Source organism: Rhinatrema bivittatum, chromosome 12, assembly GCF_901001135.1.
Source record: "Rhinatrema bivittatum chromosome 12, aRhiBiv1.1, whole genome shotgun sequence".
In the NCBI taxonomy this organism is placed as follows: Eukaryota; Metazoa; Chordata; class Amphibia; order Gymnophiona; family Rhinatrematidae; genus Rhinatrema; species Rhinatrema bivittatum.
In genome coordinates this window covers 60,631,488-60,919,845 of record NC_042626.1, presented here as the reverse complement: position 1 = coordinate 60,919,845, position 288,358 = coordinate 60,631,488, and the positions used below count along the sequence as shown (strand labels likewise).

The 288,358-nt window shown below is 43.3% G+C and overlaps 1 protein-coding gene across 10 annotated transcripts; it reads right to left on the bottom strand.

Moving 5' to 3' along the window:
• Positions 1 to 53,093: 53,093 nt before the first annotated feature.
• Positions 53,094 to 243,977, bottom strand: SPOP (speckle type BTB/POZ protein). Of its 10 annotated transcripts, XM_029573353.1 has the most exons (14): positions 243,772 to 243,968; positions 243,420 to 243,457; positions 240,755 to 240,844; positions 211,814 to 211,971; positions 192,193 to 192,290; positions 168,356 to 168,495; positions 148,517 to 148,638; positions 125,273 to 125,424; positions 87,811 to 87,938; positions 56,783 to 56,960; positions 56,346 to 56,401; positions 55,556 to 55,678; positions 54,902 to 55,044; positions 53,094 to 54,244 (listed from the first exon to the last, which is right to left on the bottom strand). In XM_029573353.1, exons 6-14 carry the CDS (start codon positions 168,431 to 168,433, stop codon positions 54,100 to 54,102), a joined length of 1,125 nt encoding a protein of 374 aa, XP_029429213.1. In that variant the 5' UTR covers positions 168,434 to 168,495; positions 192,193 to 192,290; positions 211,814 to 211,971; positions 240,755 to 240,844; positions 243,420 to 243,457; positions 243,772 to 243,968; the 3' UTR covers positions 53,094 to 54,099. The 10 variants fall into 10 exon arrangements, with proteins under 10 accessions (XP_029429213.1, XP_029429211.1, XP_029429209.1 ...); XM_029573351.1 differs by lacking the exon at positions 211,814 to 211,971 and having other exon boundaries at positions 243,904 to 243,977; XM_029573349.1 differs by lacking the exon at positions 211,814 to 211,971.
• Between the last annotated feature and the right edge of the window lie 44,381 nt (positions 243,978 to 288,358).

The window sequence follows — 288,358 nt, the reverse complement described above, 5'->3', positions numbered from 1 at the left end:
TAGAGGGGGCCTTTGAGGAGGGAGTACTGTTACGTCGGCTGGCCGCTGGACTCACGACCAGCCTCTATTACCTCCCGCTCTTCCCCACTGGGGATGCTGCTCGGCTCTGGGGCAGGGCAAGGGGAGTGCTCCTGATGCTGTCCTCTCCCCTCTGGCCCTGCCTGTCTTCAGGAGGCCTCTCCTCACGGCAGAGATGCCGACTCCCTGCTATCGAGCCTCCAAGCATGCGCGTCCCTCTACTTTTCTTAAAGGGCCTGCGGCACGCCAGGGCTGCCAATCCTTCCTCATGACGTCATCCCCTAGGGACTATATTAGGCGAGTCCTGACTGTCAGGACTCACCTTAGAAACTTCTCCTCTCTCTTTGTGGGTTAGTTGCTTTTCCGCTTCTCTTCTCTCTGCTTCCTGCCTGGACTATTGCTATGCCTAACTACATCTCAACCTTCTCCCACCACCAACCATTGCTACACCTGACCATGCCATGATTGCCTCCTGCCTTCGACCACTGCTATGCCTGACCACGTCTCGACCATCTCCTACCTCCGACCATTGCTACGCCTGACTACGCCACGATTGCCTCCTGCCTTTGACCACTGCTATGCCTGACCACTCTACAACTCATTTCGGACTTCGACCATTGCCACACCTGACCTCGCCTCTATCAACCAGGTCCGCCTTCCAACGGTGGGGCCCTGCGGGGCTAAACCCCTCAAGTAGCCTCCACTCCACTTCGGCCCACAAATCCCGCGGACCATAACAGACATTTTCTATTATACACAAAACAGATATGTTATAGGATGCTATAACTATCTTTCAGCAAAATGTCCAGAAGCAAGTTATTTAATTGCAGAATGTCTTTCAGATGAGCTTATGTTTGACGAAAAAAACAAAAAAGTGGAAAAATTCATGAAAGCATGCAGAGAAAAACTGTCAATTCCCAAGATGAAAAAGTCCAACAGTAGCTATTGGTGAAACACCTGCTTCAAGGACCAAAAAAAAAAAATCAGAACTGCTACTTATATCTTCAGCAATCATAAACTTCATTGTATTAGGAAACTCTTGTGGGTGGTACTTCCGATCACTACACATTTATTGCAGTGTTCAAAATGGGGTCAAGACACCATCTGCCGAATTTAAATAGCTTGCAATAGATGACATCACTTCCACAGTCCCAGGCAACCCTCCATTTATTGTAAATAAGCACCCTCTCCAAAAAATGAACTATCATCATCAATAAGATATTTTCTGCTGCATTTAAAACACCTATCTGTATTTTTATAGATAAAAAAATAACACAAAAACTGAGTGATATCTTTATGGATATCTTCTTTGTTTAATGTACTTTTTTTTTAAACTGGATGTTCACAAACATGAAAAATGGTGCCTCTACTTTAAACCTAAAGAAAGGAATAAGGGGGATGCCAGAAGAGTTTCTAAATGCACAAGAACTGTCATTGCATTTTCCCTGATTTTGAACTGTTTTCAGAAAACATATCTAATCTTTGGAATACCATACCTCGTGTCAAGTGTCTCACCATTTAAACAGTAACACTTTGCTTTTTTGGATAATCCATGCCAAATTTGCAGGTCTATGTTGGAACTGAGCCTTGGTGTTGAGTGTGCCTACCAGCTAACTGTTGCCCTGGATAGAGGGCTACATACTTAAGTACATGAGCATACTGATAGCTTTCACTGCCACTTTTGTAGTTTGACTAGCAACCTTTAGATCAGCAGAGATGATTACATCTAGATGCTCATAGTATAGGCAATAAAATTCCAGATCTGCAAGCCCTAATGATAGCAGACTTGGATACTGTTGCTCTCATGAAGATGTGGTTCAATGGGTCCAGTTAATGGTATACAGCCATTCTGGACTATAATCTGTTTAAGGAAAGATCAGAATGGAAGAAAAGGGGGAGGATTAGCCTTTTATGCAAAAAATATAAAAGCAACTAAAATACAGGAAGTGTGGGGAAAGAAAGATGCACTGAGGGCCATCTTGGAAAGGTGAGAAGGGAAATCCATCTACACTACCAATCTTTGACTCAGAGGAACTAGACAGAGATCTGACTGAAGACATCCAAAACGTAGATGATGCTGATGGGAGATTTAAGGGAAGTATCTAGAATCCAGCAGGTTGCAGGATCCCTGGTTTTACTAGAGGGAGCTCATGTCAAGAGTGACCTCTTAAATTAGTTACTAGAGAATCCAATTAAAACCATGGACTGGATGTGGTTTACTTGGATTTCAGTCAGGCTTTTCATATAGCCCTGCATAAAAGGTTCATTAATAAACTGAGCAGTCTTGGGGTGGATACCCAGGTGATGGATTAAATTAGAACTTGGTCAAGTGATAGACAGCAGAGGGCAGTGGTAAAAAAAAAAATAAAAAGAAGGTGATAAATAAAGTGCCTCAGAGTCCTCTTCTGTTCAATATCTCTGTGAGCAATATTATGGAGGGGTTAGAAGGAAAAGCTGCCTTTTTACAGATGACACAAAGATCTGCAATGGAGTAGATACCCCTGAGGGAGCAGTCAGAATGGGACGTGATCTAAGAAAACTCAAGGATTGGATGCTTGTCAGTTAAAATTCAATGGAAAAGTTCAGAGTCGTGCACTTGGAGTACAGAGCACTGAGGGAGCAGGACATAGTGATGTTGCCCCAGTGCTGAATGAAGAACTTGTCTGAACCTGCCTTTCAGTGCCTAGTCTTGGATGAAGAGCTTTTCTGAACCAGGTTTTTCCTAGAGCATTATAAAACAAAACTTAGTGCATTAGAGGAGAAAAAGATGTGTGAAAAGTAGCGAATGTGAGATCCATTTTTGCCGTGGCATAGTTGATGCAACCTCGAAGGTGAACATACGAGGTCTACACCAGCAGCTGGAAAATGCACCCAGTAGCATGACAGTCTGGAGCTTCACCTATACCAGCAGTGGCTATCCCCCATTGATTAATAGCAGTTTATGGACTTCTCTTCCAGGAACTTATCCAAACTTTTTAAAAACCCAACCACACCCTCTGGCAATGAATTCCAGAGCTTAATAGTGTGCTGAATGAAAAAGAATTTTCTCTGATTTATTGAAAATATGCTACTTTCTAATTAGGGATCACCCTTGCCATATTTTGACTTTGGAGACCTTATGGATGGGGGTAAGAGGCATCAAGAAGGAGGTGGAGGGCATAGAGGAAGGCCCAAAGGGAAGAGAGGGGTTTCAGTTTTTAAATGGCAGCTGCTTGTGTTTTTTCATATTTCCAAAACAAAAAAATGTTTTTTAAAAAAAGACATTTCATTGGCTTTTTTTGTTTTGTTTTCTAACAAAATAAAACAAAACAAGAAGGCAAATATTCAAAGGCATTTAGCGGGATAACTCACAAGTTATCCAATTAAATATCAAGTTTTCAATATCCCCTGTACATCTCTGGCTAACTTTTAGCCAGAAATCAGTCTGTATGTAAGTTATGACATCTTAAAACTAATTGCATATCTGAAAAAGGTGTGGCAAACACTCAAGGAGATATTTTCACAGATGTCTATGGTTTCCACATCTATAATTTTCCAAAAATTGTTAAGCACAAAGCTAACAGAAGGGGAAAATCTGATTACAGATGTGTTAGGGTTCATATCAATGCAAAAAACTAATTATGTCAATCAAATCAAAAGGAAAATATCAGTAATGATGATAACAGACAAATGTTTGTTGAAGAAAGCAAACAACCCAAATGAAGAAAGCAAGCACAGATGCTAGCTGGATTTTGGTGCCTCATATCAATATGTGTGCAATGAAAGTGCATTCATTTATTTAAACAAAAGGTACAATGCAGAGATTTGCCTAGCAGATGGCAGGTCTATTGAAGCAAAGGGAAAAGGAAAAATCCAGATACGTTGCTTGATTGATGAAGGAGAAGTTAGAACTGTTAAGTTTATAGATGCTTATTGGACTTCTGTACTGGATGGGAATTATCTAAGTCTTTGTTATATGATGCACAATGAATAGTGACGAGAGATGGTGAGATTTTGCTAACAGCAATGAAAACAAATGCAAACTGTTGCAGCCTGCACATAGCTACAATGCAATTAAGGCTGCAAAAGATTGATCAATTTGTGGCACAGACACTGTGGACATGTTAATTATAAATACCTAAACATCATCAGGGCAGAGGAACTTGCAGATGGGCTTGATCTTTGCAACTGCAAAGATAAGCACATACTTGGGAATGTTGTGTAAGAACAAAAGCAAAATGAAACTCATTTCCTGTACTGCAAATAAAATATAGCAAACAAACATTGGATCTGATTTGTGCGGATGTTTGTGGCCTCCTAGCAGTAAAAACAAAGGGTGGCAAGAGCTATTTTATTATGTTTGTGGACTGTTATTCAAAGTACACTAACATCTCTGTTTTCAAATAGAAGTGAAGTTTTAAGAAGTTCAAAAATTATTATGCCTTAATTTCAGAGAGAAATTAAGAGATTTAGAACTGACATTGGAGTGGAATTCTTCACCAAAGAAATGGAGGAATTTCTAAGAGAAAAAGGCAGCAGAAAAGAACCGGAAAGCTTATTTGCATACCTTATCCAGAAGTCCCTGGAGAGGACTCCAGAGGTCACTGTGAGCTATCTAATCTCCACAGCCCCAGCTTCCAGTGGCCCCGCACCCCTTGCAGCAGAAGAGGATCAGAAGGCCTATTTGTATACCTTAATCAGCAGCCTCAGGAGAGGACTCCAGAAGTCACCATGAGATATCCAGGCTTTAGTCTCCAGAGGCCCTGGACCTTTTGCAGCAGAAGAGGAATGGAATGCAGGTTTGTTACTGTAGGAATTTAATTCAAAACAAGAGTCAATAAGGTGGTTAACTAGGTCATTATAAGTAGATTGAGTGTTTTGAGAATCACTGACAGATGTCTATAAAATAAATCCTCCTCTTGATGTTTCTTGGTTCTTTCCAGGATTTGGATTAAAAGTGTGTGAATATTCAGGAATTGCTTGCTGACAGAATCTTGAATTATTGAGCAGTGACTGAAAAAAAAATGAGAGTGGATTCTATAAATCACAAGGAATGGGGTGTTTTTAGTTGGAGAATGTGTTGTGTAATTGTATGGAAATTCTGCTATTGGTAATAGTGTGACCCAATTATCTTGATGGAAATTACAGAAACAGCATAAATGTTTCTCAAAGATTTGATTCACTCTCTCCATTTGGCCATTTGATTGGAGGTGATGTGATATGAACAAGTGTAGCTGTAGTCACAAAAGACTCAATACTTTCTATCAAAACTTTGATGTAAATTGGGATCCTTCATCTAAGATAACCTCTTCCAGCAGCGCATGTGTTCTGATTATCCCTGCCAAAAAGAGATGTACTGCTGCCCTTGATGAGGGAAGTCCCATGTTGAAATAAACTGTGCCATTTTGTTCACTAGGTCCACAACCACTGGTATAGTGAAATTCCCATCTGACAATGAAAGCCATCACAACCCACTCTCAAGAGTCTTGATGGCATTGGTAGTGGCACTAGTAGTGTTTTGCTGATGACACCTTAGGTTGGGCACAGATTTAACAGTAGAGCATATGATTCTCAGCATTCTTGTTGAGTCCTTGCCACTAAAATCTATAATATATCAAGCCAATTGTCTTCTGAATTCCAAAAGTAGTCTGCCAGCAGGGAGTTAGGCTAGAGATGAAAGTCTAGTTTTGGATGTCCTTTTGGTTTTTCAGGTAAAGACAGTTTCCTTGCCATGATAAATCCCTGTTCCCTTCCAGGTTAGTTATTTGTTATGCATTTGTCTGAGAAAGGGATCCATCCCTGAGCGGGAGTTGTCCAATGTCAGGAAGTATTTCTTCATGGAGAGGGTGGTGGATGCCTGGAATGCCCTTCCGAAGGAAGTGGTGAAGACCAGAACTGTGAAGGACTTCAAAGGGGCGTGGGATAAACACTGTGGATCCATAAAATCAAGAGGCCGTCAATAAAGAGTGGGTGGCTCGCCAGAATGACGGCTACTGCCTGGAGATAATACCCTTATTCAATAAACATACACATGGTTACTGTGACTCCAACATCACTCTAAGCTACAACAGCAAGAGGAAATGTGGAAAAAAGGATTCGCACTCACAAAGTGGGGAGTAGCTGGCTTGTTACGGCGGTTACTACCCCAAACCAAATAAGCCTGATACTTCACTTTCAATACATATCCAGCATAGCTCTCTGCTTCAACGGCAGGGGAGAAGAAAAACTGATACTTCACGCATAGCTCTCTGCTTCAACGGCAGGGGAGAAGAAAAACTGATACTTCACGCATATCCAGCATAGCTCTCTGCTTCAACGGCAGGGGAGAAGAAAAAAGGATTCGCACTCACAAAGCGGGGGAGTAGCTGGCTTGTTACGGCGGTTACTACCCCAAACCAATAAGCCTGATACTTCACTTTCAATGCATATCCTGCTTCAACCGCAGGGGAGAAGAAAAACTAATACTTCACGCATATCCAGCATAGCTCTATACTTCAACGGCAGGGGAGAAGAAAAACTGATACTACACGCATATCCAGCATAGCTCCCTGCTTCAATGGCAGGGGAGAAGAAAAACAACCAATAAGGGCTGAATAACACAGTCTGGGTAAAACAAATAAACATGGGTGTAGCTTGCTTATTGCGGCGGTTACTACCCCTACTACCCCTAACTAATCAAGCTTGATATTTCACTTGGTTGCAGCTCCATCACTGCTCTCTACATTAATGGTGGGGGTGGAAGGGAAATAGAACCAAAGAGCTAAGAGAAACAGATAAGTATGAGAAAAAAATGTGAAGCTTGCTGGGCAGACTGGATGGGCCGTTTGGTCTTCTTCTGCCGTCATTTCTATGTTTCTATGTTTCTATGATGTCTTAATTAAATCATTTATAATCAGGAAAATTATGTTTATCTTGAAATTTTCAGGTCTAAGGTACTTTTACTCACAAGAGAGGGAAGGCAGTTTCCAGTGCCTGATTGTATCCAGATAACTGCTCGATTACCCCAGGCAAAACCTTTTGAAAATTGCCCTCCCCAGGGTTTTGCATCTTCTAGGGTTGTAATGGTTTCATTAAGAACTTCAGCTGACAGGAACTTCCTTTTCTGAAACTATGTTGTCCGGGGTCCTTGTAATCTGCTTTTTTCAAAGGTCTGTACTGTTCGTTTCTTTAGTAAATGTTTCTTCTCCAGTCCCCCAGAACCGTCCCTATTTTCAATGACAAGTTGAAGAGAGCTGTGAGGGGTGCGGTCAGCAGGTCCTTGAGCCCCTTTCATTATCCTGGAGTATACTCCATCATGTCCGATGGCTTTATCTATGTGACGGGGAGTCCAAGCCAGCACTGATATTTCCCTTGTAATTTGGATATTTAGTGGGGATAGGAGGGATTTTGTATTTTTGATTTCTCCCTATGGGACAACCCCACCTTTCCGGGGGTATGACCGTTGGGGTATATATTGCCCAGGATCATGCTCAGGAATTCAGAGGGAAGGAGGCAGCCAGAGATTCCTTCAGGGTCTCCAGCAGTGGGAAGTAGACGTGGAGCGTGGAATGGAGAGCTGGTGATCTATTCAGGATCTCAACTATTTTGGAGAATTTTGGATCCCTTCAGGATATATAAAGAGGCATGAGGGGGTCAGGGACTTTCTACAGGGTCTCAAAGGAAAGTAGTTAAGCACTTTCTGGATGGGCCTTTGTTCATCATGTTTGCATTTGAACATTGAAAGATTGTGGATTAAAGGATTTTTGACTTGACCAGTTTGAAGGGAAGAGCAGACCCCAGAGGATTGGGATAAGAGTCTGATTGCCTGAGTGACCTGAAGAAGCTTGAGTAAGAAGACTTTGAAACTTTTTGATACAAAGACTCAAAAGGCTACACTTCATTGAGATAGTGATGCGGTTTTTCCAGTTTAAAGAAAAGTTAAAACTTGGACCAATTGCAGTTGGATGTTTTTGTATGTGGGAACAGTTGTCCTGCAGTTTTTGTGCTTGGGGATTTTCTTCTATTTGCTGACTTCATGCTGGTCCCACCTTGCAAGGGGAGCGGTTTTCCTCCATGGATAATGGTGCAAGAGAAGAGAGAAGGGAGGTAACACCCAAGATGGACAAATTAACAATCGTCTTCATTGCTATTATATTTTTGATGCTGTTCTTTATTTTTGGCATTGTGGCTTGGATTATTTTATTTAAGTTTCAGTAAAGACTACTTTATTTGAGCACCATTCTTGGATTCCTGAGAGTGTTATTCCTGATTCTCCTACCCTTGTTGTGGTTATCGCTTTCATTGCGCCTTCTCTGAACTGTTTGGCACCTGTTGGAGGTCCTCTACCTTCAGCGTGAGCATTGAGAGTAAAGAGTGGAGAGACACGCCAGAGAGCCCCGGAAGATTACTCTTCCTCCCCATACAAACTGAACCTGGACCCGTACGACTCCAAAGTGAGGGATAAAGCACCCAACTTTGGGGGCCGATTACATGTGTAAGTAGTTGTAGACTTTCCCCCTCAGTGACTGGGTCTGTGATCATTGCACAAGCATTCATGTTCCCGCATTCTGCCTTTGGCATGTCTCCTTCTTCTTTTATAAACACGGAGCAAAAGAACCTGATTAGGATTTCTGCCTTCTGCCGGTCTCCCTCCTTACTAGCACCAAATCCTCCTTGTATCTTTATTATTAGGGTCTTTTTTTTCTTTCCCTTCTTTTGATTGAACGATCTTCTTTGTTTGGAGCTTTGCCTGTTTAACTGCTTTTTTGTTTTCCCTGCTACTTCCGCCTGTCTTGTGCCTTCATTTTTTAAAACAGTTTCTGAATGCTGGTCTGCTTGTTCTTACTGTTTCTGCTGCTTCCTTAAAGAACTGTATTGATTTCTTTATTACCTTCCCTTTGCTAACATCTTTTATACAGAGAATTCTTGTCTTCTCCACGCTTTCCTCTTATTGCCGCCCACAGTTCCTCTGTACCCTTCAGATCTTTGGTTCCCAATAGGGTTTCTTCAACTTAATCGCTTGCCTTGTAGTCAGCTTTCTTGACTTCTGCAATGAAACAGCTAAGGCTTTATACTCTGAGGATAAACACCTAGCGACATAATAGGAACGCAGTACCAGTGAATTCATCAGCTAAAAGGGGAGAGATACCACCTGCACAGATTTTACATTATACGCGCTTTACTTCAGTAAAAGAATTATTTTCTTCTGGGCATTTTATTTCAAAAGTTAATTTGTTTTCTAACCTGGGGTTCAGCACGGTCACATCTATCTTGGCTTCTCTCTGCGAGTGCCAGGACAGATCCCAAGATGCACCTCTCTCAGTGACATCAGAGCACCGTTTCCTGCTCATCAGAAAATATGGCTTAGGATCATTTTCAGAGGCCATTTACTCAGGTAAATTGGCTGTCTGACAAGGGCCCAGTCTTTACTCGCCTCAAAATATTCATGGGATCAGCCATGCGTGTATTTGTAGGCGGGTATAAGAAAATAACACGCATAGTGATTGAAAATCTCTGCGGGTACTTTTTTTCAATGACAGTTTTCAAAGGGAACATAGGCTTGCACTTTTCTTTTGAAAACTGGTACAAAGCCTATGGGTAAAAGTAGCTGCAGACTTTGTAATTAGGCAGATTTTGAAATTGTAAGTGCTAGCAACTACCTCCAACCACCATTCTTCTGGCAGCTTGGCCCCCTTCCCCATCTCCAGCCACCACATCTATAACTCTTTTTCCCGACTCTTTTGCCTCTATTCCTCCACCCACCGCTCTTCTACAAGTCTCTCCCGTATCTTCAGCCACCATATCTACAACCCTTCCCCCACAATTCTGCTCCTACACCTCCAGCCAAATGCTTGCAAACCTGTCCCCATATCTTTGTCCTCTTCACCTACACCCATTGTACTTCTCCTGCTCTCCACTCTCCTCCCATCCCTCCACTGTACATTTATCCTCCTAACTCCTCACAGCCACCCAGCACTCCCTGAAATTATACCCAAGACCTCGTCACCCTGCACACAATCCCATCCAGCACTCTCTGTGACCTTCCGATCCCATACAGTACCATTCAGGGCTCCCTGTGATCCACCCTAAGACCCCTTCCAAACACTGCCGCCTATCACCCATTGTGACTTACTCAGACAGTCAGACCTCCCCTGTTCTAACCCATACAGTAATGCTTTTCAGTTGGTCCTTAGTGAGGTATTTATTCTCTTTTGATCCTCTTCTCATTTTTTCAATGTGATTCTTGTCTAATATTATTTTTGTGTGACTGTTTGCATGCATTTTTCTTTTTATATATTTATTAGGGGGCCAGTATTCAGCTGCGGAGCGGCTAGTTAAGTTAGCCAGATATAGCTATCCAGTAAACTTAATGGAGATATTTAACGACATGGCCGCTGAATATCCTGGCCAGTTAGATCTAAACAGCTAACTTTAGCACAGCCATATGGGCCAGCCAAAGTTAGACTCATAAGTTATGCAGCAAATTCTGGTATTCGCTGTTAGCTGGCCTGCTCTGAAACGCCTCCCTCCCACCCTCGGACTGCCCCCAAATTAGGCGCCTAAACACGGCAATGAATATTGCCAGTTTGCCTTTTAGACAGATAACCTTTCTGAACATTTGATATCCTGCCTTTTCCCAGAGTTGATCTCAAGGCAGTTTACAATAAATTTAAATGAAAAGAGGCACTAGAACAGTTTAAAATCAAATCAAAATGTGCAATTAATGTAGCATTGGGATCCAGCACAGGAAAACCCATTTGTGAATAGTTTCAAGACCCAGTTCTGTCCCTTTTGTTTCCAACACAGTCTCTCGCCTGGAGATCATGGAGTTGGATCGAAGATGTGGGTCTTGGGGGCAGGCCTGGCTGAAAAGCCGCGCCTTAGGTTTTTTTCCTGAACTTAATGCAGCATGGGCTCCAGGCGCGGGGTTAATGGGACTCTGTTCAAAATGTTTGGTAGGTAACAGCTGAAAGCACAGTTAGTGGAAGAGAAGAAAGAAGAGCCATTTCAGCAGACCAGAGGTGCCATGATGGGGGGGGAGAGATATTCAGGGCCATGGGCCATTCAAGCACTTGAAGGCAAAGCCGGAGAGTTTTAAATTTGGTCCTGCTTTCTACTGGGAGCCAGTGACATTGATGTGGAATAGGCTTGATATGATCAGTTGCTTTTGCGCTTACCAAAATTCTCCCGGCAGTACTTTGTAGGAGTTGGAGGTGTTTCAGATTGTATTGTGAGATGACATTGTTGTAGCTGTGTGTAATGTTTACATCTGTTTCCATATGTGAATGTGAATGCATGGTGGCACACAGGTCTTTGCACATGTCTCTCCTGTTGCCTCTCTCTCTCTAGAGATCAGGAGAGAGACATTTTGCTATTTCACTTTTGATCTCCCAGATTGTGGAAACTGTTTCACCAGCCCAGAGCTCCATGGTAGCTTACAGTGGCGAGTTTAGCACCAGCTGCCATTTAATAAACAAAAGCTATTTCCCAGGTTTCCTCTTTAACAATCTCTGGAACCAGCTGACAGATTGTTTTCTGTCCAATTAATATCTGACTGCAGTGTTCACAGAGACACAGACTGTAATGTTTGCAGCATGAAAACAAATCAACCCCCACTCCTCCACACACAAACACACCTCCTCTTCCACCCCAAACACACAGAAACATGCACCCTTTCCTCTCCGTCCCACATCCACCACAGTTAAGCCCATTCTGTATTCTGATATAGAGACACATGCATCCCTTCTTCTCCCCCATCTCCAACACACATATGTAGCCCTATAAGCACATGCACCCCTTCCTCTCCCTCACCGCCATGCATCACTACTCTACACTCTGAAACACACTCATGTTCCTTATCCTCTTCCCACATCTGCCCCTCCCATACATATACATATATGCAGGCTCACTCTTTGCTCTGACACCCCCCCCCCCCCCCCCACACTCTAAATACAAACCACACAGCCTCTGGCTCCAGTAACACAGACACAAACCTCTGCTTCTCCATCTCTGCAAGCCAGACACACAGATATCCCCTGCAGAATGTAAGTGTACAACATGAAACACACATCTGTCCCTTTCCTCAGGACCTGTAGTAATCCAGTAATCCTACAAACCGGTGCAGAACATCTGATAGCAAATAATACAAAGTCTGATCGTTTGCTGCATAAACCATTTCCTTCAAATCTAAATGCACATATCCTTAATGTTTCATCGTATAGCCACTGATCTCAAATACCGTGTCACAGAATTCTATGCATAGTCCCAAATATTATCGAACATTCTATACATGCTGAATCTTCTCTTATCTACTGTCAACATCCTCCATCTCACTAGACCCTCTGGATGTGATCTTTCGCCATCCCTCTCTCCTCCCCTCCCCATCAGGATAATTGATGCTTTTCTTTGATCTCTCACAGTATTATCCATTATACACACATACATATGCATCTCCTTTTCCCAGCACAGATGCTGTTGTGCACCAACCAGGAAAGATGATCTCAAGGTATCAAAACAATATGATAAGGCCAGAGCTAGAGAAATACTGGGGTGCATAGGGAGAAGCATAATCTATAGGAAAAAGGAGGTGATAATGCCTTTGTACTGGTCATCGGTGAGGCCTCACCTACAGTACTGTGTTCAGTTCTGGAGGTCGTATCTCTGCAAGCATAGAGATGGGCTAGAAGGAGGTCCAGAGAATGGCAACAGAAATGGTGTGGAATCTGTACCAAAAGCTGTATGAGATGAGACTGAAGGATCTAAATATGTATATCGTAAAAGAGAGGAGAGATGCAGGATATGATAGAGACATTTACATACCCAAAAGGTAGACATAATGCACAAAAAGCAAACCTTTTTCAGTGGAAAGGAAGTTATAAAACTAGGAGTCATGATTTGAACCTCTCTGAGGGTAAACACAAGAACAATGCCAGGAAATATTTTTTTTATGGAAGGAGTGGCGGATGTCTATAATGGCCTTCCAGAGGAGGTAATGGAGACAAAAGCTGTAAAGGAATGTTTTTAGAAGTCGGATAAACACAGAGGATCTCCGGAGACAAGAGGCTGGTAATAAAACCTGGGGTATCCTGTGTGGAGCGAGGGTTCAGCCCATAACAGCAGTGGTATGACTGTGCTTCTAAGAAGGCTCTGAGGTAACCTGCATCAGACTTCCAAGAAGGCTGGAGGGACCTGCATGGAGGGACCATTGTTATAACACAAACCTCTATGAGCACTGGGAGGCCAGAACGTATTTACTACAGCATCACTAATCTCGGTGGCTATGGGAATTATTTCAAAACTTGATAATAAGATATACAAGAGGACCTGGATGTTGACTTAAGTAGTGGCCTGTAAGAAGCAACGATGAAGATGGCAAAACCTGAAATGGCTTACTAGTAGAGGTGGTGGAGGCCATCAAAGTGTTAGATTTTGGGCATGCTTGGGTCAGATGTGGAGGTTAGTGGTAGGAAAAGGATTGAGAGGACAAATAAAAGACATGGAGGAGTCAGTGTTGGGTTGCATAGGAGATTTTAAATGTGCATCTACCCAAACTAGATGAATCTCAACAGGACAGACCATTTTGTTTTTTATCTGTCATCATTTACTATGTTACCCTCTGACACACAACACACGCTTTCTCAAACAGAACCAGAAAATGCATAACGTTTCATATACACCTCATAAACACAGACATTTGTGGTGCACTATCACTAAACATTTCTCTTGTTACAGCTGTTTTGTGAATTTGTTTTGCATATTTGAATACTCCCCTATCTTTTGGCCATTCCCCTTTTGGAATTATTCTTGCCCTTTATATACTGGGTGAGCATGCTTAAATCTAGCTCTTGAAGGCAGGCTTTGAGAAGAAGCTCTCTATTAGAGACCATTTTGACTGAGGTTTGGAGTTGTGGTGGAGTTCTGGTAGGCCTCATGGCTCACCAAGCAAATCTGAGGTTTGGAGAAGTTGAGATTTTTGTAGGTTTTGACCAGTTTCCTAGCAGTAAGGAAGAGCTAGATTTTCCAGTTGCCTACCCTGCACTCAATTAGTAGTGGGGACAGAGCTCATTGGGTTTTGGAAGAAGTTTTGGTATCCAGTTTGAAGCCAAAGAGGATGGGGTTTTTTTGCCTCCTACTTATGATTATGAGAGAGGAGAAATTTCCCACCCTTCTAGGAGAGGGCATATTGGACATTGATTCAGATCAGAGAAGAGTTAAGAGGAGGCACTCTATAGACAAAGAAACTGCAGCCCTAGGAAGAGTTGTTATTCTTTTTATGTTAATGAGGTTTTCCATTTTGGCCTGGATTCTGTTGTTTAAGTTAAAGTAAACTTATTTTAGTTGAACACCATCATCGGACTGCTGGCTGTACTTTCCTGGCAACCTCAACTCAGTAAGATCCTTCCTTCTATGAGTACCTGTTGAATTGAGATTTGAAGGGTAATAGAGTGTCTGATAGTATTCTGGATTCCCATCACCGCACCTATACCCCCTCCTCCCTGGTGGAACTCCGATATCACAGTAGCTACTGTTGTTTTGAAAAAGCAGAAAGAGTTAGAGGTCCAGAACTTTGAAGAGTTAGCCCTGGGAACTGTGTGAACACTACATTTGGTCCTTAAATAAAGAGGGGGTTAAACATATCATCTTCCTCTTCCCAATAAAGCACTCAATCTCATGCCCTCTGTCCTCCATACTTACTACCCCAAACATAAACATATTTTTACTATTGTGTGGATGGGTCAGTGATAGGGTTGCCAACCGTCTCCAGATTTTCAGGACAGGTTGATCCAGTCCTGATTTTACCCCATCACATGCTGGGACTTATTCTGATTTACCTATTGCATTCCCTAAGAAAAGCAAGACTCTTAAGTATCTGCATGCAGGGGAGTAAAACCAGGACTGGATCAACCTGTCCTGAAAATCTGGAGCCGGTTTGCAATCCTGATCAGTGAAGCTATGAGTTTGTGAGCTAATAATCAGAATTGGGCAGTTATGTGTCCTGGGAGCCAGAAGCATGATAGAGTTTTGCATTTAGAGTAAGTGTGTTGGTTATTGTACTGTATTTTATGACTGTGTCATGAGGTATTGTATTTTATGGGGGTGGATGGAGGCTGACTCTAGTTTTGTAAACCACTTTAATGTATTAGGAGAGAATACACATAAGAATATAAGAAATTGCCATGCTGGGTCAGACCAAGGGTCCATCAAGTCCAGCATCCTGTTTCCAACAGAGGCCAAACCAGGCCACAAGAACCTGGCAATTACCCAAACACTAAGAAGATCCCATGCTACTGATGCAATTAATAGCAGTGGCTACTCCCTAAGTAAACTTGATTAATAGCAGGTAATTGACTTCTCCTCCAAGAACTTATCCAAACCTTTTTTAAACACAGCTACACTAACCACATCCTCTGGCAACAAATTCCAGAGCTTTATTGTGCGTTGAGTGAAAAATAATTTTCTCCGATTAGTCTTAAATGTGCTACTTGCTAACTTCATGGAATGCCCCCTAGTCCTTCTATTATTCGAAAGTGTAAATAACCGATTCACATCTACTTGTTCGGGGCATTGGCATCATTGACACTGTTGATGCATGGTGAATAGGCACCATCAAAGCAAAAACCCCCAGTGCCGTTGGTGTAAAAATCCCTGATGCATCGAGCCCGGGAGCATGAAATGCATCGGCCCTCAATGTCTTTGCCATCAAGGCAGGTTATTCCAATTTTGATGCATCATGCTGCTGTGTTTCCAATGTAGCTGTACACTAGCCTGCACAGAATTTTGTCAGGGGCAGAGGGGCTATGATACCCCGACCCTCACCAATAACAGAGACCTTACACCAACAAAATGAATAAAACAAGGGAGACATCAGATCCCATTTGCGCTCTGGTATATTTCACATCTAATTGGCCTCCAATTCAAATTTTGCAGAGCCCAGATGTACAGAAATTCATTCTGGTATCAGAATACAAAGGGCATGTCAACCCCTCGATCAGATAGCAGAGTTGATAAAGGATTTCTTTAACTCAGTGGTGGTTGAAGATAAGGAGGGTACCTTCCAACTCTTTTCCAGGATATCAGATTTACTCCCATCTCAGTATCCCCGATTTGGGTGGATACTCCACCAGAACCCTCAAGAGGTGACTCTATTCCATGGCATTACGTTTACAGTGAAGTCCAGCCAGTCACAGGATGTCCTCTAGGAGTATGCCCCTTTGAGGTGACCAAGAACCTCTCGTACATCACCTTCTTCATCACTGATGTCATGAATCAGTGTTCACAAATCTCTAGGCTCTGAGATACCTCAGAGACTTAAACTTAACACAGGACAATGGTAGAATCTGATAATCCTTAGCAAAGGAAATCCAAGTTAACTGCAGAACCCACCAACCTACCTTCATTTCCCAGTTGCTGTTCCAGGAAAGAAATCTGCTGCAGAAACAGTGCGATTACTACAGTCAGTGCAACTGCTGTAAAAGACACTAACCATCTTTTTATTCTCTCCATATACAGAGAATGGGGAAAGAATTGCTTATCCTTTTATTTTTCCCTTTAGCTAGAAAATACAGTACCAACAAGTCTTCAAGACCACATTGAGTTAACCACTGTTTTTAAGTACATCTTCGGAAGATTGACGTGCTGCCTGATTTACAATAATGCAAGAGAACAAACAAAGTAGCCAAAAAGGCTTCCCCTACCGGGCAAGTGAAGAGGGAGATACAAACAGCTTAATAGCATTCAGTGTAGCCCTTTTCAGACACAGCCCTAAGGATAAGGGAAAATGTTGAGCTTAAAACAGGCGTGTCACAAAGGTGGGCCTATCTTTGGGTCAATGAGCCTCCAGCTGGGATGAACTCAGCCCAAAATTCTTAGGAACCATCAGCAGTTCTGCTTCCCCCACTTTCCACCACCCACATGCTTCACACCCAGGAGGGCTTCAGCTGGCTGCTCCACTCCTCACAATATGCCCTAAACTTCTGCTTCCTGGAGCAGAGGTCCTAGAGCCGATGAAAGGGGCAGGCGGTTACTGTGCTGGGGCTGCTTAAGCAATAGTGATCAGAATATAACCAGACTTGACATTAAGTAAACTACTGCAACAGTATATGTCTTTAAAAAAGGAGGCTATAACAGAACGAGGAAATTGTTTAGAAAAAAAAATTAAAAGGAGTGGTTGCAAAGGTTAAAATGTTTGCATGATGTATGGGCACTGCTTAAAAATGTCATCTCAGAAGCCATGATAAAATGACGTTCTCTAACCCCACTTGCCAATGGTGCATTTAAGAACTTTGAAGTAAAATTCAAGGCCTGTGCGAGTGTGCACATGTGCTCATGTTTGCCTTCACACGCACATGAACGCGCCAGTTTTATAACATAGGTGCATATGTACGCATATATGTGCATGTGTTATAAAATCAGCTATCCGCACGTACATGCGCGCACGAATTTATATTGACCCATGCACATGCGTGCGAATGCCGTCTTGAGCGCATAAGTGGGGGGAATTTTAGTAGGTACGTGCGGCGATGCATTAGGTCTTTTCCCAGTTCGCTCCAATAAAGGAGAGGACTTCCTAATCCCCCTAGCTAACTTGCCCCCCTTTTACCCTATTAGCCCTGAGCCTTAAAACCCCGCTGACTAGCCTCGTATTTTTTTGTACAAGACTTATACGCCGTACATAGCAGAAGTAAAGTTCATGGTGCAGTCCCGGCCCGCCCCTTTTTCGGAAAACTTTTTTTTTACGTGTGCATAGAGATATGTGCATACCCATGTGGTTTTTAAAATCCGCGCGGCGCTCGCCAGGCCACGTCACGCGCGCATCTCCTGGCTTCGGCACACGTAGGTCTTTGAAAATCGACTAGCTTGGTTGTCATTTGGAAAGCAGTTACGTGCATAAATGTAACGTACTATCGTAGCAATTTTCAAAAGTCCACTTACTCGAGTAAAATCAGGCCCAGTGTGAGCAGCGGGAACGCAGGAACCTTGGGAGGAGGGGAAGCACTTCTAAGCTTCTCCTGCTCCGGCAGCTCCAAAGCCGCCGCGGTGGGCACGGAGAGTAGTATGTAAAATCACGAGTGGGAGAATGGGCAAACAAAGGACAGATATTTACTCTTTCAAAGATGAAACCAAGGGAATGCTCTATGAAACTAACAACTAGCAGATCTAAAGCAAATCATAGACAGCCTTTTTATTTTTTTACTTAACGTGCAAGCAAGCTGTGAAATCTGTTGTCAGCGGATGTGATCAAGGTGACTAGCACAGTGGGGTTTGAAAAAGCTCCTGGAGGGAAAGTCCAATAAAAAACCCATTATTAGCCAGGAAGACTGGAGAAAGCCATTGCTATTCCTGACGGGAATAAGAAACATATTTACTTTCTGGAATCTGCTGGGTACTTGTGACCTGGACTGGTCACTCGGGGGAGATAAGATGCTGGGCTTGATGGACCTTGGTTTCACCCAGGATCTCATTTCTTATGTTGTAAGAGATAGAGAGAGGGTTAAGGCAAACAGTAAGACGGCATCAAAACCCAAAGGCCTAGAATGATGGGCAAGACAGTGAGCCCAGTGGCATTAAAACCCCAAGATATAAAGCGAAGAGTATGGCCAACAGCATATAGTGTTATAGAACCCCCAGGTAAGGCAGGGAGCATAGTGACATCAAAACCTCAAGACATGGACAGGGTGATTTTCAAAAGAATTTACACACATAAAACTGGCATTTACATGTGTAAATGCAATTTTCGGGCGTAAGTAGGCTTTTGAAAATTGCCTCGATAGATGTTGCATTTACGCACGTAACTCTTTTGAAAATTACTTCCAAAAGTGAGGGTATAGCAAACAGCACCCGAGAGAGCAGTAACCTGATACGGACAGGAGGGAGCGAGCAGCCACCTCAGATCTCAGCAGTAGTCCTTTTAAGAAACAGAAGCATATGCAGTGTCTGTTTTTGTCTTGCACAGATCCTGGCTCTTCCCTGCCTGCATACAATAATGCTTCCTGACTTAGGGCTGGGAGATGAACCCTCCCCAGAGCAACAGATGGGGAGCACATTGCCAGGCGCTCCCCTGAGAGCAGCGCACGAGGCCGCTCTGTGCTCTGCACCTGCCCACGATTAAAACAGAGTGTTAACAATTCATGAACTGCTTTGCCCTTGAACTGCTGAATCTTCCAGCCTACCAGAGTGTTTGGATAGGGCTGGGGAACTTTGGCAGGCGATGGTAATTACTTCTGATCTATTCACAGTGGCGCAAACATCATAACCAGCCCAGGAGGAGAGCCAAAAGCTGATCAAAGAAGGGCTACATTCGTCTTTTGGCTGTGCTTTGGGAGGGAAGCAGGGAGAGGAAGGGAAAGGGAGAGACAAAGATAAGGAGAGAGAGAGTCAGAGAGGGAACATATAGGGGTAGATTTTAAAAAGCATTTACTGGAGCAAAACTGGTTTTTGCTCGAGTAAATACACTTTACTCAAGTAAGTGGGCTTTTCAAAATTGCTACAATATATGCCATTGAATTGTCCATAGGATTTACTCAAGTAAGTGCACTTTACTCGAGTAAATAGCTTTTGAAAATTGCTACGATAGTATGTCACATTTACATGCGTAACTCCTTTGAAAATGACCCCCATAGTGTATGAGAGAGAAGAAGTCTGAAGGGAGAAAGCAAAGAAAGAGAAGGAAGAAGGGTAAGACCAGCAGAGAAGGACCACTAAAGAAATCTTTTTGAAAAATGATGTATTTATCATTTCAATTAACAATCGAGCAAAATCTTGAACAAAAATTAAGCAAAGATTAAGGAAAATTATAACCTCAAAATATAACATATCCTGAAATCACAAAAAATTAAACATTAACTTTGCTAAACAAGTCTACTAAGACGAGAGGGTTACACGTGCTGGCCTCAACTACTGGTGGCCGGTCCCCCTCACCTCTGTTTCCTGAGGTAGCGTCGGGGCCTGCGTGGCAGCAGGGAGACGCTCTCTTCACAGGCGACCTGCCTCCTCCTTGCTCACGGCTCCTACTGCCAGATCTGCGCCGCGCTCTGTGGCCGTGGGGAAGACTTTCGATTCCCCCATTGCAGCGGACAGCGGCCCAACGCCATCAGCAACCTGCTTCCGCCAGAGGCCTCCTTAGGCACTTGGCCCCGCCTCCTGCCGTTCTTAAAGGACCAGCAGCAGGAACTTCTGGGACCTCTCCCTGATGACATCATCAACCCAGGCCTATTTAGGCCCGCCTCTCAGACCCTTCCATGACTTGACAACAAGTTTTCTTCACCTTGGTGAGGTCTTTCGTGCTTCCTTGGTTCTGTGCTACTGTTCCTGCCCTCCGAGTCCTGTTCCCGATCCAGTTCCTTTGGCCGGATCTTCTGGCTTCTGACCTCGGACTGGCTTTGATGACCCTTCTGGCTTCTGACTGGCTTGTGGCGACTCTCTGGCTCTTGACTCCAGACTGGCTATCGGTGACTCTCTGGCATCCGACCTTGGATTGACCATCATCACTTCCTCCAACTGCTATTCCACTGCCTTCACAGGGGACCACCTAAGACCAGCTGGCCCCACGCACCCAAGGGCTCAACCCGCGGGGAACAGGGTTGGTATTGGCAAAGCTCCAGCCGGCCCCTGCATCAGTTCAGCCTCGCCTCCTGACGGAAGGGACCTGTGGGGGTTTTCCCCCACAGATAGCGCCAACTCCTCCTCGGGCAAAGGGTCCACATTCTCCTCCGTAATCATAACAGAGAGAATCCAAACCAACAGACCGATGCAATACTGTGCGCTCACGCTAGTACACAGGTTAACCCGTGGTTGGATGCGCGTCCATAACCCCTGACGCAATAAGGAGATCAGTGCATCCAAACCAGGGTGTAGCTAATAGCACTCATCACATATAAATGCCATGTTGTTGAGGCTATTAGGTATTACCCCCCAATGTAAAAAATAACCGTGTGCCTGACACTCACATCTTAACCCTCAAAAATTAATGCCAGCCCCGGAACTGACGTTAAGTTTTAAGGAGCCCTAAAAGTTGAACTAAAAGGCAGAAAATGCTTTTCTGTGGTTCCTCTGATTTTATATTATGGCACTATTAAGTCGGAGGAACCACATAAAGCAGCAAGGTGAAAAACAAAATTAAGTAAAAACAAAAGTCTTGCTGGTGGTCGTAAAACTGAGCATCCGATTTCCTAACCCGTGCACAGCCACTTCTCCTGGGCACCCAATGCTGCGGAGGTGCTAGAGACACGATTTCCCCTAGCGCCTCCTTTTTAACACAGCGGCTCATTTGCCTACTGCATCGCGTGCCTGGGAGAGGTGGATGGGCGCACGTTAGGAAAGCGAGTGCTCGATCACGAGCGCCCATTTTTCCCACGCAGACATTGCATCGGTCTGCTGATTATCAAAAGGAAATTAAGACAACAGTAAAAATAAAGAAGGATGATAGCTCACATTCAAGGCATTTCTTCTTTTTGGCAGGATCTGTCTCTACTGTCCCAATGACAGAAGATTCAGCCAGAGGAGATCTTTAGCAGTCAAGAAAGCCATCAGCTGAGATGGTTCAGAGAAAATATACCTAACAGATTGGTATTTAATTATACATTTATAGGGAAACTTGAAAAAGAAAAATCCCAATCCTCAGCACAGCAGGGCTCATCAACAAAAATTGCTTTTTTGATAATATAATTATTCCAGTCCTACTGTATAGCTATGAAGGCTAGGATCCCAGATAAATGTTTACATGCATGCAGTACATACACAGAAGCAGTGATATAAGCAGTTACTCCTGTCCCAGCAAAAGCTGCAGAGCAGAGGCAGATTGCAATAATTCACTGCTTTTCCTTCCACAACCAGAAAAATGTGAGGTCAATATTCAAAAGCCATTTGGACGGACAACTGAAAAGTTATCCATCTAAATGTCTTACCTGGCTATATTCAGCCTTCGCCTGGCTAAGTTCTAGCTGGCTAATAAGTTAGGTGGCTTAGAATTTAGCTGGATAAGTTGGGGGCATTCCAGGGGTGTAACTGGGAGAAGTTGAGTTAGGCAGCTACGTTAACCGACCAATTCCGATATTCAGAGTAGGTTGGTTAACTTAGCCTGCTAAATATGGTCGGGTCAAAGAGCTGTTCCTAAACTTAGCTGGCTAAAGTTATCCGGTAAACTAGTTAAGATAGCCGGCTATATTCAATTGAGCGGCTGCACTACTGAATATGCCTCCAAAGTTAGCTGGATAAGTTTATCCGGCTAACTCTGCTATCCGGACTGTGTCTGAATATAAACCTCCAAGATCCTTGTGGCATCTCACCGAGGGACCAATGTATTAAAGTGCTCCAAATTTTGCAAAGTCCATATCAAGCATAAAAACAGCAACTTGTGCATGTAAGTTGAGCTTAGGCGCAAACAATTCCCTTTTTACATGTGAAGCAGACTTTGCTAAATTTTTTAGACTTCGCACGTAATGAACTTTTGCACAAGTTTACTTTTGTAAAAATTTTATGCAAAATCAAACGCAAATCCATGCAAAGAAACTTATTAACTATGGGGGTCATTTGCTAAGCATTTTACCTTCAGTAAATAGGCCCTGTGTTTGCAGTGCTAAAATATGGGCATGTGGTCATTGTTTTTGTGATATTGGCTATAGGAAACTTCTGTGTATTTCTATTGGGCTTATCTATATATGAGTCTCAACAGAAAACTTAACAGGTAAAACTGCAACCTCTGCGCAAAATTTGCTACACTTTAATATATCAGAGCCTGATGTGAGACACATTCTCTACCAACAGCATTAAAGAAAGAGTAGCACAACATCACTGAAGACATAGTCACAGAAACAAAGTTCTTTTCCCATAGTTATATTACCTGAGGAAACACTAATCCTGCTAGAGACACACTACACATCAGTGTAACAATGTCCTACCATGGTAACATTATGTGACCTAGCACAAATCTTGCTAAAAATCATTCATGCAAGATTCAGGAATATATGTTGGAAATCATTTTGCACATGATGCAAAGTGAGCAGTGCCAGATGTTTAGGATGGGTGCAGGCCACAAGCTGGTGTAGACTGGTAGCCTAGGCAAGAAAATGGGCAATGAATTGTAGCAAAACAATGCAACCTGACACGGAGACCCATTGTGGGTTAGGCAGCAAGGGAATGAAAAATAGTTGGATTGTGAATGACTATGCAATGTTCAACCCCCAGCTTTTGCTCCATAGGCTGCTGCATGAAAAGCAAAGATGCTGACCTGTAACAGGTTTACTTTGAAGATAGTTCACCATTCCTATTCATGGGGGATGTCATCCCAATAGTATTGACAATACAACATCATTTATAGATATATCTATGGGGCTTTTTCCTGCTTATTTATATTTGTATTGCATATTGGATGGCAATTGAATTGTATTTACTGTTCACTTTGAGTGGTAGTTTATACTAAAAAGGCAGAATATAAATTGAAATGGTATTTTATTTCTAGGAAATTCCTAAATCTTTACTGAGCATGTACAGCAGTTTCCATGCACTGGTACTCACGTAATATGCCCCATTAAGCTAGTCAGCTCAATTCCAAATGGGGAGGAGGGAAGGATTCTGGGATTCCCTAAAAGAACAAAAAAAGGGAAACACTAACAAAAATGTGCCAATAAGATGGATCAAATATTTGCTTTTGGTGGGTTTGAAATTCCTTTTTTTTTTTTTTACATAACAGGAAGATAACCGAAACTCATAAAAAGGGGCACTAACCCTTGAAAAGACCCTGAAGAATGGACTGCCCAAATCTGCTGCCATGTCAGGATTCATTGTGTAAGCAGTAATGGGATGAAAATATGTGGCGTGAACTCTTATGTCAGAGTTCACAAATTTCTTCAGTAGAGGTTGACCTACCGACGCAGGCATAGCTCTAACATTATCAGCCTTTACCTACATTCCAGGGACAAACATGCTTGGATGTAAGCAAATATGCAGTCTTCCCCAGTGTTTCCCAACCCTCTCCTGGAGACACACTTAGCCAATCAAGTTTTCAGGACTTTCACAACGAATAGTATGAGATAGATTTGCATAAACTCAGCATGCAGATCTATCTCATGCATATTCATTACAGATATCCTGAAAACCTGATTGGTTAGGTGTGCCTCCAGGAGAGGGTTGGGAAACATTGATCTATCCAATTAGATGGTATTGTCTTTGACTCAGTAATCCCAGGCTTCTTTGGCAAACAGAAATAAACAATTGGATTGACTTTCTAACTGGCCGATACAGTACAGTGCGCTCCGACGGGCGGATTTTACTGAATCGGCCCGTACGTTCTTTCACCCACCCCAGATAGGAGACATCTCTCTTGCAATCCAAAGTGTGTGAAGGGCTCCTTACAAACGGGCCGATACAGTATAGTGCGCTCCAACTGTTAACCCGCCATTGGACGCACGTTTTCCCTTACCCCTTAAGGGGCCAAAAACGCACGTCCAACTCGCTGAACCTAATAGCGCCCTCAACATGCAAATGCATGTTGAGGGCGCTATTAGGTATTCCCGGGCGATTCAGAAAACAAAATGTGCAGCCAAGCCGCACATTTTGCTTTCAGAAATTAGCGCCTACCCAAAGGTAGGTGCTAATTTCTTCGTGCACCCTCCCACTTAATATCATGGCGATATTAAGTCGGAGGTCCCAAAGAGTAAAAAAAGTAAAAAAGAAAAAAAAATTGAAGTCAGCCCACGGCTGTCGGGTCAAAAACCGGACGCTCAGTTTTGCCGGCATCTGCTTTCCGAGTCCGTGGCTGTCAGCAGGCTCGAGAACCAACGCCGGCAAAATTGAGCGTCGGCTGTCAAACCCGCTGACAGCCGCTGCTCCGGGCCAAAAGGACGCGCTAGTAATATTTCAAAGCGATAGTAACTCAATAATATACCTGGACTTGACCAACATTACTCAAATAATGATTTTATTTATGAAATTGTAACCGAACTTTATTGGCACCTGTTAGAATGTAAGATATCCTACATTTACTTACCTTAGTCTATGTGCCTATTTGTAAACCGTTGCGATGGTATATAACTTAGCGACAGTATAGAAAAGTTTTTAAATAAATAAAATAAATAAATAGTGTCCCTAGCACATCCTTTTGCCTGTTTCTACCGCCGGGCCTCATTTAAATACTGAATCGCGCGCACAGGCGAGTGGCCTGTTCGCCCGCTCTCCCGCAGACTTTACTGAATCGGCCCGAAAGAAAGAAAAATGATTCACAAATCTCAAAAGAATACTCATTAGCGTTTGTGAATGATTTCACCACCAATGAGCACCTCAGAACATTTTGTTATTATGATTATTGGAAGATATTTGAATAGTCCTAAAGAGATATAGAGTAGTACCTTGCATAGGTGATGTGCAAAATGTAGTCTTTCCCTGGCACTAGTATCCTTTATCCTCCCCTTGAGCAGCACAAGAAGCATCATACATAGTCTCTATGGGATTCATTTTCAAGTCAGCATATAACTCAATGCCCTCCATGACCTTGCCCCCACCTGCCTCACTTCTGCAGTAAAAAGATATCATCCAACGTGCTCTTTCACTCATCCTCTAAACATCTTCTAGGAGTGCCATCACTTAAACAGGTCCATTTTGTTGAGTCTAGAGAGAGCATATTTAATATAGCTGGCCCTGTCCTACGAAACAAACTGCTAGAGACCATCAGTGCTGGAGCTGATCTACTGCCAAACACTCATTCGTTCTCGCTTGCTTTCCCTGCTTGATGCTGCACACAGTGTTTTTGTAACTACATGTGCTTAGCTAGCAGCTTGATGTTGTTTTGATTTTTCTTGTTGTTTGCTTACCATGTGCCTCCTGCTGTTTTATTATGTTGTTTTTGTTGACGATGTAATAAGTTGTGTATGTATCGTCGTAATCCGCTGGGAACTGTAGATAAGCAGAATATAAATATTTTAAATAAATTACATGTGTAAGTAGTGTGTACATGTATATACGCTATTTTGGAAACATCAGGAGTATGCACATTCTTACAATGTCGTGCATAAACGTTAGGGGAAAAAAGGAGATGGTTCACAAGCATTCTGGGATGGGATTTATAAATACACACACGTTGCTATTTTCTAAACTGTGTATACGCATATGGTACGAAACTTAGTGGTTAGAGCAGCGGGCTACAACCCAGGGAACCAGGGTTCAAATCCCGCTGTCACTCTTTGTGACCTCGGCAAGTCACTTTATCCTCCATTGCCTCAGGTACAAGACCCTTGGGGATAGGGAAATACCTACAGTACCTGAATGTAATCTGCTTTGATATGCCGAAAAGCAGAATATAAAAATATAAATAAACTTATCCACTTGCTAATGAAATTGTATTTGTCTTTTTTGGGTGGGAGGTCTAGGTTAAGTGGAGAAGAGTCAGGGTGAAGTTCTGGAGGGTCTAGGTGAATGCCTCAGCAAACTTGTGATCGCAAGTATGTGCACAAGTATTTTCAGAAGGAACTTCATGCATTCTAAATACATAAAATACCTGCCTCCATGCATAACTCAGGTTTATGTTGTAATTATGTAAAATTTATGGACTGAATTTTTCAAATTGGGTAGAGAAACTTTGCGTTTTCCTGCATTATAAACATACACGTATACTTTTGGGGCAGAAATACAAAGTATTTTATAAACTGTGCAACCCCTGCCACACAGTTTATAAAATGCTAACATATATCTCTGCATATATATATATATATATATATATATATCTATGCATACATTTGGTGACTTATGCAGATACATTAAAATTTGGGCTCCCTAAGTTGAAGACTATCTTCAGAGAACCACATCTTCCAAGAAGCAAGTCAAGTACTGTAGAACATGACAAATCTAGAAGAATGAACCTAAAAAAATAAATCCTGTTATGCTCAGCAATGTAATTGTCTAATCTGGCATAAGATTAGAGAACAGTTTGGCAAGCAGAAGACCCCAAATAGGAGCAATGCTTGGCAGATTCATCCATTTTGTGGACACTGCTTGAGACTGTAGTTCTAGGAACGTTTGGCATCTATCAACTCTGTCCTGAGAAGAACCAGGGAAAATTCAGAACATTAAGCACAGAAAGAAGTGGTGCCCCATAGTTTCCAACCTTCATATCAAAATCAGCTGGTATTATTTATTTGAATGAATTCTGATAACTTCATAAATCATTACCAAGGTTCTACTTAAATTGTGATTTCAAATAAATTGCAGATCCCACAACATTAGCTCTCTACTGCAATACTAAATCTCTGATTTTATTTAGAAAGATTTAAGGAAGTCCAGGACTTCAGTGGCCATATTGGCAGTAGGCAAGGAATATGGGGACTGAGTCAATGGGTGCTCTCCAGGCTTCCATGAGGGAGGCTGAGCTTGTGAGCATGCACTGATTTAGTCCCTGCGCTTGCTGCTGACACCGGACACTAGGAGAGCCAAGCAATGTGAAGATAAAGGGAAGGGATCAGAACTATGAAAATAGAAGGAAGGAAACAGATCCATGGAGTGGTCCATGGGGGGACTAAAATCCTGTGAAGAAAACAAGTGCCCATAACTTGCCATGCCGTATCTGTTAGGCTTGTCCCTAGCTGCTGAAGAAATGCTGGAGAAATGTTGATTATGCTATCTTGCAGCTGGAAAGGTGCAAGACAGCATAATCAGATTGTGATAAATTGTGATAAATTGCAGGAAGACCTTGTGAGACTGGAAAATTGGGCATCAAAATGGCAGATGAAATTTAATGTGGATAAGTGCAAGGTGGTGCATATAGGGAAAAATAACCCATGCTATAATTACACAATGTAAGGTTCCATATTAGGTGCTACAACCCAAGAAAGTGATCTAGGCGTCATAGTGAATAACACATTGAAATCATTGGTTCAGTGTGCTGCGGCAGTCAAGAAAGCAAACAGAATGTTGGGAATTATTAGAAAAGGAATGGTGAATAAAACAGAAAATGTCATAATGCATCTGTATCGCTCCATGGTGAGACCGCACCTTGAATACCGTGCACAATTCTGGTCGCCGCATCTCAAAAAAGATATAATTGCGATGGAGAAGGTACAGAGAAGGGCTACCAAAATGATAAGGGGAATGGAACAGCTCCCCTATGAGGAAAGACTAAAGAGGTTAGGACTTTTCAGCTTGGAGAAGAGACGGCTGAGGGGGGATATGATAGAGGTGTTTAAAATCATGAGAGGTCTAGAACGGGTAGATGTGAATCGGTTATTTACTCTTTCGAATAATAGAAAGACTAGGGGGCACTCCAGGAAGTTAGCTTATGGCACATTTAAAACTAATCAGAGAAAGTTCTTTTTTACTCACAATTAAACTCTGGAATTTGTTGCCAGAGGATGTGGTTAGTGCAGTTAGTATAGCTGTGTTTAAAAAAAGGATTGGATAAGTTTTTGGAGGAGAAGTCCATTACCTGCTATTAATTAAGTTGACTTAGAAAACAGCCACTGCTATTACTAGCAACGGTAACATGGAATGGACTTAGTTTTTGGGTACTTGCCAGGTTCTTATGGCCTGGATTGGCCACTGTTGGAAACAGGATGCTGGGCTTGATGGACCCTTGGTCTGACCCAGTATGGCATGTTCTTATGTAATTATGGCATTAGCACAGCTCATTTGGAGGACAGTAGAAGAGGACAGGAAGGCTCATCTGCATACTGCTCCCAGCATCCCCCAGAAGAGGTCTCCAGAGGTCACAGCAAGCTAGCCAGGTTTCGAACTCCACAGCCCCAGTTTCCAGAGGTCTCACACCCTTTGCAGTAGAAGAGGACTGGAAGGCTCATTTGCATACTGCTCCCAGCATCCCCTGGGAGAACACTCCAGAGGTCACAGCAAGCAATCCAGGTTTTGAACTCCACAGCCCCAGTTTCCAGAGGCCCTGCTCCATTTGCAGTACAAGAGGACCAGAAGTGCGCAGAGATTGCTGTGATGGACAAAATCACTTATGCATGTTGGGATAAGTCTGCTGTTTATGACGACATTTGGCGGTCGTATTGGAACTGGAAGAGATATACCTGATAAGAGAATTACTTATCTTATGTGAAAGTCAGTGCTATAATATTTGTATGGTTTAGTAGTATTCACATAGCTGTACCTTTTCTGGGGCTTAAATTAGAGCTTGCGTTATCGCACTTTTTCTCAAGTTTTGATAATGACCCTATTCTGTATTGACACTTTGAGATTTGCTATAATCGGCACATTGTACCTGTATTGGGATTCAGAAATCTGTTTCTTGAAATAAAAAGTTATATTAAAAAAAGGTCTTTGGCTGCATCTGCAGCATCCAAGCCTTCATGCCTGGCTGCATCTGTAGTGCTCAAGACTTTCATTCTTGCTGATTCTGCAGCATCCAACTCAGCCCCATACAGGGTCCACAACCCCGTCAAAACTTTGGCCTCAGTGATAACAGCTGAGATCCTGGCTGCATCCATAGCACCCATGCCCTCTTTCCAGGCTGCTTCTGCAGCACTTCCAAAGTCTGTTTCAGGCTGCAACATTAGGAGTTTTGAACATTCGGCCCCAGGCTACAACCACAGGGGTAGATTTTCAAACCGCGCGAATTGGCGTACTTTTGCTGGCGCATCAGGCGCAAGCAAAAGTACGTGGGATTTTAGTAGATACGCGCGTAGCCGCGCGTATCCGCTAAAATCCTGGATCGGCGCGCGCAAGGCTATCGATTCTGTATAGCCGGCGCGCGCCGAGCCGCGCAGCCTACCCCCGTTCCCTCCGAGGCCGCTCCGAAATCGGAGCGGCCTCGGAGGGAACTTTCTTTTGCCCTCCCCTCACCTTCCCCTCCCTTCCCCTACCTAACCCACCCACCCGGCCCTGTCTAAACCCCCCCATTACCTTTGTCGGGGGATTTACGCCTCCCGGAGGGAGACGTAAATCCCCGCGCACCAGCGGGCCGCTAGCGCGCCGGGACGCGACCTGGGGGCGGGTACGGAGGGCGCGGCCACGCCCCCGGACCGCCCCGGGCCGTAACCATGCCCCCGGGCCCGCCCCCAAAACGCTGCCGACACGCCCCCAAAACGCCGCGCCGACCGGGCCCGCCCCCCTCACCAAACCCCGGGACTTACGCGAGTCCCGGGGTCTGCGCGTGCCGGTAGGCCTATTGAACATAGGCGCACTGGCGCGCAGGGCCCTGCTCGCCTAAATCCACCCGGATTTAGGCGAGCAGGGCTCTGAAAATCCGTCCCTCAGTGTTTCCTAAAATGCAGCAATGCCAGAAATTCTACTCCACTGCATCTCCAGCACCATTAAAGGCTTGGCTTAAGGCTGTGGAAGCAGCAGTGATAGCAGCTGAGATCCTGGTTGCATCCACAGTGTCCAAGCCCTCATTCCAGGGTGTCTCTATAGCAATGCCCAGGAATTCACCCCAGGCTGTGCTCACAGCACATCCAGAGACCCTTTGCCAGGATGGGTGCTGGGGCCTGTCTCAGCACCGAGACCCCAGCACCCACAGCAGAATCAAGACTCTAACCCAGGCTGTGCTCACAGCAGATTCAAAGACTGTACCCCAGGCTTCTTCTCCCACAGCAGCACCAAGAACCATTTTCCAGGCTGCTTCTCCCACAGAGGACAGTTTGCTTTCTCTGTGTAAGACAATGTACAAATGACACTGTACAAATGCTTCTGCGTGTGACTCCTGCGCCCCCTTCTTAGAATACATAATCAGCAAATATGACTTGTGGGTTTCATACCACTGTGCTTGCCACACCCCTACTTCGTGCTTCAGGGTCTTCATGCCATTATGTCAACACGGATTTACCCAAGGGAAGTCTTGCCTAACAAATCTGCTTCATTTTTTTGAAAGGATTAATAAACATGTGGATAAAGGTGAACCGGTAGATGTAGTGTATATGGATTTTCAGAAGGCGTTTGACAAAGTCCCTCATGAGAGGCTTCTAAGAAAACTAAAAAGTCATGGGATAGGAGGCAGTGTGCTTTCGTGGATTACAAATTGGTTAAAAGACAGGAAACAGAAAGTAGGATTAAATAGTCAATTTTCTCAGTGGAAAAGGGTAAACAGCGGAGTGCCTCAGGGATCTGTACTTGGACCGGTGCTTTTCAATATATATATATATATATATATATATATATATATATATATATATATATATATATATATATATATATAAATGATCTGGAAAGGAATACGACGCGTGAGGTTATCAAATTTGCGGATGATACAAAATTATTCAGAGTAGTTAAATCACAAGCGGATTGTGATACATTACAGGAGGACCTTGCAAGACTAGAAGATTGGGCATCCAAACAGCAGATGAAATTTAATGTGGACAAGTGCAAGGTGTTGCATATAGGGAAAAATAACCCTTGCTGTAGTTACACGATGTTAGGTTCCATATTAGGAGCTACTACCCAAGAAAGAGATCTAGGCGTCATAGTGGATAACACATTGAAATAGTCGGCTTAGTGTGCTGCGGCAGTCAAAAAAGCAAACAGAATGTTGGGAATTATTAGAAAGGGAATGGTGAATAAAACGGAAAATGTCATAATGCCTCTGTATCGCTCCATGGTGAGACCGCACCTTGAATACCGTGTACAATTCTGGTTGCCGCATCTAAAAAAAGATATAGTTGCGATAGAGAAGGTACAGAGAAGGGCGACCAAAATGATAAAGGGGATGGAACAGCTCCCCTATGAGGAAAGGCTGAAGAGGTTAGGACTGTTCAGCTTGGAGAAGAGATGGCTGAGGGGGGATATGATAGAGGTCTTTAAGATCAAGAGAGGTCTTGAATGAGTAGATGTGAATCTGTTATTTAACTTTCGAATAATAGAAGGACTAGGGGGCATTCCATGAAGTTAGCAAGTAGCACATTTAAGACTAATCGGAGAAAATTCTTTTTCACTCAACGCACAATTAACCTCTGGAATGTGTTGCCAGAGGATGTGGTTAGTGTAGTTAGTGTAGCTGGGTTCAATAAAGGTTTGGATAAGTTCTTGGAGAAGTCCATTAACTGCTATTAATCAAGTTTACTTAGGGAATAACCACTGCTATTAATTGCATCAGTAGCATGGGATCTTCTTAATAAGAACATAAGAATATAAGAAAATGCCATACTAGGTCAGACCAAGGTTCCATCAAGCCCAGCATCCTGTTTCCAACAGTGGCCAATCCAGGCCATAAGAACCTGCCAAGTACCCAAAAACTAAGTCTATTCCATGTTACCATTGCTAATGGCAGTGGCTATTCTCTAAGTGAACTTAATAGCAGATAATGGACTTCTCCTCCAAGAATTTATCCAATCCTTTTTGGGTAATGTTTGGGTAATTGCCAGGTTCTTGTGGCCTGGTTTGGCCTCTGTTGGAAACAGGATGCTGGGCTTGAAAACCCTTGGTCTGACCCAGCATGGCAATTTCTTATGTTTCCTGCCCTGCCCCTTACTCTATGCCTTGGGTACACGCGCACTTGTTTTAAAATTGACCTCTGCATTTTTACTTCACTACAGGGACCTAGAGGCAGCCTCCTGTTTTTCTCTGTGCAAAAGAGTCTCACTGTGGTAGTGTTGTGATTCTTATGTATGAGACTCTTGCACCAAGTTTGACCCATTTTCTTAGTGTTCATGGTACCTCCACAAGCATCATCATGTCACTCACTGTGCTGTTTGTGACAGAACTGACAGGTCTGGTGTCTGTGTACATTTGCACTAGGGTGTGTAAACATTCTAACACTAAAAGCGTCTACGCATGAATCCACGCTCTCACTCCCCCACAAACATGCACACATGCTCTCTCACTCCCCCACATATATTCACACATGCTCTTTCTCACGTCCTCCTTTGAGCAGGAGGCAGCAGCAGTCTCCTTCTTCAGACCCTGCAGCAAAGGAAATGACTTCCGGCCATGGGGCCGAGCCAGCTCTAACATTGGACTCCCTCTGGCAGGGAAGGCTGTGTTTCTCTTTCTCCAGAGCAGCCTTACTAAAATGAATGGCATGGTAAGTGGGGCCTTAGGAAGTAGAAAAGCAGTGCAACCCGCCAGAATCAGCAGTGTGGCTAGCAGGGCCACGCTATCACGTCAATTTCAACGGGGCCGTCCTGCTTTTTCTCATGCTGAGGACTGCCAACCACATTGCTATGGCACCTTTTGGTAGCAGCACCTATGGCTGTGGCCATATTGAACATGGGCATGGTTCAGTTCTGGGAGGCTTTTCCTCCAAAGAGACCTGAGGCCAGCACTAGTAGCAGTAGTGATGGTAGGAGGCACAGGATGATGACCAGAAGCCTTTCTACCAACCTCAGAAGGGATTTTTTAAGAAGAAAAACTAGAGGAGGACTTCTTGGCTGGAAACGCTCTCTAAGGAGAGGGAGGCATAAGGGACCGAATCGCTGCTCTTTTTGCCATCTTAGAACTTACCATCAGGAACGGACTTAAGCCACGCCCCGGAAGTGACGTCATCATCCGGGCTGAAGGCCGGAATAAATTCAACTCAGGAGCGGCCTGAATTGGAAGACTTCTTGGCTGGAAACGCTCTCGAAGGACAGGGAGGCATAAGGGACCGAATCGCTGCTCTTTTTGCCATCTTAGAGCTTACCATCAGGAACGGACTTAAGCCACGCCCCCGGAAGTGACATCATCCGGGCTGAACGCCAGAATAAATTCAACTCAGGAGTGGCGCGCAGCCGAAGCCGCGCACCAAAGGGGCGTGCCCCTTGGTAAAAAAAATTTTCTTAGTACCATTTTGAAGTTGTATGGGTAGAAAAAGAAAAACGAAAGTTTTGACATCTTCTCCAGCAGGTCAGCAGGCTCCAATGGACTTTCACTTGATAAGACGGGTAAGTCAGTCTGCCCGCAACTCAATACCAGATATTTCTTTCTCATCTGGAGCATCGGTAAGTCCCAGCCAGCAGCTTGGATCTCAACCAATAGTAGAAACTTTGACTCCACCTCAGCCAATTGCTAAACAAGCAGATGTGGTGTCAATCAATAACAGTGACTCCCATTCTATAGGAGGAGCTGGGGAAAATGAATTGGGGGCTATAGGGGGTTCTGAGCTACAGAAGATAGTATCGGATCCTATTGACCCCCAAAACATAACCCTGGTTGATGTGTGGAGAGCTTTAAATGAAATGCAGAAAGTTATGATGGGTTTTATGGCTCAGAGTAATAATTCATCTATTGAAATTAAAAATGTTTTAGATTTATATGACAACAGGCTGAAACAAGTAGAGGAAGCAAGTAAAACGGCTACTCTACAGATAACACTACAGTCAGCCAATAATGCTTTTATTAAAGATAGAATAAGTATTCATCGGCAGATTGAAAGTCTCGAGAATGAGAACAGAGTGAGGAACATTAGGTTTTTGAATTTTTCAATGACCAGACTTCTATCTCCTAGTAAATTACTAAAGAAATATTTGGTGGAAAATTTAGCGATTACATCGATAGATGATAAATGCATTTCAAAAATTTATTATGTGACTAATACTAAACTTAGAAAACAGGAGGGAGAGGAAGAGATGGACATTGTCCAACAGCAGTCTCCTAACTTGACTGCCTTTTTGGAATCTTCATTGGATGATATACCTGTAAGATCAACATTGATTGTCACTTTCACTAGAGAAAGTGACAAGATATTAATTATGCAGAAATATTTTAAGAACAAGGAGTTTCTGTTCTGTGGACAAAAAGTCCAACTCTTCCCAGACGTATCCCGCATTACACAGACAAGGAGGAAGTAATTCCTAAATTTAAAATCCATAGTTTTGGCTCTAGGAGCAACATATTTCCTAAATTTCCTTGCAAGTGTATTGTGGTGTATCAGAGGAATAAATTTGTTTTTCAAGATCCCTCCCACTTAGAAACAATCCTCTTGGATAAGGAAAGTGGTTCAGACGATATAGCTGCAAAAATGGGTAATCTCCAGAGATGTAAAATTTAAATTTACATTTTTCCTTAGTTAATTATATAGATTTATCCTCCCTTAATGTGGACTAGAAAATTTTGGTCTGGATTATTATTTCTTAAAATTATTGTATGTATTAATTTTTTGGCAACAAAAATTTGTTCTTTGATTTGTTACATTGTAATAATGTTTAAAAATCTTAATAAACTATCAATTAAAAAAAAAGAAGAAAAACCAGTTACAGAGGCAGGGCTAGCTAAGAAGGTAGAACAGCAGCTGGCTACGCCCATCTCTATGTTTGCAGGGGCAGAAAGCAGAGTTGCTTACCTGTAACATGTGATCTCACAGGACAGCAGGATGTTAGACCTCACATATGGGTGACATTCATCAGGATGGAGCCCAATCACGGAATACTTTTGTCAAAGTTTCTAGAACTTTGACTGGTACCTACTGGGCATGACCAGCATGGCACTAACCCTGCATCCAGCAGGGGTCTCCCTTCAGTCTGAAGTGTAGTAAAATAGAGCGTGCGAAAAATAAAATAAGAACATAAGAAATTGCCATGCTGGGTCAGACCAAGGGTCCATCAAGCCCAGCATCCTGTTTCCAACAGATGCTTGTGGCCAGATTCTTGTGGCCAAACCAGGCCACAAGAATCTGGCAATTATCCAAACACTAAGAAGATCCCATGCTACTGATGCAATTAATAGCAGTGGCTTTCCCTAAGTAAACTTGATTAATACCCATTAATGGACTTCTCCTCCAAGAACTTATCCAAACCTTTTTTGAACCCAGCTACACTAACTGCACTAACCACATCCTCTGGCAACAAATTCCAGAGTTTTATTGTGCATTGAGTGAAAAAGAATTTTCTCTACTTAGTCTTAAATGTGCTACTTGCTAACTTCATGGAATGCCCTCTAGTCTTTCTATTATCCGAAAGAGTAAATAACAGATACACATTTACTCGTTCAAGACCTCTCATGATCTTAAACACCTCTATCATATCCCCCTCAGCCGTCTCTTCTCCAAGCTGAACATCCCTAACCTCTTCAGCTTTTCCTCATAGGGGAGCTGTTCCATCCCCTTTATCATTTTGGTTGCCCTTCTCTGTACCTTCTCCATCGCAACTATATAGGGAGACCCCTAGGGGGTATAAACATTTGCAAGTTTTGAAGTAAATTTCCTGAGGAGAAGATTCCAGTCAGGAACTGTGAAGAGCTCCAAATATCCACGTGGCTACAGCTGTGCGGAAAAAAAGAGACTGAAGGGAGACCCCTGCTGGAGGCAGGGTTAGTGCCATACTGGGCATGCCCAGTAGGTACCAAAGCTCTAGAAACTTTGCAAAAGTATTTCGTGATTGGGCTCCATCCTGATGATGTCACCCATATGTGAGGTCTACCATCCTGCTTGTCCTGCGAGAAAAAAGAAAATTCAGTGGAGGGTTGTAGCAGCAGTGAGGTTGTATTAGGAATAGGAGTGCATCAGTCAAAACTTGCACATTGCACTTTGTTCCATTCTGACTAGTGTCTACAGCAGATCTTTGCAGAACCTACTGATCCAGATGAATCAGGCAAGTGGATCAAAGAATTAGAGGGAGGGTTTAGAGAACCTAGTTCCAAGAATGATATCTAGTGAGTAATCACAAGCAGTAAGCAATCCTGCTAAAGTCAAGTTTACCCCAGGCAGTTGAAAGCATGAGATGCCCTTAGTCTTTTACCTTCTGGTCCGCCGTCAAACCCCAGCCTCAGTAGCAGCATCCAAGGACCTAGAGAGGGGATGTTGCAAGAGAGGTATGGAGATATGGAAGATTAGCATTTTGCAGAAGGCACAGAAGGCATTCACTGTCAAAAGGTCATCAGTAGAGGTAAGGTTCATCTTTCAAACACTGGGATTCTCCATCATTTACAAAAACTCCACCTATTAGTATTGATTTCAGAGAAGGCCGTCATTAATCTGAGGGACCCTATCCTCCATTCAAAGCAGCAAGAGCAGAAAAAACACAGTAGAGAGAAATCCACCTCCCAGGTTGACTCTTTCCCCCAGTGAGGTGAGCCCCCATTTCCATATCAGTGGCATGCTACCATGGAGCACACGTTATGCTGTTCCACATCACTATCCTAGGGAAGAAGTGGCAGGCAGCAAAGGTTTTGAGATGGACCATTGAGGAAATGATTGCCCTGTATGGCCAGCCCATGCAGGTGGATGAACACATAGGAATTAAGCAGCTGTTCCTTGTATAAGCCACAAACTACAAAAGTTCCATCCAGGACAACATTTAGTAGGTAGGTATCTGTATCCTGTACACTCAGTGCCATACACAGACGCAGGCACAATTGCTCAAGGTAGAGAAGGGTAGCAAAAGCCATTTCACTAGTGACATCTGGACCTGCCAGAATGCAATGCACACCTACTTCTCCTTGACTACACACTAGTGGTAGCTGGATGAGGCCATGTCAGGCAGCGGCTCTAGTGGGGGCACACCAGCAGGATCAAAGTGGGCTGTGCTGAAAACCCAGGTGATAGACCTTTGGTTCCTGCCACTATTGGTGCTGCTCTGCACCTCTTTTGGTGCCTTGGGGTGTTCATGCTACTGTTGGAGCTGTTTTGCCGTCATCTGGAACCTTGGACTATTCATGCCACTGTTGCTGTGCCTTTTGCCCATCTCATGATGCCTGGGGTCTTGGTCTTCATGCCATGGTTGTTGGTGCTTTGGTTTGTTCTTGCCACTGTTAGTTCTACTTTTCCCCTCTCACAGTAACTTAGGTTGTTCATGCCACTCTTAGGGATAGATTTTAAGATCTGCTCACGGGTGTACATGTGCGCACACTACCCGGCACGTGCTCATGTACGCCCGATTTTATAACATGCGCAAGCATGTAATCAAATCGGAGGTCGGCGCGCACAAGGGGTGCACAATTTTGCACCTTGTGTGTGCCGAGCCGCCTTCCTTCCCCGTTCCCTCCCAGGCCATTCCGAAATCAGAGCGGCCTCGGAGGGAACTTCCCTCCCCCACCCCACCTTCCCTCCCCTGTCCTTTCCCCCCCTACCTTTTTCTTATTTTTTCTTCTGTTTCAAAACCTACTTCAGCAAATGGCCGCTGTGCCGGAAGCCTCTGCCCCCTCCCCACCTCTTTTTGCAAGCCCCAGGGCTTTATGCGCGTTGCCGGGCCTTTTGAACAAAGTAGCTCTTCTTGCGGTACCCAATTTCACCCCTCTCCTGATTTCTGCAGGCTGGATGGAGCAGAAAGCAGAGGGCTGTTCATTGTAGGGCACTGGCCAATAGAGTTGGAGTCCCAGATCTTTATTTTCTGCCACGTACAATACACAGAAACATGACAGCAGAAAAAAAAGCACACGACTTATTTAGTCTGCCCATCCACATAACTACCGTACTCAGGTTCCTGTGGTTGAGGGAACCTCCAGCACTGACAAATATTTTGGTGCCAATAGAACTTCTGCACTGAAGGCATTCATTGTGCTGGATTGTAATATGGCAGCTGTTGTGGTGATAGTAATGGTACCGATGTGCCAGTGATACTCTACACCAAAAATCCCTGCACTGAAGCTTGTGGCATTTTAAGATCCAATTTCCTTTTTTTCAAGAAAAGATCATCATGGGATGAACTTCTGCATTGTACACTCTGCCCCTGGAATATTATGTCCCTCACCAGATGGTCATTCATGGCAATTTGCTCACCCTGCTTTGTCATCTTTTGGACCTTTTGAGCTAAGGCCTTAACCTCAGACCCTATTTCTTTCTTCTTCTTTAAGGAGTATGTCAGAGTATCCGATGACGAGGACAAGAACACCTTCACTTTGTAGCTCCTCATGCGGCTAGCCTGCAGGGATGTCTTCAAGCAACAGACATAATTCAGGATATTTCCTGCTTCTAGACAACAGCAGCATGTTGTGTGGGTATTTGTTATGGTCATTTTCCATCTGCAGAAACATCTTTTAAAGCGGCATGAGGAAGACTTGAGTTGTCAAAACAAAAACATTTTTTTGAAGGGAAAGGAAACCAAGGAGATGCAAGACTTGGGGAGGGGGGGGGGGGGAGGAGAACGGATGGACTGAAAAATAGATCCTTTCAACATGAGAAAAAGAAATCATACCCAATTGCAAGTACAGACATAAAATGACTGAGGAAACTTGCCCAGTAGTGTCTGAGAGAACAAAGTCCATGTCACTTGTATGGCTAATTGATCCTGTTTGTTAACAAACAAATATAGCTGCACCCAATTTATCGACATAGAAGTGACCAGAATTTATCATACACTAAGGAGAAGTATGTATTGGGATTAATCATTCAAACACCGCATAAGCAGCCAGTAAGTAGAGAAGTAAGTATCAGAGGAGAATAAATTATCCATTACAACATGATCTGAATACTAATTAAGGATGTTATTCAGTTTAATTTAGATAGTAACCCTTTGGTTCTATTATTATTGGCTCTGGTGGAAAGGATGCTAAAGCACCTAGAATACTTGATATTACAAATAGTACGAGAAGCGCATTGCGAAATAGCTGCCTATTGGAAAATGAAGAATCCACCCAGCAAGTTTTCAGTTTATAAATGTCTTTTTGCATATTTGTTAGATGGAGAAATTGACAACATTAAACACAACTTTAATGGAAAATTTGAAAAAATGTGCAATGCTTTTCAAGTTTGGGACAAAGACAAAAGTATATCCTTCTTAGAATTTTGAGTGGGAGGGGAATGGGGCTAGGGCTAGTGGAGGGGAGTTGTTCTACCATTGTACAATGTTAAATATTAATTTGTGTTTGAGATAAAAATAAAAACTTCTTTCAATAAAATGTAAATTAAAAAAATATATATCCATTAAAGCAGTAAGAACTAGGAAGGTTAAAACATCCAGTAAGGCAGGTTGAGTTCCTTGGTGGCCTAAACCCTCACTAAGTTCATATAATCACTTAATACTGAGGATAAAGTAGCTGAAAAATATGCTCCTCCACTATGGAAAGCATCAGAGGCTGGGACTGCAAACCTAGAAATATGATGGCAGAAAAAGCCCATATGGCCTATCTAATCTGCCCCTCCACTCCATCTATTCAGCTTTACCATTCTTTATTGCATTTATTTAATATCATTTGTTTATTGCTTTCCTGATTAAAATCGCCCAAAATGATGTACAGAGATTCTCTGTATTTATCAAATGCATTCTTGAATTCAGATACTGTCTTGGTCTCCAATACCTCCATGGGGTTCCATGCATCCATTACCCTCTCTATAAAGAAATATTTCCTTAGGTTACGCTAGAGACTACCCCCTTTCACACTCATCCTATGACCCCCTCGTTCTAGAGCCTCCTTTCCTTCGAAAGAGGTCCACCTCCTATGTATGGAAACCTTGGAAGTATTTAAATCTGTCCATCATATCTCCACTTATCTCACCTTTCCTCTAGGGTATACATATTTAGATCTGTAAGTCTGTCCCCATTTATTTTAAGAACATAAGAACATAAGAAAATGCCATACTGGGTCAGACCAAGGGTCCATCAAGCCCAGCATCCTGTTTCCAACAGTAGCCAATCCAGGCCATAAGAACCTGGCAAGTACCCAAAACCTAAGTCTATTCCATGTAACCATTGCTAATGGCAGTGGCTATGAACTTAATAGCAGGTAATGGACTTCTCCTCCAAGAACTTATCCAATCCTTTTTTGAACCCAGCTATACTAACTGCACGAACCACATTCTCTGGCAACAAATTCCAGAGTTTAATTGTGCGTTGAGTAAAAAAGAACTTTCTCCGATTAGTTTTAAATGTGCCCCATTCTAACTTCATGGAGTGCCCCCTAGTCTTTCTACTATCCGAAAGAGTAAATAACCGATTCACATCTACCCGTTCTAGATCTCTCATGATTTTAAACACCTCTATCATATCCCCCCCTCAGTCGTCTCTTCTCCAAGCTGAAAAGTCCTAACCTCTTTAGTCTTTCCTCATAGGGGAGTTGTTCCATTCCCCTTATCATTTTGGTAGCCCTTCTCTGTACCTTCTCCATCGCAATTATATCTTTTTGAGATGCGGCGACCAGAATTGTACACAGTATTCAAGGTGTGGTCTCACCATGGAGCGATACAGAGGCATTATGACATTTTCCGTTTTATTCATCATTCCTTTTCTAATAATTCCCAACATTCTGTTTGCTTTTTTGACTGCCGCAGCACACTGCACCGACGATTTCAATGTGTTATCCACTATGACACCTAGATCTCTTTCTTGGGTTGTAGCACCTAATATGGAACCCAACATTGTGTAATTATAGCATGGGTTATTTTTCCCTATATGCATCACCTTGCACTTATCCACATTAAATTTCATCTGCCATTTGGATGCCCAATTTTCCAGTCTCACAAGGTCTTCCTGCAATTTATCACAATCTGCTTGTGATTTAACTACTCTGAACAATTTTGTGTCATCTGCAAATTTGATTATCTCACTCGTCGTATTTCTTTCCAGATCATTTTTAAATATATTGAACAGTAAGGGTCCCAATACAGATCCCTGAGGCACTCCACTGTCCACTCCCTTCCACTGAGAAAATTGCCCATTTAATCCTACTCTCTGTTTCCTGTCTTTTAGCCAGTTTGCAATCCACGAAAGGACATCGCCACCTATCCCATGACTTTTTACTTTTCCTAGAAGCCTCTCATGAGGAACTTTGTCAAACGCCTTCTGAAAATCCAAGTATACTATATCTACCGGTTCACCTTTATCCACATCTTTATTAACTCCTTCAAAAAAGTGAAGCAGATTTGTGAGGCAAGACTTGCCCTGGGTAAAGCCATGCTGACTTTGTTCCATTAAACCATGTCTTTCTATATGTTCTGTGATTTTGATGTTTAGAACACTTTCCACTATTTTTCCTGGCACTGAAGTCAGGCTAACCGGTCTGTAGTTTCCCGGATAGCCCCTGGAGCCCTTTTTAAATATTGGGGTTACATTTGCTATCCTCCAGTCTTCAGGTACAATGGATGACTTTAATGATAAGTTACAAATTTTTACTAATAGGTCTGAAATTTCATTTTTTAGTTCCTTCAGAACTCTGGGGTGTATACCATCTGGTCCAGGTGATTTACTACTCTTCAGTTTGTCAATCAGGCCTACCACATCTTCTAGGTTCACCGTGATTTGATTCAGTCCATCTGAATCATTACCCATGAAAACCTTCTCCATTACGTGTACCTCCCCAACATCCTCTTCAGTAAACACCGAAGCAAAGAAATCATTTAATCTTTCCACGATGGCCTTATCTTCTCTAAGTGCCCCTTTAACTCCTCGATCATCTAACGGTCCAACTGACTCCCTCACAGGCTTTCTGCTTCGGATATATTTTAAAAAGTTTTTACTGTGAGTTTTTGCCTCTACAGCCAACTTCTTTTCAAATTCTCTCTTAGCCTGTCTTATCAATGTCTTACATTTAACTTGCCAATGTTTATGCTTTATCCTATTTTCTTCTGTTGGATCCTTCTTCCAATTTTTGAATGAAGATCTTTTGACTAAAATAGCTTCTTTCACCTCCCCTTTTAACCATGCCGGTAATCGTTTTGCCTTCTTTCCACCTTTCTTAATGTGTGGAATACATCTGGACTGTGCTTCTAGAATGGTATTTTTTAACAATGACCACGCCTCTTGGACATTTTTTTACTTTTGTAGCTGCTCCTTTCAGTTTTTTTCTAACAATTTTTCTCATTTTATCAAAGTTTCCCTTTTGAAAGTTTAGCACGAGAGCCTTGGATTTGCACACTGTTCCTTTTCCAGTCATTAAATCAAATTTGATCATATTATGATCACTATTGCCAAGCGGCCCCACCACCGTTACCTCTCTCACCAAGTCCTGTGCTCCACTGAGAATTAGATCTAAAATTGCTCCCTCTCTCGTCGGTTCCTGAACCAATTGCTCCATAAAGCTATCATTTATTCCATCAGGAACGTTATCTCTCTAGTGTGACCCGATGATACATTTACCCAGTCTATATTGGGGTAATTGAAGTCTACCAAGCAAAGACATGAAGCAGAATGCCTTGCACATCAATAAATATCCACAAACCAAGCGTGCAAGGAATAGGTGACAAAATCCACCGTAGAGATTATAATGATTTTTTATTCAACTAAATTTCTTCAACATTATAAATGGCAACTCCATACATCTTCAAAAACAATAGTTAAAGTCCCCCGACACGGTCCGTGTTTCGCGGTGGCTGCATCGGGAGGGACCCACAATCAGTATCATCTATAACATAAAGAACAATAAAATTGATGGACCTTATGGATATGGCTATATAACTTTAAACAGGTTTCACACAATCAAACATACCTTATGTGTACATCATGGAGCGCATCGGCTCACACAACTAGTGAACTATTTGAAGAAGAGGTTTTGGCGCCAAAGACAGCAGCTATCGCGATGGGTTCTCAGTCAAGCCCCGCCCCCACTGTAACCGGTTCAGCCAAACAAGATGTATGGAGTTGCCATTTATAATGTTGAAGAAATTTAGTTGAATAAAAAATCATTATAATCTCTACGGTGGATTTTGTCACCTATTCCTTGCACGCTTGGTTTGTGGGTAATTGAAGTCTCCCATTATTACTGCACTACCAATTTGGTTAACTTCCCTAATTTCTCTTAGCATTTCACTGTCCATCTCACCATCTTGACCAGGTGGATGGTAGTATACCCCTATCACTGTAGTCTTCCCTTTAGAATGAAGGCCACTGATCATTTTAATAGGCATCCTCTGGTCTGACTCCAACCAGATGCATTCTCCAGAACTGTACACAATATTCCAAATGAAGTCTCAAAGACTTACATAGGGGCAATGTCACCTCCTTTTTTCTGCTGACCATTCCTCTTCTCTATGCAGCCAGGCATTTTTCAGGCTTTTGCCATCATCTTATTCACCTGTTTAGCCACTTTAATATCATCAGATACAATCACTCCCAGCTCATACTCTTTCATGCATAGAAGAATTTCACTCGCTCTACTGTAACTCTCCCTTGGGTTTTTGCATCCTAAATGCATAGTTCTACATTTTTTAGCATTAAATCTTATATACCAGACCCTAAACCATTACTTAAGCTTTGCTAGATCCCTCCATGTTTTCCACATCTTGGCTATCTATTCTGTTACAGATTTTGATATCATACACTAAAAGACTAACATTCCCAATAATCCTTCTACAATGTCGCTCACAAAAATGTTGGAAAGAACCTCTCCAAGAACTCATCCCTATGGCACACTACTAGTAACACCCCTTTCCTCAAACATTTAAGACTACCCTTTGCCGCCTCCCACTAAACCAGTTTCCAATCCAGTCAGTCAATTTAAGGCCCATACCAAGGGTGCTCAATTTATTTATACGTCATCTATGTGGAGCCATGTCAAAGGCCTTACTGACATCCAAGTAAACTTTACATCTTAGCACTCTCCCTTGATGTAACTCTCTCATCAAAGATTTAGATCCGATGCATCTGCCAGGTTCTACCTCTGGTAAAACCATGCTGCCCTGGATTCCAGAAACTGCACTGTCCTCTGTTTTAGCAGCAAAACCATTAATTTGATCACCACAGAGGTCAGACTTACCGGCCTCTAATTCCCAACTTCCTCCTCATTTCCATTTTTGCGAATAGAAACAACAGCCACCTGACTCCAGTCCTCCTGATTCCAAAAGAATCATTGAAAAGCTGCCTGAACTTTAAGTTTCCTTAATACCCTCAGATGTATCCAGTCTGGCCCCATCAGTTTAACTACTTCAAGTTTAGTTAGTGCCTCATGAACACACTTTACTGAAAATTGATTCAGGCTTACCTCACCTTCAATTCTATTTATGTTTGTTTTATATGGGCCTGCTCCTGACCCTTTCACAGTGAACAGAAACATTTATTAAGCAATTTTGCTTCAGCTTCTACATATTCCTCTCCTTTACCTCGGAGTCTCACTATGCCACTTTTGCACTTCCTCCTATCATTAACATATCTTAAAAAAAATAAAAGCTGTCTCTTCAGTTTACTGTATTGCTGAGGTTTTTTTTCCATTTACATTCTTTTTATTCCTGACTACTTTCACAGATTTTCTCAGCATTTCCAGATAGTGTTGCCTGTCGATCTTTCTATAATCTCTTGTAGTCTATGAATGCTATTTTTTCTTATTAACTTTTTTAGTTACGTCTTTAGAAAACCACAGGGGCCTCTTTTCCTCTTTCCTAGCAAAAGATTAGTTGCTCTTATATCATCTTCTTTTAGTTCTGCCCACTACTCTTCTACTTTCCTTAGATTTTCCCATCCAGCTAATGACTCCTGACAGTGCAGTAAATGGTTGACATTTACTCCGAAGCATCAACCTTGTATTCTGAGAAATTCTTGTAAGTGGAGATGGAAGCTGGGCTTGATGTTTCAGTGGCTCAACATGGTGATTACCAGAACCCCAAGCACGCTGGCAAATATGGCTCATGTATACATAAATGAATCAGCCAAGGACAACAATAAAACAGAATGCTGCAAACTGCAAAATTCATTGCATCCAAGACTGAGGAAGGGGGAATGTGTCAGCGAAAGGCATGTGCTAGTAAAACTAAAATGAAATATGCTTCGTGAACAAAAAACCCATCAGAGCTGTACATTATTATAACAGAAAGACAGTGCAAAGTGTAGGAAGTACTCACTAACTTAGCATCCACATCAAATGGCATCCTAGAATCCTCTTCCATAAAAATACTATAACTACAAATTCCTGGAAGTACAGCTACACATCTCTGTAATATGTGCTAAAAATAGGGACTCTGCTTGGTGTGGCATTCCACTTTCAAGCAGCAATTCTGGCCAAAAAATGTATATTATTTTTAGTTCATTATCAGGCAGTTAAGATCATTTTGTGTTCTAATTTGTGCTTCATTCCTAAAGAGATTGAGAAATTGCTACTTACCTGATAATTTCCTTTTCTTTAAGATAGACAGATGAATCCAGAACCAGTGGGATATGCATTTCTACCAGCAGATGGAGACAGAGCAAAGCTGACATCAGTGTATATATACACACCCCTGCAGTGACATCAGCCTGCCAGTATTCTCTACAAAAGCCAGCTGCAGACAGCCTAACAAAAACTTGATTAGTAACAGACAGCCATTCTAATAGTCAACAGGAAACACTGAGCTCAGACAAAGAATATATTAACACTAGTCTAGAGACTAGATTAACACTTACCAGTAACCCCTGGAACACTCAGCCACACAGAAGGACCATAGCACAATCATTCAGCAGCAGTCAAGGGTGGGAAGCTGGATTCATCTGTCTATACTAAAGAAAAGGAAATTATCAGGTAAGTAGAAATTTCTCATTTCTTAGTGTCTAGACAGATAAATCCAGAACGAGTGGGATGTACCCAAGCTACTCCCGAATAGAGCGGGAGGCTGCCTGCGGTCCAGTCAAAACTGTATGTGCAAAGGCTGTGTCCTCCCAGGCATACACATTCAGACAATACCTGGAAAAGGTGTGTAAAGAAGTCCACGTCACAGCTTGGCAAATGTTGATGGGAGACAACAATCTAACCTCTGCCCATGACACTGCTTGAGCCCTAGTAGAATGAGCCCTGACTAGGCAATGGCTGTTCATCATCCACCTACGTGATCGTGACTACCTCCTTAATCCAGCGACCTAACATAGAGCGAGCCAGCTTTGCGGGCTATTTACTACCATCGTGGAGGGCAAGCAGGCGATCCGTCTTCCTGAGAGGTCTAGAAACCTCCAGGTACCTCATGATATGTCTCTTAACATCCAAGGACCTCAACAGGCGATACTCCTACACATCTCTGTCCCTATCCAGAGAAGGCAGGTAAATGGACCGATTCAAATGAAATTCTGAGACCACTTTTGGCAAAAAGGAAGTAACAGTATACAGCTGAATCACCCCTGGAGTCACTCGGAGTAATGGCTCCTGGCAAGACAAGGCCTGCAGCTCGGATATTCTTCAAGCCGAACAAATCGTCATTAGAAAAACCATTTTCAAGGTCAGTAACCCCAAGGAGAGGTTACGTATCGGATGAAACAGTGCCCACTAAGAAATCCAAAACCAGATTAAGACTCTACAAGGGCACCGGTACCCAGAAGGGGGGACAAAGATGTTTCACTCCTTTCAAAAAGTGGGCCACATCTAGATGAGCCAACAAGGGTCCACCATTCACCTGACCCCCTGAAATAGGCAAGAGCCGCTACCTGCACCTTTAAGGAATTAAGGGCCAACCCTTTATTCAACCCATCCTGCAAAAATTCCAAAATGAGCAGTATCTTAACCAAATGAGGAAGAACCACTCAATCTTCACACCAAGCCTCAAACACTCGCCAAACCTGCACATAGGCTAAGAAAGTGGAGAACTTTCTTGCTTGTAGTAAGGTGGCAATTACTGCAGTAGAATATCCATGCTTCAGAAAGCGAGCACTCTCAAACAAAATCGAGTCGGATCTTCAGGAAGAATAGGCTCCTGCCACAACAGATCCCTGTGCACCGGAAACTGGAGGGGGAAGTCTACTAGAAGCCTTTGCAAATTTACATACCATGGTCTTTTGGGCCAATCTGGTGCCACCAGAAGCACCATCCCTCTGTGACTCTCGACCCTCTGAACCATTCTGCCCAACATGGGCCACAGGGGACAGGCATACAGCACCTTATCCTCTGGCCATTCCTGCATGAGAGCATCGATGCCCCATCACTTCAGATCTTTCTTATGAATGAAGAATCGAGGGACCTTCACATTGCAAGAAGTCACCAGCAGGTCCAGAAATGGAAGGCCCCAGTGAACCACTACAAGCTGAAATGCCTTGTCTGACAATACCCATTCTCCTGGTTCCAGACTTTGCCGGCTGAGAAAGTCTGCTTTTTCATGGTCTTTTCATGCAATGTGTGAGGCTGAGATCTCTTGAAGATGCACTTCCACCCATTCCCATAAGTTGTTTTATTTCCTGAGACTCTTGCTGGTTCTTAATTCCTCCCTGCCGATTGCTGTAAGCCACTGTTGTTGCACTGTCTGACATTATCTGGACTGCTCAACCTTGTAACCCTGTTGCTGAACTGTAAGCATGCCAACCAGACCACCTGGGCTTCCAGCTGATTGATGTTCCAGAGAGACTATTCTGCACTCCAGCACCCTCGCACTGTCAGTTCCTGACAGTGAGCACCCCAACCCTGGAGGCTTGCATCTTTCGTGAGTACTAGCCAGTCCAGTGATTTTAGGGAGATTCCCTTTCTTAGATGATCCGCTTGTAACCACCACTGTAGTTGAGAGCAGACCTCCATCGGTAGATGGAGCCGAATCGAACAGTCCTGAAACTGTGGGCTCCAACAAGAGAGTAGGGGGCGCTGAAGAGGACACATTTCCGCCCTTGCCCATGGCACCACTTCCAGAGTCGCCACCATTAAACCAAGCACCTGTAGATAGGACCACGCTGTCAGGCGGATTGTGTTCAATAGACGCACCTACACAAACAACTTCTGAGTATGACCCTCCGGCAGGAAATCCCTGCTCTGTTTCATGTCAAACTGAATACCAAGATACTCTAGCAACTGAGATGGCTGAAAACTGCTCTTGGACAGGTTCAACACCCAACTGAGCTCCTGCAACAAAGAGATCATCTTGCATGTCACCAGGATGGTCTCTTCCAGAGACCTGGCCCGAATTAGCCAGTCATCCAAGTATGGGTATACCAGGATCCCATCCTCTCTCAAATCTGCTGCCACCACCACCATAACCTTGGAAAAAGTTCTGGGAGCAGTGGCCAGACCAAAAGGCAGTGCTCGAAATGGACATCATCCCAAAACCGCAAAAAACACTGGTGCTCTAATAGGATGGGAATATGCACGTGCACCTCACATAGATCCAAGGAGGTCAGAAATTCCCGATTGCACAGCCATTATCATTGAGCGCAATGTTTCCGTGTGAAAATGTCACCTGCAAATGACAGTTGACCCTCTTTGAGGTCCAGGATGGGACGAAAGGAGCCCTCCTTCTTGGGCACAATGAAATAAATGTAATATTGACCTGTATGTTCTTGAATGTAGGCACTGAAACCACAGCCCTCAGATTGAGGATCCTTGACAATGTACCTACCACTGCCTGCCTCTTCTTCAGGAAATGTCAGGGAGACACCATGAGCACATCTCAAGGAACACTGTGAAACTCCAGTGCATATTCTATATCACATCACCTCCAGGTCCCACTGGTCTGATGTGATTTCGACCCACCTATGATAAAAGAGAGACAGGTGAACCCCCTTATTTGCTGTTCCCAGGGGTGAGTCGGCAAACCTTCATTGGGAAGCTCTGAAGGTTCCGCTACCCGAGCCTGCACCCCGTCTGGGCTGTCTGGGACGAAAGGACTGAGCCCTATCGAAGGGTCAAGACTTCTGAAGGGTCAAAAACACTTGGATCCCCTAGCACAGAGCTTCCAAACCTGTCCTGGGGACCCCACAGCCAGTCGGTTTTTTTAGGATATCCACAATGAATATGCATGCGTTGAATTTGCATAAATAGTCTTCATGATATGCAAATTTATCTCATGCATATTCATTGTGGATATCCTGAAAACCCGACTGACTCTGGAGTCCCCAGGAGACAGGTTTGGGAGGTCCTGCCCTAGCATGACCTCTCATGCCAAAGCAGCATGGCATTTGCTTCTTATCTTCCGACAACCGAGGAACTGGGGACTCGCCCCACTTATGGTCAGATTCTCCAACTCTCTCCCAAACAAGAGTGAGCCTTTAAAGGGCAATTTCGTAAGGGTAGCCTCTAAGGTTACATTGGCCGACCAATTTCTCAGCCATAACTGACACCTGGCCGCTATTGCTGAAGCCACCCCTCTGGCTGAGGTGTGGACCAAATTGCAGCCCACATCTGCCAAAAAGGCGGCAGCTGGTTTCATAACTGCCCTGGAATTCACTCCAGATTCATCAACCTCCTGATAGAGAAGTAAACAGGAGCGAGCCACTAGGGAACAAGTAGAAGCTATCTGCAAGGTCACTGCCACTGCTTCAAACGCTTGCTTAAGGATGGCCTCACTCTTTCTGTTGTGCACATCCTTCAGGGCCACTCTTTCCTCCAAAAGAATAGTTGTCCACTTGGAAACTGCATACACAAGCGCATCCACGTTCGGAAAACGCAACCACTCTTTCGCCTCTGGATTCGGGGGTATAGGCCTTCCAAGACTCGACCCCCTTTGAATTAACCTCCGGGGCGCCCCACTCAAGATCAATCAATTCTTGAATGGCTTCCATAACAGGGAAAAAACAAGAGGCTTTACGTAATGAAACCAAATGGGATTTTTTCTTTGGCTCAGTATTGGAATCTGCCCCAGGTACTCACAGCACCTTTAAGGTCTGGGAAATCAGAGCTAGTAACTCATCATTATGAAAGAACCACAATATAGTCCTCTAAGGTTCCAGTCTCAGAGAAATTTCTCCATCCTCCAGAGAGCCAGGATCGACCTCATCATCCGTGCCATCCGGATCTCTATCGGGAAGACCTGCTTCCAATCTAGGTGTACTTCTGTGCTTAACAGCGGTACCAGGTGAGTGAGAGGTAACTTTGACTTGGCAAGATTAGTCGGGGCTGAGGACTGTCCCTGAAGAAAGGCTTGCAATCCTTAATAAAATTTCTACCCAAGGCAGAAGGATCCATGCCAAAACCAGAAGGCACCTGTGCTGTGCCCACTGAGCTACCTTCCCCCGCTGACAAACCAGTTAAGGGAGTTCCAAGGTCAGGCACCCTTCCTGACATGTCTTTACCCAGGCCCTCTACAGGCTGGGAAGAACTGGGCTTAATAAAATCAGATGAAAGTAATTCTCTCCCTGAGCCTCTAAGCAGTGCTGGCACAAGTTAGATTGAATACCATACTGAAATGCCTGAATATGACAGCCAGCACAGAGGGAGAGGCACTTAGTTTTCTTAGCTATGGGAGCCATCATTCTATCAGTATGCTTAACAGGTGACCGAAAAGTGTGTCCCCAGCTGAATTTGCGCTGTAAAATATATGCGTCCAAAATTTAGGGGCACAAAACTTAGGCGTCCCAAGACTAAGCATCTTAAAACTAGGCGCACTTCCACTGTTCCGAACTTAAGCGCACAACCAATGTGGCCCAGATTGTGCAGAGGCAGTGTACCCCAAAACGAATTGGGCGCACAACTTGGATGCACAGCCAAACGCACCTGCATGCACCAATGGTCCTGAAGAGGGCAGCCTAACATGCAGAAAAAAGCACACAAACACGCCGTTGTGGCCTACCTGGCGGCGCAGAAAAAAAATCCTAATAGCGGGGAGTAGCCCACCCAGGCTGCTCAAGTCCCTTAACCTCCCTTGGAAGCGGGAACAAGCACAGAGATCAGAGGAAGGGGAAAGCCTTACAAATAACCCTTCCTATTCTGTCTCTGACTTTCTCCTTTTTTTTTTAAACCTTACCTGAGCTCAGCCTTTCCAGACTGAGTACAGAGACGGTCTCCGGCTGCAGAGGGAGAGGGCATTAACCATCACTGCTGTGTTCGGCTTCCTGCACCTGCTGCCTTTCAGCTGTTTTAAACAGTTAAGTTCACGCCTGCTGAGAAAACCAGCTACTAGACCAAGGCACTTATCTGAGGGACCACGGAAATCACCTCAGGAATTCTAAACTGGGGGAGGGACCATTTGGTATTAGTGCAGGAAAGAGGGGCATTAAATCTTTTATTTCTTCTAAAATTTGAAGCAATCCCCAATGGGGAGATGACAGCCACCATCTGCTAGAGATAGAGAATACTGGCAGGCTGATTTCACTGCAGGAGTATATATACTGTGATGTCAGCTTTGCTCCATCTCCATCTGCTGGTAGAGGTGCATAACCCACTGATTCTGGATTCATCTCTCTAGATGCTAAGAAAACTAGTGTTTCATGTTCCCACGATTATGCACCTGATTAAAATCAGGTTCATCCTTTGCTTGAAATCATAAAATTCCCATGGAGTCAGTAAACAGAAACAAGTGAAGAAGAGATAAAGCTGAAATGACTTAGGGTTGTACCCCGGGAAGGACAGCTCTAAAAACAAAGGGTTCATGGCTGTAATAAGAGGTGTACACTGTTCATTCCAAAAATATAAAACCACAAGGAAAAAAATTAGGTCAGAGAAAGGGACCAAGAAAGTAAAAAGGCAAGGAAAAATTGTTGCTATTTTGCTGATTTCACTGGCACCACTGCTTTAAATAGTGGATGTACCTGGTAAAGGTATTCTGAATAACTGACAAGATAACAATAGAGACCAATTATTAGGAAATGCTGCTGACAATTTCATTTCATCATACCATGGAAGTCTAATCTTGTCTTTTCAAATGCATGTCCCAGTGCAGCAATCCTGTTGCTGCTTGTTCTGCAGAGTGCACTGTTATAAGAATTAGAAAAACAGGAGTAAATCAAAATTCCATGACTGAACTAGGCTGGCAACACCATGAGTTCAAGAAACATGGATAAATACTATTAAACTGTGAATTATGGCTTCTGAGTCTGACATTTCTTGTTTGCTAGTGACCAGCTGGATTAATGGACCACAGAGAATTCAAGATATTCAGCCAGCAACAATGGACAGAAAATGTCCTCCACACTAGCCAGCACACTGCAGAAAATATGTCATTCTGACAGAAATACACTTGCTCTGAGCCTTTCAGGCCATAGTCACAATACTTGCCAAACTGTTTCTATAGAGTTATCTGTAGCAAAAGAAAATCTGCCCTCTTCCCTCAAAAATTACAAAAAACTTGCTTTCTGTTGTATAACGATGGTATGCGAGGACATAGCTTTTTTTTTTTCCAATGCAAAGTTATCTCGGCAGTATCAGAATGGCAACAGCAAATTGTGCCTAGTGGGTAGAGGAAAAATGAAACTCCTGGAGAGAACAGTTTTATTCACCTCCATCTCCTCAAGTGATTTTAAGTGTGCTTGAGACAGATGCAAAAGGGACCTTAAAAGCATGCCACAAGGTGAGGGAGGGAGGGAGAGGACAAAAGAATGAGTAGGGTCTATGGCTGCATAATTGGCAGACCGCGTAGATAGACCAAGAGGTCTTTAATCAACAGGCACATGACTCGACTATTACTGATGTTTCATAGAAACAAAAGGTGTCTGCTCCTGAATATTCCAACAGGATTGATCTTTCATGTACTATAGACTCGATAGCTTGGCAGCAGCTAAAGGCACACAAAATCCAAGCAAGAAAGATGAAGGCATACCACACAATACAAAATAGGAATTATTTATATTTTCCAAAACAAATTTTACCAAGCTCTCTTTTTTCCCCATTTCATCCCTGTAACAGCAGCGAATAATATACAGACAGGGAAGGGTGTCCGACACAGCCAGCGCACACCAGGTGCAAACAGTCTGTACAAATCATGTAGCAATGCACAACGGTGGCCACAGATATAGCATTAGTGAATGATAAAATTCCTCATGGTTTAAAAAAAAAAAAAAAAGAAAAACCCAAAAAGAAGAAAGGGAGGGGGAAATAAAAGGGAAAAATGTTTTCCAAATTGCTCTAAAAACAGGATAGACAAGGGTGGATCTTTGATAGCATGCTATGTATCAAGGACTCTTCAGTCTCTCAAGCTGGAATGGGTTTGCCCAGGCCAGGCTGTCAGTTTCTCTACAGCTCCCACCCTGACGAAGCCCTTTGTGCTCCCCGCCGGTTGCGGTACAGAGCAGCTAGTCTTGGGTTAGTTTTGTGCTACTGACAGGCACTTCTCTCTCTCCTGTGGAGGCATGCAGCAAGGTCTTTGCACAGTGAGTGGCGAGGAAACAATGCCTTTTCTATGAAACACAGAATCCACCCTGGTTCTTCCTTCATATTAAAAAAAGTCTTTGCTTGTTTTTCTCCTCTTTGCTGCATGTTTAATTCTGTGCTGTCAGGGGCAGCGATGCTTCCCACCCCCAGCAACTCACATCAGAGGGGTTTATTCTCTAAGGTCAGGCACAGAAGGCAAATTCTGGGCCCGAGTGGAAGGGAACACACTGACGATGCAGCGATAGGGTTCGACAAATTGTACACTCCCTAGCCCCAGGTCTACCCTCCCCTTCCCCCTAAGTCACATGGTGCTGGTTATAAAATCTAGGTGTCACAGAAGCAGTCTCTCGTCCCTGACACTGTAGAGCAAAGCTGCCCAGCTTGCATGGTGGGACTGGTGATGAAGTTGGGAGCAGCCGGTGCTACTCCAGGGAAAGCATTAGACCCTGGACTGGGGATGCCTTAGGACTGCTTCAGTCGCTTGCGTGGTGGTCCCAGGAAGGGGCACTGTGCGGATGCCAGAGAACGGTATGCTTCAGCCACCAAGTGAGGGTGGGATACCACCATGGATTTCCAGCCTGAAGTCTCCATAACATCCGACGCATGACTAGGAAGGAAGAGAACAAAATATACAAAATCAAATCTTTGCTTGTTTTTCTCCTCTTTGCTGCATGTTTAATTCTGTGCTGTCAGTCCATTAATGGCTATTAATCAAGTTTACTTAGGGAATAGCCACTGCTATTAATTGCATCAGTAGCATGGGATCTTCTTAGTGTTGGGTAATTGCCAGGTTCTTGTGGCCTGGTTTGACCTCTGTTGGAAACAGGATGCTGGGCTTGATGGACCCTTGGTCTGACCCAGCATGGCAATTTCTTATGTTCTTAAATACTGGCAAGTTACTCCTAAGGGGACAAATGTGGATGCTAAAAAAGTCAGAACCAATCAAAGATATACTATAATATTTAGAGAAGCATTCCCACACAGCATATAATAAGGTGGTAAGATAAATCTATCGAGGGATCTAATTCCAATAACTTCAATAGAGATTGGTTGGATTAACCAATCTCTATTGAAGTTACTGGAATTAGATAAAAGGACAGAGGGATTAACAAGAGATGCTTAGGACTGTACATGATTTCTTTTAGTTTGATAACTATCATGTAAACAAGAAAGCAAGCAAGATTACATACAAGAATCCATGATTACACCATTTTCTGCTATCATTGCCTCCTCCTCCCTGCCCTTCCTCCCACAGATGACTCACTAGTTAATGAAGTCCACAGCCTGGGTTTTCAGCTGGTCTGCACTGTGAAGATCAGCAAGGATGAGTATCTCGGCAGCATTTTCCACAGACAGGTTACTACAAAGTGCATCCTCACACATCACCTTCAACCGCTCCAGTGCGTACTAAAGAGAGATTCCAAACATGCAATCAGAGCTTCACTACCAGGCAGTGCCAATTTCATTTACTCTGCCATCCCATATAACCACCTCATATTGTAGGCCTTCACTCACCCTGCCATCCCATTTCACCTGCAGCAGTATTCATTTTTATTTGATTTATATTCCACCTTTCAGCCACTTCAAAGCAGATTACATTCAGATACTGAAGGTATTTCCCTGTCCTCAGAGGGCTCACAATCTAAGTTTATACCTGAGGCAATGGAGGTTGATATGACCTGCCCAAGATCACAAGAAGTGGCAGCAGGATTTGAATTCTGGCTTGTAGTCCACTGCTCTAACCACTATATGATTGGAATATGCCAAGACTCCCTCCTCCTGCCACCTCACCTCAGCCCACCTGCAATAGTAAGATTCCTTCACCCTGTTGTACTATTTCACCATTTTCCATTCCTGTGTCTCCATACACCACCTGTGACTAGGAAGGAGGTGGCATTGCGCTTCACCTCCAACTCACCTTGTCAGCTGCTGCTAACAGATCATCTGCCATCTTATCAAGGTTGGGTGCTTTCCCCGTATATATAAAACACATCATCTCTTTGAAAACTTCTGGCTCCACATCATTGATTTCCACTCGATTCTACATCAGGAAAAGAACATACAATTAGAGACTGAAGCATGCTAAAGGCATGCAGCCATTTATCTCAAGAGCACAGTCTAGTAAATACTACCTTTCTCCAAAACCATATTTTGGTTTGCACTCATGATTCTTCCTTCAACCACCTAACAGAACCCACATTCCTCAGGAAATGGATCAGAAGACAAAGCTGGACATGATCTAAAAATTGCCATCCTCCTCCACAATCATCCTTAAGAGAATGTGTCACATCTCACCCCTTCCCCACCTGATCCTAATCCTTCCATTCTGTGCCTGAACAGACCTCAATAATCCTTGCTTCCACTACCAAACTCTGTACTAATCATACAGCCCTGGATCCTTCCTCTTCCCTACCTACCCTCTCGTTCCCCACCCCATTCCATCTACCCACTCCCCATCCCCCACCAATGTTCCCTGTAAGCTATGCACGTGCACATAAGTCATGAAAAAAAGCACAGACAGGAAAACATAGCATGCACAAGAAAAAGAAAATAGAATGGTGCTTCAAATAACACTGGGCACAAATTTATACACTCTGTTGCACGCGAGAACATTTCTGCGTGCCCAGCCCATAAAAAAATTAGAGGAAACATTGCCCCCCACCCATCAGATGTTAATGACCCTTCCCCTACCAAGTCCTAGCTCTCACCTTCTTACTCTCTTCCATCTCATGTTCAAACATAGCGCTGAAAACTGGGGAGCGAGCTGGAACCCATGAACAGACAAGATTAAAATTTTTTAAAGCCACAACCAATTACACATGAGACATGGTCACACCATAAGCATCATCAACCCCTGCCCAGCCTGTCCCTAACCCAGTCACTTCCAAACTCCACCAAGACTGTCCTCATCTGATACCCCAACCCCCACTCACTGTGAATACCCAGACACTCCCAACCTCCATGTAGACCATAATCAAGACCAACCTATGGACTTGTAAAGACAGAAAATGAACTCTTAGACCCAAATATCATCCTCACTCTTTTTGTTCTGAACCTATTTCCCTTTTTTCTCCTCTTCCTATCACTATTTCTTTTTCTTTCCCCCAATGGTTGGTATTTCATGCACATCTAGGTAAACACTCACCTGCAAGAATTGCTTTGTGTGCCTTGAACTCTTGCCCTGCCACACACAAACAGCAATCTGTGAAGCGTGAATTTTCCCACAATCCTCCAAGTTCATCTGCCAAGCGACACTCAGGGACCTTAACCATATTCATGGTGTTCTGGCCAGAGATGTTTACCGAGTCCTGAACTACACTCACCTAAAAAGGAAACCCAGAATGGAAACCAGTAGTCAGTGCAAAGGTGGAAGGAGTGTACTGGCAGGAGATGGAAAGGGCCCTTGAAAGGATGGGTTTATGTATTTATTTTATCCTTTCTTCATAACCCGCATTTCCTAATGGTCACAAAGCAAGTTACAATAAGATCTACACAGAATAAATACAAATCAGTACACAAAAACCCAATAATACACAAACACTCAAGACATCAAGTACCAAGAACACACATCAAAACATTGACTCCACCTCGTTACCTACAACACTTCCCTATCAATGGTTCTTTCCAGGACACTAACTGTCCTGTCATGATAGAAATATTAATTGCTGTTCTTTGTTTCACTATTTACATGCTGTCTTTGTTTGTGGTTTATGCTGCCACCTGCCGAGAATATCTGCATCCACATTTAACTTTGATTTTCCCTAAGACAGAACTGTGTAGCCTGTGGGGATTGGCCAAGCTACCAGGTGTGCTAGGATAATTTCTCCTGTGGGAGAAGAATCTTCATTCTGTGCAAGCAACCTTCAGAAGGCATTCCTTTTTACCCACTAATTCAACATATGTATTCTAAGGAGGATTCGTAAAAAAAATGTACCAGCTCATGTTATTCTCAGTTCCAACATCATTCAGTATGTTCAATGTTTTCCTGCTTCCTGTTAATAAATGTTTAAGTTAAGAAACAAGCTGTCTTTGTGTACCAAGCCAAATTAGGGTTTAGCTCTCTGTATAGCTGCACACATGCAGTGAGGACAGAATACTAACCCAACAAGCTGGTATCAGGCAAATCAACCTGCTAATAATTGGCATACATTTTGGTGTCTTGGTTCAAAAATTAAAAGAAGAAAAAAAATGAAGGTTATCATCAGTACTTATCTACTCAAGCCTGAAAGAATCCAATTCTGGCACATTACCCAAATGCCTGTTCATTTAGCCAGAGTCTGATTTTATTGTAAAACATTAAACAACTCATTTCTATCTGCCCCTCTAATTGCACACTGTTCCACAATACAGAAGCAAAATAGCTAAAGGCCAACTGTCTCCCCAAAACTCTTACTGTCTCAGATTTTTAATGGGAAAGTAATATACACAAGTAACTCAAGTATATCAAGTTCAGCACCTGAAAATAATTGAAAGGACTTTTACTCCAAATTCATCTGGGAGCCATAGCAGTGCCTTCAAAATAGGTGTTGTATGGTCATTGCTTTTGTCTCTTGTCAGCAACCTTGCAACTCGCTGTATTTTGAAGACACTGCAGTCACTCGGTACTAGACTAGATGAGGCCCTGAAACAGGGAAATCACAGTAGTCAAAATGCGGCTGGTGACTGAGGCCAGGTCCTTCCTGTTCAGGTATGGATGGAGTTGGTAAATGTGTCTCACACATATAAATGTAAGCACAACTGCTGACACCTATTACTCCTGGGGAATTCTGCGCAAAAAATGTTAAAATTCTGCACAAAAAAACTGAAAATTCTGCAAAATTCTGCAAACTTTATATTGGTCAAAATAACACAATTTACATGACAGTCTAAGTAATTACATTTTAAATTATTATAGAAAAAAGTTATTAAAGTTGCAGAATTTTAAATATTTTGTGCAGAATTTCCCTAGAAATTCACTGTAAGAGTGTCCTTTCCACATACACACACTCTCATACAGGCTCCCTCACAAGCTCCCTTTCTCTTTCACACATACATCCTCACACAGGCTACGTCTCTCTCTCACGCAGCCCTTCACACAGGCTCTGTTTCACACATACACAATCCCTTCACACAGGCTAGCACCCTCATATACACACAATCCCTTTTTCATATACACGAGCTCCCAATCTCTCACACACATACACACTCCTTCACAATCTCCTCATATAGGCTCCCTCTCTCTGAAACCCACACTCAAGCATCCCCCCAGCCCCCTCTCTTACCTCCCATGCTCTCTCTCACACCCTCCTGCTCTCTGTCACCCTCCCCTCATATAGGCTCCCTCTCTGAAACCCACACTCAAGCAACCCCCCCTCCCACCCTCTCTTACCTCCCATGCTCTCTCTCACCTTCTCCCCACCCCCCTCTTACCAACAATGCTGTCACCCTCCCCTCTCTCACACACACATTCTCTCTCACCGGCATCCCCCCCCCCCCAAGCTCTCTCTCACATCCTCCTGCTCTCTCTCACACCCCCCCTCCCTGACATACATTCTCTCTCACCGGCATGCCACAGGAAGCTCTCCGTTTGTGGCGAAGATGAAGGCCCGGCGCACCGTTCGCAGTGAAAAAGGAAGGCCCCCGTGTGCCGCGGCACACGGGGGCCTTCCCTTTTCGCCACGAACGGCGCACTTGGCCTTCATCTTAGCCACGAATGGAGCGTGTGCCGCGGGACGCGCTCCGTTCGTGGCATGCCGGGGTCTCCTCTATTTTCTGTGCAGAATTTGGCAATTCTGCATTCCGCAGTAACGCAGAATTCCCCCAGGAGTACACCTATTTACCCATGTCAGTTGGGAGTCCAAGAAAATTCAAGGCTCTTAACTATCCCTTTAGATGGAATAGTAACACCTGCTTTAGATGGAAGTATAGCTAAGGATCTCGTTTCATCAGGTTCATCCTAGGTTTATGATCAACTAGCCAATTAGCAAAAGCTTACCAGTTGAATGCTATCAGCAAAAATGTAAGTCTACTCCAAACCCTTGAAACAGGGCAACTCGGAGGGAAAGATAAATGTTAAAAATTGGAGTCAACACTAATCCCTGTGGGACCTCACAATCAAGCAGTTTGGTAGTTCATTGGCCAATTCCCCATTTAACCCACAGCATATGATTTATTTATTTAACATTTTTCTATACCGAACTTCATGACAAGCTTCATATCAGGCCGGTTTACATCAAACTTAGGGGTTAACTTAACAAAAACCATATAACAAGAAGGCCAAAGCGCAGATACAAATAACAGGGAGAATGAACTTGGAGGCTAGAGTAGCCAGGAAATAAAGGACAGAAAAAACTGGAGAATGAACATGGATGAATATGCAGTTACTGGTTTGTACATTTAGTCTATTGAGCTAAATGAAAGCACTGTTGCGATGTTAAGCTTAAGGGAAGGCTTGGACAAAAAGCCAAGTCTTGAGTTTTTTCCGGAAGGTAGTCAGGCAGGGTTCCAGTCTTAGATCAGTCGGCAGGTTGTTCCAGATGATGGGGCCAGCTGTGGAAAGTGCCTGTTCTTTTGTGGACGTTAGTCGAGTGGATTTAGTTGGGGGAACTTGAAGGGTTCCTTTGTGTGCCGCTCTGATGGGTCTTGCAGATGTGTATAGTTTGAGTGGTAACTGAAGGTCTAAAGGAAGTTGGTTGTGTATGGATTTGTGGATAATGGTGAGTGCTTTGTGCAAAATTCTGTATTTAATAGGTAACCAGTGTAGGTTTCTAAGTATCGGGGTGATGTGAGTTCGCCGGTTAGTGTTGGTTAATATCCTGGCTGCTGAGTTCTGGAGCATCTGTAGTGGTCTAGTGGCAGAGATCGGGAGTCCTAAAAGGAGAGTATTGCAGTAGTCGGTTTTGGAGAATATTGTTGACTGAATCCATGAGGAATGAAGTGAACTTCATCCGGCATCCATTATCCCTGTCAAATGCTTCTCGCCCCACATGTACTCCCCACAACGCCTAAACCACCCTTTTTAAAACCCGCTATCTAAACTTACGTTACATAATATGTATTAGTACCAGTCACAGTTATTGTTAAACGATTTATGTTAAATGACCTTTGTTTATGTTTCTCAATCTCAGTTAATGTTAAAATGTAAAATAGTATGACCCTTGTCATACTGTTCCAGTTGTTGTAATGTGAACCGATGTGATGTACTCCAATGAATGTCGGTATATAAAAGCAAATAAATAAATAAAATAAATAAACTATACTCAGCTCTAACAGTTGTTCAAGTAGTAGCTTCAGCTTAATGGTATCCAATGCAGCAGATACGTCAAATAGTAGCAGGAGTGCATAATTTTCTCTATTTGCCCTACATCCAAACCATTTACAAATGCCGGTAGTGCTGTTTCTGTTACAAGCCCCTCACAGAATCCTAAGAACATGCCATACTGGGTCAGACCAAGGGTCCATCAAGCCCAGCACCCTGTTTCCATCAGAGGCCAAACCAGGCCATAAGAACCTGGCAAGTACCCAAAAACTAAGTCTATTCCATGTTACTATTGCTAGTAATAGCAGTGCCTATTTTCTAAGTCAACTTAATTAATAGCAACTAATGGACTTCTCCTCCAAGAACTTAACCAATCCTTTTTTAAACCTAACTGCACTAACCACATCCCCTGGCAACAAATTCCACAGTTTAATTGTGCGTTGAGTGAAAAAGAACTTTCTCCGATTAGTTTTAAATGTGCCACATGCTAACTTCATGGAGTTCCCCCTAGTCTTTCTATTATCCGAAAGAGTAAATAATCGATACACATTTACTCGTTCAAGACCTCTCATGATCTTAAAGACCTCTATCATATCCCCCCTCAGCTGTCTCTTCTCCAAGCTGAACAGTCCTAACCCTCTTTAGTCTTTTCTCATAGGGGAGCTGTTCCATCCCCTTTATCAATTTGGTTGCCCTTCTCTGTACCTTCTCCATTGCAACTATATCTTTTTTGAGATGCGGCGACCAGAATTGTACACAGTATTGAAGGTGCGATACAGAGGCATTATGACATTTTCCGTTTTATTCACCATTCCCTTTCTAATAATTCCCAACATTCTGTTTGCTTTTTTGACTGCGCAGCACACTGAACCGACGATTTCAATGTGTTATCCACTATGACATGGGTAGAAACCTTTATTCTCAGTCAGAAAGTTAAGTAACTATTGGTACACAGTATTCTAATTACCTAGTGGAGGAAGGGTAGATGCGAGATTGGATGGTAGTGCTCAACCAGGTTTGGATCCAATCCTGGTTTCTTCAATATTGGAAAAAACATTCCTTCCTGTCAAGGTTAATGGTTAGAGCCTTGCTCTAAGGCTGGTGTTAACAATATGAGTCAAATAGGAGAGAAGCCATACCATGGGAATTTTTACATATCTTGTAGTGATAGGGTCAAGACTACATATCATAGCCTTAGGGGTAGATTTTAAAAGGGTTACGTGCATAAGTTATGCGCGTAACCCTTTCAAACCCCCCCTGCGCGCGCCGAGCCTATTTTGCATAGGCTCGGTGGCGCGCACAATCCCCCAGACGCACGTAAGTCCTGGGGCTTTCCGGGGGGGGGGGGGGGGGGGGGGGGCGTGTCCCAGCGGCGCGTCATCCGGGGCATTCCGGGGGCGTGACAGAGGCCTCCAAAATCTCTCCCAGGCCGGGGTATCATGTGGCGGAGGCCGGCCAGCGTGCGCGAATTACGCCCGCCTGGGGCAGGCGTAACTTTCGCGATAAAGGTGGGGGGAGGCCGAAGGAAAGTTCCCTCCGAGGCTGCTCTGAATTTGGAGGGCCTCGGAGGGAACGGGCAACGCGTGCAAGGTGCACAAATGTGCACCCCCCGTTGCGCGCACAGACCCCGGATTTTATAAGATCCGGCGTACTTTTGTTTGCGCCTGGTACGTGAACAAAAGTACGCGCGGGCGTAGTTTTATAAAATCTACCCCTTAGTGTTATTAATTTCGCCACTTCTAGCAAACTAACTCCTTCGAAGTCCTGAAAATCTATCACAAGCCTTAAGGAATCTACAGCAATGGATGAATTTTCCTCACCCACTGCAACACTAACCACAAGTACAGATCTAGTTATTCCAGATACTACTGTAGCAGCTAGAACAAATGTAGCCTAAATGTCAAGAACTTTTTTCCTGAAATGAGTATCCAAGTCCTTACTTAAAAGCCAGACCATAGCAGCCTCCGTACCTGATGCAGAGTTGTCTAGGTCTTTAATTAACAGGGAAAATTTCCTAAATTTATGGCTTGCAAGTGACTTGAAGAAACAATAATGTTTCTTACCCATAACAGGTGTTCTCCACACAGTAAGGCAAAATCAGCCACACAAGTGTGATGCCATCTAACAGTGCTAAGAAAAGCTCTCTCAAAGCTCAGAAAAACTGAGAAGGCTTGTTCTAAGCATATTTAGGCCTTCTTGTGCAGTGACAGTTACCAGTGCGCATTTGTTTCATTTTGTGATTTTTAAAAAATTCTCTTTTCTTTTTTTTTTTTCAAAGCAGCACTATTTTATAAAAAACAAAACAAAAAACTGCTCACAGGACCTCAACCCTTCCCCTTTATTAAAATATTCACCCTGACCAGATGGCCTACCCTCTCTCAAGCACCCCAGGACTCACCAAAACATCCCTGGTGGTGCTCCATGGTGCAGCCATTATTCAAAATGGTTCGATCCGCCCTTAGTCCTATCATGTGATATGGGCTACTGATGCCATTGGGTAGCTCCTGTCACATGATAAGGGCAAAGTGTGGGCAGACGCCATGAAAAGGTGCTGTAGGATTAGGTGTCACAATATGAAGATACAAGTGGGTATACTAAGGAACAACATCAGGAAATACTGTTTTCACAGAAAAGTGGTGGGTACCTGGAGTTCCTCCCAGAAGAGAAGTTGAAGATATGAATGGTAATGGAATTCAAAAGGGCATTGGATAAATAGAGCATTTCTAGTGACTAGAGTTAAAAATGAAGAATCAAAGGTAAATGTGATAACACTGGTGTAACATTTCTGCATGGGGGTAAACCTGCATGACACAGCAGTTACAATCCAGGGATGGTAACTTTCAAATGGGCGCGTGGGTGCACATGTGCATGTGTCTGCATGCGCCCACATACATGGCAATTTTATAACATGTGCAACATACACACGCATGCTAATAAATAGCCCAAGTGTGCTTACATGTGGGCCTCATTTTAAGCTTGTGCGTTCCCAGCAGTGTAAGTTGGCTTTTGGATGCACAAGTGAGAGTATTTTATAACAGATGCGTGTCCAGCTGATGACCAGTTTCACCAGTTCGTCTAGGTCCTCCAACGATGCCTGAATCTTTAGCCTGCACTCCCCCAGTTACCCCAGACCCCTCAAACACTTTACAAATGCATGTACATTTTATTTTCAGACTTACATATCATCCATAGCAGAAGTAAATAACGTGGCACTGGACATGAACACGCATACAGGCTTGTAAGTACTTGGGCGTACATCTCTTAGCCACATCCCGAAATGATCATTCCCCACCCCCTTTTTGTCCAATGGGAGATATCTGTCCATCAGCACTTGTACATGCATCTGGACAACTTATAAAATTGGGTGGACATGTGCAAGTGCTAGAATCGCACATCCAGGTGGAAAATTCATCTTTAAATACCTTGCTGGGCAGACTACATGACCTATTTTATTCTTTATCTGCCATCATTTACTATGTTATCAAAGACCATAGTGTGTTGAAGTGCTGAAGCTATCCTCCCCCTCACTGGAAGGCTGTTTAAATCTAACATGGAAGTTTTTTGGATGCTGTAGTCCAAAGCTAGGATTAGATTCAGTTTGTGTTTGTTGCAGAGCTTTGGGTTGTGCTGCTGTTGCTGGCAAGGCCACTGAAAAGAAAAGGTTTATTTATCTGTGAACTTGATAAACAGCCCATATCTAATATTTCACTAAGTGGTTTAAAACAGATTAAAAGCCAATCCACTCAACCTAACCTTCTTCTTGAATAATAGTACTGTCTCCTGTAGTGTCGAGGCTAACTTTTCCTATGGGTAGATGGCTGCTCAGTTGTAGCTGTTGCCAGGGTAAGGAGAGCAAAGCAGTGATATTTACTAAGATCCACTGTTTTTGATGTAGATCTTCATGAAGACTTGAAGCCAAAAGTCCTGTTAGCCTTCTGGCTCTAACAGCTACTGCAAATGTGCTGGAAGAATATCACAAGCTGATTACTTTGAGGGTGCCTATGAATCAAGCAATCCACAAAGTCTAAAGAAGGTATTCTGACATTTCTTACAGCTTCTATGAAGAGTTCTGTATATACATTTGTGTGTAAAAATGTAGGCACCCCTTCTCAATTGTAAGTTTCAATGAATTTCTAAGTGAACAGAAGCTAACTGCTAGATTATACAAAGTTATGTACCACACATTAGCACCACTCACACTTATTCCAGAAATGAAAAGGACTATCGTATAACTTTATCATTCTATAGAGCTGAGAAAAAGTCTGTGACCCCCTAAGATGGTCTGTATTTTAACAAAATTTATATTCAAATCTAAACACTAAAAGGTGAATTTTCAATGAGTTATGCATGTAAAAATCAGCACATATGCATGTAAACAGCATATATTCGCGTATATGCTATTTTATAAACTTCACAATACATGTGTAAGTAAGAGTATACAAGTAAATTTGCACATGTAAAAGGGTCAGGCCAGGGCCAATATTTATGTAAGCTGCTATTTTATAAGCAATTGCCACATGTAAATTTGGCAGCTTACTTGCATATATTTACACCTGCTCTAGACCTGGTGTGTGATGGTAAATGTCTTACAAATGAAATACTGACTGGGTAGAGGGGTCTTGATGAAATGGGGGGAAGAGTTCAGGTTGAAGAGCCAGGAAGGTCTCTATAACCTGCAGATAGTCTGGGCGAACTGGCAGACTAACTGGTAAATTCATTGCCCCATGCATGTTAGAAAATATCCTGACTTACACATGTAAAAGTTGACTACAGGAGGTAAATACATGTAAATTATGCAGGTAAAATCTCCGCGTCTATAGTTTTAAAATTAGATATAAAAATACGTGAATATAGCAGTTATTCACTACTTATCAGGATAAGAACATAAGAAATTGCCGGGCTGGGTCAGACCAAGGGTCCATCAAACCCAGCATCCTTTTTTCCAACAGAGGCCAAACCAGGCCACAAGAACCTGGCAATTACCCAAACACTAAGAAGATCCCATGCTACTGATGCAATTAATAGCAGTGGCTATTCCCTAAGTAAACTTGATTAATAGCCGTTAATGGACTTCTCCTCCAAGAACTTATCCAAACCTTTTTTGAACCCAGCTACACTAACAGCACTAACCACATCCTCTGGCAACAAATTCCAGAGCTTTATTGTGCGTTGAGTGAAAAAGAATTTTCTCCGATTAGTCAAATTTATCTGGCTAAATCTTGAAAGCGGCACCTATCCAGACAAGTTCCAACTTGTTTGACTAAGTAGCAGCAAGTTTTTAATGCAAAATTACTATTTGCTGGCTTTAACAAATTGAAGATAAAAAGAGAGTGAATATGGCTTGTGCAAACTTTTGGACAGCGATTCAGTCAGTACTTTGTAACAACTACTTTGGCAGCCATTACAGCTGCCAAACATTTCCTGAAGCCAGGAAAGAGCCTTCCCACTCTTCCTTAAAGAACTCTTTTTAGCTCAGAAATACTCTTAGGTTTCCTTGCATGCGCTCCATGTTTGGGATTGCCCAACAAGCTTTCTATATTCAAGTCTGGGAACTGTGAATTCCATGCCAAATCATCCATCTTTCTTTCCTGTAAGTATTTCAGATCACGGTCTTTTTAAAGTATCCATTTTCTTCATTGACTGTGGGAACAGTAACTTTTAAGACTATGTTAAAGCCATTCTTCTTATATATTTCCAGTACCATAGTCTACCACACAACCCAAAGCATAATAGATCCAGCCCCGTGCTTAAAGGTTTGCAAAGGTGTTCTCTTCAGATGCTTCACCCTCTCTCTAAATGTTCTTTTCTTCAGATGTTTCACCCTCTATCTAAATGTATCTTGTGTGGTTGTGGCCAAACAGTTCAAGTTTAGTTTCATCAGTCCTAAACACTTTGTTCCAAAACATTTCAGACCTATCAAGTTTTTGTTTTGCATACATTAGACAATTTTTGTGGTAAGGCCGTAGAAAGAAGGTTTCCTTCAGACAACTCTTCCATGCAGATCATTGCTATGTAAGCACCACTGTATTGTAAACAACTACTGCAGTAGCAACTAAACTTTTCAGCAGGTCAATTGCAGGGAACCGTAGTCTCTGTTATTCAGATCTAACCTGTTTTTGTGCAGAGCAGCGGGTAGGCACTAGGATGGAGTCTGAGGCAGAAGCCAGGAAAGCAGCTCTGCCCCCAGTCTCTGACAGGTTCATTCTGATAGCCAGAAGCAAACAGCAGCAAAAGGTGGGAAGCACTTTTTTTTTTCTCTCCCACATGGATCAGGGTAAAGGAGAAAAAAAGAGAAGAACAGAAAATGTGTTTATGTTGGGAGGCAGTGAGAGGAAAGAGCAGTGAAGGGAAAGAGCAGTGAAGAGAAAGAGCAAGATTTTGTATAAGTGTGAGAGCGTAAGAGGCATGAGTGGAGAGACCAAGAATGCAGGGGCTGCCAGAGAAGAGAGTAAGGGGATAGGAAGAGGGGGAGTGAGAGAGGACAGCCAGAGGAAAGAGCAAGAGCTGGGAGAGAAAGCAAAAGGTAAGAACAAGAGTGGGTGTGGAATGGGGGACAGCAAGAGGGAAGAGCAAGGGAAATGCAAAAATGGTAAGAGAGAGGGTTGAGGAAGATTTAAATTAGGAGAAGATGAGAGCAAAGGGGAAGGGAGGGAAGGTGGGGGTGAGTGAGGACCAGGGATGGCAGAAGATGGAGAAGGAGACCATGGGTTGGGGGGAGGAATCTAGGGTGTTAATGTAGAAAGAAGAGAATGAGGAAGAGAGGAGAGAGTGCAGGAAAAACAGGAGGAAGAACGGTGATCACAGAGCAGGTATGATAAACAGGAAGAGGAAAAGAAAAAGAAAGCAAGAGAGAAAGAAAAGGGAAAAGAAAGTAAAACATCCATTGCTGGAGGAAAGAAATGAAGGAAAACACAGAACTGAAACAGAAAAGAAAAATAAAGGACAACACTGGAAAAGGAGAGAAAACAAAGAAAGGAAAAGAAATATGGACCAAGAATGAGAAAAAAAGAGCCAGAAAATCAAACCAGAGACACCAAAGGTTGGAAACCATTTTACCATCTAAAGAGAATATTAATTAATAAGAAAGTAGTTCCCAAGTACAAGCATAAGCCACTGTGATACCACGGGGAAAACATGAGGGGATTTATGCAATGTGTTTTCAACAGGACAACCAAGTCAACAGCAGCCCTTAAGATACTGATTCCAGGTGAAAGCTAACTGTTCCATCAACCTCTGGGATACAGGCATCAATGGTTTTTACTGACCTTTCTACTGTATCCTCACATCAAGCTGCTAGAACACACACACTTACTTTAGTTGTTTGTCGAGAGGTAGCACCTAATTTTAGCACAAACGTTACCAGAAAATGTCCTAAGCAGAATTCAGCTTCAAACAAGAGTGTATGAGTATATCTGAATCAATCAGAAACTTTTCTGAGGTGAAAAACCAGTCTATCGAATGACCCCTCACTAGGTGCTGATGTAAGCATAAGCTGGGACAAACCCAGACGCTCCATAAAATCGGTGTAGATACTGAAGTCACCAATCAGCACAATTTAGAACCCCTAATAGTTAATTTTTTTTATTTTTTTTTTTATTTAAGTTTTTCTATACCGGCATTCGCGATAAAAATCGCATCATGTCGGTTTACAATTAACAAGTAGATAGGGAACAAGAGGCAATAAATAACATTGATCTAAGTAATAATAATAATAAAATAATAGTAATAGTAGTAAAAAACGTTAAACAAGAGAAGGCTAAGGAATGCAGTTACAATAAAACAAGGGAGTAATATAACTTGGATCAGAGAAAAGAAGCAGGGGTTTAAATATATATAACATATATGTCAGTCAATGTGCTTATAGCGTTGAAGAATTGCCCTTATGAGGTAGGGATATTAATTATTATGATTAAGGCAAAGTCTGAGCGAATAGGTAATAATGGAATAGGTTTAGTTTAGTTCCGGAAAGGCTTTCGTGAATAGCCACGTTTTAAGTCTTTTCCTAAATGTAGGAAGGCAGGGTTCCTGTCGCAAATCTGGTGGGATGGAGTTCCACAATGTTGGTCCTGCAGTGGAGAAAGCCCTGTCTCTGGCGGTTATGTGCCTCATAGATTTGGAGGGTGGTACTTGTAGGGTTTCTCTATAGGATTCTCTGATTGGTCTTTTGGACGTGAATTTTTTGAGAGGAATTTGAAGGGTGAGCTGAGAGTGTAGATGTATAGCTTTGTAAATAATGGTTATGGACTTATATATGATTCTGTAATGAATTGGCAGCCAGTGCAGATCTTTGAGGATTGGTGATATGTGGTCTCTTCTCCGTGTGTTAGTTAATATTCTAGCAGCCGTGTTTTGGACCATCTGAAGGGGTTTGGTGTGAGATGATGGAAGACCTAATAGCAAAGAGTTGCAGTAATCTAGTTTCGAAAAAATTATTGATTGTAGAATAGTTCTGTAGTCATGAAAATGGAAGAGTGGTCTTATTCTTTTTAAGACTTGTGAAATCAGTCCCATTGTGAAATCAGTCCCATTGTGAAATCAGTCCCATTGTGAAATCAGTCCCAATTGTGAAATCAGTCCCAATTGTGAAATCAGTCCCATTACCTTTTCCATTATAAATTTGTCCAAAGATGGCAGCTGATAAATGAGTACAAATATTACCACTGATTGACCCAAAAGATTCAAAATCAGTCTGAGATGCCCAACTGCCTTTCTTCCTCAAGTTTGACCTGTAGTGACTGTGACATACAATTGCCATCCCTCTTCCTTGTCTACAAGTCTGGCACTTAAAGGAAAAACACCTCACTGAGCATAGTTGCGATAGACTGATAGTTTCTTCCTCATCCACCCATGTATCAGTGATACACAGAATATGAAGGTCATATTTAATGATCAGGTCATGGATAAGAGACAATCTTGACTGATCTCACAACGATCAGTTTCTCCTGAAGATCAAATCTGGAGTTAGACAGGTGCAGAGAAGAAAATGTTATCCTCTGCTCTGGGGAGGGACTCAGAAATCTCAGACGATACCTGGAGTGTGCAAAATTCCACCTACTTCCATAGCAAGGGGAGGAAGGAGATGCTGGGCTTGATGGACCCTTGGTCTGACCCAGCATGGCAAATTATTTCCGTTCTTATGTTCTGCTTGTGCTGAGAGACCAAGATTGCCTGCAGCTACTTCTGGCTGAGGCTTTTTCACTGCCTTGCTGGTCCCAACCCCTCCCTACTGTCATCACCTGGGGGAGCCTTTTAGGTCACCCCTGTAGTATGGACGGCTCATCTCTGAAGGAGTGAACCTAAAGGAGTTGCCCTTTTGGGCATTCTTTCAAGAGCATCTGGGGGATTGGACTTGCTGGTAGTTGTTAGAGAATGGGGGATTAATGAATTTTAGTGTATTTACTGTGATGCTAATTATGTATATTAAATATTAAGCTTTATATATTACTTATATTTATTGCAATGAAATTGGGAGTAGTTTATAATAGTACAATGCGCTCCACCGTTTTTTTTAATAGGGTGAGGAATAGGTAGGCTGCATTTAGGATTATTTTATATGTATTATACTATACTGCATTGATACAGTCCCTTTGAGGTTGAATAAGAATAGAACAGACAACCTGAATGGGCTGGGATACCCAAATAAAGCACGTTATCAGCTATCAAATGATATCCCCTTACAGAGTCCCATATAAGATAAACTCTGTCAAACTACATTCTCTGTGGCCATAGAATAGCCAGAAAAGCAGGCTGAAAGCCTGAAAGGCTTAGGGAAAAACAATCCACAAAACAAAATACCCTATATAATAAAATCCATCAACAGTATGTAGAAATCACAAGGAAAGGAATCTAGGTAGGTAACAAAGTTACCCTTGAAGTTATGCACAAAGGGGTGAGTCCCATCTCTGGAGTGGCCCTTTTAATAGCCGCAACAGCTGCTTTCAATAACATTACAGCTAAGGGGCATGGCCTCCCACTTTGGGGCACAATATGCCTCACCTAAAGTGCTGTGCGCGCAGATAGAAAGCCCCCCCCCCCCCCCGTTCACAGGCTTCTCTGACTCTCCTTTGCTGGCTCCTCTTACCAGCAGCAGTTGCTCCTCAGATGAGAGAAGAGGATGCAGTGCTAGCTAAAAAAAAGCAGGAAAGTGCTATCAAAAAGAAAATCAAAGTTTTGGTGGACATGTAAAGCCATCACAGTAAGAACTGGTTGTTTCTTCCTATACAGGACAATAAAGAAGGAGGAAATAAACAGCTCTTGCAGTAAGCCTTTTTTTTTCTAACCAGAACACATTTTCCTGACTGTTACAGAGTAAAAGATGTACACGCACTGGGCTCAGGCCCAAATCCAACACAAGCACGGAGGTGTAAGAGGAACAGATGGTACACCTGTATATTAATGAGCAGAAGCTCTGGCATCAGCAAAGGAGACAACATGAAGACAGCACGCCAAAGGCAGAGATGAATGAATGCAACAAAGAGAAGGTGAAAGAGCGGAGGAGGCGGTGATGCGAGAAAAAAGGATAATAGGAAAGGGAGAAGAGGAAAGAGGTTAAGACAACAAGAGAAACGGGAAAAGTTGAAGAGAGCAAAAGCCAGCTGGAACTGACAAATAAGGAAGCTATCTTGTCACTGATATTTATTTGACCTGGCAGATTCTTCCAACTCAGCTGGAACCAAAGCTAAGATCTTGTACCATTAGCCTTCATTTGCAACCAATTAAGATAGGTGATTTTCCTTTATCTTAAATTCCCCCCTACCCCCAACATATCTAATCCAGTGATTTAAGTGATGGTCCTGGGTCCTTCCAGTACCCTGCAATCATGGGCCCCAAAATCTGGCCAGGAGGTGTCAACTTTAAGAAATGACCATGACTCCCTCCACCAGGGAAGCTGTGATTGTTGGCTTCACAGCATCTCCAACTCCAACCGACCCAGGGAGTGGAAGACCAAACACCCTATGTGCTGATCCCCAAACACCCTATGTGCTGATCCCCAAACACCCTATGTGCTGATCCCCAAACACCCTATGTGCTGGTCTATCTTGCCTCTGTAAATGGAACTCACAGTTTCTCGCACCTGTAGTACAAGGTACAGTTCTGATCTTAATACACAAGGAAAGATTTAAAGGAACAAAGGTGAAGAGAAAGCAAACAACATTAATTAAGCAGAGCACTGTACCATTGATGATTCAGATTTCACTCTCTTATCTGTTGGGAAATTAGGTGGAATAGATGAACCTTATGGTCCTTATCTTCCATTCTATGTTGAGACCAGCACTCAGGCAAAGAGAGAGAGAGGGAAGATGGCTACCACCCTGGCCAATAAGCATCCGCAAGAGTGTATCTGAAACCAGCTTGGGCTCATTGAGCCACTTGGGCATACAGTATGGAAAAATGAGAGGGAATGGAAATGGGGAAGGACAAAAATAAATACATCATTTACCTTCAGAGCAACTAAAAGAACAGGGAGGGTAAGGCATGAAGAGACAGGCCCAATCCTCTGTGAATAAAGAGGCTTTATCATCTCCAGATTACACAGAGTGGTAATGCTGTGCAATGTGCTTTTAGGGGAAGAACTGATACCTACAATTATAGATAGATTTGAAAAGGATGGCAGAGACCATAGAGAGCAGAAAAATGAGCATGTGAAGATCTTTTCAGATTTTAGATGCCAATACAAAGAAATGCCACATGTGACGATTACTGAGGCAAGTCTCCCATGGGCTGTGGCAGGGTCTCTTTCTGCCTTCCAGTGAATCCTCTCGAGGGAACTGACAGATGATCTGCTGAAGAAGGCTAAACATAGTGGACTCTCTGGTCTTCCTTTAACTATTGTAGAAGAGAATAGAGAAAAAGAGAAGGTAGCAACAGATAGTCACAAATATTTTTTGTATTGCATAACTATGCAACAGAGAAAAGATAACATAAAAATTTGGAAACCAGAAGATAAAGGGACTCTGATCAAAAATTGGAAAAAACCTTGGAAATCTGGTCCTACATAAGAACCAATATACCATGAATCAGTCCTAGAGGGTGACTGACGCATTTTCTTTTACAATGTGCTAAATATATTAACAAGAGACAAAAACAGATATTACTGCCAGCTGATGTGCATCTCTCATCATCCAGTATAAGATAATCCACATCTTTTATCCAAGATAGTAAGGAGACTCTCTTTTACCCCTAAGATAATGAGGCCAACACAATAAGGTGCGCACAGTTTAACCCTCAGTTGTCCATACTTTACTGCTGACGCAGCAAGGAGTTTTGCACACAACAATGTGGGTTTAAGTTAGCACCCTCCCATGGAAATTCCATGCCAATGCAGCGATGAGCGCTGATTAACTCCTACAAGTGGAGTAAAGTTTCCAGGACTAACATTAGCTTACGAATGGAAGCTGAAGTTCCACTACCAGGACCTGTAGTCTATTTTATGGGCTGAAAACATGCTTTGTTGCTGCCTGGTGTGAAGTGGCAGCCCACTGGAAGAAAGTGATGGAGCCATCCCAAAGGACACTTATAAAGGGTGTGGTCATCATATTATATGAGTTATTTCACAGTGATTCATCGACACAGGGTGTCTTTCCACGTAATAGTTTGGGAACCTTTCCTGTGTTTGTATAAATAGCAAAGCTAAGGCTCATTATTAAGTTACTGCTACCTGCGCTGTATTATTTTGGAATGTTACTGAGTAAGGGGATGGGGGGAATAAAATGGAAAATATCCATGGAAGTATGTTTATATGATTCGTTGGTTACAACAAGTATTTTATATTGCAATCTGTGGTTTAATAAAATTTATAAATAAAAAAAGAAGACATTTTTGTGCACAAAGTTTTCCATGCAGAAAATACATTTGTGCTCATAAGTTTACATACCCCTGGCAGAATTTGTAAGATGTGAAGCATTTTAAGAAAACATATGTGATCACGCAAAACATCTGTTATTTTTAATATGTTTCTGATTAAACTGCTTTATGCATCACAGAATATCACAATCAATAAACAAATCATAGCAATAAAGGAAACAATAAAACAATCCTGTTCAAAAGTTTAGATTCCCTTGAATGTTTTGGGCTGATAATATACACTCAAGTTGACACATACAAGTTGAGATGGCAATGAAGAGTAGTTATCCACATCTGTGCCTTGTTTGATTATAATTAGTGTTTGCATATAAAAAGTCAATGAATTTCTTAGCTGGAGAAACCCTTATATATTTCATCCAGGACTGCACTGACTTTGGCGATTACTGAAGCATGGGGAAAACAAAAGAACTAATTCTTTAGCTTATACTTCAAGAAGCCAACTCAAGGGGAACTGGATGAATTCCAAGAGGATTGACATCCTGCTGACCTCAAAGAACATCTGTTACAGGTAAGCAACTCTGCTTTCTTTGACGTCAAGAAGGATGGCAGTCTTCAACTGGGGTATGCCTAGCTACAGATTGCCCTGAATGAAAAGGAAGAAACCAAAACAATGGCAATGGGCAACAAATGATTTTGGTGCCTACAAGCGTTTTTTCTATACATTTGTTTTTTACAGGGGCAGCCTTCAACAAAAACAGACTCTAGGGCCTAGGAGTTGGGTTCTTCACTTCCAAGAGATCTGCCAGGACAGACTGGCCAAACTTACTGTCACTTTGGGAATCTCTGTCCAAACAATAATATGATGTCAGTGTATGGAGGGGATTCCAGATCACAGCCTGAGGCCTGGACCCCAAGAAACTCCTTGCTTCAGGGAAGTATCCTCCTTTTGATGGGCTCGAGATGACTATCGGTGCAGCAGACAATGATATGGAATCTCCTCCGGAAACAGCTATTGGGGAACTGTTAAGCTTCCAAGCACCAGCTGGACATTGGTATAAATAGATACCGATGCTAGAGTATCAATGCTCTGTACTGACTTATCCAAGACTTGCTTGATCTTTCTGTCCAGCTCCTCCTCAAACACTGCAGATACCAAGACAGACTGAAAGGCAGGAGGAGTAGCCACACCTTCCTGAGAAACCTGAGGTGTATCAACAGCAGACACCTGGACCCCTGGAGACTGTGGCGATTCCTGGGAATGCATAGAGGATGAGCGTTTTGGGGGATTCACAGCCAACCCAGAATCTTTGTTCATGCATCGCACATTAACGGAGACCAGTTCCGATGCTTCTTGGTTTTTGTCAGTTCTTTCAGTTTCCATTCTTTTCCGGTATCCATTCAGTGCACTGGTTTTTTATCCAGTTCTTCCTATGAAGAAGACTGGCTGTGTAATAGGATTATGTCTGCATGAACTCCCATGATGAATATTCCTGTTACTGGGGGCTAGTCATGACATCTGGGGATGTCGCATTTGCATGATAATGATCCTAGAATGTGTAGGTCCTGGCTTGTCCTTATGAAAAAGCACTTTGGGTACCCTAAGTTTGGCCCTTCAGAATCGGTATCTGTAGGCATCGACATCAATGGATCTAGGAATTGCATTGAATGATGGTGGTGCTATCGGTATTGAGAGAGCATTGAAGCCCCTCATCATCAGGCACCAGAGAGACAAACCATCATTTGTCCCCTCCCATTCGAAGAAGGTGAAGGGGTAAGCCTCTTTGTTCCATTCTTGATGATGGAACAAAGAGGCTTACCCCTTCACCTTCTTCGAATGGGAGGGGACAAATGATGGTTTGTCTCTCTGGTGCCTGATGATGAGGGGCTTCAATGCTCTCTCAATACCGATAGCACCACCATCATTCAATGCAATTCCTAGATCCATTGATGTCGATGCCTACAGATACCGATTCTGAAGGGCCAAACTTAGGGTACCCAAAGTGCTTTTTCATAAGGACAAGCCAGGACCTACACATTCTAGGATCATTATCATGCAAATGCGACATCCCCAGATGTCATGACTAGCCCCCAGTAACAGGAATATTCATCATGGGAGTTCATGCAGACATAATCCTATTACACAGCCAGTCTTCTTCATAGGAAGAACTGGATAAAAAACCAGTGCACTGAATGGATACCGGAAAAGAATGGAAACTGAAAGAACTGACAAAAACCTACCTAAGGATGCCCAGAGAGAACAGGATAGCAAAGATCTGTGACCAGTGGGCTCCATTGAAAAAATGAGACTGAAAGGGCCTTCATATGGACATGTTGCAATATGGCATGCTGCTCTTGCGAAACATATCATTTTCTACAAAGGACCACCTGAATAGCTTACTCTGGTCCAGACAGGCTCATAAAAAGAACCAACATGAAACTCCTAGCCTGCCCTCGTCCAAACCCTCCCGCAACCCGTCCTTAAAATTCTAAAAACTTTGAGATAAAAGTTCCATGTGGGCTCTGATAAACCAACCACTTCTGAGGACACCTAACCGTGAATCTGAGATACTTCCTGTGGCTGGCATGTACTTATATTAGTGTACACATCCTTGGGATTCGGAGGGCATATGTAGTCTCCATTGTATGCCTGGGAAAAAATGGAGCCCAGGGAAATTTTAAGCTTTTCTTTGAAGAGAAATTCGTTCAAGGCCCTTAGGTATAGGATGGTACAAAATCCTTTAGTATTTTGGGGCATCAAGAACACTTACCTCTAAGCTACATTCGTGCACGACTGCACACAACTTTTTTCACGGCCATGCACAGCTTTTACCCCTCCCCCCCGGTATAGGAAAACTAGTGGGGCCATGGTGAAGCCCATCCAACCACAGCCCAAAATGAGGGGATGACCAGTGGAGCCCATCCCACCACAGCTCGAAGAAAAGAAGGTAGCCCCAAAACTATGGGTACTCCTCCTCCTTCCTGCCCATGAGGCCCTGGAAGAAAAAAAGTTGCCAGAGCTGCATGGGCAGGAAGAAGGAGGCATATTAGCCTCCCCCCACCCTTCCCCAGCACCCTGCTGCCTCTCCCCTACCCCTCCCCTCTCTTCCTACAAACAGCCTTTCCTTGAAAGAGCCATTGCCTTAACGTTCTCCTATACCCCTACCCCCTCCTCTCCTTTCCCCTCCTCGCTCCCCCTCTCCCCTTCTCCCTGCCCCTGCATTTAATATTAATATTGTAAATAAGTTCATATGTTAAGTTCTTAAGTGTACATGCATCCTTAACATCCTGATGCATACCTATTCCTAACATGGATAATCTTCATCCAGTTCGTTTTACAAAGTTGTATCCCTGCTCGTTGACGCTCTCTATCCTTGTTCCTAGTTCATTGTAATATCGTTGACTCTCTCTATCCTCGTTCATTGTAATTTCCTCTCTCAGTTAATTGTGAACCGACATGATGTGTCCTACGAATGCCGGTATATAAAAATTGTTAAATAAATAAATAAATAAGTGCAGGAAAGGAGCAATGCTTGTAGTAGGGCCACAGCAATCCCATCTCATGGCAGCCCAAGAAGAGGTGGCCCAGAGGGGGGAAGAGAGACGCAGAGGCCCTGTAGTGTGAGAGAGAGACAGAGTGTATGTGAGTGTAAGAATGAGAGTGAACCAGTATGTATGTATAAGAGAGAGACAGCATGTAAAAGTAAGAACATGTAAAAGTGAGAGACGGCATGTGATTGGGAGCCTATGTGTGTGTATGTGTGAAAAACTGTGTAAGAGAGCAAGCATGTAAGAGCCTGTGGTGTGTGAGAAAGAGACTATGTGTGAAACAGCATATGAGAGTGGGAGCCTGGATGTGAGAGAGCATATGAGAGTGAAAACGTGTGTGTGTGTGTGTGTGAGAGAGTGAGAGAGAGACAACGTGTGAGAATTAGAGCTTGAGTGTGTGTTTGAGGGAGCAAGGGAAGAAGACAGGTGTAGAGAGATGAAACAGTAAAAAAAAAAAAAAAAAAAAAAAAAGATTTTTAGTGATTGGTGTATGTTATCTTTGGGAATGTGCATTACATAATTATTTGTTCTTTCTTCAGTATTCTATTGTTCAGAGTCTGGTTTTCAGGATATTTTAATTTTGTCTCCATGTTTCTGTTTCTAATTTGTAATCCCTTATTCTGTATTAGGTAAGAGTCTGTCTGTTCTGTATATATATCTGAGATGTAGCATTTCTGCTGGCATGTAGTTTTTTACCCAAGTAGGTGGTATATTCGTGTTCTAGGGCATGGTATAATATTTGCATTGTTGCCATGTCATAGGTAAGGCCACTGCTGTCCTGAAATAGTGCTGATATGGTATGGCAAGGTTCTAGGTGTCATTTTTTTGGTAGGAGTTTGTGTTACTTCTCAAAGTATTTGGCAGTGAAGAGTTTGCAGATACTGTGATGAGTGTATGTGAGGAAGAGGAGAACTGAGAGTGTGCATGTGTGTGAGAATATGGGGAATGAATGAAAGGAATGAGAGAGTATGTGAGTGTGTGAGAATGAACATGTATATGTGAGAAAGAGTATGAAAGTAAATGTGTGTGTGTTTGTGTTCTTACCAATGCTCTCTCTAAGGACTGCGTTGCAGTGAGCATAAAATTGATGGACGTTTTGCATCAAACCAAGTAGTGCTCACAGGATAATAAAACAAAAAATTGTTGCTCATGAGCTAAATGTTTTTTTTACACAGCAACCCAATCCTTAGGGGGAACACTTATAATACTTGCAGTAAAGCTAAGTTACTTTCCTGTAATATGTTTTCTCCATAGACAGCAGGGCAAAACAGCCACACAAGTGGGTGAGGTCACCAAAGCTCAGAAAGACTGATGCCACAACACCTGTTACAGGTAAGCAGATTTGCTTTCTCCATAGACAAGCAGGCAAACAAAGCCACACAAATGGAGATTCTCAAGCTGAGGGAAGCACAAAAAAGATTATCATATGCCATGAGGATATGCAATCTGATTAACTGTGTAAAGCAGGAGATGAAGTTATTAGTTGAATACATTTTTCAATATGTCTGATCAAAAACAGTCTATATGGGATTGCTCTTCTAAATAGTAATGTTTGGCGAATGTATAAAGTAAAGATCCTGTGTCTGTTTTACAAATGTCTTGTACGAGAATGACTGGAGAAAGGCTACTCAAGTTTACACTGCACAAACTTGATAAGCTTTTATTTTATTTGACAGATTAATGCTTGCATCTCCTGCAGTCCATGGTATGGAAGGTTTGTTCAGTTTTACTGGCATTACATCATGAAAAAAAAATAGGAAGACCTATTGATTGATTTAAATGGAATTGGGAAAGCACTTTTGACAGAAACTTTGAATGAATTTTCAATACTACTCTATTTTTAAAATTTTGAGTAAATGGAGGATCTACTATTAGAACCTAGTGTTCGCTTAGTCTGCGAGCTGAAGTGACTGCTGTTAGAACTAAGATTTTCTAGGCTAGAAATGTGGCGTTGTTAGTTGCCAAAAGTTCAAAGGAATGATACATCAATTTTGACGGTACTAAGTTTAAGTCCATTTCAGCAGGAGGACTTAGATGAAAAAGACCTTTAACAAATCTTGCTACTAATGGAAGGCGGGACACTGGCAAACCTTCTGAAGGGTAGTGATTTGCAGCAATAGCACTAAGGTGTGACTGCAACCTTACTAGAGTATCTCCTTCACCTTTCTATGCTCTCCTTCACATACACATATGTTCCCACTCCCACACACATATATATAGGCTCGCACTCTTACCTGCTCTCTTTCACACAGGCTCCCACTCCCACATACTCTCTCTCCATGCAGGCTCCTGCTCCCACTTCCATATATACGTACACACACAGACTTTCACTCTCACATACAGGCTCCCACTCCCACATACACAAGTTCTCACTCCCACATGCACTCTCTTTCATGTCCCTCCCAAGTAAGCTCTCATTCACATCCCCCCAATTTGCACACACATACCCAGGCAGGCGCCCATTCACACCCACCAGCCCAGCTCCCAATGCCCCAGGCAGGTTCCCATTCACACACACCCACCCACATCTACACCCAGGCAGGCTACCATTCACATTCACACACACTCCCCTAGGCAGGCTCCCATTCACACTGCCCCACTCCCAGGGAGGCTCCCATTTACATGCACGCATACACACACACAGGCAGGCAGGCTCCCCATCGGTAGCAAAAGGGGGAGCCTGTTCTGCTGCTGCTCCTCATGTACTTGCCCGCAGAATTCAAAACTCGCGCGACTAGCACTCCTTTATGCTGATCTTGTGATGCACGAGGTCAGCATAGAGCACTTACTGGCCGCATATGTTTTGAATGCTGCAGGGCCGGCACATGTGGAGAAGGTGAGGTTTTTTTTCCTTTGATCGCCGGCCTCACTGTGCTACACCTCTTCTCAGCAGCGTTGTGGACCACCTCCCTCTTCTCCGCCACCAGTGGGATGGGATCCACTGGCAACTTTGCAGGCTTCTTCCTCTTCTCAGCCACGATGGGATGGGGTCCACCTGTGGCCTCACGGGTCTCTTCCTCCTCTTGCCCGGCTTGTCTGCTGCAATCCTTGAAATGGTTTCTTCTCGGGCTGCCGGGCAGCACTCATTGGGTGGGCCACGGCCTACCCAGGCCCACCCCTGGCTATGCCACTGGTTCTTCCTCATGCATGCAGCAATACCTGCAAGGCATTTGGTAAACACTCTTGGGGAAGTTGCCAAACCAAAGAGCAGAAAACAGTAATGGTAATGTTTTTCTATTTTGAATCGCAGATATTTTCTGTGATCCTTGTGAAGAGAGATCTATAGTAGTTAGCCAGTCATTGATATGTGGGAGAATGGTGCCTATTCAGTTAATTCTGAATTTTTTCTCTTTTCACGTGTTTGTTTAGACTTCAGAGGTCTAGAATAGAGCACAGACCTCCTGTCTTTCTGTGAATAAGAACATATCTGGAGTGGAATTCCTTTTTCTTTTCCATGTTTGATACTACAGGTACCACTTTGGCTATTAGGAAACTTAAGAGCTCTCACTGGAGAATCTGCAGCTGCTTCAGAGGACTATTTTGGGGTAGGAGGGGGGCCAGGGGTGTATGAGGCGACAATTTGAAAACTGAGATAGTAGCCTGTACAGATAATTTTGAATAACCAATTGTCTATCATACAGGTCTATCCAGTAAAGTGCGGCCGCGTTTACCCCGCTCCTAACCCGCGTTCTGCTCACTTTCCGGCCGCGTTAGCCCTTCCTGCGATCCACAACTCCCTTTAACCTACCCTTACCGCGTCCTAAAATCCCCGGGCAACCCCTTCCGCACGCGGCATGTATATTGCATGTAAACGAGCGAATTAGCTATTCCCTAGCATCCAGTAACCCGCGCCCCGACTATCGCTATTTTACCCTGCCGTTTTGCCGCGCGTTTAACCTGCTAACTTACCGCCTACCCTTACCCCTGCGTTAGAGGCAGGGGTAAGGGTAGGCGTCAAGCTTTCCCCCAGCCCCTGCTCACCTGCCCTGGCCGCGTCCATGAATGCTGGTCTCCGGGGCAGCCCCAGTCCTCTCCCCTCCTCCCGAAGCAAAAAAAAAGGGGAAAAAAAAGTTGCAAGAGAGAGAGGGGAGAGGACGGGCAATCCTACGCTTGGCGACTTACTTTTGCAGCCCCCCTCCGGACATCGTGGCTTCCCCCGTGCCAGTCCCCTCTCCCCTCCTCCCGAAGCGAAAAGCAGCTTTGCTCCAGGAGGAGGGAAGAAGGGACTGGCAGTGTAAAGCAGCGAAGCGACTTACTTTGCAGCCCCCTCCGGACATCGGACGACCTCTCCTGCCTCCAGCTGCTCGCGAAGATGGACGCCTGCACGGCCGCTGAAGACGTGACATCACATGCAGTGACACCAAACGTCGTGACGTCACGTCTTCAGCGGCCGTGCAGGCGTCCATCTTCGCGAGCAGCTGGAGGCAGGAGAGGTCGTCCGATGTCCGGAGGGGGGTGCAAAAAGTAAGTCGCTTCGCCGCTTTACACTGATAGTCCCTTCTTCCCTCCTCCCGGAGCAAGGCTGCTTTTCGCGCCCTGCTTCGGGAGGAGGGAAGAAGGGACTGGCAGTGTAAAGCGACCTCTCCTGCCTCCAGCTGCTCGCGAAGATGGACGCCTGCACGGCCGCTGAAGATGTGACATCACATGCCGTGACGCCAAACGCCGTGACGTCACGTCTTCAGCGGCCGTGCAGGCGTCCATCTTCGCGAGCAGCTGGAGGCAGGAGAGGTCGTCCGATGTCCGGAGGGAGCTGCAAAAAGTAAGTCGCTTCGCTGCTTCGTACTACCAGTCCCTTCTTCCCTCCTCCCGGAGCAAGGCTGCTTTTCGCGCCCTGCTTCGGGAGGAGGGGAGAGGGGACTGGCAATCCCGACTTCCTGGTATACAGTAAAATGGGTTGCGCGCGCCTAACGCTTCACGGACGCTTCTTAGACGCAGCTTGCATTTGCAAGCTATTTACATACAGGATCGAGCGGTAGGTGAGCTGCACTGTGCGTGCGGCAACCGCGGGTGCGCCAGGCACTAACGCAGCTCTTCCTACCGCTCGTTACTGGATAGACCTGATAATTAGTGACCTTGAGAACTGAAATCTTCCCCCGCCCCCTGCGCTCCCTAATTAGAAGATCTTCCAGTTGGGCAGGAGTGAAGCAATGTGCTTGGTAGTCAAGACTCTGCAAATTAAAGAATGTGTCCCACCACTAAACAGGCTTACAAATTACAACATTTTACTACATGCATGTCTACTTTTGTCATTTATGTAATTAAATGCCCATGGGAGAAAATCTAAGAGGGAAAAACAAAAAGATCATTACGTTTGCGATTGAGTGAACATAAGAGTTGTTTACGCAATGTTAGAGAAAAGATTCCTATCATTCAACATTGTATAATGAAACATAAGATTGAGGATTTGAGATGGTTCACTTTAGATCAATTTTTAAGGAATGCAAGAGGGGGCGATAGGGAGTGAGCATTATGTTATAGAGAACAGAAATGGATATGCAAACTAAAGGCTGAAGAACCACAAGGATTAAATAGCAAGGCAGAGTGGAACACATTAATTTGATATGAATTAAGTTCTGACACAAGTGGGATTTGAATAACTAACAAGGGAGACCTCCATAATTTAATAAGAAAAGAAGTGGCAAGAATTTGATTGGAATGTTAACATTAAATGAAGAAGTTGGGATAACATTGTTGGATATGTATAAGTTGCTGATAAAGTCGTTAATCAGAACTAATTGATAATGTATGATTGGCGTTTGTACGCTAAAGATATTATGATACATTGACGTCAAATGCCATTACATAGAATTATGGGATGTCATTGGCTATTTTAGAATTACTTGGGAGTGTTTAAAAGAAAGGTTGCGTCTATGTTTAATTGTGCCTAGCTGAATTGAGCATACAAGAACGAACTACGGACCGAATGAAAGAGTGAGTTTTTAAAAATAATATCAAGCGGCAAGAAGTGTTTAATATTTAGATAATAATTTGAAATGTTGTTTTAAATAGATTCTTGTGAATGCCTTGATGCAGTGATATCTGCGAAACGTTGGCCATGACGGAAATTTTCAGGCAAATTCCAGCGACACATAGAGCCCATTTAATTAAACATCGGGACGTTTAAGATAAGTGAATGCTGAACAATAGAGCTTTGAGAAAAATTATTCCCATTGGGCATGCTTATGCTTTATGAAAACTAATTACTAGTTGAAGTTTAAATAAATTTCATTTAACTCTTTTCTATACCGACATTCATGAACAAATCATATCATATCATATTGACTTTTTACACTTAGAAAAATTCATTAAATAAAGAGGATTTTTTTAGACCAATGATTGCATCAACTGGTTTTGGATTTAATGTTATATGTTTCCAACCAGTACTGAGGTCTTTTCCTCTCTCAAAAAATATCTTTGAGACATTATAAATCCTTTTTATACAGTAGAAGTTATAAAAATATATATATCAGTGAGGTTTTCCTTTGTATTCATTGTGATTTGATACCTGTGTTTCCCTAAGCATTTGTAGTTAATATTACTAAGCTTAACATAAGGCTTGGGGGTGACCAGCATGGAGCGACAGTTATTTGCATAAGAAACTTGGTGGGCAGATTGGATGGACTATTTGGTTTTTTTCTGCCGTCAATACTATATTATCATGTAAAGCGAAGTTGCTTACCTGTAACAGGTGTTCTCCTAGGACAGCAGGATGTTAGTTCTCATTTATGGGCAACATTATCAGATCTAGAAACTTTGACTGGCATACTGAGTATGCCCAGCATGCCACTATCCACACGGGTCTCTCTTCAGTCTCGTAAGTAGATTACAAAAAAATAAAAACAAACTAGGAGAACCCAACTCCCCAGGGTGGTGGGTGGGTGTCCCAAGAACTAAAATCCTGCTGTCCTAGGAGAACACCTGTTCTCTGCACGCCAACATGACTGTTACCAAGAATATGACCTTCAAGGTCAAATACTTGAGAGTAGAGGAGAGCAGGAGCTCAAATAAGTGGTTTTATCATTCAAGCCAATACCACGTTAAGGTCCCAGGACAGCACTGGGGCCTGTATGGGAGGCCGCAGCTGAAGCAACCCACGTATGACCCGCCCTACTATCGGCTGCACCGAGATGGGTGAACCATCCATCCCATGGTGTTAAGCACCTATGGTGCTCAGATGCATTCAAACTGAGTTGGTCATAAGGCCAGCCTCCGAGAGCTGCAGCAGATAAGTCAGGTGGTCTCGGATCGGGCAGGAGAAGGGGATAGAGGCCCTTCTGTTCACACCAGACAGTAAACCTCCTCCATTTCAATGCATAAGACTTCCTCATGGAAGGCTTTCTGGAAGCCATTAGGACCCGAGATTCCTCCTCTGGGAGGTCCAGAGGCTGCAAGTTCAATCTTTCAACATCCAGGCTGTGAGGGACAGGGCCTGGAGGTTGGGGTGGTGCAGCCTGCCCTAATCCTGTGTAAGGAGGTCTGGGGGGGGGGGGGGGGGAAGAGAGAGAGAGAGATCGATCAGAGACTGTAGGGTGAGGAGAAATCCTAGCCCTGTGAATGTTGAAATTCCTGCAATATTTTACCTGCTTCAGAGAAGTTTCTACAACGGAGGTTTCTGCCTTGCTTCCTGCTCAGTCACGCCGTGACATCATCAAGGGGAGGGACCGGTAGGGCTAAAACGGCCCCCCCCCCCCCCCCCCGCGGCGCATAGACTGGGAGAGAGAGAGGACAGAGACTGTACGGTGAGGATCTGAAGCAGCATAAGCAGTCAGCATGCAAATCTAGGCTTGATCTGGAACGTATTTCAAACATTTTTTGAACGGTTACTTGCCCAACATGGTAAAAAGAAATTGGAAGACTATTTCTAATGAGAGACATTTTTATAAAGACTCAGAAGGCAAAAAAAAAGTGAAATAAACTGAGGAAATTAGAAGAAAAACAAGGAAATATATGATCTGTAAAAAGATAAACAGCTCCATGTTGAAAGAGAGCAAAAGTATCCTTTCACTTGTGAGATAGCAACTTCTAAGAACACCCGTGTATGCTCAGAAAGACTTCTAGGTCTGACTGAACTCTCAGCATAATCTGCAATAGCACTGGATTATGTCACTCACTTGTGTGGCTGATATATCTTATCCCTATCATTCTCAAATGAACTCAAGAGACCAAAATGTACCCAGAGGCCTGCTACTCCCCCCTTCAGCTAAAAGCTGTACATACTTTCCCTTTGAAAACTGCCTATGGGTTCAACTGGCCTGACTTTGGACCTTCTTTTTGTGCGGGCTAAATCTGGCTGGGAAATAACTAACTGTTGTACAAATGTATGCATGTTATTTCTAATCCTATCCAAAACCTTGAGAATGCTTCCCATAACCCAACTAAAAAATGCATGCTATGGACCCTCTTGTTCATTTTTAGCTATATTAAATATGAGCAGTTTTCAAGACAGTTCTATTACTCTGTTTTCTGCTTAGCTGCCCTGGTCTACACAGACTGAGGGCCTTCCCACCCAGCCCTCCACTCACCCTCCCCAGTTCCTGCATTTGTTTATAGACTGTGGGTGATGGCCTCATTTTCTTTCAATTTTACCAAATTAAATTAAATAGTCCCTATCCTCAAGTGACAGAAAGAAATAAGACATGGCAACCTTTCTATCAATTCCAACCCTATGCTGCCCATCACCCTTTGTGATATAGAACAGGGGTCCCCAACCATCGGTCCGCGCACCAGGACCGGGCCGTTGGGGTTTTTTTGCTGGTCCGCGGCGCTGCCGCAGACCAGCACCAGGGCCAGTGGAAGCACAGGGCGCTGAGTATTAAGGGGTGCTGCGAGCAGTGGTATCCAGAGGGAAGCCAATGCCCCCGGGCGCAGGGAGGCTCATGCGGCCGCCAGTGGACCTCATCCCGCTGACGGCTGAGCAGCGACACGCATATAGCAGGCAGATCGGCAGGGCCGTGGTGGAGCTCACGTCACCATGGCCCGAAGAAAAAGATTGCGCTTAAATGCGCTGATGCTCCTCCTCCTTTCTGCCTGTGTGGCCCCGGAAGTAAACGTTGCTGGAGCCGCGAGGGCAGGAAGGAGGAGCATCAGGGCGTGCAGAAGAGGAGCAGTGCTTACGGGCCGCCGCGAATCCCAAGTCGCAGCGGCCCGAGACGAGGAAGAGGCCCGGTAGCAGGGCCACTGCGGCCCGAGATCAGGGCCGCTGCAGAGCCCATCCTGCTGCGACCCGCGAAGAGGAGGCCCAGCGGTGAGAGAGAGGCTGAGGGTCTGTAGAGTATGTGTATGTGTGCGGGTATGAGAAGAGTTGAGAGACTGTGTGTGGGAGTGAGGACCTGAATGTTTGCAGAGACAGCATGTGAGAGCCTCTGTGTGTGTGAGACAACATGTGACAGTGAGCCTGTGCTTGAGCAAGACAGCATGTGGGAGTGAGAGAGAGCCTGTGTGTGTGAGATTCAGACAGCATGTGCCAGTGGGAGACTGTGTGTATGAATGATTGTATGAGAGAGAGCATGTGCCAGTGAAAGCCTGTGTGTGTTTGAGAGAGAGAAAGCATGTGAAAATGAGAACCTGACTGTGTTTGAGGGAAGAAGATGGAGAGAAAAGAAATAGAAAAAAAGACAATATAAAAGGAATTGGCAAAAAAATAAGAAAGGGAAGGTGGGAAAAAAAAGCCTGTGACCAACCAATTAGAAAACTAAGATGAGACAGCAAAGGTAAAAAAAAAAAAAAAATTACTTTGTAGTGATTGGCACATGTAATCTTTGGGAATGTGCAAGAATAGCACTTTCTCTATGTGGATCTCACAATGAACGAGATCAGTATGGAGAAAGTGGAAGCCCACGGGGCCTGCACAGAGGAGGCAGCAGAATGGGCTTCAGTGCCAGTAGCAGCAATCGGCGCCTCCCCAATAACCATGTGGCAGCAGTGACAGTGGCAGCAGAGGAATGAGAGAGGCTCTGAGGTTGCTGGCAAAAGAAAGAGAGGGGGTCTCTGCCTTTAGTGTGTGCATGTGTATGAATGGGAGTCTGCCTGGGGGTGTATGTGTGTGAATGCATGGGTGCCTAACTGAGGGTGTGTCTGTGTATGAGAATGAATGAGTGTCTTCCTGGGGTTTGCATGTTTGAGAATAGGTGCCTGCCTGTGTGTGTGTGTGTGAGAATAAATTGGTGCCTGCCTGGGGGGTCTGTGTGTGTGTGTGAGAATGAATGTGTGCATGCCTGGGGGATGGGGAGGGAGTGGTGTGAAAATGAATGGGAGCCTGCCTGGGGGTCAGTGTGAGAATGACTGGGAGCTTGGTTTGGTGTTCACAGCCAGGGAAGGTGTCAGGTGGAGGAGAGAGGTGTGAAGTTTGGAAAACAAGGGAAACAAGCCCAGTGCTCCCACTCATTCTGAACCTATGGTGAGTTGAGTCACATTCACATTATAAATGTCATAATTAAATGATAAGTGTGCACTAAAATCCACCCCCTCTATAACCCCGCCCCATATGACCAAAGCCCCGCCCCACCCCGTCATGGAAAAATGTTCTTGCTTGAAGCCGGTCCCTGGTGCAAAAAAGGTTGGGGACCACTGGTATAGAAGAACCTCACCTCACAGAAGAGAGTCAACTTGTCATCAGGAAGGAGCCCATTGGCTTCATCTAATAAGAAATCTCTTCGGATGAACTTCTTAAATCCCCAGTCCTTGCCCTGAACAAAACGATATGCACGCTGACTTTCTGCAACATATAAGAAAGGCAAATACTTGTTAAAAAGCAGACGATATCTCCGCCATCACCACAGGCACATATGCATACTAAAACAAGCTCTACAGAATCCACTCAAACATGGCATCAGAGCACAGATCTTTCCCACCTTCCCCAGTAGCCACCCATAGCAATGCCACCCAGTCTGAAAGATGGTGAAGACTACTACTGCTATAGTAATGGTGCTTTAAAAAACCTGCATATACAACTACAGCAAAAACCTCCTCACATAACAGCTGCAGGAGGTAAATATTTATAAGTATCTTCTCTTTTTTCTCTTATTTTCTTTTATCTTTATAGTACATGGCAGTAGAAATTGCTCTCATGTGCTAATATTGTATCCATCCACCATCTCTCGCCACGCAATGGGCCCCAAGCGGGATCAGTAGAAAGCACTTAAATCTCATTTATTCATCGATTAAACCCTAATGTGCATGCTATTCTCAATGTAAATTGTTTAATCTTTAAAAATATTTTACTTTGACAAAATATTAGAAATCCCATTTATCTTTTGTCCAACAAGCTGACACAGAGAACCTCCCAATATGGGAGATCAAGAGGGGGAAGCTTCCTGCCTGACCATCTTGTGCCGGATAACAGATGCCTCACTCCTCAGTGAGGAGCAGTTCCTGCCTTCCTCCTGGCCTCCACCTTCCAGACGTAGTACTACTGCATCCCAGGGGACATCTGACCACATCTATAGCAATTGGAGGAGTTGTGGTCTGGGCCCAAGCAGCAACAACAAAAGGAGCGGGTATCTGTGATGGACATCTGGCACCCACAGATGCATGACTTAAACCTACTTACCACAGACTTCTTTGGTCTTGGGCTTCTCCATGTTCCTGGACAGCTTTTTATTTTATTTATTTTTTTTTTTTTTACAGAGCTGAGGTAGCAGCAGAAAAATTCTTTAAGGCAATAAGTCAGATAAGGGCATTAGGTCACAAAAAATAGAAAAAAATTGAGCAACTGGGACATCCGTGTAGTAGCTCGGATGAAAAAAGACTGAGGGGCTCATGAGGAAGCATGTGTACATGGTAACTCGCGTGCATGCTCAATAAAGCAAGTTTGCTTATCTATAAACAGGGCTCTCAGTAGACAGCAGGATGAATTAGTCATTCCACATTGATTAAACCTTTTCATGGGAATTTCTTTTAATTTAGCCAATATTATAGGATTGGGAGATTTCAATCTCCACATCAACCAAAGACCTCTGCCAATTGCATATGAAGAATTCCTCATTGCCATGGCAGCCCTTGGGTGGGATCAAATCATCCTTGAGCCAACAGATGAATTTATGTGCATTTGGTCTCGGAAAGTAGGTAGGATACACAACAGACTGGTTAATGTGAAAAGCTGATAACACATTTAGAAAAAAAATTTAGGAGTGGTACCCAGGACCACCCTGTTGTAGAAAAACTAATGGTATGGTGAACAGGTCACCAGTGCTTGTAACTCACAGACTCTTCCAGCAGAAGTGACAGCTATGAGGAACACAACCTTCCAATTTAGAAACTTCAAACTTGACTCCAGACTTACAAAGAGAAGCTTAATGTAATACTAGCTTAACTCATGAAGGTCCTAAGGCCCTGGAGGTTTACTAATTGGAGGCTTAAAGCTATTTTATAAACTTGGAGACCAAAGGGTGGATAGAGATTTAGGCTCCTTCCACCTGTTGGCAATATGCTACAATAGCACTGAGGTGAACTTTCACTGATAAGACTTGAAGATGAAAGGAAGAATAAATATTAGAACAGATTAGGAAAAAGGGTCCAGACTGTTGGACTGACACTAGGCCAATAACCTCTTCCACCTGAAGATGTATGTTCTTCTGGTTGAAGGTTTCCTGGCCAAAATCAGAACTTCTTCCACTCCCTTTGGGAGAAGTAACAAAGAGACAACTAAGAATTTAACATCCATGCTGTAAAAGCAGGTAATAGAGATTTGGATGGCAGAGCATGCTGCTCTCCTTTATGATAAGGAAGAGCTGAGATGGTAAGGACAGGAGTTGAATTGCAAAGTGCGGGAAGTTTTCTGTAAATACTAGACAGCTTCTTTTTGAAGACAGTTTGATTAATCTGCAGGATAATTGCTTGTAGTAGATATTTTGTTTTAAACTTTTTATTGCATTTAATTTAATATACAAATATACACTTGCCAAGAAATACAGGACAGAGAAAAATTAAAAAGGAAACATTAAAGAGAGACATGGCAAATTGCCCAAAACCAAAACAAAAATATAAGCTAAAGGAGAGGGACCCAGGAAACAAAGGAGTGCATAAAAAAAAATATTAAAAGGAAATTTCTCTCTGAAGGGCAACAAAACCTTCATGAATTAAGCAGAGTACTTTCATTTACCATCCCACCCAGGCATTTTAAGAGATAGCAGAATGAGATTTGCCTGTAGTGGAAGCTCTGGCATCAATGAAAAACGTAATTGCAACGGTTAAAAGAATACAAATTTTTCAGAAAGGAAGTTAAACATTTACAAGGAAATCTTAGCAAAAAGCAGGCACTGATAGTCAAAATCTCACTACGAAGAGACAAAAATTTCCTCTCTTTCTTGGGTAGCCTTACAAAAATCAGGAAAAACCCTGACTTTGAACCCTATAAACAAAATCTGGGCACAACGAAAAAACAGACGAAGAACAAATCACAGTCTTGTAACACATTAGATTCCAACATTGCAGTTAAATTAAAATTCCAAATTTTCCTGATTTACAGCTGTGGGAGCTATTTTTAAACAAGTTGCTTGTGGGAACTGTGTTAAGTTTGAAAGGTAATGCTGATTGTTAATGGAAGCTGACTGAACTTTTTCCTCCTTTGTGCTTCAACTCCCACCCACCCCAGGCTCAAATCTTAATACAGATCACTGCGTTAGGGGACTGGAAAATTTTCAGACTGGCAGCGAATTAGTGGCCTTTAACAAGTGCATAACTTGAGTGATCTGACCAAAGTATCAATGAAACAGTTGGTCCATTATGGGTGAATGGCAGAGCAGTCAAATTAAATTTAATCAATTTAAAAAACCTAACTTAAATAGTAGATCAAAAGCTAATGTATGCAGTCAGCAGTCCAGAAGCAAGATAGGGGCTATTCAGGCTTTTGCATCGAATGCCACATGTATAATTATCTACCTGTTGGTGCGAGGTTCTGTGTGTGTACCTGGTGCAAATAGCTCCTGGCTCTCAGAGACCAAGTCTGCTTTCTGGAGGCTAGGGTGGCAGACCTGGAGGAGCTGAGGCATACAAACAGATTTATAGATGAAAGGGACATAGCAGTAAAGTCCCAACTCTAGACTGGCAGGACCTGTGCGGCCTTGGAGGGGAAGGTCACCTGGTAAGACAGATTTACTTTAGTGTAGTAGGAAATGATCCTGTAGCTAGGATGCAGTATCCTCTCGTACCCAGAATGGGTCTCCAAGGTCTTGTGCCTACATACTCGTTTTATTAGATCTCACGTCAGCATTTGACACAGTCAACCATGAAATCTTGCTAACATTTCTTTCAGAGGCTGAAATAGGGGCCACAGTCCACAACTGGTTTTCCTCCTATCAAACAGGACACAACAAGTAAGAATCATTTATTCAGTATCCAACTAATTTCCATTATCCACTGGAGCACCATGAAGATCATCCTGGTATTCATCGTTATTTAATACCTACCTGACATCACGCTGTCATTTGCTCTTTCAACTTCAGACTCCCTTACAAGTTACATGCAGATATACATATTTTCTTTCCTTTAAAATTCACATGGTCTGACACATACAATGTTCTCGCGCTCTGCCTCGCCAGCATCAAGGTCTGGCTGGTCCACAACAGACTAGCACTTAATCTAAAGAAAATGGAAGCCATGATATTAGGGTGCACTGTAAAATATGCTATACCCAATATGTTCAAGTTTGACAATCAAATAATACATATATCAAGAGAAGTTCAAAATTTAGGAGTAACATTCGATCCCTTACTCTCAATGTAACCACATATTTCCTCCATAACACAAATATCTTTCACAAAACAAACTACTGTGTCAACTGAAGCCACTATTAAACCCAACAGATTTCAGAATACTCCAATTCTTCATATTTTCATCACTTAATTACTGTAATTCTCTTTTTATGGGACTTCCACAGAATACACTCAGTACTACAAATCAATCAGAATTCAGCAGCATGTATAATAACTGGCACCAAATTCCATGACCATATTACTCCAGTCCTTCATACATTATATTATATATACTAGCGGTACCCGGCCACGCGTTGCAGTGGCAGAGTCAGGTTCTTTTCCCTCCCTCCCCCTTCCCCTTGCTCATTTACCTCAGTCACTCATCCTCCTCCCCCTTGGTCACTCACCCCCCCTTCCCTCCCCTGTTCCCACTCCAACTCTCTCCCCTCACACTCACCTCCCCCCTCATTCTCCCTCCCCTCACTGTCACCTCCCCCCGCCTACTGCCTACCCTTCAGATCAGAAAACCTTTGTCTTTCTATTTCTGTGGGAACCCCCACCCCCCCCCCAAAAAAAACCCCAAACCCATCCCAACCCTTTAAATCAAATAACCCCCACCCTCCTGCCCCCTCCCAAGACCTGGGAAATTAAAATTGTTGGTGCTACATGTGGTCTGTCCCTGGGCGTCTGTGCGTGTTATGTAGCCAAATAGGGGAGTGCCTAACCAAATTTGCACTTCCAAATTTGTTTTGTGGTCTGAGGAGGGCTATTTTGGTGCGTTCCAGAGATCGTGCAAGTTTAGTGTATGTATTTGTGTGTGAACCTCCCCCTTCCCCCAAAAAACAACCCTATGAGAAAAGTTCTCTTAAACTAACCACCCCACACTCTCCTGCCCCCCCTCCCCCAGCCCTGCGAAAAACAGTAGCCCCCCCCTGCGTTGCTGAATGAATGAAACCTGTCCCCCCCCCCTCGTAACCCCTCCCCAAGATGTTCGCAATAAATTCATTACCACCCCCCACCCTCCAGACCCCCCCGAGACCTGATAAAAATGTCAGTCGGTGGAGCGGGCATTCAGGAGCGGTCCGGGAGCGATGTATTGGCGTTGGTCCGTCGGCTGCGAGCACTGAAACGGGTTCCGACGGCCCTTTGCCCTTACTATGTCAGTGGGGTGGAGCAATGGCAGCGGTAGGTCCTCTGATATAGTAAGGACAAAGGTCCGCCGGCTGCCAGTCCTGAAAATGGCGCCGAGGGGCCCTTGCCCTTACTATGTCACATGGGCTACTGCCGCCATTGGTGTCCCCAAATGGCATATAAGGGAAAGGGCTGTTGGTGCCATGTTGATTGCTGGCAGCCGATGGCCGTAGTGCAGGAGATGTGTCCCGGACCAGTCCTGGCCCCCCGCTGGAGCCTCCCGGACTTCTGTCAGGTTTTGTGTGTGTTGTGAGGACCTGGGAAGTAAATAAATTTGGCATGTGTGTTGGGGGGTGTGAGGAGGGTAGTTTTGTGTGTGTTGGGAGGCTGTAGGAAGTAAATCAATTTGGCATGTGTGTGGGGGGTGTGAGGAGGGTGGTGGGTGTATTTTATCTGTAAAGGAAATAGTTATCTTCCGGGGAAAAAAGTGCGCGAATGTGTTAAAATGGAAGTGAAACGTGGACCTGGACTGGCGAAATGATTAGTGTAGCGTGTGTTAGTGTAAGGTGTAAAAGATGGCGCTTACGTCCAGATGTCGCTGTTTTCTCAAAAAAATCTTTAAACCTATTTTACCTGTCACAGGTGTGACATATCTGTAATGTAAGTACAGAAGAACCTTCCTGTATGCGAAATGAAGGTTGTGTCCAAATTTGAAAGCAATCGGTTCAGTGGTTTCTGAGATTAGCGATTTTGTCCAAACTATTTAACATTTTTATTTATATAGATTATTGGTGACACAGTATAAGCTTGCTTCCATAATCCACAACCTGTTACATAATGTTACATCACCATGGATAAATTCAACACCCCTCCATTGCACACTACTGGTCAAAGCCTCCTAGATATACCTGTTCCATGCCATACTTGCCTTGATTCAACAAGGGAAAGGGCCTTTTCAATTGCAGGCCCCACATTGTGGAACTCACTACTTCTACAATTCTGCAGCATGAATGCCCTAAAGACATTCTTATTCTTAAAAGCCTTCAAAGACTTCCAAGATCAATAGCAAACTGAACAAGAACCGCATGCTTTATGTGAACCTGTGGAAGTGGTTTGATATCATATAGATGAATCTGAATGGACCAACTGGTCTTGTAAATTGGTCCCGCAGGTGTATGTAAACCTAGGAATATCATGAAATTCTTGATGCAAATGTAGAATATGCCAGTTATTACAGATGATGTTTTTCGTTTTCTGACTCATTGAAGAAAAAGGTAATACGCAAGTGATAATGTCGTTAGTGTCAACTGAACATGGTAAGAATAACCAATCTCTGTGAGAGAATTTAGCTCTGGTATAAGCGTGCTTGATGCAACGTTGTGGATAGCCTCACGCTTGAAATCAAGAGTTTTGCTTGTTTTTGATAGTCTATCAGGGTCATGCACAAGCGTCTTATTCTGAAAAATTGACTAACAGGAAGATTCTCTTTTAAAGAACTCGGATGAGCACTGTAAAAATGAAGAAAGGTGTTGCTGGACACCGGTTTGCGATACAGAGTCGTGATAAACCTTTCTGGTGGCTTGATTATCGTAATGTCCAGTATTCTTTAAAAGCATGCATTCTTGAACAACTTCATCCGTTCTGGCGAGGAGGCGATTTCAATACTGCATTGTTGCAGGCAGAACAACGCTGGATTCACCAATTAGATACAGTATATCCGTCTGGGTTGAATATAGCTTTAGATTTGCATGTTTTTCTATAAAACTTTGAATGAAATAACATTGTTGTCTGGACGTCATGACAGCTGCACGCCATGACATCATTCTGTAGTTTGGACGTAGGCTATTTAACTCTGATAACTGGTCTGATGCGGTCTCTGTCCCGCTCTTCAAGATTTGATTTGAGACTTGGCGTCCGAATAGAGAAGGTTGTCTCTCCATCAACATGAAGCTAAGTTACAATATATATTCTCAATATTCACACATCTGACAGATGTTTCTCATTGAATTTCTTCTTACAGTAAGAACAGGTTGTCAGGCTTGCTGATGCGGCATTCTCTAATTTTCAAATTTACACACAGTTGCTATGGAAAAACAAAGTAACCCTTTGTTTTGATGGCAGAGAGGTGTTTGAAGTTGTCAGACTGTTTCCTTTTCTTTCATATTTAGCAATCTAATATTAAGTACATTAATAACTAGGATGTGGAGCTCATTGATTTTATGGGACAGAAGAATGGCCTTTGAGGTCAGGTACCTGAGCTCACAAAAGGCTGAATGGCTCCAAAAAAAAAAAAAAAGTTGCCATTAACTGAATAACACTGGGGCAGATTTTCAAAGGGGTATGAGCATAAGATACGCGCGTACCCTCCGAAAACCTGCCCCAAGTTCCCCCTGCACGTGCTGAGCCTATGTTGAATAGGCTCAGTGGCGCGCGCAAGCCCCGGGGCTTTCCTGGGGGGGGGGGGGGGGGGGGCGTGTCGCAGCGGCGAGTCATCCATGGGCGTGGTTACGGCCCGGGGCATTTTGGGGGCGTGACCAGGCCTCCAAAACTGCTCCCAGGCCGGGGAATCGTGCGGCCGGGCCAGGGGAAACTTTTCAAACAAAGGGAGGGGAAGGGAGGGGAAGGTGCGGGGGGCGTGGAAGGAAAGTTCCCTCTGAGGCCGCTCCGATTTCGGAGCGGCCTCGGAGGGAACGGAGGCAGGCTGCGCGGCTCGGTGCGCGAAGACTGCCGATTTTGCACAACCTTGCGCGCACCAACCCCGGATTTTAAAGGATACGCGTGGCTACGCGCGTTTCTATTAAAATCCGGCGTACTCGTTTGCGTCTGGTGCGCGAACAAAAGTACGCACAGACGTACTTTTTTAAAATCTACCCCACTGTGTTGATGTGCCATGACCCAACAGGAGAGCTTGTAATTTTAACCTGTTAATGAGTTAATTTAATACATTACTTATATTTCAAAGAAATAAATACAAGGACAGGATATAAAAGGGGCAAAAAGCCCACCCATCCATAACTGGAGATTTCAGGTACTTCCTGGGATCTCATACATTTGAGCTCTGAAAGCTAGACAGAAATTTTCCGATCCAAGGGTTCATGAGGATAGGTGGCTTATGATGGAACTTGATTTTATGTCAAAAATACAGAATGAATTCCAAAAGATTGTGTAGGACAACATATAATTTAGGCATGTTTTCTCATAACAAATGGAGAATCTTTTCCCTTTTCCCATGCCTTAATTATGTTATTGTTCTACCAATTCAACCTTGTTGTAATGTAACTTTATGATCTCTTTGCACTTGTTAATGTTCCGTTTTTTGTTTCACACCCCCCTGTTATCTGTAAACCAGCATGATGTGATTTTTAATCACGAATGCCGGTATAGAAAAACTCTAAATAAATAAAATAAATAAATAAATTCAATGTAAATCTTGAACGTTGTTATTATACCTGTTCCATGTAAACCGATGTGATGTGCAAACGAATGTCGGTATAAAAAAACTTTAAATAAATAAATAAAGAATGAACTCTTGGCAGCCTCTTTGCAAGCAGACAGGAAAAAGAGACATCTCTGACATCCCAAATCAGTCCATGTCTATCAAGAGAGATAGAGGTATACCAAAACAAAAATTTTGGCTGATTATCATATTCAGCTTTATTCACAAATAGATGCAAGGTATACCAAGCAAAAAATGTTAAAGAAATCACCAAAGTCTGTTCACTTTATACTAAAAGCAAAACAAAATTAAACCTATTAATTCAAAAAACTTAAATGTGACCACTATGAATATGTAATCTTTCTAGACTGTAAGCTCCATTTATGAATATTTGATATTCTGCCTTTTCCTAAGTTAGTCACAAGGCAGATTACATTAAAAGATAAATCATTCAGCATGTGGTAATGCATATGTACAGATAAAACAGTGAGTTTGCTTACTATGAATAGGGTTCTCTGTGGACAACAGGATGAATTACTCATGACACATGAATGTTGTCATTCAATGGCACCAATCTCTCTAGCTCAGTAATACAGAGCTTGTGCAGAAGTTCTCTCACATGCGCTGCCTCATGAACCCCTTAGTCCACTGTAGAGCTTATCTTTAGCAAGATAGTTGACCCTCCAGGGAGGCGGGCAAGCATTAAGAATGGTTAAATCATTCTGTCTATAGAGAACCCCATTTACAGTAAGCAAACTCGCTTTCTCCGTTGACAAGCAGGGCTGAAACAGCCATGTATGACAGTTACTAGGTGTTTGCTTAAGTCCTTGCGCAAAAAGAAAGGTAAAGGATTACAGTTTCCTGGTTCAGAGTCCCTTTAATTTGGAAAAGGGTGAGATTAAGCTAAAACAGCTGCTCCTAAGCCTCCATTTCCCAGAAGCCTCCACAAAGTTTCTGGAAGAATCGGAAGAGAGTAACTCAGGCAGGGTGAAGTCAGCTATCAGGGAGAACCTGGCTGCCAGGTGAGATAAATAAATCAGCTTTAGCAAGAGAGGAACACACAGAGGAGTGGCAGAAACAAGGCAACTAACCACCATCCCAATGTTTCCTACTATGGAAGTAGATGCAGAGTCTGAGGAACTTCCTAATCCCATGCTAAGCTAACTTTATACGTCTAGCTACTGTAAAGAAAGCAGAGTTGCTTACCTGTAACAGGTGTTCTCCTAGGACAGCAGGATGCTAGTCCTCACAGATGGGTGACATCATCAATTGAAGCCCGGCATAGAAAACTTTGACTGGTACACTGAGCATGCCCAGCATGCCACTATCCACGTGGCCACGCGGGATCCCTCTTCAGTCTTGTATCTTAGCAAAAAAATAAAATAAACTGACGGAGAACCCAACTCCGCGGGGTGGCGGGTGGGTTTCCTGCTGTCCTAGGAGAACACCTGTTACAGGTAAGCAACTCTGCTTTCTCCCATCTGTGAGGACTACCTCCAGGATGGTAGTCCTCACAGATGGGTGAATACCAAGCTATAGGCTGCCCTCAGCAATAACAGAAACCACAGCACTTAACCACATGCCCAACAACAGAAGTGCTGAGGGTGAGATCGGGAGGCAGCATGAACCAGACACTGGGCCCTAGGTAGGGAGAGTTGGGTACTTATGCTTGGAACAGATTACGAAGGACAGACTGGCCAAAGATACTGTCATGTTGACCATTCTTGTCTAAACAGTAATGGGTGGCGAATGTGTGCAAGGAGCTCCATGTCGCAGCCTTTCTTGGCAAAGGAGATAAGAGCCCGTGCCTCCTTGTTTGTTCAGGTACCACATGGCAACTGTGTTGTCTGTATGTATTAGAACAGTCTTGTGTGAAAGGCAGTCCTTGAATGCATAAAGAGCATAACGTATAGCTCGAAGCTCCAGGAAGTTGATTTGAAATGTTGCTTTGAGCTGTGTCCAAGTACCTTGAGTCTGAAGATTGTCCACATGAGCTCCCCAACCTAAAGTGGATGCATCTGTGGTTAAGGTTACTTGCGGAACTGGTTGCTGGAAGGGTAGGCCTGTTAGCAAGTTGTTTGTGTTCGTTCACCAGAGAAGAGATAAATGTAACTGGTGGGTTATTTGAATTGGAGATGACAGTGGTTGAATGGCTTGGAGCCACTGTGATCCATTGTGTTATTCTCATGGCTAATCTGGCCATGGGAATGACGTGGACCATGGAAGCCATGTGGCCCAGCAGTATAAGGAATTGATGGGCTGAAGCTGTTTTCTTTGCGCGCAGAGATGCAACTAGCCTGGAGAGTGTGTCTGCGCAGTCAGGCAGGAAGGCCTTTGCTACGGTGATATCCAACTCTGCCCCGATGAACTGTAGGAGGCGAGATGGAGTCAGGTGAGAATTTTGTAGTTGATGAGAAATCCAAACGAGTGAAGCAGATTGATAGTGAGATTGAGAGCACTGAGAGCTCCTTGCTTGGATTGGCTCTTGATGAGCCAGTCGTCCAGGTAAGGAAAGACGTGTATGCTTTTCTTGCGTAGATGGACCGCAGCTACTGCTAGGCACTTTGTAAAGACACGGGGTGCCAAGGCAAGTCCGAAAGGCAGGACCCGGTATTGAAAATGTTGATTTCTCACTAGGAAGCGCAGGTACTTGCAGTGAGGTGGGAATATTGGAATGTGAGCGTAAGCGTCTTGAAGATCCAGATAACAGAGCCAATCTCTTGTTTGTAAAAGGGGAAGCATGGTGCCCAAAGGACACCATTCTGAATTTTTCTTTCCGTAGAAATTTGTTGAGATTGCAGAGGTCTAAGTTAGGGCGGAGGCCTCCTATTTCCTTTGGAATGAGAAAAGTGGGAGTAGAATCCTCTGCCCTGCTGAGGTCGGGGAACAGGTTCCATGGCCCTGGCTCTCAGGAGGGTGGATAATTATGACTACAAGAGTTGTGTGATCTTTGTGTACCCACAGTAAGTTGGGTGGGGAATCTCTGGGTACTGTGAGAAAGTTTAGACGGTAACCTTGTGATATAATAGAAAGTACCCATTGATCTGTGGTGATGCTTATCCAATTGGGTAGAAAATGATGAACCCGGCCTCCTACTGGTAAATTTTGATTTGGATTTCTGGAGAGGCTGCTGTTCTCTGGGAGTTCTTCAAAATCCAGATGCTTGGTCTGAGGTCTGGATGTTTTTGGTTGCCTAGGATGTCCTCTTTGAGGTGGCCTAGTTGTTCTTCCACGAGGAGCAGGTGGGTAATACCTGCGTGGTCGGTAGAATGGCTTTTTAGTGTCTTTTCTAGATGAGCGTCTGGCAGAAGAAGGGGCTTCTGTAGTAATTATGGACAGTTCACGCAGCGTTTCATTGTGATCTTGTTGCGCAACTGCATCTTGCACTTTATCTCCAAATAAGTTTTCGCCAGTGCAAGGTAAGTCAGCCAGTCTATCTTGGTCCTCAGGCCTGAGGTCTGATGCTTTCAACCATGCCCATTTCCTGGCACTGAAGCCCGTTGCTGACATTCTGGAGGCTGTTTCAAACGAATCGCAGGCCGCACATACCTCATGCTTCCCAGCCTCAAGACCCTGATGTTCTTGATGTTGTTGTGGAAGAGTTTCTGCTACTTCCTGAACCTGTTTCCACAGGTTCCTTTGGTATTGCGTCATGTACAGCTGATACGAGGCAGTCCTTGACATTTTGCCTCCTAAATTGTCCATAAACTTTTACGCTTTGCCAGGAGGTGTTGACGAATACGGACAAAGCCTCCTTGATTTCTTTTGTGCTGACTCTACTACAAAAGACTGATGTGGGAGTTGAGGTTTTTGGAAACCGGGTATATGCTGTACCAAATAAGTAGCATCTGTTCTTCTGTTCACTGGAGGAACAGTGAAGGGATGTTCCCAAAGTCGATGCTGCAGGTCTACCAGTACTTCGTGTACTGGGATAGCTACTATTTCTTTTGAAGCATCAATGAATTGGAGTACCTCCAATGTCCTATGCCTTGTATCTTCCTCTGTTACTAATTGAAAAGGGATTGTTTCTGACATTTTCCTTATGAAGTTTGAAAAGGAGAGGTCTTCAGGTGGTGACTTTCTCCTTTCCTCTGGTGGAGAGAGTTCTGACAAAATATCTTCGGTAGAAGAATCAGTATCTACATCTTCTCAGGTACCTGAAAAGGTGTGTGGTTGAGGACTTGAATGAGGAATTAAGAATGGCGTTGAAGGATGTAAAGTCATCGATGGATCCTTCGATGGTAATGGTTGTGGCACTGAGGAAAACCGCGGACGTCTCGGTCCTGAGAGTCCTGATGGTCCCGGCATCGGGGATTGTGGATCAGAGTCAGTGCATTTTCCATCCAACGACCTGGAAATAGGTATCGGGTCTTTCGGAGGCTGTGTCTTTTCCTTCAGTATCGGTGGCCCAGGTTGTGTCGGTAGGGCACTGATCAATGTATCGAGTTTGGTAAGTATTGGTGCGAACATCGATGGCTCCGGCATCGGTGCTGGTATGGGGGCTGGCACCAGTGGATGTAGTTCCCAGAGGGTATCGATGACTGCCTGGCAGATAAATCCATCCAGTTCATCCCATAAAGCTGAGGAGGACAGAGCAGCTATAGGGGGTGGCAGACTCGGCGGAACAGGCTCTTCCACAGGTCTCTGGGGGGGCACAGTCCCCAGCACCGATATCGGTGGGGGATCGCCTTGGACGTTCTGGTGTCGAGGACAGTCGGCTCCTCTAACCTTGTCTTTTTCACGAGCGGCTCAATGGCTATTGAAGCTGCTCCGGTATCAGTGCTGGCAACGGGCATGGATTCCCTTCGGTATCCGTGTTGATGTTTTTCACGGTGCTCGGCCCGGTCTTTCCCCAGCGCCGAAGTAGATTTTGTCAATGACTTTGATGGTGTTGGAGACGGGTGGTCACCACTGCCTTCACGTACCCGGCGGGTCTTTATCATCACTTTTTTGGATACCTCTGTTAGTGAAGATTGTGTAGATGTCGATGGAATTAACTGTAGTTTAAACAGAGTTTCCATTTTTTCCAGGTGAGCCCGCCTACCTTTCGCTGTTATTTCGGCGCATTTAGGACAAGAGGAGACGTCATGTGTAGCGCCAAGGCATAAGACGCACTCGTCATGGGAGTCGGTTATTGACATAGTACGAGGGCACTTTCTAAACCCCACTGCCATGATGACAAAAGGTTGAGGCCCGACAGCCATCGATGGCCTGCGGGCACAGAGGGATGGTGAGAACAGTATCGACCGCAAGACTAAGTATTTTACTCACCGAATCAGAGAAAAATGAATTTAAATGGGAGACCCCTATGAGGGGATATTTTTCTGAGGAATTGTTAATATTTTTTCCGTAAGGAAAATTGTGTGAGGAATCACCACAGCTCCTAACCGTGAGGCAAACTGCAGCGCGGAAAAGAAGAGACTGAAGGGAGATCCCTGTGGCTCGAGGGATAATGGCATGCTGGGCATGCTCAGTAGGCTCACTGTGCCAGTCAAAAGTTTCTAGAAACTTTGGCAAAGTTTTCCGTGATAGGGCTCCGTCTGGTGACGTCACCCATATGTGAGGACTACCAACCTGCTTGTCCTGAGATAAACTTGCATGCCCACTCCACCCTCTGATGGACACATCCATCACCAGTAATACTTGATGAGGTAAAACTCAGAGGAGAACCCACTCCTAGGACCAGCAGATACAGCCACCAATGAAGAAATGTTTGATCTCTGAAAATACCATTACAGGATGCTACAAGAATTCATCTAGCTGACCCCACCGAAGAGCCCTCATGTTCAGACGAGTTATGAACCCACGTGCACTGCTATTATCATGTGACAAAGAACAACCAGAATTGCCCGGGCCATGACTTGACCTTGCTGCAGTAAGTTCTGGATCAAGATGTGAAAGAAAATTGCTCTGATGGGAAGAACACGTTCTCTTTCAGCAAATTTATCCACGCCCTGACAAACTGGATTCTCTGGGTGGGAATGAGGTTTGATTTGGCAAAATTAACTACAAAGCCAAGGATTTGAGATGCTGAATGATGTTCCAGAAATCTAGCACTATCACTTGAGATGGTCCCTTCACCAGTCAGTCATCCAAGTATGGGAAGACACACACATTCCCTGGAAATGCAGGTGTGCCTCCACTTCTGCCAGGTATTTTGTGAAGACTCTTGGGGCCTGAGGCCAAAAGGCAGGACCTTGTATTGATAGTGTATGCACTCCACCATGAACTTGAGTTACTTGTAGTGAGCAGGATGGATGGAAGAGTTTATGCATCCTTCAGATCCAGATTGCACATCTAGTCTCCCCACTTGGATGAAAAGGCAGAATGGTATGGAGAACATTTATTTTGAACTTCTTCCATAACAACCCCCTGTTCAGTCTTCATAAATCCAAGATAGGTCTCAATCCCTAGACTTCTTGGGGATAAGATAATAACAGGAATAGAACTGCTTGCCACACCGCTCAGAAAGGTCAGGTTCTATTGCCCGCTGACTGAGGAGCGATTCCACTATGAGATGAAGTTGAGCTGAATGAGATAGAGCCAGATTGAAGGCAAACATTGTTGAAGCCTTGAGGTCAGGAGAAGCACAACCAATAACCATACTGCACAATCTGGAAAACACAACAGTTGTTAGTGGTCTTCCTCTATTCAATGAACAGTTGGATCCTTCCCCCTACCGGAAAAAATGAGTTCTGAGATCCAAGGCGCATCAAAAACTGGGCCCTGGCTTAAGTTGTGAGACTATTGTGGAGTCTTAGGTTGATGCCTCTTTTGCGTGCATCCTTTAGTCGGAAGCCATTACTGTGGCAGCATAGGTGGAGCACCTTACCGTGAAAATTGACGGAGGGAACATCTCTGAAGGGCTTCTTATATGAGAACTATGTCTGGAGGCAGAAGGCTGATTGGTGCCCACTGAAAGGGATTGGATAGATGTATATTGCTATTTAATTTAGATGATGATTTCCCTGACTTTGTTCCTGGAGCATGGGACATCAGACAACTTTCTGCAGATTGCTTGCCCTTAACTAGGCTACTCAATGTTCCCCAATGGTCACTGCAAAGGATTTAAGAGACTCATACATTGACTATATAATGTGCCTCTAGCATTCTTCTGCATTCAAGAAGGCCTGGTAATAACTTTATTGTTCCCTATCCAGGCACTCCACAAGGGGCTTTAAATTAAATTATCGATGCAATCATGTACTTAATTAACTATATAAAGCCAATGGACCGCAATGTGGGCATTTAGCATTGAACTCTGGAAGACTTTCTTCCCAAAGTTGTCGAGTAATCTAGGGTCCTTGGAAAAAGTCTGGGTCTTCTTAGCCCATTTTAAGGCTGACTCCACCACCACCGACAGGTGGGGTAGCTGGATTACACCAAAGCCTGGAGCCAATTGCATTCTGAGCTTGAGATACATCTTCCTGGCTACTGGGGGCAGGAAGTTAGACTGTCCCACATTCTCATTTGAAGGTCCCCAGCTTACAGGGGGTGTCCAAAATCTGAAGACCTCCATTAGTGGGTGCTTGTCCCTCTGGATATTAACTCAGCTAGCCTTCCTCAACTTTTCAACGAATAGAGTAGCAGAGGTCTTCTAGAGGAGACAAATGCTCCAGCAGATTAGGTAAAGGGTCTGAGGGAATCCCTGTAACCCCCTTTCCCAAACCAAAACGTGGAGGGATGCTAATCTATAACTCCGATGAAGATGACACCAACTGATATCCAAGTCAGCTATGCCCTGCACTTCATCCTCTGAATGCTGGCTAGTCTTTTCCACAGAGGGGAATGGTTTGTCTAATGGGATAACCTCCACAAATGGTAGTTCTGATACATCTTCCCATGGCATGGAAGTGGAAGGGACACCCCCTTGTGGGAATAAATCCCCCATCCTGGACAGGTAAGGTTGAAGGATGCCCTTTTTGTCACTGAAAATCAAATAAGTGAAGAAAAAGTCTTCACCAGTTCTGCAATGTGGTTTACGGACTGTTGTGTCCTCTGCGCCTCAGTTGAGAGACATTTTCCTCCGATTCCAATTTAGGATAATCATCTTCAGAAGCAGTCACCAGACTCCAGGCAGAGGCTTCCTCCTGTCTGATGGTGACTAGGGGCACGATGGTGCAGATAGGATTTGTTGTTTCCAGATGCAGAGGGACTCAGGCTGGGTACCCGGAGCAGATGACACTGAGCCTTGGTAGGTCTGGATAGAAGAAATACATGATAGAGACATCTTTACAGCCAAGAAAGACAAGGGCACCTGGGAAGAACCTCCTCCAGGGTCTAGTGTTGCAGCCACTATGTACCTCAATAGTATCGAATACACCATGGACTTCTGCGTCAATGGCACAGAGTGTGTCGACAGCACAGAGGATCTGTGAGTCAATGGTGCTGAATGTTGGTGTGCCAAGAGCTCCTGCACAGATGATGCTAACTGCACCGAAGATGCTGAAGGGTACTTCTTCAGTGCAGACTAGCCCCATGATGGAGACAAGAGTCATGAGTGCACTATGGAATGCACCAGCTCCACTGATCTTACTTCACCCCATCCGGAATCTATGGGTGGAGGGAGCCCTGCTCAACTTGTTATTAAGGGAGGAGGCTCTGCTCCAGGAAGATCGCCACTCCGGGAAGAAAATCAGCTCCTTTTCTCAACTGATCTGTGGAGCTCCGCCATATTGCATGCTCGGTTCCGCTGGGTTCAAAGGGCATCCGACCACAGTTGAAGCAATTCACCAAGTCGTGATCTGGTTCTCGGCACTTGTAACAGATGTTGTGGTCAGTTGTAATAGACATCCTTCAACCACAGACACAATCTTTGAAGATATTAAGTGTGGCATTCCTGGAAACAGATATTCCTTTCAATTAAAAAAAAAGATTTTTAAGCACTGAAAAGTACTGCTTGTGGGGTGGCTGAGACAAGGCAAAAGCAAAGTTAGAAAGTTGTAAGACAAAGAGAAAAATCTAAGAGAGGGTATACATTCATGTGGAAGCTCAAACCAAAAAAAAAAGACTTTAGAGGTTCACAGGGTAACGCATATGTTCAGGAACTCCCGCACATGCTTAGTAATAAAAACCTCAATAGAGAGATGAGTCCATTCGGTACTGTCAGATAACATTACCCACATGTCATGCCTTATTCAGTTCTGCTAGTCAGAGAATTAAAGGTATGAGGTAGATTTTAAGTAGGTATCTTGGGAGTAAATAATACTTAGAGCAGATAAAACAAGAATACATTTGGTACAAAAGATAGCAATAAAATAATTAAAAAGCATAAATAATGTGCATAAAGAGTACAGTGCACAGATAAGAAAACTTAAGCACCTGGTGAAGGGATAACAAGAACTAGTTTATATTTCCATTTATTAAAATTTATAAATTGCCTAACTAAAAATAGGTCTAGGCAATGTACAAGGGAACAAACATATAAATGATAATAAACATAAAAATAAACTAAAATAACAATGACAAAATATGCAATGTACAAAAAAAACAAGGAATTAAAAATATGTAGTCAGTTAAAAAGATAATTAAAACAATAAAACATTAAAAATAGACTGACAAACAGAAAGTTCTTTAAAAGCTCTCAAACTTTTGACCGTGTCACATTGACGTAGCTCCATTGGTAAAGAGTTCCAGAGGACTGGACCGGCAATTGAAAAGGAGCATTCCCATAAACATGCAACTCTGGAGAACGGAACATCTAATAAGCCCTGCTGAGAGGAACGCAAATTTCTTGAGCGTTGGTAAAATTTTAAAATAGCATTAGCCCATGGACAGGATTGATCAGAAACCAGTTCGAGAATTGTCATAGCAATTTTATATTTAATTCTTTCACCAATTGATAGCCAATGTAACTCAATCAAAACTGGGGTGATGTGAATGGATGAAGTTGTAGGCTCCATTATGAAAGAGTTCCAGAAAGTACTCTCAAGGGGGAGGGGGGGGGGGGAGGGGGTGCAATAATGTCTCCAGATGGTTTAATTTTCCACATACTTTAACAGGAATGAACCTTACACATAAGCTAAAAGTACAAGAAGTCTGATCTCAGTTTATCAGATTTACTGCTCATGCCCTTCTTAATGCTTATATTGTGCCAAAGACCTTCTTTCTTGATTTCAAAGGCTGTTATATGCACAGGTAGTATGTCTAGATGTGCTTGAGAGTTCCAGAAGGGACTCTCTCTTATGCACTTTGGTACAGTGCCAAGTACATCCACTGGCACTATATAAATGACTGATAGTTATAGTATTAATAAAGGGATATCTTAAGATGCTAGTTTAATGGTCCAAACAGATCCACAGCACTGAGGCTGTACCTCAGAGGAGGTACCACTTCAGTCCTTGGCCAGCAAGGGTTTCCCAGAACTGCCTCAGCATGCTTCCTGGATATGGAGAAATTATGTTAGGGGGATGGCAAGTGGATTTTCAAAATCCTGGTCATGGTGATAGGTATATGATCTATCAGATACATTTATCTTTGGACAACCCCTTCTATTTATTTATTTTTTTTATTATTATCCTAAGGGTCCTAATTTTGATTCTCTCTAGTAGATGTCTAAACCTGAATCTTATTTGCCAAACATCATTTGAAATGGGCCTTATATTGTATTTGGATTTCAGAAGGTGTTTGACAAAGTTCCTCATGAGAAGCTTCTAGGAAAAGTAAAAAGTCATGGGACAGGTGGTGATGTCCTTTCGTGAATTACAAACTGGCTAAAAGACAGGATTAAATGGACAAATTTCTCAGTGGAAGGGAGTGGGCAGTGGAGTACCTCAGGGATCTGTATTAGCACTCATACTTTTCAATATATTTATAAGTTATCTGGAAAGAAAAATGAGTGAGGTAATCAAATTTTCAGATGATACAAAATTGTTCAGAGTAGTTAAATCACAAGCAGATTGTGATAAATTGCAGGAAGACCTTGTGAGACTGAAAAATTGGGCAGCCAAATGGCAGATGAAATTTAATGTGGATAAATGCAAGGTGATGCATATAGGGAAAAATAACCCATGCTATAATTACACAATGTTGGGTTCCATATTAGGTGCTACAACCCAAGAAAGAGATCTAGGCGTCATAGTGGATAACAGATTGAAATCGTCGGTTCAGTGTGCTGCGGCAGTCACAAAAGCAAACAGAATGTTGGGAATTATTAGAAAGGGAATGGTGAATAAAATGGAAAATGTCATAATGCCTCTGTATCACTCCAAGGTGAGACTACACCTTGAATACTGTGTACAATTCTGGTCGCCACATCTCAAAAAAAGATATAGTAGCGACAGAGAAGATACAGAGAAGGGTGACCAAAATGATAAAAGGGATGGAACAGCTCCCCTAAGAGGAAAGACTAAAGAGATTAGGACTGTTCAGCTTGGAGAAGAGATGGCTGAGGGGAGACATGATAAAGGTGTTTAAAATCATGAAAGGTCTAGAACGGGTAAACGTGTATCGGTTATTTACTCTTTCGGATAATAGAAAGACTAGGGGGCACTCCATGAAGTTAGCATGTGGCACATTTAAAACTAATTGGAGAAAGTTCTTCTTCACTCAACACACAATTAAACTCTGGAATTTGTTGCCAGAGGATGTGGTTAGTGCAGTTAGTGTAGCTGTGTTTAAAAAAGGATTGGATACGTTCTTGGAGGAGAAGTCCATTACCTGCTATTAAGTTGACTTAGAAAATAGCCACTGTTATTATAGCAACAGTAACATGGAATAGACTTAGTTTTTGGGTATTTGCCAGGTTCTTATGGCCTGGATTGGCCACTGTTGGAAACAGGATGCTGGGTTCGATGGATCCTTGGTCTGACCCAGTATGGCATGTTCTTATGTTCTTATATACTAGAATAATAATTTTGTCCTTTGGTCTAACCCCTTTATAATGCAAGCTAACATGATCCTAGATTCTGGGACATACAAGATAAAACAGATTTAATAAGGACCACCTCAGATAGAGACATGGGACCAGCAGCAACTATCAAATGCCATCTAAATCAGGAGTTCTCAACTCCCGTAAGAGGGCCACAGACATTCTAGTGTTAACTAAAATATGAAAAAACAAAACAAAACCCCAAAGCTGCTTGGCTGTAATTGGTGTTCTCTTTGGACAGCAGGATAATCAGTCACACATGACATCCAACGTCACAAAGTACAGAATGTTTCTCTTCCCTTCTCTCTCTCATCCCCTCTCCTCCCTTCATTCACTCATTTCCCCTATCTTATATTGGAGAGCCTGGCCTCCACACTGATGGAGTGCTTCACTAACATGGGTTTGGCAGCAACTCTTCTGTTGACAGACCTTGATCTCCCTGGCAGTGACTCACATCCTAGGCATGGAACAAGCAGTTCTTCTCCCATTGGTGAGTTCTAGCCTCCCTGCCAGCAGTTCATATTCTGGGCGTGGGTTTGGCAGTTCTCTTGATGGGGTCTGGCAAACCCTTCCGGCCTGCCACTGTTGTATATTAAACAAACAAAAAAAAAATCCTTCCATCAGCTGGATCCAGCCTAGCATAGAAAGAGCAAGGTTGGCAGCCGGGTATGGACCATAGCTTGAGAACATCTGAGCTATAAAGATATTGAAGCAACAATGCCAGAATGTATTTCTTGGTGTCAATAGCTCTCACTTCTTGCACTTGACCCTGATGGAGTATTAAGAAGAGCATGAGAATAGTGGTTAGATTTAGGAGTACTTACTATCCCTTGATTTGGCCTTCAAAAGCAGTGTCAAATTTCGGGATTGACAGGATCACTCATCAACAGAGTTGAAGACAACATTTTTTGTCAAAGCTTTCAGTTCAGAAATGATCTGGAAGATATCCTGATGTTGTAGTCTAAGTTTAATGGCCATAGGCGACATTATTTTAAAGTTAAACAATCTGGAACTTCACGTTTGAGGTCTAGGTAGTGCATACACACAGAATGGTGATCAGTGATTGACATTTGAATTCTGTGGCTTTTGACAGCCATCGAGGGAAATATGGTGTCAACCAAATTGAAAGAAAAGTTTTGAGAAAAATGGCCTCATGCCTTTCATAGGAAGTGACTGAGGTATTAAAAGAACAAAAAGTGAAATTTAGTCTTAAATCTACTAATTTCCTTTCCTTAAATCCTACCAGACCAGACAAGACAAGGGTTATGCTCCCCTACCAGCAGATGGAGGCAGACAGCAACTAATTTGCTGATATCTTATAAAGGGTCCTCAACCTGTCAGTATTTTCTGAAGCAGGCTTCACACCACAACATCCGCAAAACCCTTGCACCAGAGGCCTCTTAGGAACAAAACCAAACAACCCCAAACTTTAACAGTAAAAACATCATGTCTCTTAAAAAAGACCACCAAGAATAAATCAGAGTTGCTTACCTGTAACAGGTGTTCTCAGAAGACAGCAGGTTGTCAGTCCTCACACATGGGTGACATCATTGGATGAAGCCCGGCCCAAAACTCTGATCTTAAAGATCCTAGAACTTTCAAACATACCCTAACTGAGCATGTGCAGTTGTAGTTATCACCCTGCCCCTTAGGCAGAGTCCCTCAGTCTATGATATAGTTAATACATGGAGAAACCAGCTCCCAGGGGAGATGGGTGGGTTTTGTGAGGACTGACATCCTGCTGGTCCTCGAAGAACACCTGTTACAGATAAGTAACTCTTCTTTCTTTAAGGACAAGCAGGATGGCAGTCTTCAAACATGGATGATTCTCAAGCTATAGGCTGTCCGAGCAGGACAAAGTGGGAAGCCGCACAATGCCGAAAGCACCACCTCTCACCCTTTTGCCTGTGAGGCAGCCAACCCACAAAGGGGTCTAGGTGGGAAAAGAGTTGGGCTCTACAAAGAGAAAACCATAGAAAAGACAGACACAAAACCCCAATGCGTAGCGGAAGCGCCTAAGGCAGGGGAGTGATGCAAATGCCAGCAAGAAACATACTCTGCATCATTGAAAATATTAAAAGCAGTGTTTTTGATCCGCAAACCCAGACAAAAGTAGGTCTAGAACCTCCTGGATACAGAAAAAAGCCTAGAGAAGCAAACAGAAGAAATCTTGGAAGAAAACCACATAATTTCCTTCGATGTCACAAGACAGTTGGAAAACCAACTAGGGCCAGAGAGCCTTCCAGAAAAAACTGCAGTCCACTGGCATCTGAAGGATAGAATGCACTTGCAGAAGTGTGCCCCATGTTTGGCTGATAGGCACAATGGGCAGAAAAATCCAAGCAATGCTTGGAAGAAGAATCAGCAACAACGGCAGGGTGTGCAACAGACCTTATATGCCAAACTAAAAGATGTAGCTGACCAAGCAGGACAGAATCAAGAGTGTCAGGGAATGAAAGGCAATACCTGAAATGGGATCACTAGCCTAAACTCCCGAGCAAGGAGTTAAGTTAGCCTTGAAGCTCACCCACACTGCACCCTGTCAAGCGCAGGCCAATCCATTCTGTCTACAGTATAGCTCAGGTGAGCAGGAAGGCATTTTGGACAACCCAGTGAAGTGCGAAAAGCTAAAGACAGTACTGGTGAAAAAAAAGGGAGAAGGTGGTATATCATTTCCTGCAGGTTTACACTAAGATAATACCATCAATGTCCTAGTTTTCTTCCCCTCCCCTCGACATTCTGACTGGAAGTTGGAAGGAGCGAAGAACACAAGAAGGCAGACCGCTGGGCTGCAAGAGTAAGAAAAAGCTGCTAGGCTGCATATCTCAACCCCAGCCGAATAACTCACTGCTGATTCCAGTAGGGAGTTACCCCCCTCCAAAGGTAGACCTCTCAGCCTGCATGGAATAGCTGGAACTGAGAGCGAACCCTCCAGAGAAGAAATCCAGAAACATTCCACCAACAGAAAGGAAGCAGGGATGATAAGTGCAAACCCCTGTAAAACATGATCTCTTCACCGGCCTGGAAGTGTACCAGGGCAGGGTCAGTGTGATATCGGAACAGATTGCCCACCAAACTGGCCTATGTACCAATACTTCAGCCATGATTACACATACTGCTTCCAAGGAAGCACACAGTCCAGTAAATGGAACTGTTGCATGAATCAGGACTCTCCTTGTCCGCAGACAGGGTAACCCTAAAATGGGGACGTATACCTTGCATCTACCACAACCTCAACTCCCTCAGCCATAGATATGGTGAGAGGTTGAAAGGCAAACTTGCCAATTAAATGGACTAGAACTCTCCTCACTAAAGGTCCCGCAGGCGAGAATGACTGCCAATAGTGGTCCCTCCACAAAAAACACATATTGAGCTAAACAGGTATCAAAGGTGACTCTCAGTTGGGAGAAATCCCTAATTTTCAGTGGGACGTTACCCCAAAAAGAAGACCCTGAGTATGACGGGGAGACCGAATCTAGAATAGCTCCCTTGCGAAATAGACTTGCTATGCCTTACAACGACCTAAGAAGAGCACTATCACCCGACCCACTCACAAATCCCACAGGGAACAGAGAGCTACTGACAGAAGCAGTGAAATCCCTTATCTGGGAAATGGAGAATGAGGGCCACCCATTTGTAGGGATGGACAAACAGGCATCCAGGGGGGACCTATAAGGGTCGCCTCTAGAAACCCAGTCATATCTCCCCTTCCTGAAGGGATAGGAAAGCATCGGGAATTGGGGGCCTCCTGACCCCGATAAACCTTCCAACTCTCCAGCTGAGAGCTGGGTTACAGTCACTGACCGCTGAGGTTCATAAGCAATCAAATCTGCCACTTGAAGCCACCCTTAGATGGGGTAGGCCACCATGGTAATCAAAGAAGGGACCCCAGCAAAAATGGTCCAATGACCAATGCTGCCGTCCCCCAATGTCTGCAAGTCCTGGCCTACAAGAAGATACACAGATTCAAAAGAATAGAAGCTTCAATTTGAAAACAGACCTGCAAAGGACGGAGGCCCAGGGGCTTCCCCACCTGGAAGTAGTCGAAAGACATATTCCTCTTCTGAGGGAGGGGAAGACTCCTAACACAACCCTCTTGGTATCAACTCCCACAAGAGTTCAACCAGAGTCACAGTCTTAGCTCAGTCTTGTGGCTGTAGCACATAACCTGCTGTCCTCGCCTTGAGGGAAACACACAAACCCATACACTAGAGGTCAGATGGAAGAATAATGCCCTCCGTTATAAAAGTGAGATCAGTACTCATACAGTGGTGCCCCATCCTGCAGATAGCGGTACACCTACGAATCCACTTGTGCTTGTGGGTAGAATACCACAGCACAGCAAAGACCGACTGGCTGCACACTGCCAAAACCAATCACAGAGTGTGCGATGGCACCTTCCTCAGCAGTGTTCCCTAGCAGCCTATGGTGCAGAACAGACGAAGAAGCTGATACCTTGACACAACGATGGCAGAACCTTGGCATGGTTGTATATTGAGCCGCCAGAGAGAACGACGCCTGCCAGCACCTAAGACGCTTGAAAGAGTAGAAGACCTGACCACACATGCTGCACTCCACTGATGCACTGACTCCTAATGGAGTCAATAGGAACAGTGTGATGACAGTATCCCAGTACCACTGGGGCTCTGATTATGGCATCGTCCCCATGGTACTCCAGTACCTGATAACGCTCCAAAAGGATGAACACAGCCCTTGAAATGGAGTTGTGAATGGCTCACTGCCCTTTCCATCATGTAAGGTCAGCCATGAAGTCCATGGTGATCGACAGTGTCCATGGTGCTCTGCGGTACTGTCTTGCAACATCAGACCGCGTCCACTGGTGCTCACTGTGGTGACAGCACCTGTGGGGGGCCCATAGTGCTCTCATACTCACCAACAATGGATCGCATCAATGACACTAAACGATGCTGAGCCTAGGGCTTTGACAGCACTTGACTATGTTGCAGGTTTGACCAGTTCAACAGTACACTGTGCAGAAGTTGGCAACCCGAAGGCGGCAAGGGACTGGTGGTTCCAAGGACACAAGTGGCGCCTAAAGGCAGAGGCTCATCAGCCCCAACGCAGCACCGACATGCCACATCTGTGCCCAAAGGAACGCCAGTTCCCCTTAGCTCACATATACTCCCAAGGGCATCAATGCTGGGAACTCTATAGCATCCCTCGTCAATGGTCATGGCTGATGATAGCTGTGACAGCAACCAAAGTGCTCTTTAGCATCGATGGTGCACAAAGCCAGATGGGGCCTTCGATGCCCCACAATTCCGGTAGCTCAGGGCCTCCGAGATCATCACTGCCTGACAGATTTAGGCCAGTGATGGGACAGTACAATGCCCCTCAGTGCCCTGTGTGGATAGTGCAAAGAAGCCTCGAGGGCACAGGACCACTGTGCATTGGATGCTTCAAGTTTATGGTGACCCCAGCACTCGACAGCACAAAGGTTGTCCAAGGCCTGAAGCCCCTGTCACCCGAGAAAATTCTGGCTAGGAGAGGAGGAGAGAAACTGAAGGGATGAGACGGATTGAGAAAGGGGACATGGGCTGCGAGAACAGAAGAGAGGATAGAGTCAGAGGGAGGATGTGACCTGCAACAAGCTAAGTAGCTGGCACAGGTGTGAGTATGTGATGTGCCACCCAGGATTTGTTTCAATTAATTGGGGGATTATGGGGTACCATTCCCTCTTCAGCTGGAGTGGAGGAGTAGCCTAGTGGTTAGAGCAGTGGGCTATAAACCAGGAGACCAGGATTCAAGTCCCACTGTCGCTCCTTGTGACCTTCGGCAAGTCATTTTACCCTCCATTGCCTCAGGTACAAACTTAGATTGTAAGCCTTCTGGGGATAGGGAAATACTTACAGTACCTGAATGTAATTCACTTTGAAGCGCTGAAAAAAGTGTGAAAAGTGGAATATAAATCTAAATTACATTAAAAAAATAAATAAATAAAAGCCCTAACTATCGTTGGCCTCAAGGGCGACCTGGGCACTCAATAGCGATCCTGGTGACTCGTTGATGGGGACTCATCGTTGAGAGCAGCAACAAATGGCATTGCTGGCCAGCATACCAAATGGCCTCCATTGTGGCCCTGTACCTCGATGGTATCAAGGATGTTGATGGTATTGAGGCAGTCATGCACCTTGACGGCCTTGAGGGCAGCAATGGTACCGAGAGCGGCCACGCACCTTGAAGGCACGGTGAGCAGCCATGCAACTTGATGGCATCAAGGGCGTCGATGGCGGCTCTGATGGCGTCTAGGATGACCATAGTGCTCGATGGCAGTCATGGTCCAGACTGCGACACTAGAGGCTGGTGCTCCGCTGCATCAAGGCCCATGGCACTCTGAGTCCATGGCATCCGCTGACAACTACAGCACAGAAGGCCCTAGCCAGTACGTTTGAAGCTCTTAAAGTGTTGAGGGCAGTAATGCACCTTGATAACATCAAGGGTGACCATGGCGCTCAATGGCAGTCCTTGTCCCCGACACGGTCCTGACATCAACGCATCAAACCATTGGTGCACTGGCATAGCTATGTACAGGCAACCATTACTGGGCATGGCACCAAAGGTGCAGCAGCAAGCTGCTTGCCCAGGTTCCTGCTCACACTCTCTCACAAGGAGACTGCACTACTATCACAGGCAAGTAGGAGGGGAGGCTACGTCATCCAGGGCTCCTGCCCCTGAATACTAGTTCCTTTGAATGTGGGGAGGATGAGCTCTGCCCCCCACAGGAAATGTATGGTCCTCAATCTCTTCACTATCTGAACCTCCATCGATGTCAATCGATCAGTGAAACGATATGAACTCCTGCCCGGGTAGAACCCAGGCGAGTCCCCAGGCTACACGGACAAAGGTACAAAAACAGACAGAGTAAGGAGAGGACACAGAAACTAAACTGCAGGTGCAGTATTTATTTAATAAGGGATAGAATTAGACTCTGCCAGGCTGCACAGCGACCAGGGAGCCATGTGGCTGGCAGACAGAGAAAAAAGGGAAAAGAGAAAAGAAAAGAAAACTACTGTAAGGTAAAAGAAAAGAAAAATAGCTGCAGATCTAGGAAAAAAAATCACATTACAAAAACTGTGAGAAGAGAGCAAAGCTGAATACCATGACACACACGGCTCCGTGGGGGGGGGGGGGGGGAGAGAAGAGACTGAGGGACTCTGCCTAGGGGGCAAGGTGATAACTACAGCCGCACATGCTCAGAGGGCATGTTTGAAAGTTCTAGAATCTTTGAGATCAAAGTTCCGGGCCAGGCTCCATACGATGTCACCCATGTGTGAGGTCTGCCATCCTGCTTGTCCTTGGAGAAACTATATACAATATTCTTGAATAAGATAGGGAGAACCTCCAACGACACAGCAAATTACAACAAGCAAAGAGCAGTTAGCACAACCTGCAGTCTGGGCAGATTCTGGACTAGTTTTGCAGGATGAAAAGAAATTAGCAGGTAAGACTAAGTTTCACTTTCCTTGGCATCCCTGAAAGACCAGTCCAAACAAGTGGGATGTACCAAAATCATCCCTCAGATGGATAAGCTACTCCTCTCAAAACGCCCAAGCCAAAAGAGGCTTCCTCTGAAGCTCGGACAGCCAGAAAGTAATGCTTTGTGAAAGAATGCAAGTATTCCCAAGTAGTTGATCTGTAAATCTCCAACAGATGCTTCAGCCCCTTCAGGAAACACAATGCGTCTGGATGTGCCATGAGCGACAACCCTGCAGATTACCTCTAACATGAAATTGTTGCCATCTGCAACTTCAGTGATTTGGAGAGCCAGCTCCTTCTCCATTCTTTCCTGTAAAAAGGTCAAAACTGAGGCCACAGATACAATGTAAAGCAATAAAATCTTGTTTGCATACCCACTTCAAATACTCTACACATCCTTACATACAGTAAGGAAATGGAGAGCTTGCAGACCGCCTTCTCAGGGTACCCTTTTCTTTGCTAGGCATGCCACCTCAATAGCCTTTCTGTAAGAGAAAATAGAGCTGAATTTTCACACACTACTGGCTTTGCAGTAGTATACCCTTACTTTGTGGCAACTTGAGGGGCTCTCCCTTCTTGATCCTCAAGAGGTCTGCATACCAAGGATGCCTGGACCAATCCAGATGGGCTGCCGCTATCTTCTACAGGATATGGCCCACAAGAAGCCAAGGATGGAAAACATAGGAATCCGCACATCAGTCAAGGCTGCATCAACATGCCCAGCCCTTCAGATACCTCCTCTTCTGTGGCTAAAAATTCAAACCTTGGCATTCTTCTTTGTTGCCATCAAATCCATAATAGGTTTCTCCTACCTGTCCATGATCAGGGAGAAGGCTTCGCACTCGGCTGGGTTCCTGGTGCGATTGCTTGAACATTTTCCACTGCTGCAATGTGGGTTACCAATAGCACCTGCAAGTGCTATTCCAGCCATGCAATAAGCAGATTCAATTCCTCAGTTGAGAACTCCAAGGCGGACCAAGGAGCATGTCAACAAGGCCTTGAGAGTGCCTTGTTTTTGAATGGAAACTTTGAGGTCTGACATGATGGTGATGAGACAGGGAGGATTTTTTTTCTCCTCTGGACCTCATGGAAGCTTAATTGCATATTTCCATCAGGAAGGAGGATAAGAGATTCCTGCGTTGTTAGGTTAGTTTATTACATCTGGGAGCCACAAAATAAATGGAATACATTCCTTGACTAGGGTACTGGGAACTGGCACCTCTGTTCCTTTTCAACAATCGGGAGTTATCCAGATTGCCTCTCTTTAACAAGCAGCGGCAAAGGTACTGCAAAAAGGAGTATGAAATAGGAAGGGAAAATTCCAAGCATAGCGTTCTCTGATAATATCAAAGACCCACTGGTCTGAGGTGACTTGGACCCACTTCAGGTAAAACAAAGTTAGATGGCCTCCAATCTGAACCGCCTGAGATAGGGTCATCAAATTTTCATTAGGCACTGTGTGAGGCACTGGTTCCACCAGGAGTATGACCTATGAAAGGATCAGTTATACTGAGATCCCGTAGCTCTACTACAAAGATAAAAGGAAATCCAACTTATCCTCCAGAAGCTCCGAGTGACTTGGATTTCAAGTCCTTGACCAGTTTCTCCAACTCATCCCCAAGGAGGAGGAGCTTGCCTTTGAAATAAAGTTTAGCAAGCCATGCTTATGAGGCCAAATCAGCAGACTAATACCTCAGCTACAAGCAGCGACAGAGGTTATTTTACTACCTGAAACCTGGATCAGATCTAAGGAAGCATCAGCTAAATACGCTGTGCCCACTTCCAGAAGGGTCGCCTCTTCCAGAGTTGTCCAGGGCTCCAGCACCCACTGAGTCATGCACAAGCAGGCTCTAGGCACATAACCACTACAGACAGCTTCCTGAAGAGTGAGGCTCAAAACCTCAAAGGACTGCTTAACAGTGTTTCAATCTTCCAATCCTGGAAATCTCTGAAGGCTGTACCCCCTTCCATGGGACTGGCCATTCTCCTAGTCATACAAACATCAGTGCATTTACCCAAGGGACCTGTAGCTTCTCCTTTTCCTCACCCTGCAGTAGATAAATCTTTGCTATTGCTTCACCAACTTTTAGCTTCACCTTGGGTAATTTCCACTCAGCTGCAATCAAATCCTTAATGGACTTATAGAAGGCTGCAGCAGGCTTCCTTATGCTAGCCCTAATGGGATCCCTAGATACCTGTTTTTCCTTCTGCCTATTATTCATCAATAATGTTCAAAGCACTAAACGCAATGATAATCAAGGAGGACAACTCTTCCCTCCTAAAAAGGCAGATCGTGAAAGCATCTTCCTCCACTTACAAAGCAATTTCACCTTCTTGACTGTCTCCAGGGTCCTCCTTAGTTCCTCCTTTAGGAATGCCAGACAGAGGACTTCTCCTCCTCCCACTCCAAATCAAGTTCTCACTGGGCATGCTTCCTCCCTGGTGCAACCAAATTCTACTGCCTATGAGAGGCACTGGGAAGGGTGGGAGTCCCCAAACCAGCACTCTGCTTTAAGCAGAAGGCTTGGTGTAATAAAAGAACATACTCGGGGAAAAAGTGGAAGGAAGAGGGCAGTACCAGCCCAGGCAGCAAAGCTGCAGAACTTAATAAAGCGCCAGCCTCTGAAGATATAATGGCTGCCTGCAAATCCCCTGTGTCTATAAGCAAAAGCAGAGGAGGCACCATATCCAATATGGCCGTGGAGCTATGTGGCTTCATAATGGCCACTGCCCCCATCAAGGGTAACTGTGCAAACAGAAGCTTCTACCACAGCAGACCTGACTACTGACTGGCCACCGGGAGCCAAGAAAGCATGTCCTTTGGCTCTTACTCCCTCCTCTGCACAGACCCGATAAGGCCATTACTGCATGTGATAGCCCGATGCAGGCCTTGCAAGTAATGGTGCATTTCCCAAACTCCCATCAGGCTCCTACTCACCATGGAAAGCTTCCCACCAACCTGGAACAGGCATGCCACAGGATGCAGATCCTCTGGTGGCCACTCAGCCTTCCTGCTGCAGAACTCAATGTCTTTTTTTTTAAGCTTTATTGTCTAAAACTGAAGATTTTAAAATGCAGATACCATAAAAGAACCTACAAAACTTTATCCTACAGGTACTTTAGCTGAAAATAATGTACTTCTTAGGATCCTTATCACAAGCTTGGCTGACAAACCTACTCATCTAACATGGCTTCTTCTCGCAGTACTATTACCAAAATTGGAACCAGTTATCCTCTCATAGAGACCTATATATTAATCATTTTTACCATAGACACAATTTAAGAAAAAATTACTTCATACATCTGGTCCAGAGTTAGAGGTACAGGAAAATTAGTTCTTACCTGTTAATTTTTGTTCCTGTAGTACCACGGATCAGTCCAGACAGTGGGTTGAGCCTCCTTTCCAGCAGGTGGAGACAGACTAAAACTTGCAGGATGCCCTATATCAGGACAGAGCCTATCCTCTCACCCTTCAGTATAACGTATGTCAAAGCATAAAACAATAAACCCAAGAATAGGATCAAGCAAGTAACCAAAAAGCTCAACGGAGCAACCATAGATTAATGTAGAAGCATGGTATACCTATACGCTCTTGCATAAACTTGGTATAAAATAACCACCAAGGCTTCCGGTGTAAATGCTCAGTAATCTTGCACCAAGGAAAATATGAAAATCTGCAGACCTGCAAGAAAACAAGCTTCGAGAGGACAGAAGACAGACAGGGAAGGGCGTCTGGACTGATCCGTGGTACTACAGGAACGAAAACTAACAGGTAAGAACTAATTTTCCTTTCCTGTACGTACCCGGATCAGTCCAGACAGTGGGATGTACCAAAGCTTCCCTAAACTGGGTGGGACCGAGACAGTCCCGCTCGAAGCACTTGCCGCCCAAAGAAACCGAACACCGGGGTGTGGACATCCAGACGGTAGTGCCAAGCAAAAGTGTGCAGAGACGTCCAAGTGGCAGCCCTGCAAATCTCCTGCAGGGAGACAGACTGACTCTCCGCCCACGAAGTAGCCTGAGAACAGAGAGAATGGGCTTTCAGACCCTCAGGAAGCGTACGACCTTGACAAAGATATGCCGAAGAAATGGCTTCTTTCAACCACCACGCAATGGTGGTCTTAGAAGCCTGCTTACCCCGGTTGGGACCACTCCAAAGGACGAAGAGATGGTCCGATACGCGGAAGTCATTGATGACTTGAAGATAACGAAGCAAGACTCGCTTGACATCCAGCCGATGGAGGTCGCCCCCAGCCGTACCCGCAATCTCCTCCGGAGAGAACGCGGGGAGTTCTACCGACTGGTTGACGTGAAAGGCGGAGACAACCTTAGGCAAGAAGGAAGGAACCGTCCTGAGAGAGACCCCGGAATCAGAAAAATGCAAGAAGGGCTCCTGACAGGACAGCGCCTGAAGCTCGGAAATACGACGAGCAGAGGAAATAAGAGACTAGAAAGACAGTCTTAAGAGTAATATCCTTGAGCGTAGCGTGGCAAAGAGGCTCAAAGGGAGCCACACAGAGAGCACGAAGGACCAGGTTGAGACTCCAAGATGGACACGTGGCCCGGGAGGGGGGGCAGAGGTGTCTAACACCCATCAGGAAACGAATCACATCCGGGTGAGCAGCTAAGGCATGACCATCCACCCGACCCAGAAGAGAGCCGAGTGCAGAGACTTGAATGCGTAAGGAACTGAAGGAGAGACCCTTAGAGAGACCCTTCTGAAGAAAAGAAAGAACCAAAGGGATCGAGGCGGAGCGCGCTGGGACACCCGCCTCCGTACATGCGGACTCAAAGACCTTCCAGATGCGCACATAGGCCAGAGAAGTCGACTGCTTCCGGGCTCGCAGCAGGGTGGAGATGACCTCCTCCCTATAACCTTTGCGCCTCAAGCGCCGCCGTTCAAAAGCCAGGCCACTAGACAGAAGCGATCGGCCTGGTCGAAAAATACAGGCCCCTGCCGGAGCAGACGAAGGAGATGATTGAGGCGCAGGGGCCCGTCCACCGCTAGATTGATGAGATCCGCGAACCACGGCCTTCGCGGCCACTCGGAAGCGACGGGAATCACCGGACCCCGGTGGAGTTCGATTCTCCTGAGAATTTTTCCTACCAGAGGTCACGGGGGAAACACGTACAGAAGGACGTCTGCTGGCCAAGGGAGAGCCAGAGCATCCACGCCCTCTGCGCCGTGTTCCCTCCAGCGGCTGAAGAACCGATTGGCCTTTGCATTGCACAGAGTCGCCATGAGGTCGAAGTGAGGAGGACCCCACCTGTCCATTATCAGAGCCATGGCCGCGTCTGAGAGCTCCCACTCTCCCGGATCGAGCGACTGCCGGCTGAGGAATTCGTCTTGAACATTGTCTTTTCCGGCAATGTGAGAGGCCGCAAGGCACTGTAGGTGACGCTCTGCCCAGGCGAAGAGGCGGCTGGCTTCTAAGGCTACCAGGGGACTGCGAGTGCCCCCTTGGCGATTGATGTAGGCGACGGTGGTGGAGTTGTCGGACAGGACTCGTACCGCCTTGCCGCGGATCAGGGGAAGGAACTCCTGAAAGGCCAGGCGGACCGCCAAAGTTTCTAGTCGATTGATGTGCCAGCGCGACTGAGTCTGGGACCATGTCCCCTGGGTGGACTGAGAAAGGCAGACCGCACCCCAGCCCAACAGGCTGGCATCCGTGGTTACTATCGTCCACTGTGGAGCTTGAAGAGGCATCCCTTGCAGGAGATGAGGAAGAGACAGCCACCACTGTAATTCGTCGGTAGTAGACTCCAAGAACGGAAGGACTACATGGAACTGCTCCGACACTGGTTGCCAACGAGACAGCAAAGCTTTCTGTAACGGACGCATATGAGCAAAGGCCCAGGGGGGACCAGATCTATGGTAGAAGCCATGGAGCCCAGGACTTGGAGATAATCCCAGGCTGTCGGGGAAGATATCGCAATCAGAATCTGGACCTGATCGATCAGCTTGAGGGCTCACGCCCGAGGTAAGAATACCTTGCCTACTCGGGTGTCGAAGTGTGCTCCCAGAAATTCCAACTCCTGGGAGGGCTGAAGCTTGCTCTTGGAAAAGTTCACTATCCACCTGAGAGAGGCAAGGAGCTCTAAGACGCGATCCACCGCCCGCCGGCAAGAGGTCTCCGACTTGGCCCTGATGAGCCAATCGTCCAGATAGGGATGGACGAGAATCCCCTCCCGGCGCAAGGCCGCTGCCACTACTACCATGACCTTCGTGAAGGTGCGAGGAGCGGTTGCGAGGCCGAAGGGGAGAGCTCGAAACTGGAAGTCCTGTTTGAGAATGTGGAATTGGAGATACTTCTGGTAGTCGCGGTGGATGGTAATATGAAAATATGCTTCTGCGAGATCGAGGGAAGCAAGGAACTCTCCGGGACGGACCGCTGCAATGACCGCCCGCAGGGTTTCCATGCGGAAGTGGGGGATCTTGAGGGCCCGATTGACCCTCTTGAGGTCCAGGATTGGGCAGAAGGACCTGTCCTTTTTGGGCACGGTGAAGTAAATAGAATACTGGCCGATGCCAATTTCCCCTTTTGGGACTGGGACCACCGCCCCCAGATCCAGAAACTTGGAGAGAGTCTGGAACACCGCGTCCCTCTTGGCCTGGCCGCAAGGTGAGAACAGAAAGAGATCTGGAAGTTCCCTGACGAGGTCGAAAGCGTACCCGTCTCTGATAATGTTGAGGACCCACTGATCAGACGTGATTTTGACCCAGTCCTCGAAAAACAGGGAGAGACATCCGCCGAGGTAAGGAACCGAGGAATGGGTCGGCTGAACTTTATTGTGTGGCAGGTTTAGCGATGGTACGCACGGGCTAGCCCTCGCGAAAGGGCCACCTGCCACGAAACGACTATGACCAGGACTGCGCACGAGAAGACCCCCTCGCAGCACCGCACCGCCCGCGAGAGGCGGAGCGACGCTGACCCCTGAAGCGAAAGCAAGAGGTCGCGAAGGACCGAGAAGACTTAGGGCGGTCCTCTGGAAGCTTATGGACCTTGTTGTCAGCCAAGGAGTCCATAAGCTTGTCGAGGTCCTCGCCAAAGAGCATCTTACCTTTGAAGGGAAGCGTGCTCAGCCAAGTCTTCGAGGACTGATCAGCCGACCAGTGGCGTAGCCAAAGGAGCCTCCGGGCAGCCACTGCCGAAACCATCGCCTTCGCCTGAACATGGACCAAATCATAGAGGGCGTCTGACACGTAAGCGATTACCGCCTCCAGACGTTCGGCTTGTTCTGCCTCACCTGGCGGAAGCTCCCGGGCGCAGAGTAACTGTTGGACCCGCTGGAGGCCCGCCCGCATCATGAGACTGCTACAGCAAGACGCCCGAACCCCGAGGGCTAGGACGTCGAAGATGCGCTTCAGGTGAGCCTCCAGCTTACGATCTTGTGAATCCTTCAAGGCCGTGGAACCTTCCACCGGAATCGTGGAAGGTTCCACGATTCCGGTGGAATCCACCGATGGATATCGCAACAGCTCCAAGCCCTCTTCCGGGAGGGGATAGAGCTTATCCATCGCACACCCCGCCTGGAGCCTCCCATTCCTGCAGGATAAGGAGCTTAAGCATGGGGTGGAAGGGAAAGGCCGAGGCCGGAGCCCTCCCAAAACCGGGTTCATATCCTTAGGGAGTGAGGCCATGATATTATCCACGGAGGGACTTTCCAGACCCAGCTCCTCCAAAACAAAAGGGAGGAGGGGCTCTAACTCCTCCTTACGAAAAAGACGAAGGGTTCTGGGGTCATCTCCCTCTAGAGGGGGGGCATCCGCCGAATGCGAGGAAGCAGCGGGGTCCGAGGACCCGGGAGACACCGGGGGGGGGGGGGGGGGGGGGGGGCACCCCCGGGACCACCCGCACCCAAACTGGTCCCTGAGGCTCCGCGGCCGGTTGAAGTGGTCAACGGTGCTAAACGAGGGATTTTTGGCGGGGGGGGGGGCTTTCTTCCATCTCAAGCAGGCTAGCTAGATAAGATTTGTGCATGAGGAGGACGAAATCCGCGGAAAAAGTGACCCTGGATTTGCTGGGGGGGGGGGGAAGGTCAGGACCCCCCTCCTGGGGACCCGCGGGGGCCAAATCGGGGGTTAAATCAAAAAAATCCGGCCCCCCAGCCCCAGGGAGCACTGAAATCGGCCCCGATGAAAAATCCAAGATGGCAGCCGTTCCCGGGCTCTGCCGACCCGGGAAAGGCCTAGCCATGCCGGGAGGAGTGGAGCCCCGGGCTAAATTTGCTTGTTCTGCCGAGGATGGACCTTCCCCACCCGGCAGGCAAGCAGTGCAGAGGCCCTGCCGCGAAAAACGCGAAGAGGACAGCCCACAAGAAAGACAGGCTGTCAGCAGGGACATAGCTAAACCTCGGCTGAAGAAAAAAAAGTTGAAAAAAAGCTTGATTGACAGCCTGCACAGCAGGAGAGAGCAGGCGGGAAACCTGCTGACTTCTGCTTCTCTGACTGCCGGTTCTAGCCCTACTCTGACCAGAAAAAAATAAAAAAGCTGGTCAACTGCTGCAAATAAGTTAGAGGTAGGTGAGTACTTGCAACTTATTGAAAGTTTAACACCTTTTAACTCCCCTTTTTTTTTTTTTTTTTTACTGAGCGCAGCAGCGGGTTCAAAACCCTCTCGGCAGCCAGAGGGGGAACGAGGCCCAGAGAGCGGCGGTCCCCAAACCTGAAAGCGTCCACGGACTCAGGACTATGCAGGGAACCCCCTCCTGCAAAAGGGGACAAGCCCCCCTGAGCCGGGCAAGAGCTGGGAGACAGATGTCTCCCACACAAAAAAACAGAAAAGCACTAAAGAAGGCAGAAATTTCCTTCAGAGATCCTTTTTTTTTTTTTTTTTTTTTTTAAACAAGAACCAAAAGAAGTACTTGCTTGAGCCTAAAGAGAAAGAAGAGGCTGACTAGCCTACAGCAGAGAACCGAAGGGGAGATGCTGCACCTGCTGGAGACAGACAAATACTGAAGGGTGAGAGGATAGGCTCTGTCCTGATATAGGGCATCCTGCAAGTTTTAATCTGTCTCCACCTGCTGGAAAGGAGGCTCAACCCACTGTCTGGACTGATCCGGGTATGTACAGGAACTGTATTTAATTACTATAAAAAAATTTAAAAAAAAAAGAGTGCACCTTCCTCTAGAAATGTATACATATGGTTAAAAAAAAAAAGGAGGGGGCAGAAAGTATCCCCCCCCCTTGGCACAGGCACAAGGAGGATTCCAGACCCAACACAGGAGTGTATACACACAAGCAGAGCTTCACACTCCAACAGCCACACACAAAGGAGGCTCCCTCACCCCAGCATGTAGGCATGCGCTCTCTCACACACACACACACAGCAAAGCAAGGCTCCCCTCTCCCCATCCCTTAAACGTCTGGTGTTTCCAAGCTCCCAGGAAAACACAAGTGATTCCTTATTTCAACAGGTACGCACCCATGGCCTTCGTCTCTTCCCCTTTGGCATTCAAGATGGAGAATTTGAATTTTGCTCGAACTTCACTCTTGGGACAGCTGACCAGTAACAGGTAGAGTGACAAGTAATCTTTGCTCTCCTCATCCAGGCCCTTAGGGTTCACACGCAAACACCTGCCAAGAAGTAGAGCCAAGTCAATGACATCTTCAGTCTTCCCCTACTGCCATGCTCCAACACAGGAATTCGAAAAGAAAAAAGCCCACCAATAGGGTATCAGGTAAACCAAGTTAAAAAAAAACAAAACAAAAAACCCTCCCCCTTAGATTTATTTACAAGAATAATCAAAATTGCATGTCTAGGGAATTTCATAAAGCAATGATATTGCAATCTCAGGTAAATAATTTCAACCTGAATCTCAAAACTTTAATCAGACCCTGGCAATTTATTAATTTTTTTTAATTTTGTGAATATTAAAAAAAATGATTTTAAGGTGCAAGCAATACTTATTTATTTTATTTTTTTTTTTAATCAGCTTTATATACCGACATTCAAATTAATTTCACTTAAAATACTTATTTTATCACTAAATGTCTAGAGGGTGGTCACATCAACTCAAATCACTCAAAAGATTGTCTAAAGACAAAAATAGTTCTTACCCTAAACAAACAAATTGGTAAATGAAGATTATGGTGCCACTGCACAGGATTCACTTACTCAGTAAGGGGGAAAAAATGAACAGATTTGTCTCTCTTCCATTTACTACTTGAGTGAATCGTATGTAGTGGTGTTGTGAGAATTCCTTAATCTTCCCATATCAGTCTGACTTTGTGCAGGATATCGTATGAGCTGCTTTCATCGCTGGACAATCTATTGAGAGTGGTTTAGGCTTGATGTGACTACTTTCTGACATTTAATTATAAGACAAGAAGTTCCACCCAGAATCTGTGCGTCCACATTTCACACGTGCGGATCCGAAACCCCCCCCCCCCCTCCCCCAAACCCCGTTAAAAGAATCCTCAGGACCCCAACAATATGTCTTGAAAATCTGGTGTGGATAGGACACCAAACACAAAAGTTATTGCAGTGGGGAGGGATGGAACATACACAGCAATCTCATAAGCCTTCCCTTCAGAAAGCAGGCTAAAGTATTTTAAGCATTGTTTGTATTTTAAAATCATATTTTATTTTATTTTTTTAAATATGTATTTACAACATTTTTTCAAAAAGACATTCACAAATTGCTGAGGTCTGATGATTACATCTTGAGATTCAAGTTAAAATTACTTATCTGAGGAGGCAATATCATTGCTTTGTGAAGTCCCCTAGACACACATTTTGTTAATTCTCTAATAGAGCTTGTTTTTGACATCCTCCAACACAGGCCGTTGAACCTGCCCCCACCAAAGTCACAAAGCTTCCCCATAGACACAAAACCTATTCTGACTGCAACACTCCCTACACAGACCACAAAATCCGCCCCCACTATCAAGTTATTATACAGGTTATGGTAACACCCCCCCCCCCCCCAACTACCATGTTCCTATACTGGCCACAAAATTTTCCCATACTACCATGCCACACATGATACCAAGCCTGCCCCTCAACTGCCATACTCCTACAGACTACAAAGATGACCTCTGGGCCAACTTTATAACTCAATGGGCAGTGCTGTACACTGCTATGTAGGAGACCTGGTTGGCTCAAACCAGCCATAGAGTTTGAGAGATCACATACTGGTGACATCTAGAGGCCACAGATTGCAAACAAACTAGATTCTGGAAGGAGCTGTGGTCTTGTGGCCTATAATTAAGAAGTGTAGTTACAAAGGCTGGGCTAGATGGGTGTTATAAAATGGTTGAAAAACCTTAAGTAGTTACAATGAAGGTTCTAGATGCTGCTGCCAACTTCAGGCCAGTTCTGACGGAGCTGAAAGCCCAGAGAAGCAAGAGGAAACCACAGGGCTCCTCCAAAAATGACAGTTTCCAGTGCTACACTGATGCAGGTAAGCACTTGCTTCCAAGAAAATAGGGGTAATTTGCACAGAGCAACAATGCAGTTGTATCAGGCTCCCAAAAAGGCTGGGGTAACCTACATGGAGTGGACATCAATAAGCATAGGGTGGCAAGATGTTTTGGACAACATCCAGACTAATTTTAGTGGTTCTGTAGATTAGAAAATTAGTGGTTTAAGATATTTTTGGGAGGAGGAGATGGGCGACAGCCCTGGATATTGGAGTAAGAATCAGTTTTGTAAGATGCAAAAAGGAAGACAAGGCCTACCATACCCTACCAACAGAAATGGTAGAGGCCAGCATTGTGGCAGAATTTCAAAATGCTTGGGGAAGATATAGAAGGCAGGTATAGGCACAGAGTTGAGAAGCTGGTGCTGATTTAAGTATGTACATTTATATGCTCATTGACCCAAAGAGATAGAGCAGGGGTGGACAGCTCTGGTCCTCAGGAGCCACAAACAAACCAAGTTTTCAGGATATCCACAATGAATATGCATGAGAGATTTGCATACAATGGAGGCAGTGCATGCAAATCTATCTCATGCATATTCATTGTGGATATCCTGAAAACCTGGCCTGTTGGTGGTTCTCAAGGACTAGAGTTGGCCACTCCGTGATAGAGGAAGAACTTGAACTAGGCCACCTGGATGGGCCTAATGGTCTTTTGCTGCCTCTGTGAATGGGGTTCTGTCTCCCATTAAAAGAGACTTTGAATCTCTAGAATATAAATATATCTAGATTCTTTGCAGGTTGTGATCATAACGTTTGGAGGTAAGAGAGGGCCTGGGTGTTGAATTAAGTATGGGACTTCTAAGACTCAAAAGAGGAAGATAAAAATGTTTGAAATGGCCTACACCAACAAAGGTGGTAGTGGCCAGCATGGTTACAAAATGTAAATATGCTTGGGACAGAGGGCAATGGTAGCAGCAGGATTGAGATCTGGGGTAAAATTCATGGCAGGGGAGCTTACGTGGATTTAACTTGGGGAAATGATATGCTCATTACCTAAAGTGGTAGAAAATAAGCAAAGGAGACAAGTGGGCAGAATGGATGGGCCAACTGGTCCTCCTTATCTGCCATCATCTACCATACCTCTTTAAGAATTATCCATAAGGATGATATACACAAGCTCTTAAAATCATATAGGTTATCGTCACATGTGACAGAAAAACAGGAATTGTGATGTCTAGTGAGTTCATATACATCATCCTTGTGAAATTCTTATGTTGGCCCAATGCATGCTATCAAAACTTGCAAAGAATCCAGTTTTCTCCAGGACTGGAGTCAGATGTGGAGCCTATTGAGTTCCTAAACGGCACTGCTCAATCAAAATAAAGTCACTCTACAATGTATAAAAAGGCCTTAAAAGAAGAGGGCGTAAAGCACCAAAAACTCTAGAGCAGGACACTTTGGAAGGTAGTCTTTGCTAATGCTTGCCACACAGGTTTGAATGTCCCTTACCAATGCTGCAAATGATATGGCTAATGAAACCTTTGTAAACGTTTTTAGCCAATATCAATTAAAAGCCAGTGTGACTAGTTTACATAGAAACGTTCAAGATAAAATGACTTGCAAAATGGTTTTGATAATTTAAGCGCTGTTGTCAGGTAGCATCAAGTGACCATGCACTGAAATCCTTTATTGTATCAATTATCCAAGCTTTGGAACCCTAGGAATTTTCTAGCGTAAAGTCCAGATTTTGACTGCCGTCTCTCCTCCCTTAACTTTTTTTTTGACCTGGCAGTTTCCTCCTCCTCCTTTGGATTTCCATTCAGCTGGAACCATTGCTGTGATCTGGCACTGTGAGCCTTCATTCTCAAGTATACAAGAATTTTCCCCCTATTTTATAGCCCCTCTAAACTTATTTTTAGTTAAGTCACTGCAGCAACCGTCCTCAGCCAGGGGCCATGAACCAGGCTCCTTACAGAATCCTGCATATATTATTAACCTTAAATCAGACCACTAGGTATCACAGTTACACAACGATAGGACTCCCTCCTCCCCAGGTGTGTACCAGAAGAAAAGATCTGAGCCAGAAATCAAACCCAGATCCTTCTAACATGGCTAGGGCTGCTTCCTCTTCCTGAACTTATTATAAGATAAATATCCATATTTTCACAAAGCAGAGAGGTGATATGTTCAAGCACACAGATGGAAGATGGCTGCCATCATGGAGATGCCTCTTGTTGGCCATAAAGTAGCAGTGAGGGTGAGTCTCAGAAGAATTTTCCCACCAACCCTGCAAGCTGGAGAGTGTGCATATGTTGACCAAGATGCTAAGGTGGAGTTGACATAAAGAAGAGAGGTAGTGGAGAAGAACTCCAAGGCTTTTTTTTTCAAAATATATTTCTGGCTACATTCCTTGTTACATGACTCCAAAATACCATTATAATTTAAAAAATAATCATAAAAATCACACTACCACACATTTTCTCACACAGGAACAAACTGTCCCATACTTAATATTTAATTAATTTATATGGCACCTCAGAAAAGTCACTCAGAATGGACATAGGAACAGAACAGGGTCAACAGTACAAAGGAGAAGTAGAAGGTGAACCAGAGAATGAAGGTGACAAAAATGAGAAATTTAAGGGAAAGTTAATCAGAAGAGATAAGTTTTTAAGAAGGCTGGGGAATGTGGCAAGCGGAAGAGAGTCCTAAACTTCTGGGGGAAGTTTATGACAGAAAGACAAGAGTCTAAAATTAGACAAAAGGTATGGAAATGTGAAGATGCTTGTTTGGAAAGAGGTATTATAAGGAGAGTCTAGGTAAATGGAGGTAGTGCGGAACGTAGTAGATATGAGGAAAGAAAGCAAGTATGTACCAGGCCATGAATAAACTTAAAAAGGGGACCATTTTTAAAACTGTGCATTGTGACAAAGACCATACATACTTTTACCTGTAGGCTTTGCACCAATTTTCAAAAGTAAATTATATTTAGTACATTCCTTGCCCTTGAAATTTGCCTTGGGTAAAGAGAATGCACATTGCTTGCACATGCTTCTTCTGTGGGTACATATTTGCTGGAAAAATGTGCTCCAAGATTTGATAATGTCATTTGTGTGCGTACTTTTCTTTCCCTGACTTAAACACACCCACGAGAACACCACCTCTCAATGAGACAAAGCACACAACATTGTACTATGGAACAACATGTGGACTTTCAGCCAAATTGAAGACAGCTATTTTCAGACAGCCAATTAACACAGGTAAAATGCTTTCCACCCATGTAAATCACTTTGAAAACTGTCCTAAAAAGTCATAATTTCTAATTTAACAGATAACCAGTGAAGGAAAGCAAGAAGTGAATTGGGGGGGGGGGGGGGGACGACAATGGAAGTGCAGGGTAAGAAAGAAGAGAAGAAGTATGGCATTTTGGAGATGTAGGAAGAAGGAAGCAGTGAGCCTGGTCACATGACTATTACAAGAGTCTGAATGCAAGACAGAGCATGAATGCAGAACAATTTGTTCAATAAAGCCAGCATGCCAATTCAGCTTTAAAGGAAGTGTAGTGCTCAGTGTTTCACAAGTACATACAGAAAGTACTATACTCACCATACATCTGTTCAAGTTTACTGTCAAGACACTGTCTGAGAAAGCACTGTTGCTTACCTGCAACATCTGTTCTCTAAGAACAGCAGGATGCAAGTCCTCACACGCAAGTAACATCATCTGACTCAGCCTGATGTGGAGATTTTACCTAGAAGCTTTTAGCACGATCAGTGAACATGCGAAGCCCTCAGGTTCATTAATAGCCAACATACAGAAACCAACTCCAAAGGGAGCTGAATGGATTTCCTAAGGACTCACATCCTCCTCTCCTAGGAGAACACCTGTTACAGTGTACAGAGTAAGGGCAGATAGCCCCAATCCCTATTCAATTGTCAAGTACAAGGGAAAAGAAACTACTAGAGCCCAGCAGAATCTCAGGAAACCCAGACTTAAAGAAACCTCCCTAGAAACTACATTTCCCAGGTTCCCCAGTGCTATAAAGGGTATCTGAGAGGCTCCCAGGTGCAGGACTGACAAAGGGTGGGACCAGTCCTATAAAGGCAGCAGTAGTCTGGGAGAGGAGGGGAAGGAAGGAGAATGGTTCTCTGAGCAGGAGACAGCAGACCCAAAAGGCACTGAACCCCTGAAGGTGGTAGAGGTAAAAGGCCTTGGAGATACTTCTGAATTAATGGATACCTCAGAGTAACAAGGGAGAAGGTAAAAGGATTTCAGTGGGAGGTGAGGGTGGTTGAAATCATAGGCACTCTTTGTGCCTTGTTCAAATATTTTACTGCAGGATAATTACAGCTGCAAGAGAACTGTTAATTAAGTGCTTTACTAAACTTTGAGCCTTGCTCCAGTGTGCTGTTACCAGGGATTGTTAATTAAGTGCTGGCCCAGAGAAGCTTAGGGGCCGATGCAATTATGTGCAAGGGGGCGCCATGCAAAATTTAAATTAGGGAGTCGCGCTAGGAAGGAGGCACTAGGGTCGCTTGCGTGACCTTAGTGCCTCCTAACGCGACCCGCCGCAGCTGCCAGTTATGAAGACCGATGCCGGTAAACTCGGCCTCTGTTTTCATAACCTGCCTGTCTGCCAGTAATAAAAACGGCTGCAGAGTTTATTGGCAGCCATTTTCATTACTGGCAGACAGCCGGTTATGAAAACAGATGCCAAGTTTACCGGCATCGGTCTTCATAACTCTGCAGTCTGCAGAGTTTTTTGTTTTTTTTACTTTAAAAAAAGATGTTTTTTCTATACTTCTTTTCAATGCGCTCAGCTATTAATGCCTGCTCCAGGCAAGCGTAAAAAATCTGAGCGATAAATGTGCATCTGAGACGCATATTTATCTTTTTGCATTCGGAGTGAATGAGTAATAGGCTCATTAACATGCATTTGCATGTGATGAGCGCTATCTCATTCACTTTGCGTCGGACACTCGTTAAATAGGCACTAATCCCCCTATTGCATTAGGGGGTGGATTAGCGCCTATTTATCCTGCATTCAACTGCGGTTATACAGTGCGCTCGGCTGAGCGCACTGTATTGCATCGGTCCCGTAATACCTTAGTCAAGTGTGCTACAGGAGGGGGCAGAGTGGCGAGAAGACTAGCGGAAGCTTGTGCTTTATTTTAGTAAGAGTCTACCTATAGCTTTCCCATGGAAACTGGGCCTGCCCATTGACAAACGCCCAAGGACAGCAGTTGGTGATTCCCCAACGTACAAGTATGCAACTTTGCTTTCTCACAGGACAAGCGGAGAATCCCTAGCTATAGGCTATCCTGGACACAAAAAGGGAAAAAACAGCCAGAAAACACTCGACAGGAAAAGATTTTGGTGGCAAGAGCCATTTTCTTTACATTATTTTTTTTTTAATAGGAGCAGCCTGGAAAACAAGACATCGGGCACTAGGGTGGATAAACTGGCCATATCTACTGTCGTGTCAGGAGTCCCTGTTCAGAAATAGTGAGATGTGAGAGAACTCCACATTACAGCCTTGCAAATCTCCTCCTTGCTAATCTTAAGTGGGTTACCAATGCCACCATGGCCCTGACATGCCCCATCTGATTCAGGCCTATCTGAGCATAAAAAAGATGATGCAATTTGCTAGCCATTCAGAAAAAGTGCACTGGATAATGGCAGCTCCAGGTTTATTGGGGGTCAAAGAAAATAAAAAGTTGAGTGAACTTTCTAAGAGTTTCAGTCTGTTCAAGGAAGAAGGCCAAGGCTCTTTTCCAATCCAAACTGAGGTAACACTTGTTCATCTTTGTGGACATGTGGCCTGGAGAAAAATGTCTGAAAGACCATTGACTGGCTAAGGTGGAATTCCAGCACAACCTTATGCAGGAATTTAAGATGCGTACGTGGAACCATTCTGTTAAAAAAAAATTTGTATAAAGCGGACAAGTCACTAGGTCCTGGTGCTCGCAGACTATGCGTGCCGAAGTGACTACTACCAAAAATATGCCCTTCCAAGTCAGGTACTTCAGCTCACAGAAGTCTTCTGGCTCAAAGAGAGCGTTCATCAACTAGGTTGAAACTGCACTGAAGTGCTATGACACAGCAGGAAGCTTGAAAGGAGGCTTCAACTGAAGCAAGGTCTGCAAAAACCAAACAACTAAAAGCAATACAGATAGGCAAACTTCTACATGGTGGTGGTAAGTGCCAACTGCATTATGAAAAACTCCAATTGAGTTAAATTTTCAGACTCTAAAAGATGTAGAAGATATTCAAGCAGTTTTTGTGTGGAGGAGGAGTAAGGGTTTAGTGCCTTTCCCTCCTACATTTCAAACCTAAAAGTCAGAAGAAAATAAGACACATCAGCAGACTGGTTCAGGGAATACAATGCTAACCTCTCAACATCCAGGCTGTGAGGTCTATGGACCTGACGTTGGGATAATACAATATTCCCCAATTTTGGGTAATTAGAGTTGGGAAATTCCCCAACTTGATTGGATTCCTGATTGATATTTCCCAGGGAATAGGAAACCCAATCCGTCTTTGCCAATAGGGAGCTATGAGAATCATGGTCCCTGCCACCAGAGAAACTAGAGGATAAGCAAACAAAAGACCCAGTCTCCAATGTAGGGAGAAAGCATCTGAGGCTAGTTTACCTCAAGCCCTGCCCCACACACACAGCAGAAATTTGGGATCTTTCTGTTCAGAAGAGATACAAACAATCTACCACGGATATCTATCTTGTTTGCTGGTCCCCTGTCCAAGGATCATAATGAAGTTGCAGGACCTGACTCAATCTGTCTGCCAGGACATTCTCTTCACCTAGCAGGTACATGACTCAGGCCTGTTCCATGAGAAATGACCCAGTCCCACAATTAGACAGCTTCTTGACACAGGATCACCACCACCGGATTAATTGGATGAGGAAAATATTGTTGTCCAACCCATCTCCAAAAGCCCTTACAGAGTAATCAAATCACCCTTAATTCTACAAAATTTATCTGAGGACGTCTTTCCTAAGCAGACCATAGGCTCTGGGTGACAAATTCCTCTAGATCTGCTCCTCAGCCCAGGTTGGACACAACCATATTTAGGACAATTTGCACTGGAAAAATTTAAAAAGCTATTCCTTTGGCTATACTGGATCAAATCTGCCACCAGAACAGGGAATCTCAGAGTTGCAGGGTGATGCAGATGTTTTCCAGGAGAAATTGAGTATCTAGGTCCACTGTAATTTTAAGGTCTATTGGGCTCATCTCATATGAAGATATGCTAAGTGAGTAACATACAGGATGCCATAAAGCTCAACAACCTCAACATGTTCCATTCTGTCTGCTGACTTATTATTATCTTCTCTACTGTGGACATCAATATGATGATCCTTTCCTGTGGAAGACAGGCTTTCATCCAAGTCATGTCTAGCAGATCTTCTGTAAATTCCAACTGAGCTGATGATGATGATGATGACCAAACTTAGCAACTCCAACAGCCAGATGATTTTTCTCATTGATTTTGCAGCGTCTCCTTGAGATGTTCTCATGACCAGCCAATCATCCAAATAGGGAAATACGTGCACCCCCAATCTGCGTAAATGTGCAGCCAACACTGCAAGACATTTTGTGAATACCCAAGGTGCTGCCGGTAGGCTAAAGGACAACATGCAATATTGAAGTTGGTGTTTCTCCACTATAAATCTGAGACATTTCCTATGACCTGGAAATCTCTACGTGGGTGTAAGCATCCTTTAGATCCAGGTAGAACAGCCAGTTCCCTTTTTCTAGAAAAAGAATTAAAGGTGCCAAGGGAACAGTTTAGAACTTTTGCTTTACCAGGAATTTATTCATATCCCTCAGGTCTAGAATGAGATAAAATCCCCCTGTTCTCTTCAAGATCAGGAAATAATTTACAGTATTTAGCAGCTGGGATTCAATGCCAAGAAGTGCAGAGTCATGCATCTGGGGTGTGGTAATCCGAAAGAACTGTATATGATGGGAAGTGAAAAACTGATGTGCATGGACCAAGAGGGAGACCTTGGGGTGATAGTATCTAGTGATCTGAAGATAGCGAAGCAATGTGACAAGGCAACAGCTAAAGCAAGAAGAATGCTGGGCTACATAAAGAGAGGAATAATTAGCAGGAAAAAGGAGGCAATAATGCCCTTGTACAGGTCCTTGGTGAGGCCTCACCTGGAGTACTGTGTTCAGTTCTGTGACCATCTCTCAAAAAGGATAGAGACAAGATGGAGGCGGTCCAGAGAAGGGTGACCAAAATGGTTTAGGGTCTGTTTCAGAAAACCTACGAGGAGAGGCTGAAGGATCTAAATATGTATACCCTGGAGGAGAGGAGGTACAGGGGAGATATGATACAGACCTTCAAATACCTGAAAGGTTTTAATGATGCACAAACTTTGAAACTTTTCAGTTGGAAAGGAAATATCAGAACTAGGGATCATGAAATGAAACTTCTGGGGACTCAAAACAAACATCAGGAAATATTTCTTCATGCAGAGGGTGGTGAATGCTTGGAATGCTCTTCCAGAAAAGATGGTGATGAAGAAAACAGTCAACAAATTCAAAGGGGCATGGGATAAACACTGTAGATCCCTAAAGGCTAGAGGATGGAAATGAAAGAGGGTTAATGGGGGTAACCTGTGTGGAGTGACAGTTACTACCCTTAACAGAAGGCATGGGGATTACTACCCTCAATCAAGAGCCTTGATGCTTTAGAATTAACCGCAAGATTGCTTCCTGCTTTGAGAGTGGCAGTGGGGAGGGAGGGGGACTGGATACAGTCAACAACCAACATGGGTTCTAACTTTTATGGTCTGGGATACTGACATGCAGACATAATGAAAAAAGTACAGGATGGATTCTACGGCCAAGTCCAAAAGCAAAGATCATCAAACAGCATTGACTGAATTACCAAGAAGGCTCCTCACCCAGTAAAAATGTTGCTAGCAGTAATTTATGGGTTTGATAGTTGCTTGGTTTTGAATGATTATAAATATTGCTACCCTTATCATAAGGCTTGGCAGAAATTGCACAGAGTGGCAGTTACTAACCTTGAGAGAAACATGGGTGTATCCTGCTCAGAGTGGCAGATAACAACATAAGAAGCTTGCTGGGCAGACTGGATGGGCCATCTTGTCCTTTTCTGCTGTTATTACTACAAATAAAACCCCTGCCCCTTTTAAGAGGGATGAGAGCTCATTTTGTAGCACTGCTTGATGCTGAGCACTAATAGCTTCCCAGTGGGCAATCTGGTATGTCCAAGGATACTATGGGCCAATGGTTTGTGTAAAACCTGAGCCTTCCCCTACACGACAAGAACATCATCCTGCATGGATAGTATGCTCTCCTCAATCCAGTTGAAACCCCATCTCACATTTTAGATGGGATGCTGGCTGTGTCTTTGGGGCTCTGTGCTGTCTAGAATGGCAGTGAGGTCAGACTGTTGTCAGGGATGAGGTTGACAGACTATCACGTCTGCTTGGTGGATAGAAATGCCTCCTTGACACCCCATCAAATACCTCTTGGATGAAGAAGGTGGGTCTGGAGTGGCAGTGCAGAGGGTCTGAAGCATAGCACAGTAGTCCATTTGAGCCACGGCTTCCTTGAACTCATCTCCAAAGAGCTTCTCCCCATTGCAAGGCATGGCAGCGAGCCTGTCCTGGATATTCTGCAGTAGGTCCAAGATCCTCAGCCATGCAAGTCTGCGGGAGCCAATATCCACTGCAGATAGTCTCAAAAACATCAAAGGTCGACAAGACCACGTGTTTTCCACTACTAACTCCAAGGCATCACGTCACTCCCAAAGAAGCTGCTTTGACAAAACTTTCCTATCCTTCATAATGTTTCACATATATTGGCTCATAATGAGAAAGTGAGAAGCTATGTAGGCATTAAGCATATCTCCCTGGTAAACATTCCTCCCAATAAAGTCAAGGGTACAAAAATCCCTCCCCAGTGGCATGGAAGAGTGGGTCCTAGACCTCTTGGCCTTTTAAAGAGTGGATTCGACCACAACAACTAATTAATGAGATAGCTGCTGCTTCTCATAGCTTGCAGCCTTCTAGACCCAATATGATTGCATCTGCCTTCTTATTCTCTGGAGATACAGGAAAGGGGTTCTCCCAAATTCTCATCTGTATTTACAGAAGGATTCCCTTGGGTAGACATTGCCATGATATCCATGAACAGGAAGATATCAAGTATTCTGGCCCTGTACAATTCCTTCTGCAAATCAAAAGGAATGGTCTCCACTGTTCTCTTAAAGTTGGCAGAGATGCCATGGAGGAACCAAGAAGATGCCTTGAGCAGAGGTTGTGTTTGGAGGAGCTCCAATGCTTTGGTTTGTTTTTTCTGTTGAGAACTAAGCCTAAATGCAAAGAGACGGTCCAAAGCGTTCCCCTACATACCCTGTGATTCCCTCTGGTCAATGGCTGATTTCTCAACTCCTCCAGTTGATCCCTTTATTCTCAGAGATCTGGTACCACGGCAGCTGGGGAAGCATTTGGGCAGCTAGATGTCAGTGCAGATACTTTGCTGAGCCTTGATAGGGCGCTTCCTCCTTCTCCCTTTGCTGCAAGAAGAACTCTTATTACAGCAAATCCGGGATCGATCCAGGATGACATTGCCGAGGTTGAAGAGGTTGTATTAGTGTCAGTACTGCAGCGATACACCAAAGGAGGATCAAATTCAACAGATGGTGGAGGCAGGAGCTGAAGGTGTTTTAGAACAGCCTGGGATGTTTGTTGATGGGAAAAGAAAAGGAGTGGAGATTGTCCCCATTCTTGCCTCTTCTCCCAAAGTTTCCACTGACTCTATTGCCTTGATGATTAAACTTTATATCTCTAATGCCTCTCCCATAACTTTGAAGAATATTTGGTTATTTCTGTCAACACTGGAGAAATCTGTTTCCTTATTAACGGCTATATTTACTGATATACATAACCAGATGCAGCTCAGGATTCCACAGAAAATAGAGGTATTGGAACAGAAAACTTCACAACTGTCAGTGGTTCAATTTGTGCTTACCCAGAATAAATTAGTGGTTCACCGCAGAACTGAAAATCTGGAAAATTCTGGGAGGCACTTGAACTTGCGAGTTGTGAACTTTCCTAAAGTGCCATTAGTTCAACCCAAGGAGCTGTTTAGGAACTAGGAGGTCAATATTTAAAACAAAACATCTATGTAAGTTAGCCAGAAAAAAAAAAAAAAATTATCCAGCTAACTTACATGGGATATTCAACAGAATGGCTATGCTGTTATATCCAGCTGCTAAGTTAGATCTGCTCTATGGCAGGTCTAACTTATCCAGTTAACTAGATAAGTACAAGTACCTCTTCTTATCCGGCTAAGCTAGGTGGATAAGTAGTGCTGCCCCAATCTGCCCATAACTTATCTGGCTAGCTACTTAGCCGAATATTCAGCAACAGCCACTTAGCTGAATTAGCTCAACTTAGCCAGATAAGTCGACTTATCCGGCTAAGTAGTGTTTGGATATCGGTTTCTATATGCATGAGGTACTTCAGATCTCCCATCTCCAAGGCTTTTTTCTTCCTGTTGAGTAGAGAGTTGAACATACATTTGGGAGGGAAATAAAGGAAGCAGTCTCATGGTGCTTTAAATTTAACTGAAGTGTTGGAAGCTTTAATGGTGGATGAGTCTCATAAGGCCACATTGTTGTGACCTTTGTTTTTTCACAAGACTGGGACTCTATCCTGCAGTTGTACTTTCAAAAGGCTAAAGATTTATTTATAGGCTACCAAATATGGATTTATCCAAACCTGTAGAGATTTATGCATGACCAAAGGAAAATGTTTTTTTGCAATGCATCAGGAGGTGTTGGTGCTGGTGGCTTCTGTTTTTTTTTTTATTTGCCTTGTAAATGTTTGCTAGTATTGGCTAATGTTAAATATGTTTTTGAGCCCTCTAAATTACACTATTTCCTGAACTGTCAAAAAAAAAATCCATGCCTATTGAGACTGGCTCCTTTTACATATAGACTGGGACTTTTTGGGTATGTTGTACCTGCCTTATTATGATGTAGTTTTCTTCTTAGTATACTCCCTGTACTACTGTGGTTCCCCCTTCCTTTCCCTGAGATTATATACTCATTGGCATTTTCCTTGTGTTACATTAAGATTTTGACATTTTCTTATTTTGATTATAATTGCTGAACAAGTTAATGCTTGTATATGTAAACTGAAACTAAAATAAAAAATAAAATTGGCAGAGGTCATCTGGAGGAGACCTTCTCCTTTACTATAAAGAGGAAGGGCTCAAGGGGAGACCTGTTATCTCCTCCTGATCAAAAGAGCATCCAGATCCATATCTGTATTCCCAGAAATACTCTGAGTCTGAGCCAGGCTGGTAAGTTGATGGTTCAGTCCACAAGGTCTGCACAGTGAGGACTGCACTTGCCTGTTGGGGTCTAAACTCTGATGAATCTCTGCACCTTGGTGCAATAGTACCTGATGACCCTCTGGAAACTGGCATCAGGGCCCTCCACCAGAACTCAGTCTCCAGCAAGGGATGAACATAGGTCTGTAAAGACACCAATGCCATTGATATCAATGCCCACCATCCTTCTGTCTAGTCCTTCTCAAGATACCAATACTGGTTGGAAAGCAGGAGAAGCCACATCTTCCTGGTTCACCTGAGGAAGATCGGTGGCTGGCATCTGGACCCTTGGAGGTTTTGTAACACCTGAGAATGGTGACTGAATTGTCCTCTTCAGGGGATTCACAGAAGCAGCCAGAATGTCACTTTTCACAGTATCATGCCTGACATATATCAGGCCTTCACCTGATACATGTCAGGCAAACTCAGATACTGGCACCAAAGAAGTAGAACCCTGCACTTTCGTTAGGTGAAAGTAGCTGGATGGTAGCCTCTCCCCCTGTCCTTACAAGTGCTTGATGTTGAGGGAGATCGATGGTCCCCTGATGTCGATATACCACCAGCAGCTGGTGCAGCTCCTGAGTTCCTCAATGCCAATAAGCTAGACGTAACACTCCTAAAGAGCTTCTCCATCAGCTCAAGTTAAGAATGATGTCCTCTAAGGCAGCATTTCCCAACCAATGTGCCATAGCTATATCTCTGGTGTGTCGTGGCAAACTTCAGTTTCTCTTTCCCCAACAGCTGGCCTGCAGGGGGAAACTGAGAGTGGCACTTATCTGCTTTTGTTTTCCCCTCTGCTGGCTCTCCTCTGCAACTGAAATGGCATGCGGGACCCTGTAGTCTCACAAATCCTGCTGGCCCCATGCAGTTCCGATTACAGGGGGGGAAACAGGCAAAGAAGAAAAAAGCAGCACCAGGTAGGTGATACTGGAAGAGGCAGCTGAATTTGCTAGGAAGCTGGGGATGTTGGGGCAGAGTTAAGGGAAGGGAAAGGAAGGAAAGGAAAAAGTACTGATGCAAGGAGGGGAGAGGGTAGGGGTGGAGTGAGAGAGTAGGAAAGAGGTTGATGGAGATTATTTAATCGGGGGATGGCTGGAAGGATAGGGTGACAGAGAATATCAGGGGGTGGAGGGAGAGGCTAGGAAGAGGAAGGTGATGGTGCCATGAGGATGGAGGGAGAGAACAGGGAGGTAAAGGTGATGGTGATGATTCCAGCAGGGTGAAGAAACAGAGAAGGGAGAGGAAGGTGATATTACCAGGGGGTGAGGGGAGAGAAAAGGGAAGAGAAGGTGATGATGCAGGGTGTAGAAGGGAGAGAAAAAGGTAGCAAAGATGTTGATGCCAGGCGGTAGAGAGAAAGGGAAGAGAAAGTAATGATGCTGGGGGATGGGGAGAGGAACGGGAGAGGAAGTGATAGAGGTGGTGGGGGGGGGAGGGAAGAGAAGGTAATGTTGCCAAGGGGGGTGGAGAGAAGGTGAGGATTTCAGTGGCGTGAAGGGAGAAGGAAGAGGGAAGAGGGAGGAGAAAAGGTGGATGCAAGGGGGGGGGGCAGGGGCAAAGGAGGGGAGAGTGAAGGGAAGGTGATTATGCCAGGTTGGGGGTGGAGGAGGAAGAAATGAGAATGATGAGAGATAGGGTAGGTGCCATGACACAAAAAAAGGTTGGGAACCACTGCTCTAGGTGGTCATTTTTTTGAGCATGGAGCACCGTGGGATGTCACAGTCCTATTTCAGGTAATGTATTTGCTATTATGCGGATCCATGATGCATTCTCCCCAGGGTACTTGTCGAAACCACTACCTTCTTTTAGGTCATCGGCCAAAAAATTAAGAAGGTGAAATAAAAAATGGTTTGACTGGAAATAATCCCAACTGATGCTGCTTGATGCACCCAGCAGCCAGCACCAAAAAACAAAGAAAACTTGGAAAAGAATGGCAAAACCTACTTAGTGAGAGTGAAACAGAGAGAAGCAGAAAGACATTAAAAACAGGTTTTTAAGCACTTTGGGAATTTTTGCCCAGAAAAAAGAGAGAGAGAGAGAGAGAGAAAAAGATGTGACTGTGGTCCTCTATGGAAAAACAGACTAAAGAAGAAGTGACATGGGTCAGACTGCACATACCCAGTGAGCATGCTAAAACCATTTAGAATGAAGCAAACTCCAGTCCTGAAGTGCCATAGTCTGGTTTTCAGGATATCCACAATGAATATGCATGAAGAATATTTGCATACAGTCTCCATTGTATATGTCATCCATAACGAGTAGATGTGAATCGGTTATTTACTCTTTCGAATAATAGAAGGACTAGGGGGCACTCCATGAAGTTAGCAAGCAGCACATTTAAACTAATTGGAGAAAATTATTTTTCACTCAATGCACAATTAAGCTCTGGAATGTGTTGCCAGAGGATGTGGTTAGTGAAGTTAGTGTAGCTGGGTTCAAAAAAGGTTTGGATAAGTTCTTGGAGGAGAAGTCCACTAACAGCTATTTATCAAGTTTACTTAGGGAATAGCCACTGCTATTAATTGCATCAGTAGCATGGGATCGTCTTAGTGTTTGGGTAATTGCAGGTTCTTGTGGCCTGGTTTTGGCCTCTGTTGAAAACAGGATGCTGGATTTGATGGACACTTGACCTGACCCAGCATGGCAATTTCTTATGTTCCTTTTGTGGATGTTCTGAAAATTAGGCCCCTTAGTGGCATTCCAGGACCAGAGTTGCCTCCCCTTATTCTAGAAGCTTTTAGGTAAAATCTCCACATCAGGCTCCACTGAATGCTCCATCCACTTGTGATTACTTAGCATCCTGCTTGTCCTTGGAGAAACTCTTTAGCTGTACCTCTGAATCCTAGGAACAGTCATGCCTGGGAATGAGGCACAAATTACCTCACATAGAATAGGATCCAGATGGTCACACCTTAGTATGTAATTTGTGACATCATAATGACCACAGACTAATCAAATGTTTTGTATACACATACCAGATGTATGCAGTGCTGTATGGAGATATATATAAATGTAACATAATGGATGGTCACTATTCCTTGGAACTTACTATCTAATCAAGGCTGACAATTACATAGTACTGTATATGACCGCAAACTAAATGGTCCATCCAGTTTGCCTGACAAGTTGTTTAGGGTAGTAACTGCCGCTCCATACAGGTTATCTCCCCATGATTTCTATTACAAAAACAGTAAAAGAATTCAAAGGGGCATGGGATAAACATTGTGGATACCTAAAGGCTGAAGGATGAAAATGAAGAAAAGGGTGCATGGAGGGTAGTCTGTTCGGTGGTGGTTACTATTAGAGATGTGAATCGTGTGCCAGATCGTCTTAACGATCAGATTCGGCTGGGGGAGGGGGGGAATCTGATAGTTAAGATATGTGAATTGGAATAGTTTCCGATTCCAATTCACATCGCTAGGGAGGCCCGCGCCGCTAAAAAAAAACAAACCACCCGACCCTTTAAATCGACCCCCCCCTCCCGACCCCCCCAAAACCTTTTAAGATTACCTGGTGGTCCAGGGGGGCCTCGGGGAGAGGAGAGATCCAGGGGGGCCTCGGGGGGAGATTTCGTGGCATCAGCTGTTCTAAAAAAAAAAAAATGGTGCCGATGCCCCTTTGCCCTTACCATGTGACAGGGTATCCGTGACATTGGCCGGCCCCTGTCACATGGTAGGAGCACTGGATGGCCGGCGCCATCTTTAAAGATGGCGCCGGCCACTTTACTCATCAGCCCCTATTATAATAATAGGGGCTGATGCCCCAAAACAAATGCCCCTGACGATAAATCGGGGGCATTTGTATTGTATCATGCACTCTAACGATTTTAAAATTATCTGACGATAATTTTAATCGTTCAAAAACGATTCACAACCCTAGTTAATACCCTTAACAATAAATATGGGGATTACTACCCTTAACCAATAAGCCTTAATGTTTTAGACACAACTACTCTCTGATTTGATGGCGTGGGGGGGGGGGGAGGGGAAGGGGAAATTGGATTCAGAGGACAATCAACTCGGGCCCCGACTTTTACAGTCTGAGGTACTGATGCACAGACATAAGGGAAAAAGCCAAGACTGATTCTACAGCCAAGGTCAAAAGCAAAGCACATCAAAAAGCACTGTTTGAATTTTCAAGAAGACTCCTCGCCCAGTAAAAATGCCGGTTTGTTAATGTATAATGTAAACTGATGCGATATCTCAGATCGAATGTCAGTATATAAAAAATAAATAAATATAAGGCTTGGGAGTAACTTGCATGGAGCGGCAGTTACTTCCTTTAATAGAAACATAGGGGGTAACCTGCAAGGAGCAGCAGTTATCACCATAAGAAACTTGCTGGGCAGACTGGATGGACCATTTAGTCTTTTTCCGCCGTCAATACTTTGTTAATACGTTACTAAGGGTAGCAAACAAGACAGGTGTAAAGTCATTTCTGATTCTACTGTAGCTGATCTCAGGAGTTATGGAAATTTCAGAGAAATAGCTTAAATATCTTAAAATATAATGCCATAGTGAATCGTTTAATTGTTATGGGATGAGTACTATTACATGCTGTGTATACTTTAAAAATACTAAAATAGACAGATCATGAGATTGAAAATTAAGGGAATCATGATGAGAGCACCAGATTGTTAGTAATTCTGCTCTTTCACATTCTGTTTACATTAGGAATCCATTATCTGACTTAGAAAGAATCGTCCAAAGAAAGCACAATAAGACAGTTCTAAAGCAATTTAGAAATGAAAATATAATTGTATTGTTTTTATGTCATTTAAACCTCAAAGCACTCCCCCCCCCCCCCAGTCTGTAAATCTGGATTGCACCACTCTTTCCTCTCCCCTAATCTATGCTGTACTACACAGAGGATTTTATCCTTCCTCCCCCAGTCTGTGCTATACAAATGTTCAATACAAACAAGAAGATTTCAACTCCTTCCAAACCACAACCTACACTACACAATTAATCTTTCTACCCTCAACATGTACTGTCTATCCCTAGGGATAACACCCCCCCCACACACACACACACACAACACACCTTATTTCTATAGCAAGTTTGTATATCGTAAATAGGATTCTCCGTGGACAGCAGATGAATTAGCTATGACATTTGGGTGATGTCATCCAACAGTACCGAACGGACCCATTTCTCTAGTTCAGTAAAGATTTACTACTGAGCATGCACAGAGGTCCCAAACGCACACTGCATGAGCCCCTCAGTCCATTGTAGAGCTTAGCTTTACCTAGGTAATCAACTCTCCAGGGAAGCAAGAGGGTATTGCTAATACTTGGACAGAAAACTAAATTGCCCCATATTCTCAGTTACAGGGTCCTGAAGAATTTGATGGATTGCTGCTAGCTTCCGTGCGTGGATCTTTGTCTCTCTGGATTTAATTCCAATGGCCTTCCCCAACATTTCCAGAAATCTGTAATAGAGATTTTCTAGCAAATCCAAGAGGGTCTCTGTACACCCTTCCTCCAAACTTAACAGAGGAGGAAGACTAATCTAATGATAAAGATAGCTATCTGAGCAGGAACCTCTTTCATCAAAGGAGGATCTCCCAGGGGAATTCAGAATCTTACCATGCCCCATGCTTCATCCTCTGAATGCCGGCTAGCTTCTTCCATAGAGAGGGATGGTTTGCCCGATGGAGGTGGACTAACTCGCTTAGGCTGATAGATAAGCGAATCATAAATATTTTAAAAATAATAAAAAATAACTTCCACAGCTGCCATTTCTGATAGGATGCCCCAGTGTGGAAGGGACTCCTTATGGAACTAGATCCCCCATTCTGGACACAAGAATTTGAAGGCTTCCCTCCTTGTCCCTGATCACCAAGAGGTAAAGAAAGTCTTCACCAGTTCTGTAATATGTTCCACAGACTATTGTGTCCTTTGGGCAGGAGTTGGAAAAAAAGATTTCTTCTCAGACCAAGAGAAAGTGGTCATCTTGAGAAGCTTGGAATCCAAGTAGCAACCTCCTCCTGGGTCTCATGGAGACCAAGGATGCGATGGAGCAGACAGTATCTGGTGTCTCCAGATGCCGAGGGAGGAATCCCAGCTGGGTGCTCTGAGCAGATGACATGGACAGGGCCTGGTGGGTCTAGTGTCTGGATAGGTGAGATGGCGATAAAGGCACTTTATTTAAACTTTATTTGCATTTAAATCCTTACTAATGAAATAAATAATAGGTGTTCATGCATTCTGATAGAATTTTTATAGAATAAAAAAAGGAAAAAGAACAAATTAATACATACCTAAAATGCATAAGTCCACATCATAAGTGGTGGAAGAAACACGGAGACAATAAAATAAAAATTCAAGGAAAAGTAAATTTATTCCTAGCTAAGCCTTTATTTCCTAACTGAACTCTATCTTTTAGGTATCAACAAAGCAAGAAAAGTTTAACTTACCACAGTCTTATCCAATATAAACCTTTCTAAATTTAAAGAATCAGAAAAAATTAACTTATTCCCCTGATATGAAAATACACTTACATGGACTTCAAAACAAAAAAACAGAAGCTCCCAATGCAATAAACCACTGTCACAAATGGAAGAAAGATTTTCTTCTGAGTCATACCAGAAAAATTTGAATTTTCTGCCAACAAAATAAATCATTCTTAAATGTAAAATATTGCTTAAGAACGAAGTCCTTATCAGCTGTTAGACCAAAGTAATGATTAGTGCGGCCCTTGTTGAGATATTATCCTGAGATGATTATAGGAAGGCAGTCAAAACAATACTATTATTGGTTGCAGCAATTGTATCTACAGTATTGATCTCATGTTCTATCGCTGACAGACATTCTTTTCTTGAAAAATCTTCAACACATCTCTAACATATTTCTTAAACAGCTCCTGTGATGAGGAAAATTGAGCAATCAAAGATTTCTTTATCGGGCTATGTTCTCCAAAGACTCCAATTTGTTATGGAAAAACAGGCTAACTAACTTTGGCAGCTGCCAAAGATTGTAATGTGGTAACTTGGCTGCCCATAGCAGAGGCCTGACCCTCCATCTTACCCATCCTCTGTTCAAATTTCAGCCAACTTAGATGATGTTCCCTTAGAGAAAAATACATAGGTGAGAAACTGAACGAGCATGCTCTTGGTTTCAGTGACCACCTTCCATATATCATGGAGAGCAACAATGGTAGGAGCAGAGAAAGAAAGCCCCCCCTAACTCCCCCCCCAGATCATGGGGGCAGGGGGAATGGGGCAGCACACTGCCTTCGGCATTGGAAACTCCATTGTATCTTGGGGTTACACTTTGGTAATTAATCTTGATGCCATTAACCACCTTGTTCCATTGTGTTAAGGATTCCTCTTGAGAGAGGCAAAACCTTCAAAACTCTCAGACACCCAATCTAGCAAATTGGGTCTCTTATTCAGTTGTCTGCTCTTCTTCTACCTCTGCATCAAAGCAACTTCCCACTCATCATCAACAGTGTTCAAATCCAAGAACTTTCAGCCACCGGACCCTTGCATCACTGCTTGGTGCTCATGAATGGAAGCTCTCAACATCTCCCAAGGGGAAGCCACATCAAAACGCCCAGTGCACAGCAGAGGGAGGAGAAGTCCTGACACTGGGATTCAGGGAGGTCTATGTGACATCCACTGGACAGATTTACCAGGCACTGGACAAGGCTGTCCATTGGCCCTCGAACTGGCAGGGATGCTGCAGGTGAGGCAATGAACTCCCTTTCCTCTTCCTGCCATTGTAGATCACATTGGAAAAATAAAGGCACCTTTTGAGTCAGAAGATGCTATAAATACCACCGGCTTCAATGGCACTGACTGCAGACTTTTGCATCCATGGCATCGAGAGCTTCTGCACCAATGGTGCCAACCAGCATTCTTTGTCAACAACCCTCAAAGGGGATGAGGCTTGGGAGTGCATCAAAGAGTGCACCAGCTCAGGTACCTGATGCTTCTAGGCCTTTCTTGATCTTGAAACTATGGTGGATCTGGAATCCAGTGTCATAGTGCAGGAAGCCTTGCTCAAGGAGCTGCTGCTCGACTTGGCATTGAGGGAGTCCAAGGAGGCTCCACCTCTCCACTGTAGAGCGCCACCATTTTCCACATCCAATTCCTCTAGTTTCTGGTTGATATCTGACCTCAATTATAGCAATTTGCAGAATCATGGTCTGGCCTCAAACACTTGTAGCAGATGACATGGCCATCAGCGATGGACATCCTGTGGCCACAGACACAATGCTTGAAGTGAACCAGATACCTCCTGTATCAAACTTTTTTTTTTTTTTAGCTGTTTTAGGAGCTTCAGAGGCAACAAGACAAAAAACAAACAACAGTGAAGCTAAGCTATAAAGGCTGAGACAAAAAGTAAGAGAGAAGAGAAACTTGGAGAAAAAAAAAGACTGAAAGGCTCAGGAGGAACCATGTAGGAATTCCTCTGAATGCTCAGCAGTAAAACTAATTGAGCTAGAGAGATGAGTCTGCTTGGCATTGTTAGACGAAATGCCCACTGTCATGACTAATTCAGCCCTGCTTGACGACAGAGAAATGTATTTATATTCCACCTCTATCACCAAAATGGCTTGAAGCAGATTAGAACAAGACATCTCTGGTGATTAGCTCTTCCCCTGTTTACAGATACTGTATATCCTCAGAGCTAACCCCCCTGGTCCACATATGCTATACATATGACTAGGTGATCCCCACATTTTCCCCTTCCTTGCTTCAGCCACCTGTGTAATACATCCTTGAGATATATATCCTCAGTCCAGTAAATATCTCAGTGCAGTAAATTTCTGGGGATTCCACATCTCCTCTCATGTGCTGAAAAGGTTCTAGTTCTCTGCTCTTGTATGCCTATGATGATTCTCTTTATATCTAAAACTATCTCCCCACATCAATACCCCACAGTATAATTTTTACCATTTGAGTTTATCGTTGGCGCCAGAGGAGAAGGTAGAACTCTTGATCACTTCACCCATTTCTTCTCGACAGAAGCTAAAGTTGTTTATGGTCCACATGTAGGAGAATTTCACCACTTTAATCTGCAGAGCAGAGAAACAAGATGTGACTTGGATGTTCAACATCCACATGAAGTAGCCTCAAAAAGACAAAGAGCGGCAACTTTCCAATCTTCAAAAATATCAACTTGTTCAAGAAAAAAAAAACGTTAATTTCCAAGAACTCCTACAACTCTCAACATATTCCTAGCCTACATCATTGATCATCTAACCAGCTGCTGGATGTTACAGTTGCAAGCAACTGCAGTTTAAGTGGTGCAAGCATAAATATTGTGTTAACCCTGAGGACATATAGGCCTACAGCACAATTCTTTACAAAAAAGGCATTACAGTAAGACTGTAATCCTAATAAACAAAAATCAAGAAATTCTTAGTCTAAGCTGTGAACTGGGATCAGTCCAGGGACCATTTCTTTTCAACATTTTCATGAGCAACCTAAGGGAAGGATTGTCGGGAAAGGTTTGCCTTTTTCCTGATAATACTAAAGTCTGCAAAAGGGTAAACAGCAAGGAAGGTGTAGAAAACTTGAGGCAGGATCTATCAATGCTCAAGGAATGTCTACACTGGCAGCTAAGATTTAATGCTAAAAAATGCAGCATAATGCATTAAAGCTCGATACAGAAAAGATCGTGGGAGAACGGGTGCTCCATGGTGAGCTAGCCCATCCACCTCTGCTGGGCGCGCAATCCTATATTTAAATGAGGGGGTCGCTCTAAAAGGAGGCGCTAAGGACAATTACGCGCCCCTAGCGCCTCCTTGGCCCAGGAGAGGTGGCTCTGTCAGCGGATTCAGGAAACAGATGCTCAATTATACGAGCAACAGTTTTCCGAACCCGCTGACAGCGATCAGTTAGGAAAACAGATGCAGGTAAAATTGAGCGTCTGTTCTCCTAACCAGACCAGCCAGCATATTTTTTTTTTTAATAAATTTTTTTTTTTTTTTTTACATTTTTGGTTCCTCCAACTTAATATCGCTAGGATATTAAGTTGGAGGATATACAGAAAAGCAATATTTACTGCTTTTCTGTACACTTTTCCAGGCTGCTCATAAATTAATGCCTGCCCTTGGCCGCACATTTTACTTTCTGAATCCTAGGTGACTGAATAGCCTCATCAACATGCATTTGCATGTGATGAGTGCTATTAGTTTTCAGGGGGTTTGGCCGTGCATTTTCAAGGTGCTAAACCCTTTCAGTATAAGGGGTAATAGACGCCCGAAAACATGTGGCCAAACCCGTGTTAAACAGTGCGCATGGCCGAGCGCACTTTACAGAATCAGCCCGTTAGGATGCAAAAACCCAAGGCAGAGGTATAGTATTAGAGGTGAAATTCTTCTAGGTATGAAAGAAGAGCGGGATCTGGGAATGATTGTATCTGATATCTCATGGTGGCAAAATAGGTGGATAATCAATGAGGAAAGCCAAAAAGATGCTTGGCTTCATAGGGAAAGGAATGGTTAGCACAAAAAGGGAGATGATATTGACCCTGGTGAGACCTCATTTAGAATAATGTGTACAATTCTGGAGACCACACCATCAAAAAGGATATAAACCTATTAATACTGGTCTAGAGGGTGGCTACTAAAATGGTCACTGATTTTCATTCTAAAGCATATGGGGATAGACCAAAAGATCTAAACATGTATATCCTAGAGAAAAGGTGAGATGGGGAGATATGATAAGAGAAGTTCTAGAACGAGGGGTCATGGGATGACGGTAAAAGGGAGTAGACTCGGGAGTAGACTCAGGAGTAATTTTAGGAAATATTTCTTTACAGAGAAGGAAGTGGATACATGGAATGGCCTCCAATGGAGGTGGTGGAGACAATTTCTGAATTCAAGAAAGCATAGAGATAAATACAGAGGGATCTCTGAGGGAGTGATGGGAATTGTACAGCTAAATAAATTGGACAGATGGGCAGACTAGATGCACCATTTGGTCTTTGTCTGTCATCATATTTCTATCACTCGGCAACTTTTTGCAATGCTTTCTTGTGACATCGAAAATTTCATTAAATTATTTTTCAATTAGAAATATAATTCAGAATTCTAGAACCCCCAAGCCCTACACTTGCTTTTCTTCACTGAACCTTATTCTCCTTTACCATGCATGTTTTTTTATTGCCTCATTTGCCTTGTCTCTCCCTCTTCCAAGCCTGTTATGCCCTTTCCTTTTCCTTTATCTCCCTGTGGCTCTTCTGCTTCACCTCTGCACCTCCCCCCTGGAGGGTTCTGAAATCCTTTGAAATACTATATTTATGAAATATCAAAATGGAGAAAATTCTACACTTCTGTATTTATAACAACTAAAACGGATGACATAGGAAAAAAAAACTTTTACAAGGTGATGACAGTGTCAAATGGTGTGGAGGATGCCAAGGTGGTCATAAATGAATTTGCTGGCTCTTGCTCATATTACATACAGCTACTTTAATGCAGTTTTTGTCAATTTTTCGAATTCCACATTAGTAGACTCATTTTTCATGGATACAGCTAGTAGCTACCTTGTTAACCAAGGAAGGCAAGGGCATAAAGCTCTCCTTCACTGTCAAGACTGGAGAATTTGAATGGCCCCAGATGTGCATATCAGTCCTTTCACTCGTTAAGCCAGGTCAGCAAGCAAAAGCTATTGATGCAATTGTGTCAAGGTTGGCAGACACCATTATTGTAATATAATCAAGAGTGAGACAGTATCATGAAATAAGAATATCACTATAAGGAGTGTTTCAAAAATCCCTAGGCAAATGTATGCCAGCTGGCAAGCCGATGTCTTTGGCCTAGAGCAAAGCAGTTAGGAAGAGGAGTAGAGGTGAATAGCAGGGCTTAATTTGTAGGGGAAACGCGTGGAACAGAGTTCCCCACTTCTTTTCAGATTTAAGAGGAAGAACAGCGGGAGTGTTCTGCAACAGTCATCCTCTTCAGGCAGCCTGCAGGGAAGAGGAGAAGAAGGGGTGAGCCTGGGACAGTCAAGAACAGAGAACAGCCATTCTGCTCCCTAATCCAGTGAGCGAAGTAAGCAATGGTGGGCAAAGGATGGTTGGGGATTAAGCACTGGTGGGGGCTGGGGACGGAGGGATCACTGGAATGAAGAGGAAGAGCGTGTTCACCTATGTGAAAAAATAAAAAGGTTTGGCCAAGTTCCTGGAAGAAAAGTCCCTAAATCATTAAGGTGGTCTTGGGGGAAATCCACTCCTTATTCCTGGGATAAGCAAGCAGAGTTGCTTACCTGTAACAGGTGTTCTCTCAGGACAGCAGGATGTAGTCCTCACATGTGGGTGATGTCACTGGATGGAGCCCTATCACAGAAAACTTTTCTGTCAAAGTTACTAGAACTTTTGACTGGCACACTGAGCATGCCCAGCATGCCATGATCCCTGCAGCCACAGGGGTCTCCCTTCAGTCTTGTTTGTAGCAAAAGGTGCGAGCGAAAAATAAAATAATAAAACGTTTCGTACCCAACTCCGTGGGGTGGCGAGTGGGTTTTGTGAGGACTACATCCTGCTGTCCTGGGAGAACACCTGTTACAGGTAAGCAACTCTGCTTTCTCCCAGGACAAGCAGGATGGTAGTCCTCACATGTGGGTGATTAGCAAGCTACAGGCTGACTCATATTTGTTTGGACCAACAGCATACAACTTGTGCAACAGGCACAACAACTGGTGTACTGTTGGGAAAAATGAGGCAGCCAGAAAATCACAGCAAATGGTTGTGGAAGGAGTTGGTATTATACTGGAAATAAGTTCTTCAAGACGGATTGGCCAAAGGAAGAGTCTTGATGTCCTTCCTTGTCTAAGCAATAATGTGCTGCAAATGTGTGAAGAGAGCTCCATGTTGCAGCTTTACAAATCTCAGAAATCGGTACTGGAGAGGAAGGCCTGCCTTGTCATAGCAGAATTCAATACAGTCTGCTAGCCAATTGGAGAGAGTTTGTTTGCCCACTGCAATTCCCGGTTTGTTTTTATTGAAAGAAACAAAGTGTTGGGTGGAATTCCTATGGAGTGTAGTGCGGTTTAGGTAAAATGCAAGTTGCACGTTTACAGTCCAAGGTGTGTAAAACCCTCTCGCCCTGGTGGGAGTGAGGCCTTGGGAAAAATGTGGACAAGACTATAGACTGATTCAAGTGGAAGTCAGTAACCACATTGGGAAGGAATTTAGAGTGAGTATGGAAGACCACTTGGTCATGTAGGAACCTTGGATAGGGTGAGTAACTCACTTAACCCTTTGAGCAGATGTAATGGCTACTAGGAAGAGGACTTTCCATGTAAGAAATTTAACATCACAGGAGTGCAAATGCTCAAACAGGGAGCGCATGAGCCTTGTAAGTATTACATTTAGGTCCCAACTCAATGACTGGCCACATATCCAATACGTAGACTTCTCCTAAATGGACCTTTCTAAGAATCTCCACTACCTGCCCTCCCCCCCCTTGCTCTTCTCCTTTTCCATCTGTGCCCCTACCATCCCCCCCTGGAACTTTGCTGCACTTCATAACCCCTATACCACTTTCTCATTGTTAAAGATAAAGTTTTCTTAGTTTGTACAAAGTTTCTCTTTCTTTCTAACTTTTTCCTCCATAGCTATTTAGTTCTTTTATGTTATTATATATAATCTCAGAATGTTTTTACCATGCTTATATATTACACCATTTGCAGTTAGCTATGACATGTTATTCTGTTCATTGTATTTTCCTCCTTTCAGTTCAATGTAAGCCGGCATGATGTGCCTCACGAATGTCGGCAAAGAAAAGTCAATAAATAAATGAATAAATGAATGAATGAATGAATGAATGAAGTGTGCAAGGGCCCAGTCCCAGATCTGCGCAGCTTTTTGGCAGAGGAGATAAGAGCCTGTAAAGCCCTACTTGTTCAAGTACCACACTGCAACTGTGTTGTCTGTTTGTATAAGAACAGTCTTGTGTGAAAGGCAGTCCTTGAACGCATAGAGAGCATAACGTATAGCTCGAAGCTCTAGGAAACTGATCTGAAACGTTGCTTCGAGTTGTGTCCAAGTACCTTTAGTCTGCAGATTGTTCACATGAGCTCCCCAACCCAAGGTAGATGCATCTGTGGTCAAAGTTATCTGTCGAAGTGGTTGCTGAAAAGGCAGCCCTGTTAGCAAGTTGTCTTTGTTCGTCCACCAGAGAAGCGATAAATGCAACTGGTGGGTTACTTAGACCTGGGATGAGAGCGGTTGAGTGGCTCCAAGCCACTGAGTTTTCAAAGTCCATTGAGTTAGTCTCATGGCCAGCCTGGCCATAGAGAAAGACCGATACTTCACTTTCAATACATATCCAGCATAGCTCTCTGCTTCAACGGCAGGGGAGAAAGACCGATACTTCACGCATATCCAGCATAGCTCTCTGATTCAACGGCAGGGGAATGAAGAAAAGTGGATCTATATACAGGGAACAACCAACAAGGACTGAATTACATAGTCTGCGTAAACAAATAAGCATGGGTGTAGCTTGCTTATTGCGGCGGTTACTACCCCTAACTAATTAAGCTAGATATTTCACTTAGATGCAGTTCCAATACTGCTCTCTACATTAATGGTGTGGGTGGAAGGGAAATAGAACCAAAAGGTTACTAAGAGCCAAGAGAAACAGATAAGTATGAGAAGAAAAAAAAAGTGTGACGCTTGCTGGGCAGACTGGATGGGCCGTTTGGTCTTCTTCTGCCGTCATTTCTATGTTTAGATGGTATCCCTGGGTTATGATGGATATAACCCATTGGTCTGTAGTAATGTTGAGCCAGTTGGTTATGAAGTGGTGAATTCGACCTCCTACTGGCAAATCTGGTTTTAGATTTGTGGAGTGACTGCTGTTCTCTGGGTACGTTTGTGGTGGTGGCTGAGGCCTGGATGTCTTGGGCTGTCAAGGATTTGTTCTCTGAGACAGCAGAGTAGGCCTCACGCGAGATGCAGGTGGGTATTATCTACATGGGCGATAAAATTGTTTTCTAGGGTCCCTTCTAGTGGATCTTCTTACAGAAGAAGGGGCCTTGGTAGTCACTGTTGATAATTGCCGCAGGGTCTCATTGTGGTCTTTTAATGGAGCCACTACGTCTTATCTTGTCGCCAAATAGGTTTTCACTGGTACATGGTAAATTGGCAAGTTTGCCTTGGACATCAGGTCTCAGATCAGAGGATTTTAGCCAGGTCTCCCCCTCCTGGCACTGATTCTTGTCGCTGGCATGCGAGAAGCTGTTTCAAAGGAGTCGTACGCAGCATGAACCTCATGTTTACCAGCCTTAAGGCCTTTATATAGTATGGCGTTGAGACTATCTTGCTGCTGTTGGGAAAGAGAGTCAGTTATTCCTTGAACCTACTTCCAGAGATTCCTTTGATACTGTGTCATGTAAAGTTGGTATGCAGCAATGCGTGACACGAGCATAGAACCTTGAAACCTCTTGTGACCCAAGATGTCAAGGAATTTTTGGTCCTTGTCAGGAGGTATTGAAGAGTGTGGTCGCAATATTCTGTGCAGATTCAACTACCACCGACTGATGGGGCAGTTGTGGTTTTTGGAATCCAGAAATATGCTGGATGAGATAAGTGGCATCTGTCCTCTTATTCATAGGCTGCACAGCAAAAGGATGCTCCCAGAGATGATGTTGCAGATTTACTAGCACTTCGTTTACTGGGATAGCCATTACTTGTTTCGGTGCATCCACAAATTGGAGAACCTCTAATTGTTTTGTGGTGTGTGTCCTCCTCTGTAATAAGTTCAAAGGGAATTGTCTATGACATTTCTCTAACAAAACTGGCAAAGGAGAGATCTTCTGGGGAAGATTTTCTCCTTTCCTCTGGAGATGTTTCTAATAAGATATCCTCTGTGGATGTGTCGATGTCACATCTTCCCATGTATCAGAAAAGGTCCTCTGTCGAGATCCTGAAGGAGGGAAGACTGGTAGAGGAGGATGGGTTGGCACCGATGGATCCTATGATGGCCTTGATGGAATACACGGTGGCACTGATGAAAAACGAGGGCGTCTCGGTCCCGAGAGCCCTGATGGACCAGGCATCGGGTCAGGCATCGGTGACAGAGGACTGGAATCCGTGCCTTTGTCATCTGAGGACCCTGGAATGGGAATTGGGGGATTTCAGAGGTTTTGCCGATTGCTTTGGCATCGGTGGCACGGGTTGTGTTGGAAGGGCACCGATGAGTGTATCCACCTGGTTACCAACAGTGCAAATATCGATGGCTCCGGTGTCGGTGCCAGTATGGGGGCCGGCATCGATGGTTGTAAGTCTCGGAGAGCATCGAGCACTACCTGGCGGATGAAACCGTCCAGTTCCTCTCTGACATCTGGCATAGATATCGCAGCTACAGGGTGTGGCAGGGTAGGCATTACTGGCACCTCCACAGGAACTTGTGGGGGGGGGCTCAGTACCCGGCACTGATATCAGTGGGGATCGCCTTGGTTTTTCGGGTAGAGGGGGAGTTGAAGGCTCCTCTACCCGTGTCCTCTTCGCAATCAGCTCAATAGCCACAGAGGCCGATGTGGTGTCGGTGCCAACACCAGGCGTCAACTCATGTCGGTGCTGGTGCTTCCCTCGGTGCTCAGTCCGGTCTTTCCACAGCAACGAGGTAGATGTAGATGCCTTAGAAGGAGTCGGTAGCGGACAGTCACCACTGCCTTGGTGTTCCCGGCGAGGTTTGATAACTAATTTTTCAATACTCCTGCCGGTGACGATTGGGTGGACATCGATGGAGTCAACTTGATTTTGAATAGTCTATCTTGTCGAGGCAAGCCCACCTACCCTTCGGAGTCATCTGGGCATAACTTGGGCAGTCAGACACGTCGTATGATGAGCCGAGGCACAGCACACAGACATCGTGCGGGTCGGTGCATGGTTCGGGGGCACTCCGGACATTTTCTGAAACCTGTTGCCATAATGGCAGAGGTTGAGGCCCCGAAAACGATCGACTGCCTGCGGACACCGAAAAAGGTTAGAGCGGGAATCGACCGGGAATAGTGATTTTTACTCACCTAACGATGGGGGAAAAAAAATATCCCAATGGGAGACCCCTATGAGAGAATCTTTTTCTGAAATAAATTTTAAGATTTTTCTGTGAGGAAATGTGAGAGAATTCTCACAGAGCTCCTAACCGCGAGGCAAACTGCAGCACGGAGAAAAAAAAAAAAAGAGACTGAAGGGAGACCCCTGTGGCTGCAGGGATCATGGCATGCTGGGCATGCTCAGTGTGCCAGTCAAAAGTTCTAGAAACTTTGACAGAAAAGTTTTCCGTGATAGGGGTCCGTCCAGTGACGTCACCCACATGTGAGGACTACCATCCTGCTTGTCCTGGGAGAAACATGGAATCTATCAACCTTCTGGGATCTAGCCAGGTACCTATGACCTGGATTGGCCACTGTTGGAAACAGGATACTAGACTAGAAAATTGGGCATCCAAATGGCAGATGAAATTTAATGTGGGTAAGTGCAAGGTGATGCATATAGGGAAAAATAACCCATGCTTTAGTTAAGTTCCTTATTAGGAGTTACCACCCAGGAAAGAGGTCTAGGCATCATAATGGATAATACATTGAAATCATCGGCTCAGTGTGCTGCAGCAGTCAAAAAAGCAAACAGAATGTTAGGAAGGGAATGGTGAATAAAACGGAGGATGCCATAATGCCTCTGTATCAATCCATGGTGAGACCCCTCCTTGAATATTGTGTACAATTCTGGTCATCGCATCTCAAGAAAGATTTAGTTGCGAAGGAGAAGGTACAGAGAAGGGCGACCTAAATGATAAAGGGGATGGAACAGCTCCCCTATGAGAAAAGACAAAAGAGGTTAGGGCTGTTCAGCTTGGAGAAGAGATGGCTGAGGTGGGATATGATAGAGGTCTTTAAAATCATGAGAGGTCTAGAACAGGTAAATGTGAATCGGTTATTTACTCTTTTGGATAATAGAAGGACTAGGAGGCACTCCATGAAGTTAGTATGTAGCACATTTAAAACTAATCGGAGAAAATTATTTTTCACTCAACGCACAATTAAAGTCTGGAATTTGTTGCCAAGGGATGTGGTTAGTGCAGTTAGTGTAGCTGGGTTTAAAAAAGGTTTGGATAAGTTCTTGGAGGAGAAGTCCATTACCTGCTATTAATCAAGTTGATTTAGGGAATGGCCATTGCCATTACTAGCATCAGTAGCGTGGACTATACTTAGTTTTTGGGTACTTGCCAGGTACTTGTAGCCTGGATTGGCCACTGTTGGAAACAGGATTCTGGTCTTGATGGACCCTTGATCTGATCCAGTATGGCAATTTCTTATGTTCTTTGGCTTGGTCTAACCCAATATGGCAAATCTTACGTTCTATATGAAATGTATGTATGTGTTTGAGGGGTGGGGGAAGATCACACCCACACTGGCCCTGCTTCACCATGAGCCCCTCCTCCAAGCCACAGCTCTACTTCATTTTTTGCTCCAAATTAAGCCCTAGTGAAAAGTAAGAGGGCTTGGTGGAGGGGACAGAGCAGAGTGAGAGGCACATGGGAAGAGAGTGGTGGAGAGTGAGAGTGGTGGAGAGTGAGTGAGCTGGGGGTACGAAAGAAAAAGACGAAAGTGAGAGCCAGAGAAATGAATGAGAAGGCTGAAGAAGGGTGGAAAAGGAGAAAAGTGAGAGAGATGGAGGAGATGGCAGAAAGGAGCAGAATGAGAGGGCCAAGGTGAGAAGAGGCAAGTATGAATGTAAGAGGGCTGAGGGTGTTGAGAGGGAATGAGAGTGAGAGGAGGGGAATGGTGTAGAAGAGAAGAGCGAGAAAGAGGAGAAAAGTGGGAGCTGACAAGGAAAGGACGGGAGAAGGAAAAAAAAAAAAAAAAAAAAAGAGGACTGCACCTAGGTGGGCTGTTCACTTGCCATGGAAAGAGTGCATGCACCATATGTATGTTCACCAACCCCTCCTACCCCCAAAAAATATTATTGGGGAATAGTGCATTTTCTTGTTTAAAAATCCCGGAAGAATTTTTAAATCCTTATATCAATATGAATATGTTCAGAATTGCACAGTAGTGTCCATAATTGATTTTCAAGTCAATAATACACACTAAGACCATCAGATCCAAGAACAAGTCTCTCTCTCTCTCTAATGGTATATCTGTATCACTACAGATGCTAATAAAGAAATCAATACACATCAATTTCTAAGTGAATAAAGTATCAAACATTGAAATCCGCTGCTAAGAATACCCGCATTGCTATGACTACTGTTATAATCATAGAATGCCAATGTTTTAGATAGGATTGGTTGCCCAGTTTGAAGGCGTGTAAGATAGATACCAGTTCTACCACTGTATGCAACAAAATATGAATTCTAACTTCTATGAACACTAACATGTATGTTTCAGCTAAGGAACACTGAGACAGTAGAGAAAAACAAGATAAGGAACTTTTACCAGGACAATAAAGCTACCCAGCTTGTTTGATTTAAGGGCTATACGCTTCTTCCTACAAATAATAGTGAAATAAGCTGCCCCAAGAAACAACTCAAGCCTACCTGGAAACAAGAAATAACTAATCCAAGAAGGAGGCTCAAGGATAAACTCTGAAAACAACTTATCTACCCAGAGCAGAAAAACAGCCTAGCCAAGGACAGTTCAGACAGGAGTAGTGACCACCCCCTAACCCTGATGGGAGAGAGGGGGCAACAATCTGAAAAAGAAGAAAATCACTGGCAAGGCAGTGCTGGTCAAGAGGGGACTGGACCAGACCCTAAACTGAGGGCCACTAGCAGGAGCAGTGACTCTCCTCCATGGAAAAGGGGGAGGTCAGCGATCGGAAATGAAGAGACCACACCCTCCGCCTGCTGCTTGACTATGCATGAGCTTTTTGCATATTCTCCCCTGTTATAAGCAGCAGAGAAGAGAAACAGAGGGAAAGCAAACAAGAAAAATACAAACCTCTGAAAATGCCAGAAACGTCTGCAAATAAGATTCCCATCTGTTCCAGATTGCTCGAATCACTGCCTTGCCAGCACAGGAGGACTGGCAAAAGGAAGACTATTAGCACCTGATGACAATGCCCTTCCCTGTGCCAAAGAAGATGATCGGGGGTGTCCAGGGAGACTGCAGAGAGGAAAAATCTGCCCGTCATGAAGTCAGAGACTGCCCCAAGACTGAGACACGCCTACTCAGCCTAGCCAATACAAGGACCAAGGAATCAAGCTCTTTCCCTTGAGACTGTCTCTGAGATCACCAGCCAGATACCGCTACAGATGTAAACAGAAGGTAATCTCCCAAAGAGGGGGGGGGGGGGGGGCCAGCCAACCAGTTACCTTTAATACTCTAAACAGGTTAAGGTTTCTGGTATGTTTCAATCCATTAATGATATAAGCCTAAGTTAAGAGCAAGAATTTTTGAGACATGTACTGTTTATTTTCTTCTAACTGCTAACTCTGCAAAGTCTGACAAATAAAAGTCTGATTCTGTGGATAAAACACGTGGTCTTTTCTGAACTCTCTCAGATTGTATAGGTATAGAGGTAATTGGCCATAGTACTGCCAGCCCCGATAGGTGTGGAGGGAGGGGGAAATGAGGTTCACACTATCAGACAGGTTACAGACCCCCCTCATACTGCTTACAAGAGTTGCCTTGGCCTTTTAGAAAATCCAGGCAAAGTGAGCAGGAAACTCTAGTGTGCTGTCCTTCCTAGTCATCACTAGTATTCATGCTGATAATAGTGATATATTATGATAAACATGGGCATTGGGACTGGATTCCTCTCTCAATAGTGATACTGAATGTTGATGAACATGGACAATAATGTAGAATCTCACAAATATTTTTTTTCATTACCATAGACTAGTGGTTCTCAACCAGTCTGCATCACACATCTAACTACTGTATTGCAGAATTTCTGAAAAGTCATATATATGAAAACAATTCCGAATAATTCTCTTTGATTAAATGGCAAGAACCATACAGCATTCTGAATACAATAGAATGGAAAAGTATCCCATCAAAAGTGGTGGATTCCAAAAGTAATACAGAAATGGCGACGGAAAATATAGAAATTGTGATTGAGAAGGTACAGAGAAGGGTGACCAAAATGCTAAGGGGAATGGAACAGCTCCCCTATGAGGAAAGACTAAAGAGGTTAGGACTTTTCAGCTTGGAGAAGAGACGGTTGAGGGGGGATATGATAGAGGTGTTTAAAATCATGAGAGGTCTAGAACGGGTAGATGTGAATTGGTTATTTAGTCTTTCAGATAATAGAAAGACTAGAGGGCACTCCATGAAGTTAGCATGTGGCACATTTAAAATTAATCGGAGAAAGTTCTTCTTCACTCAACGCACAATTAAACTCTGGCATTTGTTGCCAGAGGACGTGGTTAGTTCAGTTAGTATAGCTGTGTTTAAAAAAGGATTGGATAAGTTCTTGGAGGAGAAGTCCATTACCTGCTATTAAGTTGACTTAGAAAATAGCCACTGCTATTACTAGCAACGGTAACATGAAATAGTCTTAGTTTTTGGGTACTCGCCAGGTTCTTATGGCCTGGATTGGCCACTGTTGGAAACAGGATGCTGGGCTTGATGGACCCTTGGTCTGACCTAGCATGGCATGTTCTTATGTTCTTAAACATGAAATATGACAGCAGATATGGACCCTGTCCAATTTATTTCCTGGTGCACACCACACACCCCAGTTGAACTCTGGCTTTCCCTTCACAACTAGAAATCATCAGTGCTTATCTCATACTTTGTTGAATTCCATTACTGTTTTTGTCTCCACTGCAAGGCTATTCTATGTATTCATCAATTTTTCTCCAAAGAAATATTTTCTGATGTTACTCTGGATTCTACTCCCTTTGAACCTTGTATCATGTCCTCTTGTTCTATCACCGTTTCTGCTGAAAAAAAGGTATGCCCCTTGCAAATTTGTTAGACCTCTGAGGTGTTTGAATGTCTTTACCATAAACCCCCATCTCTCCTCTCTTCTTGGGTATAAATATTTAGGTCCTTAAGTGCAGGCCCTGAATTATTTGCATATCCATTTTCTGGTACACATCTATTCTGTCTATATTCTTTTGGAGAAACAGCCTTCAGAATTGAATACAATACTCCAGGTGAGGTGAACAAAATATGTGATAATCCATGAACTGATGAAGACAGCATTCTAACATGCAAAGGTTAATAAAACATGAGGGACAGATAAAATTCATCCAAGGGTTCTATGGAAAATTAAAGGGCTGCACAATTGCTATAATTATTTGAAGGACTTAATTACAACAGAGGAAGCAACCAAGATGTCTCCTAGTTGTAAAAATGGACAAAAATCAGAGTTAAGAGGATAAGAGTGGCAGCTACCAAGAAGGAAAGGGTCTAGGAGTAATTATCTCAGATGACATGAAGGTTGATAGAAAAAAAAAGCAGCAGGGAAAGCTATTAGTATGTGTAGTTATGTAAGGAGAAATTACCAACCAGGAAAAAAAATGTAACACTATCCTTGTAAGGTCACTAGAGAGATCTTCACCTCAAGTACTGTGCTTAATTCTGGAAACCATATCTTTACAAAGAAATTAATAGGATGTAAGCAATTCTAAGAAGGGCTATCAAAATAGTATAGTACTTGCAATACAAACCCTACAAAGCCAGGGTTAGGAGGAATAGCCTAGTGGTTAGAGCAGTGGACTTATGAACCAGGAGACCAGGGTTTGAGTCCTGCTGTCGCTCCTTGTGACCTTGGGCAAGTCACTTTACCTACAATTGCCTCAGGTACAAAAATTTAGATTGTAAGCCCTCTGGGGATAGAGAAATACCTACAGTACCTGAATGTAAACAGATGTGATATCCCAATTGAGATCGAATGTCGGTATATAAAAATAATAAAAATATTCGGAAGACAGAATAGAAAAGCATAAGATAAAAACATGCACATATTAAATATTTCTTCACTGGAAGAGTGATAGATGCCTAAAACAGCCTACCAGCAGAGGTAGTAGTAACCAAAAGCAGTACAGAATTTAGCCAAATACACCTGTCCTAAAGTTATCTGGCTAACTTCAGAATATCTGGGGATATTCAGTGGCGTGGTTGTGCCACTGGATTAGTTAGCCGGATGTCCTGTATATTCAGAGCCACACGACAGCTGAATATGGATTCCCTACATGCAACGAAAACAATAGGTCAAAAAAAAAGGGAAGACAATTAAAAAAAAAAAAAAAAAGGGGAGACAAATGAAGCTGAGGTGCATAGAGCAGTGGTACGGCTATATGAAATTCCCAAGAAGAGGCGACAAGGTTGACCACTGTGAAACTGCCGTAAGGCTTTGGTACTTTCCCATGATATAACTTTCTAGTATTGTTTGCAAGCTGAACTGGCTATACTTTCCAGCTAAAGAGATAAAGGCAGCAGCACCTGTATGAGGACCCAGCTGGGAGACATCCTTTGCTAGTCTAATATAGACAGAGGAAACTATGCCAACATCTGCTATGTTATGGCAGCTAATGTTTCATAGTAGTGTGCATTAAACAGTGGATGGAATCAAAAGACAGATTTCCTCCATTATTTTTATGATGTCCCAGTCAAAAAAGATAAGGAATATGGAGTTCTGTTTTTGCACCCAATTATCAGATGGATTTCCAGGCAAAGTTAGAAGAATTTTAAAGATAATGAAAGATCAGGTAGCATAGCCAATGTAAAGTAGAGTTAGATGTACTGCAATACAAGCTAGCCAGGCTTTGAAAGACATCTTTCTCCTCCCCCATCTCAACACTTAGACACATCAACTATGTTCTGCCTGATGCCTCCATGATGTGACAAGTCAGTAATGCTCTATACTATGTTCCTCCAAGACAAGACACGAGCCACCTAATCTGTGAACAATGATCTCTCCATAATTTGGCAAACAGCACCAGTGCTAAACATAATTCTCTTCTTCCCCTATTGTACTTGGGGAGGGTAATTTTAAAAACATTGTGCCCAAGCTCTTTTCCTACCTGCCTACCTGCACCGCTGAGGCCTGCCGACTGCAGAGGCCTGCAAAACTGAGGCCCGCCGATACTCCACACGGCTGGCATAGACCCATCGGGGTCAGGAGCCACCACGACCGCTACCGAGGACCGCCCCCGAAGACCGCCCCCACCGCGACGTCATGACTCAGCGACCCAACAGCCCTTTAAGAGACCGGCTGTCCTACTAAGCAAGCCCTTTTCCTGCCTGCACCGCCGAGGCCTGCCAATGCTCCACGCGGCCGGCGTAGACCCATCAGGGTCAGAAGCCACCGCGCCTGCTACCGAGGACCGCCCCCACCGTGACGTCACGACTCAGCGACCTGATGGCCCTTTAAGAGACCAGCCTTCCTACCAGGCGTCGCGCAAGCCCCTTAGCGCCGACCCTTATCACCCTTGAAACCACTCAACCGCACTACCTCCCTCTCTCCTTCCTTTAAATACCCCCTGTTTACGTTTAGCATCCTCTTATCCTCCCCTGACGACTTCTGGGCCCCCCAGCCTCCAAGACCAACCTCCGCCTCACCCAATTCTGCTTTGTACATTACACCCCTCACTCATCGACCCTTGCTTCCACCTTTCAAGTCCCCTGCCCCTTCATTATACACCCACATTGGACATCCATCCTATACACACACACACTCACCCTAACAACTAAGCATGCTAGGACGCCCAATCCCCACAATCAAACACTACTCTACCAAGCTTAACTTACCTCACTTAACCCATCACACATCTCACCACAGATTCTTATTACCTATCATGCTATCCCCTCTCACTTAATTCCTTGGCCTCACCGCTTTCTCCATCATTCTCAACTCTCAATCCATTGTCAAAAAAAACCCTATACTCAATGACATCCTCCTGGATGACAAACCTGACATTTGTGCCATAACCGAGACCTGGCTCAAAGAAACAGACACAATACTATTAAACCAACTCCCCCCACACACACATATGACATCTTTTCCATACCAAGATCTTAAAAAAAAAAAAAAAAAGAGGCGGAGGTCTCCTACTTGCAACCAAAAAAGAATTCAAACTCATATCCCAAACTGTCAACACTGCACCTAAATTTGAAATAGGTTTATTCAAATCTCCACAACTACAATTATGTTTAGTCTACACCCCGGTCTCCTCGATAAAAGCACCTCGCCCCTCATCGAATACATAGCCCAGAATATAGCAATGGACACTCCCGCTATTATCCTCGGTGATTTCAATCTCCACGTAGACTCCCTTCCACTTTCACCCACATGTGAAGCCCTTCTGATCTCACTCAACGCTATGGGCTTCAAGCAAATAATAACAAGCCCGACACACAAAGCAGATCATTCACTAGATTTAATCTTCATAAACTCTGAAATCCTCTCTGATCTCCCCTCATACTCCCCTGTCCCTTGGTCTGACCACTCCCTCATTAGAGCAAACCTATCAATAAAACACACCCCTACTCCCCCACGCACAAAAAATAATACCATCCACTTCAGAAAGCCCTGTACCCGAGATGACTTAATCACAGCCTTCACCAATGATCTTGATAAACTTGACCTAACTGATGCCGAATCCGCACTCTCATCCTGGAATCATCTCACTAGCAACATTGCTGACAAAATCTGCCCGTTACGCACTAAAGAACTAAACCCTTCCCTCAACACAAAAAAACCTTGGTACACTCCAGAATTTAAAAAGCTGAAAAGAGACTTAAGAAGCCAAGAAAAGAAATGGTGCAAAAATCCCACTCCCACACAACTTGCAAAATTCAGATCCGCCCTACATACCTACCGAGAGACCATCCTCAAAACCAAGCGAGACTTCTAAGCTCTAAGAACCCACAACTCAACCCCAAAGCCCTTTTCACATACGTCTCAGAACTTACTAAAACCTCTCCCACACCCATACCGGACGATGAAGCCAAAATAAAATGCGAAGGCCTCGCACAATTCTTCCACGACAAAATCTCTAAACTCCTGACACATTTTCCGCCTGACACCGTTCTCACCCATGCCCTTCCAAAAAACCCATATGCTACCCTAAATTCCTTTGAGATCACTGCCTCCACTGAAAATGAAAACCTCATCTCACCCATCTGACAATTCCTATTAAATCCCTCCTAACCATCCCTAACAATTTCTCAACCCATAGCCAACATCATCAACCTTTCACTCTCCCTTAGAAACGCTCCGACCTCACTAAAACAAGCAATAGTCAAACCCATACTAAAGAAACCTAAACTGGGCCCTACAGAACTGGCCAACGTACCCTTCCTAGCAAAAGTCCTGGAAAAAGTAGTAAATCTACAACTGTCTGACTATCTAGAAAAACATGAATTTCTCCTCCCTTCGCAATTTGGCTTCCGTAAGTTCTTCAATACAGACACCCTCCTGATCTCCCTCACAGATTCCTTCCTCAAAGGACTGGATAAAGGCCAATACTATATCCTCGCACTCCTAGATATATCCTCTGCCTTTGACACCATTAGCCACAACATCCTACTTGACCGGCTCACGGAAATCGGCATTTCAGGAACTCCTCTTCGCTGGTTCGAGTCCTTCCTAAATAACAGATACTACAAAGTCAGAATAGGTAATAGTGAATCCAAAGCAATTGACATTTCACGCAATTCACATTTCACGAGGCATACCACAAGGCTCTGCATTGTCCTCTACACTTTTCAACATATACCTACTGCCCCTCTGCCACCTTCTCTCGGAGCTTGGTCTTACGCACGTCATATATGCTGATGACGTACAAATCCTTATTCCTATCACAGACTCCTTACACAATGCCCTTAAAACCTGGGAAACTCAAAAATAGACTATTACAACTCCCTCCTTCTAGGCCTTCCCAAAAGTACTATCGCCCCACTACAAATGTTGCAGAATGCCACTGCCCGTATCCTCACCAACACTCGCAAAAACAATCACATTTCCCCTGTTCTCAAAGAATTACACTGGCACCCAATCTCATCCAGAATTCGATACAAGACCCTCTCACTCATACATAAAACCGTACACAACGAAAGCATGCATTGGCTTAATGACTCCCTACATTTCCACACTTCCAATAGACCCATGAGATATCACTACAGGGCAACCCTAAACATACCCTCTCCCAACCTCGCTCATCTCACCACCACGTAAGAGCGGGCACTATCCATTGCAGGGCCCACAATCTGGAATTCTATGCCAACGGACCTATGCCAAGAACACTGCCCACAAAATTTTTAAAAAAAATAAAAACCAAAAACTGAAAACCTGGTTATTCAAACAGGCATTTTCATGATACTCTCATTTACTCACCCGTTCCCCTCTAATTCCACTTCTCCCCAACTTGCCACACAACCTCTTCCCATTGCCACCAATTCATTTTCCCGCTCCCCCTCCACATTTCATAATCCTCTCCTTCTACTTGCCATGTAAATATTTTAAGTTAACACTTATTCTTCACACAGTTCATCATATATTATTTAGAACATAAGAACATGCCATACTGGGTCAGACCAAGGGTCCATCAAGCTCAGCATCCTGTTTCCAACAGTCGCCAACCAGGCCATAAGAACCTGGCAAGTACCCAAAAACTAAGACTATTTCATGTTACCACTGCTAGTAATAGCAGTGGCTATTTTCTAAGTCAACTTAATTAATATCAGGTAATGGGCTTCTCCTCCAAGAACTTATCCAATCCTTTTTTAAACACAGCTATACTAACTGCACTAACCACATCTTCTGGCAACAAATTCCAGAGTTTAATTGTGCGTTGAGTGAAAGAACTTTCTCCGATTAGTTTTAAATGTGCCACATGCTAACTTCATGGAGTGCCCCCTAGTCTTTCTATTATCCGAAAGAATAAAAAACCAACTCACATCTACCCGTTCTAGACCTCTCATGATTTAAACACCTTTATCATATCCCCCCTCAGCCGTCTCTTCTCCAAGCTGAAAAGTCCTAACCTCTAGTCTTTCCTCATAGGGGAGCTGTTCCATTCCCTTTAATCATTTTGGTTGCCCTTCTCTGTACCTTCTCCATTGCAATTATATCTTTTTTGAGATGCGGCGACCAGAATTGTACACAGTATTCAAGGTGCGGTCTCACCATGGAGCAATACAGAGATATTATGACATTTTCCGTTTTCTCACCATTCCCTTTCTAATAATTCCCAACATTCTGTTTGCTTTTTTGACTGCCGCAGCACACTGAACAGACGATTTCAATGTGTTATCCATTATGACGCCTAGATCTCTTTCTTGGGTGGTAGCACCTAATATGGAACCTAACATTGTGTATCAGTTCAATATTAGTTATTTTACTATGGTTATTTTTAAAAACAGTTCTCTGTAAAGTGCTCAAGTTGCTTTATTTGTTGTATGTAAACCGATGTGATGTGCCAACGAATGTCGGTATAGAAAAACTTTAAATAAATAAAATAAATAAATAAATACGTTATACCAATTTTCAAAGTTGACTTGCATATACAAGTCTACTTTGAAAGTTATCCCACCAAATCTACCCCACACAAGTTACATTTGCTATTTGGTGCATACAAAATTTTCCTGAAATTTAAATGCATGCCGTCAAATTTTAGAAAGCATGCACGCAAATCCAAATGCCTTCATTCACTTTGAGTAAGACATGACATATGCATAAGTTTACCTGCATACCGGGCAGGCAACTTTGTAAAGGTCACTTCTGCACATAAAATACAGTTTCATGTCCAGAAATCCCTTTGAAAATGACCTCCATATTGTCCAGCGGTATTCTGGTTGTTACTGTTTATGGACTTCACTTACCTGTGTATAACACCAGCTCTCTGCCACCGGGCCACTCGACATTTCTGCCGGTGGCGGTGGACTTGGCACCCTTGACATCGCCAGTTTGAAGCATAAACAAGATTCCACAGTGCAGAAAAAAATGCTGTGTATTCTTTGCCCTAAAAGAGCCAAGATTAACAGTAAGTCACAATCCAGGCCTAGAACATCCAAGATTAACAGCAGTTTAAGCTACCCCTTCCTCTGAGAAGAAAAACTGGAATAATGGCAAATCATGATCCTCCCTCTCCCTTGATTGACACACAATTAAATTGAAGTTTAATGGCATTTTATACACTGCCCAACATAAATCACAGCAATTTAGACTGATCATAAAAAACTCCAACATACAAATGGCCTCTGATCTTTCAGGATTAACTTTAAAACTTAACATTTACCCAGCCATTCCGAAATTTGATTAAGAGTGATTACATTTCCCTCTCTCTTCAGCCAGATTGCAATTAAAATAAACCAAGACCACTTAAATAAAACAACTATACCCAAATCTTGGATCTGGATAGCCAATGGTGCCAAATATATATTGAATAAAAAGAGATGATAAAATTGAACTCTGTAGCACACCACAAGTTATTTCTCTAGTCTCTGATATTTTGAGCCTTAATTGACTCTGGATGACCAATTCATTATAAATTACTTGAACCAGGCCAGGGCAATCCCCTAGACTTTTTTTTTTTAAATCATTTTCTTTTTATTGGCAAACAGTTATAAAAGTTCAAGGTTATAAAACAATACTAATATATTTAAAGGTGTCACATAGGTACATGACCATCATAACAATAGATGGACAGCCCCAAAGTCCACAGTATCCTGAAACATCTCAAGATTATACCTGTAGTTACCACCTGTTTCCACTCCCTCTTCTCCCTCCCTCAGAATCCAAAAGCAAGTTATGGGTAGTTTCTAATAACTTCACATCACGAAGCATGAGTATTTATAAGTCTCGGATAAAGGTCTCCTCTCCGTGTACTTAACCATTAGGAATACGATTTCTGCACTTTTTTCAAATTTTGTCACATAATCTGGAGGGCCATAAGTTTCCTCATACAGAAAACTCTCTCCATGTGGTAACAAATAGAGGAGAGTGTGGATGCGGCAGCTCTATGCCACCAATAAGCCAATTCAAACTTGGCAGCAATAACCGGCATAGATTATCCAACAGATAGAAAATCAGGTATAATGCGGAATAAAACCTTGGTGTCCTTAATAACTGTGGTCCCCGTCATCTCAGCAAATAATTGAACCACTTTATCCCTCATGATGCTCACCACTGGGCATTCCTACCAAAGATGGTAGAAAGAGCCTATACAACCACACTCCTGCCAGCACCCTACATCCACTAGAGGTTAGATTCTATGCAAGCATTCCGGTGTAGGTACCATCTATAAAGCACCTTGTATCATTCTTCATTATATGTGAGGATACCAAATGTTGTTTGTGGCCAGGAAACATTGTCTCCACATCTCCCCATCAAGAAACCCTCTCAAGTCCTTCACCCTTGCCCTTATATGAGCTGACTTCGACTTTAAATCCACATTTAGCAATGCATAGATTTTTGAGATGGATCTCCTTATCAGCCTGGTCACAAAATCCTTTGAACATCATTCGACCTTTCCTAAGCTCTATTCCAATTTTTATTTGGCTGATATAATGTGGAAGTTGGACACATGAAAAAACGTATTTCTGTCCATCAGCAGGTATCACTGTTGTAATTCATCAAAAGAAACCATCCCCTGCCCACTAAGAACTTGCTACAACCTGGTCACTCCCAATTATTCAAACATGTGCATGCCGTCATCTCATTACCCGGGTAGAAGCCTTTATTATATAGGAACGTGGTACGACAGTAGCACGTTCTCTTCCCCACCAGCACTGGTCTCCACTTTCTCTCCATACTTCAAAGGTCAGCCATCAAAAAGGTGAAAGACCAGTTAAGTCAGGTCTCTCCCCCACCCCAACCACATGCATGTCTAGAGAGATAGTATCCACTATGTTTTGTTCCAGCTTCACCCATGACTTGGCCTCCCCAGCTCTATGCCAGTCTATCAACACTCAACTGCACAGCCACATAGTACCAGGTCACATTAGGTACTCCCAGTCATCCCAGCAATTTATTCTGAAATAAGATCCCTGGCTACTTTGGGGGTCTGCATTTCCAAAAGAAGCTGAAGTTCTTTTGTCAGGCTTTCAAATGTTGGTTGGAAACAGCAGTTGGAAGTGTCTGAAATATCATATTCTAGGAAGGACATTCATTTTAGTAATTGCAACCCTCCCCATCCAAGGCATCTCTAGTCTGTCCCATCTATCCAAATTCCTATAGATATTTTTAAGCAGTGACCCATAATTTAGTTGATATAAATTACTCACATTTGGCCCTAAGTGTACCCCTAAATATTTGACCCAATCTTTAGTTATCCAATAGGGTAAATGGCTCTTCATATGCACAATCCGGTCCAGTGATGCAGAGATATTCAGTATCTCAGATTTGTCTTCTTTCACTTTAAATATCCCCTCAACTCTTACGTCTGCCAACCTTTGAATAAGTAGATCATGATCATACATATCAAAAGCAGCACTCATACCAATGGCAACAATAAGGGCTGTTTTACCTTTATCTACATTAAGCCCAATTTCATTTGCTAATGCTGCCAAGGTTTTCTCTGGATTACATCCTTGTCAGAAACCAAACTGCCTCGGGAGTAGAACATTTGTTTTCTTCAAGAAATTCTCAAAATTTTAACACCACAGCTTTTCCAATAACTTTCATTATGAAAGGTAGGTTAGAAAAAGGCTGATGATAATCTCCTTATGGTCTAGAGAGTCTCTTTCTTTTAAAGAAACAAGGGACAGTCCTAGACTCTTTCAAAGATGGTGAGATGCAGCCTAGAGTAAGTAAGACTGGCATTAATCATGACAAACATTTTTCCAAACCCAGCTCCTGTTTTTTTTCCCCTAGAAAGTTCAATAGGATTAGGGTTTAATAATGATGTACTGGTACCCATAGTACTCAATGTTTTCTGAATTCCTATTTCCAGAACTACATTAAATGCCGACAACTTGCTACTACCCAGAAACTTCAGAGAGGATGCCTCACTGCTCTGGATTTCTATTTGAAGTCCAAGAGCAGGTGAGGAAGGAAAAACTTCTATATTAATAGTCTCTATTTTCTCCTCAAAAAAACATGGCAAGCTGTTCAGTTTCTTTTGAAACAAAAGGATGAATTAAATAGACATCTAGATCTATTTTTCTGCTACTCTCAAATTCCTGTCCAAAAACTATTTTGACCCTCTTAAATTTCAAGTCTATATACCTTAATGTGCTTTTGACAAAGGGCTCTTTCATCTGACAAGATTTTTTATTCCAGTCACTTTCAAAATGTTTAACTTGTCTTCTCATTAAGGATGATTTAATCTTCCACATCTACTCTCCATCCTTGAGCAATACAAATGAGTTGCAATGATCTACTACTGACAAGCAAAAACAAGCTAATTATATGCAACTCTCAGCTTGGGAATCCTCCCAGTGTGTAGCTGAGCTTACCCTGCTTGACCACAGAAAAAGCAAAGATGTTTATCTATGACAGGTATTCTCTGTAGATAGCAGGATAAATCAGAAAGCATAGCTTGCTATTCAGTCTGAGGAGTCTCAAGCAGTGAGCAACTGCCTACAAACATCTGCAAATGCAGAGAGACCATCTCGATCTTTCTGAGAACTTTCCTCTTGGCATTGTCGATGACCGCACCCCTTTTGCGTAGCTAATTTATCCTACTTTTTTAAAGAACACCCGTTACACGTAAAGAAAGTTTGCTTACTATAAACTGTGTTTTCCATAGATAGCTGGATGAATTAGCCATGATCTGTGGTGATGTCTGAACGGACTCATCTCGCCAAGCCAGTAGAGCTTTGAGTTCTACTGAGCAAGTGTGGGAATTCCCGCGCACGTGTTGCCTTAGAAACCTCTTCAATCCATTTCAAAACTAACTAGCTGCAAGATAAACTATCCAGAGAGGAAGAGGATTACGTGATGTGATAGCCGGGAAGGAGCGTTTCTTCCTAGCTCCTGACCCGCTATCCGCGGGAAATAGCAGCGTGTTTTGGACTGGATTTTTGGGCTGGCTGCCTCGGGGAACACAGTTTATATCCGCGGCTCGAGTTCACAGTAAAACAGCGATTTCAAGGGAGACAAAGAGTGATAAAAAAGAGAGAGAAAAACTGAAGACTCCCAAAACCAAGATGGCAACCGCGCTGGAGAGCGAGTCACCTCCCCCTCTCTGCTGCTTACCATCGTGGACATTAAAGCTGCTATACGTGAGGCCCTAGATGAGAAATGGGCAGTGATCACAACCCAGCTGGGGGAGGTACGGGACTCCCTGGCCGCCATACCTCCAAGGCTAGATCTGGTGGAGGAGAGGGTCTTAGAGCTTGAGGATGCCGCGTGTGCTGGAAAAACCAAGATGGCTGACCGAGACAAGGTAATGCAGGCTCTGCAAACGAAAGTGGATGATTTAGAAAATCAAGCCCGGCATGATAACTTGCGATTCCTGGGTTTCCCCGAGCATATCGACGAGAAGACGCTGTGCACCCTTTTAGAGTCCTGGCTCCCCGATGTCCTTAATCTCCCACACCTACAAAGCAAGTTGGTAACTGAGTGGGCTCATCGATTGGGGGGGCGAACACAAAACTCGGGGCACCCGTGGCTGATAATAGCCAAAATCCTCAACTCTGCACACAAGGCAGAGATTTGGAGGGCCTCGCGCTCAAGAACAGAGCTGACCTACCAGTCGCATTCAATCAGGATTTTCCAAGATTTTTTGGCCTCGGTGTCGGAGGCGCGACGGGGGTTTTCCTCCATATGTTCGTCGCTGCACAACCGGGGTATCAAATTTGCCTTAATTTATCCTGCACATCTCCGGATTTGGCATGTTGATAAAGTGCAAAACTTTGACTCCGTGGAGCTCGTGAAGGCTTTTATGGATGCAATTGGTTCGGGTAGCTGAAACCTGTTCCCTCAGTGCAATTCACTTGGCTGTGAGACTTGTAGCCTTCCTGTCTCTAACTATATGTTGGATCATGACTGGCCATGGGGCTGCTTCCCTTGCGGAGCCAGACTGGTACATTCACAATTTTTGGGTTGATGGTTCACCTGTTTTTGTTTTCATCAGTTCTTAACCCTGGTTTGCAATGAAATACGTTTGGTTCAATATGGGACCTTTTCCCGTTCTTCTCTCTATATTCAGAAGTCTGGAGTTACTATTACTCCCCTGGGAGCCTGGATTATAAAACTGTGATATACATTTGGAATGCAGTAAGCTCTATCTTTTAGTAACACACCTATACAGGCCTGGATGTTTGCTATTCCGTATTTTGTTCTATTAGTACAGCTGCCATTGCAGATGGGGCTCGCGGGGTTTCACCATCTGGTATTCCTGTGCTTGGACATCATATGATCCAGAGGAGGCAGTCCGGGAACAAGACCTGTGTACTATTATATGGACAACTCCAAGACTTCCGAATATCTGTGATCGTAACTTGTCTCTGTGTTTAAGGGGTGACGGATAGGATGTGCTATTCTCCTCTTAACTTGAATATTGGTAGGATAGGAGGAGATGTCCTTTTGTGGATTACAAACTAGTTAAAAGGTACAGGAAAGAGTAGGATTAAATGGTCTGTTTTCACAGCGGAAAAAGGTAAACAGTGGAGTGCCTCAGGTATCTGTACTTGGACCGTTGCTTTTTAATATATTTATAATTGATCTGGAAAAGGGTATGATGAGTGAGGTGATCAAAATTATTCAGCATAGTTAAATCATAAGTGGATTGTGAAATTGCAGGAGGACTTTGTGAGACTGCAAGATTGAGCGCCCATATGGAAAATGAAATATAACGTGGATAAGTGCAATGTGATACACATAGGGAAAAATAACCCATGCTGTAGCTACACGATGTTAGGTTCCATTTTAGGAGTTACCACCCAGGAAAAAAGTCTGGGCATCATAGTTGACATTACATTGAAATTGTCAGCTCACTGCTGTAGCGGTCAAAAAAAGCAAACAAATGTTAGGAATTATTAGGAAGGGAATGGCAAATAAAACAGAGGATGTCATAATGCCTCTGTATTGCTCAATGGTTAGACTGCACCTTGAATACTGTGTGCAATTCTGGTCGATGCATGATAGATGGCATGCAACAGTTCCCCTATATCGAAAGGCTAAAGAGGTTAGTGCCGTTCAGTCTGGAGAAGAGATGGCTGAGGGAGGATATGATAGGGGTCTATAAAATTATGAAAGGACTTGGAATGGGTAAATGTGAAACATATTTACTCTTCAGATAATACAAGGACTAGGAGGCACTCCATGAAGTCAGTAGGTAGCTCTCACACAATTAAGCTCTGGAAATCGATGCTGGAGGATGTGATTAAGGCAGTTAGTGTAGCTGGGTTTAAAATGGTTTGGATAGATTCCTGGAGAAGTCCATAAACTGCTATTAATCAATAGGAAATAGCCATTGTTTGTTGTCAGCATTAGTAGCATGGGGTCTATTTAAGGTTAAAGTACTTGCCAGGTACTTGTGAAGACAGGATACTGGGCTTGATAGACTTTTGGTCTGACCCAGTATGGCATCTCTCATATTCTTAGGGGATAAATAGGTCGAGTATCACACCCTCCCTTGTGGGTTCCATTACTATTTGAGCAGAGCCCCTTGAAGAGCATCCACTATTTCTCTACTTCTTGTAGATTCTGCAGAAGGGATACTCCATTCTACACCTGATAGATTAAAATCTTCAATGAGTAACACTTCTTTTTTCCCACTTTTTGGAGGTCTTCGATCGGATCTCTGTCCAGCAGTTCTGACTGAATCAGAGGCCTGTAAACTACACCGATGTAAATGGAAGCACCATCTTTTCTTTTTTTTTTAGCACGTAATGCTTCTTCCCTACTCCACATCCCTTGCATTTCAATTGCTTGGATTTTTTTTTTTTTTTTAAACAAAGTGCTACTCCTCCCCCTTTCCTGTCCTCTCTATCTTTCCTTAAGTTATAGTCTGGGATGGCTGTATCCCAATCATGTGACTCCATGAAAGAGATCAATCAGTGGGCAATCCCACAACTTGAAAAGTTTGTTCGCAATGGACTGTTTGATTGACCATTTGCATGAAAGAAAAACCCTACTGAGATGATCCGCCAAGGTGTTTGACACTCCTGGAAGATAGATGGCTTGAAGAATTTCCTGATGGTCTATTGCCATTGCCAGATCTGAAGAGTCTCCTGACAGAGCATCCAGGATCCTGTGCTGCCTTATTCAAGTCTCACTTGAATCCTCTTTGAAGAGGATTGTATCCTGTTTAAATATCTTGAAAGAAAGGTTATTTAAAAACAATTTACTGTTGAATGTTTCAAAAACCAAAATTCTGCACCTGGTCAGATTTCCTGACCCTAATTTGCCAAAATTTTTAACACTAGATAATCAACAAATACCAACTGTTACAGAAGCCAGAAATTTAGGATTAATTTTGGATTTGACCTTATCATTGAAGCCACAAATATATAAAGTTATAAAAAATATCTTACTTTAAGTTTTATTTACTTCGGGGATTACAGCCATTCCTAAACCAGACAGATTTAAGAATGATTATACAGTCTATAGTATTATCTCCCCTAGACTACTATAATTCTCTATATCTAGGACTTCCACAAAAATCGTTGAGAGCCCTACAGTTAATACAGAATTCAGCTGCTAGGGTTATTACAGGGGTTAGACTTAGGGAGCATATTACTCCATCACTGATTAGTTTACACTTCCTACTGATTAAGTGGAGGATTATCTTTAAGATCATTCTACTTGTATTTAAGGGTATCAATGAGTTAGCCCCTTCTAGTCTTAATGCAGCATTAATACTGTACCATCCTTCTCAGTGTTTGAGATCTTAGTCTCAACATGTTTTGACTGTTCCTTCTCTGAAAAGTATCCAACTTAATGAGATCAGAAAGAAGCTTTTTTATGTTCAGGGTCCAGTATTATGGAACTCCATTCCCCTTGACTTAAGAGGAAGTATCGCTATTGAAGTTCAGAAAGCACCTTAAAACTTTGTTTACTCAGGCATACTCTGATACATAGCTACAGGAACATCAAATTAGTTGAGAAAAAAGTTTGGGGTTTAGTCTAATTTAACTGAGTAATTTTTTATAGTTTGGTTAGTTTAAATGTTATTTTAGTTATTAATTTTTATTGCTATGTTTTTTGATTATTATTTTATGTTCTGTCTGATGAGTAAATTATGAATGTACTTATGTTAAACCGCATAGAAATTCTGATATGTGGTACATCATTTCTTAAAAAATAAATTAAATAAATTTGTTCACATAAAACAGTGTGACTATTTTAATCAATATACTCTTGCCTTGGAGCAAGTGTGCAAAGAGCATGAGTGCATTTTTGATAGCTCTCAGTTCAAGAAGGTTGATTTGGAGAAAACTCTCTTGTAGAGCCTCGATACCAGAGTCAGATAGGACTTGGTGTGAGTATCCCAGCCCATAGTGGTGGCATCAGTCACTACAGTCACTTGATAGAGAAGAGGTCGAAGTAGTGCTGCTTCCCTGAGTACGTGGGTGTGACGGGGGTCTATATACCAGCCCGTGGAGGTAGGTCAAAACCCCAGAAACAAACTCCCTGGAAACAAAAACCCAGGGAAGGGGGAAGAAAAACCAGGCAACACAAAGTCAAAGAGTCATGCTGGTTCCTTCCCACTGTAGCATCAGATAAACCAGAGACCCAGGTGTGGGAAAAGGAGGGTGGAGACCCAGGAACCAATCCCTGGCTACCAGGGGAGGAGTCTCCATCCTATAAAAAGGAGCCAAAGCCAGAGCAGTCTCAGTCTCCTTCCGGGGACTGAGGAGGACGGATTGGGATCTTGCTACCTGTTGCTTTGGAGGACTGTGTTACTGGAAGCTGCCTCTGCAGATGAAAGAAGGACAGCAACCATTGTGCCAGGGAAAGTGAGCGTGCAGATTCAAAACCTTCCCTTTGTTTTTTTTTCCCTTTTTGCGGACAACCCATTGCTAAAACTGCCAAGCGGGTGGAGTTATCTCTCTAGGGAAAAACTGCGAGAACCCAGAGGTACAAGGGAGGTGGCAGTTAGGCCCATAGGGCCAGACTTAAGTTTCTTGGGGACTTATTTTTGGATAATTTTGTTGTCGGGACTATTTTTTTTTTTTTGATGCAGAAGACTAGAATATAAAGACTGAGCTTCAATGTCAGAAGCCAAGCTCAGCATCTGCTGGCTGGGCCTGGTGGCTCAACCAGGGAGCGTGCCTGCCTCCCAGCTAGCCACTGCAGGTTTAAGTCCCACCAGAGAACCAGTGGAGAAATTTATAATTGAATGCCTTTGGACTTTTGATGTGCCTGGGAGTGTTCCTAGACAGGTAACCAGTCTGGGAAAAAGAGCAGTGGAGTCCATCAGCCGGACAACGGCTGACAGTGGGATTGTAGCCACCAATTGATCTCCAGTTTCATTTCTAGTGAATGCTTACTACAGTGTTTAGTGCTTTCAATAGCTAGTCCCATTGGTTTCATAAACTCCACTGAAGGCAGCAGATGTGCAAGCGCATCATCGGAACCACATGCATTGCTGCTGGCGAGCCGATGAAAATGGCGTCAACAGCCAGAGAGAAGTTTACATATTGGCAACATGTATAGATTAAAAAGGGTGGCTGATAGTGTGGACCCTTGTGGAACACCTGTTTCTAGCGGCACGTGTTTCGAAACTGAATTCCCTATTTTAACACTATACGTACAATTACTAAGATATGATTTCAACCAATTAAAATGATTTTCTGCAATACCTATTTCCAGTAACCTATGGAGTAAGATTTCATGATCAGTTGTATCAAAGGCAGCGGTGAAATCCAAACAATACTAAAAAATACTTTTGACCTGAATCCATTCCTCTAAGGATTGTGTTAGATAACGATAAAGGAAGTGTTTCAGTACTAAGAGATGGACAAATTGTGAGGGTAAAGGATGTTTCTGTCTTCAATGAATTCTATTAGTTGCTTTTGAACTACTTTCTCTATCAATTTTGATAAAACCGGAAGATTGGAAATTGGCCTAAAATTCTTAGGTTAATATCCAGACTTTTATTCTTCAAAATTGGTTTAATAGCATTCTTTAGAATATCTGGTAATGTCCCTTCTTCTAATGATAAATGTACTGTCTTTGCAATAACATTAGAAATCATTTTACTCCCGCTTTCATTTTACTCCCGCTTTGTAAACTCCTCTCCGAGCTCAAATTAACACATTACGTGTGGAGTCACGTGATGTGGTGAACGGGATCGGACGCATCTGATCTCGCTCCGGACGCCAGGCTCCCCTCCGCCTCCATCCACTGGCAACAATCTTCTGCGGTATCCCTTTTCTGCTCAAGACGGACTTAGCCTATGTCGATTACCTCGTTTATGTCCAAAACGCCGTCCCCCATGCCTCCTAAGCTGGCAAAACGTGATAAAGAAAAAGGCAAGGGGCCGGATCCCAAGATGGCGCCCGGAACGGCTGTGCCGATGCAGGAGAGCGAAGCACAGGTAACTGTGCCGCTTTCGCTTACGGTGACTGAAATTAAAGAAGCAGTCTTAGCGGCTTTGGACTGCAAATTGACGGGCATTTCAGACCAGATTGGGGCCCTGAGAGAGGTGATCACGGATTATGCGCCACGACTCAATCAAATCGAGGACCGCACGTCCTCCTTGGAAGACGAAGTCACGGGCCTGCGTGGGCAGGTGGCTACTTTTGATAAAATGCTACAAGAGCAGATTGCTAAGACTGATGACCTTGAGAATAGGGCCCGCAGGTCTAATATTCGATGCCTAGGAATACCGGAAAGCGTAGAGGAACACCTGCTTAGGCCTTCTCTTATAAAATGGCTGCCAGAGGCTTTGGGCCTGCCGGAATTGGAGGGCTGTCTAGAAATCGAGCGGGCCCATCGGATGGGAGCCAAGGGTCAAGACCAGTCACGGCCGCGAGTGGTCATTATGAAAATACTCAATTTCCATCACAAGCAACTACTGATGCAAGCAGCTAGGAAATGTGGTACTGTGCAATTCCAGGGAGCAAATGTTCGGCTTGCACCGGACTACTCGGCGAGAGTGGCTGCAATGAGGAGAGCCTTTGCCCCTGTTTGCGGAAAGTTAATTGACAAGAACTTACGGTTTATCATGCAGTTTCCAGCTAAGCTTCGCGTTAATTATGAAGGCAAATGGGCAATCGTATGAAACTGTGGCAGAGGCTACGAAGTTTCTTGGACTCCCTGAATTCTAGCCCTTAAGTATTAATACCGCATGGAAGGCTATATAGTTAAAATGGAGGGGGAGGGGGAGCTCTGGAAGGTCCAGAGCACTCATGATTGACTCCTACTACCAGGCTTATGTGTCTGGACGGGTTACTAGTTGTTGGGGTTATGGGACCGGGGATGGGGGTGGGGGGGAGGGCACTGGTGTTATTGGGATTATGTATGCTTTTGAATTTTCATTTTCCTTTCTTACTGGTATTTCTTTGTGTGATGAACACACCTTTGTTGGCTGGACACAGCTCTTTACTAGGGAGGGTGAGTTAGGCTGGGAGCTTGCTCTTCCGTTTTTTATTCATCCTGTGTTATGGCTCACACCATACCTTGGCCGTTATGGGTAGTAAATGCAGGATAATTTCATGGAATGTTAATGGGTTGGGTACCCCTATTAAAAGAAAGAAAGTTTTCCAACATTTAAAGCGTTTAAAGGTTGGTATCGCCTGCTTACAAGAAACACACTTAACTGCCCTTGAAAGTAAGAAACTTTGCAGGGACTGGGTTGCTGCTTGCTATTTCTCGGAAGCTAAGGGGAAGAAGGGAGGCGTCGCGGGGTACTTATCAATAAGAATATCCCCTTTACACTTATCCAGGAAATTAAGGATCCGGAGGGACGGTTTTTAATAGTTATAGGAACTCTAGCAGGGAACACGGTAACTATTGGCACTATATATGCTCCCAATACTCCGGACCCAGCCTTTGTTAATAAGGTAACTAATATCTTACTAACTAGCTCTCAGGGCGAGCTCCTTTTGGTGGGAGACTTTAATAGTGTTTTCAGGCTGGCGTGGATAAATCTTACATTCCAAAAAGCTTCAAGGACCTCCGCGGACTCTGGGGTTCGCCAATTCTGTAAACGTCTGGGGCTGTTAGATGTTTGGCGCCTCTTAAATCCAGAAAATAAAGTTTATACACATATCTCTAGGGCGCACTATACCTTGTCAAGAATAGACTACATTTTACTGTCCAAACCCTTGTTGGACAAGGTGGACACAGCAGATATTGAATCTATTGTGATAGCTGATCATGCCCCAGTGTGGGTGGACCTCTGGCTAGCTGCTCCCAGGACAGGACAGAGGACGTGGCGCTTCCCTGGATCTTTACATGCAGATAAGGATTTTCAGTTGTATCTCCGGACAAAGTGGGATGAGTATGCTCAGAATAATGAGCAGCATGTAGTAGACCCCACTCTATACTGGGAAACGAGCAAGGTAGTGTTAAGAGGGGAGGTTATAGCCTATTCTATTGCGCAGAGGAAAAAATTAAACGCACTCATTTTGCAGCTTGATTCCCAGCTCCACACAGCCCAGAGAGTGTTAGCTAACTCTCCGTCCCAGGTGCATAAAGATGCCTATAACGCTTGCCTCACTGCCTTAAATTCCCACCTTCATCTTCGGGCGCAAAAGTCACTTAAAGCCTCTGAAAATTTTTTCTTTCAGTATGGGAATAAATCTAGTAAATTACTAGCACGGATGGTAGCCATAAAACGCCGTAAAACCTTTATTGGGGGCCTAAAAACCCACCTTGGCCATCATGTTACCTCTACTAAAGAGATCTGTACAGTTTTGCGTGATTTTTATGAAAGACTTTACAGTGAGGACAGAGCAGGGGGTTCGGCAGAAGAAGAGGCATTCTTTCAAGATATAAGATTGCCTCAGGTCCCAGAGGACAAGAGGGATTTTCTTTGCAGACCTATTACTGAAGGGGAGATACGGGGTGTTATTAAAACAGGTAAAAACCATAAGTCCCCAGGTCCGGATGGGTTTACCTTAGAATATTATAAAATCTGAGTGCTTCGTTGGCGGGGCCTTTAGCAGCCTTTTTCAACCATGCTTGTGATATTAACCAATTTCCCCCTTCGTTTAACAAAGCATTTATTACTGTTTTGCCCAAACCAGGGAAGGATTCCACTTAGCTCTCTTACCGCCCCATATCTTTGTTAAATTGCGACTTAAAATTATATGCAAGGATTTTGGCACAAAGAATGAATTCTGTCTTGCCCTCTATTATTTCACAGTACCAGGCAGGGTTTGTGGGGGGCCGAAATGCAGGGGCCCATGTTATTCGCCTACTCTCTGCCATAGAAACATCGCATTCCCTTGGTCTTGAATCCATGGCGGTAGGGTTTGACTCAGAAAAAGCCTTTGATAGAGTTTCCTGGGATTATATGTTTTCTGTCCTGCGGCGTTTTGGGTTTCCCAATAAGATTATACAGGCCATTTCTATTCTATATCATCAACCAATGTCTCATATTGTAGCTAATGACACTAATCGGAAGCCTTCGGTATTGCACGTGGGGTACGGCAGGGATGCCCGCTATCCCCGATTCTATATATTCTTACCCTTGACCCCCCTGTTAAGGAAATTGGCTGAATCCTCTATTATTCAGGGTCTCCATTACAAGAATGGGAATTTCAAAGTAGCGGCCTTTGCTGACGATATGTTGGTTTTCTTTGTGACCCTGCTGCCTCCTTACCACATGTCCTCCATTTACAGGCTGTGTTGGGACATTTTCCGGGTTAAAAATCAATGTGGAAAAATCAGAGGCTTTGGATATACTGGGGGACTTTGCACTCGACGTGGCCGGGTACCTTCCCCTTGAGGTGGGTGGGCACCTCTCTAAAGTATCTGGGTATCCACATCCCTGCCTTACCTAGTAAGCTTTATGGGTTAAATGTCACCCCTCTGAAGCAGAAATTGCTTACCCATCTCGCGGCGTGGAGGGACTTACCCTTGTCACTATCTGGAAAAATTTTGCTATTAAAAATGATGGAAATCTCAAATGGTTGTATCTTTTCATATGTTGCCGCTATGGCTTAGGAAACAGGATGTGCGAGATGTTAACAAAGGACTTCAGCAATATCTATGGAATGGTAAAAAGGCCCGCATTCCCTTAAAGACTCTAATGCAACCCAAAGGACAGGGAGGCCTCAATTGCCCGGATTTGGAGCGCTATAATCAAGCATGTTTATTACGTCATGTAAGGGACTGGGTCTGTGGCACGGCTTTTTTATTCTCCAATGGACCACTACACAGCTTGGCTCTCTCCACACGCTCCTGGGGCTACTCTACACCTATCGGACTCCTCCCTTCCAAAATTAATAACTACCAGTGTGGTGGTACGGCCCCTGCGTCAAGTGTGGAGGCGGCTGTGTCGGCAATTTAAACTTACTCCGGGAGTGACCACTTGCTTACCCATTCGTGGCTGTCAAACATTCCAGCCCGGAATGTCGCAAATGATCTTCAAGTTGTGGTCAATTAAAGGTTTACAGTGTATGTACCAACTCCTGGAGTCGGAAGCAGATCGCTATCGGCTGTGCAGTTTTCAAGACCTCATGGACCGTTTTTCTGTCCCTCATTCTGATCTGTATGGATATTTACAACTTCGGCATTTTATGTTGGAGGAGCAAAAGGCAAATCGACCTTTTTTTCAGGGCCACAAGGTCCGTGATTTTTTGATTGGTGAGGACGGGAAAAGAATGTCTGCCTCACAATATTACTCGGCACTGGCGATACTGACTTTAGCACCAACCTTGGAGAGCGTTACTGCAAAATGGAATAAGGTTTTGCCACAGGCTGTCTCCTCGCGGGACCTTCAGGCATGCTTTACACATATCTCTCGAACTGTGGTGAATGTCACGCTACGGGACCAGACGTACAAGTTTCTACACCAAGCTTTCTACTCTCAATGTCATGCTTATTATATGGGACTTACGTCAGATATACACTGTACTCGATGTGCCGCCTCACACCCGGATTTCTATCATTGTTTTTGGTCATGCCCAACTTTACAGGTTTTCTGGGGGTATTTTGCAGTCTTTAGTTCATTCAATGTGGCAACTTGATCTTCCTCTAGACCCTCGACTTTGGCTCCTTGGCATGAGGGAGCTGGCGGACACCGAACTTACTGGCCTCCAACAGGGCTTATTCCAAAAGATTATTCTTATTGCGCGGGGCAGCGGTTTTGGCGCAATGGACTCAGCACACGCCTGTTTACATTCCAGTCTGGAAAACTAAATTTCACAACCTCATGCATATGGAACTCTTAACTGCCAAACACAGTTCTAGTGAGAAATACCAAAAATCCAATTATTATGGAAGGACTATGTGAAACTTCTGCCAGTGGAGGAATCTGGAGTCATATCATGATGTGTATTATTACTTTTGTATTCTGTCCCCTGTTTTTTGACGTCTACACGTTACACTAACTATACTAGTTAAGTATATGGCTCTTCGTAACCTCTGCTGATAATGTTCTGTTTCTTAGCTTATACACCAGTGCTCTGCCCGGGGGAAAAAGGGGGGGGGGGGAGGTGGGGAGGGTATCTCTGTAGTTTATTATTGTTAAAAAAAAAACCGGTTTACAGTTTGGTTTCTTTGTGCGATTACCTAACTGGGGTCCTGTGTTTCATAGCTGACTTCCAGATCAGACTCCTGGTTTTGTGTTTCATTGCACTATGGCTCTTCTTGATGTTGTTGTCGCACTCTTAGCACTTTGTGTGTTTTCAGATGCTCTTTTACCTACTGTACTCCAATAAAAATATTTACACAAAATAACACATTACGTGTATGCAGACGACGTCCAAATCTCCTACTGATAATAGATTCTCTGGACAGTACTTTACGTCGTTGGAACACCTATCTATGCTCCATTAATAACCTCCTTTCAAATCTTAACCTGATTCTCAACACAAACAAGACCGAATTCCTCTTAATCACACAGGATGGTAACTTTTCTCTAAACAACCTACCCCCTACAACGCTCCCAACCACCTCTCCCAAAGTCAGAAACCTAGGGGTAGTCATGGACACTCAATTGAGCTTCACAGGCTTCATTAACACAATAAAGGAGTGCTACTTCAAACTTCAAGTATTAAAAAGACTAAGACCCCTCCTTCATTTTCAAGATTTCAGGTCTGTCTTACAAGCGATCCTTTTTTCAAAAATCGATTACTGCAATGCTCTTCTTCAAGGCCTTCCAGACAACTCCATTAAACCTCTCCAGTTGCTTCAGAATGCAACTGCAAGGATACTCACAAAGTCTAACAAAAGGGACCACATAACACCGATCCTTAAGAAGCTCCATTGGCTCCCAGTCAAATTCAGAATCCTCTACAAGCTTTTAGTAATCACCCACAAAGCCATTCTTAACATCTCTCTGCTGGACCTATCGACCCCCCTGCAACTTCATACTTCAACCCGTCCTCTGTGGGGCCCTGAGAGAGAACGGAAGGGAGTGAATGCAGCCGTCCTGGTAAGGAACACAGAGACTGTATTAAAACCTGCAGAACTTTTCTCTATCTGCGGAGAGAGAACGGAGCTGTGCTAATTGAAGCCAGCTGATTCTGTGCTCCTGACGTCATCAGCCAGGGACCGGGTCTACAAAACCCGAGGAGCGTCGGTGATCAGAGGGGCCCTGAGAGAGAACGGAAGGGAGTGAATGCAGCCGTCCTGGTAAGGAACACAGAGACTGTATTAAAACCTGCAGAACTTTTCTCCGTCTGCGGAGAGAGAATGGAGCTGTGCTAATTGAAGCCAGCTGATTCTGTGCTCCTGACGTCATCAGCCAGGGACCGGGTCTACAAAACCCGAGGAGCGTCGGTGATCAGAGGGGCCCTGAGAGAGAACGGAAGGGAGTGAATGCAGCCGTCCTGGTAAGGAACACAGAGACTGTATTAAAACCTGCAGAACTTTTCTCCGTCTGCGGAGAGAGAACGGAGCTGTGCTAATTGAAGCCAGCTGATTCTGTGCTCCTGACGTCATCAGCCAGGGACCGGGTCTACAAAACCCGAGGAGCGTCGGTGATCAGAGGGGCCCTGAGAGAGAACGGAAGGGAGTGAATGCAGCCGTCCTGGTAAGGAACACAGAGACTGTATTAAAACCTGCAGAACTTTTCTCCGTCTGCGGAGAGAGAACGGAGCTGTGCTAATTGAAGCCAGCTGATTCTGTGCTCCTGACGACATCAGCCAGGGACCGGGTCTACAAAACCCGAGGAACGTCGGCGCGTAGTGCCGCCGGCGCGCGGCTTAGACCGGCTTTGACCGCGAGGACCGCGGCCGGCCGGATAAAGTCTTTGGAAACTTCCTCCCTGAAGTCCTCAACTTATGGGTCGAAAAAGGAAGGCGCGTTTTGTCACCTCATCGCCAACAACTGTAAGAACTGGTCCCATGGACGCACATGTTAATCGGCAGGGAATGCCACAAATGGACTGTACGCGAGGCACTGTTGATGCCTCTTTAAGTCCAGGCAATCAACCGACCCCTCCGCAACCCTCAGCAAACACAGGAGAAGATCAGCGAGCTGAGAAGGCGCCAGGAAATGTGAGTGCAAAAGAGTTGCATTTTCCATTGACTGTTGCCGATCCAGTAGATAGCCCTGCAATACAATCTGCAGGGGCAGAAGAAGGTAATATAATAATTACCTTAGATCGGGCACAGATTGATTCTGTAGACCCGGCTAATGTGACTATGGGGGATTTGTGGAGGGTTTTGACAAAATTAGACTCTAATCTAGTACAAGTTAACAACTCATTATCCTCTCTAGTTAATGTTAACAGGTTGTCAATATTGGAACAAGGTAAAAGAATAAATGATGTAGAGTTAACTCTGAAAACTGTTGAAAAGAAAGTACAGAATATCCAAGAGAGAGAATGTTTGAATATTACTGACTGTAATTCTTTACATGCTGTAATTGAAAATATAGAGAATTTAATGAGGATTAAAAATTTAAGATTTGTACAATTCCCAATTACTAGGTTGTTATCGCCAGTTGAAATGTTTTCTAAATTTTTGAAAGAAAATCTAGCATATGGAGATAAGGATATACCAGTGATATCAAAGATTTATTATTTTCCTATACGCCCTAGTGACAACAATGGGCAGATAGAGGATAAAAGTATAGGGGTATCCACTTTTTTAGAGGAGTCTACAGATATTATAAATAAAAGGGCAACATTATTTGTATCTTTTTCTTTAGAGAAGGATAAAGATATAGTTCTGGGAAAATTCTTTAAGAATAAGGATTTACCATTCTGTGGCCAAAAAGTTTATGTATTTCCGGATGTGTCTAGACCTACGCAATTGCGTAGAAGACACTTCCTTATGTTAAAGAGTAAGACCCTGGAAATTGGAGCCACTTTTTATTTAAAATTTCCATCAAAATGTTTCGTCAATTACCAGGGTAAGAAATTTTCCTTTAATGAGCCCCTTCACCTGGAAAATTTCTTGAGGGATAAAACCAGTCTAGGTTTGATGCCTAATTTGTCAGAAGTATCGGTTGTACAAGAATAAATAGAAATCACTCCCTTTATAGTTATTATTGATTGTATTATTATGGTTAGGCAGGTACCCCCACATTATAGGTTCACATAAGAGAAATAATGTGTTATTTGGTTAATGGATTATATGATTTATGTAAGTCCCTCATGATGATTACTTATGTTATATGAAAATACAAGTTTTGTATTATGTTTTAATTTGCAAAAATTGAATAAAGAGTTAAATTCAACCCGTCCTCTGAGATTAGCGCAAAGAGGGACTCTTAGAACACCTACATTCAAAACCTCCTTTAGTAAAAGAGCCTTTTCCACCGCAGGCCCCAAACAGTGGAACCTGCTCCCACCGGACCTTAGGCTGGAACAATGCCCAATTACATTCAAGAAGAGACTTAAGACGCTACTATTCAGACAAGCCTTCCCATAACACTCATCCTTGCCTCATCCTCCACGGACCTTCTCTTCCTAAGCTCAGATGCCTAAGCTATTTAATATGTATATTAGTTTCATTAAATCTATGGTAACCCTCCGCTACCCTACCCCCTCCCTCTGAATACCTTGTTACCCCAAAAAGCCAACTCTTATCAGTTCTTACCAGTTTTGACACGTTACTCCCCATGCTTAAGCTGTATCCAAGTTTTTCTCTCCCCCTGTTCTATGTAAGACAACTTTGTCACTGTTTTTTATGGTTGCAATGTAAACCGGAGTGATAATTAACTCTGTTATTTGAACTTCGGTATAGAAAAGTTATAAATAAATAAATAAAATAAATAAGTAAGTATTTAATTGGAATAACATTTAAAGGGTGAGAAGCAGGATTGAATTTCTTAATCAGTCACTATTTCCATTGAGGATATAGGTTTGACCAAGTTCACGGTGAATAAAGAGGATACTGCGGTTGGTCTGGGAAGGGTGAAATCTGCTGCAAATGATTAGGAAAACACCATATAGCAGGGGTGCCCCGGAAACAATGTATAACACCGGTAGAGAGATTTGAAACCTTGGCTCTGGAGGTATGAAGATAGAGCTCTGCAGATAGCTATTTTGACTTGGTGAAAGTGTAAAAAGCAGTAGTATTGTCAGTGTTTCCATGTGTTGTGGGCAGGGTTATTCCCAGCCAAGATGTTTAACTCTGCTGGCAAATCTCTCCCCACTGGGCTGAACTCTGAGTCTGAGGAGGGCCACACCGGAGCACACTGAATTGGTTCGCTGGTAAGAGAAAGCATATTTTTGGACTACCTTGCTTTTTAACTTCTGCAATTTGTAAATCAGAGAACTTGTAGTATTTTTGGATTTTTTGCTCCCTTATTCACTGAAAAGCATGGCTGCTCTCTTGATTGTAATTTAAACCCTGAAACAATGGCTTTGACCATTTTGCCTGGCAGACACATCAGGCTCACTGGTGTATAGTTTCCCGGATTACTCCTGAAGCCCTTTTTAGAAACTGGCATCACATTGGCCATCCTTCTATCTTCTGGAACCGTGGCTAATTTAAAATAGGCTGCAAATCACCAGAAACAGGTCTGCAATTCATTTTTTAGTTCCTTCAGAATTCGGGGGGGGGGGGGGGGGGAATACCAATCACTCCTGGTGATTTATTATTCTGTAGTCTGTCAGTCTGATATATTACGTCCTCCAGTTTTTCAGTGATTTTGTTTAGTCACTCAGAATCGGTGTGGGTATGACTCCAACATCCTCTTCAGTAAAGAGATGAAAAGAATTTAATTTTTCTATTTTCTTATTCTCTCTTGATCACCCCTTTATCTCTGTGATCTGGCAGCCCAACTTACTCCCTCAAAGGCTTTTTGCTTCGAATATACTTGAAAAGTTATTTGTTTTCACTTTTATGGCAAGCTTCTTTTCAAATTCTCTCTTAAGCCTGCTTATTTTTTTTTACATCTAATTTCCTGGAGGGGCTATGGAGAATATCATCATTGTCTATGCCCACTTTAGGTTGACTCCAAAATAACTAATTGATGAAGCAGCTGCACCACTCCAAAACCTGAGATTGTTGACTCTATGCTGAGGACTGGCTATGGAAGTACAGGAAATTGGATTTTCCCACATTCTTGTCTGTAATTCTTGCAGAATGGAATGTATTGGACTTGCTGCTGGCTCCACTGGGGTATCCAGGATCTGGAGAAGGCCGAAGACTTCTGTGGGAGGTCCTTGCCCTTACAAACATTAACTCCAAGTGCCTAACCCAACTTATCCAGAAATCTGGAATAGGAAAAGTCCTCAGGCAAATGTTCTGGAGGCTCAGATGATTCCCACTCTTTCCTCTGATCCGAGAGGAGAGGGACACTGATCCAAGACTTCAATGATGACATAGGTGGGGGTCCTAGGTCACCTCAGATTTTTATTTTTTTTTAAGAGCACTGAAAAATGCTTTTTAGGTGACTGAAAAGTAAGCAAGGTAACAATTAGGAAAAAAAAGTTATGAAACTGAACAATATCAAGATATCACTAAAAAACAACAGATAGGGTACACGTTCATGCTGAAGCTCAGATAAAAAAAAAAAAGATTGAGGGGAGGGGTGGGTACACAGGAGCTCCTGTACATATGCAGTAGAGGAAAAGCTTCATGAGATAAGAGAAATGTCTTTTCAGCGATGGTGAATGATATCACCCACGTGTCATAGCTTATTCAGCCCTGCTAGTCTACAGAGAATTTTGTTTTTAGGAACAGCTCCTACCATTTTGTCTGGCACAGACATCAGACACACTGGCATATAGTTTCCTGGATCACGCCTGGAGCCCTTTTTAAAAGCTGGCCACCCTTCTATCTTCTGGAACCATGGCTATTTTAAATGATAAGGCTGCAAACCACCAGAAACAGGTCTACAATTTCATTTTTTAGTTACTTTAGAATTCTGGGGTGAATGCTAACCAGTCCTGGTGATTTGTTATTCTTTAGTCTGTCAAAATGATTTATTATATCCTCCAGTTTCATATTGATTTTGTTTAGTCACTCAGAGTCATTACCATCAAAAAATGTTTGCAGTGTGGTTATGACTCCAAATCCTCCTCAGTAAAGACAGAGGCAAGAATTCATTTAATTTTTATGCTATTTTCTTATCCTCACAGAGTACCCCTTTTACCCCTCAGTCACCTAAAGCCCAACTGACTCCCTTATGGGCTTTTCGCTTCAAATGTACTTGAAATTTTATTACTTGTTTTTATCTCTATAGCAAGCTTCTATTCAAATTCTCTCTTAAGCCTGCTTAATTACTTTTTACATCTAACCTACCAGTGCTTATGATCTTCCCCTAGTTTCCTCAATTGGGTCTGCTTTCAGCTTTTTGAAGGATGCCATTTTGGAATTAATGGCCTCTTTTACCTCACTTTTAAACCACATTAGCAGTCATTTGGCTTTCCTTTGACCTTTTTTAATGCATGGAATACATTTTGTCTGAATCTCATGATAATGTTTATCTCCATGCCGCCTGCAAGGTTTTAATCTTGCGGATTGTTTTTAGTTTGGTTTTTTCCTAACATTTCTTCATTTTATAATTAAAGGTTACTGCAGTACTTTTCCTCAGTATTTACCTTCCTGTGACTGTTTCAAATTTAATTACATTATGATCAATGTTGCCAAGCGAATCCACCACCTTTCTTGTAAAGGTCCTGCATTCCACTGAGAACTAGATCAAATATAGTTCCCTTCTTGTTGGTTCCATGACCAACTGCTGCATGAAGCAGTCATTGATAACATCTAGGAACTTTACCTTCCTTGCTTTTCCTGATGTAACATTTACCCAATCATACTCAGATAACTGAAGTCCTCCATTATTACTGTGTTATCCATTTTACTACCCAGTTTTATGCCTGTTAGCATTTTACAGTTTTCTTCATCCTGGCCAGGCAAACGGTAATATATCCCCACTACTATACTTTTCCCTTCTGCCCCCTAAACGTCTATTCATAAGGATTCCAGAGAACAGTTTGCCTCTTGCAAACTTTTATCCTGCTCGACTCTAAGCCATCCTTAACATGTAGTGCCACCTCTCCACTAATATTACCCTGTCCAATGATACAGGCACAGTCTGGAGTCATTTTTATCTGTGTACGCCAATTTTAAATACTTAAGGGCTTTTTCAGCTTTTACAATAACCTCTGAGGACATTCTAACTTTTTTGGTTTGCCAGTTTCCCTCACCATGCACTGCTGAGTGACTGTCAACTCCCCCCCCCCCCCCCAAATTCTAGTTTAAAAGTTACTTTATCTCTAGTTGGGGATAGGGCTGAAACAAGGTGAGGGGGCATGATCTGGAAGGGCAACCGCTGTAAAAACCATTATGCTGCCTCGGGTTCTGCAAATGGAACAGGGAGCACTTCTGAGAATGCAACCTTGGAGCTTCTGGATTTCAATTTCCTACCTAAGAGTACAAGATCATGACTGCAAGCGTACATGAAGAGTAAAAAGAAAATCATTTTAAGAATCTCCACTGACAAATTGTTTTTGAGCACAGTCATCCCAGAGTAATATGACTTCAAAGTAAGGTCAATGCTAAGCTCTTAGCTTGGGAAGTTCATCAGCGATTCAGAGGATCATGTAACCCATTAGTGTGAATCCAGTAAAAATCCACAATTTTAGATGATCCACTGACTATTTCAATGTATTTTTTTTTTAATTTATTTTGCATTTGGAAACACAGGAACCTAATAAAAGATGACCGATAAGGCCCAACTGGTCCATCTCTGATTCTCTGCCACATTAGCTGGATGAACATATAAATTCCCAATTTTAAACCAACATCAGCAATTTCTCTCTTCCCCCATGTCTTTCAGACAATGTCTCAACCTTGCTACTACTATTGCCATCTATATCTCTCTCATCCATATTTAACATTTCATTACAGTATTGGCCTCCAACATCTCAATGGGTAGCCTATTTCAGGCTTTGTCTCTTTCCTTTTTGATTCTTACAAGTCTAATATTTAATTCAATATCCAGACTCTATCCCATCATGCCTTACCACCAAGCTTTGTAATAATCTAAACTGGTACCAAAACTAGTGGGGCTTTTGCCCAACTACTCCATGCTTAATGATGTTAGGGTTATAACCACAGCCACTCCATGCAGGTTACCCCATAACTCTTATTCTTCCGTGATATGACGATCATTATCAGATGCCCAACAGACCTGTTCACATTGAGCCCAAGTATATCACCTGCATCCAAGTATTACACCTTACCTGTCTATGCTGGAAATAGTGCAGCCTGAAGAAGAGTTTCACGGAGAAAAAGAAGCAAAGTACTACTGACTTACAGCCAAGAAGTTTCTTCACATATCCTGAGAGAGACAGAGAAAAAAAACCTATCATACATCAACAAGAATCTATGACAACTGCAAAAGCAATACTTTTAGAGTGCCTATAAAGGGGATTGAACTGAAAGGGAGAGGGGGGGTGTAATCTCACACCTTATCAATGTAATGATCCAATGGCAGATGTATATTGTTATAACTTATGAGAAGGAAGGGGGAACAAATGCAGAGGATAATACCCAAACTCTAAGGCTATTACTCATGAATAGTCTTGAGATTGTTTTAATGGTTGTTTCCATCTCAAGACTATCCCCAGAGCAGGAGTGTGCTGGCCCAACCAAATTTAAGTCTGTTTTGGAAGTAAGGGCAGGGACAAAAAGGTATTGCAAACAATTTAAATTGTATTTATTTACACAATCACAAACTAAATTCAATGTACAAAAGACAATTGAAAATCAGAGGACATTCTCGTCGGTTCCTGCATTTTTTTTGCTTTAATGCAGCTATAGTGAAGGTATCATGCACATTTCTAATTCTAAAATATTCAATGACATAAGAATCTTGAAGAAATAGAGGTACAGAGAAGGACAACCAAAATGCTAAAGGGGATGGAATGGATCCTCTGAGAAAAGGCTGAAGAGTTTAGGGTTCTTCAGCTTGAAGAAGAGATGGCTGAGGGGAGATGTGATAGAGGTCTATAAAATCATGAGGAGAGGAACAGTTTACTCTTTCAAAAAATTAAAAAACTAGGGCAGACGGTAAAAAGAGGCGCTAGGGACACTAGCGCGTCCCTAGCGCCTCTTTTCGGACAGGAGCGGCGGCTGTCAGCCGGTTTGACAGCAGACGCTCAATTTTTCCGGCATCGGTTCTCGAGCCCGCTGACAGCCACGGGTTTGGAAACTGGACGCCAGCAAAATTGAGTGTCCGGTTTTCGACCTGCGAGCCTATATTTTTTATTTTATTTTTTTTTTTAAACTTTCAGGACCTCCGACTTAATATCGCCATGATATTAAGTCGGAGGGTGCACATAAAAGCAGTTTTTACAGCTTTTCTGTGCACTTTCCTGGTGCCTGGAGAAATTAGCGCCTACCTTTGGGTAGACGCTAATTTCTGAAAGTAAAATGTGCGGCTTGGCTGCACATTTTACTTTCTGTATCGCACGGGAATACCTAATAGGGCCATCAACATGCATTTGCATGTTGCGGGCGCTATTAGGTTCTGGGGGGTTGGATGCGCATTTTGGACGCACTATTACCCCTTACTGAATAAGGGGTAGAGCTAGCGCATCCAATCGCGGGTTAACAGTGCGCTCCGGCGAAGCGCACTGTACTGTATCGGCCTGTAAGTAGCACATTTAGAACAAATCACTCAATACACAATTAAGCTCTGGAATTCATTGCCGGAGGATGTGATAAAGTCAGTTAACATAGCTAGGTTTGGACAAGTTCTTGGAGAAAAAGTCCATAAACTGTTTTTAATCAGGTAGAATTGAGGAAAGCCACTGCTAATCTCTCGCAATAAGCAGCATGGCATCTATCTATTATTTGGAATTCTGGCTGTATTGGCCACTGCTAGAAACAGGATACTGTCAGAGATGGTAAAATGTGAATCTGAAAATCTATTTAAAAAAAAAGTTATGAGATTTCAAGAACTGCACTAACTGAACCCTCACCCCTACCAAAAGAAAACTCACTCATTAGGCCCACCACTTATCTAGTGGTGGGCCTAATGAGTTTGGCCCTTTCAAGATTCCTTTCATTCTCCCCTTCTCTGGTTACTCTTTGGGTCAAAGTAATGAGTGGAGGAGTAAACTAATGGCTAGAGCTGTGGACTGCGAATTCAGGAAACCAGGGCTCAAATCCCACTACCACTCCCCTTATGACCTTGGGCAAATCACAACCTTCCATTGCCTCAGGTACAAACAAAGCTAGATGCACTAAGCTGAGTTTTTTTTGTGGGAGGGGTCCCATTATTGCAGAGGTGGGAGGTGTCACCACGATAGTAGGCCCTCCCCTGAAAAATCGTCATGGTGGTACTGCCACATTATTTTTCAAAATGGTGCCGACCTGACCTTGCCCCAGCCACATGACTGTGGCAAGGTCCGGACCCCTCTCAGTTTGTAAGCCCTCTGGAGATGGGGAAATACCTATAGGATCTAAATGTAATCCACTTTTAAGTGCCAAAAGGCGGAATATAAATGAAAACATCATTGTACAAAAGTCTGAGCTTGATTTTACAGCCGCTCCTCTTCCCGACCAGCAAGTACGTCAGGAAAAAAGAAAATTAAAGTAGTCAAGAAACCTCACTATGTACCCATGCTTCCAGCCTGGTGCTATTGCTCACTGTTGAAGGGAGTGATTGAAAAATGGATTCTGACAGCCATCAGAATAGGCAGATGGACTATTCTCCTTGGGTCACGAAAAGTGAGGGTATGATGCACTGGCCCATAATGCCCCACTCTGAGCCCTATTACTAACCATGAATCCCTGTCATCATTAGCAAGTACATGGTAAACAAAAACCAGGGATATGTTATCAATAATTCTCTCTAATTTAAATGACAATGGGCCGGATTTTATAAATTAGCGCAATCACGTACTTTTGTTCACGCACCAGGCGCGAACAAGAGTACGCGGGATTTTAATAGATATGCGCGTAGTCGCGCGTATCCATTAAAATCCGGGGTCGGCACGCGAAAGGCTGCCCAAACTCGGCAGCCGGTGCGCGCCGAGCCGCACAGCCTGCCTCCATTCCCTCCGAGGCCGCTCCGAAATCGGAGCGGCCTCGGAGGGAACTTTCCTTCCACCCCACCGGCCCTATCTAAACCCCTCCCCTACCTTTGTCGGCATAGTTACGCCTGCTTCCAGCAGGCGTAACTTTGCGCGCGCCGGCCGGCTGCCCCGCTCCGAGTTCCGGTCCCGGTCCCGGGAGCTGGTCCGGAGGCCGCAGCCACGCCCCGTGGCGCCGCCCCCAAAACGCCGAGTCACGCGCGACACGCCCCTCCATGCAAGCCCCGGGATTTACGTGCGTCCCGGGGCTTGCGCACGCCGCCAAGCTTATGCAAAATAGGCTCGGCGCGCGCAGGGGGGGTTTGGGGTAGGTTTTCGGGGGCTACGCGCGTACCCCTTTGAAAATCTACCCGAATATACACAATAAGAGAATCTTTGGTAGAATACAATAGTATCATGCAAAACATTTTTATTAATATAAAAACATAACTCTCACTAGACAAAGTTAAAACTAACTAATCACCATTCACTCACTCATTCACACCATTAAAAATCAAACATCAAAAGACAATGTGACACAATACATGTTCCAATACATCATAGTGTGTTTGTTCTTACCCAACTATCCTCCAATACACAATGAAATTACCCCAGTGTGCACAAATAACTTTTAAATGAATTTTTCAGAAAACATTCTTTATAAATCCACCCATCTCATCTTTTATTTATATGGGGTTAAGTCCATCTCATCTTTTATTTATATGGGGTTAAGATGAATTCAGTCCCTTCACAGGGACTGAATTCATCTGCACTGTTCAACACACACTACGTCCAAAGGATCCTTGTTTCACCCCCACTGGGGCTTCATCAGGGACTCATCGATGTAACAAGTATCGTTTTTTTTCACTTCTTCACAAAGCTCACTCACTCAAGGAGGTTATTAAAATTCAGTCTAATATGGTATCATCACACACTTTAAACACAAATAATGTCTTTCAGATTATAATTCCAATCTCTTCACCGAATGTTCACTTCTCCACCAAGACAACGGATGTCACATGTCAAACAAATGTGGTCAGTTAGTTTTAACTTTGTCTAGTGAGAGTTATGTTTTTATATTAATAAAAATGTTTTACTTCATTAGCAAGTAGACATTTCTCATCCTGCTAAAAGACAGATCATCTTATCTCAGTAATCTATTTAACCTATATGTAAATTTTACTATTTTGGTTTTTCTTAACCTTTTAAACAGATGTGAAAGTCACAGGTGCAGAGTGCCAAACCCAATAGTAAATGTTTGCTACTGCACCACAACTGTAAACAAACACGGAAAGCCTGTTTGCTTATCCTAAAAGGTGTTTTCCATAGATAGCAGAATGAATCACTGATTACAAGTGATGATGTCATCTGGCATCACCAAACAGACCTCTCTCATATAGCTAGCAGAGCTTTTGCTCTACTGAACATATGCAGGAATTTCCACTCAGGCACTGCCTCGTGTGCCCCCTCAGCTGATTTGAAAGCTAATTCTAGCTAGGTAGTTGACTCTTTAGAGAAGGAGGTGGGTATTTAGTATGGCTAATTCATCCTGCTATCTATGGTAAGCAAGCTTTCATTTTCCGTCATTAAACAGGGCTGAATTAGCCATTAGATGCGGAGAATCCCCTAGTTGAGAGCTGCAGTGGAGCAAGTACTGAATAAATAGGCACCTTCATTTTCAGTTTTTATTTTATTTTGCCTGGGAATGTCAATGTTAGAACAAAAAAGGCATCCATAGAAAATGGCTTTTTATACTGATTTTTCTCCTATGTTATATCAGTCATTTTTCCCAAAAGACATCTTTTGTTATAATATTAAAATTCCCAGGCAAAATAAAATAAAAACTGAAAATGAAAGGTCCCTATGAATAAGCAACCCAGTCCCCACTATGGAGAGTAAACTACTTAGTAAACAGGCAATGCAAAATTGCTCAGTAGAATCTATATGGGTAGAAATCCCATGTGTGTTGGGTAAGAGTATAGTGATAAGAATATACTACCGTCCACCTGGACAAAATGGTCAGACAGATGATGAAATGCTAAGAGAAATCAGGGAAGCAAACCAATTTGGCAGTGCAATAATAATGGGAGATTTCAATTACCCAAGCAAAGACATGAAGCAAAATGCCTTGCACATCAATAAATATCCACAAAAACAGCGTGCAAGGAACTGGTAAGCAAAGTCCATCATAAAGATTATAATAGTTTTTTTATTTTACTAAATTTCTTCAGCATACATAAGATGATATTGATTGTGGGTCCCTCCCGATGCAGCCACCGCGAAACACGGACCATGTCGGGGGACTTTAATGATTGTTTTTGAAGATGTATGGAGTTGCCACTAATAATGCTGAAGAAATTTAGTAAAATAAAAAAACTATTATAATCTTTATGATGGACTTTGCTTACCAGTTCCTTAAACGCTGTTTTTGTGGATATTTCAATTACCCCAATATTGACTGGGTAAATGTAACATAAGGACCTGCTAGAGACAAAGTTCCTGGATGTAATAAATGATTGCTTCATGGAGCAATTTGTTCAGGAACCAACAAGAGAGGGAGCTATTTTAGATTTAATTCTTAGTGGAATGCAAGATTTGGTGAGAGAAGTAACTGTGGTGGGGCCACTTGGCAACAGTGATCATAACATGATCAAATTTAAACTAATAACTGGAAGGGGGACAATAAGTAAATCTGCAGCTCTAACACAATTTTAAAAAGGGAAACTTTGATAAAATGAGGAAAATAGTTAGAAAAAAAACTGAAAAGTGCAGCTGCAAAGGTTAAGTGTTCAACAGGCTTGGACATTGTTTAAAAATACAATCCTAGAGGCGCAGTCCATATGTATTCCGCGCATTAAGAAAGGTGGAAGGAAGGCAAAACGATTACCATCATGGTTAAAAGGTGAGGTAAAAGAGGCTATTTTAGCCAAAACAAATCCCTCAAAAATTGGAAGAAGGATCCATCTGAAGAAAATAGGATAAAACATAAGCATTGTCAAGGTAAGTGTAAAACATTGATAAGACAGGCGAAGAGAGAATTTGAAATGAAGTTGGCCATTGAGGCAAAAACTCATAATAAAAACTTTTTAAAATATATCCAAAACAAGAAACCTGTGAGGGAGTCGGTTGGACCATTAGATGACAGAGGGGTTAAAGGGGCTCTTAGGGAAGATAAGGCCATTTCAGAAAGACTAAATGAATTCTTTGCCTCCGTGTTTACTAATGAGGATGTTGGGGAGATACCAGTTCCAGAAATGGTTTTCAGGGGTGATGAGTCAGACGAACTGAACGAAATCACTGTGAACCTGGAAGATGTAGTAGGCCAGATTGACAAACTAAAGGGTAGCAAATCACCTGGACCGGATGGTATGCATCCTAGGGTTCTGAAGGAACTCAAAAATGAAATTTCCGATCTATTAGTTAAAATTTGTAACCTATCATTAAAATCATCCATTGTACCTGAACTGGAGGGTGGCCAATGGAACCCCAATATTTAAAAAAGGCTCCAGGGGCGATCCGGGTAACTATAGACCAGTGAGCCTGACTTCAGTGCCGGGAAAAATAGTGGAAACTATTCTCAAGATCAAAAATCGTAGAGCATATAGAAACACATGATTTAATGGGACACAGTCAACATGGATTTACCCAAGGGAAGTCTTGCCTAACAAATCTGCTTCATTTTTTTGAAGGAGTTAATAAACATGTGGATAAAGGTGAACCGGTAGATGTAGTGTATTTGGATTTTCAGAAGGCATTTGACAGAGTCCCTCATGAGAGGCTTCTACGAAAACTAAAAAGTCATGGGCTAGGAGGCGATGTCCTTTTGTGGATTACAAACTGGTTAAAAGACAGGAAACAGAGATTAGGATTAAATGGTCATTTTTCTCAGTGGAAAAGTGTAAACAGTGGAGTACCTCAGGGATCTGTACTTGGACCGGTGCTTTTCAATATATAAATGATCTGGAAAGGAATACAATGAGTGAGGTTATCAAATCTGCAGATGATACAAAATTATTCAGAGTAGTTAAATCACAAGCAGACTGTGATACATTACAGGAGGACCTTGCAAGACTGGAAGATTGGGCATCCAAATGGCAGATGAAATTTAATGTCGACAAGTGCAAGGTGTTGCATATAGGGAAAAATAACCCTTGCAGTAGTTACACAATGTTAGGTTCCATATTAGGAGCTACCACCCAGCAAAAAGATCTAGGCATCATAGTGGATAATACTTTAAAATCGTCGGCTCAGTGTGCTGCAGCAGTCAAAAAAAGCTAATAGAATGTTAGGAATTATTAGGAAGGGAATGGTTAATAGAACGGAAAATGTCATAATGCCTCTATATCTCTCTATGGTGAGACCGCACCTTGAATACTGTGTACAATTCTGGTCGCCGCATCTCAAAAAAGATAAACTTGCGATGGAAAAGGTACAGAGAAGGGCAACCAAAATGATAAAGGGGATGGAACAGCTCCCCTATGAGGAAAGGCTGACTAGGTTAGGGCTGATCAGCTTGGAGAAGACACGGCTGAGGGGGGATATGATAGAGGTCTTTAAGATCATAAGAGGTCTTGAGTAGATGTGAATCTGTTATTTACACTTTCATATAATAGAAGGACTAGGGGGTATTCCATGAAGTTAGCAAGTAGCACATTTAAGACTAATCGGAGAAAATTCTTTTTCACTCAACGCACAATAAAGCTCTGGAATTTGTTGCCAGAAGATGTGGTTAGTGCAGTTAGTGTAGCTGGGTTCAAAAAAGGTTTGAATAAGTTCTTGGAGGAGAAGTCCATTAATGGTTATTAATCAATTATACTTAGGGAATAGCCACTGCTATTAATTGCATTAGTAGCATGGGTTCTTCTTAGTGTTTGGGTAATTGCCAGGTTCTTGTGGCCTGGTTTGGCCTCTGTTGGAAACAGGATGCTGGGCTTGATGGACCCTCGGTCTGACCCAGCATGGCAATTTATGTTCTTATGCTTGCCCAAATTTACTGTCACTCTTTGAGAGATTGTTCAGACAGTAATGGGATGCAATGATGTTTAATAACAACCATGTTGCAACTTTGCAGATGTCTTCAAGTGGAATGGCTTGTAGATGAGCTACTGATATAGCAATGGTTCTAACATGATGAGTCTTGATGGTATCTATAATTTGTAGGCCTCCTACATCATAGGAGTGATATAGTCAGCTAGCCATTTGGACAATGTATGTTTGGCCACTGCTATGCCTAGTCTGTAGGATCATAAGAGACAAATAGCTGAAAAGTTTGTCGATAAGGAAGAGTTCTTCTTCTGTACAAAGCCAATACCTATTTATAGTCTAAGGCAGCAGTTCTTAATCAGTATGTCACCATGAGCTGGGAGGCGAGTCTAGAAAATCTGAAATAAACAGCAAACCCAAGCTTTCTATAACAGCCACATGTGCCTGCAGTCTAAAGAGAGTGAAGAGCAGGGAACCAAGTACTTGAAATGCAAATCATTGCTCCCTGTCTTTCTCTCTCCCCCATTTGGCAATCACTGCCACAACCAACCTAAGCTAAAAATGTTGTGGTTATGCTGGCTTCCCATTCCACAGTGATCACCAGTGGCACATCCTGTGTCACCACTAAGATTATTGCTGCTACCAACTTTGACTGGAAATGTTGCATACTGCTCTCTTCCCCTTGGGCCATGATCCGTGCTGCCACCAGCCTAGCTCAAAAATATGGGGTTCTGTTCCCTGAACTACAACAATCACCATTGAAAACTCCCAGACCACATCCACTGTCCTGTTTAGAAAACCCTATCAACCAATCCAGTTTGATTTTGCTGTGTCAAGTCCCCCATGTGTGTCTTATAGGAGATCTAATTCAAATCTATCCTGACTCTCTAAAATCAGCATCACTCAAACCTCTTCTGAAGAAACCCAACTTAGACACACAAGATCTCTCTAATTTCCGCCCAATCTCCAACCTTCCTTTTGTTGCAAAAATCACTGAAAAATTGGTCAATTCCCAACTATCGGATTTCCTAGACGATCACAATATTCTCTATCCTAATCAATACGGGTTTCGCAAATCCTACAGCACAGAAACCCTCCTCCTCTCCCTTACGGATCACATCATCTTAGGCCTAGACAAAGGTCAAGATTTTCTGTTAGCTCTGCTTGACATCTCGGCAGCTTTTGACACTGTGAATCACTCCACTTTGCTAAGCCGTCTCTCAGACATTGGTATTTCAGGCTCAATTCACAGATGGTTTAATTCATTCCTAAGCAACAGAACCTACAAAGTCAAAATTAACAACAAAGAATCATCCAGTATTAAATCTTCAGTAGGTGTTCCTCAAGGATCCTCCTTATCCCCCACCCTTTTTAACATCTACCTCCTCCCCCTCTGTCAACTGCTTACTAACCTAAGATTAACACATTATCTCTATGCAGAGGATGTGCAGATTTTAATCCCCATAAAAGAATCACTATCAAAGACCCTCCTATACTGGGAAAATTGCCTTCAATCCATTAACCAACTCCTCAACAATTTGAATTTAGTCCTAAATACATCCAAAACCGAACTGCTCATTATTTCAACCGACCATCATGACTCCTCGCTTCAGCCCCCTCATACAGCCCAAATTTCTCATGCTAGAGACCTCGGAGTAATCCTTGACAATCGCTTAAATTTAAAGAAATACATTAACAAAACAACAAAGGAAGGCTTCTACAAACTGCAAGTCCTAAAAAGGCTTAAACCCCTACTGTTTTTCCATGACTTCAGGACTGTCCTCCAAGCCACGCTCTTCGCTAAGACTGACTACTGCAACACTCTTCTTCTGGGGCTTCCACTCTCATCCACAAAACCATTGCAGATGCTCCAGAATGCAGCAGCTAGAGTCTTGTCCAATACAAACCGTAGAGATCACATCTCCCCCATCTTAAAGAACCTACATTGGCTGCCAATAAATTATCGAATCTTACATAAATCCCTTACCATAATCCACAAAACGATCCACAAGCAACAACCGTTGGACCTCCAATTCCCCCTCAAACTTCATTCCTCATCCAGGCCCATCAGAGAATCATATAAAGGATCTCTCCATGTACCTCCTAACAAAATTTCACGCCACACCGCAACCAAAGAAAGAGCATTCTCTATAGCGGGACCCACTATTTGGAACAATTTACCTCCAGACCTCAGACAGGAACCCTGCCTACAAACATTTCGAAAAAGACTTAAAACCTGGCTATTAGCCAAGCTTTCCCTTAATCTATTCAATTTCAGAACTCCTCATCTCAAGCCTACTGGACAACTTACTTAGCGATACCCTTTTATCACAATGGTTATCCCTCTGTCCTTCTCTTTCTTCTTTTCCCAAATTCGATCTCCTTGTTATATGTAACTTTATTACCTCCTCTGATTATTTTACATTTAAATGGTTGATAAGAATTTTTACCCCTTTGTTACATGTAAACCGATTTGATATGACACCTGTCATGAAGGTCGGTATATAAAAGAATTAAATAAATAAATCCCCTGATGCAGGCACAATTGTGCCGAGGGAGTTATTTTTGAAGAGCAGGCATAACGACGGACTTGGTTCTTTGGCGATTATCTTTGCCTCTGGTGTGCGAGCTCTGTTAACGGCATGATTAGGAAGCACCTCTGCGATATTTGCCCTTTGAGATAATTAGATGCATTACGACGACACTGGCTACTTAAAGGAATTTTGAAGCTGGGACAGACACATAACAACAATGGGTGTCATTCCTTTAACATGGGAGATGTGCACAGTGTGAATAATTCACCAGAAGTCTAATATATAGACATTGAACGTTGTATTTCTGGTGACACCAACACAATTTAAGTGCTCTGTCTGAAGTTCCTCTTTTTTCTTAAGGCATGGACTATGACATATTTGGATTCATGGCTTTTAAATATTGAGAACCTTTTTAGAGTAGTTTTTTTTATTTTGTTTGGGATTTTTCTTTGGGGTTTGATACATGAGATGTTAGTAACTGCAGGTGGCGAGTATGAATATGTGAGAATATGATGTTGAACATAGCGCGGTGGAGGGTTAGATGTGGTGTATGTTGGGCTTTGTGTTTTCATACAATATAAGCTTTAAAGTATAAGTTGTTCAATGAGTAAAATTTAAATTTATGTAAGTGGTTAATAAAGCATTGATACATTATCATTTATAACACTATACTGTCTGGATTGGTTGATAGGGCTATAACAATCACCACCATTGCTAGCTGCAAGAGAGAAGATGGCTCAAGGCACGCCCCCATTTTCCTCCTCCTAATGGCTCCGATTATCACATGGAAGGGGCACTTTTTAAAATGAGGGTGGAGAGCTACTGAAAGGGGAATGAGAGAGGGGGGTGAACCTGGGTGGTATGAGAACAAGAGGATAAACCTGATACAGTGGTACTGCTATTGGGGGAGGGAGAGTCGGGGGTGATGAGTACATCACCCTCCAAACAATGGCTTGCAGGATTGAGATTGAGTGAGGACTCTAGGATTAGGGATGCAGTGGGTGCAAAGTGATTGGGAGGGTGGTATGTGTAAGGGTGTGTTAGATGTATTAAGGTGTGTAAGACAGGTTACAGAAAAGTGGGATGGGATGAAAAGATGGTGTGAAACTGAAGGGCCTGGAAAGGGGGTGAGACAAGATGAAAATTGGGAAGGTGAGGAGGAAGGAAAATACGATATAAGAAGGGGTTAAAGGCCAGGGAAGGGATAAGTGACAGAAAGAGCTGGGGATGGTGAAAAAATGAGAAGCAAAGGAAGGTATATTTTATTTGAGGTAGATGCAGGCTGGGTGAGGCAAGAGTGTGGACATGGGCTAGAAAGTAGGTGAAAGAAGAAGAATGGAAAGTTGGGGAGGAGTAAGAGAAAATGGGGCTAGATGCCAGGAAGGGCTGATAAAGAAATTAAAGTCAGAAGAAAATAGATAAGGGGGGGGGAGTACAGAGGGTGAAAATGGGGGACTAGAGAGTGGGTGAGAGGGAAAAGAAGGCTGGAGAAGAAGCGAGACAGAGGGGAGAATGGCTTGACTGGGAGGAATGAGAGTAAGGGATCAAAAGTTGATAGGTAGGTTGAGAGGTAAAAAAGGGAGTCTGAATACTTGCAGGATGGGAGAGGGGGAGGAGGATAGGTGAAATCCATCTATGAGTTCACAGAGAAGAAGAAAAGAGAAATTGAGAAAAAATTTGAAAGATCAATGTCAGACACAGATGTAGTGAAGGAATGGAAAAGGCATAAATTTAAATTACTCGCTTTTCTAAATCCATGTTCAAGGCAAATTAAAACCAGGTACAGAAGGTATTTTCCTGCCTCAGATGGTTTATAATCTAAGGATCTGATTTAGTAAGGCTTTTTTCCCCATTTTGTGTTTATGGGAAAAATGCTTAGTAAATGAGGCCTTAAGTCTCTACGTGAGGCAATGGAGGGATAAGTGAGTTACCCAAAGTCACAAGGAACATGAGTAAGAGAAGTAGGATTTGAACCCTGGCTTACAGTCCACTGCTCTAACCACTATGCTATTCCTCCATGCTATGAAAGGACTTTGGAGAAGACCAACAAAAAAGTGGAAACGAGAGACCCAGACCACCCGATTAGAAAAAAATAAAATGTCCATATAACAAAGGGAGAAAAAGATTTTCAGTTTGTAGTGATTGAAATTGTCAGCTTCAGTGCATCTTTAGACATAAACACAAAAACCTGCAAAACCTCATAAGCTACTTCACAAAGTGGAGGGATTTTGAGTTGCTGTTATGGAAGCAATACCAGAATTTATTTATTTATATATATATATATATATATATATAAATAAAAATTTATTTATTTTTTTTATGGTGAATTGAAAGAGGAAACATCCTAATTTGCTCAGTATAAACTCCAGAATAGGTCAAAATATTTTGATGTCGACAGTGAGCTGCATGAGAGTTGTTCTATCCTTCAGCCCCCATATCAAGAAACTGTGTACAGCACATCAGTCCCACATTTCTCCCTGATGAAATAAGCAAAGATTAAAACTTGTGAAAAACAAAATTTAATTAATTTCAATAATAGTTTATAAATAATTTAAATTGTTTTTAGTGTCATTGTTAATACTAAAATAGGTTTTTTTTGTTTGTTTTTAAGTACAGCTGCAACATGTAGCATGCAGTGTGTCATTCACTTGAACATAGGCTGGCAGGTGTGTCACAATGGAAAAAAGGTTGAGAGCCACTGGTCTAAGGGATGAAGGACTTTTTCACTTTGTGTGTGTGGCCTCTGGAAGAATGCAGGTACATGATGGCTTGATGACGGCATCATAACCTTTGGCAGACATTTGGGGTGAGTGCGAAGCACCATTCTATTGTGCAAGAATTGAATATAAGCAGTATAATGCACTAAAGCCTGAAGTTTGCTGACTCTTCTGGCTGAGGTACTGCTAAAAGGAATAGTAGTTAGAAATTTGAGAGAAACAGAATCCAAAAGGTTCAAGTGGCGGCTTCATCACATGTGCCAGAACCATATTCAGATCCCATGGAACGGGAGATTTTACAAATGGAGATTTAATCTTCCACAAACCTTTCATGAATATGGATACTACGGAAGAATGGAAACAGGCTTAACCTCTGTTTGAACATGGTAAGCAGCTTTAGCACAAATTTACTGATGAGGTGGCAAGACCTGAATCAGAAAGCGCAAATAATTCAATCTTTGGGTTCACACAAAAACAGATTCAGGTTATTGTATTGACACCATGTTGAGAACTTTTTCCATTTAAAACCAAAAACTCTTCTCACTGATGGTTTTCTGGCAGATACTATTATGTCTTCAACCTCTCTGGGTAAGGACAATTCTTATGTCACTGAGCGTTCAATATCCAAGCCATCAAGTTGAGGGAGGAGAGTTTTGGATGAAACAGACATCTCTCTTCTTGAGTTAAGGATGGAGCCAACCGAGAGATAGAGGACTACTGGAGAGCTGTATTAGATATGTGACAGAGACTTATTTGGGCCATGCGGCAACTATCAGGATCAGAAGGGCTTGGTCTGAGCGCTTTTTGCACTGCTCTTGCTATCAGTGAAATCGATGGAAAAGCATACATAAGATCTCCATTCTAGTCTAGTAGAAAAGTGTCCTAAGCTGATCTGAATTTCTTGGGAAGAATGGAATAAAACTTGTTTAAATTTTCTGTTTTGCAACAACACCAAACTAGTTGATTGTAAAAATCTTCAGACTGAAGAAGCTGAAGAAACGTGTGGAGATTCCTGGAAGGTAGGTCACTTGCAGTAGAGCTTGATGTTTGCATGCCCATTCCCTTATCTTTATCCCTCCTTGGCAAAAAGTCCATAACCCTATGCTCCCTTGCTTGTTCACAGAGAACATGGCAACTTGTTGTTTGAATGAGAATACTCTTTGTCTGGAAAAGGTGAGAGAAAATTGATAGAGCATACTTAATCATTCTCAGTTCGAGGAGATTGATCTGAAACTGTTTCTTTGGGATGACTATGTCCCTTGAGTTTGAAAGGGGCTATGAGAGCCCCTCCAACCCCTTGTAGAGGCATCCATGGCCAATGTCCCTTGGTAAGGTGGTGAACATAATGGTGCTCTTTCCTGAAGAGAGTATAGCTACCGGACAAATCCTGTTTCATTTCTGTTGAGATTTCTACATTGGTCATTAAGGACTGACTTAGCTGGTCTCACTGGAAATGAAAGCCTCTCTGCAGGAGAATACATGGGTAGCTAGGAGAAACATAAGTAATTCTGAGGACCAGGCAATCTCTGAGGATCATGCACCACTCCATCAAGCAATGTTGGATTCTCTCCCCTACCAAAGAGGCCAATTGCTGAGCTCAGAAAATAGTTATAAACGTGGTCCAGGCCTTGGCTGGCCTTGCTGTATCTGTTTTGGCTGACAGCATCCCTGCTGTCGAGTGCCAGGCAAAAGTTGCTACTGTTACAGAAGTAGAGATATCATCTGGTATTGCTGAATTGCCAGAAGGGATGTCTGGAAATATAGTCTTTCAAAAACATAGAAGGTACATCTTGCAGAAGACTGCTGTTCTGGTCCCTCAGACAGCACTGCACCTATATGTGCTGTTCCTTAATCTGAGCTACTGTTGCTCTGCGTTTTCCCTCTAAAAAGGTTATCACCTAGGCAAGGCACATAGACTAGCTTTTCATGGACGTTTTCACATAGGCTACTAGCTCTGAACCAAGCCATTCTGCGAGCTGTTAAGGGAAGTTTGACTATGAGTGTGTGGTGGTATCAGAAGCCTCGTAGACAGAAAGAATAAGATAGTAACATAGTAATGACAGCAGAAAAGAACAAATGGTCCATACGATCTGCCCAGCAAGTTTCTTAAGGTAGTAATTGCCACTCCATGCAGGTAACCCCCCCCAAGCCTTAAGGGAGTAATATCATCATCAAAACCAAGCAAATGTCAAACCCATTGCTAGCAACATTTTTACAGGATGAGCATCCTTCTTGATTCAGACAGTGCTGCTTACCTTGATTTGGGGTTTTGGACTCGGCCATAGGAGTCCTGTGCTTCTAGCCTGATATCTGCATATCAGTACCTCAGACCGAAAAATTCAGGGCCTAGCATTGCCTGTCATCTGAATTCAATTCCTCTTTTTTCCCCCGCCATCAAGGTGGAGAGTGATGTTGCAGTTGCGACAAAATCATGAAGCTAATTGGTTAAGGATAGTAATCCCCATACCTTCCGTTAGGGGTAGTATAATAGCTGCTGCTCCATGAAAGTTACCCCCATACATCCTATTCTTCTTTTCCACCTCTAGCCTGTAGAGATCTACAGTGTTTAGCCCATCCCTTTTTTAATTTGCTTACTGTTTTTGTCCTTACCATCTCCACCAGAAGGGCATTCCAAGCATCCACCACCCTCTCTTAAAAGAAATACTTTCCAATGTTGGTTCTGAATTGACCCCCTGGAGTTTCCTTTCATGATCCCTAGTTCTACTGTTTGCTTTCCACAAGAAGAGGCTTGAGGTAATGTATCATTAAAACCTTTCAGGTATCTGCAGGTCCATATCATATCTCCCCTGCACCTCCTCTCTTCAAGGGTATACATATTTAGATACTTTAGCCTATCCTCATAAGTCTTTCCCACACCATTTTGCTCACTCTTCTGTGGACCGTCTCTGTCCTGTCTCTATTCTTTTGAGATACGGTCTCCAGAACTGAACATAGTACTCAAGGTGAGGTCTCGCCTTAGAAGGGCATTATCACTTTTTTTTTTTCTTACTAGTTATTCCTCTCTTATGCAGCCCAGCATTCTTCTGGCTTTTAGCTGCTTACCACCTTCAGATCACCAGATACTATTACCCCAAGGTATACACTCTTCAGCATCTTGAAGTGGCTGAGAGTATGCAACTTCGCTTTCACCAGCTAAAAGAAAAATGTTTCATGTGACAAAGTGTCCTTGAAAGCTCATGTTTTAATAAATTAGTCTATGACGTGCCACTCGACTCCTGTAGTTTTTGTATACTGTCTTAAGTACTGCACCACGTAATACTGGTGAGCAGAAATGCATGCATTAAGCATGGAGCTTTGAAACATCTTTTTGGCAAACTTTTTCCAATAGCCTGGGATCTTTCCCTGGTAGATTATTGAATATATCCTTATTTTCTTTGCTCTTAAGTGCCAAATTCCACAACCACTAATTGAAAGTGTAATTATCCTATTCAAAATCCTGAAGATGTCTAACTCTGTATTTAAGGTTGAATTTCCTTGCCACTAGGACACAGAAAATGGGGGGTTTCCACACATTCTTGTTTGTAATTCCTGCAGGATGAAAGCTGGCTCCGCTTGTGTTTCTAGAGTTTGGAAGAGACCCAAAACACCTGCGAGATTATTTTTGTCCTTATGTATATTTACTCCTAGTGCTTTCCCCAACTTGTCCAAAAATCTGGTGTAGAAAAGGTCTTCCGGTGGAGAAGAGTATTCCAGAGGCTCTGGAGCGGGATCAGAGGAGATCCCAGTCAACCCTTCTTCAGAGCCTAGAAGTTAGGCAACAATAATCCAGAATCCAAAACTGATGAAGATGGCAACTGAGATGATATTCTTTGTCGTCTCTGAGGAGTACGGCCTTGGTGCATGTCCTCTGACTAGCTGGAATCCACTGCAAATGATTGCTGTGGGCTAGACCAATGCATGGGACTCCTGATGGAATATACGTATAGACTGGAGATACTGGGACTCCTTGAGGGTGTAAAGTAGTTATCTCGTAAGAGAGAAGTTGGTAGATACCCTCCTTTTCTTTTGCCAACCAAGAGGTAAAGAAATCCTTCACTAACTGCGCTATTGGTCACGAGGCTGTTATGCCCTCTGATCTAACGTGGGTGATGGAATATCCTTTTCTGATACAAGAATCAAATCTTGCACTCTCTCAAGACTCTGTAGTATCTGGGTTGGAGGCAGACTGGATATTAAAGGAACTAGAAAACAAATAGGATCTAGTTTTTCAAGCAGCAGTCCTTGTTCCACTAATTTTGATGGTGAGACTGCTCTGGTAACTGGCAGTGGCACTATATCCCATTCCCTCCCTCTCAACTTTCTTTGCTGTGCATACAACAGTGTAAGGAGGTCTGTGGCCTGTTGCATCAATGGTTCTGTTTACTGGTCAAAGATGTTGAGGATCAATGTTCCAGAGCTTGATATGTCCAGAGGTTTTGCATCAACAGTGCAGATGAAGCCTTGGTCATCAATGGTGCCAAATCACCATGCATCTACAGCAGTGACTCACTATGTATCAAACTCAAGGCTCTTCATTTTTTTCAGCATCAGCTGCTCTGGTGGTTCCATGGAGTAGTGCCTCATTTTCTTCTCTGCGTGTTGGCTTTTATTACTGACCCCAAGGAACGGCCTGTTCCACAGACGTGAGTGATGTTTTGAAGGAACTCCTGCTCATCTCTATTCCCAGTGAGGCCACACTTTTGGAGGAAGACAAACTGCAACTTCTCCAACTTACACAGTTCGTCCATTTTCCATGTCCTCGATCTCTGGGTACATGGGGGCATCAGTCTACAATTCTGATCATAGTGCAGTCCCAGACAACTGTAACAGAGATCAGGTTCATCGATGATGGACATTTTCCTTCCACAAACAGTCCCTGAATCTACTGACAGTGAAGAGAAAAGGTTTTTATTAAAAAAAAAAAAGGGCTGTTTGGAGATTGCTAAGGCAACGAGACAATTTTAAAGAGAAAAGCTATTAAAACTTTTACAGAAAAACAGAGAGAAAGACAAACGTCCTTGCTGGTGTTCATACAAAAAAAAAAAAACGACTGAGGGGGCTCACTAGGCAACACCCAATAGGGAATTCCCACACATGCCTCAGTAGAGCAAAAGCTCTACCTTGCTATGAGACAAAAGTTCATTCAGTGCCACCAGATGTCATCACATAAGAAATTGCCATGCTGGGTCAGACCAAGGTCCATCAAGCCCAGCTTCCTTTTTCCAACAGAGGCCAAACCAGGTCACAAGAACCTGGCAATTACCCAAACATTAAGAAGATCCCATGCTACTGATGCAATTAATAGCAGGGGCTATTCCCTAAGTAAACTTGATTAATAGCCATTAATGGACTTCTTCTCCAAGAACACATCCAAACCTTTTTTGAACCCAGCTACACTAACTGCACTAACCATATCCTCTGGCAACAAATTTCAGAGCTTTATTGTGCATTGAGTGAAAAAGAATTTTCTCCGATTAGTCTTAAATGTGCTACTTGCCAACTTCATGGAATGCCCCCTAGTCCTTCTATTATTCAAAAGTGTAAATAACCGATTCACATTTACTCGTGTAAGACCTCTCATGATCTTAAAGACCTCTATCATATCCCCCCCTCAGCCGTCTCTTCTCCAAGCCGAACAGCCCTAACCTCTTTAGCCTTTCCTCATAAGGGAGCTGTTCCATCCCCATCATCATTTTTGTTGCCCTACTCTGTACCTTCTCCATCGCAACTATATCTTTTTTGAGATACGGCAACCAGAATTGTACACAGTATTCAAGGTGCGGTCTCACCATGGAGCGATACAGAGGCATTATGACATTTTCAGTTTTATTAACCATTCCCTTCCTAATAATTCCTAACATTCTGTTTGCTTTTTTGACTGCTGCAGCACACTGAGCCGATGATTTTAAAGTATTATCCACTATGATGCCTAGATCTTTTTCCTGGGTGGTAGCTCCTAATATGGAACCTAACATTGTGTAACTACAGCAAGGGTTATTTTTCCCTATATGCAACACCTTGCACTTGTCGACATTAAATTTCATCTGCCATTTGGATGCCCAATCTTCCAGTCTTGCAAGGTCCTCCTGTAATGTATCACAATCCATGTGTGATTTAACTACTCTGAATAATTTTGTATCATCTGCAAATTTGATAACCTCACTCGTCTTATTCCTTTCTAGCTCATTTATATATATATATATATATATATATATATATATATATATATATAGAAAGCACAGATCCCTGAGGCACTCCACTGTTTACCCTTTTCCACTGAGAAAATTGACCATTTAATCCTACTCTCTGTTTTCTATCTTTTAACCAGTTTGTAATCCATGAAAGGTCATCGCCTCCTACCCCAAAGACTTTTTAGTTTTTCTCAGAAGCCTCTCATGGCTAAATCAGCCCTGCTTATCGATGGAAACTTTTTGAGCAAAAGACTCTTGAATTGTATGAAACCCCATTTGGCCTGGGTGATGAGAACTGGTCTGTGTATATGCACCAACAGATTAGAATATATTAGAGCTTCTTAAAAACACTACTCACCGATTTTTCTTTTTCAAAAATTAACACTTTCTGGGCTGGCTTTGTGACAAATGCAATATACTGCCATGCAGATGACAGAGTTTCAACTCCCAGAACAGGTTGTCCATTCTCTTAGCTGGCCAGTACTTGATATGCTGTAGAGATAGCATTCACAGCTCCTGAAAGGAAAGAATATCTGCCATTCCTTCCAATGTGACAACTAGTGGCCAGACTTTAGATTCATGTTAGGTAGGTTTGTGGGAGCCAGAGGTTTATGACCCCTGTGTAAGGACTGTTATAATTAATAGACTAAGGTGGGAGGGGAGAAAATGCCCAAATAGTTGCAAATGAAGTCTCACAGTGCCAGATCTCAGCCCCAGTTCTGGGGCTGAGATCTGGCACTGTTGGGGCCCAACAGGAAAAGCAGGAAACAGCCAGACCAAAACCATAAATACCGGTAAATATAAAATTAAGAATCCTCCGATACAGATCTGATTCCTAGTTAAAATGTGCATCTGGATCCTTGCAATTATTCTATCATATATAGCGTACAGAGTTTTGATGTAGACTGCTGTTAATGCTGTACTGTAAATTGTTTGACTCTGCATACATTAGTTCCTGCTATGTAGAAGCAGGACAGTATGGTTGAACTGAAGAAATAACTGATGTACCATTTAATATCCTTGGAGCTATCCTCAATGGAGTTCTGTTATTTATGGACTTTGCACCTCAAAAGCATGCATGGCAAACGGTAATACACAACCTGTGTCAACAGCACATTTGTGGTTAAGAAAAAAATCCTCTCTGAATCCAATGGCTTTATATTGATTATTTCACTAAGATCACCACACCTACATGAACCAACCAGATAATTTTTAGAACACTAAACAAGGCTACACCCAAGCGCTATTAAGAATTGCAGAGAAGCAACTGGAAGTGGTCCTCCAGTGAAAAATAAAATCTACAACATTTTACAAAACACAGCTGTGTGACCCCACAGTCAGGTTTTCAGGATATCCACAAAGAATATGCATGAGATAAATTTGCATACTATGGACACTATATGCAAATTTATCTCATGCATATAGTGTCACATCAGTTAACATATCTTGTCAAATCTAGATTCAACTTGAGTTACCATAAGTGTCTAGAAACCAATCATGATGCTTGGCTCCGTCCAAATAACCCAGCGAACCAGCAGTCAAGGCAGACCTGAAACGCCTCCAACTTGGCAGGTCCGGTGGTGGTGGGGGAGGGGGGTGTCACATATAACTGGTGCCAGTTATACTTCAACCCATCATGTTTGTGGAGTCACAGGGAGCTGTAAGCTGCTTGGTATTTCCATAGTTCTTCTTGAATGTTGAGATCTTGGCTTTCCATTGCATGGATCAGTTCCAGAAAATGTGGAGAAAAGGTAGTTCCAACAATCCACTGCAGGTCAATAATACCTGGTGGAGGAGCCCCTTGTTCTGGTAGATCATGGAAGTATTCACCTTTTCCATTCTGGGTTCCTGAAAGGTCCTCATTGTTCTTTACCCAATTTGGAAGTCAAAATGAGTAAACAATGCTCATCATAACCTTCAGGGGTTCAAGGTCTTGGCAGATTGAAGATATTCCAAATTCCAATGATCGGTATGGGCCTGGAGTGGTTGAGCAGCTCTCTCAAGGTAATGCCTCCACTCTTCAATAGCAACCTTTAGAGTCAAAAGTTCTCAGTCTAGGTTGGAATAGTTATGCTCTGCAGGTGATAGCTTATAGGAAAAAAGTGCACAAGGATATATATTCAATTTGTAGTAAAGATTTTGTTTTAAAAGCTAAAATTAATACCGACATGGCCTTTTCTCCAACTAGATTCATTTAGAACAGTTTTGCAAGTACTGGTCTTAAGTAATTTGAACTATTGCAGCACTTTGCTGGTAGATCTTCCAGGTACAATATTACATGCTTTGCAATTAGTATAGCATGCCACAGCAAGACTGATTACAGGAGTTAAAAATTCCAACCACATTATGCCAATATTACAATCCACACACTGGCTTTCAGTAAAATGTAGATCTCAATTTAGAATTTTAAATTACAATTTATAAATGGTTGCACTCTGAAAGCTAATATGCTGTGACTAATAATCTATGTCAGTACGAATCAACAAGTGCACTGAGGTCTTCAGGCACAAATCTTTCAGCACTAACGGCTGCTCAGAGGTAGGATCCATTTTCAGTTTAATCATCCTAAAAAAAAAAAAAAAAAAAGGTGCAAAATCGATTTAAAGAGCAGCTTCAGAACTATGGATACTGCATTTCAAGGCCTCCTGACACTGCTGGAAGCCAGCATAGGTGAAAGCATATGCTGCATTTCAAGTCTCGACCCTGCCTCCATCTGTAAAAGTGCTTGCTGATGTGACATTTCAAATCCTGCCTCCCTTCCCCTAACCAACCAGAGTGCCTGCTGACTGGTTCCACTAATGCAGCATTTGAAGTGCCTCCCCTCACCCACCAGGCTCCCAGGCCCCACACCAAAAGCAGAAATGCAATGCTGAACAGCACAGGGGTGACAGCAAGCATGCTAACAAAGAAGAAAAGAGGATCCTGAAGCTACCACCAGTAAAGATGAATGCTGTTGCAATCTGAGGAGGGGGGTGGGGCGGGCATGCTAGTTAGGGGATGGGGACAGAGCAGGATATACACTGAGTGGATAGGGAAATCAACTTAATATTGTTTTACTGTCTCGGCTTCAGTCTATCAAAATTAACTCTTATTTATCCAGTAAAATAGTAATTTTTTCCTATGGATTTTCTCCTGCATTTGTTGCTATAACAAACCCTGACAAACTCCCCAGAAAAATAAAAATTGAAAATGAAAATCCTACTCATAGGGCCAGATTGCTAAACACGCAAAAAAATGGCATTCTCTTATCTAGGCCTCAGGTTGTGGAATGCACATGAATATGAGCTGAGTGGGGCATTAAACCTTTAGGAAAGGGGTAAAAGCATGGTTCTTTGTGAAGGTATATGAGGTCAATTTTAAGTGTTGATTGTTTTAAAATTGTTTATAGAGTTGTTTGGTTTATGGATATTTTGTGTTTGTTTTAAAAATCCATACTGAACACAAATCACGAAAACTGCAAAATGTAAGTTTGAAAATAAATAAATAATGGATACAAATTATGGCAAAGATCGCTCCCAAAGCCACTTCAGATGCATCTGTTTCCATCACGGGAGCAGGCTGAACCAGCAGGGGAGATGATGTGAAGGCATTCTTTAACTGATCAAAGTGTTCCTTTGTGCTTCCGGGGGTAAATGGAATTTAACTTTTTTAAGCAAAGAAGTCAAGGATGCCACAATATTAGCCAAATTCTGGTTAAGTTTACAGTAGAAATTAGAAAATCAATTAAAACACTGAATGGCTTGATGCTTTGTGAGACCTCCCAATGGCATACTGCTTTCACCTTCCAGGGAGGATAGTATATAGCCTGGAAATTCTATAGACTCCTGGTCAGACATTCCTCGGCTTTCGCACACAGCACCTCCTGAAAACATGTTGTATAACATCGGTCATGTGCTGTTCATGGACCTGGAGTTGCCTGAATAAATCAGAATATAATCACAATATACTACCACAAAACAGGTCTAAAATATCTCAGAAGATATCATTGACCAGTATTTGGAATGTAGCATTGGCATCTAAGTCCAAAGGGCATAACCAAATATTTGAAAAGCCCACATCGAGGACAAAATACTGTTTTCCACTTATCTCCTGCTTTAAAATGAATGAAACTGTAGGCCCCTAGTAGATTCAATTTGTAGAAGATATGAGCTACCCAACCCCAATTTAATAGTTCTGGAATTGGGGCAGTGGATTGTGTCAAACTAATTCTTTTCATGGCTCCATAGTTCACACAAAAATGTATTTATTTATCTGTAGCTTTTATATACTGACATTCGTTTAGTAACATCACATCGGTTTACAATTAACTTAACATCTAGCAACAGTGCTTTACACATGAACAACTGAACTGGTTAGAATTAATAACAATACTAGTTACATCTAAGGAACAGATGAAGAAGATAAAGAAGTACAAACTAGATAAATCAGAGGTTAAGAAGTTAAAAGATCAAAACACATTTTACAATAAAATAAGTTAAAATACAAGTTGCAAAAAAATTGCGAGGTTGAGAAACTAGAATGATTAAAACTCGTACTACATGTGAAAGAAATAAATTGAGAATATAAGCGCAAAGATTTGGTATATGTAAGATAGGAAGGGGATAAACAAGAAGAAAGGTGGAACATCTAAGGAATAGATGGGATAGAAAAGCAGACAAAGCATATAAAATACATAAATATTGCAGGATAATACTATAAGATGCAAAATTGAGCAATAAATTGAAGCTATGTAAATTAGGAGGTAGAAAATTAAGGCATTGGCAATAAATGGTAAACTGCAGGGGGTATGAGGGGGAAATGTCTACTGCTATTATGGGGGTGAAGGATCGTTAGGTAAATGCTTGTAAGAAAAGCCATGTTTTAAGTTTTTGTTTAAACTTTTTTGGGCATGATTCCTGACAGAGGTCAGGGGGCATATTGTTCCAGCTTGTCGGCCCAGCTATAGACATGGCGTGTTCTCTAGTTGAGTTGAGTAAGGTTGTTTTGTGAGAAGGCGTGTGTAATGTAGCAGTGTGTTGTGTTCTGAGTGGGCTGGCATGTTTGCGGAAGTGTAGAGCATTATTGAGCCAGTGCATGTTTCGGTATGTAGGGTTTTGTGTATTAAAGACAGTGTTTTGTATTTTATCCGTTGTGCGATGGGGAGACAAATGTAATTCTTTGAGGACAGGAGTGATGTGTTCAGATCTGCGGGTGTTGGTAATGTAAGATCCCATCTTTTTCTTCACAAATAGTACAGGGGCCCTGCCAGAGAGGTCAACCTCCTGATAATGCATTTTGGTAGATACTCCTGGAAGTAGAGTATCTAAGGCTGCAAGTTCTGGCTCTGACATGGTATAGATTCACCCATAAGGAACTTTGGAATTGGGCAACAGATCAATAGAATAGTCCCACTGAAGGTGTAAACTATCCAAAAATTAAACATAGAATTCACTATAAAGTTGTGTTATTGATATAAGATCATGTACAATCCAAAAATGGTATGTTTGGGGATGAACTTACACCTGTATATACCACAATGCTCCCTTAGATCAGCAAATACAGGGCTCATAGAGGTGCTATCAATTCATAAAACTCACTTGGGTTTAGTGTGGGACAGGGCATTGTCAGTTGCTGGACCTACAATTTGGAATTCAATGTCTGTGTCATTACATACAGTGACTGACACAACAAAGTTCAAAGCAGAATTAATAATCATGGCTTTTCAAGGATGCCTTTAAAGAACAACTGCAAGAAGGAAACACTTAAGGGGACAGATATTAAATTTGTAAAAGTATATGTGATGTCTGATGAGAGAAAATTAAGATATGTGAAGATATGTTTTTGCATGTTCTCTTGTATTTCATCATGATCAGTAGCATGAGTGGCATAGAAATATTTTTAAATAAATAAAACTGACACTTGTTTGAATGAGTGGCAGAGAGAATGAAGAGAGCAGCGAGGCTATCTGAACCCAAGCCCTGTGGTGCAAGTACTCCCCAAAACGCCAACCTCCGAATTTATGCAAGCCTCTAGGGGTTAATCACGAATGGCCACTGAGGAAAAGGAGCACCAGTGATGCCCGAACCTGTGCTTGTACTGTAGAGAACCGAGGCATTATGCTTTGACCTGTTTCTAGACGTGACCTGCAGGGAGAGACCAAGCCTTGGTTCCTAGGGGAAAGGATAGCTAGATGAATCGAGCTGAAAAGGGTTCACATTCTCCCTTGCTTCTGTGAACAGCCTTAAAGTTCTCCCCAAACTCCTAGAGTATTCACGTCTGGGGGGTGGGGGGGGGGGGGGTCGATCTACATTTTCACCTCCCCACAGCTCAAGAAAGCCTAATACACTATGCCCTTGTGGATTCGGGTGCGAGTGCACATCAGCCCTTCACCCCCCATCGCATATAGTTCTTTTGGATTACCAAGCCCCATCTGGATGACTCTACATTTCTTGGCATTGAATCCCAGCTGCCATATGTTCGACCACTCTTCCAGCTTCCTTAAATCCCGTCTCATTCTTTGTACTCCTTCCGGAGTGTCCACTCTGTTGTAGATCTTAGTATCATCCGCAAATAGACGAACTTCCCCTTCTAACCCTTCCACAATGTCGCTCACGAAGATGTTGAACAGAACCTGTCCCAGCACCGATCCCTGAGGCACTCCACTTAACACCATTCTCTCTTCAGAGTAGGTTCCATTTACCATCACCCGTTGTCTTCTATCTGTCAACCAGTTTGTAATCCTTGCCAACACTTTGGAGCTGACTCCCAAGCTTCTCATTTTGTTGATGAGTCTTCTGTGTGGGACCGTATCAAAAGCTTTACTAAATCCAAGTAAATTACATCGAGCACTCTTCCCTGATCCAGTTCTCTAGTCACCCCATCAAAGAAATCGATTTAGATTAGTCTGACAGGACCTTCCCCTGGTGAATTCTTAAAAGCTACTTTTTTTGCTTTTATTAAATCAGCCACTTCCTTTGTGAACCAGCTGGGATTCTTATTTCTCTTACTTTTGTTTACTTTTCTAACATACAAATTTGTTGCTTTAGTAATTGCTTCTTTTAGTTTGGCCCACTGTTGTTCGACGTCTCCCATTTTCTCCCAGTCTTCAAGTTCTGCCTCCAGATATTTCCCCATTTCAACAAAGTCTATTTTTTTTTTTTGAAGTTCAAAACTCAGGTCTTTGTGACACTTCTCTGGATCCTATTTGCAATATCAAACCATACTGTTTGATGATCACTGGTACTGAGGTGGGCACCCACCCGGATATTAGAGACATTATCCCCGTTAGTAAGCACTAGGTCAAGTAAAACTCCCTCCCTCGTGGGTTCCATTACCATTTGTTTGAACAGAGCCCCTTGCAGGGCATCCATTATCTCGCTACTTCTGTTAGATTCTGCAGAAGGGATTCTCCAGTCCACGTCTGGCAGATTAAAATCACCAACAATCAATACTTCCCCCTTCTTTCCCACCTTTATAATGTCTTTGATCAGATCTCTGTCTAGTTCTTCCATTTGAGTCGAAGGCCTGTACACCACTCCAGTAAAAATGGATGTATTGTCATTTTTTTTAGGACGGCCCATAATGCCTCTTCTCTACCCCACTTTCCTTTCAGTTCAGTTGCTTGGATATTATTTTTGACAAAGTGCTACTCCTCCCCCTTTTTTGTCCTGTCATAAAAATGAAAATATAACATATCAGTTTCTGAATTCCCTATCAATCTCATAACATCAAGAGCGGGGAAGCGCAAATTACATGGCAGAATAAAGAAATAACATAGGGAAAAACTTAACATGAATACAGCTGCCAAACAAATATAGATTGAGCATGATTAATTAGATTGGGGGGGGGGGGGGGGGGGTTTGAACAACCGCTTTTTGGAGTCCAGAAAGGTTCTCAATTGTTCAGGAGAAAAGAAGATATTGCAATCATCCTGAAACTTTATTATATATTTACATGGATAGCACAATAAAAAGGAAGTGCCTATATTAATGGTTTCTTAAGACCAAGAAATCTTCTCTCCTCTCCTGGGTTATTTTATATATCAGGAAAAATTCTTACCTTGCTCATACCCCTAAAATATACTCATTATCCTACTGATATTTCGTTCCAAGATGAAAGAGACTAATAAAATACCAAGTTCTATCACTTCAGAACCGGAGTCCTCCAAGAAGTTAATCAAATTAAATAACTCTGTAGAGCCCCAAGGTTAATCAGCTTATTGAACTGCTATATAACTTGGAAATAACAAAAAGAAAATCTTATTTATAGAGGGAATTTGATCTTCTGAAATAAGAAATATAACCAGGAAATATGTTTTCAAAGTAGCATAAGGTAATTCCTCCATTATTTTAGGAACATTAGTAATTCTAAGATTTAGATGCCTGTTCCAGTTCTCCAAAAGTTCAACATTTCGAGTCTCTATCCTTAATAATAGCAATATTTGAGACCTTGAATATTCTTAACGTTTGACTCCAAAGTTGAATTCTCGCTTGGACTCCCTGAAGTAAATCCTCATGACCTTTTACCATTGGTTCCAAATCAGTATTTAAAAAGGCGCAATCCTTAATGGCAGAGCCAAAACCAGATATCAGCTCCCACAAGGCATCCAGTCACAGCAGTCGGCTTAACAGATGAGGGAACCTGCTCCATTCAGGATGAAGATAAAGAAGAAGAATGCGCAATAGCATCCACTCAGTAGCCAAAACTGGGAAAACCGGCCACGAGGAAGAACCCTTATTACCTTCATTCTCCAGTAATTGTGATGTTCCAAACTGCAAAGGCTGCCGCTCGCAAGAGCACCCTCCACTGTGGTTTCAGCAATGACCTCACTCAACTATGACAATGATAGCTCTCACAGCAGGCTGTCCTCAGCAAGAGGAGAGTGCAGATCCAGGGGGCTGAGGGAAACCTCCTCCCAAGGTGAGGCTGAAGCTCCCTTGCCAGAATGTACAATGGGGAGATCTTCCCCTGCTCAATCATTCACCCACAAAACTAATTTTTTTCCCGAAAGCATATAAAATGAAAAGCTTTAACAGTCTAGATCAATAGTTCTCAACTTTTTTCTGTTGGGACACACCTGAGAGATGGTTCTCACACGCCTGACACTCTGAACACATGATAGTCATGGGGCTAAATGTAAACATATACTCTGTATCTGCAGGAACCACCCTGACCCCCAACAATGGGTGCAGAACAGAACTAGGACATTCCTTGTTCAATTTACCAAACAAAAAAGATATTTTTGGTGTCATCTCAGTAACAGCAACATAAACACTTTCTCCTACCAGGCGCAATAGCCCTACTTATGAAAAAAAAAAAACAATTTAACACCAATATATTGTCCTATTCAGAAAACAAAACAAATAATATTGATGCAAATGCCTATATGCTAGCAAAATACGTCACCTCAGTCACACACAGAATCAAACGTCACCAAGTATAGAAAGACCGCAAATTACAAATATGGAGACAGAAACTGGAGTGGAGAACCAAAAAAATGGAAACAGAAATATAGCACCTAACAGACTCCCAGAATCTGCAATTATGTACACAAACTAATGCACAAAAAGTTACATCTGCATTATGGAACACACTCAAACAGTAACAACCCTACCTATGAAAAGGCAACACCACAAATATTTAACCAGGCCTAAACACCAATACACCTCCTACTAGGAAAACATAACAAGCCAAGATCCCTACACAAACTACAAGCTTACAGAATACCCTTACTTGGGTCACACATGCAAAACACAGACAGACCCTAACCAAATACAGGATAAAGTGACCAAGTTAATGTTTTTGTTTTTCCATTGTTGTGCTGCATACACAGCACATACACTAGCTTCTTGTTGTTTCCAGTTCAGTTTGTCTCCTCATTTCCATTTATACATTTCTCAAATAATATAAAATAATTCTAAAACTAGAATAAATGTTTCAAAACAACTGATAAATAGAATAACACCCAATCATTAAAAACTTACAAAATTATTAAAAATTCTCTAAACACCAATAAAATATTTCAAACAGCAGACACATCACATAATACCTGAATGTAATCTGCTTTGAAGTGCTGAAAAAATGCGAAAAGTGAAATATAAAAATCTAAATAAAAATAAAATAGCCAATAATTAAAATTGCAGTCAATCAAGGAAGATAAACTTAAAAAGCCACCTTTACTTACCCTCTCCAGCAAATCCTACTCCTTTCCCTTGTAGGCCAATAGCACACACCAGAAGCAGCAATGGCTGCTGAACCTCTGTCCTCACAGTCCTCTTCCTTAGGGCCCACAACCAGTCACTCACACACACACACACACCAATCACCTTCCTAACCACGCTCTTGCTCTCACACACACACACTCATAGCAGCCACCTCCCTAACCACTCTTGCTCACACACACACACCAGCCACCTCCCTAACCACTCTTGCTCACACACCAGCCACCTCCCTAACCACTCTTGCTCACACACACACCAGCCACCTCCCTAACCACTCTCTTGCTTACACACACACAGTTTCAATCTCACACTTGCACTTGCTGGATTCACTTTCTCTGTCTCTCTCACTCACCCCCCACCCCCAACACACATGGCAGCTACGGCACAAAACATCTGGTATACTACTATTAAAGCAACGTCATGACAAGCTGGGAACTGCAGCAGGAGTGACTTCCCCCGGCCCCGCAGCGGTAAGAATGCAGCACTCAGCTGTTTGCCTGTGCTGTGATCATTGCAGTGCAGAGCAGACAGCTGAGATTGTGGCCGTGGGGATTTCTTGCCATGCGCCTGTTTGGGAAATCTGTCGATTAGCTGCCCCTGGTCTATGGCGGTGAAGGACTTATTCAGAAAGTAGACATATTGTAAGCCTTCTAGGAAGGGGAAATACCTGCAACAGCCATACCTGAAATGTCATTTGCCCTGAACTTGAAAAATCATGTAAATCCAAATCCACATTCAAGCATACTTATTGGGAAGTTTCTGTTTGCTATCTTATTATTGGATGTTTTTTTCTACCCCACATCTTGGAATTTTGGGGGGGATATCACAGCTGAAGACATCACTTCAGTGACTTTTTGTCTTGTAAATCTGCTTAGATATTGGTGTTTTTGCTTTGAACAATTTTCAAGAGCTCTTTAAGGGGGTAAATAACCAATTTACACAGGGAAATGTCTATTTGCAAACTGCCCACCTCTTTAGCCAAGGATCAAGAACTCACGTACTTTTATCTGCATCATAAGTAGACTTCCCTGGGGGGAGGGGGAGGGAAATAATAGGGCCTTGATTGCCCTTTCAGAATTCCAAATATTTCCAGAAGAAAAGCAGCTGATAATTATTGCCAAGTGACTCCAACACTGCTACCTCTCGCACCAAATCCTGTGTTCCACTAAGAACAAAGGTCTAAAATAGTTTCCCCTCTTGTTGGTTCTTGTATCATCTGCTCCATGAAGCACTCGTTTTATTTAATCTAAGAACTTTACTTCTGATGAATGTCCTGATATAACATTCACCCAGTCAATACTGGGGTAACCCAAATCAACCACTATTACTGTGCTGATTTTGTTAGCTTCTCTAGTATCTTTTAGCATTTCATTGTTGTTAATTCTGGCCAGGTGGATGGTAATACACCTCACTTCTATTTTATTTCCCTTTTCATCTGGAATTTCCATCCATAAAGACACAACATTGCATTTTGTTTCCTGCAGAACTTTTATCCTGTTTGACTCAATGCCACCAATTTGATCCATCCTATCTTTTTGATATAATTTGTATCCTGGTATCACAGTGTCCAATTGGTTATCCTCCTTCCACCAGGACTCGGAGATGCAATTATATCTGCTTCTTCATCAAGTGCTATACACTCCAACTCTCCCATCTTATTTTTTAGACTTCTAGCTCAGTCTTTGACCATCTTTTGCTCCATTTTGGCTATTAGAGGAATGAGTGGAAAAGTGTACATGAAATCTGCATTCCAATCGAATAGAAAAGCATCCTGAGCTAATCTGAGTTCATTTGGAAGAATGGAGCAAAATGTCTCCAATTTCCTGTTTTGTTCTGACACAAACAGGTTGACCCGGGGTCACGAGTTGAAGCTCCAGGGAGGAAGACTCAGAACTAATGTCAGGAAGTATTTCTTCACGGAGAGGGTGGTGGATGCCTGGAATACCCTTCCGGAGAAAGTGGTGAAGACCAGAACTGTGAAGGACTTCAAAGGGGCATGGGATAAACACTGTGGATCCATAAAGCCTAGAGGACATGAATGAAGAACGGGTGGCTCACGGGAATGACGGCTACTACCTGGAGATAATACCCTTATTCAATAAACATACACACGATTAATGCGACTCCAACATTGCTCCAAGCTTCAACGGCAAGAGGAAATGTGGAAAAAGTTTTGCATTCACAAAAAGCGGGGAGTAGCTTGCTTGTTACGGCGGTTACTACCCCAAACCAAATAAGCTTGATACTTCACTTTCAATGCATTACCATCATAGCTCTCTGCTACAACGGCAGGGGAGGAAGCCTGATACTACGTGCATATCCAGCATAGCTCTCTGCTTCTACGGCAGGGGGAATGAAGAAAAGTGGATCTATATATAGACAACAACCAACAGGGACTGAGTCGCATAGTCTGGGTAGACAAATGGGCATGGGTGTAGCTTGCTTATTGCGGCGGTTACTACCCCTAACTAATTTAAGCTATATATTACACTTAGATGCAGCTCCAACACTACTCCTTGCATTAATGGTGGGGGTTGAAGGGAAATAGAACCAAAGGGTTACTAAGAGCCAAGAGTAACAGATAAGTATGAGAGAGAAAAAAAAAAAAAAAAAGTGTGAAGCTTGCTGGGCAGACTGGATGGGCCGTTTGGTCTTCTTCTGCCGTCATTTCTATGACTAATGAGAGACCCCATAGACTGAATAGTCCGTCAACTGTTAACTGCTTATAGAGACCACTCGTGTGGTCAAAAAACTCTGCTGAGGTGATCTGCTAACATATTGGAATTTCCTGGAAGGTAGGTTGCTTAAGACAGCTTGAAGTTTGCGCATCCATTCCCATATCTTTAATCGCTTTATGTAAACTACCCGGTTTCTGGTTTGGATGAGAATGCTCTTCCCCTGAAGGAAGGAAGTGAATGTTATTAGAGCATACTTGATCGCTCTCAATTCTAGAAGGTTTTAAACTGTCTTTCAGAGGAAGTTATGTCACTGTCAGTAATGGCCACATGATCCTCAAGTTCCCGAGCCGACCCCTCTAAATCCTTCTGCATTGGGCTTCTGCAGGGCAATGCAGTCTGATTTTTTTCCCATCCTGACAGCTTCTTGTGGTGCAATGGTGACTCAAAGAAAAAAATTGGCTTGCAAAAGTTTTCTTTTGCGAGCACTACCATACTACTCGAGTCCAGTGCAGACAGCGGAGAGCAGGCCAGCCATATATCCCAGAGGTGAGCGGGGTTGGTAGCGCCGGAGTGGGGGATGGAGCACCGAGCCGTGCTAATTTGCCTGGTCAAATGGTAGAAAAGCTCTCTTTGTAAATAATCTATCCACACTACAATGAATATGATTTTTCAGGAAAGATTTAGAATTTATTTTTTTGAGCATGCGTACATAAGAGCATCATGTGATGAAAGGTCGGTGTTTAGCAGGTGCACATGAACCAGCAGTCTTATACAGAAGGATTTTGTGAAGTATGTGGAGAATATATATATATTTTTTTTATTTATACCGACATTCTATCTGAGATGTCACATCGGTTTACATTCAGGTACTGTAGGTATTTCCCTATCCCCAGAGGGCTTACAATCTAAGTTGTTGTACCTGAGGCAATGGAGGGTAAAGTGACTTGCCCAAGGTCACAAGGAGCGACAGTGTGTAAATTCTATGTTAGAAGTCATCAATAGTAGAATGGGTGTGGATAGCTGCCGGAGGGATACTTCAAGTAGTTAACTTTTGGAAACATCGGATGGTGATGTTCCCCGAAGAAGCCCTATTGGGTGAAACAAGGGACCTTGCTGGGACATTTAACACACCGTCTATAGTGTACTCGCTATCCACAATGAAGAAATATATTAGATTATATATGGAGTAATGAGAAATTTACACACATGGAATATTTAATATATGAAATGCAGATAATAATGATGATACAGTTAGTGCAATATAGTAGGAATTTGTTTGTATATGATGTTTTGTATGCTTGTTTTTATATACATAGGCCTATTTTACTTGGTATGGGTACCATGTTAAAATTATAAACAATGTGTGTGTATTTTTACTTTCTTTATCATGTGCACTTAACATGGGATATTTAAAATGTATATGTATGTTTTCCATTATTTTTGATAATAAAAATTGTATTTAAGTATAATATAAATTATATTATATTTTGTATGTATTTAGCCGCTGATTTGGTATTTGTATTATTCCTTTATTTGAACAACCATTTCCCCAAGCTTTTCTCCAAAAAGGTGATCTCCAAAGCATAGGACGTCAGCCAACTTTTTGTGGCCATCATCTCACAGACTACTGGCTCTCAACCAAGCCACACAGCATGCTCTAAATGCCGTGATAACAAATGTTTCATAGATGGATCTCAGAAAATGATGTATGCACTCGTCTGTATCTAAAAGTGACTGAGGGTATGCAATTCCACCTTCACACTCACACAGTTCCTGAACTATGTAGAACCGGTGAATGAAGATTCACGCACTAAGCATAGAGTTTTGGAAAAAAACTTTTTTGCCAGAGTTGTACAGTAGTCTGGGGTCCTTCCTTGGTGGGGTATTAGAGTATATCCATGTTTTCATTGCTCTTTTAAGAGCTGATTCCTAGGGTAATTGTACTATTCCAAATCCTGGAGATTTTGTACCCTATACTTGAGGTCTAGTTTCCTTGCTACTGGGGAACAAGAAACAGCATTTTCCCACATTCTGGTTTGTAATTCTTGCAGGATACTAGGAATCAAGATTGCTGCTAGCTCCACTGGTATTTCTAGAACCTGGAGACAGCCACAGACATTTGCATGAGAATTTTTTTCCCTATGCACTTACAGTGCTTTTCCCAGCTTGCCCAGAAATCTAGAGTAAGAAAGGACTTCTGATGGAGATATGCATATCCTCTGACAGGTTGGACTCTGCTGCAAGCAATTTCTTGGACTAGATCTCCACACGGAGTTTCTGATAACGTAACTACCCTAATAGAGATCTGGGTATCATTCTCGATGGCCACCTCACACTGAAGAAATTCATCAGTAGTATAATAAAAGATGGATTTTTTAAACTTCACACCCTTAAAAAACTTAAACCTCTACTTCATCCCCCTGACTTCCGTACGGTTCTACAAACCATTATCTTTGCCAAAATCGACTATTGTAATTCCCTTCTCCTCGGACTCCCCAACAATGCCATCCACCCCCTTCAAATACTACAAAATACAACAGCCCGGATTTTGACCAACACTCACAGACACGACCACATCACACCGGTCCTAAAAGATCTACATTGGCTTCCCATAGCCTCCCGTATACAATATAAGGCTCTCTCACTCGTTCATAAGGCCTTGTTCAATCCTGAAATGAATTGGTTCAATGACACCCTCCGATTTCACCAAGCCAATAAACCCACTAGACACATTCATCTCGCCACCATGCCCACCACCTCACCCAAACTTTACAAATTAACCTCCACGAGAGCCCGTGCATTATCTATCGCCGGGCCTATTCTCTGGAACACAATGCCAGTTGAACTTCGCCAAGAAGAATGCTCAAAAACCTTCAAGCGCAAGCTCAAGACCTGGCTCTTCACCAAAGCATATACTTAAAGTCCCCGTGCTCTCATCTACACCCTCCCTTCTCTGTCCCCCTTGACTTGGTTTTTCACTATAAGCGGGTGAGCCCCCGCTTGAACCGGCTTCTACCTAAGCTTACACCATTCCTCTTCTCCCTCCCTCCTGTGTTACCCTTCCCCCCTCCATTCCCTACCTCTCCCCCTCCCCTTCTCACCTCACCTCTCCCCTTCCCTGAACTATTGTTATTTTATATTATTCCCTATAATTGTACATTTTGTATATACCTGCAATCTTCGCTTACAATAATTTACTAATCTAATTTTATTCTTCTGTCACTTCTTCCCCCCTTTTTTCTCTGCTTTTACTATCTTGTAATCATGTTATTCTAATTTTAGTTTAATGTTTTATTTCCCCTTCCTTTCCTCTTGCTCTAGTTATTATGTTCCAATATTTTTTAATTGTATTATGTTAAACCTGTTCGATGTAAAGCGCCGTCACTGGCACTAGTTTCTTGTTACGCTGTGAACCGATGTGATATCTTTGATGAATGTCGGTATATAAAACCGTTAAATAAATAAATAAATAAATAAAAATAAATAATAGAGGATAATGGTATTCCTCCTTATGGGAATACATCTGATATCCTAGAAAAGGAAAGATTGGAAGCTATCTTCCTTATCCTTAGCCACCACAGAAGTAAAGAAATCTTTCACCAGCTCAGTTATTTGATCAAAGGGCTGATGCACACTTTGACTTGGTGTATGAACATCCTCTTCTGATACCTAAATGAAATCTTGCACATTTTCTGGACTCTGCAAAATTTGAACTGAAGAAAGAGAGGATGCAAGCGGTACCAGAAAACAAATGGGATCTGAGTCTCCAGGCATAGTCACTGCTCCATTAAATGTGTTGAAGTAAGGTATCTGATAATTGGTGGGGTATGGGGTATTCTATTCTCTTTTGCCCCATCAAAATCCTGTGCAGACCTGCATACAGCTGCATAGGAAGCACAATATGATGCATTGACAATGGAGCCATCTGTCCTGATGATAAAGTTGTTAAGGACTAATGCATTTCACCTTATGCATTTGATGCACCAAACCCAGAGAGTACTTATGTATCGTTGGCATCAGGGCCTTGGCATGTTGACGGCACTGATGCACCATGCGTTGACTATGCTAATACACACAAGACTCTACTTTTTGCGTACCGGATGCTCCAGTGGCTCTGCAGAGTGGCACTTCTTTGACACATGATACTAAACATAAAAGGATAAGGCCTGTTCCAACTGCAGTGGAGATATTTTGGAGGAGTTCCTGCTAGACTACATTCCCGGTGAGGCAGAGGAAGCTGCACTTCGGGAGGATTTTCCAGGTCCTCAAGTCTTTGGGACAGTGGGCACATCCATCCACATCAACAGCTGGTCTGGTCATGGTCCAATCCCAGACAGACAATGTTAGCAGAGGTCTTGTCCTTTGGTGATAGATATTTTCCTTCTACAGGCACAGTCCATTCACTGTAGCCTTTTTCTTTCTGGACATCCTGAAGAAAAACACTTTTTTTTTTAAAGTAGCACTGAAAAGTGCTGTTGGGGGCTGCTGAGGCAACGAAGATATGAACATTTTATAGGGGGGGGGGAAAAACAAAACAGATGTACATGTCTGTGCTGGTGATCAGACAAAAAAAGACTGAGGGGGCTCACAAGGCAACGCCCAAGCGGGAATTCCCACACATGCTCAGTATAGCAAAAGCTCTACAAGCTAAGACAGCAGTCCATTCGGTGTTGCCAAATAACATTGTCCTACTTGTAATGGCTAATTCAGCCCTGCTTATTGATGGAAAAACTGGTGTAATGCATACTCTCAGATCTGTCCCAGTAAAAGCCCTAGCTGCCAAATTCTGCACCATCTGCAAAGCCTTCAACATAATTGAAGGCAGTCCAATAAAAACTGCACTGCAGTAATCAAGGCCTGAAATGACTAATGTTTGAAGAACAGTATGAAAATCTGTGCTAGAAAGAAATGGGGAAATTTTCTGTAATATGCACAATTTAAAGAAGGTGTTTTTTAACCAGTTTAATGGTAGTCAGACATTGAGACACAAGACACATGGCTTAGAAAAAGTAGTAGTTTCAGGAACAAAAACTGACACCTGCAAACAATACAGCAAACTACAAGAATGCTGCAAACACACACAAACACTGAATAGGGCTGCCCAGAAGGCTGAACCCTAAGGTACTCTAGTATTTAATTTACTTGATACCACGACGAGCTAGTAGATCCAACACATATCTGCTATGTCACCAAGATAAAATATAAACTAGGCCAAGACCATTTTAGTTATTCCTAAATTCTTCAGTCAGGACAACAGAACTGAGTGGTTGACAGTTTCAAAAACTGCAGTTATATAAAGCAAGAACAAGCACACGCTCTGTGCAAAATATTGGACAATAATTCAGAGGTCTTTAGAGTCTTGTGGTGGTTTCTTTAAGATTGGGCACACAGAAGCCTGCTTTATTTAAAAACGTTTACCTGTCTATATCAGAACCACTGTGCTAGGCAGTTTATATTTACATATTACAATATCAAAATGCAATCACAAAGTAAAATGCAGAGAGGAGAGATTGAAGAATCTAAATATGTACTCCCTGGAGGAAAGGAGGAGCAGGGGTGATATGATTCAGACTTTCAGATACTTGAAAAACTTTAATGATCCAAAGACATCGACAAACCTTTTCCGTTGGAAAAAAATCAGCAGAACCAGAGGTCACGAGCTGAGGTTCCAGGGAGGAAGACTAAGAACCAATGTCAGGAAGTATTTCTTCACGGAAAGGGTGGTGGATGCCTGGAATGCCCTTCCGGAGGAAGTGGTGAAGTCTAAAACTGTGAACGACTTCAAAGGGGCATGGGATAAACACTGTGGATCCATCAAGTCTAGAGGGCGTGAATAAAGTGGAGGCATTCAAACACTGCATGGAGCGGCAGTAGCCACAGCGGCATTCAAACACTGCACGGAGCGGCAGTAGCCACAGCGGCATTCACGGAGCGGGATGCCAGTGGCCAGTAGTTGGTGTTCCACCTTCACGGAGCGGAAGGATGGAGGGCTGCTATTTCCAAAAATAAATAAATAAATAAATAAATAAACAAACAAAAAATATAAAAACAGGGGTGGGTAAGAGTGTGGGGCAAGGGGATGGCCTGCTTGTTACAGCGGTTGCTACCCCCAATTGAGCTGGATGTCACTTGGATGCAGATTCAAAGCTGCTCTCTAAACTGGGTGGAGGGGAATTAGGGCTGGAGGGTACTGGAAGCCAATAGTAACACGTGGGAGAGAGAAAAAGGGAAAAAAAAAATGGATAAAGTGCGTAGCTTGCTGGGCAGACTTGATGGGCCATTTGGTCTTCTTCTGCCGTCATTTCTATGTTTCTATAATAAAGAATCTTAAAATACACAATCATTTCACTGAAAAGCTTTGTGAAAAAGGTGGGCTTTCAATTGTTTTCTAAAAACACAAAAAATAATTTATGAAACGCAGGGAAGCAGGCAATTGACTCCACAAGGTGGGGCCTATAACCAAAAAGGCCCATGACCTTGTAAATGATTGCCTTTGAAATAATTAAAATAGTAAAATACCTTCAGCAAGCGATGCACTGATAATAAAAGCAATACAGGTGAGATATCCTCATGCAGATCCTTTAAAATAGCAAGGAAGAAGAATTTAAACAATGTTCATGGCGACAACTGCATGAACAATATATTGTCACCACTAGTTAAAAGATGGAAATTCACTTCGTCTGGGAATTGCGAACAGATGGATACTAATTTCTTGTTAAAGGCTAAAGCAAAATACTTTCCTTTCCAAACTCAGAGTTTGCAGTTAGTGTCAAATACTGTACTATAGAAAACAATTCAAAAGGGATATTCAGCCATTTGAATTTTTATTTTTTTTATTTTTTTTTTTTTACAGTAAAATAGTTCTTTTGTGGCCTCAAAAACCAAAAATGATGAGCATAAGCGAGCTTATCAAGCCAGAAGGAATTTTCTCCATCTGTGTTCAAGATGATAAAGCTGGCTTTTACTAGCTCTCAACTCAGCTGAAAACCAAGGTGCATTTTTGACTCTGCATTGTCTATTGGTTCAAAGAAGCAATTTCATCCACAGCTTCGTCATTAGTCTGGTTCCAGAGAACTACTGCATTTTCTACATTGGTCAGAGGAACGGCTTCTAGTTTGGGTATCCAGCAGGGTCTCAGCTGGTCACAGCCTTTTAAAAATAGATGTTTGAAGGACAGCTGAGCAACCCTAAAAATGGGAGGCGGCCAGTCCTCGCAATTAAAGTAATCAGTGGATATGCATAAAGCAGACAGATTCTAGTTTAGCAGAAATGTGTTGGTGTTTGGGTAATTGCCAGGTTCTTGTGGCCTGGTTTGGCCTCTGTTGGAAACAGGATGCTGGGCTTGATGGACCCTTGGTCTGACCCAGCATGGCAATTTCTTACGTTCTTATGAATAATCTGTAGCTGCTTGGATGCATGAAGCAGAACTTTTGATTCTCCTGTTGACTTCTGAGACGAACAGGTTGATCACCAGCTTTCCCCAGTGACTACAAATATGTTCCAGGGACCATTCATGTGATTGTAACCCTCTGCTGAAGCAGTCTGTCAGTGTATTCTGGGATTCCTGGAAGGTATATTGCCTGGAGATGGGCACTGAGATGTCTTGCCCACAACTAGACACATGGATGACCTCCTGGCAGAGGGCACACATGCCTGTACCTCCCTACTTGTTTATATAAAAACACACAGTCTGCATTATGACTCTTATCCTGAGAGGAGGTGAAAGATATTTCTCAGAGCTCCAGGAAGTTATTTACAGAGGACTATCCACCAGTGGCCACAATGCTTGGGTCCACATTGCACTGGTGTGCACTCCTGACCCCTTTGTCGAAGCATCAGTAGATAGGATCACGTATGCAGTAGAATTCTTAATGAGATATCCACCTTTAGAACATCTGGATTCATCCATCACTGAAAGGATGCTCTCATCTTGGACATCAAAGAGATTTGGCACAACAATAGTTGATAGAGCTGATCCCACTGGCTTTGGAGACCTCACTGAAGACGTTACATGTGCTTGGTCTCGATGAAGGGAAGACCTTACTAGGCCCATTAGCAATGTAGTTCTTTCAACAGGAAGGAACACTTTTTCCTGTAGCAAGTTTATCCAGGCTCCTAGGAATTGAATTATTTTGAGACGAAAACAGGTTTGACTTAGTAAAGTTGACCAGGAACAGGATGAATCATAAGGACTTTGAGGGACACCAGAACTTCCAATGGAGATTACCCGTAACCAACCAATAGGAAAATGCAGATTCTCTGCCTACAAGCTGTGCTGCCACTACAGCAAAGCATTTTGTGAACACCCTCAAGGCTGCCGAGAAGCCAAAGAGGAGCACCTAATATTGGTAGTGCACATCCTTATCCACAAAGCTGAAGAAATTCTGATGGACCAAATAACTGGGAATGTATGTATACGCATTTTTCAGATCCAGCACACTCATTCAACTGATGGATTGACTGCAAGGAAGAATCATCTGGAGGGAGTCCATATTGAACCTCTCCCAAACCAACAGCTGTTTCAGTCGTCACAAGTCTGGTATAGTTCTTAATCCCGTTAACTTCTTGGGGGATTAAGAAATGCCAGGAGTAGAATCAATGGCCACACTCCTGGGCATGTACAGGTTCAACCACCTTTTACAGGAGAAGAGTCTCCAATTTCAACTGCAATTTGTCAGACTGAGAAGGATCAAAGGAGAAGACCAAAATTCACTGGGTCAGAGGAGGCCAAGAGAAGCGTACGTGGTAATCATATTCCACAATTTTCAGGACCCATTGATCCTTGATAATTTGGAGGCATTCTGGAAAGAAGGACTGAACCCTCCCTCTCAATGAAGACACTAGGGAAGACAGATCATCAAAAACTGGTACCCAGCTTAGATTGAGTCTACTGTTGAGCCTTAGGCTTATGCCTTTCCCCTCTGTCAGCTCCAAGCGGGCAGCTAATTGAGAGTGGATGGAACTCAATGACACTGAAAAAGCCATTGTAAGAAAAGTACTGGTGTCAGAGAGGAACTCATTGGTCCCCTATCACAGCTGATGATGACTGATTGATGCTCTTTAATCAGAGCCACCATCTCTTGAATTTTATCACTAAACAGGCTGTCCTGTGGACAGGATACAACCACAAGATGATCATGCACGTCCTCCCAAATGCTGCCCGCCAGCAACCATGTGAGCATTTGGCCCTTACGGAAGCCGCTGAAGTCCTACTCATAGAATCAAAAGCTCTGTATACAGAACAGATAAGGTGCTTCTCACTTTCCTCGAAATCTTCCACTGCTTAATAGAAAAATGCTTGTTCTGGGTCTAATGATTCCCTCAAGGGAATTTAGCTTCTGGTTAAATTTCTGAGAATTCTGCACCATGTAGCACTGGTAAACCACAATCCAGGTACTCAATGTGGAATCTTGGAAGACCTTCTTCCCAAACACTTCCACCACTTTCAGGTCCTTCCCAAGGGACGTTTTAGAGAGATCACGAGTGCCCTTACCATGCTTCTTCTACCACCATGGAGTAGTGCAGCAATTGGGCCATCCTAAAACCCAGGGAGGCCTGCATTCTATATTTAAGTTCAGCTTAAGTTCTGGCATAATGTAGGCAATCTGCCAGATCGTCATCTGAAGAACCTGTAGAAGTTTGTGAATTGGATAGCATGAAGAAACTGAAGGAGATAAGAGACATCTGTTCTTGGATCCTTTTCTTTCCCGATTCTGAAAGAGTCCTGGCCAGCTTAGATCTGGGGTGGCAAATATCCCTCCAGAAGGAAGCTATGATGCTCAAGTCTAGAAGGGGATCAAAAAGAACCCCGAGTCCTCATCTCCTGACCACAGGGTACATACTTAGTCACAACCCCAATGATGAAAGTGGCAACCAAGGCATAGACATCCATTGGTCCAGAAGGTAAACATTCAGGAGAAACTCAGAGCAAACAAACAAAGCCTATATTTTCATCCTCTGATTCACGAAGGGACTCCCCTAGAGGGAGAGAAATCCACTGCTTCACGGTGAGGACTTACCGTGTTTCCCCGAAAATAAGACATCCCCCGAAAATAAGACCTCGTAGAGGTTTTGCCAAATTGCTAAATATAAGACCTCCCCTGAAAGTAAGACCTAGCACATAATTCATGTAAACGATCGAATTAGCTATGGTATTCCCACCCATAAGGTAACGCGCGCCCCTGCCGTTTTGCCGCGTTTAACCTGCTAATTTACCGCCTACCCTTACCCCTGCATTAGAGGCAGGGGTAAGGGTAGGCGGCAAACTTTCCCCCAGCCCCCGCTCACCTGCCCTGGCCACGTCCATGGGTGCTGGTCTCCGGGGCAGCCCCAGTCCTCTCCCCTCCTCCCGAAGCAACGAAAGCGCAAAAAAAAAATCGAAAAAGCGAAAAAAAAAAAAGTTGCAAGAGAGAGAGGGGAGAGAGGACGGGCAATCCCACGCTCGGGATTGCCAGTCCTCTCCCCTCCTCCCGAAGCAAGGCACGAAAAGCAGCCTTGCTCCGGGAGGAGGGGAGAGGACTGGCAGTGTACGGTAAAGCAACCAAGTGACTTACTTTTTTCACAGCCCTCCTCCGGAGACAGATCGCGGCTCCCCTGCCTCCCGGTGAAGATAGATGCCTGCACGGGCGAAAGCGGCCCCTGTGCGTGCGATTGGGCCGCTCAATGCGTGACATCACGACGTTTGGCGTCACGGCATGTGACATAACGCATTGAGCGGCCCAATCGCACGCACAGGGGCCACTTTCGCCCGTGCAGGCATCTATCTTCGCCGGGAGGCAGGGGAGCCGCGATCTGTCTCCGGAGGAGGGCTGTGAAAAAAGTAAGTCACTTGGTTGCTTTACCGTACACTGCCAGTCCTCTCCCCTCCTCCCGAAGCAAGGCGCGAAACACGGTAGCAGATGGTACGTTGCCTCTTCCTGCTGCAGTTCAATTCAATGGCAGCAGCCTCTATCTTCCTCTCGGGGGGCGGGGGAGGTTCATACACTTTATTTTTTGTACTAAATTGCTTTAGTGATGTGTTGCTTTAAAATTGTGTCGAATTGGTTGCATCAAGAAAATGTGGTTTATAAATTGTTAAATTCAAAGCCAGTGAAGAAAGGAAAGTGCAGAGTTGGAATGAGATCTAGGTGTGTCTAATTCCATCCAGCACAAGTTAACTGATGCCGTGGGTAGAAGAGCTGTTCTGTGTGTGTGAAAAGTATGTCACTGACTACTGAATAACTATTTTAAAAAGACTTTTATTCAATCTGACATGGCCAGTTAAATCCTTTTATTTGTAGCAGGTGCAAAAGTCGCTTTTAAGGATGGATGCGCACAGCAGGCCCTCGAGGAGCGCGTTCATTTTTTTGTTCAACAATATACCGGTACGTGAATTCTTCTTCATGGAAAAATAAGACATCCCCTGAAAATAAGGCCTAGTGCATCTTTGGTAGCAAAAATTAATATAAGACACTGTCTTATTTTCGGGGAAACAGGGTACTAACAAAAACTTTAAACTCTCGCATCAAAGTATGCACAGAGGAACATGAAATATCCCCACTATGTGGGAAAATTTCCTCCATCCTGGACAAAAAAAAAAAAAAGACTGAAGGCGGCAAAGAAATTCTTCACGTGCTATAATAACTGGTTCTCACTGGTTGTGGAACTCTCTGAGCTATAGTTGGAGGAAAGACATCCTCTTCAGAAACCCAGATCAGCTCATCCTCCCACAAGGTTGTTAGTAAAGCTGAAGAGAAATCCAGCTACACCACTCCTACTGCAGATGTTGAGTTACTTCGTACTGATTGCATTGATGATGGCCATTGACTAGCCTGCTCCATGGAAGACACTGGTAGCTCTTTCCGTGCCACGACACCTACTGTGGGACTTGGACTTACCTGCCAAAGTGCTCTGCTTCAGCATCACTGATGGTGCTGTGACCTGCTGTGCCAGGTTTATTGACTGCACCATGGATTATGAACTCTGCCCCGATGATACCCTGGACAGTACAGGTTCATATAAAACAGATGGCTCAGCACTATGGAGATCTTCTGCACCATGAACAAAGATGGCACCTGCGGTGATAAGACTATGTCCTGCTTCAGCGATGAGGGGAAGCCTGTTCCAGCAGAGCCCTATGCCAAACTTCTCTTCAGCTCTGAATGGGAGAACCACAAAGGGAGAATCCCCTGCCACTTAGATGCCATATTGCTTCTGTGCCATATCCATTCCGATCCGAGGCAGATCTGGAGGCCAGTGCCAGAATGGGGGAGGGGAGCCTTCCATTGCTTGAAGAAATGCATGAAGAAGTCTTGCTGCTGCATTTTCTTGCACTGGGAGTCAACAATGCATTATTCCTTGGTTCTGCTGCTTGGCCTCACAATTAAGCTTAGGGGTATTACCCTCTGGCGCCTTTTTTAAGGCCTTCATCTTCCAGACCCAGGACTGCTGCACCCTGGGGGAAATACAACCACAGCTGTAGAGAGCGAAGTAGGCGTGGTCCGGGCCCTTGCTTCAGTAACACGGACAGAATATATATCTGTGGGTGCTAGATGTAGACCTTAAACATCTTCTGTTGATGTTCTTTTAGATAATTTTTTTTGTTTTTAACAATTGAAAGTTCTGTTTGAGCGGCTGCTGAGGTAACAGCAGAAAAACTTGAAGCAACAAACTAGATAAGGACACTTTGCCCCAAAAAGTTAGAAAACTTTCAAAAGAGATACTAGGAAACATCCATATAGTAGCTCAGAGAAAGGAAGACTGAGGGGTTCATAAAGCAACATGCATGCATGGAGACCCCCACACACATGATCAGTCAAGTCTTTACTGAGCTCCTAGAGCTGGGTTCGTGTCAGCACCATTAGATGCTGTCACCCCATATGTAATGACCAATTTATGTCTGCTTGTCGATTAATCAGGAGACTTCTGTCTTGAAAAGAACTATGAAATGAGTATCTCAAATAAGATATAAAAGTATTCCATCTCAACTATTCCTTCCCCTCGCCAAATTTTATAGTGTGGACCATGGATTCCTGAATGACATGCTGATGCCACCACCTAAAGGAACCTTGTCTGAAAACAGGTGGTCAACATCTTAGTTTCATTTAAGTGGTAGTAATGTCAGATCAAGAGGCTAAAAAGTTAACTACAAAACAAACACTTGAAATTAAATTTAGTATGCAAGGAAACTTTCATGTTCAACTTTAAGCATGGAAAGCTTCTCAGATATCCAAACACTACAGCATATGACCAAACAATATAATCCCATGGAAAATATTTATCCTTCGAAAACGAAAGATTACTGAGAAATCCACTGTTTTACATTACAGTGATTATTCTCCCAAAAATTGTTAGAAACATTTCCTCTTCCCACTATAAAAGGTATTAGAAGAGGAAGACTTTCTAATATCAGGTACTTCAGAAAATATTTTCTCTTTTTTCCACATTCTTCCTCTGAGAAACTGCCTTTGAAGTTGAGAGAGAGAGAGAGATTACCTTATCAGTAAAATCCAATAACAAAAAGATAAATACCCTAGTAAGTCAGAAAAAAAAAGAGCCATAATCACTTAAGGGTCTTTGAATCTTTTCCATGAATCCATGACATGAGTTTGAGTCAAGTCTAAGTTTGCCTACAATGGGAGTATTGGAAGAAAAATAATTCTGACTTTGAACAGGGTCAGTTTCACCAAGGTTATTTTCTCAGTTTCAGTACACAATTTTTTTTTCCTGGTCGACCTACCTAAAAAGGTTAAAAACTTGCAAAGTTAGATTAAAGGCAATCAGAAGCTTTATGGGAATTTATATATTTGGAACAGCTGCTTTACAAACTATTAAATTCTGGAATATACAGTGCTTTAATCCCTCCACTTTAGAAATGAGCAATTTGCCTGCAGTGAGCGTACCTTCATTAGCACCTGGCTCAATCTCAGGAAGAACAATGGCACAACCAGGAGTGGTGCTGTGCAGCAGAACAAATACTAGGGCCCAAGGAGTGGATCCATATGCACTGGGTCCTAAGAACGGTGATGCATAGCAAAGACACTAGGGCATGAGAAAGTGGCAATGTACACTAGAGAAATGCTGGGTCCCAAGGAATATAAACAAGTCTAAATGAATAAGGGGTAAATCCATTCATGAAACCATCTCTCATTCTATTCATTTTTTTTTATATGCCACATTATAAGGCTCCAAAGCCCACCTATTAGTAGTGTACATAATTTAAAAGAAAAACAAGAAAAATGCCTGGCTATCACCCCAAGCCAGATTTAGATAAAGAAAACAGCTCTTCAGTTAACTTTAGGCAAATAGAATTATTCATTTGCATCAGTGTGAATGGTTCACAGAAAACTAAGAATAGGCCAGTCCTGTTCCTCAGGCTTCAGTGCTGTGCACTACAGTGTGGCAGACTAGTGCAAGGGTGCTGTTCAACATGGTCAGCAAGGCTTGGGTATGCCACAGAGTTGTATGCTGTAGTCCCATAAAGGGGGGGGGGGGGGGGGGGAAGAAAGCTACTGCTCTTGTGGCAGTTCCTGCCAGCCAAAGAACAGCATAGAAAGCTAGTCTCAAAAGAGGGCATCACTCCAGCCCTTAGGACCATAATGTGAACTGTGTGGCTCAGGTATGTTATCTGGGGCAGTGGGAAAAAAGAAAGAAAGAGGACACCATCTTCAGATTCATTGCAAATAAATGTTTTAATTACTAAAAAATGTCTGATTTCTCCTTGTTTATTTTCTAATTTCAAATATGGTAGATTGATACATATGTTATATTGTAGGTTTCATGAAGGCTAACCACATCCTCTGAAAAATTTTAAGAATATAAGATATGCCATGCTGGATCCATCGAGCTCTGCATCCTGTCTCTGACAGTGGCCAGTTCATATCACAAGTACCTGCTAGATCCCAAAAAGTAATGTTAGATCTTGTTTATTATCATGCCCAATGATAAGTAATAGCTTTCCCAAGACTACCTAGCTAATAATTGTTTATGAACTTTTTTTTGTCCAAATCTTTTAAACCCAACTATGCTAGATGCCTTGATCACATCCTCTGGCAACAAATTTTGCTTGATTATGCATTGAGTGAAACAATATTTTATATGATTTGTTTTAAACTTTATTGTCTTGTTTTAGTATTTGAAAAGGTAAATAGCTGTTCCTTATTTATCCACTGTACTGCACTCATGATTTTATGAACTTCTATTAAATCTCCTCTCAGTTTTCTCCAACTGAGGAAACCTAACCAATTTAGTCTTTCTTCATAAGGAGGAGAATCCATCCCCTTTATTATTTTAACTGCCCTTCTCTGTATTTTTCCAAGTTCCGCTGCTTCTTTTTTGAGATGAGGCGATCAGAACTACACACAATATTGATGGTGCAGTCAAACCATGGATCAATAAAGAGGGATTATGATATTCTCAGTTTTATTCTCCATTCCTTGCCAAATTTCTAACATTCTGTTTACCTTGTTGGACTGCTGCCATACATTGAGCTGAGGATTTCTAACAATTGTCCACAAGAACTCTAAGGTCCTTCTCCTGGGTGGCAATTTCTAGTATGGAACCTAGCATCTTGTGAATCTATAGTTGGGATTAATTTTCCCAGTCAGCATCACTTTGCACCTGTCCACATTAAATTTCATCTGCCATTTAGAGATTTAGTCTCCTGGTCTTGCAAGTTCCTACTGCAATTCCTCACAATCCACTGTTTTAACAACTTTGAATAATTGTGTGTTACCTGCCAAATTTATTATCTTACTCACTGTCCCCTTTTCCACATCATTAATGAATATGTTAAACAGCACAGGTACCAGTACAGCCACTCTGGGTCCCTTTTTTGAGAAAGACAGCATATAAATTGAAAGTCTAATGTATTATACAGATCCCTGGGGCACTCCACTAATTATCTTTCTCCATTTGGAAAATTGACCATTTAGTCTTATTATTTGTCTTTTAACCAGCTACTAATCTACAATAAAATACTGCTCCCTATTCCATGTCTCTTTAATTTTCTCAGGAGTCTTATGTCAAATGCCTTCTGAAAAACCAAATACACTATATAAACTGGCTCACCTTTATCCACATGTTTATTAAAACCTTAAAAAATATCCAATACATTTGCTAAAATCAGGTTGATTCTTCTCCATTAAGCCATGTAGCTCACCAGACTATAGTTTCTCAGATCACAACTGGAGCCCTTTTTAAAAATCTTGCTCTTGAAAGTGACAGTTGCATGGGTCCCAAGGATACAGGCTCCTGTTGGTTTTATGTTATGCATGTCACACTATTTGATTATTACCAATAAAGGATTCTACTTGCCTCAAGGTTGCTATGGAGACTTACTTTATTCAATTCTGGTCTTAAAAAGATGCAAAACTTTAAGCAGCACAATAAGCAAAAGATATCTAGGACACAGGCAGAGCATAAGCATACAGGAGAAAGACTTACAGCATCCCAGGGAGAGCAGCAACGTGCAGGACAGAAAGATACATGGGCACCAGGACAGCCATAATGCACAACACCAAAACATGCTGTGTCCTGAAAGAATCAAAATACAAATAAAAGACATACAGCCCAGAGAAATCCTCTGATGGCAGGAATTAAAACAAAAAATTCTCTAAATTTTTCTCACTCTATTGAAAACAATGGAATAAAGTCACACTGAAAACTCCAAAGACTCATGTACAAGCATTTAATGTACAAAAACTAACAGCAAAGACCATACTTGTTAGCTGTACAGCAGTTTGTTCATTTTCTGAAGAACTCCTCTTACCAGAGCATCAGGCCAGCAAAGGGATGCCATCAAGGTAGCTCCTTGTTTTAGCATCAGTATCAAGAAATGGCACTCACTGAAAAACTTCACAGCTTTGAAAAGCATGCTGCTCTCACTAACAATAGATACTCTCAGAGTCTCGCCTGAGATGTGCCACAAGTAAAATCAGATAGAGAATACAGAACATACGAGTTGTACCATATGAGGAAGCACACTTTGGGGGTGTTAACATCAAAACTTACTTTTTCTATCATTCTACCCAGAGTTCATTGCAGTCCTCATGCAGGGCAACAGATACAGCACTAGCTTCAACCAAGCATTCATTCCAATCTGTACATGCAGGGAAGCTTCCAGTACTGTGCATGAGTGACTAAAGTTTTCATTAATTCTTGGTGGCAAATAAATAAATCAGGGTGCAATGGCATCAGTCCAAGTGTAAGCTCCTGCCTTCCCAAACAAAATCATTCTACCCCCAGATCTCTTCATCTCTCATTTCTCCTGCTTCTGGGCCTCTTTCTTGGGCAATTAATCAGGGTCTGACTTCTCTATTCCAGACACACAGACTAAGAATTTCTCTTATATTAGAGATCACAATTAACAGTGGACCACTGGCTCAAAGTCCAACCAGAACTCCATGACTGTGCAGCAAGAGTTGTATCATGAATGTCACACTGAGGCTATGGGATAAAGGATGAAATACCAAGACAAATAAGATATTAAAAAGGTAAACTGGCCAAGTCATTGCCAACAATTATAGGTAAAGCTGTGAAACAGCTGAAAAAATCCTGCAGGAAGAAAGTGTTAAAAAGTAGTGACTAGCAATCAGCAAGGTTAAAACTAACAAGATGCTCTACTAAAGCTGGGGTCCAGGGAGACATATAGAATTAACTAAGGGAAAGCACAATGGACAGAATTTTTTTTTTTAGTTTATCCAGATGTCTAGTTTTCAAACAATTTAGAAAATCATCTCCTATCATCTATTTTGCCCCTGCTCATTAGTATTGTAATAACTATAAATTTGTGCAGAAATACAGACAACCACATAGGCAGATTGTAAAGTGATTATAGAACTAGCACCTGCATCTGGCTGGAAGGCTGCAAGTCTTAGTGAAAATGGACATGCTCAAATAGCTGAGACTTTTTTGGTAGGCTATGCACTTCTTGTTTCAAACCACGTTGGAGAAATAAATGGAGGGGGAATTCATAAGAGAAAGCTGGGAGAATAAAACCAGGTGATAAGATGGTGGGTGGGCAAGAAAATGATAGCCAGGCTGAGCAGTAATGCTTGTGTGATGGACCATGAGGCTGTCTACATTTTAAAGACATCTTCTACTGTCTTACTTTTTTGCCAGGTTATTTGGTGCACAGTTGGACCTTTTGATTTCTGATAGAGCCTTTTCATTTTAAAACATCTGCTAAAATACTATCACAGTAGATGTCAGAAATATCAATTGGTCCACCTAGTCTCCCCAGTTATTCCTGTCTACACTGTCAGGGATATATCTCACCAGCTGTCAGCCATAGTGTAACTTCTTGTAAAATATTCCTCCTTTTTGAGACAGCTTTTGTTCTCTTCCTCCTTAGTACTCTACTTTTAAGACACAGTAGCATGCAATATTGTCTGTATCCTGAAGATACCTCCCAAATGTCTTGCCCCTTACCATGGGAATTTTACCCCTGCACCTCTTCCACCCTTCCCTTTCTCTCCACCATATCATGACTATCACTTTCTCTTTTCCCATTCCTCCCCGAACCCGTCCCAGTTTCATCTCCTATTTTTCAATGTCAACCACCCTTAGGGATGCCTCATTCCCATCCATATCACCCACTCTCTTTTCCTCTCCCTCCCATCCTGAATTTTCCTCACATGCTCTATTTCATCCCATTTTAAGGCAATCTTTCTCACTCCTCGTTACAGGGTTATCCCCTCCACCCCACCTTAGAATAGCTCTTGCCTCCAAACCTTCAGGGTGTGTGGGTATGCAGAAGGGGGTCTCATTTTATTTCTATCTCCCCTCATTTGCCCAGCCCATGCTCACAGTTAAAAATTCCATTTGATCCTAGTCAATACTAAAAGGCAGATCCAGTCCTTATTTTGGACCACTACATCTGTGAACTTGTAGTTCCAATTTCTCCAAGAAACAAAAAACTACAAATCCATTGATTCAGTGAGAGGAAAGGAGGTGTGGAGAGGGGCAAGACCAGTACTGACACAACCAGGGTCAGGTGGCGATCCTACGAGTGATGGGGGTGGGGAGGGGGGTACCAGGGACGTGAGAGGAGCTATGAAACAAACCTACTTACCAAAAAGTTACCCTCCCATCCCATGTAGTCTCTTACCTGCAGTCTCCCTCACCGCCACCCTACATCACGCACCCCTGGGGAGAGGGAAAGTAAACACTGTTACCGACCCCCTCTGCAAAGCTGATAGACGAGCCAGCCCCTCAGACAATTTAGCAGCATGTCTCCCTTCTATATCCCACACAGAGTCTCCCTATTGGGCAGCAGCAGAGCCCTGCAGCACCATTCTGCGCAAGCGCGTCACGATCAACTGACAGTCCTCACAGACGCATGCGCTCCACGCCTAGACAGGAAACAGCAGCAACCCTGGAAGGCGAGCAACGGACATGCGCACTGCGCGCGATGCCCCAGGCCAAAGCGCCGCGCATGCGCACGGCTTCGCTCTTCTTACCGTGGCGGAGCGCCGCACCCTTAAGGTCCACGGCTGCAACGCGGCATCCGTGGCTGATAAGAGAAGCCTTAACGCTGCAAGCAAGAGGAAAGGAAGAACTGTAGGCAGGACCCGTGACTTCTCAACGCTCACCTCACAGCGACCGCCTAGCTCTCAGCCTCGCTCCTATCCTCATACTGCCACTACACATCCGGGACTCGCTACGTTTTCGTGACATCATCGCGCACGAGCTCCTCGCTCGAGAGGCGCCTGCGCGTACCGACTACAAAAGGTGCGAGGAGGAAAAAGCGGGAGAAGTGCAAGAGATGGATGGAAAGGGGTTGGGTTTGTGTGAAATCTGAACGGTAGGGAGGTGGCAAGCTAGGTAGAGTGGGGGGTTTAAAATATTTCCCATTCCCAACCCTTTGAAGACCAAGATACATCTACCTTAACCAAAATTTTGTGGCACACCAAGTAGGGGACAGGCTACACAGAGATGGAGCCATAACAATTCTTGAGAGGGCCAAGATTAACTGGTCACTGTGGACAGCACGCCTCCCCCCAGCCTATCGTAGGAGGGTGTTCATGGTAGTGGCTAGAAACCCTAACTTCTGGCACTAGGCTGTCTCTGTCTTCTTGACCTGTCTGTTTCACACGTGCCCTCTGTGGTCAAGGCAACTACTTTATAGAGAGGGGAGGTTGTAAGGGTATTAGGGCAGAGGAAGCTTATGGATTGCCACTGCCTCCTCACCCCTCACACACACACAGATTCTAATAAATATTGAAAATTATGCAGTTCTGATAATAGATTTTACATGAACAAGAACATTAATAGTACAGGTGTACAGCCCTGTAAAAAAGTAAGAAAACATATTTGGAAGCAATAGTAAATCTATTGTAATGTGTGTTGGATATTTATTTATTTATTTATTTATTTAAGGTTTTTTTATACCGGCATTCAAGAACTCGTTCTCATCATGTCGGTTTACAGAAAACAGGGGTGCAAAAATATAACCAAAAACATAAATAAACGTGGAGAAGAGAAGCAGTTACAATTAACAAGGGCTAATGAACTGGGATTGTAAGAAATAAAAGAGATAGAAGAGGATAATTATATACAAGTGTACAATGTAAATAAGGAGTCCACTATATATACAAGAGAACAAAATAAATATGGAGTCCACTATATACAGCTACTTAGCATAGGAATTATTGATGGATCTTGTTAGGAGTTCGGGAAGGCTTGCAGGATATGAGCTTGGCCCTCAAAAAGCCACAAGTAAAATGAATTCAATATAATAAATTTCCCATATCAAAACTGCAACAACTGCCAGCATTCAAACAGTAAAAAGCCTACTTATGAAAAGACAACTCTGCAATTATTACATCAGGCCCTAAAAAGCCAATAAACCTACGATTAGGAAAACAAAGAGGCAAGCTGCTATAGTTCCCAACACTCTAGCAGAATATATCAATACATTCAAAATACAAGCAGTCCCTCACCAAATGCAGAATAGAATGACCATAACGTAGTACTACAAATGTAGTGAAAAACTGAATTATACATATTTTGGCTTGTGGTTTACATGTAGTGCAACAATGAAAAAACAGAAGATTTACAATTCCTCAAATATCAAATAATAAAATCTGGAAATACTGGCTTAACCCCCAAGTCAGGTGTGCTTTCAGGAGCTGTTGCTACTGCTACCTCTGTCACCATCAAGCCTTAGCCGACTCCTTGCTTCCTAAGAAAAACGTAGGCCCATGACGCTGCCCAAGCCCGGAGCTAGCTGGGTGCAGCGCATATAGTCTCTGCTTCGCCCCTCCGACCACATAGACAAGCCTGTCTTGGTGCTGCCGTGCCTCTCCTTCTCTCTGGTGATGATGGAGGGAGCGATGACGCGGCTGAAGGTATGTGGCCGGGGGGGGGGGGAGAGACCCTCAGCAGGTTATGATATTGTCACCAGGTTGGTTTTTAGGCTGCATCACAGCCTACCAGCCCCCCTTTTTTGCCAAGCCAGAATCCGAGGAGCATCGTTGGGGAATCATTAGGGAGAGGAGAACTTGCTGATTTGTCTCCCTATTTGCGAGGGTTTTCTTGCATCAGTGAGTAGTTCAGCCTGGGTGCTGGAGCTGGCTGCATCAGCAATGCATGGCTAGCTCGGTAGCAGATGGGAATTGCCAGTGCAAACAGTGGAGAGTAGCTACGGCTCGATAGTGTTCTTGGCAATACGTGGTGGAAAGGCAGCCCCAAATCGCAGGAGGCCGAATGTCAGAAGCAGCAATCGATGGAGCAGCAGCCCGGAACCTCTGCAGCTCAAGGAGCAACAGAAAGGACAATACCGAACAGGAGCAAGCACAAGACAGCAGACAGAAGTGTTATAGCCCTGAATCATGGCAGCCCGGGATTGCAGCACAAGCTAATTGGTGGTGCAATCTGCTAAGACCCTTCCTATAGTGGTGAGGAGTTCGAAGAGGGTCAGAACCAGCAATTGGTTTCGCAGCAGTCCGAAAGATAGAAGAAGCAGGGTTACAGAAACAGCAGCCTGAGGAGGACTAAAAAAAAAATTTACACATGGTTTCCAAGAATCAATCGTACTCTCTGAGATCGGGTGGCACCTTCATGACTTCAAGTGGACAAGAAGAAGGCACATCATCTAAGGTGATGTCCAAGCCAAAGTGGGGGCGTAAAGCAAAGAAATCACCACAAAAGAGTATGGACCAACATACAGATCAACCGTTGGCCACAACACAAATGAACTGGGACCAGAAGGGCAGCCACAGCACGAGGAAGGAGGTAGCGGTACATTATACCAGAGACCCATCCTACCTCAGGCTGAAGGGGATTTGTATAGGGAGGCCTTGATTAATGGGGACTCAGCATCCTATATACAAGGGGGACCGGTGAGGATGGAAACATGGTAAAGGCAGCAGTCTGGTACCTACTATCGCAGCATGTAGTGGCCCTTTGGGCTAGCGTGGTGTCCCACAGTCCATCGATGCAATTTCTGCCACTGCAAAGGCCACAACCATGGCCAGCAAATGTGCATCCTGTCTATGGAGCTTACCTCTAATCACCCCAGACATGGCCATGGTTTGGACTCTCTCAATGGCAACTGGGCAGTGCAGCGGAGGAAGTGGCCAGTGGATCTCAGTAGACTATGAAGGTAGGTCCAGGCATTGTAGTCATGCCCCAGGACAGCCACCATACAGTCAGAGAGGACGAGCCCCCATGGGCTGGAGACAGCTGCAGGCAAGAAGAGCTGGCCCGGAAAACACAGGAGGGACCCAGCGAGCCTGAGAGACCAACAACCATCAGTGAATCGGGATGGCGGAACCCTGAATTGAGGGGTGGCCTGGGCGGATGGGAACACAGTAATAAAGCAGGTGGAGGGTAACAAAAAGAAAAAAAAAGAGGTGAAGGCCCAGGTCAGGATCCAGCTCAGATAGCTCCTCAAACACTTCAGACTTGGACAGCATCTCCAATTTTAGTCCGGTTTGACCCTCCAGTGAGGCATCGAGGACCCCCCAGCCCTAACACTGCTTTTAGAGCTATGGGAAAGCGTACCAAAACCATTGTGGAAGAAAATTAGGAAACAGACATATATAGGTATATTCAAGTTATTGGAGGGAAGGAGGAAGAGGGGCGACAGGAAGGACAAGAAGAGCGATCGACCACCAGATGCAGACAAAACCATTCCAAGGAATATCATCAACTGGATGAGAGCTTTCATGAAAATGATGAGTTTCATCAGCCAGGACGTCCCTTCCCAGTATGGCCTCATGTTGAGTTATTCCAACACCATTTTAGAAGCCTGTAAAGAGTATGACAGCTAGGCTTAGCTTAATTATGACAAGTGCTTCCAGGACAAGATGGAAGAAAAACAGATTCACGGCCTGGGATACATAAGACATCAGTCTCTGGCTCAAGCAGATGACTACAAGGCAAGCTGAGCTGAAATCCACTAGCACACCATAGCAGACAGCCAGTGCGGACACAGGTGGGAACACTATGTGTTGGGGATACAAGTCTTCATGCAGCTTTCAGGACTGCAAGTTCCGACACGTCTGTTCTATATATTTTGGTGTCCATCCTGTGATCAAGTGTGCCAAGAAGGCAAGTTCGAAGTACCGCTGTCTCACAAGAAAACTGAAGAACCTTCTACTGTCATCTACTTCGTGGGGATTGAGCTAGACTCGGACATGATGGTGTCGAGACTGCCTGAAAACAACTTGACTAAATTAAGGCTATTACTTCAGTTGGCATTAAACCCCAAAGAAGTGCACGCTGACCCACATGCAGTCTCTGATAGATACCCTGAACTTTGCATGTAAGGTGATACCTATGGGGAGAGAGGGTTCCTATGAAGGTTGGCAGCAGCAACTTCAGGGGTTACCAGGCCAAAACATTTCATTCGAATAACAAGGCCCATAAAGGATGATCTAGCTATTTGTGCATCATTTGTCAAAGAATTCAATGGCGTTTCCATGTGGCTGGAGCCTCCGGTATCCAACAAGGATCTGGACATATTCTAACATGCCTCAAGCAGTTTACACTGTCAGGGTTACTGGTCTGCTGCACTATGGCCGCTGTGATGGGTACAAGTGGACCTAACCTGCAATGTCACATTTGAGTTATTTCCCATAAAGGTCACACTGGTAATATGGGGTTTCAAGTTTCAGAACAGACAATTTTCTGGTGCGACAACCATGCTATTGTCGATGTAATTAATAGACAGTCTGCCAGATGCCCCAGGGTTGTAGAGCTAATGAGAAATTGTGCTGTCTGTTAAGATTTAATACTGCAATTCAGGCACGACATGTTCCAGGGATTAATCATGGTATCGCAGATGCGTTGTCCAGAGCTAAATGGGATTAGTTCCACATGCAGGATCTCAGTCCCAAAATACCTATGAAGGATTAGACTACAACCCAAAGGACCTCTTCCAGAGATTAATAGCTCCCGCTACTTGGGCAGCATAGCACCAGGGTTATGAGCTCATGTGGAACTTCTTGGTCTGTTATGGATGAATTTCAGGACCTGTCCCTGAAGACTTAATAGTGCGTTATATAGCTGAGGTGAAAGATGCGGGTCTATCTGGGAGGCAGTCTCCAATTGCTTGGCTGGGTTGGCTTTCTTTCCCAAGGCACAAGGTTGGGGAGTCCTGCCAAAACCTTCCTAGTAAAGAAAATGATGACTGGATGTCTAGGAAAGTTGGTATTTCAAAGGATTCACGACACCTGGTGACACATGATATACTAGTAAAGTTATGGCATATCCTGTTGTGCATTTGCCTATTGGAATTTGAAATGTTATTGTTCCAACTTGTAGGAAATTGTCCTGTCAGCAAGAATTGGTATAACAGCCAAAATGAACTCTTTAACATCAGTAAAAATGGACATTATCTGTTCTGCTCTGGGCAGCCAAATGCAGAGAGTGCAGTTCTTTGTACGTGACTGGTCTGGACAGATTTATGCCCCAGCCGAACTGAAGCTGAAAGAGGCCAAATGGCACTGTGTGTGATTTTGAACCAGAAAAACATTTGAGGCCTCTTTTTATGCCCTAAACCCCAAGCCAAGATCAGAGTTTCAGTGCCCTGTGAAATGTGTCATTCATCAAAGCGACCACTCTCTGAACCTGAAAAAGTAGACAGGCAAAAGAGCAGGAAAATCTGCTAATGAAAAGCCTTAATTATGTATTCACCTGACTATGCATGAAGCTATTGAATTATGCATAGGTAAGCCCTTAAAAGCAGCAGAAGTGAAGGGGGAGGAGTCAAGATAACATTCCAAGTTATTTATTTATTTATTTATTTATTTATTTCCTTGTTACATGTAACTGCTTTTCTGCACTATTGTTTAAATGGTAAAGTTTTTTATAATTACACCCCTGTTTCATGTGAACCAGCATGATGGGACCACCGTCTTGAATGTTGGTATATAAAAAAGTTAAATAAATAATAAATAAAATAAGATGGCAGCAATCTGAGGTCAGATGTGAGTGATCTGTCGGGCTGCCTATCGGAAAATACTGTTTCTTCGGTGCCAAATGCCTCCTAAAAGAAAGGGGAAGGTTTGGGTATATCCTACGTTCCTTACCTTCTCCGATTCAGCAGGAGGAGATCACCCGATTTATGACTTTGCCAGCATGCATCCCGAGAGTTGAGGAGCCCGATGAGCGAGGCAAGGTGAGAGGACTGCCTTCGCCAGCAGAGGAGACGTCTCTGAGCCCAGATCTCAGACAGCTACCAATCCAGAGGGCTGGGACTTTGCCCATTCCCAGAGCATCATTCGTGGAGTTCACTTCTGGGTTGAAGGCAGAGAATGGAACGCTGACCGCGGTAAGGCTGGATACAGCAACAACTGGCGTGGTCTCCCCAGAGAACGCAGAAGATGCAGAAATATCAGGTACCGGGATGGAGGCGGGGGCTACAGGGGGAAACACCAATATTGTAAACCTGCAAACCAACAGAGGTGAAATCCCCGAGTTTAAGCCCTTTGCTATACCAATACGCCCTGAGGTGGTGACTTTGGGTGCCCTGTGGGACCTTGTGGCGGGTTTCGCTGCAACCTTAAATGAATATAATGTTAAACTGGATCACTCAATCCAAAAAAGTAATCAAATTTCATCAGAAATTCAAACTCAAGTTAATGTCTTGGCTTCAAACATAATGGGTTTGGAAGCAAAAGAGACTGAGACCCAAAACTTCAAAGTTGAAACAGTCAAAGACAGAGACGCTTTGGCAAGAAGAATAGAAGGCTTGGAAAATAAAGCTAGACACCTTAATTTAAGGTTTCTAAATTTTCCAAAAGTAATGGGAGAGATTTTGTATTCTACTTTGAAGAAATTTATTATAGAAGTCTTGGGTTTTACATCAGAAAATATGCTGTCAATAAACAATTGCTATTTCCTTCCTAAACCTTCATCTCCTCATATAAGGCTAAATCGTCAACAAGATCTAACTGAATTTCTTGAAAATTATATACCTGAAGTCACTAACAGAGGAACATTACTTGTTTCTTTTATAACACCATCTGATATAAATCAAGGGAAATTTCCTGTAAATTATTTGAATGCTCCAATTAAGATATATCCTGACTTGGCTTCTACCACTCAAGCACTTTCGCAAAGGGTTTTAACCCTCCGTCAGGATATTACTGCATTGGGCTATACGTTCTTATTAAGATTTCCTTGCAAATGTCTGATAAAAAAATGCAGATGAGTGTTATTATTTTCTTTTCATCTGAACAATTAAAAGTATTTTTGGAGTCTAAGAAACCAACTACTTCATCCCCAATGGGCACGTAAAATAATGATAATGCTGGAATAGAGTGTTATTGCTTTACTCTGTGATTTTGTTTTCCTAAAATTATCTCTCAGGAATTTCTAACCTCCCCTACTTAAAATTTTTATTTTGGTAATTGTTGGAATTATTTTGCCTGTATTTAATTACTTGGAAATTCAATATGGTTTTTTTTCACGTATTTCCATGAGCAAAATGTTTGTTTTGTGAATGTAAAATTGGATAAATAAAGAATTTTAAAAAAAAAGGCAGCAGAAGTGCAAGTGCTCAGAGTTGTCATGGCCATCCAAAGAGGTAGGTTATCCATCCGAGTGCTGCTGCTTCCCATCTCCCTGCTTTGCTTCCAGTCATCTTGGTCTGAGGTAACTAGCGGAGACCAAGGGCACAACAGAGCAAGGTTTAAGGGATGGGAGAGCTGAACTGCCTGTTGCTTTGGTGACAGTGACTGTCCTCTCTGCCTCTGTGCTGAAGACCTATGAAGGGAGAGAAAGCCTGACCAGCAAGAGAGCATGTGTTTCTGCAAGTCCTGTATGGTAAGAAACTGTAGTTATATTCCCTACCCCATGAGTTAGTAAATTAGAGATTATTAGCAGTTCAAACTTAAGTCTCTGCTAGAGAGAGGTGATGCCACCATTAATTGTAATCTGATCAAGCATGCTTTTATAACTATTGTTTTTCTTATTTTCTGTTTTCCTAATGTGCTTGTGTGTGTCCCAATGAAATGTTAAGCCCTGTGTAATATAGCAATAAATAAGATTTCTTCAGACAAACACTGGTAATTCTCTAAGCAAACGGACAGGAGAGTCGCTGGTGAAATAAGGAGGTTTACACATAAAGGAAGGTGGGGTTGGAACTCATAGCTCTTCTCCCTACAGGCTCGCATTTTCCCTTGCATTCTTTGGTGCCCTCTGTAATAGTGAGTTAGTGGCCAGGTCCAAGGTCAACACAGACTTTAATGGAATATTTCTTAAGGAATGGGCAGTCTATATAAAAAAAAAAAATAAAAATCTGGCACACTCTTAATACAGGTCCTCCCTAGCATTCTTCCAGCCACCTTCAGTACTCATCCAGCAACCATCAACACTCACCCAACATCTTCAGCATTCATCTAGACACCTCAGCATTCATCCAGCAACCCTCAGCATTCATCCAGGATCCTCAGCACTCATCTAGACACCTCAGCATTCATCCAGCATTTATCCAGTCACCCTCAGCATTCATCCAGGATCCTCAGCACTCATCTAGACACCTCAGCATTCATCCAGCATTCATCCAGCCACCCTCAGCATTCATCCAAGATCCTCAGCACTCATCTAGACACCTCAGCATTCATCCAGCCACCCTCAGCACTCATCTAGACACCTCAGCATTCATCCAGCATTCATCCAGCCACCTTCAGCATTCATCCAGCCATCCCATGCTATCAATCAGCCAATTCAGCATGCATCTAGCTTCCTCACCATTCATTCAGCTAAGGATCAGTACCACAACACTACAGTAACCATTTTTCCCTCAAAGAATACTTCCACAAGCCTTCACCTCCTTTACGTCTCAGAATATCATCTACGGGCAAATCCCATCAAAGTGTTCTCTTTAGTCACATCATGATGCTTACATACCCGATACACACATTGCACCACAACTTCTGCTACAAGACTAAGCCTTTGCTACGATATCAACCCATAACTCGCAGAAATCTAACTCCGGTGATGATCTCACCCTTGATGCAATTACTGGGGCTGGCCCTCTTCACTTTAACACTTTTCAATGCCCAGTCAATTACCAAAAAAACTCACATCCTGCACGACTATCTGCTCGAAACTAAACCAAACATCTGTGCCATCACGGAGACCTGGCTAAAGCCATCAGGTACAGTCTTAATAAATCAACTTCCTACACAGATATATGATATCTTCTCCTTACCCAGAAAAAAGAAAAAAGGGGGAGGTCTCCTCATAGCCGCCAAAAAATCTCTCAACCTCACTCTTCAATCTATCAATATAATTCCCAAACTGGAGATAGGGTTTTTCAAATCTAAGTCACTCCAAATCCTCCTCACTTACGCTCCCCCCGGACTTTTAGAACAAGACGCCTCCCCCATGGTGGAAATCATAGCCAAATACGTAAAACTAGATTCTCCAGCCATAATCCTTGGAGATTTTAATCTTCACATCGATGCCAATCCTCGATCTTCTAACTGCGAAGCCTTCCTATCAGCCCTTTCAGACATGGGCTTCAAACAACACATCAACCAACCCACACATAAAGCAGGTCATACCCTTGACCTCATCTTCACAAATTCCAACCTCATTCCACTTTCACCACCTCTATGCCTCCCGGTTCCTTGGTCAGACCATTTCATGATCACCTCCACCATCAAGTCATTGACAGGATCTTCTGCTCCCCCTCAGGCGACCACTTTGTACTATAGGAAACCATGTCCTACAGAAGACCTCGGCAACTCTCTAATCAAAGAACTTCCTAATCTGGATCTATCTAACCCTAATTCTGCTATTACCTCTTGGCAAACTATTACTGAAATGATAGCTAATGACCTATGCCCACTGTCTAAAAAAACTATTGATCCTTCTCGAAAAAATAAATCAGCCATGGTTTTCTAAGGAGCTCCGTATCCTGAAGCAAAACCTAAGACGGAAAGAAAAAGAATGGAGGAAGAACCCTAACCCCCACTCTCTAACCATTTACAAAGCCGCGCTCCACCATTACAGAACAACAACGCTGCGAACAAAAAGAGATTTCTATGCCCACCGTATCCACGAAATGATATTCGATGCGAAGGCTCTTTTCTCATACATATCGGAACTCACCAAAACTGCTCCCTCTACTATTCCAGACGATACAGCCCAATCGAAAGCCAATGATCTGGCCTTATTCTTTCAGAACAAAATCTCAAACACCCTAGCTAAATTACCTACCAGCCCAAACTCACTGTCTCTGGATACCCTCCACCGACCAAATACAGACATAAGATTGGAATCCTTTGACCCTACCCACACTATTGAAGTAGAAAATCTGATAAAAAGAATGAAACCTTCGACCCACCCTCTGGACCAAATTCCATCTAAATTTCTGATTCTCATACCAGAATACATCTCCAAATATCTAGCTGATATTATCAACTGTTCCCTCTCACAAGGAATATTCCCAGACGCTCTCAAATCGGCCACCCTTAAACCTATACTCAAAAAACCAAACTTGGATCCAGATGACCTCAACAACTACCGCCCCATTTCAAATCTCCCGTTTGTAGCCAAAATCATGGAGAAAATTGTAAATAAGCAGCTCTCAGATTACTTGGAGGACCATAATATTCTATACCCGTCATAATACGGTTTCCGAAATAAGCAGCTCTCAGATTACTTGGAGGACCATAATATTCTACACCCGTCACAATACGGTTTCCGAAAAGAACACAATACCGAAACCCTCCTCATCTCTCTCCTTGATCAAATTTACATCGGTTTTGACAAAGGACAATCATTCCTCCTTGCCCTTCTTGACATCTCTGCAGCTTTCGATACTGTAAATCACAATACCCTTCTAAACCGGCTATCAGATATAGGTATTGCAGGATCAGCTCTTAGATGGTTTGACTCCTTCCTTAGCAACAGAGGCTATAAGGTTAAAATCAACAACAAGGAATCCTCACACACTAACGCCCCATTCGGAGTTCCCCAGGGCTCCTCCTTATCGCCCACCTTGTTTAACATCTACATACTCCCTCTCTGCCATGTACTCTCAAATCTAAAGCTTAAGTTCTATATATATGCAGACGATGTACAAATTTTAATCCCCATATCCAAGTCACTGGACTCAACACTCAAATTATGGAATTCTCATTTACAATCGATCAACCATCATCTTTCTAGCATTAACCTGGTGCTCAACACTTCCAAGACTGAACTATTGCTAATCACCCCAGAAGGCAGTCCCTTTCATAACCAACTGCATTCTAACATACAAATATCCCACGCCCGAGATCTTGGAGTCATAATAGATAGTCACTTGAATTTAAAGCAATTTATAAAACATACCACACGGGAGTGCTTCTACAAGCTTCAAGTTCTCAAACAACTCAAACCGCTCCTATTCCATTACAATTTCAGATCCGTCCTCCAAGCCATTCTTTTCTCCAAGATAGACTACTGCAATTCCATCTTGCAAGGTCTACCGGCTTCTACTATAAAACCTCTCCAGTTGCTCCAAAATGCAGCCGCGAGAATTTTAACAAATACTAATCGGAGAGCGCACATCTCCCCTATTCTAAAAGATCTTCACTGGCTCCCAGTAAACTTCAGGATCCTTCATAAATCACTGACAATTATCCACAAAAATATTCACCATCAGACCCCATTAGATCTTTCACACCCTCTCAAACTGCACTCGACAACAAGACCCTTAAGAGATGCCTACAAGGGATCCTTACATGTTCCCCCAATCAAAATTGCACACCATTCAAATATCAGAGACAGGACTTTCTCTATCACAGGACCCTCCATCTGGAATGCTATGCCTCCGGACCTCAGGCAGGAAACTTGTCTACTAACTTTCAAAAAGAAACTAAAGACATGGCTATTCTGCCGAGCCTTCCCCGCTACTAGCCCAACAGCCTGTTTTAGAACTTTCATATTGCTTATGTAAATAATCAAACACTAATCATGCTCACATGTCATCATGAGGTTGGCTCCTTGCCTCCCTCTCATATTCCATTGTATATAGTAATTTATCTTCGTTCCCCCCCTCTTTTTTTCCTTCTCCCAGTTAAGGCATCCTTGTTATAATGTAACTTTATGCTCCTCTAAATTGTCACTTGTTGATTGGTTGGTTATAGTTTATGCTTAGTTCAATGTAAACCGAGTTGATTTGATTTGTATCAAGAAAGTCTTTATATAAAAGCCTTAAATAAATAAATAAAATATCAAACTGTCTCAAAAGGATCAAATCATTTGTAATTTGCCCCGTAGAGAATTTGAGAGCCTATTTAGAAAGGCGCCCGGAAAGTGGGGCACTTCCGACAGGGCGCAGTTGACCCAATACCAGTTTTCTGCAGTTTTCAGAGCAGCATTGACCAAGTTAGGTTTCAACCCAAAATAATTTGGCACACATTCCTTTAGAATAGGTGCAGCCACCAGTGCAGCACAGGCAGGCTTTGCACAGAGACAGTACAGAGAACTGGGAGGTGGAGACTGGATGCTGTTAATTCATACCTGCATTTGGATTTAGCTAACCTGTCTAATCATTTAAATTGATTTCCTTTCTAGACTTGCCCATAAGGCAAAGGAGGGTTTGGATCATGGGATATTCTTTCATGGTTTGGGTAGCTCTGAGGGCACAAGACCAGCTCAATGGCCGCATTTAGGATTGGCCCCATATGGGGGTTCACATTGCACGGTTGAGCAATCGTGGCATGAGATGAGAGCAACTCTTGCCTTTCCTTCAGCAAAGGAGGAAGTTGGTCGCCACTCCAGAAGCCATCATAATTCACCTGGGTAGTAATGATTTGGGAAGCATTTATTGCAGGCAGTTGGTCCAAGTTATGTAAAAGGATCTTGCAGAAGTGGCTTCCATATTCAACAATATGTGTTTACTGTAATCAGATATTATCCCACACATAAAATGGAGTCACTCAAAGTTGTGGAAATGGAGTCACAAGAACGTGAATCAACAAATCAGTCAATGGATTCACAACCTTGGAGGTCGGCAAATTTTGCACCAGTGCAAGGCATTTTTACAAAAAGGATCAAATTCATTATTGCGACCGCTCTGCCTTACCTCTTTTTCTCCCCTTTCACTCTCTTTGGGCAAGATGGCTGCCTCCGGTGCCGAGTACCGAGGGCCTCGGCGTTTCCAAACAGGCATGGGCCTCCCCATCCGCCATGCTCACTCCCGTGGCCTCCTAGGGCGCGAGCGCGCACATCTCCTACGCTCAAATACACGACATGGCGGGAACCTCGGGGGTGGCCCCACTGCATAACGTCAGTACCTCCGCGTATATCTAACCTTCGCCTCCGCTACCACCTTGAGTTAGCAAAGACTTCGCTTCGCTACTCTGACATAAGAACATAAGAAAATGCCATACTGGGTCAGACCAAGGGTCCATCAAGCCCAGCATCCTGTTTCCAACAGTGGCCAATCCAGGCCATAAGAACCTGGCAAGTACCCAAAAACTAAGTCTATTCCATGTTACCATTGCTAATGGCAGTGGCTATTCTCTAAGTGAACTTAATAGCAGGTAATGGACTTCTCTTCCAAGAACTTATCCAATCCTTTTTTAAACACAGCTATACTAACTGCACTAACCACAATCTCTGGCAACAAATTCCAGAGTTTAATTGTGCGTTGAGTAAAAAAGAACTTTCTCCGATTAGTTTTAAATGTGCCCCATGCTAACTTCATGGAGTGCCCCCTAGTCTTTCTATTATCCGAAAGAGTAAATAACCGATTCACATCTACCCGTTCTAGACCTCTCATGATTTTAAACATCTCTATCATATCCCCCCTTAGCCGTCTCTTCTCCAAGCTGAAAAGTCCTAACCTCTTTAGTCTTTCCTCATAAGGGAGCTGTTCCGTTCCCCTTATCATTTTGGTAGCCCTTCTCTGTACCTTCTCCATCGCAATTATATCTTTTTTGAGATGCGGCGAACAGAATTGTACACAGTATTCAAGGTGCGGTCTCACCATGGAGCGATACAGAGGCATTATGATATTTTCCATTTTATTCATCATTCCCTTTCTAATAATTTCCAACATTCTGTTTGCTTTTTTGACTGCCGCAGCACACTGAACAGACAATTTCAATGTGTTATCCACTATGACGCCTAGATCTCTTTCTTGGGTTGTAGCACCTAATATGGAACCCAACATTGTGTAATTATAGCATGGGTTATTTTTCCCTATATGCATCACCTTGCACTTATCCACATTAAATTCCATTTGCCATTTGGATGCCCAGTTTTCTAGTCTCACAAGGTCTTCCTGCAATTTATCACAATCTGCTTGTGATTTAACTACTCTGAACAATTTTGTGTCATCTGCAAATTTGATTATCTCACTCGTCGTATTTCTTTCCAGATCATTTATAAATATATTGAAAAGTAAGGGTCCCAATACAGATCCCTGAGGCACTCCACTGTCTACTCCCTTCCACTGAGAAAATTGTCCATTTAATCCTACTCTCTGTTTCCTGTATTTTAGCCAGTTTGCAATCCACGAAAGGACATCGCCACCTATCCCATGACTTTTTACTTTTCCTAGAAGCCTCTCATGAGGAACTTTGTCAAAAGCCTTCTGAAAATCCAAATACACTACATCTACCTGTTCACCTTTATCCACATGTTTATTAACTCCTTCAAAAAAGTGAAGCAGATTTGTGAGGCAAGACTTGCCTTGGGTAAAGCCATGCTGACTTTGTTCCATTAAACCATGTCTTTCTATATGTTCTGTGATTTTGATGTTTAGAACACTTTCTACTATTTTTCCTGGCACTGAAGTCAGGCTAACTGGTCTGTAGTTTCCCGGATCGCCCCTGGAGCCCTTTTTAAATATTGGAGTTACATTTGCTATCCTCCAGTCTTCAGGTACAATGGATGATTTTAATGATAGGTTACAAATTTTTACTAATAGGTCTGAAATTTCATTTTTTAGTTCCTTCAGGACTCTGGGGTGTATACCATCTGGTCCAGGTGATTTACTACTCTTCAGTTTGTCAATCAGGTCTACCACATCTTCTAGGTTCACTGTGATTTGATTCAGTCCATCTGAATCATTACCCATGAAAACCTTCTCCATTACGGGTATCTCCCCAACATCCTCTTCAGTAAACACCGAAGCAAAGAAATCATTTAATCTTTCCGCGATGGCCTTATCTTCTCTAAGTGCCCCTTTAACCCCTCAATCATCTAACGGTCCAACTGACTCCCTCACAGGTTTTCTGCTTCGGATATATTTTTAAAAGTTTTTACTGTGAGTTTTTGCTTCTACAGCCAACTTCTTTTCAAATTCTCTCTTAGCCTGTCTTATCAATGTCTTACATTTAACTTGCCAACGTTTATGCTTTATCCTATTTTCTTTTGTTGGATCCTTCTTCCAATTTTTGAATGAAGATCTTTTGGCTAAAATAGCTTTTTTCACCTCCCCTTTTAACCATGCTGGTAATCGTTTTGCCTTCTTTCCACCTTTCTTAATGTGTGGAATACATCTGGACTGTGCTTCTAGAATGGTATTTTTTTAACAATGACCACGCCTCTTGGACATTTTTTACTTTTGTAGCTGCTCCTTTCAGTTTTTTTCTAACAATTTTTCTCATTTTATCAAAGTTTCCCTTTTTGAAAGTTTAGCACGAGAGCTGTGGATTTGCACACTGTTCCTCTTCCAGTCATTAAATCAAATTTGATTATACTATGATCACTATTGCCAAGCGGCCCCACCACCGTTACCTCTCTCACCAAGTCCTGTGCTCCACTGAGAATTAGATCTAAAATTGCTCCCCCTCTCATTGGTTCCTGAACCAATTGCTCCATAAAACTATCATTTATTCCATCCAGGAACGTTATCTCTCTAGCGTGTCCCAATGAAACATTTACCCAGTCAATATTGGGGTAATTGAAGTCTCCCATTATTACTGCACTACCAATTTGGTTAGCTTCCCTAATTTCTCTTAGCATTTCACTGTCCATCTCACCTTCTTGACCAGGTGGATGGTAGTGTACTCCTATCACTATAGTCTTCCCCGACATACAAGGGATTTCTACCCATAAAGATTCAATTTTGTATTTAGTCTCATGCAGGATGTTTATCCTGTTGGACTCTATGCCATCCCGGACATAAAGCGCCACACCTCCTCCCGGGTGCTCCTCTCTGTCATTGCGATATAATTTGTACCCCGGTATAGCACTGTCCCATTGGTTATCCTCCTTCCACCATGTCCCTGAGATGCCAATTAAGTCTATATCATCATTCACTGCTATACATTCTAATTCTCCCATCTGGTATTAGCATACAAATGACTGCGCTAAGCTGTACGCTTAGATGCCGCTTTCACTCTAAGGGCCTTGCTCCAGTAGAAGTTCTAGACACTTGCTCCTCGGGCGTCTCTCGCTTCCAACTTCCCTTCGGAGTTCCTCACTAACGAAGACAACCGCTCCTTGGGAGTCTTCTCTCTATTCTACCTTTCAGGATATTGGACCATTGGGTACTCGCTCCTCGAGGGCCTATCTACCTTTATATCTTGCACCACGGACCTTCGGTCCCACTATTCTACCACCAGGAAGACGCCGTCATTCTGTGAGTACCTCTACGATCCGGCGATCCAACTCCACCCACCAGCCGCGGCGTTACCCGCTGCGGACTCCCGTCTATCGTGAACATCTGGGTGAGATTATACTTCTGAGCCTGTTGAACGTACTGGCACTTCGTGGATCAGTGCTTATCTTCCTGCTTTCACCATCTATCTACAGCAGTACAATAAAGACTCTATCTATACTGTGTCCGCCTATCGCAGTGGTTCCCCATGGAGCTCCTCCCCGGGGGCAGAGTCATCTCCATTGCGACCAAGGGTCCAGAATGCCACAAACACAACATTCATTTATGACATAGGATATGACAAATTCAGTAACATCCTGCAGGAGGCTTTAGAGGGCACATTGGGAATTGATGTGAGGGTCCAGGGATCGATTATCCTGGAGTATGGGGAGGGCAAGAGCCTGTGGCGGGGTACCCAGCCAGTGGACAGTTATCAGCTAGACATATGTTGGGCCTTCATGGATGATAATAACTAAACATGTGGGCATGGTAATGACCGGTAAAAGCCCCCTTGCTTGGCAGGAGGTCAGGTCTACTTCATGACTGTCTTGTTCGCTCCATGGCGGGCAGGCGGCCGAAATAGAGGCAACTATATTATGGTGACAGGTGTTCGGTTTGGGTTCGCTAGGATAGAAATACTGTTTTTTTTCTTGACATCACTAGTAATAAAACTGGCTATGGCCTTTACACCCAAACCTGGTTGGTGTGTTCTCATTAATCTGCTGCCCAAGTCTGTGGAAGGGGGGGAGGAGGGCAACAGCTGTCAACACATTATCACTGCTACCAGGACTAGGTTTGCAAAGGTGGTTTATGGTGGCAATAGGGGAGAGATTGTAAAGAAGGTGCATGGGTGGGATGGTGATTATGGAGGAGTAAAGACTGGTAGGGAAGAAAGGGAAGTTTGTGGTGGAGAGAACACCAACAGGAAGGGGAAGACTGAGGAAGGTCAGAAGGTCTGTGTGGGAGGGGAGAGGATTGTGTAGGATAAGAAGGCCATGGGTGGGGGAGGCTGCAGATAAAACTGGTTGCCAATATACATAGGATAGATATATTTGATTTTTTTTTACTTTTTTTTTTATAAAATAAGATGCAAGTATGACATCTTACAAATGAAAAAGTAAACATGCACATATATAAAAAAAAAACAGCCCAAACCAGTAAATACTCAAAAACAATTATGCTGACCAGGAATGCCTACCCTATATGGTGAACCCCAAGTAGAATTAACTAGTGGCCCTCCACTAAGGAACCTAATTTGATAATATCATTTATTATTCTCTATTAAAAGATACATGATTCATTTCATGGATGAAGCCTCTGCAATATGTTTTTCCAATAATCCAAATATGCTGTGGATTTCCAGTAATAGGCTATAGGCTGGCGGGCGGCTTATAGTACATAACAAGAATGTGTGTTGTGGCTGTAATTCTGTTCTGTCTCCATTTGTCCAGCAAACAACTCTACCAAAATCTGTAAAGACTATTTAGTGATATGTTGAGTACCTCATGGACCTCAGACCAGAGCTCTACTACAAATCTACAATTCCACCACATACGGAGGTATGAAGCCTCTCTTCTACAGCCCCTCCAAAGTAAAGGACTAGATGCATTGGGCCAGATTTTAAAAGCCCTGCGCGAGTAAATCCGGCCGCAGGGCACTCGCGTGCCTATTTTGCATAGGCCGCCGGCGCACGCACAGCCCTGGGACGCGCGTAAGTCCCGGGGCTTCGTAAAAGGGGCGGGACTGGGGGCGTGGCACCGGCCCAGGGGCGTGGTCGAGGCCTCCGGACCAGCCCCCTGGTCGAGTGATGGCGCGCCAGCAGCCCGCAGGCGTAAATCTGCCAACAAAGGTGGGAGGGGTTTAGATAGGGCCGGGGAGGTTATTAGGGAGGGGAAGGTGCGGGGGGGTGGAAAGAAAGTTCCCTCCGAGGCCGCTCCGATTTCGGAGCGGCCTCAGAGGGAACAGGCAGCGCGCGCCGGGCTTGGCGCACGCAAGTTGCACAAATGTGCACCCCCTTGCGTGTGCCGACCCCGGATTTTATAAGATACGCGCGGCTATGCGCGTATCTTATAAAATCCAGCATAGTTTTATTCGCACCTGGTGCGCGAACAAAAGTACGAGCTCGCACAAATTTATAAAATCTACCCCATAAAATGTAATAAATTACAAAAGATATCCCTGTGTACAATAGTTCAGTTCTGGAGACTGTATTTCAAAAAGGATAGACAAGATGAAAGTGTCCAAAGAAGGGCAACCGAAATGGTGTGGGGTCAGTATCTGAAGTCTTCCGAGGAGAGGCTGAAGGATGTGAATATGTAGACCCTGGAAGAGAGGAGGTGCAGGGGAGATATGATGCAGACCTTCAGGTACCTGAAAGGTTTTAATGATGCATGAACTCTGAACTTTTCCATTGAAAAGAAATCAGTAGAACTAGGGGTCATGAAATGAAACTCCAGAACTAATGTCAGGAAATATTTCTTCATGGAGAGGGTGGTAGATGCCAGAATGCCCTTCCAGAGGAGGTGGTGAAGATGAAAACAGTCAAGGGGCATGGGATAAATACCGTGGATTCTTAAAGACTAGTTGACAGAAGAAAAGGGTGCATGGGGGTAACTTGTTGGTGTGGCATTTTCTACCCTTAACAGAAGGCTTGAAGACTACTACCTTCAACCAATAACCCTTGATGCTTTTGATGTAAGTGCAACATTGCTCCCTGCCTCAAAGGCAGGGGGAAAAGGGAATTGGATTCAGACAACCATCCCTGAGGGGACCTGACATGTATGGTCTGGGGTACTGATTTATTTATTTATTTATTTAAGGGTTTTTTATATACCGAGACACGTTTGCAAAACATCACCTCGGTTCACAATGTAACATAACTTAGCAACAGGCTTTACAATAATAACATTTTTTAACAGGGAGAGGGTTAACAAGGGCAGGAGTAGATAATACGAGAATTATATACATATGTACAAGTTAGTTTTAACAAGTGAGTTCATCAAAGCAGTCAGAGTAATTAGCAGGGGAAAGTATTAATAGGGGAGGGGTAGAGGGGAGTATACCCACAGAGGGTGGAGGGTAGGGTGAGTAAGTAGAAGGGCGAGAGTCAGTCGGGTGGTCATGTCGTACTGATGAGCATGGGGTTAACCTGCACAGAGCAGCAATTAATACCCTTAACAAGGGCATGGAGATTACTACCCTTAACCATTAAGCCTTGATGCTTTTGAAGTAACTGCAGTGTTGCTCTCCACTTTGACAGCGGGGCTAAGAGGAATTGGATTCAGGCGACAACCATCACGGGCCCTGACTTTTACAGTCTAGGGTACCAATATGCAGACGTAAGGGAAAAAAGCATAGGACTGCTTCTATGGGCAAGTCCATAAGCAAAGCAAGTCAAGCAGCACTGTCTGAATTTTCAAGAAGGCTTATTACGCATTAAAAATGTTGTTAGCAGACATTTTTTATGGGTTATCATAAGACTTGATGATAACTGCACAGAACGGCAGTTACTACCCTTAAGAGAATCATGGGGGTAACCTGTACGGCACGGCAGATTCTGCTACCATAAGAAGCTTGCTGGGCAGATTGTATGGACCATTTGGTCTTTTTCTGCCATTATTACTGTTGCTATGTTTTGTGTAACAATTCCCTACTTTTATTATATACAGACAATTTTGAGGTAGAACACCATATGGAGCTCCAGTCGTACACATCCAGCTGCAAGGATAACTCTGCATTCCATCTCGCAATCAACGGAACAGAGGTTTCATCTGCTACTCTCACAGCAATTATGTAACCTTATATATGAGAAAAAAACTTCTTAAAGCTCTGTTGTAAAAGTATTTTTTCAAAACCATCTGTGCTGTGAAGACAGTTCATGTCTTCTTAGTTTAAAAACATTCCTACAAAAACTATAAAGAAAGTGAATATGCACAGGGATGCCAAATTATGATCTTAAATCTTTGAAGAATTTGTATGTGTTGCCTTTCTAGATCTGACCCAAAAGTTGCAGTCCCTTATGCCACCAGCATAATAGCCTGAGATAAAGAGGGGTTACATATAAGTGGAACAAGGGGAGAAGAGGGGCAACAACCCAGTGTAACAGTGTTGTTTTCAGTATGCCAGACCTTCATGGAAAATGATTGGGTTAATCCCAATAACTCTTGTAATGACCAGGAAGCCTGGAAGGGAACTTAACAGTGCTGCAAGATGATAACCCTGAGTTTGCAACTGTTCTAATGTTAACCAAGGAAACCAAGAAACATCCTGCCACAACCATCCCCGTATACCCACAAGCCTAGCTGAAAGGTAATAAAAATAAAGATCTGTTATGTCCAGACCACCACAATTAAGCAGTTGCTGAAGAGGGAGGTATTTGATACGAGGTGGCTATCCCCTCTAAGGGACATGAACATCTTATGAGGAAAATTACAAGGGAGATGCATAAAAAGAAACAGTAATCAAGGAAGTACCAACATCTTAACCATGTAACACTTACCTAGAAAAAAAATTGGGAGCAGGTTTCAACTATTGAGATCAGATTTCAATTTATTGATAACCTCGGGATAATTATGCTTGTACAAGTTCCCCAATTTATTAGGTACTAAAGACCCAAATATTTTAATCCAGATGTTGCAACTAAAATCACAGAAACACCCAGGAATTTTGCATACAAAAAACAAGACTCATTACAGTATATTTGGAGTAATTAACCGTGTAACCAAAAGACAAGTTGTACTCTTGGAGTAAAACAGGAGCAGACATCTCTCCCTGCATAAGGAACTGGAGGACGTCATCCATGTACAACACTATCTTTTCTGTAACATCACTATATTGGCATCCCTTAATGGTCTCCGTGTCTTTTATGTTTTGTGCCAAAAGTTCCAGGAATAAATTAAATAACAGTGGTGAATGGGGATATATCCCTGCCGAATACCTCTACTGTTAGGAAAACAGTCTGAGAATCACTCATTAACTACAACCGTGGCTCTCAAATCAACGTATAGAAACTTGATCCAAGCTAAAAAGGTTTCAGGGAAAGCTATGCGATGCAACACAGTGAACATATAACTCCAGGAGATCCTATCAAATGCCTCATCAGCATCTAATGAAAGGATAAGACTTGAAATTCCATATTTCTGAGAAAGGTATAAGATATTGACCAAGTGCCTGGTTGCTATTTACTGAGAGCTGACTTTTGATAAAACCAGTCTGGTCCATATATATCAGAGTAAGCATTAGATTCCCCAATTGCAACTGCAGAACCTTAGCTAAAATTTCAACATCAGAGTTTATAAGAAAAATCGGTCTATATGAAATGTAGTCTGTGGAATCTTTCCCTTTTTTATAGATCAAGATTAGGAGAACATCTAAAAGATAGCCTGAGGCAGTATTACCCATGTTAACTGAATTAAATAGCCCAGACAATAAAGGTATATATTCTATCTGAAATTGTTTATAAAATTCCAATTGGAATCCATCAGGTCCAGGGCTCTCTTCCAATGCCAACTCTTGCAAGATTTGTACCTCTTTAACAGAGACCACTAAGATTTCCTAAGCTTTATTAGGAACTGGGGAAACTTTTGGGGAAAGGGGAGACTTTTCCGAAAGGATGGGCTCCACCTTAACCAGAGTGGAGCCAAGCTGCTGGCACTAACTTTCAAAAAGGAGATAGAGCAGATTTTAAACTAGAACAAGGGGGAAAGCTGACAATCACTCAGCAGTGCATGGTTCAGAGAAATATATCCTTGAAGGACACTAATGAAACAGGAGAGTTAGGGTATCTCAACAGAGAGGTTCCATTAAAAGCAAACACAGTCCATGGGCCTATATGTAAAAAATTACCGAACCTAATGATTTCCAAATTATCCCTAGCAACTGAAAAGCAGGTTGTTAATACAAACAAAAAACACACTTTGAAATGTCTGTATGCCAATGCCAGAAGTCTAAGAAATAAGATGGGAGAGTTAGAGTGTATAGCAGCAAATGATGAGATTGACATAATTGGCATCACAGAGACTTGGTGGAAGGAGGATAACCAATGGGACACTGCTATATCAGGGTACAAATTATATCGCAATGATAGAGAGGATCAACTTGGTGGGAATGTGGTACTTTATGTCCGGGAGGGTATAGAGTCCAACAGGATAAAGATCATACAAGAGACTAAATGCTCAGTAGAATCTATATGGGTAGAAATCCCATGTGTGTTAGATAAGAGTATAATGATAGGAATATACTACCGTCTACCTGGACAAAATGTCAGACAGATGATGAAATGCTTAGAGAAATCAGAGAAGCTAACCAATTTGGCAGTGCAATAATAATGGGAGATTTCAATCACCCAAATATTGACTGGGTAAATGTAACATCAGGACTTCTAGAGACATAAAGTTCCTGGATGTAATAAATGACTGCTTCATGGAGCAACTGGTTCAGGAACCATCAAGAGAGGGAGCTATTTTAGATTTAATTCTTAGTGGAAAGCAGGATTTGGTGAGAGAGGTAACAGTGGTGGGGCCACTTGGCAATAGTGATCATAACATGATCAAATTTAAACTAATAACTGGAAAGGGGCAATAAGTAAATCTGCAGCTGAAACACTAAACTTTCAAAAGGGAAACTTTGATAAAATGAGGAAAATAGAAAAAAACTGAAAGGTGCAGCTGCAAAGGTTAAAAGTGTTCAACAGGCATGGACATTGTTTAAAAATACAATCCTAGAGGTGCAGTCCATATGTATTCCACACATTAAGAAAAGGTGGAAGGAAGGCAAAACGATTACCATCATGGTTAAAAGGTGAGGTGAAAGAGGCTATTTTAGCCAAAAAAACATCCTTCAAAAATTGGAAGAAGGAGCCATCTGAAGAAATTAGGATAAAACATAAGCATTGTCAGGTTATATATAAAACATTGATAAGACAGGCGAAGAGAGAATTTGAATTGAAGTTGGCCAAAGAGGCAAAAACTCATAATAAAAACTTTTTAAAATATATCCGAAGCAAGAAACCTGTGAGGGAGTCGGTTGGACCATTAGATGACAGAGGGGTTAAAGGGGCTCTTAGGGAAGATAAGGCCATTGCAGAAAGACTAAATGAATTCTTTGCTTCTGTGTTTACTAATGAGGATGTTGGGGAGATACCAGTTCCAGAGATGGTTTTCAGGGGTGATGAAGTCAGATGAACTGAACGAAATCACTGTGAACCTGGAAGATGTAGTAGGCCAGATTGACAAACTAAAGGGTAGCAAATTACCTGGACCAGATGGTATGCATCCTAGGGTACTGAAGGAACTCAAAAATGAAATTTCTGACCTATCATTAAAATCATCCATTGTACCTGAAGACTGGAGGGTGGCCAATGTAACCCCAATATTTAAAAAGGCTCCATGGGCGATCCGGGTAACTATAGACCAGTGAGCCTGACTTCAGTGCCGGGAAAAATAGTGGAAACTATTCTCAAGATCAAAATCGTAGAGCATATAGAAAGACATGGTTTAATGGAACACAGTCAACATAGATTTACCCAAGGGAAATCTTGCCTAACAAATCTGCTTCATTTTTTTGAAGGGGTTAATAAACATGTGGATAAAGGTGAACTGGTAGATGTAGTGTATTTGGATTTTCAGAAGGCGTTTGACAAAGTCCCTCATGAGAGGCTTCGAAGAAAACTAAAAAGTCATGGGATAGGAGGCGATGTACTTTCGTGGATTACAAACTGGTTAAAAGACAGGAAACAGAGAGTAGGATTAAATGGTCAATTTTCTCAGTGGAAAAGGGTAAACAGTGGAGTGCCTCAGGGATCTGTACTGGGACCTGTGCTTTTCAATATATTTATAAATGATCTGGAAAATTATACGATGAGTGAGATCATCAAATTTGCAGATTATACAAAATTATTCAGAGTAGTTAAATCACAAGCAGATTGTGATAAATTGCAGAAGGATCTTGTGAGACTAGAAAATTGGGCATCCATATGGCAGATGAAATTTAATGTGGTTAACTGCAAGGTGATGCAAATAGGGAAAAATAATCCTTGCTGTAGTTACACGGTTAGGTTCCATATTAGGAGCTACCACCCAGGAAAAAGATCTAGGTGTCATAGAGGATAACACATTGAAATCGTTGATTCAGTGTGCTGCGCAGTCAAATAAGCAAACAATGTTAGGAATTATTAGGAAGGGAATGGTGAATAAACTGGAAAATGTCATAATGCCTCTGTATCGCTCCTTGGTGAGACCACGCCTTGAATACTGTGTACAATTCTGGTCGCAGCATCTCAAAACAGATATAGTTATGATGGAGAAAGTACAGAGAAGGGCGGTCAAAATGATAAAGGGGATGGAACAGCTCCCCTATGAGGAAAGACTAAAGAGGTTAGGACTGTTCAGCTTGGAGAAGAGATGGCTGAGGGGGGATATGATAAAGGTCCTTAAAATCACGAGAGGTTTAGAACGCATAAATGTGAATCGGTTATTTACTCTTTCGGATAATAGGAGTACTAGGGACCACTCCATGAAGTTAGCATTTAAAACTAATTGGAGAAAATTCTTTTTCACTCAGTGCACAATTAAACTCTGGAATTTGTTGTCAGGTGATGTGGTTAGTGCAGCTGGATTTAAAAAAGGTTTGGTTAAGTTCTTGGGGGAAAAGTCCATTACCTGCTATTAATCAAGTTGACTTAGAAAATAGCCAGAGCTATTTCTAGCATCAGTAGCATGGGATATACTTAGTTTTTAGGTACTTACCAGGTACTTGTAGTCTGGATTGGCCACTGTTGGAAACAGGATGCTGGGCTTGATAGACCCGTGGTCTAACTCAGTATGGCATGTTCTTATCTTCTTATGTTCATAGACCCTGTGGTATTTCACACCCCACTAATGACAAAAATCGTAATTTGTTGTATGGCCATTTTCGCCAACAGGGTACCAGGTTTATTGCCCTTTTCAGAGAAGCGTTGACTGTCAAACTGCATAGATTTTTCAATCTGGTCAACCTGTAAAGTGTGAAGTTCATCGCAGGCCAAGCTTAATGCATGGAGAACTTTCACAGAACCAGTATTTTGATATTTTAATTCCAGTTCCCAAATTTTTGAAATGAGATTTTGATGTCTTTGAAGCCTTCACTTTTTTTTTTTTTAATATTTATCAGTTCGTCAATAAAAATGACAAAAACAAAATCTTGTCAGTACAAGGTCTAGTGACAAAATCATCACGATCTCTGTACTTGTGATAGCGTCTTAGACAAAAAAGAATCTTCAGAGTTCTAGGAACATGGGCCCTTGAGGAGCGAGTACCGGTTCCTATATGCAACTGGAAAAGAAACTCACAATGTTCACGTCTGCGATCGCTTCCAGGCAATAGGGAGTCTGAGCGTTCAGGGACTTTGGCCCTTGAAGAGCGAGTACCGGATCCCATCTTAGCAATCTGAAAACAAGAGGAGAGAGTGGGGCCCCCGAGGAGCGGGTACCCCTGCTAAGTTCGAAGAGGCAGAGCAGCGGCGAATGAAGCGGGTCGAGATGATCCCCGCAATCAATCCCTTGCTAACTGGATTCGTAAGCGTAAGCAAAGACCTTTTATGTTGGAAGTGGATGACGTCACTACAGGGGGACGCCCCCGAGATTCGCACCCTTGCTGGTAGCAACTTCTGAGCACGTGTGCGCGCGCCCTACGTCATCAGGAACATGGCGGATCCGCAGCGTCAGGCCAGCCCAGGGACTCCAGGAAGAAACGGCAAGGAGAAGCCGTGGCAGCAACTGTCCATCAGGCCCGAAGGGAGTCGCCTCAGAGGTAGAGAGGGTGGAGCGCAGGCAAGAACAGGTATGAACGCAACAAAAACAAAAGAGGCTTTATATGAGGAATCCAAAATGGGATTCTTCGTCGGCTCTGACATAGCATTCGAACTAGGAACACCCAGCTGTTTCAAGGTCTGGGGAGAAATCAGGGCCGGCAATTAATCTCTATGAAAGAACCACAACATGGTTCAATACGGTTCTAGCCCTAGAGGAATTTCTCCATCTTCCAGGGAATCAGGATCAACTCATCATCAGTGCCATCTGGATTCCTGTTGGGAACACCCACAGGGAGCCGAGGCACTTATGCATAGGACTGGAAGAGGGAGGAGCCACCGGCTGAGGGTCCCACTGGACAGGAATGGGGAAAATGGAGGACTGTGCCTGAAGAAAGGCTTGTAAGTCTTGAAAAAATTCCACCCAAGAAAATGCAACTGGGTCCAAGCCCAGAAGGAACTGGAGCTGGTCCCACAGAACTGCCCTCGCCAGCGGAGGAGCCAGTCAAGGGAGAATTAAGGTCTGATGACCCCCCAGCCAAGGCCATGACCAACCCATCATCAGAATGGGAAGAGCCAGGAGGAAGAGACGTCATCAGACACGATGGCTGCCTGAGATTTGAGCTCCCTCCCTTCAGACGAGAAATTGAATAACATCCTGCTCAAAAAGCGCAAAAACCCAGTGAAAAATAGCGAACCAGCATCGTAAGAGCTTCAGATGGCTGCGCGGAAGAAAATTGCTGACCTAAAACAGTTCTCCTTTACAGCAGCGGCGGAGCTCCTCCGTGACAACATGGCCGACCACGAGAAGACTGAAGACAATGCCTAGCTCCCCCCCCCCGAGTATGGAACGTGAAGCCACAGCGAAAACGGGAGAGGAGCCCGAAATTACCTGAGCTGATTTCCAGCGCTGGTTCGGAGAGCTAAAGGAAGGTATGGGGGCTCTAAAAAATGAATTTAAGCAAATAGCTGCTGAGCTCCGGCACGATTTTGCAGGCCTGGAGGATTGGGTTGACTCTGGAAACTCAGGCAGAGGAGCAGTGCTCAGTGATTTCCAATCTGCAAAAAGATATGGAGCAGCTCAGACAGGGGCTGGAGGACCTGGAGAATCGTTCCAGACAGGGGAACTTAAGATTCAGGGGAATCCCTGAAGGTGAAGAATACCAGAACTGTAACAAAATCATTCAAGATATATGTGCTCAGTTGCTGCAACCCCTGTATCCAGGTGATACCCTTCCAGAAGTTAAATTGGACAGGGCGCATAGGGCACTTAATAAACCACAGGGCAATACACCGCGAGACATTGTGGTGTGCTTCCATGCTTATGCTCAAAAAGAAAAGATCTTGCAACAAGCCAGACAGATGGAAGACTTTCAGTGGCATGGCGCCAAAGTGGAAATTTTTCAAGACCTCTCTCCTATTACCATCAGGAAAAGATGAGAATTCCGCGAAGTTCTTCAGACTCTGAGGGAAGGAAATTACCGCTATAAATGGTTGTTTCCCTTCGGTCTCCAATTTACCATCCAAGGAGTTTCATCACGAGTGAAATTGGTGGAGGAGGCTATTAAATTGCTGAAAGCTGATGGCATTTGGAAACAGCACCATGTCACTGATCAAATCCAGAATCAGGGCTTACCTGTAGGAGCCTCACAGAAATGGCAGAGGGTCCAACATGGAGGAAAACGACTGAGACAACAATCAGATGACCAGCGGTCCGCTAGAGACAATGTGCCATGAGATTACTGGGACTTGGTGTATTTTTCCTTACATACACTATGTTGAAGTTGGGCGAATAGAGGTCAGCATGCTTGGCTGTAAGGGGTGCAAGCTGCTAGACTCATTACCTTTATGAGTTATCTTAGCCTGTTCTAAGCTGGGTAACAGATACTGTTAGCAATATTACACGAGTTGGAATGTTTCTAGATAATTTAAGCTCTTGGGGGGGGAGGGGGAGGGCATACTCAGGAGCCGGACAGGTCATGAGTGACGTTAGTCCTCCACAGATGGGAGAGGCTCAGTCTGGGACGGGGAGGAAGGGACGGGGAGGAAGGGACGGGGAGGAAGGGAGGGACCAAGGGTGGGGGAAAGGTCCATGGATATCTAGTAGTCATGCTGGCAATCTTGCAGTGGAGGAGGGGATAATTCAGATAATTACATATGCAGGGGGGGAGATGATGATATTGAGATGCATGGAATACGGAGGCGTATGGATGAAGGAGGAGAGTTATGAACATGATGGGTGAATTACGTATGATGTCATGGAATGTGAAGGGGCTTAACTCCTTTTTTTAAGAGGAAACAATTGCTACAGGACGCTGTGAGAGAAAACGTGCATATTCTCCTTTGCCAAGAGACTCACCTTAGGAAGAAATATGAGAAATTGATGATTTCGCAGCACTTCCCCTCTCAATACTATGCAGCAGCAGCAACAGTAGGACACAAATATGGGGGTGTGGGGATATTATTTTCTAAAGAGATAACAGTAGATATTGTATCCATAGTGTGAGATACGGAAGGCCGATATATAATCGTTAAGTTCAAATTAGGCAAGGAAACTTATACAATAGTGAACATTTATGTTCCTAATATGGGACAGGGACCATTCTTTGAACAGCTTTCTCAAACTCTAAAGCAATGGGTAGAAGGATCACTAATAATAGTGGGCGATTTCAATTTAACCAGGTATCCCTTCCTTGACGCCAGCGGGGGAGGAGGGAGTCATTCTAGATGCCACAGGAAGGGCTTGAGGGCCCTTATGCGGGATTGGGACCTAATGGATGTGTGGAGACTTCACCACCCCTCCGAGCGTAATTACACTTTTTACTTCAAGATGCATAAGACATATACAAGGATAGACTATTTCTTAGTAGACAGGGATCTGACCAATAAAACTAAAAGTGCAGAGATAATGCCAATAACATGGTCAGACCATGCGGCCATTTCCCTCACATTATATAAGCTGGGCATCCAGTCTGGAGACAGGTATTGGCAACTCAATGAAAATTTACTCACAGACACTGAGTAATGTATGGCATTTAGAAGTGAAATGGAGATTTTTTTTAAAAAGAAAATGATACAGGGGAGATCTCAGCTAACACTCTTTGGGACTGTTTTAAAGTGGTTGCCAGAGGCAAACTAATCGCTCGCACCTCTTATGTCCAGAAACTTAAAAATAAGAGGCGCACTGAGATAATGGTACAACTTAGTAAACTAGAAATTTGACAAAAAAGACAGGGAGGCCCTGGTATAGCAGCCCAATTAGAGCACCTGCGAGAGGAATTGAGAACTATTTCGTTGGGAGAAATTGCATTCCAATTGGACAGGGCCAAACAGGAATTCTTTGAAGGGGGAAATAAGGCTGGGAGACTATTAGCTCGTAGACTCAAGGTCTGAGCAACTCAGAATCAAATTCTAAAGATCAAATCAGAATCGGGAGAGATGCTCTCGGACAATGACAAAATCCACCAGAGATTTATCCAATTCTATCAACAATTATACTCCCTTCAAAAAGATATTTTACAAGGGGATATAGATGCCTATTTAGAGAATACTCCACTACCACAGGCAGAACAGGCTCACCAAAACTATCTCAATAAACCTATCATGGAGGAAGAGGTAGTTAAGGCTAGCCAAGGCTTGAAAATGGGGAAATCACCAGGAATCGATGGATACACTGCCAGCTTCTATAAATCTTTAAGCACTATTATAGCCCCTTTATTGACTGTGGCGTTTAATAATTTGCTGCTTGAAGGAGAAATCGCTATGGATGCCAATAAGGCGGGGATAACTATTTTAGCAAAACCTGTCCGGGACGCCACGCTTTGTGGGTCATATAGACCCATATCACTCATCAATCTCGATTTAAAATTACTAGCAAAAATTTTGGCCACACATCTGGGTACCATTGCTCCCTCTTTAATTCATCCAGATCAAACGGGGTTTGTACCCGGTAGACTAGCGGCAGACAATGTCCGGAGGGTCATCGACTTAATATGGTATGCTCAGTCCACACGACAGCTGTCGATTCTCCTAACCATTGATGCGGAAAAGGCGTTTGACCTTGTCCACTGGGACTATCTGTTTTCCGTATTACAGAAAATGGGTTTGGGAGGCAATTTTCTGACCTGGATTCAAAAGTTGTATTCTCACCCCAATGCATGTATCAAGGTCAATGGGGGATACTCGAAGTCATTTCCGATTGAAAGAGGAACCCGACAGGGCTGCCCTCTATCCCCACTTCTATTTGCCCTATACCTGGAGCCGCTAGCCTCAAACATAAGAAACATGGGAGTGATTCAGGGGATCAAAATAGGAGATCAGGAATACAAACTCTCTCTATTTGCAGACGATGTATTATTTACGGTGGTAAACCCCTTGGAGTCCTTTCCCCATTTAGTGCGGGCCTTAAACCAGTTTAGTAGGGTTTCGGGATATAAATTAAATATGGAAAAATCAAAATTTCTTAACATCTCCCTTAGCCCCGGCGAAGTGAAAACACTACAGAATACCTTCCCCTTTAAATTGGTTAAGAAATCTCTCAAATATCTGGGAGTTCGGCTTGGAGCAGATATTGGTGATCTGTTTTCCTTAAATTATGTTCCCACCTGGAAAACCATACAAGGTGATTTACAGAAATGAGAAAGATTAGAGCTCTCTTGGTTGGGCAGAATTTCCACCATTAAAATGAACGCTTTACCGAGACTTAGCTACTTATTTCAAACGTTACCAATCTCAATCCCACAGACCGATCTCCGCACTTGGCAGAAACATCTATTCCGGTTCCTGTGGAAGAGGAGGCCACCTCGAGTCAGTGGGAAGGTTTTATACCTCCCCAGGGACAAGGGGGGGGGGGGTATGGGGGTCCCATGTTTGCAACTTTATTATGCAGCTGCGCAATTGCGATACCTCAGACTGGCATGTGGTGGGCACACACAAAAGATGGGTGCAGCTAGAACGGGACTTATTTTGGGGGCCTACCACCACGGTCCTTAATATGGCTTCCACTTACCTCCAGGCCTCTGTCCCCTGGAGTGGCTCCTACTATCACCCACACTTTATCTATCTGGGATGGGTGGAAGAGGGAGATTGTGGGAGATAGATCAGTCTTTTTCAAATCCCCAATCTTTTTCAACAAAACGTTTCAGCCTGGCATGGCCAGGACTATGGCTGGTTGGTGGGCGCAGGCTGGATGTACATGTCTAGAGCATGTGTGGCGGCAGGGGACACAAAGAATTTCCTGCACTTACTGAGGAGTATGGGCTCCCCTTGACCGACCAGTTTTTCTATTTACAATTAAGGCATTATGTATCACAGAAAGTTGTAAGATCAGAATTGGCCAGAGGTAAAACTTTGTTTGAAGGTTTCTGTGATTATGCTGACACACTCAAAAAAGTAATTTCTAAGATCTACATCCTGCTTAACAAAGAAAGCCCCGCCCCACCCCACCCTATCATATTGTACAGTGGGAGAAGGATTTGCGTGAACCACTGGTGCCGCAAGAGTGGCTCCAGTGTTATAGCACCATCAGGAAGGGGTCAATCTCTGCCTCGATAATAGAACAGAATTATAAAATGCTATATCGTTGGTATTTGACACCAGAGAAAATGCATAAATTCTATCCATCTCTTTCGGATCAGTGCTGGAGGGAGTGCAACAACAACGGCACCTTCTTACATATTTGGTGGACATGTGCTTCCATCCAGGGATACTGGTCTATGATCAGGGGGCTTATATCTGATATAATGAAGGTGTCAATGCCGCAACAACCGAAAATATTTCTTCTCAATATTTTCCCTTCTGAACTCATCGAACAGAACATTTACCTGATACAACAGATTATACAGGCTGGCAGGGCGGAGATCGCGGCCCTGTGGAGAAAGAAGGTGGTCCCCTCTCGGGCCCGGGTCCTCCATCGATTGACTAAGGTTTGGTACCTTAACAAACTAACTGCTATACGGCGAAACAGCCTTAAAAAACATCTGCACCAATGGGCGAGCTTTGACAATCGGCGGACGGAACAGACGGACTTGCAGGTTCAGGACGAGGAGACCTCCGCCAGACCACCTCCTATTTGATGTAGACGGGTCTCATTTGCCCTACACCATCAACCTATTTCAATCAACCTCTTACATGCCTATCTGATGTTGGCCTTTTACAGACTATATTTGTGCATATGTATTTCATGCTTAATACCAATCTCTCTCTTCCTTTAGATTGCTCGCCCAGTTTGACACCTGGACCGTGGAAGGGGTGGGGGGAAGGGGTACGGGGTAAAAGACCAAAAAATGCACATAGCCAGATTAGATGCTTAGTATGCTACCACTGTATGAGCTTTTGTAATTTCATCAACAGTTTTGCTATGTATACGAATGTTTGTATTCTTTGTTTCTGGTTTTGTAAAATATAAATAAAAAAAAAAGAATGGGAAGAGCCAGGCTTAGTGAAATCTGAGGAAGACAACTCTCCCTGAGCGTCTGAGCAGCGCTGACACAGGTTAGAAGTCAGGTCAGGCTGAGAAGCCCTACTATGACAGGCCACACAAATAGGAAGATGCTTAGGCTTCTTGCTTACTGGTGCCATCACAGCAGTAAAAGTGCGCCGGAACAGCTCGCACTCAAAGTGGAATGCGCACAAAAAATAAGCACCCAGAAGAAAGTGCAGCAAGGCGCACGCACAACTTGTGTGCCAAGTTAAGCGCGAGAACAGTGAAAAATTTTGTGCGCATAAAAAGCGCGCCCAAAAACCAAGTGCACTGCGCACACCGACAACCTGTAGAAGGCAGCAGAACACGCACAAGGGCGGGCGAAAACAGCCAGCGCGGCCTACCAAGTGGCATGCAAGAAAAAGCCTAAGTGCGGGGCCTAGCCCACCTGGGGTCGCTCAACCCACCAGACTGCCCAGTTCCCCAACCCCAACGGAAGTGGGAACGAACATCGGTACGGCATGTCAAGCACAGGGACCGGAGGAAGTCCTGAAACCCCTCTGTCTCTGATTCAAGGTAAAACTTCTCTTTTTTTAAACCTTACCCGAGCTCAGCGCTTACCTGCTGAGTACAGAGGCGGTCTCCGGCTGCGGGAGGAGAAGGCATCTGTCATCATCGCCATGCACTGCCTCCTCCACCCGCTGCCTTTCAGCTGAACTAGCAGCTAAATCCACACCAGGAAACCCAGCTACCGGACCAAGGCACACCTCTGAAGGACCATGGAAATCACATCAGGAATTCTCAACTGGGGAAGAAAACTTTAGGTATCACTGCAGGAGAGCGGGGCTTTCTTTTCCTGAATTTAGAATTTCAAATTTCTCCTTTCAAAAAACTTGACGCAGTCCCCATAGGGAGATGCACGCCCACCATTTGCTGGAGACTGACAATACTGGCAGGCTTGGGTTACTGCAGGGCTATATATACTGTGACATCAGCTTGCTCCATCTCCATCTGCTGGCAGGGGAGCATAAACCCACTGGTCCTGAGCCCATCTGTCTACATGCTAGGAAATGTTATTTGTAAGTTCTTTGGGGCAGGGACCATGGCTAGCTTTTATTTCTCCCAACCCAAAGTGTAGGTCCCTTGGACTAGAGGTGGAAAGGAGACCTCTCCAGTCCCAGTACATGGTGACTAGTGAACTGTGATGGAGCTCCCTCATTCTGCTGTGAGCTGTGTGTTGCATGCCAAGCAAACCACACTCAGACCACGTAGACTGTGTCCAAAATAATGCTTTACTGAATCACTTTCATTGACTGGCACAGTTAAATATTATAAATTACATACCACAGTTTCTCTCTGAATTACAGATCTTTTATGCTCTGAGTATTAGTCTTTATTAAGCCAGAAATCCATCCACACTTCTGGATTAGATTGTGCAGGGATCCCTCTGGGCCAGGCCCCCTTGGATGAATAGGAAACCCCTCCTGATAGCACAAAAATCTATCTTGTCACAGAGTTAATGTCTCTGTCCCTCAGGGCTCTTTGTGGATGCCAGATGGGTGTCCTCCCTTGAATGTAGATCTTTTGCTCACGGTTAGATTAATCTTCTGGTGGGGATCCCTAGTGAAAGGAATCATTGAGGGCTGCAGTTCTTGTTGGTCCCCTTGATGGGCAGGAAGAGAGGCAGAAAAACACCTCCTCCCAGATGTTGGAAAACAAATCTTCTTCCCCAACTTAAATAATTGTAGGAATCCGCTGCATTGGGTCACCACTTTTGTTGGGCAGATCTTCCCTAAACACTAAGAACATAAGAACATGCCATACTGGGTCAGACCAAGGGTCCATCAAGCCCAGCATCCTGTTTCCAACAGTGGCCAATCCAGGCCATAAGAACCTGGCAAGTACCCAAAAACTAAGTCTATTCCATGTTACCATTGCTAGTAATAGCGGTGGTTATTATCTAAGTCAACTTAATTAATAGCAAGTAATGGACTTCTCCTCCAAGAACTTATCCAATCCTTTTTTAAACACAGCTATACTAACTTCACTAACCACATCCTCTGGCAACAAATTCCAGAGTTTAATTGTGCGTTGAGTGAAAAAGAACTTTCTCTGATTAGTTTTAAATGTGCCACATGCTAACTTCATGGAGTGCCCCCTAGTCTTTCTATTATCCGAAAGAGTAAAAAACCGATTCACATCTACCTGTTCTAGACCTCTCATGATTTTAAACACCTCTATCATATCCCCCCTCAGCCGTCTCTTCTCCAAGCTCTTTAGTCTTTCCTCATAGGGGAGCTGTTCCATTCCCTTTACCATTTTGGTAGCCCTTCTCTGTACCTTCTCCATCACAATTATATCTTTTTTGAGATGTGGCGACCAGAATTGTACACAGTATTCAAGGTTCGGTCTCACCATGGAGCGATACAGAGGCATTATGAGATTTTCCTTTTTATTCACCATTCCCTTTCTAATAATTCCCAATAATTCACTGGGCATCTTCAGCCCAGGGTTCCCCATTCCCTGGGCTTTGGAAAGGCCCAGGCCTTCAGCGGGGCTCCTCTAAACGAATGTTCAAAATCCCCCAAATCAGTCCCAGAGCAGCCACTCTGCACCTCGTGGGGAGAGAACAGCAACGAACCCCCTTTGGCTTATCCTGGAGGGGTATCTGAGGCTCCAGGAAGGCCCAAAATCCAACTTAGGAAAATACAATTTCTCACTCTCAACTTAGACTGCCCCCAGAGCCTATTGCAGAGCTCTGCTATAAAACCTCAGGACCAGGGGTATTCATTACAGCTCCGCCAGTTGGAGGACTGTCCATGAATGGATACTCCCCTAATTATTTCCCTAACTACACTAGGCTGTTGCAAGACCTATTAGTAAGTAATCCAAAAAGTGGTCTGGGTTACATATACCAGGAAGAATATGTTAGGTAAAAAAACTAGATATGATAGAGAGTGTCCCCATTACTTGCTGCTCTACACTGGCTGCCAATAGTAGAAGGAGCTAAGTTCAAGCTGTTGATGGTAGTTTTCCATTTTATGAGAGCTAATGGCTCTAAATTATTGTCTGACAAAATTAACTGGTACACATTAGGCTGTGCCCGTAGGTCAGTGTTTCCCAACCCTCTCCTGGAGGCACACCTAACCAGTTGGGTTTTTCAGGAAACCCATAATGAATATGCATGAGATAATTTGCATACACGGAACACTTTGGGCCAAATTTTTTAAAAGTGTTGCTCGCACTAAAAGGCCCATATACATGAATATGTGGGCTGTGCACGTGTAACGCAGATTTTAAAAGCTAATGATGCACATATATGCGCGTATGCGAGCTAAAAAAAGGGGGTGAAAAAGGGGCAAGGCAAGGTTCCGGGGTAGGACCAAATGTTACACGCATAAATCCGTATTTTGAAACCAGAGGCCGTAGCGCAGCTTATTAGCAGATATATTTCCTGCTGCTCCTGATGAGGTGTAAGTCTGCAGAAATCACTGTTTAGACTTAACTCGACAGAGTGAGGGGTCTGGGTCAACTGGGGGGAGTGCAGGATGAAGAACCAGAAGGTCTGGATGACCAAGATTGACTGGGCAAACTGGTGGAATAATTGGAAAAACTGGGAATGTCCGTTGCGCAAGCATGTTTTAAAAACCACTTACCTATGCATGTTAAAGCCAACAAAGAAGATATGCGAAGTACGTTTGCTTGAGTAACTGCTTAAAATTAGGAGTATACTTATGCACAGTATGTGCATGATTTAGAATTCCAATGTATGTTCACTCGCGCACCCATATGCATGTGTATGGGTGCCCACGCACTCGTTTTTAAATTAGCCTGTTGGTGTATACAAGCGATTCCCAACCTTTCTTGTGTCATGACTCACAAAGTACGTGGTTCATTTTATCATGGCACACCACCACCTTCACAATCATCATCATCATCTTCTCTTCCCTGTCACCCCACCTCTAGCATCATCACAGGAGGGGTCAATAACCTTATAACTGAGAAGTCCATTCGGAGCAGAGTAGCAGCTTAGAGGTTAGAACAGCAGTCTACAAACCAGGGAAACCAACCTTCAAATCCCACTGCTGCTCCTTGTGACCTTGGGCAAGTCACTTTACCCTCCTCTGCCACAGATACAAACAGATTGTGAGCCCACTAGGGACACTACCTGAATGTAATCTGCTCTGAAGTGACAAAAACCAGAATATAAATATAATATTGAGAGAAAATAAACAGCATCAATGTCCTAAGAGTTGGAAATGAAAATGAAAGGCTCAGTTCAGGAAGTGGAATTCTGGTAGCTACATACCTGGCATCTACTGTAAAACATACTACGTTTGTTACAGACTTGGAAGAGTGGACCCTGGGACTGTCTGACAGACAGAGCCAATGGATGGTACAGAATCATGAGGCAGAGATGAGGTCAGATAGGCAAGGTCGAGGCAAGCAAAGTCCATTCAGCAGCAGGAGACAAGCAAGGTTCAGGGCAGGCAGCAGACGGAAGCAAGGCCAAGTCTCAAACACTAGTCAAAATCAGGAACTGCTAGACACAGAGAAATTGTTGCGGCTGAGGGCCTAGCTAGGGCTGGTGAACCCCAATGGGTGCAGTCCAGGACTTCAGGGCAAGACAAAGCAGATCTTCTGCCTCTACCAGCCACCTCCCCGCAGGTTAAGCCCTTGGGTTCTGGTGGCCAGCAGGGCTGAGGCTGCAGGACTGGAGGCTGAAACAAGACTGGGGGTCAGAGACAAGGCTGGATTCAAGGACAGTACTAGACCAGACGTACATGGCCAGACAAGATGGACTAGACAAAATAGAGAACAAGGAACACAGATGCCCAAAGGCAGCAGGCTAGCTAAAGGGCCTGTAAAGGCCACAAGGAAAGGCTAGAACAAGAGGCCACAAGGAATACACGGGGAAAATGAGCCAAGCAAGGAGCGGAGTAGACTCGATGACAAAGCACTGGAGTTTATAAGAGGCAAGGTTAAGTAGCTGGTCCCCGCTGAGTCTTGGGAACATGGAGACTCTGACTAGAGCGATGGTAGGGAGGCTGCATAACATGCAGGATCCTAACAGGAACAAAGAAGCAGAATTTGTTGCTCAGACACCTGAGCAAAAGAGAGAGCTTCCTTTTATATTAGAAACATGCTAATGTCAACACTTCATGCCACAGGAAAAATCCTGGGAGCTGGCCCTATAAAGCTGGCAGGTTGCTGTGGGCCCTTAATCAGAGCAGCAGAATACAGCAGAGGAGCAGGACACTGGGAGCCCCAGCAGGTTGCAGGACACAGCGCTTGTTCCGAGACTGTAAAGTACAGGACGTTGACCACAGTTAAGCACCCCATGGTTGGGGCATGTTACACTGTTCCACAAATGAACACTAAACATCAGGGTAAGTGTAATGTTTGGATAAAATCCACTAACAGTACTTATACACAGACATTAGGGGAAAAGCATATGACTGCTTCTATGGCCAAAAGCAAAGCACAATCAAGCAGCATTATCTGAATTATCAAAGCGGCTACTCACCCCGTAAAAATGTTGCTAGCAGTAATTTTGTTATGGGTTTAACAATTGCTTGGTTTTGATTTTAAATATTGCTATCCTTAACATAAGGCTTTGGTGTAACCAGCATAGAGTAGCAGTTACTACCATAAGAAACTTGCTGGGCAGACTGGATGGATCATTTGGGGTTTTTTCTGTCATTACTATGTTTATATATGTTATCTCCCTCTCTAGTGATCCTGAGTTCTCCACTCAGCTGTAAACAAGGTATAAGTACATCAGGCTCAGAACGAAACTCATGCACCAGCAGGAAAGACAGAACTTAAGAGTTCCCAAAGTTCAAAGGGGTAGGTTAAAAAAAACAAACCAAAAAATTTGTGCTTCCCGGCTAGTTTATAACACTCACGCGGTTTATAAAATATATTCACGCACACATGCGCGGCAGATTTTAAAATCCGCGTGTACATGTGTGGGTGCGCGGGGGGGGGGAGGGACATTTTAAAAAAACAATGCACGGCGATGCAAGTAGGGCTTATGCAGTTCCCTATACCCCTACCTAACCTTCCTACCCTTCCCCCCTCTCTTCCCCGACCCCTAACCCTTTCCTAGCTATAATAAAGTTTTATTTATTTTATTTATTTAAGGTTTTTTTATACCGGCATTCAAGAACTCGTTCTCATCATGTCGGTTTACAGAAAACAGGGGTGCAAAAATATAACCAAAAACATAAATAAACGTGGAGAAGAGAAGCAGTTACAATTAACAGGGGCTAATGAACTGGGATAGTAAGAAATAAAAGAGATAGAGGAGGATAATTATATACAAGTGTACAACATAAATAAGGAGTCCACTATATACACATCTTCTAAGCATAGAAATTGTTGATGGTGCGTGTTAGGTGGAGTTTGGGAAGGCTTGCCTGTTTTGTTGTTTTTTTTATCTTGCTGCCCGGCACTTCGGCGCGTACTGGAGTTTACGCACGTGGCTGGGCCCGTTGTAAAATGCACGTGGCGCGTGCCCCGGGCCTGGCCCCGAGCATAAACCCTGAAATTTACGCGTGCAGCCCTTTGAAAATCTGCTTGTTAATGTATGAATATAACGAACTGTTAAGATAGCACTCAATATCGGGCCAATTTTACTTTTACAGCAGTCACTGAAAAAAAAAATTGGACAACTTGGGACAAAAGTTGTCTTGGGAGTTCCTTAATTTACTCAGCACTTGAATAAGTCACAACTAGAAACACAATTATATACCCGTGCTGTAGTCTGTATTTAGGAAATCTCAGTAATGCAGCAAGACTCATTACCCCTTTTCTTGCCTCTGTGTAAGAATATGGAAGATGTCCCAGGGGCCAGGAGGCATAGAATGCAGAAGACATCATGCGGAGAGGAATAAGTGTGCAAAAATATTCTCTGTTGGTATTATCTTGAGGCTAAGTGAGTAGGAATATTCTCCGATCCCATTCAGTTAAAAGCAAATGCATGTGATGACTTCTCTGTGTGTAGGGTACATGAGCGAGAGAGTAAGATTATTGTAGGAATAAGACTTTAACCATCAGTTAAACTTTTAAGAAAAAGGAATACCGTAAGAAGTCAATGGTGACTTTAAAAAAAGCCCCACAATCTTCTACAGTCATTAAGGCTCATACAGAGCTGGAAGAGCGAAAACAGAAATGAATCCTTTGAGCCCAGCCAAGGGACAAACATCAAGCAGAGACAGAGAAAGGAATTAATGAGACAGGATATAAGGCAGAGGAGAAGCAGAGCAGCTGCAGCAATGCTGGCCACAGAGCAGGGAGCCCAGCTGTAGAGGCGGGAAGGCACCTGCCAGAATTGCTTTCATGTGCAAAGTTTGTTCTTTGGAGAATTTTCCTCTCCAGCAAAAGATGTTAGAGTAGACTATCAGCAGATGGGCGAAAGATTCAAGGGAAGAGGTTAGTGGTGGTGGGGGGAAGGCTAATGAACTTTAATCAAAGACTGCAGTTTTTAGGAAAGGGAGGAAGGGGGCACTGTGAGTAGCTGGTGTTTGGAGGGAGATTGCTGCTGGTGATGCAGGGTGATCAGTCTCCAATTGGGTCTGCCCTCTGCTGCACTACAGCTTGGAGCAGTGGTCGGTGGAGGAGGAAGAGGAATGGATTATAATCTAAGCCCCTTTCAACATGCACAGCAGCGCCACATGTACCTCCATTCTAGGACTTTTGTTTTTGGCAATAGGCCTTACCTGTTGGGGGGATGGGGGAGAGAAGGGGCAGGGATGTTGTAAGGCTCCCGTTTCAGCCTTTACCAGGAAATGAATTCGCCTTTATTTGAAGAGGTGCAAAGTCTTTCACATATTAAAAACAAAACAAAACAAAAAAAACATTGTACCTTTTCTTTAAAACAAAAAAAAAAAAAAAATTCTTCACAATCAGAGCCTGGTGAAGGAAGGAAATGTAATTTATTTATTTAACACTTTTCTATACCGACCTTCATGGTTTACATCGAACAGGGGAATTGTAACAACAACAGTAATAAATAGTAAATTGAACAGGAAAAGCAAAGTTACATTTAACAAGGTTGGTAAACTTGGAGACATAGATAGCTGGAAAGAAAAGGCTTAAGAATGCAGTAAACCAGGAGTGTAAACAATTGTAAAAAATTGTTTACACTCCTGGTTTAAATTGTAAAAAAAACAACTAATTTTGCTCCAACAACTCAAGTTTGCAGTATCTTCAACATATAAACTTAAATAGATTTGGAGAAATAAGGACAATGTGATGTATTTAGTGTCTTACACACACATACCCCACCTCCTTCCCCCCCCCCCCCCTTATATACACAGGGGAAAAGAAATCACATACGCATTCACACACATCCCTCACACACACACACACTCCACAGACAGCACTAGCTCTCCCCTCTCCTCCTCCCAACACACAGGATGAGGAGAGAGGGACAAAGAGTGAGAGGCAGAAAAACTGGTCGCAGACATACTCACTTCTCCCATTCCCCACATATATGTGGTGGGAGGAGGAGAGGGCTACAAGGTTGTGTGCAAGGGAGAAAGAGTGCGCGCAGCACTACATCCCCACCCCTCCGCATACACACAGGAGGAAAAGGTACCCCTGCTCTTACACACACACACACACACTGGGGTGGGGGGGCACAGGCAAAGTGGAGAGTGCTAGGGGATGATGGGACCCTCCTTAACACAGCACTACCACCCCCTCCCCCAATATGCATGGAGGAGGGGGAAGGGAGAGTAGGCAGCTAAAAAGTGGCAAGTACAACGGGGGAGGGAGACAAAGGGCACACCCCCATACATCTCACCTACAGTACCAGCTCCCCACTCCTCCCCACATGCACATGTGCACTCGTCCTGCCTTCAGAGCTGGTGCAAGGGTATTAGGCACCCTAGGGGAACCTTCTGCCTTGTGTCCCTCCCCCCTCCCCTCTCGGCCCGCCCACACAAGTAAAAATGTTGCATTTATAATAGATTTTACATGAAAAAGGACATTCAAAGTACAGTTTTCTGTGATAAAAGTATCACTTACAGCAGTACATATAAATATATATATTGCACATATTGTATGTCAACCAGAAAATCCCGTTAAAAAGCAAAGACGACACTTGGACCCCATATGGTATTAGGCCTATATTGTGTTCGGCAGTCCGCAGGCTGTCCCTGCGAACCGCTGCCCTTACCCCTCCTGGGCTGGGCCAGCCATTCTGCTCCCAGCACACCACATGGCAGGATGTTGCCAGTCTCTACGCGCTGCTCCTCTCCTTAGGCTGCGCGCGCACGTCTCTCCATCTAAAGGGACCATGGCGGAAAAGTCAATGCAACTAGGGGTGACGTCACCAGCTGCCCAGATGCAACTCGCCTCAGCAACAGGTCCAACTGCTGTGTGTAGTGTCTGTTGCTTTCCAGCTGTTCCTACCTTTGTCTCAGCTCATTCCTGCCTTCATCCCAGCCGGGTTTCAGTCTTCTTCTCAGCCTGCTCCTGCCTTCATCTGCCAACTTGCTCCTGCCTTGCCTGACTGCCTCTGCCCTATCTGTCTCGTTTCCTCTCCCTCAGATGAATACTTAGACAGACTCTAGACTGGACTCTGGATACGCCTGACCCCCACCTGCCTTGACCCTTGCCTGGACACTGGACATGCCTGATCGCTGCTTGCCCTTGACCGGGCCTTCATTACACCTGATCTTTACCAGCCTACTGCCATAGCCCGGCCTTGGACCACATTTTCAGTCATTAGCAGAGACCCTTCCCCTAAGTCCTACCGGCCCCGGAACCCAAAGGCTCAACCTAAGGGGAATGTGGGTTGGTATAGGTGAAACTCCTGACTGGTCTCTGCTTCACTTGGGTCCACCTGCAGGTAGAGCCAATCTTGCCTCAGCCCAAGGGTCCACAAACACAACAGCCTATTGTAACATGTGCAGGGTGTAGGGTTAGCATTCAAAGCCATGAGTAAAGTGAATTTCGTGAAGCTCAGTGAAGAGTGGAATATAAGTCTAAATAAAATAAAATAAAAAATAAATACAGTAAACCTCCCATACCAAAACAGCACTAATTGCCAGCACTCAAATAGTAACAATCCTACTTATGAAAAGGCAACACTATAAATATTACACCAGGCTCTAAAACATCAATACACCTCTTTTTAGAAAACAGAACAAGCCTAGCTGCTATAAAACTCTACACAGAAACTACATGCTAGCAGCATTCCTCATGTTCAATCATACATGTATCACACAGACAAACCCTCACCAAATACAGAATAAAGAGACCATAAGGTAAAAATTAAAAATGTGCAGACAAAAACTGAACTGGAAACCACAACACTAGACTCTGAATACAGCACAACAATGGGAAAACAGAAACACTGCCATTCTTCATAAAATATAATCAACATAAAACATTAATAGTAAATCCATACTATTAAAAAGAATATTTCAAAACAGCTGATAAATAGAATGACATCCAATAATTAAAAACTCATTAAAAAAAAAAAAGTCCCAACTCCCAAAAAATATTGAAAAACAGCAGACACATCAAAAGCACCCAATGATAAAAACTAATAAGGATATAAAATTAACCATACCTGGAAACATTTGATTTTCAGATGCCCTGAGATTGTTTATGGATTAGCTGATGGTAAGGAGAACAGAGTTTGTTGAATACAAACTTTCATGTTGACTCTCATATTTACACATACATACGTTCATTCTCTCTCACGCACAAACATACAGGTTCTCCCATACATGCATACTCTACACACACACACACACACACATGCTCTCTCGCTTAGGTGCAAACACATATGTTCTCTTGCTCTCACACCCTTTTCTCCCTCACATACACACACCCTCATTCACTCAGTTAAGCCTTCTTCTGTTTTTCATGCACACACATACACACAGGTACCTTGTCTCATACACACACACACCCTCACACAGGCTCCCTCCCTTTCTCTCTCACTCACCTATACACTCACTTTCACTCCCTCATACACACAGAATCCATCTCACATACACACCCTCATTCAAGCTTCCTCTCTTTCTTACTCACATACACACTCCGCCATAAAGGCTCCCTCTCTCTCTCTCACACACATACACACACATACCCTCTCTATGTCGTTCTCTCACACACCCCTTCAGAAAACACTGTCTTTTGCATACACACTCGCCCCTTCACACAGGCTCCTTCTCTCACACACTCTCACTCCCTCACACAGGCTCCCAATCTGTCACTCACACATGCCCTCATGCAAGCTCACTGTATCACACACACATTCATTTTCTCATACACACAATCCCTCTCACTCATGACCTCATACAAACTTCCTCTCGCACTCACATACACACTCTTTCATAGAGGCTCTCTCTCTCAAGCACTTGTACCCTCCGTCTCTCTCTCTCAAACTCCCCCACACACACATTTCACACAGGATCTCCCTCTCTCTGCCCACACGCACCCTCACATGCACTCTCTCCCTTTTACATAGGTTCCCAGTCTGTCACTCACCTACTCTCTTATACAAGCTCCTTCTCTCTCACACTCACATACACACTCCATCAAAGAGACTCCCTCTCTCTCTCTCACACACCCTCCATCTTTCTCTCAAACATCCTCTCACCCAGTCTCTTGCACACACACACACACACCCCTCTCCGGCACAAACACCCTCAACACTGCTCCTTCTCTCGCAAATACATACATGTACTCTTACTCCCTCACACAGGCTCCCAATCTGTCACTTATACACATTCCTTCACACAAGCTCCCTCTC

Bases quoted from the DNA above. Each gene is read 5' to 3' on its own strand.
- SPOP (XM_029573351.1), bottom strand. From the start codon at position 168,433: ATGTCAAGGGTGCCAAGTCCACCGCCACCGGCAGAAATGTCGAGTGGC. The intron at 125,425-148,516 runs GTAAAAATTATA...ACTTCTTGGCAG, and splicing joins GCCAACGATAAACTCAAATG to GTGTTTGCGTGTGAACCCTA. The intron at 56,961-87,810 runs GTGAGGTTCTTC...TTTCCTTTTTAG, and splicing joins AGTTGACTCTCTTCTGTGAG to GTGAGTGTAGTTCAGGACTC.